The sequence below is a fragment of the Rhineura floridana genome, chromosome 21, assembly GCF_030035675.1.
Source record: "Rhineura floridana isolate rRhiFlo1 chromosome 21, rRhiFlo1.hap2, whole genome shotgun sequence".
Taxonomy (NCBI): Eukaryota; Metazoa; Chordata; class Lepidosauria; order Squamata; family Rhineuridae; genus Rhineura; species Rhineura floridana.
In genome coordinates this window covers 1,944,562-2,232,919 of record NC_084500.1, presented here as the reverse complement: position 1 = coordinate 2,232,919, position 288,358 = coordinate 1,944,562, and the positions used below count along the sequence as shown (strand labels likewise).

The window sequence follows — 288,358 nt, the reverse complement described above, 5'->3', positions numbered from 1 at the left end:
AAACTGAGCTTTTTTAAGCCTCTGCCCCAGGTGACCTCTCCCACGCTTCACCCCCCTTGTAGCTAACTAGATTCTTAAAGGGCCAGCCCTCTGGCTTGAAGACAGGTGCTCCTCCTACATCATAGGACCTTCCTCCAGGTGTGCTCTCTGTGCTGGTAGACCAGTGAAGTACTGTGGGAGGCATCAGGCTCAGGGGAATGTGTCCATGAGTTTCTGGGCTCTGGCCCTACAACTATGAGAGGTTCTTCTGGAAGCTCATATCCCCTAGCTTCAGGCTCAGTTGTTTTCTGATCCCTGGCAGCAGACCCAGAGCCCTGCGCCTAGTCTAGCTCCTAAGCTGGAGACTCGGCAGCCTCTGAGGCCAAGCCTTGATTGCTGCTGAACTCTGGGGTCATGTTAACTGGCACCTCAGCAATGGAATGCTCTCCCTGCTTGGATCATACTGTGGAATTAAAATTTGTAGGCCAAAACTTTGGTTCAGACTTTGTAAGTACGAAAAGGCTGATGGGAAGAGTGACTTTGAAACATGCTGTAAAGGTACGTTATGAGGAGACGTTACAGAACGTTCCGAGAACCTGTTGATGCCCGACCTTCTAACCACAAACAGATAAACATGCGTGTGTAGCGCTAATTGCTTGACTCATGATAGCTAAAGATGTTTGTGCTTCTGAAAAAAATGCTATAAGTATGTGCTGAAAACTGCTTGGGACAGAGAACTTTTGGACTTGCACGTGGCTTCCATGCCTGTCTCAATTTTCTCTCTGAGCACCTGCTTGCTATATTTTAATAAAGTTCCTCTAGCGGATCTGATTCAAACACAATGCGAAGCTCTGTTTCTTCCACACCCCCACACTATGTTCTTTCTGGTGGTAATTCAAGACCTATTTGTTCTAAGATGTCTTCGGAGCATAACAGAAACGATCCCCATTTATATAACTTAATGCCAATTGTGATTGCATGTTGCATTGTGATTTTAACTTTGCTTTTAATACTGTACTTTTGATTGTCAGCTGTCCTGGGCTCTCATGAGAGGAAGAGCCTCAGAATATAAGGTTGTGTCCGGTGTTAGTCATACTGAGAGCAGACCCTTTTGAAATGAATGGATGTGACCAACTTGGGTCTATTTATTTCAGTCGGTCTACAGTGAGTAGAACGTACTTGAGCAGTACTCAAAAGAAATAAAAGAATAAGAATTAGGCACTGAATCAAAAGCCTTTTAGTTGTATTGTCAAGCCTTTTAAACAGATTTGTGCTCCTTCTAGAGTCTAGATTCATTGTCTGCTTCTTAGGGTTAGGATCATCAGAAGGAGGACCTATGCCCAATGAGCTGATTCCCCCAGGCCTCTCCCCACTGTCAACTGTTCAAATTCCCCCCCCAGCCCTCTGTCCATGCTCCCTTCAACTCCCCGCTAGCCATAATATTCCAGACTCCAAGCAATATCCTCCACCCGTATTCTCCCCAACACAAGCCCTAAAGCATGCTATGTTATTATCTGGGGGTTGGATCCAGACTTTATGCAAGAGTTCAAGAGAACAAGTGACAGACCCGTCATAGCAAGAAATGGAAAACTGGATAAACGACATCTTCCAGTGGAGTAAAAAAAGTAAGTATGGGTGGACAGCGTTGTTGACAATATTGTTTGCCTCCCTTGATTAAATGAAGACCCGGGAGTCTCCTGGAGGGAGGGGCAGTGAAGCCCCACATGGAGCTCTAGGGCCAGCCACAAAGAGTGGAGCATGCGTCGCAAGCCAGGTCAGTCCCTAAACTCTCCTTTTCAATCTTTTCCTGGGCCCTCCATTCCTTCCTATGCAGTACAGGGTTTAGGAATTTTTTGGGGGGGGGATTTCTGCTTTTAAGTTCCTCCCTTTTTTTGCCTTCATCATTCTGGTGGGAGTTTGATTCAACTGACTTCAGGAGTGGTGTGGTTAGCTCGCCTCTCGTGGCATGGAGTTCACGCAGGTGAGGAAGACGGGGGTTAAACAACAGGTATAATGAGGCATCTTTGGATTGAGGGCACCCTTCAGGAACTGCCAGTGCTTTATGCTGGGGGGGATCTGGGGGGGTGACCCCTGTGACCTGACTTGTGTTCAAGGGCATGTTCAAGGTTCTGGTTTTGGTGTACAAAGCCCTATGCAGCTTGGGACCAGGATACCTGAAAGACCATCTTATCCCTAGCCAGTCGATCACTGCGCTCTTCAGGTGAGGGCCTCCTGCAGATACCATCTTATCAGGAGGTCCATTCTGCACAACACAGGAAGCAGACCTTTAGTGATGTGGCACTGACCCTTTGGAATTCCTTCCCCTTAAATGTTAGACAGGCGCCATCTCTGTTATCTTTTCAGTGTCCGTTGAATATTTTCCTCTTTCAACAAGCCTTTTCAGTAAAGGCTTTATTCAAGTCTACATCTGTGCTGGAGTTGCTTTTGAAGGTGTTTTTTAAAGTTGTTTTTTAAGCATGTTTTTCAGATGTTTTATTTTAATATGTTTTTAAAGATGTTCTAACAGGTTTCAAAGTCTTCTGTTTTTAGGATGCTTTAAAGTGCTTTTAGCGTCGGGTGGGTGTTTTGTTTTGCTGCCTTGGGCTCCTTCCAGGAGGAAGGGCAGGATATAAATAAAATAAAATATTGGAGTGAATGCCATCATAGCGGGTCCCAGATATGCAGGCTGGGTGCACTTCCAAGGCTAAACTAGCAAAGAGGGAGAAATTGCCTCTCCATCCTTGTCTAGAGAACCACAGCTGCTGGCTAAATTATGTGCCCGGGGTACTGGAGGGATCATTCCCTACTACACTGTTCTTCAACCTTGGGTCCCCAGCTCCCATCATCCCTTACCATTGATCATGCTGTCTGGGAATGACTGGCATTGTAGTCCAACACCTGAAGCACCTTGGGCACTTTTTTGAAAAATCAGACTAAAACCCAGAGAGGATTCCACTGCCCCACTGACATGGAGCCACCAGCTGTCACTGGATCTGAGGGTCCCCCACCCTTGGGATGCAAGGATTTACAGTAGGTTGTGAAGCCCCTCCATAGCTGTCTTCTTAATGGGTCTTATGGGTCTACTCTAAGCATGACTAGGTTTTGATCCCACCCTGGTTGGCTTTAAAGATGCTAGTCCATCACTGTTGAGCCTTTTAAGGAGAAAGTGAATGCCCACATATCAGTGGGGCAGAGTGCTCTACATTGGATTGACAAGAAGGCAAGTCCTTGCCCTAAGGACCCACAGGGAAAGGAACAGAGATTGGAGGGAGATGAGGGCAGGCTTCAGGCAGGAGTGGGGATATGCATTTAAGCATTCCTGCTATGGGGAAAAGCTTATCGAAAAGGCAGCTTCTCTTTATGGAATCACAGAATAGTCGAGTTGGAAGGGACCTCTAAGGCCATTGAGTCCAACCCCTTGCTCAATGCAGGAATCTGAGTTAAAGCACACCTGATAGGTGGCTGTCCAGCTGCCTCTTGAATGCCTCCAGGGTTGGAGAGCCCACCACCTCCGGAGGTCATTGGTTCAATTGTTTTTCCTGGTGTCCAGCCAAAAACCTGAACCCATTCTTCCATGTCCTGCACTTTGGCACTCTTCACCTGCCCAGTACCCTTTAAGATGCTCTGATCCCTCGACGACAAGTCCCCCCCCACACACACACACTCAATTTCTTTCTGAGAGGCTCCAGTTCAGTCAAAAGCCTGACAAGGAGAACTGAGGTTTAGTACCTGAGAGGCATAAGGAAATTAGTAAATGGAAGGATTAAATACATGTAAATTGAAGGCACTTTCCAGTGTGAAGTATGGATTCTTTTCCCCCCAAAAAAGTTCTTTTAAATGGTACTTATTTCTTCTGCACTATAACTGTCAGTGAGAGCTTAATTCATTACCATTTGAACAGCACGAAGGTCTTGTAAATTTGGAATTCAGTTTAAGTTTCTCCTGGGGGTCGGGAAACGTTGCTTGCTCATATGGCCTGATTTTTATATCAAGAGGCGTTTGGCCAAATGATGTCGGGGTGGAGAGAAGAGGGCAGGCATAGACTGTATAAAAATGAAAGGCTCTCTCCTTCATTTCATTTCAGCCTTTGGGGGCTGGCTGCAGTTTCTCTTCTCTAAAGGAAAGGCACTGTGCACATACGCAGAAAAAAGCACCCAGCTCTGTATCACTATTTGACCTAGAGTCCCACAACCCCATTGGGCAAAACGGCTCCCTCATCGATTCAGAAACAGCTTGGCAATTATGAACCCGACTGTGGGGCATCTCTCTGGCCATTGTGAGAACAGGATGCTGGACTAGATGCCCCATTGGCTTAACCCAGCAGGGCTCTTCTGATGTTTATATTGCAGCACACTTGAGGGGGAAAGGTTGTGTTCGTTTTTCAGAGGAAATGAGAGGGTGTTTTAAATATACACATACAAGCTTCTTTTCCTGGATATGTGTGCTTTTGCAGTATTGCTTGGAAACTGTTCGGGCTGCCAAAGATTTTTTTTTTTCTGCCTGAGGTGAAGGAGAAGGTTATGTTTCCCCTCCAGCTCCATGCACAGAAGCCAACTGGATGGGCTGTTTAATTTGACTTCAACGCTGGTGGCAGGAAAGGGGCCGACTCTGCCCCGCCATTAGGCAAAGTTAAACAGCTGCCTCATGTGGCAGGTCCAGAGCTGCAGGCACCAGCAGCAAAGTCCTGGAGGACAGAGTTCTGTGTGGCTGGATTCCGGGGTTTATTGCGTCGGTTTGACTGATTATCATGGTAGTGCTTCTATGCCAATCTCTAACATTATTAGACTAATGGAACAGTGGCTTTTTGACTGATGTGCCGCCGCGTTGCTCTCAGTTTTCATTTGCACCAGTGGGTGTGGTGTGGCAGAACCATGAACGTCATTGGCCATGCCGCCCTTTCTGCACATGTGCACTCCTGTTCCCCCAATGATTCCCCCATGAAAATGGCAGGAAAGAGCTATATGCCGGTATATGTCCTAGTGCACAAACCTCTACTGGCATTTCCCTTTTGCACACCAGAATCGGCCTCGGATGGTGAAGAGGAAGATTTGGAGGGGCACGCAGGAACGTTCGAAGCCCTGAAAGTTCAGAGAGACTGCACAAGCTGCAGAATGGAAGAGCATGGCGACGGGGGAATGGATGTCCCATGGGCAGCCAGAAACAGCTCTCTGCTTGCTGAACTCAAGCTCCATTTAGACACATTTCTGGAGAAACACAACCAGATAAACATGGAAACCATGGAGATGGAGGATTAAGGACACCTTTCTCTCTGTAGCTGTCCCTTGGGCACATGCTGTGGTGCTGTCCCTATCCCACGAGGCACAAACCCTATCATCTGTTGCCTTGAATTCCTCATGCAAGCTGGGGACACCGCAGGGATGGTGAACGCTCACAGTATAGCACTTGGAAGTCACAGGAGGCAGCAAGGGGGAAAAGTAACGATGGGGCATGTATGGAGAGGGCTGTAGCTCAGTGGCAGAAAGTTGGCTCTGCATGCAGAAGGTCCCTGGTTCAATCCCCAGCATCTCCAGTCAGGGCTAGGGAAAATATTCCACACCAGTTGCTACAAACAGCAGGAGGGGAGAGTTGCTCTTGCACTCAGTTCCTGCCTCTGGGCTTCCCATTGGGGTATCAGGTTGACCACTGTGAGAACAGGATGCTGGACTGGATGGGGCCTATGGCCTGATCCAGCAGGCTCTTCTTAGGTTCTTATGAGGGTCTCCTCTTGCCTTCTATAGCTTAGTGAAAGTTTATATGTCCTAAGGTGGAGGATGTCAGTCCTGAGGCTCCCAGGCTTCTCTATAAGGCCTTTGAGACACTCTCCAGGGCATACCACACACCCTTCTGTCCAGGCCACACCCTTCATTGGCCCTGCTCTACACTACCTTCAAGTGTTTGGGCCTGGCTGGGATGTCATCTTAAGCTGTAATAATAATTCCTCTCCCTTGCCTTAGGGGAAGATGGAGAGATATAGGTGTGTGTCGAAAGATTGGATTTTTATGTGTGGCCAAAATGTAACCTATGACAGAAAAATAAGAGCCACATCTGTTGCCCGCCCACTTTCACCCTGCTCACCACCAGCATGTGTTGCCCCCAGAAAGTTGTCCCTCAGGCTGGAAAGAGTTCCTCACCCCCATTCAATCCAGGAATACAACTGGAATCAGCTAGTCTAGTTCAAGGAATTTGTGGAGTTAGAGGTGTCCTCAAAGGTCATCCTTTGCATGACCCCTTGCAGATACAGGAAATCTGGGACTTACAGCATCCCTGATAGGTGGCCAACATCCAGCCTCTGCTTAAAAACCATTGAAGGAGGAGAGGTTCCAAGGCATTCTGTTCTACAGCACCATCAGGAAGTTCTTCCCAACGTTTGGTTGAAATCCTGGTTTTGTCTTGAAAGTTGAACCCATTGGACCAGGTCATGCCCTCTGCTGCAAGAGAAAAAACAAATTTGCTTCGTTGTCTACATGAACAGCCCTTCATAAGAACATAAGAACATCAGAAGAGCCTGCTGGATCAGGCCAGTGGCCCATCTAGTCCAGCATCCTGTTCTCACAGCGGCCAACCAGGTGCCTGGGGGAAGCCCGCAAGCAGGACCCGAGTGCAAGAACACTCTCCCCTCCTGAGGCTTCCGGCAACTGGTTTAAATACTTAAAGATGGCAATCACATCTCCTCTTAATGGTCTTTTTTCCATGCTAATCTCTCTCCTCCAACTCAACTGAAACCCATAGGATTTGGTCTCCATTTTTCTTTCCATTCTCTAGATACATTCAGTTTGGGATCACTGGATTCCCACTGTGGTGTGGGATCAACATTGGGAAAGGTTTACTGGTTCCATCGACCCCCTTCAATTCTGATGCTGATCTGGAGGGAGGGTTGAGGCATATCCAGCATCAGCTGACATCAGCCCTGAGCATCTCAACATTTAAATTTATCATAATGCCCCAAACATAGGCGTTGCCGAAAAGCAGGGATTGGGGAGAAATTTCAAGCCAAATGTATTCAGTTTGCACTTTCTGAAACAATATGAGAGCCGAAACCCAGCCATGCTTTGAAGTTTGCACTTATCTGGATTTTGTGATGCGGTTTGCCAACCAAGCCATGTTTACCAAAATGCAGATGTCAGGGGAATTTTCTCTCTCAAAATGAATATACTGGTGAAAATAACATGCAAAAATGCATTCTATTAGGAGAAATTGCTTGCCAACAATGTGCATGTTAGTCAAAACTGCATGCAAAAGTGTATTGATTAGGAGAAATTTGCACTGAAACGCTGAAGGGTTTTCGTGAGAGTTTAAAACCAAAACGCAAATTGCTGCAGAAAGGTGGAGAACTGAATTTAAGATTGGAAACATGAGAAACTGGGAGAACCCAAACTGACAGATTATTCCATCCCTCCCTAAGAGCACGTGGGGATGACTCGATGGCCTTAGAGGCCCCTTCCAACTCTACAGTTCTATGATTCTATGAAAATGGAAGCCCTCCATGAGAGTCTTAAGAGCCATTTCCCTACCACACACACACACAGTGCTCTAGAGCAGCCTTTCCCAACTAGTGGGCCACCAGATGTTGTTGGACCACAATTCCCATCTTTCCTGACCATTGGCAATGCTGGCTGAGGCTGATGGGAGTTGTGGTCCAGCAACACCTGGTGGCCCACTAGTTGGGAAAGGCTGCTCTAGAGGAATACTATGGAAGGGATACTGTGGGAAACCAAAATGATGTCTCCATCAGAGCATCCCTGTCCTGCCTGAACTCAGAGAACTCAGACTCATACACGGCTGTGCTTTTTCTTTTATTGTAGTAAGAGAAAGTTTCAATTCAATGCGCTTCATGAATCTACCTATGGCTTACTCAGAACTCAGCATCTCTCTAGGTCTAACTAGGCACAACTTCACTACACTTAGATGTTAACTCAGCAAGAGGGAAAGCTGATTGCAAACACCTAGCCTCAGATGCTGAGCTTAAAAGGCCGTGAGTGGCTTGTGCTGTTGCTGAACGCCGGACCGCCGTGTCAGATAGTCACCAGCCCTGCTCATGATCCCATGCCTTTGACCTCACCCTGCCTGAGTCCCAGGAAGGGATAGAGCCCCCAGATCCTATCTATAAGCTCCTAGCCTGAGCTTCTCCATTGCTGAAGCAACAGCTCTAACCTGGGGAAATGGGAGAGAGAGAGGGAGAAAGTATTCTGGAACACGGAACAAGAACATTCTTACACTGCAACATTTTGTTGCAGGTCTCGCTTAATTAATTATTATCAACATTTTAAAGAACAGTCTTCTGCTATCTTCTCCTTCTCACAGAAGTCTCCTCCTTTCACTTGTAACCGTGGACTGTCTCACCCACTCTGGAAGTTCCCACTCACAAAGAATCCAAATCTTTTGTATATCATGCCTTGGGTGGAATGTTCCAATTTTCATGACTAATTCCTTTTTTTTTTTTCAGATTGCTGGCCCTACACTTAAATTACCCAGAGGTCAGGACAGTTATTTCTTTAGCTATGAAAGCCTTGCTGGTAATTTTATTTTTATTTTTTTCAAATAAACTCTCTTAACAAGTGCTGTGGGCAATTCTTTGTAGGGAAACACAGCCTAACACAAATAATTGAATGCGCCACAGCCAGCATGAAGGAAATGAGGAGGAAAGAGAGAGGATATTATTTCCACACAAAACACATTTCAACAGAGGCTGCCTCTCATCTGATCCCCCTTTCAGATGCTCCAATTATGGCCATATTGGGGTGAGCTGAAATGACTTCAACATGCTTTTGTCAGCATCCAAACATGATTTTGGGTGTTCATGTGTTTTTCTGCACCAGCTTGGGGGGGGGGGAACCTGCTTTGTTTATTTACTTATAGTAATGCGCTCTATGTGGGGCTGCCCTTGATGTTGGTCCGGAAGCTGCAGCTGGTGCAAAATGAAGCGGTGAGACTGCTCACAGGGGCAGGGTATCATGTCACCCCGCTGCTGAAAGAATTGCACTGGCTGCACATTTGCTACCGGGCCAAGTTCAAGGTTCTAGTTTTGGTGTACAAAGCCCTATACAGCTTGGGATCAGGATACCTGAAAGACCGTCTTACCCCTTATATACCCAGTTGATCACTGCACTCTGCAGATGAGGGCCTCCTGCAGATACTATCTTATCAGGAGGTTCGTTCTGCACAACATTGGAAACAGACCTTCAGTGTGGCGGCACCTACCCTGTGGAATTACCTCCCCTTAAATATTAGACAGGTGCCATCTCTGTTATCTTTTCGGCGCCTATTGAAGACCTTTCTCTTTCAACAAGCCCTTTAAGTAGAGACCTTATCCCAGTCTGCATCTGTGCTTTTTAATATGTTTTTAAATTTTTTAAAAAGATGTCTTGAAAGCTTTTTTTTAAAGGGGTTTTTAAAGATGTTTTGTTTTAATGTACTTTAAAACATCATAAAAACAGACTTCAGCGTGTTTTTAGTGCTTTGGTTTGCCACCCTGGGCTCCTGCTGGGAGGAAGGGTGGGATATAAGTCAAATAATAAATAAATATAAATTAAATCAATCAATCAATCAATCAATTTGCAGATTTTCAGTATATCCTGTTTTGGTCATAGAAGACCAGAAAAGAATATTTCTAAAATGCATGAATTATATTAAAAACTATTTTAAAAAACTCCCAACTTTCACCAGCTGGATCAGGAGTAAAGGCATTTGATGCTCACCTATCCGCATCTCTTGGATTCCTTTCCACATCCACACACAAAAATCTCTGCATTTTTTCAACCACTCTCCATCAGTTCAGTTGCCATAAAAACCTTTTGGCACATAACATGTTGCCCTCAGGTCCTTCAGTGTTCACTCAAGCTCCTAAATGCTGGGAATGTGCAACTGTTAAGGGTCACCCCCTGAACCAAAGTGTTCTATGGGCAATGCCGGTCCCATCCTTTTAAATGGCTGGATGAATTTGCCTGACCCTGATCAAGTCACACAAGTTAAGTCATAGGCTGTGGTCTGAAGGCACGTGAGGCCAGCTCCCTGCTGACGCTAAGCAGGGTCAGGTCTGGTCAGGGCCTGGATGGGAGACTGCCTGGGAACCTATGTAAGCTGCTTTGAGCTTCTATCATGAAAAGAAAGGCAGGGTATAAATGTAATGAATGAATGAATGAATGTCTGACATGTATGCAAGAAGATATTGCACGAGAAATGACAAATGGACCTGCCAACAAGCATATTGTAGTATGGTCTGAAGGCACATGAGGCCAGCACCCTGCTGAAGCTAAGCAGGGTCAGGTCTGGTCAGGGCCTGGGAACCATATGTAAGCCGCCTTGGGTTTCTACGATGAAAAGAAATGCAGGGTATAAATGTAGTGAATAAAAATAATAAATAAATCTCAGGAGGCTTTCTCCCAAAGGCAGGGGGGAGTGAGGTCTACCTGGCTTTGGGAGCAATCACACAGAGGAAGGAAGCTGGGAATTTAAGCTAGCCCCACCCCTCTGAGTTTTACTGTCACGAGAGAGGGAGAAAAACTTCCCTCTATCAACCTTCTCTATTTCATGTAGGATTGCATAACCTTCTCTCATGTCTCCTCTTACTTGCCTTTTCTCTGAACTAACAACTAAACACTTAGAAGATTGTGCTGCTGAAATATAATGCTGCATGGTGCTTGACACTTTTATAATAAGTATAATATGGGTGCTTGCGTGTGCGATTTTGCATATGTCAAGCTTTTTGCAAAAAAAAGAGAGAGAAAGAAAAAGCAGTGCATGAGTGGTTTGAGCATTAGGTGGTCCAATGCGGACAAAGCGGGAACAGATTGGAGCTGCCAAATTCAGCGTATAAATCCATTTTAAATTATTTCTGTTCCATCCCTACCATTCACATGCCCAAGAAAAGGCAGCGTGGGTGCTGGCCAGGCAAAAAACATTAGGGGTGGGTGGAGGGCCGGGCGAGGGAGAACAATCCCATGGAGAAAACATTCCAGCGAAAATGAAATATACATAGCAGCTTATTAGCAAAGGACATCTGAGCCTCTAATTAAAATTTGCCTAATGACCCAGCGTCTTCATCTTCCCCCCCTTTCCTAGACATTAATTTGTAGTGACAGGTACTTAGGCAAAGGCAAAATTAATTTCTCTTTTGGAAAAAGGCAGTGGTGAGGAAGCATTACAGAGGCTTTGCATCCATTTCGCATTTGGCTGAGAAGGGACCCTTGCGATGGGAAAGGCTTGAGAGGAGTTTTGATGACACGAGAATGGCCCCCCAGCTGATAGCCTCCATTATGTTATAACCAGACTTTCAAAGTTCTGCAACAGTGTTGGGGCGATGGGCTTTGAGGAGTGGGGAAGGGATGTATATACAGCTTAGGTCCAGGCTATCTGTTAGACCGTGTCTCCCTCTATGAACCTGTCTGGATTTTAAGATCATCCGGTGAGGCCCTCCTTACTGTTCCATCTTTCTCTCAAGTTCTTCTTGCCGAGACACAGAATAGGGCCTTTTCGATGGCTGCCCCTAGATTGTGGAATTCCCTCCCTAGCGAGGTTCGGTTGGCTTCCTCGCTATCGTCCTTTCGCGCCCAGGTGAAGACTGTTTTATTTAGGCGGGCTTTTAACTGAAAATGTTATAGTTTTAATCTATTTTGATTTAATCTATTTTTAATTGTTTTTAACATGCATATTGGTTGTTCTGTTTATTGTTTTAATTGTGAGCCGCCCTGAGTTCCTTGGAAGAAGGGCGGGGTATAAGTATTTTAAATAAATAAATAAATAAATAAATGTAGCTCCATGGTAGGGAGAAAGTCAGTTCAGTTCACATTGATCCACTGTTGAGGAGGGAGAGAAATCACACTACTGGATTTTGGGGTGTCTTTTGTTCCTCAATGAAATGTCCAATGTGTGGTGGGCTTGTATCTTGATCCCAGATAACATTGGTGTCTGTGGTGTCAGAAGAAGATCCTCTCATCCCAGTCGATCACTGCACTCTGCAGGTGAGGGCCTCCTGCAGATCCCATCTTATCAGGAGGTCCATTCCACACAACATAGGAAGCGGACCTTTAGTGTTGTGGCACCTACCCTCTGGAATTCCTTCCCCTTAAATGTTCGTCATCTCTGTTATCTTTTCGGTGCCTGCTGAACACCTTCCCCTTCAACAAGCCTTTTAAGCAGAGACCTTATCGCAGTCTGCATCTTTGTGGGAACTGCTTTGTAAGATGTTTGTAACGCTGTTTTTAAAAAGATGTTTTATTTTAATATGTTTTTAAAGAGAGAGCAAGTGTGGTGTAGTGGCTAAGGTGCTGGGCTACAACCTGGGAGACCAGGGTTCGAATCCCCACACAGCCATGAAGCTCCCTGGGTGACCGTGGGCCAGTCACTGCCTCTCAGCCTCAGAGGGAGGCAATGGGAAACCCCCTCGGAATTCCACTTACCATGAAAACCCTCTTCGTAGGGTCGCCATAAGTCGGGATCAACTTGAAGGCAGTCCATTTCCATTTTTCATTCTGAAAGATGTTTTGTTTTAATATATTTTAAAGTCTTTTGTGTTTAAGATGTTTTCAAGTGCTTTTAGGGTTTGCCACCCTGGGCAGGATAGAAATATAATACATAAAAATAAATAAATGAGAAGTGTGCTTGACAATACCCAAACCCTCAGAGCTAGAAAACACTTATTCAGAGGAGGTAGAATGTTGCTTTTTGTTGGCCTGTCCCTGACCATTTTTCTATGAAAAAGTGAGGGGGTGTTTTTACTACCTCAATACACTAACAGTGGCTAGAGTAGGAAATACACCCTAATGCAGCCTTTCCCAACCATTGATTCCCCAGATGTTGCTGGACAACTGTTCCCATCACTCCTGACTATTGGCCATGCTGGCTGCAGGGGCTGATGGGAGTTGTAGTCCAGCAACACCTGGGGACCCAAAGTTTGGGAAAGGCTGCCCTAATGCATTTAAGGACATTTTATGCCTCAGGCGTTTTTTTGTTTCCAGAAGGAAAAGGGTAAGTGGTACCTGGCTGAAATTTAGGAACGTTGTACTGGGGATAATTGGTGACACTGTCCTAGAAAGACTACCCTGTAGGTTTACTTATATGTAAACTGCACAGTGAAAAGCGCACTGGGGTAGGTTTTTTGCCCCACAAAATTAGATGAGGTGAAGTAACCTAATTCACACTTTCCAAAACAATATGAGAAGTGACACACAGCTGTCCTTTGACATCTACAGTTCTCCAAAATGTGTACAAAAATGCACAAAAATATACACATCAGAGGAGATAATGTGCCATTGCATTTGGGGAAATGGCCTTGCAACAAAAATGTGTATAGGAGGCAAAATGGCATGCAAACGTGCATAGTAAGAAAAATTCACAGTAAAATATTTTGCAAAAATAACTCATATAGAAGTCTGGACAACTGAAGATGGGAAAATTGAGAAACCAAAACTGGCATATTTGCCCATCCCTACATTCAATTCCTGGCATCTCAGGGCTAGGTGAGATCCCATCTCCCCTATCCATTCAAAGCAGTACAATGCCACTTTAAACAGTCATGGCTTCCCCCAAAGACATCTGGGAATTGTGAAGAGTGCTGAGAGTTGTTAGGAGACCCCCTCCTCTCTGCACTGACCTACAATTCCCAGAGTTCCCTTGGGAAGGGGAATTGACTGCTAAACCACCCTCATTTTTATCAGGTAATGAGAAGGGCCTTGAATTAACTGTTGCATGCAATGCTCATTTGGATTTGAAGCAGGCAAGAATTTCCACAACAGCTTCTCTGTCCCCGGCTCATTAAATAACCTTTCGATTGGGTTAGTAAAAGTTAGCAACCCAAACCTCTCTCTGGGTCGTGACTCTTGAGTTCCTAGAGGTAACATGTCAGCACACATTAAGCCAATAATCAGTACAGTCCTGCCAATACAAGTGATGCAAATAATCTGACCACCCAAACAGTCCTGCTCCCTTCCATCTCACCAGAGATATGGATATGGATAGGAACTTCATGTCCTCCCTTTCCCTCTGTTCCCTCACTGAAATCAGAACTTCTCGGAAGAAATTGAACAGCTTGGAAACAGCAGGAGGTGAACCATGCCTTTTGTCTGAACAATCAGCTTGGAGAGCCCTTCACAGGATGCCGAGGGTCATGAAAGGCTCTTGGGAAACCTGCAGCTGGGGCCCATGACTCCTAATGAGCCACTACATAACCTCATTGCCCACCGGACAGACAAGATGCTGCATGCCAGAGTTACAAAAGGGTGGGATTACAATTAAGAAGATACAATTAAGAAGATAAGAGATGTTCTGGATTAAACCAATAGCCCATCTAGTCCAGCATTACCAAGCAGACCCCCATGCTAAGCCTGAAAGCTGGACCTGGGTGCAAAAGCATTCTGTAATTCCCAGAAATTGGCATTCAGAGGCATACTCTGGAGGCACAGCCTAGCCAGTGTAGCTAGTTGTGCTTGCATCTATTTGAGGCAGTGGCAAAGTGTCAACTTTCTGGCTTTTTTTTCAGGAACCGCAATGAAAAAGGACCAAAACGACTGACCGTTTGAGAGTGGCACTGTGATGCAGGAAGCACTGGCGTTGGCTTTCTTTGCCCATGGGTGACATCATCCCCTAGCCGTCCCTAACTGGCTAAGCAGCACCATGACATCATCGCTGAGATCATCCACAGAAGCCCTGCTACAAGGATGGGGAACATCTGTGAGCCTCTTGGTGCTATTGGACACCAACTCCCGTCAGACCTAGCTAAACCAGCCAATGCACAGGGATGATAGGCCTCATACCCCAAGAAGACGTAGAGCAGGGTGGGGAACCCCATAAAGGATGCACTCCCTTGTGGGGAAATATTCAGAATTTTATTTTCTCTGTTCTTGTCCACCCAGCAGGCATGGAGTGCAGCCGAATAATTCAATAAAGTCATTGAATACCAGCAGGAGGTTGAGCTGTACATTTGCGGAGCCAATCTGTCCTTTTGTTTGCGTTTCCTGCTGATTACAATGGTGCCATTAGAACACTATGCACCATCTCCAAGAGCGGTGGTCGAACTGGGGCTGGTGAGAGAAGATCAGTGCATTATTAATGTTTATTTACAGGGATCTTTACAGCGAGAAGCTCATCATCATTTTGGATGCTTCCCTCCTCTTAAATGGGAGTAAACTAATAACATTAATAATTGAACAGGCTGTAGGCACATTTGAACTCTTTGGAGTTATGCAAAGCAACCCTTAGTCACTTCTGCCGCCGTACGTTGGCAGTGCCTTGTAAACATCTTTGCTCTAATTTGGCTCAGCGGCAGTCTCTTATTTACATATGTGAAGATGGGAGCAGAGCAGCACATCTGGAATCTAGCTGGGGGGAGGAATTCTTGATCCATTCCTCAGATCTGAGCCTAGAGAAAGGGTGGACACACTTGCTTGAACAGGGACATGGACCTGTCAGGTCCCAGACAGGGGAGTCCTCATCAGAGGAAGATCAGAAGGCTCCAGCCTTGGACCCAGCCCTGGGTCACGCTCCATCTAGGGGGTGAGGAGCCAGGGTTCTGCAATGAGGCTGAGGAAGGTCCACCTGCACCCAAGGTGAGTTTGACATTAATGCTAACCCAAGAGGGAGGCATCATCTCAAACGCCCAGCTCATCTGGAGAATGAGTGCCCGACTGCAGGCAAGGTCTACCAGGGAGTAAAGGCCTGCTCAGGAGTAAAGGTCTGGGAGAAGGTCATTGATAGGAGTCAGCTGAGGTTGGGGGTGTGGTTCCACCAGCTCCAGCTCAAAATCCCCAGTGCTACGCTGGAAGAGCTGCTGGAGTAGTGTCTGTGCAGCAACCTTGTATGTGGCTGGCTGCTGATCTTCTGCTGACTCCAAACCTGACCCTAGATTACCCTGGACCTGCTTCTTGACTTGCACTTGCCCTGCTTTGCCCTTGGACTGCTCTGACCTTGCTTCTTGCCTCTTTTGTGGTGGACTCTGATTGACTGAACTCTCACTTTGGACTGGCCCTAGATATTGCTTTGGTTGTTGCCCACATTAGCGTTTTCTCTTGCTTACTGTGTACAGTTCTGGTTGCCTCACCTCAAAAAGGATATTGTAGAGTTGGAAAAGGTTCAAAAAAGGGCAACCAGAACAATCAAGGAGATGGAGCAACTCCCCTACGAGGAGAGGTTGCAGCATTCAGGGTTTTTTAGTCTGGAGAAAAGGTCGACATGGGAGAAATGTATAAAAAGTGCATAGAGAAAATCTTTTCTCCCTGTCTTGTGAGCAGAGCTTGGAAAAGTTACTTTTTTGAACTACAACTCCCATCAGCCCAATCCAGTGGCCATGCTGGCTGGGGCTGATGGGAGTTGTAGTTCAAAAAAGTAACTTTTCCAAGCTCTGCTTGTGAGACATCCAATGGACAAGCTGACGGCTGGAAGATTCAGGATCGACAAAAGAAAATATTTCTTCACACAGCACATAGTTCAACTATGGAAGTCGCTCCCCCAGGAGGTAGTGATGGCCCAGCTTGGATGGCTATAAAAGAGGATTAGGCAAATTCATGGAGGAGCATAAGGCTATCAATGGCTACCAGCCATGATGGCTGTGCTCTGCCTCCATAGCCATAGGCAGTATTTATTTATTTATAGGCCACCTCTTCTCCAAAGAGCTCAAGGTGGTGTACATGGTTCTCCCCCCATTTAATCCCTACAACAACCCTGTGAGGTAGGCTGATAAGCAGCAACTTACCCAAAATCACCCAGTGAACATCATGGCTGAGTGGGGATTTGAACCCTGTTCTCCCAGGTCCTTGTCCAACACTCTAACCACTACACCACACTGGTTGTCCAAATACCAGTTGCTGGGAAACGCAGGAGAGGAGAGTCCTCTTGCACTTAGGTCCTGTTTGCTGACTCCCAATTGGCATCTGGTTGGCCACTGTGAGAACAGGATGCTGGACTAGGTGGGACCCTTTTGGCCTGATCCAGCTTAAGGGCTTTCCTGATGTTCTTATGATGCAAATAAGGAAAAAAGCGAAGACTGTAAAAGGAAAACGATGGGAGTCAGAGTACCTCCCCACATTGCCCTTCAACTCAGAGTACCTCCCCACATTGCCCTTCACTAGCTTCCCAGCTTGGGGAAGGGCTGTAACATAGTGGAAGAACACCTGTTTTGCATGCAGACCTCCCCAATTTCAATCCTCGGAATCTCAAGGTGAGACAGGGAATGTCCCCCTGTCTGAAACACTGGAGAGCTGTTGCAAGTCAGTGTAGAAAAATTTGAACTACACGGCCCAATGGTCTGACTCAGTATTATTGGCGTTTGGTATCTACTGCAGTGGAGTGCAGAAATAAACAGTCTGGTAAAAGGCTGCTAGTTGCAAAAATCAAGAAATGTAAGGTTTATTGCTACTGGGAAATAAAATTATCCATCGTAGAGCCACAAACCTTCACAGACATTATCTCTGACAAAGAAAGCAAGAGAAGGGAGGAAGTAAAGCCTGAGGAAAAATAAGCACATTTAAAGGTTGTCTTTCTGTTTATCACCCCCTCACACACACTGGTTCAGGTAGCTGTTTAGCTGTTGTCTTTTTCAAACTGAAAACTCAGAGAGACATACACCATTAAAAACAGACATTAAAACATCCTAAAATACTCACTACACAAAAACAAAACCCAACCTCTCCGCACTGGACTAAAAACAGATAGAAAATTAACTCCCCCTCCTGAATACAAATGTGTGTACCTGGTGCCTTAAGACAGGCTTGATGATGCCAGGTGTGCCTGCCTGAGGAGAGCATTCCAGAGATGGAGAGCCACCACTGAGAAGACCTGTTCCCGTGCCGCCCGTCCCTCAGAGGGGACACACAGAGAAGGGCCGCAGGTGAGGAACACAGGGTCCGGGTTGGTTCACGTGGGGAGAGGCGGCCCTTGAGGGGTTTGGGTCCTGAGCCACGTAAGGCTTGATAGGTCAAAACCAGCACTTTGAATCTGGCCTGGAAACTAATTGGTAGCCTGTGCCAGAATTGATGTTATCTTGCCCTGGTCAGTAATGTGGCTCCTGAGTTCTGCACCACCTGCAGTTTCCGAATCATCTTCAAAGCCAGCCCCACATATTGCACAGTGCAGTCATCTGAACTAGAGGGTGCTTGTTGCATGAGTTGGGGCTTTACTCCCGGCAGATATAAGGCAGCTTCTGGTGCTCCTGCGTTCCCCAGCAGCAGAGCATATGCGAGGACTGCCGGGCCCAAATTCTGGCATCTCCATTGAGGAAGGATCTCAGGCGATGGGCTGGGAGAGGTCTTTCTTTGCCTGAGATGCCCATGCCAGGTTGGTGAAGGCTGAGCTCAAGGGGATGTAGGAAGCTGCCCGGCACAGGGTCAGACCATGGATCCATCTCGCTCGGTATTGTCTACTCCGAGTGACAGGGTCCCAGGTAGGGAGTTTTTCCCAGTCCTACCTGAACTGCAACTCCCATCTTCCTTGGCCATTGCCCATGCTTGCTGGGGCACATGGGAGGTATTGTTCAGCAACATCTGGAGGGCCAGAGGTTCCTGACACCTGTTATCCACTGGCTGGCAGTGGCTCTCCAGGATTCCAGGAAGAGGACATTTCCGGTCCTACCTGGAGATGCTATTGGGGATGGAACCTGAGACCTTCTGCATGCAAGGCAGATGTTCTCCCATTGAGCTACAGCCCTGCCCTGGGAGTGGCTCAGGATATGTTAGCACGTTCCTCCATCATCTCTCTCAGTTGTTCCCATCCCTAATTTTTTGGGTGGGTCTTCCCTTCTCTCTCCCACCCTTTCCTTTTTCCCCTCCCTTTGGTTTATTTATTTGTTAAATTTGTTGATCGCTTTTCTACACAAATAGGGGCACTCAAAGCAACTAATAAAAAGTAAAAGTGTATGTGTGTTAAAAAGAAAAGAAACATATATATATAAGGCAGTGGAGCAACCCTTCTTGGGAAGGCTACACAACAAAAGCCAGCGTTAAGAGCCAAATGCCTGGAAGAAGAGAAGTGTTTTTGCCTGGTGCCTAAAGATGAATAATGGTGGTCCAGGCATACCTCCCTGTGGAGTGTTCCACAAGTGGGGGGCTGCCACTGAGAAGGCCCATTCTCACATTGCCACTCCCTACACCTCCTTCGAAGGGGGCACATGAAGAAGGGTCTCCGAGGCAGGATGCAAGGTCTGGTTTGGTACATATAGGGAGAGGTGGTCCTTGAGGTATTGCCTTCCCTTCCTTCCTCTTTGCTGCTCATCCTACAACACACCAATGCTTTGGATGCAGCCTTGCTCACCTTTGACCCAAGAAAAGAGAGCTGAAATCCTACCTCCGGAAGCATCCAGGAATACCTCCCTGGTGGCCAACCAGGAAAAAGTGCATAAATCCTAACAGCAATGAAAAGAAGGCCACGAAAGATTGATAAAGATTATGCAAAAGATGTACCAGTTCCTTTCTCCCTCCCCTCATTGGTCTGTGCAAATTACTCCATTATTCTCTTCCCTGAGGACGTCTGATTGTCCTTATTTCTTCTTTTGAGCTAAAACCATCCATGCATTAAATTAGTTCCCTTCTTCAAAATAGCTTGATTGCCTCCTCCAAGCTGCAGCTAATACCAGATGCCCAGAGAGTATCAGAAAATAAAATTGGGGAATCAGACAGAGGTGTGGGGCTGTGGGAGAAAAGGAAAAGGCACCCCATAGCGAGGCCATAGGGAGAGAAATCAGTTCTGAAGAACAAGCCTCCTCAATATGGGAAGTAGGATGGGTATGGAGGACATGTGGCCAGTCCCTCTAGTTTAGCCTTTCCCAACTAGTGGGCCACCAGCTGATGTTGGACCACAACTCCCATCAGCCTCAGCCAGCATTGCCAATGCTCAGGAAAGATAGGAATTGTGGTCCAACAACATCTGGTGGCCCAATAGTTGGGAAAGGCTGAGTTGGACTACAGCCCCCATCATCCTTGGCCATTGGCCATGCTGGCTAAGGTTGATGGGAGTTGCTGCTCTCCAGATGTGGTTGGGCTCCAAGTTCTTCATCTCTGGTCTAGGCCCACTCAAAAGTGACAAATATTTCAAGGGCTAAGTACACCATACTGATGTACGGTTGGGAGCAGAAAAGCTGGTGGTGAAAAGAACGTTTTGTGAGTGAAGCCCAGAAGAGGGTAATCTGTGACCTTCCAGATGCTGATGGATTCCAACTACCATCAGCACTGGCTGGAACTGTGCTAGAATTCAGCCCAATCTGGATCTGGCACCAAGTTTTTCATTCATTCACTTATTCTCTGTAGTTGCGGACAGGATTTTTACCTAGCAATTTGCCATGGCTATTTTTGGAAATGGATTTCTTTCTTTTTTTTTTTAAAGTGATTGATTTTTTTAAAAAATAAATCTGTGTCTAAAATATTGATGAGAGCCAGTGTGGCCTAGTGGTTAGAGTGTTGGACTATGACCTGGGAGACCAGGCTTCGAATCCCCACACAGCCATGAAGCTCACTGGGTGACCTTGGGCCAGTCACTGTCTCTCAGCCTCAGAGGATGGCAATGGTGAACCACCTCTGAATACCGCTTACCATGAAAACCCCATTCATAGGGTCACCATAAGTCAGGATCGACTTGAAGGCAGTCCAAAATATTGATATTAATATCAATATTTTATCAATATTTCCTTCAATTTATGGACACTTCCTTTTAAAATATTGCTATTTCCTTTAAAATATTAATATTTCCCTTGTAAATATCAATATTTTTTCAAGAGGAAAAATCCCCACAGATCAGCAGCAGCTAGTGGACAAAGAACAAACTCAAACTCATGCCAGCTGTTTGGTTGACGAAATGCTTTCAAACTGGAACTGGCCAACAGATCCCATCCTACGCTCCGGCATGGCCAGCATGGCCAATACCCAGGGTCAGTGGAAGCTGATCCATGAGGTTACTAGCCAGAATGGCTATGTTCTTCTTCCACTTTCGGAGACTGGATGCCTCTGAATACCAGGTGCTGGGAATCACAGGTGTGGAGAGTTGCTGTTGTGCTCAAGTCCTCCTTGGGGGCTTCCATTGGGGCATCTGGCTGGCCACTGTGAGAACAAGATGCTGGACTAGATGGGCCACTGGCCTGATCCATCAGCCAAGGCTCTTAGGTACTTAGGGCTTAGTCCAATATGAATGAACAGAAAAAAATATCATAAGCTTCATAGCATGCATGTCAAAAACAATGCCCCACATTCAGATAGGGCAGTGCACAGAAATGCATGCACAGCCCAATGAAATGTATGTTTTCCAGCTGCATTTGCATCCAAATCCAGTGTGCATTCATGGCTCCTAATCCAACAACGGAATCCACCCTAACAATTGGATCAGAGTACTTTCCCCCTCTCGCCTTTCTCTTAGAAATAGCATTACAAAAATAGAATTCCTTCTTGTATATTTGCATTCTGCCTGAAGATATGACACACACAACACGCACCAAGCGAGTTGCCAAATATCCCTCAAAGACACTCTCCTAATTTGTTTTATTTGAATTTCCTCCATTCCATTCCTTTTGTGTTTTGTGCACTGCAGACCTGTTCCGTGCTCCTCCTCAATCCTGATTTCACTAGGAGAATTTCTAAAATTAATTCTGGAACGGCAGCATGCACAAGCTTGCCACAGCTTTCTTCTCCAGTTCATATGTATCTTTGTCTGCCTCTGTGTTACTGATGCACATACATGCATCATGAAAACAAGCAACTGATGCACTTATATGAATGACTGCATCAAGATTTTTTGGTGCTGTTTTGCTGGTCAGACACATACGCACACAGATTTTAATACAACTGTACACACATTCATACTGAGAGATGAATCTGTTGACTGGTGGTATTCACTGATAGCATTGTATGTGTTTCATTCTCTTGCTTTGTGTTTAAATGTTGTACACTACCAGGGCCAGCTCTGCTGTTGGGCAGAGTGGGTGGCCTGCTGTTCTTCCTTCCTTCCTTCCATCTAGTTCACACTTCCCAGGCTAATTTGCAGATTGGAACATAATTATCCTTTGGGTGTTGCACTTCTCTGAATTGTGTGACACAACTCTCAGCTCAAAATTCCGAAGCAGAATGTTTTTTTTTAAATGAGTATTTTAGGATAGAATACATTTAATTATGCTATATTGAGATAAGATACATAAGTTACTGTGAAATTTCATATGGTTTTCTTTTTTCCATTTTTTAAAAAAGGAAATGGCAGATTAATGTGGAAATTGGGCACCCTACACACACACACATAGTGTGGCATTTGCCTTGCGTTCCACCCACCTACCTTTCTTCACTTTCCACCCTTTCCCTCACGGGCACATCTGCTGATCGGGCGCTGAGTGTGGTGTGTATCTTGTAGCAGGTGCAGGAGACATTCAGAAGCGGCATGCTGCCTCTTTGTTATAGCTGGCCTCCAAGGGTTCCTCCTCCAGCCTGTCTTCCAAGTCACCTTCAGGAACCGTGGCAAATCACTGAGCTGCAACTGGCAGCCTTCTCCACGAAGAACCTTTCAGACTGACTCTGCCCACCTAGGCTGGTCATTGGGATCCATGCGGACAGGGGGCAGCATACAGGGCTTCCTGTTGCAGTTGAGCCTTAGTTCAGCAACAAGGTCTTCTTGAGTTCCTGCATCCTTAATTATTATTTAGTCCTCCTTCGTGCCTTGTCCTTCAGCCCTGACCTCTGGCTCACTCCCTGCTCCTTCCTCCTGGCTTGTGGTTCAACCTGCTCTTCAGTGCTAACTTCTGGCTTGCTCTTGGACCTTGCCTCCTCGTTTGTCCTTTGGTATGGACTGATCCTGCAGCAGTGCCGACTGGCTTGTCCTATAGCTCCTGGTTCTCGGCTCCTGGGAAAGCCCTGACAGTCACTTCTTTCTCAACCATCACCGCCCACTGAAGAAATTACCTGTCACTCATTTCCTAACTATCTGCAAGCAGTCGGCTTAAAAGATCGCCACTCGTCCCATTTGGTTGGGGCGTTCCATCAATGCACAAGCCACTTTATATGGAGCAAAAATCGCAGGTCCCCTGCTAAACTCGGCTTGCTTACAATCTGGATTTCAACAGCAGAGGCAATGCCACAGGAGGAAAAGGAAAGATGAAGACCATGGCAACAAGGGGCACATCTGCACACGTGCGTTTAACCCTATTTAGATATTTAATTGGTCCTGGGAATCGTTCCTCGGTTAAGCATACCCATTTGACATATTGCAGCCCTAAGTGGTGTGCATGTTTAAGAGCGTTCATGCCAGCATGGGGATTCCTATTTTTAATTAGGTGGGAGCTTGTTTGCTAACTGTGACATAAGGAGATGTGTGGGCATGTTCTTTGTGGGGGCAACTGCAACCTGCTGGGTGTTTCCCCCCCCCCTGAGTAGGAGCAAGGTTGCAATGTGGGCAGATGCACAGCACAGATGTGTTTTTGTGACAAGTGTGTGCTTCAATTGAAAGGGCTTTGCATGCAGTGACTTAACATGGAGAGAAGCCAGCAAAACTCTGTTCAGATAAGAGGGAGGGGTATCTTGGGGGGAGGGACTCATAATGCTAACTTGAAAGAAAATGTGAGCTTTTCTAACTTGATTTTAAAATGTGAGCCAGAGTAAACGTCTCCATTTCCCTCTCCGCCAGCCTTTAAAGAAGGTGTAGGGAACCTCTAGCCCTCCTAACATTGTCAGACTGAAACTCCCATCACCCCCAGGCAGCATGCACAGTGTGCAGGAAGGATGGCAGCTATTGTGCTATGTAGTGGTTAGAGTGTGAGACTGGGGCCTGCGAGAGACCAGGGTTCAAATCCCCGCTTGGCCATGAAGTTCATTGGGTGACCTTGGGCCACTCACTGTCTCCCAGTCTGATCTACCTCACAGGGTTGTTGTGAGGATAAAATTGGGAGGGGGAGAACCATGTTTGTATACTATCTTGAGCTCCTTGGAGGAGAAGTGGGAATGCAATTATATATATATATATATATAAAAGTTCAGCAACATCTAGAGCAGCCTTTCCCAACCAGTGTGCCTCCAGATGTTGTTGGACCACAACTCCCATCAGCCTCAGCCAGCATTGCCAATTGTCAGGAAAGATGGGAATTGTGGTCCAACAACATCTGGAGGCCCACTGGTTGGGAAAGGCTGATCTAGAGGGTCACAGATTCCCGTCCTCTGCCTTCAAGACTTTCCAGCTGAAGATATCAGGAGCAGCTGTACCATGCAGAGGGAAGAAATGGGGGAGCTCTGTCCTTCCCCTTGAGTGGCCTGCTGTGCGTCAAAGCAACACACATGATTGATTGATCTGTTGGAAGACCTGAGCAAGTCAGGTATATTATTTCAGCACCAAGGAGAGCTCCTAGTGAGCCACTTGTTCTGACAGGGGCTGAGCTAAGGCCGTTGAGCCTCTGCTTCCAACCCACTTCTTCAAGTCAAGTACAAGGGAAGCCCACATAGAGTATGCTACAGTCTTGAAGCCACCAATGTCTGAACAAATCAATGAATCAAATGCTCCAGCAAGTCCCTAGATGTTTACTACAGTTATGTGCATGTATTACTCACAGAAATGTGTAGGCCTCCCTGAATGTGTAGAGTTCCCAGTACCTCTTTCTTAGGTCTAGATTCAGCCCAACTACTTGTTCTGTTTCGTTTTCTGACACAGCTGGCCTCTTATAGTAAGGGTGTTTAGAAATGGGACTGGTGCTAAGATCCAAAGTCATGTAATCAAAATGTATATAAAACAAGAGCCCTGGGGATGATCACCAACTTGGACGGCTTTAAAAGAGGAATAGACAAATTTATGGAAGATGGGGTTATGAGTGGCTGCTAGCCACAACAGCTATGTTGTCCCTCCACTGTTGGAGGCAGTATGCTTCTGAATACCAGTTGCTGGAAGCCTCAGGAGGACAAAGGCACTCTTGCACTCATATCCTGCTTTTGGGCTTCCCATGGACATCTGGTTCGTCACTGTGAGAACAGGGTGCTGGACTAGATGGGCCACTGGCCTGATCCAGCAGGCTCTTCTTAGGTTTGTGTTCTTAGGTTCAAATATTCTTCTTAGTTCCAAATATTCATTAAAAATAACTATAAAAACAAACGTTAGGAACAAGTTGACATAAAATTGTTAAAAATAATCCATTTTAAAACAAGTATGCATAATACAATTACTGCTAACATTGCACGGTATGGGCCTGAAGTTATCCTACAACACCATCCCTACCCTACCCCAAGTTTTGAACCAGAGGACATTAAGCTCAGTTTTTATCTAAGTCTTGTTCTTCTGGTTCAAGATATACCAAGGAAAGCATAATTGTCCCATAATATTTTAAGATATACCTCATTCCATCCACGCAGAGGTCCTACATACACATCTCTCCATCCTCCATTCAGGCAAGCAAGCATCATTAGCACAATTCAAGGCACATATTCCTACCAGGTAAAAGCACTCTGGGATTACATTAAGCAGGGTCAGTGAGGGAGGGGTGTGGCTTGGAAAGAGGGGGTGGCCTAGAGAGAGCGCCCTGGGGGCAGTGATGGCTGGTGGTGGAGCAGTGGAATATGTTCTGGGTTTTAGCCCAAATTTTCAGGGAGCTATCCATGGTTTCAGCACCTTGGACAGCTCCTTGAAAGTTCAGACTCGAACATGGAGTGGACTCCACTTCCCTACTGACACTGGGGCCACCAGCCACCACTGCCTGGGGAGCAGACAGTAAAGCCTGTGGAGGCTCACAGATTTAACTGACAGAAACCTTGAGGACAAACCTGATCCCTGAAGAAGAAGAACAATCCTAGAAACCCACACGCATGCAAATACAGGGAATGATTTGCCGGAGGGGTCCTGAAAATTGTTACTGTGCCTGGTAAATCAGGACAACTGGAGCATGTTTAGTCCAAGCAAACTTCTGACAGTCAAGCAATCCTCTTTTTCTGGTAATCACATCCCATTTCTTACCACCTCTGGAGGCAAGACAACCAGACTAGAACATGCTGTTCAAGGCAGAACAACCCACTGATTTCATACAATGGCTGTATAAAATTTCCTGTGTTACCTTCGGCCAATGACTTAATATCTTACTAATGTTTTATTTTAACACTGATAACTTAGCTGGTGTCTCCGTCAGGCCTTCCCTGGCAGTAACAGGAGCTTTTCCGGGGTGCTAGCAGTTAATTCTGAACCCATCAGCTATTCTAGCCATGACCTTGCTTTTTTTTTCCAGCCTCCATATTGCATAAGCCTCTGCAAGGTTCCTTATGTCAAGTTTGTTGTTTATTTTATTTTGCTCCTGCTGCTTTGAACCTGCTGTCATTAATTTAGCATCGTCGACCATTTTTGCTCAAGCTGTCCTCTGCCCCTTATCACGCAAGATTAATCACAACCAGATAGGGTGATGTAATATCGCTCAACTTTCAGAAGAAATGGCTAATTCCTATATGAAACAAGGTGGTGAAGTTGGGTTATTTTAGGCCGCCAGTGGAGAACCTCCATAGTCGTAGATGGTATGCTTCTGAATACCAGTTGCTGGAAACCCCAGGAGGAGAGAGTTGCTCTTGCATTCATCTCCTGCTTTTAGGTTTCCCATTGGGGGGCATCTGGTTGGTCACTGTGAGAAAAGGATGCTGGACTAAATTGGCCACTGGCCTGATCTAGCAGGCTCTCCTTATGTTCTTATGTTTAACAGTCAGTCCCTCTTCCCAGAGACCTCTGGGAATTGTAGCTCTGGGAGGGGAAAAGAGGTCCCTTGACAACTTTCATCACCCTTTCAAAACTACACTTCCCATGATTCTTTGGGGAAAGCCATGATTGTTTAAAGTGGAATAATAGTGGAATAAATCTGTGGGGTGAATGTGGCCCTTATCACACCCACCTGTCCTGTCAGATATGACATCAGGTGTAGGTAGGGAGTTAGGAAGGCCTCATTTTCCATTCCGGCCTGTATTCATCACATGCAGCACTGCTTCCATTCTGCTGCAGTTCGCCTCCCATTAAAAACTACATTAATTGACCCTCTGTCCATCATGGCAAAATTACATAACTTATGCAATTCACATCATTAGATACGTGAAGTGCATTGTTGTTATATTACTCCAGTGCCCCTGCACAGTGCTTTGCGAGCCCCGATGATCAGCTAATAGTTGAGGCTCACAAAGCACTGCACTTGGGGCTTCAGAAGTGCCAGCAACCATTAACCTTTAAATGCCTGCTGAAAACCTTTCTGTTCCACCAGGCACATGCAAGCAGTTAAGGGATGTCTCTTTTATTTATTTATTGCATTTGTACTCCGCCTTTCTTTTCCTGATAGAAACCCAAGGCAGCTTACATATGGTTCCCAGGTGGTCTCCCATCCAGGCACTGACCAGACCTGACCCTGCTTAGCTTCAGCAGGGAGCTGGCCTCATGTGCCTTCAGACCTTCATCTGGGACCAGCGTTTGCAATAGCTGGACTTGTTTTTGCTGCATTTTTAATGGTTTTTATTACAAAGTTTTTATTTGTTGTAAAGTGCTTTGATGTTTGTTGAAATGAAATAGTGGTGTACATATATGTTTTTTAAAAAGTAAATTGTGGTCTATGGGATAATTGAGAGGGGGTGGTTACAGCAAAGGATGATAGAGTGAACTCTCCTCCCCCCAACTGTGACCCTCCCTCAAATTGCTGCTTCCTCCCTACATATTGGCTACAATATAAGGCTTCTTCATGCCTTGTTGTTAACGCTGGCTGCTGGGGACTGGTTGCCAATGAGTTTCTCCAATTTGCAACAGAATGGTGCCCCCTGGAGTTCATTGCCCAATGGTGGCCTACCTCTTGATAGGGTAGTATGTCTTAGGAAGTTGCTGTACCTTGAGTCAGACCCTTGGTCCATATAGCTCAGCATTGCCTACACAGTCTGGCAGCAGCGGTCAAGGGTTTCAGGCAGGGACCTTTTACCAGCCCTACCTGGGCATGCTGGGGACTGAACCTAGAGCATTCTGCATGCAGGGCAAGGGCTCTACCACTGAGCCACTTATTTCCAAAATGTGGTCAGCCTCACTGTGTTTGGGGGAGGGGCTACTACTCTTTCTGCTGAGTTAAGCCCCAGGCCTCTGCCTGAAAGTCCTCCTTGATGGTGCCTCTGTGCCAGGGTTCAAGTCTAATCCCCTAACCCACCTTAAGCCCCTTGGCATGCTTCATGCAGCCCCAACAATAGATACCTCAGACATTCTGCCTAGATTCCGGACTTCTGAGCTATCAACAAGTCTACACTTCAGTTTAGGATCTTTCGGTCAAATTTCAAATCCGTGTTTTGAATTGGGCTCTTGAGTTTTAAATTTTGCACTTGGACTCTGGGGTGGCAAAAACGGACTGCCTTCAAGTCAATCCCGACTTGTGGTGACCCTACGAACAGGGTTTTCATGGTAAGCGGTATTACCATGGCCTCCCTCTGAGGCTGAGATGCAGTGACTGGCCCAAGGTCACCCAGTGAGCTTCATGGCTGTGTGGGGATTCTAACCCTGGTCTCCCACATCATAGTCCAACACCTTAATCACTACACCACACTAGCTCTCATAGTAATAGTAATAACCACATCTGTCCAAGCGTTGAATATTGTTGAACATTTATTTCAGCACCTCTCTTTTTAAGGTTGGAAATGTTATGGCCTCCCACTGTTCCTCACTCGGGGCCAGCATCTTGGCCAACCTGCTTGGCAGGGCTCAGCAGTAAGGTAGCATCTCAAGGGAATTGTCTGTGAGATAAAAGGGGTAGTTTTATTGCACACTTCTTTTTTAATTAAAAATAAAACGTATTCACTAAAAAGTCATTAATTACTAATGGCACAATTAGAAGCAGCTAACGAGAATAATTAACCCTCCAGCAGTTTTAGAGATTGAAGAGTGATGGGGGAAGTCATTTCTTGATTTAAGTTTGCATCCTATCTCTCACCACTTTGCCTGTTTGGAGTAAAATCTGGTGGCAGTGAGTAAGTGATTGTATGTGTGTACGCACACAAGCACTCAAAATGACTTTTGGAGTAGTTCAGATTCACAGTTCCATGTTCCACATTATCCTCAGAGGCAGAGTCCTACATCGACAGCAACACCAAGGAGGAGATGGATCCACGCCCTGGTCTTTTCCATGGGGTTCTGCATGCACCAGAGCCCCCTCCCTTCCCCTGAACCCCAAGAGGGCACCTCTGCTGTCAGACTCTGATGGCTGGTCCACAGACTGCTCAGGGGAACAAGAGAACTCTGAAGAGAAATCCCTGCTGTTGGAAATGCCATTATCTTGAAGGAGCCAATAGATGCAGAATAACACAATGACCCTTGAAGTGGCCAAGAGGTGGGACCTCTAGTCTAGGAGTGCCAGCCCTTCTATAAAACTCAAACAGTTGGTCCAGGACCTTGCTGAAACAACTTGGATGTTTGGCCTTAGCTATCTATGGTGCTGAGCCCACACCCTGAGCTCTCTCCAAGGTGCTGACTTTTTCCTTGCCTTGCCTACCATGAGCTCCTGATCATCCCCTTTGAGGCACTCACATCTCTTTGGTAATATGCAGCCCTCTGACCACAACAGCTGCGAAGCAGGTTACATCTAGTTTCTGTATCTGTAGCTGAAAGATAGCAGATTTACAATTGGCTTCCTGTATCTACTCTGCCCCCCTCAAAAAACAATCACTTTAATAATTTAGGGCTAAGCCAAAATGTCCCCCTATGTCAATACCCCATTCTCAGACTGCAAAGTTGGGGACATTTGGATAATTTTGCTGGGGCGGGGGGGGGATTTTCCCCCATTTCTTGATGAATATGCTGTGTTGATGATCACATTGCAGAGTCTCATCCTCCCATTTTATTTTTACGTATCACTCTACAAAGCGACTTGACGTTCTGATGATGCCATGGGGCCAGTGCAATCTGGCTCTGTGATGACTTCTAAAGCCATATCAGAGTGAAAGCTATGCTGCCTGCCCTCACTCTGAATTGGAGGGAAAATATTACTGCCAAAATGGGGGGGGAGGTATTTGTTCGTTTGTTTAACATCCCGGCCTTCCTCCCAGAAGGAGCCCAGGGCACAAACAAAAACATTAAAAGACTTTAAAACATTAAAACAAAACATCTTTAAAATGGCACAATGTTTTTCAAACAAAACATCTGAAAAACATCTTTTGAAAAACGACTTTAAAAACATCTTGAAAAGCAATTCCAGTACTGATGCAGACTGGGATAAGGTCTCCACTTAAAAGGCCTGTTGAAGGAGGAAGGTCTTCAGGTGCTGAAAAGATCACAGAGATGACGCCTGTCTAATATTTAAGGGGAGGGAATTCCAAAGGTTTGGTGCCACAGCACTAAAGGTCCTCTTCCTATGTTGTGTGGAATGGACCTCCTGATCAGATGGCATCTGCAGGAGGCCCTCCCCTGCAGAGCGCAGTGATCAACTAGTTATATAAGGGGTAAGATGATCTTTCAGGTATAGTTTTACAGGGGCAAATTGTTTAAAAAATGCACCTATCCGCCTACCATTACGGCTTATCCATAATATTCATGTCACTATTATTTATTTATTTATTTATTGAATTTATATCCTACCCTTCCTTCAGAAAGAGCCCAGGGCAGCAAACACATCAACCAAACCGTTTAATCAGAAAAAGAAAAACATTCCAAAAACACAACAGTTAAAACACTCTCAAAGCACAATTAGTTAAAAACACTCTAAATGCACAATTACAGTTTAAAATGCCCCCCTCAAGCCCCACACAATTACAATTAAAAGCATTCTTTCATCCAGTGATCTCCAGTTTAACAGCAACTGTCTCCTTCAGTCATCAAATGCCTCGATAAACAAGGATGTTTATTTGAATTTCCATTCAAATGAAATGTCTCTAAAAAGTGTCCCATCCATCTCAAAGTTTAGATCTCATGGACCCACCACAACACACACAACCATCAATAACAGACAAGCTTGATCATACAGATGCTATCAAACTCTGGTTTCATATTTCAGTGGTGGATTTGGAATATGGTTTGGAAAAACGCCTAGGGTAGAGAAGATAAGTCTTTGCCTGGTGCCAAAAAGATGTCAGTGAAGGCGCCAGGCAGACCGCACTGAGGAGCACATTCCACAGATGGGGAGTCACAACTGAAAATGCCTTCTCTCATGTCACCACCCTCTAAGCCTTCCCTGGAGAGGGGGTGGGAGGCTGGAGAAGGGCCTCAAAAGAAGATCTAAAGGTTCATTTTGAGTGAAGCACTCTAGGAACATGCTAGCGATAATTAGGAAAGGTATTGAAAATAAAACAGCCGATATAATGCCATTGTATAAATCTATGGTGCGGCCGCATTTGGAATACTGTGTACAGTTCTGGTCGCCTCATCTCAAAAAGGATATTATCGAGTTGGAAAAGGTTCAGAAGAGGGCAACCAGAATGATCAAGGGGATGGAGCGACTCCCTTACGAGGAAAGGTTGCAGCATTTGGGGCTTTTTAGTTTAGAGAAAAGGCGGGTCAGAGGAGACATGATAGAAGTGTATAAAATTATGCATGGCATTGAGAAAGTGGATAGAGAAAAGTTCTTCTCCCTCTCTCATAATACTAGAACTCGTGGACATTCAAAGAAGCTGAATGTTGGAAGATTCAGGACAGACAAAAGGAAGTACTTCTTTACTCAGCGCATAGTTAAACTATGGAATTTGCTCCCACAAGATGCAGTAATGGCCACCAGCTTGGATGGCTTTAAAAGAAGATTAGACAAATTCATGGAGGACAGGGCTATCAATGGCTACTAGCCATGATGGCTGTGCTCTGCCACCCTAGTCAGAGGCAGCATGCTTCTGAAAACCAGTTGCTGGAAGCCTCAGGAGGGGAGAGTGTTCTTGGACTCGGGTCCTGCTTGCGGGCTTCCCCCAGGCAGCTGGTTGGCCACTGTGAGAACAGGATGCTGGACTAGATGGGCCACTGGCCTGATCCAGCAGGCTCTTCTTATGTTCTTATGTTCTTAGGAGATATTGGGGTCCTGCGCCATAAAGAGCATTATATATCAAAACCCCAAGCAAAATAGAACCAGAGCATTCTGGAATCTTTCGATGGGTCCCAGTACAGTCAAGAACGATCTTGGACTCTTCTGGGCCTTACCAGACATGTGCACAGTAATCTTTTGTGTCAGTGTAGCTTGGTGAGGTCATCCATATGAGCCATATACCCAAGGCCTCCTTGCGTTTGATCTAGATTCATTTTAGATCAGTCTTCCTCAACCTGTTGCCCTCTAGATATTGTTGGACTCCCCATCACCTAATCATTAGCCATGTTGACTACCAGGGCTGATGGGAAGTGAGGTCTAAAACATCTGGAGATCAGCCTGTCGGGGAAGGCTGTCTTAGATATTAGAAATAATTTCTTTCTCTTCTCTTTCCTTTGGCTCTGCTGCTGTTGATCAGCCCCAAAACTTATGTTAAAGAAGGGGCAGGCAATGCCAGGTCTGAGGGCCAAGTGTGGCCCTCAAGGCCTCTGTGTCTGGCCCTCTGAACTCTCTACCCGGTCACACTCCTCGCAAACCTTGCTTCACGTCCAGTGTTTTGGTTTCCCTGAACCCTGTAAATACTTTTTCCTTGCCTTAATGGAGGTTAGAGTTGGATGTGTGAGTTGGTGTGGAAATTAGTCTACACGATTTACCTTTATTGCTCTTATTTATTTATTGTATTTATATACCACCCCATAGCTGAAGCTCTCTGGGCAGTTTACAGTAACTAAAATCATTGAAAACAAATATACAAATTTAAAAACACATCTTTAAAAACAATTTAAAACACATGCTAAAATGCTCTGCCTACTTTTGCCTCTGGCTTTACACACCACTGGCTGGAGGCCCTTGGGAGGTTGCCCGTGCAAGAATGTGGCCCTCGGGATGAAAAAGGTTTCCCCACCCCTGCTTTCAAGTGCAGCAAAGCAGAGGGAGGCCAGTAGGTGGTGATGTTCACTTTCAGGCCCAGAAACAGCCCATCCCCAAGACACAGCAGTCCCAGTTTCTGGAAGCACTGTCATCCTGAGGCAGGCTCCCACTCCCAACCAGGCCACTTGTGGTAATTAAGATCCTGTGTCATTGCACGCCGCCGCGCCTTGGCACCAACCCAGCCAGAGTAATTACGCCGTCCTGCCCCCATGTGCCTTCCCCGCAGCTGCTATTTTTATTTATGAGTTTATATTTAGCACAGTAATGAGCCGAACATACGGCACATAATGGGGAGGACATGGAAACAAGAAAAGAGAGAGGGGAAAACAAGAGGCAGGAAACAGAGAGCTCTCCTTGCTGGAAGCACGCACTTTGCCGAGACCTCCCGTCTTGAGTGAAAGGAGATGGAGTAAGAATCAGCTTGATCGTCCTCAAGCAATTAAGGGGGAATTGCTAATCACCAGGTCAGAAAAACCCTTTAATTAGTCCCTGTAGGTTGCAGAAAAGATGGTTTGGTGGTGTGGTGGTGGTTGCACCACAGACGTGCACCTGTGCCAGGCTTTTTCACATTGGCATGGGACGGCGAGCCTTGGCTGGTATGGAGAGCTTGCTTACACGAACATCATCCCCAAGCATCACTAGGTGGGATTTCTTGATACAAGCACACACAGAGATGAAGGACCCACATTCCCTTCGGGGCAACTTTTCAGGGGTCACACGCCAGTGGTGGGCAGGGCCAGACACAAAAGTGGGCAGAGCAACTAACAGAAATTTTACTTTTGTACGGTAGGCTAGTTTTTATTTTAGTTATTTATTGCATTTATATCCACCCTGAGTTCAAGGACACATTTCAGCTTAGCAGGGGTGTGGCCAGGAGAGTGTTTCAAGGGCCAGACTGAGAGATCCCAAGGGCCGCATTCGGTCCTGGAGGTCCCCCATGCTTGTCTTCTAGTTTCTAGCTTTGCGCCGCATGAAATGCCCCCTGCCCATGTTGGTCCTGAATGAGGCTACTCCTGTTGACTTCAACCAATGCTGTGTCAAGCAGTCATCCATGTGAATAAGAGCCAGAATCTTGAATTGTGCCCAGAAACAAGCTGATGGGTAGCCAATGATGTTCTTTTAACCCCATTGTGAAACCTCAGTGGCTAGTCCAAGCTTGAACATAAGAATGTAAGGAGAGCCTGCCAGATCAGGCCAATGGCCCATCTAGTCCAGCATCTTGTTCTCACAGTGGCCAGCCAGATACCTATGGGAAGCCCGCAAGCATGACCAGAGCGCAAGAGAACTCTCCCCTCCTGCAGCTTCCGGCAACTGGAATCCAGAAACATATTGCCTCTGGCTATGCAGGCAGAGCACAGCCATCCTGGCTAGTAGCCATTGATAGCCTTTTCCTCCATTAATTATTCTAACCCTGTTATAAAGCCATTGATGTTGTTGGCCATCATGGCCTCTTGTGGGATCATACCCCATGGTTTAACTATGCAGTGGGTGAAGAGGTAGGGCTGAAGGATTTGGCTCCAGCTACAGGTTCCAGAAGGTCTTCAAGGGTAGCCCCACATAGAGCACCACCCAGGAAGCCCAATCCTCCTGCCAAGCTTACTTCCAAGGGTTAACCTGGGCAGGACAGGCTCCTCTCTCATCTGGGAGGAACAGGGTTGCTGCAGCCGGCTGCCCAACCACTGAGAATTTTATACCGCTCTTCTGCAGTTTTGAAAAAGAACGAAATCACCCTAAATCTAAAAGAGCTTTATGTCATAATTTGCCACTAAGCAGCCATGATTGGGCTTAGAATGAAAAAACTTTAATGGTTGCAGCTGGGTTAGAGGATTGGGGATGTGTTGCTTGGAGGAAAAACTGGATCCCTGAAAGCCTGGGAAGGAGTTGCTATCCAGCCCAAGACCTGCCCTCTGCTCCTTGTCCTTGTTTTCAAAGCCCACCATAATCCACCTTTCTCCTCAATCTCCAGCACCTTCAATCATCCAAACATCACATCCTCCGCCTCCCTTGGCTCTGCCCATTCTTCTGAGGGGTTCTTCATCTCAAAAAGGAATACTGTGTACACTTCTGGTCGCCTTACCTCAAAAACGATATCGTAGCGTTGGGAAATGTTCCGAAAAGGGCCACCAGAACGATCAAGGGGATGGAGCAACTCCCCTATGAGGAGAGGTTGCAGCATTGGGGGCTTTTTAGTTTAGAGGAGAGGTGAGCAAGAGGAGCCATGATAGGAGTGTATATAATTATGCATGGTGTAGAGAAAGCAGATAGAGGAAATCTTTTCTCCCTCTCTCGTAACACCAGAACTGGTGGACGTCCAATGAAGCTGAATGCTGGAAGATTCAGCACAGACAAAAGAAAGGACTTAATGGCACAGTGCAAAGTTAAACTATGGAATTCGATCCCACAGGAGGCATTGATGGCCGCCATCTTGGATGGCTTTAAAAGAGGTTTATCCAGGACTATCCAGGGTGGCTCTGCTCTGCTTCCATACACAGAAACACTATGCTTCTGAATCTCAGTTGCTGGGAATCACTAGTGGGAAGAGTTGCTCCTGCACTCAGGTCCTGCTTTGGGGCTTCCCAGAAAAGTCATCTGGTTGGCCAATGTGAAAACAGAATGCTGGACTAGATGGGCCCCCTTTGGCTCAACCCAGCAGGGCTCTTCTTATGATGGAGTTCCACAACATATGAAGGGCCACAGATTCCCCATATAACCCTTCCTTTCCCTGGAAACTATTCAAAAATATATGTGCAACCGCCTTTGCGCGTGTTCACACCCTGTTGATTTGCCTGTGTGTTTCCTCGTCCCTCTCCCACTGTCAACGTTTAGGCTACAAGCTCCTCAAAGGCTCATGTCACTCTGCAAAGTCCTGGGTACATTTTATTTTATTTATTTATTTATTTAAAAAGTTTATATCCCGCTTCGGTTCCAAGGAATTCTAAGCGGCAAACAATAGCATAATAAAACAACATAGTACAGTATAACATACCAAACAAGTTATAAAACATTATAAGAAATATACGGTATATCACACATTACAATTCAAAAGCTAACCGACATAAAAAGGTCTTAACTTGGCGACGGAAGCGAAACAGAGAAGGGGAAGAACGAATTTCCTGCGGAAGAGCATTCCAAAGAGTTGGTGCCCCCACTGAGAACAATTTGTTCCTAATGCCCGTCTGGTGAATTTGGGAAAAGGAGGGAATATTAAGACCAGGGTCTAAAGAAGATCTTAAAGGACGGGCCGGTTCATAAAATGACAAACGATTTGATAGATAACTGGGACCTGAGCCCGATAGAGCTTTGAACGTTAAAACCAGGATTTTAAACTGAACTCGATAGGAGATTGGAAGCCAGTGTAGTTGTTGTAAAAGCGGAGTAGTGTGAGCTCGGACGTCCGCCCCAGTTAGCATCCTAACAGCTGCCCTCTGATCCAATTTCAATTGGCGGAGCATTCTAAGGGGAAGGCCTAAATAAAGTGAGTTACAATAATCTAGTTTAGACGTGACCAAGGCATGGGTAACCATGGTCTAGTCAGAAAGCTCCAAAAAAGGACGCAATTGGCGAACTAGGTTCAGGCGGGCGAAAGCGCTTCTAGAGATTGCGAGAACATGAGCCTCTAGATTGATGAGGCTATAATTCAAACAATAAAACCATGATTCAAGGGGTTCCTGGTCTGCATGCAACAACCTCCGCCATCAAGGTTATTCCTGGAATCTCTGAAACAGGGCTGTGTTTGAGCCTAGTCTCCTCCACGCTCTGCCGCCCGTGTTCCTATGCAAGAGACTTGTGAATCTGGGAACTTCTGCATGCAGCTCCATTCCAGATTTTAGTCCAAACTTTCAGGGAGCTATCCAAGGTGTGGTTTCAGCAGGTTGGAAGCTCCTTGAAAGTTCAGACTAAAACTCGGAGTGGATTCCACTGCCCCACTGACATGGAGCCACCAGCCGACACTGCCTACAGTACTTAACTTTCACCATCACCCTGTTTTAATTATTATTATTACTACTGCTACTGTTTTTGTTGGTTTTATTTTAAATATTGTATTAGTTTCTTTAAAACAGTTCTTAAACACCCCTCAACTGGAGATTCCAAGGGAGGTATACAGAAGTGTGAATGAAACTATTCACATAGCATATGCATTTTACCTATAGAACTGTAATTGTGTTTTGTGGGGGGGATGTTTTCAGCTATAATTGTGCTTTTTGGAATGTTTTCAACTGTAATTGCGCTTTTAGAGTTTTTTGAAATTGTTTTCAACTGTTGTTAGAATGGTTTTCTTTTTGCGGTTAAACTGTTTTGTTGATGCATTTGCTGCCCTGGACTCCTTTGGGAGGAAGGGTGGGATATCAATTCAATAAATAATAATTATTATAAATAATAATATTTTAAAAACCTATAGCAATCAACAAGTTATGGGGCAGGTTAAAAACATGACACTCAACCAGTGTGCCTCCAGATGTTGCTGGACCACAATTCCCATCTTTCCTGACCATTGGCAATGCTGGCTGAGGCTGATGGGAGTTGTGGTCCAACAACATCTGGAGGCACACTGGTTGGGAAAGGCTGCACTAAGCAAAAGGGAAGGCAATTATGACTAAAATAAAGAAATAATTATTATTACATAAGAATATCAGAAGGACCTGCTGGATCAGACCAAATGGAGCCCATCTCATCCAGCATCCTATTCTCACAGTGGCCAACCAGATGCCCATGGGAAGCCCGAAAGCAGGACCTGACTGCAAGAGCACTCTCCCCTCCTGTGGTTCCCAACAATTGGTGTTCACAAGCATGCTGCCTGTGACGGTGGAGATAGAACATATTCATCGTGGCTAGTAGCCACTGATAGCCTTATTCTCCTCCATGAATTTGTCTAGTCCTTTCTTAAAGCCATCCATGTTGGTGGCCATCTTGTGGGAGTGAGTTCCATAGTTTAACTATGTGCCTCGTGAAGAAGTACTGACAACATCCATGCATGTGTTGCTTTACCCACAATATGATAGGTCTCTGCCCTAAAGTGATTACAGTAGAAACAGCCAGAAGGGAGACAACTTTGCAAAGGCAGGGAGATAGAGCCAGGGTTCAATGAAGGTGCAGTGTTTGCAGTCACCCGCTCTTATGCTTAGCAATCATACAGTGATTGCAGTCTCTCTCTTGAACTTCTCTGCCAGGGGGGCATTTGTTTAACTTAGCTGCAATTATGAAGTCTTGCAAACTGCTCCTGTGGATTGCTGAGTGAAATTGTTCAGAAGCTGAATGTCAATGGCGCAGGTCCCCACACTGCCACTGTGCCGGCCTGGGAGAGAGGCAATAAAATTCTGCAAAGGTCAGGTGTTGTATAAGTGAGGGGAAGGGAACAATTTCAGGCACAATGGCCCGGGGAAACATCTGGCCAAGCTGATTGCTCAACAGTTCCCGTAATGAGTGGTATTACCTTTTGCTGGACTTTGTGTCAAATCCGTGGGCTCTAAATATGGATCCCCCAGCAGGAAATGAAAGGACCAAATGCTGGTGGTTTTGTCTTCTATCGGTGGAAGGCAGAGAACAGGCCGTCTGTATTCAATCATACAGGGCTGTAGCAGAATGGAAGAACATGTATTTTACTTCAGTGCTATGCCCAAACTCTCTCACCATTCTCCATCAACGAATGAGGAAAGGAATGGCTTTCAGAAATGATCAGAGAGGAGAGGAAAAAATTCACCGAAATTCTGATGGGTAGGATTGCAGGATGTTTGTTTCATACTGATCTTACTTGTGAAGTGCTCAAGGGGTGTTTTGCGAGTGTCGCTTTCTTTCATTATACAAGGTGTCCTTTCTGCAGCCTTCCTCAGGGTATCCACACCTCCTGAAAGCATCCTCGGCTGAGCTTTCCTGTTAAGTGCAGAAAAGAGGAAAGACTTGACAGATATTTCTTGTTACCTTTTTAAAAAGTTATGTGGTTGTGTGGGGAGGTTGCTTTTAAAGGAATCAGAGAGGAAAAGTAAAATGTTAAAAGGAATAACTTCCCTTAAAAACAAAACCAGCAAGCATGCCAAACTCAGGTGATACAATAACCTCCCAAGGTCCACTTAAAGTGCCTCTCACTGGGACTTTCTCAGATCAGGAAGGCTGGGCAGCTGGGAGGCCACAGAGACCTGGCAAGATGTTTAAGAGGAAGTAAAATGCACACGCCGCCCATGGCTGCACCTCACAACAATAAAGTATACAGTTAGGTCCCATACTGCCCTCCCCCCAAAAGTATAAAGAAATCCCAAAGAAAGTCTAAAGTATCCTGGGAAAGAGGCGGGGGGGAATTGAAAACTCTTTCCCAGGAGAAGAAACTCTGCAAGAAATTGGGAGGCAGGCTTTAGCACGGCTGTACTTTGCATGCAAAAAATCCCCCTAGCATTCTCCAGTTCTGGCTGGCAAAATCTCCTGCCTGAAACCTGGAGATGTGCTGCTAATCAGTGGAGCCAAGAGGTACCAGAGCCAGCCCTCAACCTTCAAGAACACCAACACCAAAAAGCCCAGGCTGAGGAACAACAACATAGCATGTATCTAGGACCCAGAGTCATTGTGAGGTTCATGAGTCAGGGGCCTACTTATGAGTAAGAATCCCTGGAACTCCTTTACTACCAGCAGCTGGGGTTAGGGTGTGGTCTAGGAGGCCACAGTATATAAGGTCTCTTCCTTGAGCTTTCCAAGTGCTGCAAAGAAAGACGGATAGCTGGTTCCTTGTTCTTTAGTCTAGTTTCCCTCTTTGCTGAGCTTCCTGTGTTATTGATCTTGGATTGTTTTCTGATCTTGCTTCTGGAGCACATTTAAGGACTAGACTGATTCTCTGTGCTTGGCCTTGGCTTGTTATGTTGTACCTTGCACCCCACTCTGTTGGGTTTTTTTGGCAAAAGGCTTTTATCTCCTTGGACTGAGACCCTGATTTCTGACTGCTACTCCTGGAGCATGACAATGAGTGATATCAAACAGGGATCTAGTCTTAAGCTCTTGGGCTAATGTTAGGGTTAGGCTAGTTTTACAGGGTTGCAAACCATCCTCTACGTTCCCTATGTGGCTGCATTGGGCAGTGTCTACATGAAGATGCTGTACTCCACAAGTGATCCAAACAATTAGCTAATAGGATGGAGGTGCTGTGGGTAGGTGGTCTGGAGACCCAAGGCTGGGGCAGGTTGTCCATTCTGGATGGACTCACCCTCTCTCTAAAGTAATGGGTGTGTAGCTTGGGGGCTACTCTTGGATCCAGCACAGTCATTTGAACACACAAGTGGGTGCCATGGCACTGAACACCTTGGGCCAACTTCAGTTGCTGTGCTAATTATATCTGTCCCTGGCTAGGGATCATCTGTCCACAGCAATCTATCCATTGGGAACCTCAAGGCTGGATTAAAGCAATGTGCTCTGCATTGGGCTGCCTTGGAGCTTGCTCTAGAAAGTAAGGCTGGTGGAGAATGCAGCACTATCACTGTTATGTGGGACAAATGGCCAGGCATATATTACCCCTGTGCTGAAAGAACTGCATTAGCTGCCTATTAGTTATCCACCTGAAGTCAACGTACTTGCATTGATATCCACAGCCCTAAACAACTTAGGGCTTGAATATTTGGCAGCGCGGCTGATTCCCTATCGACCTGCCCACCCTTTAAGATCAGCTGGGGATGCTGCACCATTTTGCAATTCAGCATACAGTTGCAGGGAGAGAGTATTCTTGATGTTCACCTTCTGACTATGGAATTCCCACCTCCCTCATATAAAACTGGTGCCGACCATTATAGGGGTTTTCAGAGCCAGCTAAACCCATACTTTTTACCCAGGCCCTTGGATGACCTATTGGTGTGTTAATATGTTGCAAAGCAAAGTTTTTTCTCCCATCATACCAGAACATGGGGTCATCCAATGAAGCTGAATGTTGGAAGATTCAGGACAGACAAAAGAAAGGACTTCTTCACATAGCACAGTTAAATTGTAGGATTCACTCTCACAATCTATAGCAATGGTCACCAACTTGGGTTGCTATAAAAGCGGATTAGACAAATCCATGAAAGAGAATGCTATCAATGTCTACTAGCCAGGATAGCTATGCTCTGCCTCCACAGTCAGAGGGAGTGTTGAAGGAAAAACAAGAGTCCATTGTCTTCAGACTGCCAGAATGATGATGATATACTGCCTTCAAGTCGATCCTGACTTATGATGACCCTATAAATAGGGTTTTCTTGGTAAGCGGTATTCAGAGGGGGTTCACCATTGCCTTCCTCTGAGCTTGGAGGCAGTGGCTAGCCCAAGGTCACACTGTGAGCTTCATGGCTGTGTGGGGATTTGAACCCTGGTCTCCCAGGTCACAGTCCAACACCTTAACCACTACCGAAGGCAAGGAAAACATAGACTGATGTACATCAGGAGAGAGAGTCAGAGAGTCTCCCTTGCGAACCCTGGATTTACAGGCTGATATAGTTCCACATCCAACACACAGAACATCCCAGATACATATAGTTAACATATCTCACTTTAGGGTGGTCCTTTTACACGTGCTAGGTGTCACATCCTCTTAACCTACTGTTTTAGCGGGAACCAGAACTAAACCTCTGGCAGAACGATTCCACATACTCTTGCAGCCCACAGCTTCCCTTTCCCACCATCTAGCTAGCAGAGCACAGCACTTCTTCACTTTCCTTGTGACTATGATCCGAAGCCTCTTAGCTTTTATAGGCAGATGTAGGCATATCGATTATAGAATCCCTCTTTATCAGTTCAGAGTTTCCTTCCACAGCAGTATCATTCTGAACACCAGTTGCTGGAAACGACAGGAGGGGAGAGGGTTCTGGCAGCTAGGTCCTGCTTTCAGGCTTCCCAGAACGGGCATCTGGTTGGCTACTGTGAGATGCTGGTCTAGATGGGCCCTTGGCCTGATCCAGAAGGCGGTTCTTGCGTTCTTATGTACCCTGTAAATGTGTTTGTCTAAATATTTTAAATATTATTATTTGTTGTTGTTGTTGTTATGTGCCTCCAAGTTGACCACGACTGATGGTGACCCTATGAATCAGCGACCTCCAAGAGCACCTGTCGTGAACCACGACAAATGGCAATTATCATGATCGGCACCGCCAAGAAAGAGAAGGAGGTGTTAGCGGGGGCGGCAGCTCCCGAGAGGCAGAAGGGCGACAGGCGTTTGTTACAGCGAAGCTGTTTGCAGTTTCAATGTTGACTCCCTGGGCTTCTGCTGCTGGTGGTGCTGGTTTGTGTCGGGGGGCGGTTGCGGGATCTCGGGGACCTGGGCCTTGCCTGGAGCAGGAGGAGAAGGACAAAATATCATTTGTTTTGGTTTTAACACATGATGTTTTAAGATGTTGATGCTGTAACCCACCCAGGGATGCCTCATTGGCGTGCACAGCAGGCTGGAAATATTTTAAAGAAATAAAATTAATCCATTGCAGGCCAGAAGGAGCAAATTTTATGACAGCAGAAAGTGTGTGTCCATTCTGATTCTAACCTTATTAGCTTTTCCCCAGCCTACCTGGGTGGAAACAGTACATCCTGAGTGTGCATGGGAGTGCTCATTGTGACAGTCTCTCTTTGCAAATGATTAAACAAACTAAGACACGTTTCTAATTAGATGTTCACATTGTACCTTTTGTTTCCTTGTTCACCATCGACCCATTACTTTGTGTCCTATATAGCATTACTGGCACAGTAACACTTCCCCCCCCCCATGAGCTAATTGCTGTCAGAGCTCCTTAATATCATGTTTTTACAACCTGCTGGTAATATCATTTGCTACACCGTAGTCTTAGTGGAATTCTCATTTATGGACCTCAGTTAGGTGAGCTGATTAGAGATGGTTTATTACCTTGGGATCTCAGCAGCACAATTTCAATTTGAACTAGGGCCCCCTTCCTGAGAGTGATAAGCAACTTCCTCTCATCTCAGCTTGGGTTTCCCTACCCCACCTAAGCCCAATTCTGAAATTTGGAACACATTGCACTCTCCATGATATCATCAGGAAAAATGTGTTCAAACATGCTCAGCCCTGTACCAGCAGAGATGGTGTCAGACCAGGAATCCTCAGAGGTAGACTCTTCCAATGAGGGCTCTGAGGTTGAAATGGGTCCGCTCCCTGGCCCATCCCATGTGGAGCCGTGGACATCAGAGCCAACATCTCCTTTCCAGAGGCTCTGATGATTTCTCCTTTCCAGAGCCACTTCCTCAGCTGCCAGATCACTAGCTATGGTCCTGAAATGTTTGTCATGGGCCTTGTGGAGTGTTTCTGGAGAAGTGTCCTAGAGGAGGAGGAGAACTGGGATCCTGCGGAAGGGCCCAGAGGACTGCCGCAGGAGGGGGCAGAAACTGGAGAAGGCTTCAGCAGCCTTCACACTGGCAATACTGCCCATTTTGAAGTGCAAGTGAGGTAGGTTCAGAATAAAATATGAACAGAACTAAATTTCTCCCTCGGTCCTACTTAAAAGTGTCACCGAAGGGGACTGATTTCTGGAAGACAAAGGTTAAAGTTAAAAATGACAAGGGAGTTGGAACACAAGGATCCTTTTTGCCATCACGGGAGGAGGGTGTGTGGAAGCAGTCAGTATAATGTTTCTTTAAAATTACAGCTTTTTAAATAATTGAAATATGTTTTTAAATAATAATCATAATATAATAAACTTTATTTCTACCCCGCCCTTTTCCCAATAGGACTCAGAGCGGCTTACAACTAAAAACAACACCATTAAAACATACAAAGTATACAATTAAAAATAGAATTAAACTTTGAGAAAAATTAAAACCATAAAACATATGTTAAAAACAACAGACAATTTAAAATAATAAGACCATATAATGTAGTTACCAATCCTATGACACTTAATCCTGGCTGTTCTCTATCCCAAATGCCCATTGAAATAAAACAGTCTTTACTTGTCTGGCAAGGAGGGAGCTAATCGCACCTCACTCGGCAGGGAGTTCCATAGCCTAGTGGCAGCCACCGAAAAGGCCCTATCTCGTGTCCTCATGTTATATAGGGAGGAAATGGAGGGGGGGACCTAGGGTACCACAAGAAACCTTTTGGCATCACAGTGGGGAACTCATAGGAGTGTTCAAGACTGGGGGGTTAAAATGAGAAATTTGGGGAAGGGGTCTTTTGGGGGCTGGATGAGGCTTGCACCCTGCAGCTTAATCACCCCTTCGTTTATGGTCTCCATATGTGTGTATGGACCTGAAACCTACTTCTATTACAACAACCAGTCATGTTTGAATCAGCTGCCATGTAGTATCTGAATCTATTCCAAATAGCTCAACCACAGTTCCCGAGTCACGTGTGGAAACAGCCCATCAGAAAAGGATGGGCTGTGACATATGACACCCTGGCTCATGGGGTTGGAAGGTATGGCCCTGTCATCCACGCCACTCTTTAGGGTGCCCAAAAGTTTGGAGATATTTTGAAATCCTGAAATACGGGTGAACAGTGATGGCTGGTGCCCACTGGAACTGGTAGGGCAGGAGGAAGGGAGACCAGCAGTCAGTGGAGCCAACCAGATTTGTCCTCATCCCCCTCTCTGCTGAGTTCTTCAAGAGCAATACGGACTAAGGTTGAGGAAGATGTCTGGCAGTGCCACCCCCTGGACTGGTTGTAAGTAGGAAGGCAGGCAGGTGAGGGCTGGCAGAGGGCAGACCGAGGTTGATGGGCCACAGCCCTATTTGCCCAAACACACCAGCCATCACCGCAGGTGAACCTTCCTCCTCTGTTTGTGACATTGGATTTGTAACTTGGTGAGCAAATTACAAATCCTGCCAAGGCAAGTTTGCCCACCACTAGCCCTGACTTCTGGCTTGCTCCATGACCCTGTCTCTTGCTTTGCCCTTTGGTCCCACAGAGCCCTTCAGTCCTGACTTTTGCCTTGTCCAGTGGCTTCTGGCTTCCAGCACACCTTGTCACCCGTACTGTTTAAATTCGGAAAATGGCAACCGGGAGGATCAAATGCCTAGCCCTGCTGCTGCTGCTGCTGGAAGCCAGTTCTCTCTCCCTCACACACGTTGCGGCAGCCTCTCACAGAAATCTAATTGTGGATCATCTGTGCCACGTCTGTTTGGGCCCTGCGTCTCAGCTGATCATCGGAGCAAACCACCCTCTCCGCTGTCTGCATGCAAAGCAGACTCTCTAACCACTTCACCACAGAGCTGCAGCTCTCCCCCTAAGACGTTGAGCAAGGGACACCTGAAAACTGTCGGACCTGCTGTGTGCTTGTTGGGAATCCAGGGTTGTGAGCTGATGGGAAATAGGTGGCAACCCTCCGCATCTTTACTCCTCTTTCCTGTCTCCGTCGGGGAGCAACATTTGCTCAATATTCATTAGCCGTTCCGTTTCATTGCTCTGCCAAGCTTGGCCTATTGTGCAGTAGTTTGGTGTGTTTGAATTTTCTTTCTCTCTCTTAAAAAAAAAAACCAAAGCAAATGTTTTTTTAAAAAAAGCTTTGGCAAGCCCCCATGAAAGAGGCTTTGGGGCTAAATTTATTTATAGAGATTAATGACTAATGTGAGCACTGCCTCCAGAAATTGACTCACTATATCTTGGTGTTTCTTTCCCAGTGTGTGTTCCCTTCTCCCTCGGATTTCCCTGGGTTTTCCCACCCCCTTGCTAGGACTAGCAGTGTGCCTTCCGCTCAGACATGTTTGGCTGGTGTGGACTGGACCTGTTAGGGCAGAAGACAGGGAACCCAACGGGAGGCGGAACCAGAGCCAGTGACAGTGACAGTCAAAGCCAACTAACAGAGCTGGTAATATGGTGGCAAATTCAAAAGTTGGGGGGGGGGCTTCATGATAGCCATGCCACGCCCTCTCACAGCTGTATCCCCTCATCCACTTTCCCTTGGCACCCTTGCCCTCCGGGTCATCTCTGAGTCCATTCTCCACTACAACAGACATCCCCTAGAAGCCATTCATTATGGAAAGGAAGGCTATGGGTTAGCTACTGAGAAGAGCTTTCTCGGTGATTGACTCGTCTCCTTTCACTCTGATTGTCTGCAATCAGCATGAAAGGACATGGCCTGTTTTTAGTGGCTAACACACTCCCCTTTCATGCTGATTGGCTTGTACATAGGGACCTGGCTGGGACCCAGCTCCCAAAAGAAGTAAGGGATCTATGACACCACCACCCCCATGTCCCTAGAGGATTACACCCCCAAACAGAGCAATCCTAACTAAAGGACGCAGGTGTAACTTACACCGGTGTAAGTTACACTTATTCCAAACTCCATTGGGAAGCATCAATGAAGGGCTATTGCCAGCTGAGCCAGCAGGTGAGTGTGTGGGCCCAGGTTTTGAGGACTGGGCCCTAGATCTCATGACTGAGCTGAACAGGGTTTGGAATAGTTGCATATCTCTCCTGGCCTCTCCATGTCCCCGGAATACTTCTTTTTGGGGATTTACCCCAGTGTAAATTCTGCCGGCTGAGCCAGGATGAGGGAGTTATGCTGGTATAGCTCAGTTTGGCAGATCTTGGGTTTGGACTGTGCTGTAAATCTAGTTTTGTTCAGCAAGGGCAGCACTGAGGCCACATTCACATTATACACGTTTATGATTCTGCTTTCAACAGTCATGGCTTCCCTCAAAGAATCCTGGGAAGCCTAGTTTGTGAAGGGTGCTGACAGTTGCTAGGAGACCCCCCTCACAAAGCTATATTTCCCAGAATGGTTTCAAAATGAATCCTCCTTTCCCCGGAACTCTGGGAATTGTAGCTCTGTGAGAACATATGAAGAGCTCTGCTGGACCAGGCCAGTGGTCCATCTAGTCCAGCCTCCTGGTCTCCCAGTGGCCAACCAGATGCCCTAAAACCCCGCAAGAAGGACCTGCGCAAGAGCATTCACCCCTGCTGCAGCTACCAGCAACTGGTGTTCACAACCACACTGCCTCTGTCCATGGTAGCAAAGTGTAGCCATCGTGGCTAGTAGCCACTGATAGCCTTTTCCTCCATGAATTTGTCTTTTAAAGCCCTTTAAGTTGGTAGGCATCCCTGCCGTTTGTGGGAGCGAATTCCAGAGTTTAACTATGTGCTGCATGAGAGGAAAAGGGGGTCTCCTAACAACTCTCAGCCCCCTTCACTAACTACACTTCCCAGGATTCTTTGGAGGAAGCCAGGACTGTTTAAAGCAGAATTAATCTATGGTGAGAATGCAGTCTCAGACTAACAGAGAGAAAGCTGACACCAGGGTCACCCCCTGGACTGCCTGATAGTGAGGAGGCAAGCAGGTGGGGGGCTGGCTGAGACCGGGGTCGGTGGGGCAGAGCCCACTTGTCCTAATGGACCAGACTCTACAACTCACAGAGTGGATTCTCTCTCTGCCTCTCCCTCTCTAACATGCCTGGGCATCCTCTGATATCCAAAGCATAAAAGAAAAAGCTGGCAAAATGACAGGGCATCTATTCAATGTGCTAAAGAGGAAGACAGGGTGGGTGAGAGAGAGGGCAAGGGATGCGAGAGTTGCCATAGTGATTGCCAGTAGCGAGCTATTTATGCTTCCAAGAGAGGGGCGTTTCGCCGACATGGCTCTCAAAATGGGAAGGGCTCAGATGGAGGGCGAGAGCCGAGGGCGGACGCGCGCATTTGGTTGATCAGGCGGAGCATAGTGGCAGCCATTGTGCAATAAGTGTTGTGTGAGGAGGTTGTTGCAGGAAGGGGGACTCTCTTTCAAGCAGACTTCTACATGGAATTTGGCAGTTCTGACCCCACTGAGCTTTGCCCACGTCGGACTGCCTCTTGCAGCGAGAGCCCGCTTATGCATTGTCTTTAAACAACAGCGACTAATTATATGCATAAGTATACACAAAATTCAAAGAAGGAATGTAGGAAACTGCTTGAAATTGAGTGAGGCCCACTGATCCATCTGGCTCCCTATTGTTTGCACTGGCTGGCAGCAGCTCTGTGGGGGTTTTTAGGGAGGGAGTCTTTTCCCAGCCCTACCTGGAGATGCTGCCAGGGATTGAACCTGGGAGCCCCTGCATGCCAAGCAAATGCTCTGCTGCTGAGCTATGGCCCCTCCCTTAAAAGTAACTCATGATTCTAGTCCTCATGGTTCAGGCCAGGAATCTTTCTCCTACCCAAACTGGCAATGCCAGGGATAGAACCAAGAACCTTCTGTATGCAAACAATGTGCTGCATTTCCCTAAAAGGAAAGTATGATTCTAGTCCTCAGGGTTCTGAGCAAAGGGTTGAAACAGGGACATAGGATGTTGCCTTAAACCGAGTCAGACCCATGGTGTGTCTATCTCAGTATTGCCTACACAGAAAGGCAGCAGCCCTACCTGAGATGCTGTTGAGGGTTGAACTTGGGACCCTCTGCGTGCTTGGCAGATGCTCTGCCCCTACCTGATAGGCATTATAGATACATTATAGGTTGTTGTTGTTATGTGCCTTCAAGTCAATTATAACTTATGGTGACCCTATGAATCAGCGACCTCCAAGAGCACTTGTCGTGAACGACCCTGTTCAGATCTTGTAAGTTCAGGTCTGTGGCTTCCTTTGTGGAATCGATCCATCTCTTGTTTGGCCTTCCTCTTTTTCTACTCCCTTCTGCTTATCCCAGCATTATCGTCTTTTCTAGTGAATCAGATCTTCTCATTTTGTGTCCAAAGCATGATAACCTCAATTTCCTCATTTTAGCTTCTAGTTATAGTTCTGCTTTAATTTGTTCTAATGCCCAATTATTTGTCCTTTTCGCAGTCCATGGTATGTGCAAAGCTCTCCTCCAGCACCACATTTCAAATGAGTGGATTTTTCTCTTATCTGCTTTTTTCACTGTCCAACTTTCACATCCTAACCTTCACCACATTAAGGTGTGCATCCTAAAGGGGGCCTGGAGTATATAGGCGTATAATAAGCCCATAATATTATACCTATGATAATGTGTTAAGTATGTATATAATATAGAAGGTGTGTTTGTATTTTTAGCAGAACTGATAAACAAAAACCTTGCTTCTCACGAGGATCAAGAAGCAAAATGGGAATTGGGGTGGGGGGAAAACTGTGCCTGATAAGCTTGACATAAAAGCAATAATATTACAAAAATGGACAGAATCAGGAATTCAGTGACAATGAGGTCTACTCTTTTGAGTCAGGGAAAGTCTGGTCAAAAAGAGATGTCTTTACAAGATGCCTGAAGCAACTGATGGATGATCAGCATTGCATGGTAGAGGGATTCCACAGTGCAAGAGAGATTGCTGGGAAATGCCCATTTTCAGGTCATTGCGCTGGGATATTCTGTAGAGTGTGGTGCTATGAGTAAATTTTCCCGAAGATGATGTAACTCAGGGGCTCACAAACTGTGGTCCAAGGACCACTGCTTCAATCAAGTGGTCTATGGCATGTCTGTAAAAATACAATTAAAAATCATATAGAATCTAGTGCAGTGCATTACAATTGCAAAAACAGGAAGAAAAATGATTAAGTGGGGGCAAAGTTTGGAAACCACTGATCTAGGTGATCTTGCAGGTGTATACAAGGGCAACCTGTTGTTCAAAATGATCAAGGGAATGGAGCAACTCCTCCACGAGGAAAAGCTTCAGCATTTGGAGTTTTTTAGTTTAGAGAAAAGGCAAGTAAGAGGGAACATGACAGAAGTGTAAAACATTATGCATGACATAGGGAAAGTAGCTAGAGAAAAGTTTTTCGCTCTCTTTCATAACACTAGAACTCGCAGACATTTGATGCAGCTGAATGTTGGAAGATTCAGGACGGGCAAAAGAAAGTACTTCTTCACACAACACATAGTTGAACTGAGGAATTTGCTCCCACAAGTGGCAGTGATGACCACCAACTTGGATGGCTTCAACAGAGGATTAGATAAATGCATGTGGGATAAAGGTATCAGTGGCTACTAGCCATGATGGCTACGCTCTGCCTCCATAGTCCGAGGCAGCATGCTTCCAAATACCAGTTGCTGGAAACCACAGGAGGGGAGAGTGCTCTTGCGCTCAGGTCCTGCATATGGGTTTCCCATGGGTATCGGTGAAAACAGGATGCTGGTTTAGATGGGCCACTGGCTTCATCCCGCAGGTAACCTGGTCCTGAATTGTTCATGGCTATGTTAGTAACAAGACCATGTACAAGGCCCAAGAGCCAGAGCAGTTCCCTTAGCAGTGGTGAAATATGAGTGCACGCAGGAGCTCCACTGAACAACCTGGCCACCAATGCAACTGTTGAACCTCTCTCCAGGGCAGTCCCATGCAGAGTGCATTACAGTAGTCCAATCAACAGGCCACCAACATATGAATCACGGCACCTGGGCTATTCCTTTCCAAGGACTGGCACAGGTACAGCAACAGCGGTTGATAAGAAGCTCTACAATGGAAGTTACCTGGGCTTCTGGAGACAATGCCATTCCAACTCTTGGGATGGGTTTGTCCTCACTCCTCTCTTAATCAGAAGAAGAGTCAGGAGGTTGTCTTCCAAAGGGAGGGGGCTGAGGCGAAGGGGGCGTGGTGGCCTAATGGCCAATTGGGAGGGGGCTGGAGCATGGCTTATAAGTCAGCTCCTTCCCTGATCCTTCCTCCTTGGGTCTTTTACTGTGCCCACCCTCCCTACCCACCTGCAGTGTGGGCTTCACCAGTTGCTTATTGAAGAGGCAAAGTAGGATTTTTTTGGTGGGATTCCTTGATCGGCCATAGGATCCCTCTTTTTTTAGTGCTTCACACTCTTGGGATGAATTCATTTGGGTTTTGGGAGTGTAGTGGCTTGGTTGTCCTCTGGGGGCATTGAGTCCAGGCAGCTTAGGAAGTTGGGCAGAAATATATGTAGGTACACTGAGGCATTATTGGGTTAAGGACACCCTTTAGAGATCTGCCAGTGCCCTTTGTCTGGTGGAACATGGGGGTGACCCTTTGACCTGATATGTGCATTTTGGGTGAACATTGGGTCCATACTCAAGGCTCACCTAGCAAGGAGAGAGTAATTTCTCCTCTGCCCTTTTCTGGGAAGCCACAGCAGGTGGCTGTAGCCCATGCCCAGGGCTCTGGAGGGATGCTTCCCTGCCATAAATAGTTAAGATCCTCATGTGGCCGTACTCTCTGAATTTGGTTAATTTGGTCTGCCATTTCTCCAAGTTGTTATATTCATAAATACAACCTTTATTCCAACGTTTGTGTCTCATGAAGTCTTTTTTGCAGGCATGGGGGCATAGATGGGCCCAGGAGCACCCCCTAAAATATGTACCTGTTCTTCCAGAGGGAGTGCAACCCAGTCCAGAACTGGGAAACCCCAACTCCTGTACCTGTTATGAAACAAGAAGCAAAGGAGAAACAAGGGAAATGATGGACTAGTACTTTAACAGGGCTCAGCACCAGGCTGATTTGAGCAGAAGGCAGAGGAGGCCTTGACTTGCCACCTTCCACTTCCCATCTCAAAGGAGCCCAGATCAACTTGTGGAATTTAATCAACAGATGGATTAGCCAAAGGCACAACTGAATAACTGTAGGGACCAATTCTAATCAATGCAGGCCAATTTTAATCAGCAGCATAGAGATTTAAAGTGCATGCTTGTTTATCTTTGCAGCTATTCTGCTTGTGTGGGAAATATGCAAGAGGCCTTTCCTTACTCAATGAGCTCAGTTATCCTCAACTGCTTCTTCAGCATCTCAGAAAGGCACCAGCATTGAAGGTTTGGTTGCATACTCCTTGATTTCAGTGCAAACAACTAATTCATCAATTAGTTAGTTAAAATGTAGGTGATGAATCTATTTTTTTTAAAAAAAAAAACCTTTGCTCAGCTGAGAGAGCAGGTATATCTTTCTGAAGTTCAGATTGCACTTTGCATATGGTCAAGAGTTTAATGAATGGGAGTTGGAGTCCTACAATGTCCAGAGGAGCATAGCTTCCCCATCCTACTGTTAGACATTTCCTAACATCTTGCTGAGACCCATTGTGGCTTAGTGGTTAAGGTGCTAGACTACAACCTGGGAGACCAGGGTTCAAATCCCCACACAGCCATGGAGCTCACTGGGTGACCTTGGGCCAGTCACTGCCTCTCAGCCTCAGAGGGAGGTGATGGTAAACCCCCTCTGAATACCGCTTGCCATGAAAACCCTATTCATAGGGTCGCCATAAGTCGGGATCGACTTGAAGGCAGTCCATTTTTTCCCCAACATCTTGCTGACCTTCCTCTTTGTGAGAGTCTGTCTACACACAGAGACACACACCATGCAGATGGGAGAGGGATGCACGTGAGGAACCATATCAGAATGTTGACACCCATCCTAGCAAGGACTTGAACATGGGACGTTCTGCATACAAAGCAGGTGCTCTGCCACCAAGCTGTCTGAGGGGCTTGAGCTCCAGAACCTTTCATTTTAGAATCTGAATGTTGCCCACCTTTTCCTCCAAACTCATGGATTCCCCTGCTGAGTCTTGAAATTCCTCTGTGATTCTTTAAGCCTCGCCAGGTTGCCCTCTAAGGGTAGAAACGCTCACTGTTCTGCTGGTTCTGGTGTGCGTCTCCTCTTTTCTGAAAACAGGGGCAGACAATGCTAGTCAAACTCCGTTCCCTTTTTACCGTAAAATCTGGTAGGATCAGATCAAGGTTTTTTTTTTAAAAAAAATGTTTAGCTTCAAACAGATTTTGCAACTGATTGACAGATCAACCCACTGCCCTTCCAGGTGTGGCCAACGGAAACGCTTTGCTCTAGGAGACTAATGTGATCACAGCCTGAGTCTTGAGTGTTTTAGAGCGCTGCGTGGTGGATTTGGAGATGCGAAGTGTAGCTGTGTTTTAGGTGGATGTTTGTCATTTCTTCTTTTCAGCTCCAAACCTTTCAAATTTCATTGGATAGATTAATTTGGAACACATACATTAATAGATATTTTCACTGTTGCGCTTCAAAGCAACTCACAGTGAGCCTTTTCAAACCGTCTCCTTATGTGAGAACACAGCACACATGCGCGACATCTTAAAGACTGACAGATGTATTGTGGCAAAAGCTTTCATGGATTAGATCCCACTTCATGAAATGGGCTCTAGTCCACGAAAGCATCAGCCATAATAAATCTGTTAGTCTCTTAGTCTCCACAAGTCTTTTCTTTGTGTTCTAAGCATAGCAAAGCCAATACTTCGCAGACGGCTTTTTCCTCCTCCCTGAGAACATATCTGAGATATTTCTTTTTTCATACCCCTAGGAAAAGACCCCTTTGCAGAACCTTTCCTGATATTTTTTTTCCTGAGGACACTAAATGCTGTTTGTGCCAGCTGGCAAAGAGGACAGAGTTGGAACAGGCCAGTAAATCCACCTGCACACCCTCCTTAGCAGTCTTACTCGGCAAGGCAGCATGAATTGTCTCCAGTCTCCAAACCTGGAGCACGGTTCCATTCAACCCTAGGGACTTCATGTGCAATTCTGGAAAGGAGCCTGGAATGCTATGTAGGGAGATAGATTCGTCTTTGTCCTGTACCTGTCTTGTTCAATATTCCTGGGTTGTCAGATTAAAAGATCTTGGCTGAGGCAATGCTCTGTAGACGCTATGTTATTTCAGTGTTGTTGCATCAGTTCACCTCTCATTTGTTTATAAATAAGCGGATTAACCTGGTGATTCTTCCCAGATCCAATAGGTAATCTCTGATGATGAAATTATGACCCCAAATTCCCTTATCATGATGCAATTATTTGAAGGGTATCCAGAGGCAATATGCAGGACAAACATGGGCTTGACCCCCATGGGGACAGAATGCTGAAACAAGTGGGGAGACCTCTTTGGGTGGGAAATGAAAACTATGAAGACCACAGTCACATCAGACAGGCCTGGGCACAATCCTTACTAACTGGGCATGTGGGATTGTTCATTCATGGTCCCCTCACCGTGGAACTTCCTTGATTAATTTTACATGTTATCAAAGCCTGGATTGCACTCTGTGTGAGGCTTCCTTTGTATGTGATCTGGAAACTGCAGTTAATGCAGAAGGCTGCAGCATAGTTGCTGACCTAGAGCAAAATCCTGTCTGCATTTTGCCGCTGTGCTCAAACAGCTGCATTGGCTGCCAATTTTGTTACTGGGCAAATTTCAACATTTTACTATTGGTATATAAAGCCCTTAATGGTTTAGGGGCACTTTACTTGAGGGATTGTCTTGCCCCTTACATGTGGCACCTAGCACACTTCAGCCTATATAAGATTGCCTTTGGCTCAAACTCCCTGCAGAGACAACATCTCTTGTAGCTGCTGGCAAAGGCCTTTGGAGCTGTCCAAGGTCCTGGCTGTTCTCTGCTTGTCTCAGACTTGTGGCAGCACACTGCTGCCTTCCCTGAGAGTTTCAGGTGTCCACATAGCTGGACAGGGGTTTCCCAAACAGTTCTTGAAATCTGCACACTGGAACCCTTCCATCGCTACACTGTAAAGTGAATGGGAACATTAACAGCACCTTGAATTAAGCCTAGAAACAGTAGATAGCTGGTGCACTCATTGGAGCCCAGAAGTAATGCCTGATGATCCACTTCCAAAGCTTAGGGGTGCTCTTCAAAATTCTATGTCTGCTCTTGAAACTCTCTCCTCCCGCTCCTCTGGGAAGGGGTGTTGAAAAAGATGATGGGACTTTGCCTCTGGCTTCTGTGGGTATTTATGACAGAAAATTAACTGCATGCAGTGCCTTCCAGCACCTGTTTAAATGGGATGTTGATGGTTGGCCCTGATTGTCTGGCTAAATGCAGGGCCCTCTGATGACTCCTAAACAACAGCAGGTGAGTGCGTATTCTCATCCCTTCTCCCGACAGAGGGTCATCATTCACTCCCAAGTTACTGCCACTTGTGCAATCCAATTGCCCATAAACAACAAAGTCTTAAAACAATTCCATTAAGGAACAGCTCACCTTCAGAAAGCTATCACCGGTGCCCTTTCCAGTTTCCTGCCATTAATTGGGAGCCATCAGTCCACCAGCTGCTGGAAATGGCCTCCTGGGAACCTCCGTTGCCAAAGCCCATCTGATAGAGGAGCCTATTGGGTGGAAGGTTTGGGTCTGCAGCCAATCAGGGGCGGAAAAAGCTAAGCATTCTGGGAATATCCTTCCTTCCACATGCCATGTGATGAATGGTGATGGGATGCAGGCTGGCAAGTCCTCCTCTCTTCCCCTCTCTCAATTATCTTTAATGCATTTTTTCCAATTCTAATTTGCTTTCCATAGGAATCTTTCCTTTATGTGAGCATTTAACTTTTTTCAAGAGCAATTCATTTCTCATTCTAACATCAACCCTTAGCTGTACCCAGCAAAAATAAGATGCTAATGAAGACAAAGATGGGGAAATCTGCAGATCACTAAGGGACTTTGAGAGCAATGGACAGGTGTATGTAAGCTCTCATCCCTGACCAGACCTCAAACGCTGAGGTCTCCTCAGAGAAGAGAAAAGAGAAGCAGGACCTTCCAGCAGATCTCCACACTGCCAGTGACCCTGAAGAGCCTTGCATCAGGACATCCCTGTGCCATGACTGGAGATTCCTACCTCAGCTACTTGGGTTCCTGGCTGACTCTCAGAACCTACCCCCATCCCCGCCCATCTCTCTCAGGGCCACAGGGCCAGAGGTGATGGAGAGTCAGGCAGAAACTTCAGAGCCACCAAAGAAGTGCTTGGCTAAGCTGGCTACTCAGGAGGAAGGGAAGCACATGGAAATGCCTGCTCAGATCAGGGTCTGACTTGAGAGCCAGGAAGTAGAGCCTCCAGCTCCTTTTTAAGCTCCCGTTATGAGCTGCTTCACTGCTGAAGCAACATCTCCTATATAAGCTCCCATTATGAGCTGCTTCACGGTTGAAGCAACAGCTGCTATATAAGCTCCCATTGTGAGCTGCTTCACTGCTGAAGCAACAGCTCCCATATAAGTTCCTGCCATGAGCAGCTTCACTGCTGAAGCAACAGCTCCTATATAAGCTCCCATTATGAGCTGCTTCACTGTTGAAGCAACAGCTCCTATATAAGTTCCTGCCATGAGCCGCTTCACTGCTGAAGCAACAGCTCCTATGAGCTGCTTCACTGCTGAAGCAACAGCTCCTATATAAGCTCCCATTATGATCTCATTCACTGCTGAAGCAACAGCTCTCATCCCATCTCCTTCCTGGTCTGGGGAAATGGGCACTGTACCCAAATGAGCCATCCAGTCCAGAGTCTGTTGATGATAAAGTGATAAAGTTGAAGCCTGATTTACACGAAAGGGTGGATTGGGTGTGAGTTCTGGTTAGACAATATAGAACATAGGAACACAGGAATCTGTCTTATACTGAGTCAGACCCCTGGTCCATCGAGCTTAGTATTGCCTGCTCTGACTGGCAGCAGTTTCTATCCCAGCCCTACCGGGAGATGCCATTGGGGATTGAATTTAGGATTTTCTGTGTGCAAGGCAGATGCTCTGCAACTGAGCTCTGGCCCCTTCCCCAGTCCCTCCCCCCAATGTGTGTTGAGGCCACAAACCTAGGAAAACAATGGCAGTGAGACACCGTCATCAAAAATGTGGCGTAGCAACAAGGTGAAAAAGAAAGGAAAAATGCCACCACAGACATTGCCCCCCTTGAAATTGTCTCCCCAATTTTGTTTCTCCTTTTAATCCCCTCCCATTTCAAGCCTGAAGTCCAGTCATTCAAATTTCTGACTCAGCTCTGTTCTCAATACCATTCCTAGGCCAAACTTCTGAAAGGTCAAATGCTTGGCCCGAATTAGGGGAAGAGGATGTCAGTAAGGCCAAAACTGCCTCTCCTCATTTTGCATTTTCAGCACAATGTTCAAGGACAAAACTCACCAGGGCTCTTCAAAGGTCCATTGGGCTAACACCTGCCATTTTAGACTTCCCAGAATGCCCTGATCTATGAGGCGGGGGAGATGTGTCTGTCACAGAAACAGCTGCCACCAATAAGAACTGCCTTTTTCCTTCATGGCAGACACCACTTCCTCCTCCCCTCAGAATGGGGCATTATGGGAAATCTAAAATGGGCATCTGGATGACCACTGTCAGAACAGGATGCTGGACTAGATGTGGGCCACTGGCTTGATCCAACAAGGCTTTTCTTATGGTCTTATGGGAAGATCAAGGTTATTTAATAAAGGAAACATTGCCATATTTTTCTCCCACTCACTCACTGATTCTTTTATTCATGGGACTTATGTTCTTTCATTCATTCATGGGATTTATGTCCACCCTTTCCAGAGTGCTCAAGGCGTGCACTTACAGTAATTGCAATTACACATCCAGGGAATGCATTTCCCCTTTGCAATTACAATAATTGTGCCTGTTTGAGTTGACGCATGCTGTCACGTGTGTGAGTGTGTGTTTGGTCTTTTGTTTTCCTGGGTTGTTTGATCTGAAGTTATGTGTAAACTGTGGATGGTATTCAATTAAGTCCTACTCAGAATAGACAAATTGAGGTTAATGGACATGACTGAGGTTAGGTACATCAATATTAATGGGTCTCTTTTGAGTAGGAAGTAGGCTGCATCTGCACTATACATTTAAAACCACTTTAGACAGTTGTGGCTTCCCCCAAAGAATCCTGGGAACTGTAGTTTGTAAAGGGTGCTGAGAGTTGTTAGGAGACTCCTATTCTCACAGAGCTACAGTTGCCAGAGTGCTTTAACAATCAGTCCCTCTTCCCAAGAACTCAAAAAATTGTAGCTCTGTCAGAGGAATAGTGGTTTTTCTTACAACTCTCAGCACCCTTCACAAGCCACACTTCTTCACACTTTCTTCTTAACAAGAAGAAAAGCAGACTAAAAGCAGTTAAAAGCATTCTGAAACACAATTAGAATTGAAAACATTCTGAAACACAGCTAAAAATATTCTAAAACGCAGTGAAAAATATTCTAAAACATGGCATAAAAACAATATTTCATCAGTGATCTTCAGGCTGCCAGGAACAGTCCTCTTCTATTGTCAAACGCCTGGGCAAACAGGAATGTTTTCAAATTCCTCTTGAAAGTCAACAGAGATGGAGACAGACTTACCTCACTGGGGAGGGCATTGCACAAATGGGGACCCTCTGAACTGAAAAGGCCCTGTCACGAGTCAGTGCCAATCAGGGCGCACTCAGCGCTGGCACCACCAACAAGGCCTCACCTGCCAATTGTAGGGTCTGAGAAGCTTGATATTGGGAAGGCGCTCCTTTAGATACGTGGGTCCCAAGCCATTGCGGCACTTTCAGGACCCGGTGACACATGGTTCCATCCGGCTGCCCCACTTTCCAGCCAAGTTGCCACATTCTGCACTACCTTCAGCCTCCAGACTATCTTCAAGGGCAGGCCCACATACAGTGCATTACAGTAGTCCAGTAGTCACCCGAGCATGGTCAACTAAGGGCAGGCTATCTTAACCTTGGGTTCATCCCTAAAATGCTTAGCAGCTAGCCTGGGATGGTGTTGGTTAGGTATGAGTGCATACACGACCACACTTTGCCATCCTGGGCTCCTTTGGGGAGAAGGACAGGATTAAATTTTAATATGTAAATCAATACATTTCCAAGCCTTCCATATTTTGCTATTTGTTACATCCCATTATCCGCCAATACCATTCGTTTTTATTGCATTTGCCTGGAATGCAGAATCTCTCCACATATTTTGTCAGGAAAAGAACGGAGGGATGTTGTCCAATGCAAATCTAATGACTTTAAGCCTCCTTGAATGACAACAAGGGTTCCTTATTCAAGTCTGACTTTATTTTTCTTTTCCCCTTTTCTTCCATCTCAGTTTTCCATACAGTGGCAAATGCAACTCCTTTAAAAAAGAGAGAGAAAGAGACAGAAGGGATTCCTAGAGTTTCTTGATTACAGCGAGAGAAATTAAAAAGCAAATTCTTCAGCACATCATAATCTTGCAATGAGAAGGGAGGAACCACATGGCTTGAGTTAAGATTAAAACATTCCTAATCTGGTAGGGAAAGCATTCTGGCTTCTTTCAGGCTGTTCAGCTTCTGGTTTAATGCATAATGTGCTGGATCAGTGCCTATGGCAATTTCTTGGGAGCCCGCAAAATTGTTCCGGTTGTAATGCTAGCGGCAAAGATACTTCAGCACCTTGGAAAGAGAACCAGACGGGCAAAGGCAGCTCTCCCCACTGAATTCAAACTTAGCCACAATCGCAGGCCAGCTCTCCTGTCTTTCAACAGTTTAATGCTTTGCTTAAAACACTGTTTGCTAGACCTTAACTCCCAAAAGGAATTCTTCAGACTTAGAACTCTTAGATTTTGGGGAGAGAGAGAGAGACCTAAGCAAATTATTTTTAAGGCGGCTTTTCCACTAGCTCAGTCTGTATGTCTGGAACTAAATTAGGACCATTCAAATGTATATTTACCCAGTCAACGTGAAGGTAGCTGAAATCGCGTGGTATTGTAACATTTCCCCCTTTGCCGCTGATTCCCACTCTCCCTCCCTCTATGTGCGTGAGTTGAAATGATGCTACTTGAGTTGCTTGAGGGAGAGCATTTCTAATATGAGGTCTGTGATGTTCCAGTGTTATGTATGATATTTAATATATGCGGGTAAATATGGTAAGCAAAAAGTGAAGGGGGAGGGAGGGAGGGAGTGGGAGTGTTTGTGATTGCTGTGTGTGGATTGGCTGAGTGAATGGGGGGTGTTATCTATGTGTAAGACAGGCCACATTCACACCATACATGTCTTCCACTGTTATTCCTTTTCAGTGGTGGCCCCCGAACTGTGGAACGGTTTCCCCGATGAGGTGCGCCTGGCGCCGACGCTGCTATCTTTTCGGCGCCAGGTGAAAACCTTTTTATACTCCCAGGCATTTTAAAGTGTATTTTAACAGTATTTCACTATTATCTTGTATTTTGGACGTTGTTTGGTTCTTTTATTGTTTGTTTGTTTTTGGTTCTTGATTTATTGTATTTATTGTACTTATACACTGTGCTTGTTTTATCTTTTATGTACACCGCCCAGAGAGCCTTCGGGCTTAGGGCGGTATACAAATTAAATTAAATAAATAAAATAAATAAATAAATTCCACTTTAAACAGTCATGGCCTCCCCCAGAGAATCCTGGGAAGTGTAGTTTGTGAAGAATGCTGAGAGTTGTTAGGCGACCCCTTATCCCCCCTCACAGAGTGACAGTTCCCAGAGTGGTTTCCTGACAGCCAGTCCCTCTTCCCAGAGAACTCTGGCAACTGTCGTTCTCATCTCATCAATATCTCCTTTTTACCTGGGCTGTCGGACCTTAATTTGAAGGTCTTCAGGTATCAGGGCCTCTTTTAAAGTGGCAGGTCTTGCAAGGCCTGTCTTTATCCATCCCGATGTGTTTGTAGGTTGTTCTTCTCTTTCATGGCTTCGGTTGCTACAATTGGCTTTGATGTTTTATTGTTCCAATTTGCTTTGGGTTACCTTGCAAGGAAAGCAACATCACCATCAAAATAAAATAAAATATCCCCGTTTGTCCTGGCCAGCCCTGTTGGGATCAGACTCAGAGTCACCGATGTGTTTTTCTCTGTTATTTTTAATGCAAAATTTAACTCTAGAGCAGTACATAAATTAGCAAATAGGTCTCTGCTGCGGTGGAAGGCACGGCTACTCCAGCGAAGATGTTGTCGCAGCAATTTGACACGCCCCCTGAGACCACGAAAGTAGACGCAGGGAGGGCTCACTACTTGAGTGGGAACTGCTTCCTGGATCTGGACTGGACTAGCAAACAGGCACTCCTTCGAACAGGCTGAAAAGTGGGCTCAGTCTGTTTGTGCCTATGCAGCCAGGGTTGCCTCAATGGAGAGGGGGGTGGAGACTCCTCGCCCACTCTTCGCCAGTCTCCGCTTCTGGTTGTGCCTCCTACTCCTCCCACCCTGGAGGTGGCACAGGAGGCTGGGCGGAGTCCGGAGGCCTGGCGATGGGTGGTGCTTTGGCAGACACCGTCTCATCTATCACAACTGATATTTTTCTATTTTTAATTTTTCTTTTTTAAATTTTTATCTTGTGGTTTTTACTATTGTTTCCCCATATACGTATTCCAGCCAGTTACCACTTACCATTTTCCTTCTGGAAACGAAAGGAACAACATCGAGGGTATAAAATGGCCCAGAAATGCATTGGGGTGCATCTACTACCCCAGCCTATGTCAGCGGATTAGCGCAGTAAAAAGACAGAAGAAAAAGCGCTGGAGTCAAATGCACAGGAACATTCTACCCCCTCTGAGCAAATATTTTCTGGCTCTGGGGATTTGGGTATTGTCAACCCCACTTCATCTGACACCACAGACACAAACGTTGTCTGGGAGTCAAGATCTCAGCCCACCAAACACTGGAAATCTCAAATAAGTAGAAAATACACCCCCCAAAAATGTTAATGTGATCCCCCCCTTAACATTGGATGAAGGATACAGGCTGGGGATAAGACAGAATCGTGCCATCATTACAACGTCATTCTCTTTCCTTGTTTCTGAAGGCTGTCAGGAGACACTGCAATGCTTCCTTAAATGCAGACATAGGTTTTCTGTTGTCCAATAATGGACCAGTTGCATATTCATTGGGCATGTGGAGGCCCTTGAACTGACACTTCCACTTAGATCTCCATCTGTGCCTCCCCATCAGCACTAAGGGACTTTTATGATGCCTTCAGCCTGTGAATATCATTTATTAAACCTCTGGCCAGGGCAGAATCTTCTGTCTAACAGCAAATACTTAGAGCCCTAAAGCCCCATAATGGAAATACTGATTAGACACATTTGGAAGCTGGCAAACAAAGGACAGGTTCTCCACCCCCCTCTGAAACTTTAATCTCTCTGGTGGCCTTTTTCTGTTCAAATCAATTTGGCTTAACCAGAGAGATCTCTCCTCCTCTCTCCCCAGTGCCTTAGTCATGCCAAGTGAGTGTTTGCAGTTAGCATTCTGCAACAGAGCACCTGGACTGAAGGAACCGTGGAAGGTCCAGGAATTGAAGATGAGGAGGATTATTGCTGGAGTTCTGTGTTGGTGCTTCTCCTCAGATGGCAGCATACAAATTAGGAGAGGGGGGGATTAGAGGAGAACTTCCCTTGGAATGGATTGCAGTTAACCACTGTACTATACACTTCTCTGAATTTTGCTTTGCTTTTTTTGGTTCCAAAGCTGCATATTATGGGCAAACATATACATCAGGTGAAGAGAAGTGTTGGATCTCCAGATGTTGCTGAACTACAACTCCCATCAACCCCAGCAAGCATGGCCCAAGGGGGGAGTTGTAGCTCAGCAACATCTGGAGGGCCAAAGGCCCCCCACACCTGTTGTACAAAAAAGCATAGTGTTATAGGATTGGGGGATTGGTTTGGATTATCTCTGTGGGTGCCCTCCAAGCCTATAATTCTGAATCTGTAAGGGGCCTGTTAAACTGGCCAAGCCAGTTTCTTTGTTAAGTTAATAGGTCTGGCCAAGTCTGTCAAGTGCCCCCATTAACATGTCTAAAGACTTGGTCAAGATCAGATGTGTTGCCATGGCAACAAATGGCCGGGGATGCTCCTTGAGGAGGGTAGCCCTCCCCAGCATCACCACCTGGCTAGGGCCAAGAGGTAGCTGCTGTGTTTTTGAGTTAGTCTGGTCTGGCAGCTGGCAAGAGAGAGAATCTCACTTTACTGAAGACCTTCCTCTTTCAACAAGCCTTTTAAGTAGAGAGAGTCCTTATCCCGGTCTGTTCTGGAGTTACTTTTTAAGATGTTTCTAAAGATGTTTTGTTTAATATGTTTTAAAGTCCTTTTTGGTTTTAAGATATTTTAGAGTGTTTTTAGTGTTTTTGTTTGCCGCCCTGGGCTCCTCCTGGGAGTAAGGGCACAATATAAATTTAATAAATAAATAACTTCAATGGGTCTACTCTGAGTAGGACTAGCATTGAATACCCCCCCCCAGAAATTGTCACATGATGGAAATAGGTGCTTTCATCCATCCCTAGCATGGGGCTGTTTTCAGCATCAGTGGAAAACCAGCAAAGGGATGGGCTTGACAGTTTGTAGAGATGGGCAACAACCAGTTTAGGATTCCTTTTGGATTCAGTTTAGAAATGACTGAGGGTTCCTAGGTTGTAGCTAACACCACTGTGCCTTTATGGAGTATGTTTCAATATATTCAAAGCACCAACAACAGCCCTGTAAGGGAGGTCATATTTAACATATTCCTATTCCTCCCAAAATGGTTTTCATTTTAAAAAAGAAACTGATAAATGAGCTGTTAAAATGGCACCAGCTCAAACACAAAACTGGATAAAGGTGTCAATGAAAAGCTGTGTGCGATCCAAACGTTTTCTAAAATCTACTGGAAGGAACCATAGCTAGCTCCTAGGGAATTCCAAAAATGTGGAGCAATTAGAGTTGAAAATCCTGGCAGTGACGGCACCAGAAAAAATGAGGGGAGCACAAAAGGGGCAAAGTATATTTCTAGGGGGGCAAAATATACTAGGTGGGGGGCGCTTCCCTCCCTTGCATCTCCATTGGCACCCCCCCTGAATCCTGGGCAGAATCAATGGCCCAACTTATGTACGTTGTCACTTGCAGTTCCTCAGACGTGGTGTCCACTTCTCCACCCAAAGGCAATATGTTTCAGAGCCACATGAGTTTTCAGCTGAAAGAAAATGGTGCCTCTATCTCCCCAAGCAGCGGGAAATTCGTCTTCAGACCAATGTGAGTCCCCTTCGTTGGGTAGGAGGATGGGCAGTCCATTTTCAGAGTAACTAATGAAAACTGCTTCCCACCTTACAAGACAAATGCAATAGCATGCAAGCCGTTCTGGCTATGGGTTCCACACCAGGAGGGCCACAAGGCAAAAGCCTTCTGTCTCAGATTTGCAACAAACCAGAACAGAACACTGGGTGCTTTTTCTTTCTGTTTTACCTTGTCTCATGTCTTATTTATGATTCTATTAAAGAGAGAAAAGACGCAGAGAGAATAATTCAGAGCCTGGCATGAGAAAGGAAGATTTCAGCAGGAGAAGAAATTCTGGAAAATACTCTATAAAAGTAGACAGGGGGGCCTCTCAGGCTGGGAAAAGGGAGGGGGCTCTGAAGTGTCGTTGGGTGGTGTCTGCAAACAATCTAGCTGGTCGGGGGAGGGATTGTCAGCATTCATATTTTGACGAAGAGCACAGTCTGGATTGACCTCTTAGGCTGCCAAAATGCCCCTGCAACTAAACCTGCACAAACCTTTCCCAGACTACAAATCAGAAAGGGTTTTTCTTCCAGAAGAAGGTTCTATAGCCCTCAAAACCCCATGTTTGAACACTGAAGTCCGAATTTGGAGAAATCCTGCACACCATCATCTTGGGAACTGCCTCAGAGAAAAGGAGAACATCAAGAGAGCAAAGCGTTTGCCACCCTGGTGGCTCTCTTTATAATTCCACTGTTTAGGGACCTTCTTCACAATGGGTAGTTAATTTAGGCTCCCCTTGATTGGTAGCGGCCAGTAGAAACTGGTGGCTCCAGTATCAGTGGGGCAGTGAATCTGCTCCAGGTTTTAGTCCAAACTTTCAAGCAGATGTCCACAGGTTTCAGAACCTTGGATGGCTCTTTGAAAGTTCAGACTAAAACCCGGAGTGGATTCACTGCCCCAGTGACATCAGAGTCATCCATCTCCACTGATTTTACTGCATATTGTATGCATATACACTCCAGGTTTCCTAAAGTAACCAGTACCTTAACGAAATACAGCAATGCATATAACTGTTTAATAATATTTATGTACTCATACTACTTACAAAAATTATACTGCAGAAATCTAGTGCCACATGGGGATTAACTCTATGTTTCATATGTATAATATGTATTTTTTCATATAGTTTTGTATGTAATAGTGTGGCTTTTTAAAAAAAGACAGCAACGTATGTGTTCAGATATAAGTGAGTGCTCAATGCAAGAGGCACACCGATATGGGCATAGCTTGATTGGATGGGAACCACCAAATTTCATGCATATATCTGTTTATTTTAGTTTATTTGACAGAATGTACATATTGTCAATTTTTTTAAAAAAACACTTCTAAGTTGTTTCCATAAAATATAAAATATGCATGCCATGTATCGATAAAAGTCAGAAGTTAGAAATGAGGCATGTCAAAATTCCAATATATGAATAAAACCATCAGTTAAAAATGTTTGTTTATTTATTTATTACATTTCTATCCCACCTTTTCCTCCCAGGAGCTCAAAGTGATGTACATTGTTCTCCCCACTCTCCATTTTATTCTCACAACAACCCTGTGAGGTAAGGTTAGGCTGAGAGGCTGCGACTGGCCCAAGGTCACCCAGCAGGTTCATGCTGAGTGGAGTTGCAAACCCTGGTTTCCCAAGTCCCGGTCTGACACTCTAACCGCTACACCACACTGGGCTCTCAAAACATATACATTATAAAATAAAACTACATATTAAAATACATGTCAGCTGTACATATCTGGGTAGGTTTGGGTGAGATGGATGCCTCCCCCATCCCTAGCTGCACAAACAAATGAATCTGAGCATAGTAGTGTAACACTTTATGTGCATCTGTGGGGAAGAAACAGTTTTCTCAGAGACATGGTGGCTTCAGAGATGGGCATCTGTGGCCTGCTGCCAGAACTCCATTAGGGATTGTATTCTAGTGGCATGTGAAGCAACCACAACATCTATCATGGCTTGCTCTTCAGCAGTCATTTCATTTAGAGTGTGTGTGTGGGGGGGGGTTGTTCCCTGAGATTCAGAGTCACTTACACGCAAGAGGCAAGATTACCTAATTCAGTTAAGTGCCTAATGATTCCAGAGCCAAGGAAAGCTGTCTTGTGCAGTGATGGGCTGCCGTGTATGCAAGACGATAAAAGGAGCATTGCGTCTGCCTATTAAAAACACAATAAGATCCTTGTTGCTGATCAGGCCAATGGCCCTTCTAGTCCAGCATCCTGTTCTCACAGTGCCCAGCCAGATGCCTCTTCTGGGAAGCCTGCAAGCCGGACCTGACCACAAGGGCTACTCTCCCCACTGCGGATTCCAGTATTCAGAAGCACTCTGCCTGCAGCCACGGAGGGAGAAAATAGCCATCTTGGCTAGTAGACTCGGTCTTTCCCATATGAACCCTAGAAGAGCCTAGATGTTGGATCAGGCAAAAGGCCCATCTAGTCCAGCATCCTGTATCCCACAGTGCCCAGCTAGATGCCTCCAGGAAGCCTTCAAGCTGGACCTGTCCTTTTGTATTTTGTAAAGTACTGTGAACATGGGATGGCGTTATATAAACAGCAATACTTTGGGCAAAGGACAGCTTGGCTACATGGTAAGACGTACCTAACACGATCCCTACAGCTGGTAGGGTGGGCATTAAATGCAGCACCCTATTCTCACAGTGACCAACCAGATACTTCTTAAGTCCATAAAAGTGGCACATGAGCACTTTGCCCTCCTGCGGTTTCCAGCACCTGATATTCAGAAGCAGACTGCCTCTGACTGTAGAGGTAGCACATATCTGGCATGGCTAGTATCGGAGGAGAGGACTTTGGCAGGCCCTCTTTTAATTGGGGGCTCCGCTCCAGAATCTGTTTCCAATGCTAATTGCTTGATCCAAAAACGCATGAGGCACTAACAAAGAAGGAAGTACCTCCATGCTGTCTTTTTCAACATGGAGTGATCACAAACTGGAGGAGATGGTGGTGATGTTTGGGATGCAGAGGTGTAGGTCATAGAACGGTAGGATTTATGGAATGGTTCCTTAGAGGTCATCTAGATGGTTTTGGCCCAGTCTATCTGCAGGAGCGCCTCCAGCATCATCAGAGATGCCACTCAACAAGATCAGCCTCAAAAGACCTTCTCTCCATCCCACCCGTTAAAACAGCTAGACTGGTGAGGAATAGGGAGAGGGCTTTTTCCATTGTGGCCCCCACTCTGTGGAATTCCCTCCCAAATGATCTCCGCCAGGCCCCTTCTGTGATGAGCTTCTGCCGGGCCTTGAAGACTTGGCTCTTCGGACAGGCTTTTGGGGTGGGTTAGGTTTTGTTATTGTAGTTGAGATTTTTAATGTTCTAATATAATTACATGTTTTTATTCTGTACGTCGCCCAGAGTGGCTGGACAACCAGCCAGATGGGCGACTAATAAATCTAAATCTAGTCTAGTCTCATGCTCGGCTCAGTGCAGGAAGCTTGTCGCTGCAGCATCTGTGGCACCCTCTGTGAACCCTGGAGATCATCTCCGCTAAATGCAATGCTTCATTTGCTTCTCCAGAATGGGGAAGGATATTATAGACCCTCCTCCAAACCTTCTACGCCACAGCAAACTGGGATCTCTTGGACCATTGAGGATTCCATAAAAGGGTGGCAAATAGCCTGTTTTGACAGTGGTTGACTCTGACCAAGCTTGTTTCACTAGAAGCAGGAAACTTTGTGCCCAGGGGCCGAATGTGGCCTTCCAGGCCTCTCTGTGTGGCCCCTGAGATGCTCCACAGGCCACACCCTCTCCAAGCCACACCTCTCACTGGTCCTGCTTTGCACCCCACGTGTTTTTGCCAGGCTGGAATATCTTTCATCTTGCTTCTCTGGATGAAGGATAGAGAAGGGAGAAAGAGTGTGTGTAGAAATGAGCCTGCTGTGCAAAGGCAAAGATTAGCATTAGTTGCTCCACCCCCTTTTGCTTTCAGCCCTGCCCACTGCTATCATGTGGCCCTCAGAAGATTAGCCAGAAGGGCATGCGGCCCTCGGGCAGAAAAAGATGCCATACCTCTGCACTAGGACTTCTGAGCCAGGCATCTTCTGAGGAGTAGAAGAGTTGTACAATATCCTCACGACAGAAGGCTACTGGCACCACATGATCTGGGCTCCTGCTCTATGACTGAATTGGATGAAGGCCATGCAGTGCATACCCTATGGCTAGGCAGGTGCTGTTATGCAGGGATCTTCTGAAATAGGCAAATCTTCATTTTAGTCCCGTGGTGGTAGTGGACCTCTTGATTTTTGCAGGAAAACAATGGAAAAGCTGAGGATGCTGGGCCCTGGAGTCTTCAGAGATGGGAGATCACTGCAATTTCTGAAAAGGCAAACCAAGATCCCTCCTTTTCCTTCAGCCAGCTTCAGTTTGAAAGAGACAAATTAAGCTGTAAGCTTCCACCCTTTAATTTCGCCTTCAAAAGTTTCCAGAGAGAGAGAGAGGAGAAGGGGGTGGGGGAGAGCAACCTTTTAACTTCTTGCATGATCCCTGCAGGATTTTCTGAGAAAAACATGTTCATATCCTTTTATTCTTTCTTCTTAAAGTAATCCCTGCACAATCCATTATTTCTCCTCCATTTCTACTATTTCTGCTCTTCTTTTGTGCTCTCCGTTTAGACTGTCAGAATGGGAGATGGCAAGTTAATGGGGTTGTGTGTTTTTTTTTCATTTTTGTATGGGTTGAGCCAAAATGAAGAGGTTTGTTTTTTTTCAGGAACATATCCATCAGCATCTAAAAGTACTAGAGCTGTGCACTGGCATCCCAGAAAGTGAACAAGCTGGGATTTGGCCAGAGTGGATTCAGGGAGCCCTGGATCATCCCAGGTCAGATCAGGTCCACCCCTGGAGCAATCCGGGACTGCCAAGAGCAGCGAGGAGAAGAAGAAGAGGAGAAAAAGATGCAGACATGCAGCCTGCATGTATTTCCTTCCCATCCCTCCTAACAGCATGTTAAATTAGAGCTCAGTTGTATCCCCCAAATTCTGCAGGGAGGATGGATGCCCATCCCCCACCAATGATCCTTGGAGTAACAGAGTCGTTTCAGGGGGGATTTGTCATTTTCCACCACCCTTTCCCTATACAAGTCAATAGAATCTCTGAAGGATCCTCAGAAATCCACAGGGTGGGATGGGGAAATCCCACCTGTACAAATGACTCTAGGAATAACGGAGCCCTTGCTTGAATTTACATACCTTCAAGCTTTCCTGGGGATCTGAATTATATCATGCAGTTCTCCAACCAAACAACATTTACAAAAATGCATATATATTATTGGAAAGTGGGCATACAAGCAAAGCCCTATACAGCTCGGGACCAGGATACCTGAAAGACCGTCTTATCCCTGATATACCCAGTTGATCACTGCGCTCTGCAGATGAGGGCCTCCTGCAGGTACCATCTTATCAGGAGGTCCATTCTGCACAACATAGGAAGTGGACCTTTAGTGTGGCGGCACCTACCCTGTGGAATTCCCTCCCCTTAGATATTAGACTGTTATCTTTTTGGTGCCTACTGAAGACCTTCCTCTTTCAACAAGCCTTTTAAGTAGAGACCTCATCCCAGTCTGCATCTGGGTTGGAATTTTTAAACCTTTTTTTTAATGATGTTTTTAAAGCTTTTAAAAATATTTTTAAAGATGTTTTAATATGTTTTTAATGGTTGTTTTTTAAATATATTTTAAAGGCTGTTTTTGTTACGTGTCGAATTTGTTTTTGGTGCTTTTGTTTGCCACCTTGGGCTCCTATTGGGAGAAAGGGTAGGATATAAACCTAATTAATAATAATAATAATAATTAATAATAAATCCATATATTCATGAATATAACCTACAAAATTAAGAACATAAGAAAAGTCTGCTGGGTCAGGCCAGTGGCCCATCTAGTCCAGCTTCCTGTTCTCACAGTGGCCAACCAGCTGCCCATGGGAAGCCCACAAGCTGGACCTGAGTGCAAATAACACTCTCCCCTCTTGTGGTTTCCAGCAACTGGTATTTGGAAGCATCCTGCCTCTGACTATGGAGGCAGAGCATAGCCACCATGGCTAGCAGCCATTGATAGCCTTTTCCTCCATGAATTTGTCTAATCCTCTTTTAAATCTGTCCATTTAAAATTGCATTATATGAGGAGAAATTGCTTGCAAAAATGTGCACATTGGTCAAAACTGCATAGAAATATGTGTTTGCTAGGAGAAATTCACACTAAAATGCTGAAGATTTCTTTAACGCTGAAAGATTCTTTGAACGCTGAAAGATTCTTTTAACCTGCAATTTGTTGCAGAAATGGGGGGAACTGAATTTAAGACTGGAAAGTTGAGAAACTGAGAGATTCAAAACTTGCAGATTCAATGATGACTCTAAAAACATCTTCAGAAGGAAGAACCCCATCATGTAGCAGAAGAAGGCAGTGAGCCAAGATAAGCTGGCCCCAACAGCAAGCAGTGAAACATCCCCCAAATGGTGCAGCGATTCCTCTCACTCAGGCAGCAGTCCGGCAAACAGGCATAACAGAAATCTTCTATACCTTAAAATGTGAGCTAACATAGAAAAGACAATGTGGGTGTGTGCTGCGTTATTCACTTCTGCAGAACAATTTCGTGGATATTCCTAGTACTGGGCTGAAAATGTCTCCTGGGTTTTTTCCTCCATCATTCAATGAGAAAACAAAATACTTTAGTAAAATTAGCAAAGGGGGAGGGGGGAAATGGTGAAATCCTCATGGGTGGAGTGCCAGGTTTTTCATTGCCGTTATCTTAGATTTTGAGTCCCTTTCTTTTGTTCTACAAATTTTCTCCCAAATGGCCTGCCCTCTGCAGCTTCCCCAGGTTCCCGCACTTTTAAAGACCAGGAGAAGAAGTAATTCAGTATTTCCTCCCACAAGGATTTTTCAGATAAGGAAGTGCAGGCAGCTGGGGAGGATGGGAAAATGTGGACAGGACAGAAAAATACACCACTTTTTAATTATTATTCAACAAAAACACAAAAAAATTACAGGCACTTGCAAGTGTAAGAGCATTGCTGGGAAAGAACATGTTATATCCAAAAGTCATCCAGGGTGTAAATCAATTTCCAAGCATGTCTCTCCACGGGTGACCATGTGTGGTTGGTGGTTGATGCCTCACTTCCGATGACCTGATGAACCAAAGAAATGGATACCAGGTGATGGAAAAATTTGTCTGGTTTTGTGTGTCCTGTCCTTGTGCTCTTCAAAGTTGACAAGTTAATTTTTCAGCTAAAGCAACAGTCTAAACCCAACCATACCATGAGTCCAGGGGAAAACCCTTCGGTGTCCGCCATTTGTACATGCACCGCTTTTAATGCTCATCTCTAGCCTCTCATTTGCAGTTGTTTCAATTGTTTGTGTCTTTTGAGGCAATTGTTCCAACTTTACTTTCACAGGACCAAAGCCTTTTAACACCTTTGGCTGCCATTTTGGATCGTACGAGGTGTGGTTTTTCAGCGATCCATTTTACTAGCAAAATGGTCTAAAGATGTTCTACTTTGCAGCTCAAAGTATGCCCTAGTAATTAAACACTGAAGGGGCATGTAAGACTGCCAAAGAAACTTACCACTAAGGTATTGTTTTCTTTTGTAAAAGCGTGTCAGGATCCAGAGCAATCATTTCAGGCTTTTGCTAGGCTTGACGTGTTTATACACCACCCCCACGTAAACCACTTTTGACTACTTTGTAACTCTATAAGGAAAGCCCATAATCCCACACTCACCAAAATCCTAAATAAATCCTCTATCCGCTGAGGTAAGAAAGAGGTGCAGTCAGACTTCAAAGGCATGATCCAGCCAAGCAAAAAGACCCAGAGGGTGCAAAGCAGAGCCCGTGAGAGGCAGTGAAGACTGGTGGCACCAATGTCAGTGGGGCAGTAAATCTGCTGAAGATTTTAAGTGCAGATTTTTTAAGGGAGCTGCCTACGGTGCTGAAATCTGAGCCCAAAGTAGGTCCAGCACCTTGGACAGCTCCTTAAAAGTTCAAACTAAAACTCAGATCGGAATCACTGCCCCATTGATATTGAAGCCACTGGTGTGGCAGAGGAGGGGATGTGGCCTTAGGAGACTCCTGAGGGCCAGACAGCACAGCTTGGAGGGCCGCTTTCAGTCCTCAGGTTTGAGGATCCCCACGCCTGCAATAAGGAGATGTTGTTGTTGGTATTCTACAATCATCTCAAGGCAACATCCAATGAAAACAGGAAAACCAGTTAAAAACACAAAAGCAGCAGATACCTTTAGAACAAAAATAAAACAATGGCAGAGACCCATTCACCAAGTTGGGAAACTGTGTCAGAACAGAAATGTCTCCAGTTGTTTCCAGGAAGTGCCTTATCTCCCCCAGGGCCTCAACAGCAGAGAAGACAGAGATCCAGTCAGAGACCTCAGTGAGTGCATGGAACTGCTTGCATTGACCTAGGCCTGACTGAGAGCTACAAAGGGATGGAGCTTCCAGCTCCTATTTAACTTCCCACTCTGAGCTGCTTCCTTGCTGAAGCAATAGCTCCTGCCTTTCTAGCCTGGGTAAATGGACGGAAGTATTGTGTACAGAGGCAGGAAGCCTCCAAATCTCTGTTGTGGCAGGGAGTCTCTGAATGCCAGTTGCTGGAGGAGCAGCAACATGGGAACTTAGGAAGCTGCCTTATACTCAGGCCATTGGTCCATCTAGCTCAGTATTGTCTACACTGACTGGCAGCAGTGGCTGTCCAAAGTTTCAGGGTCTCTCCCAGGCCTAGCTAGAGATGCCATTGGGGATTGAAACTGAGACCTTCTGCATGCAAGGCAGGTAGGTGCTGTACCACTGAGCTATGGCCCTTCCCTTCCTACTTTGCTTGTAGATGTCCTGGCTTACCGCTGTCGGAGACAGAGGGATGTTGGCCTGATCCAGAGGTGCTCTACTTACACTCTCCTGTGCCATCCAAAAAATACCCGTGTGATAAGCACAGTCCATGGTTAGATAATGGGCTGATTTAACTCGGTGCCAGCATGAAGTGAGAGAGAAAGTCGTTCTCCTTTCGCCGGCGCGATCTAATTGCAACTCAACAGCCATTACCGGTGCCCCCGACCAGGATATAGTCTTTCAGATTCTTTCTGATGCAAAGTCAGCTCCTCCACCCACGTAGTGGCAAATTGCAGGCAGGCAACAGTCGCTGCCAGTAATTTCCATGCTGAAATAAGTGTCTGGGGAACAAAGTGTCCCCCAAGAATACAGAAATCAGCCGTTCCTGCTGGCCATGGATGTGCAATGCTGTCTCGTATTGAATCGAATCATTGTTCCATTGATTCATTGCTGTTTGTCCAGATTAGCAAGCTAAGTTCAAGATGCTGCTTTTGGTGTATGAAGCCATATACAGCTTGGGAACAGGATACCAGTCGGTCACTGCGCTCTGCAGGTGAGGGCCTCCTGCAGATACCATCTTATCAGGAGGTCCGCTCTGTACAACATAGGAAGCAGAGGTTAAGTGTCGTGGCACCGACCCTGTGGAATTCCCTCCCCTTCAATATTAGACTGGTGCTGTCTCTGCTGTTACTAAAGACCTTCCTCTTTCAACAAGCCTTTTAAGTAGAGACCTGATCCCGGTCTGCATCTATGTTGGAAATATGTTTAAAGCTGCTTTGTTTTTCAGATGTTTTAATAATAATAATAATAATAATAATTTAATTTGTGTGTCGCCTATCTGGCCGATGGCCACTCTAGGCGACGTACAATTCAATTGCAATAATGCATCACAATAAAAATACAAATAAAATACAACATGACAGTAAAATAGTAACAGTTCAGAGTAATAGGCAATTTGTCCTAAAAATTAACCCTCCCTGGAAGTCCCAAAGGCCTGTCTGAAGAGCCAGGTCTTCAAGGCTTTGCGGAATATGTTCACGGAAGGGGCATGCCGAAGATCATATGGGAGGGAGTTCCAGAGAGTGGGGGCCGCCACTGAAAATGCCCTCTCTCTCGTCCCCACCAACCTAGCTGTTTTAGTTGGTGGGACTGAGAGAAGGTCCTGAGTGGCTGATCTTGTCGGGCGGCATAATTGGTGGCGCTGGAGGTGCTCCATCAGGTAAACTGTGCTGAAACCGTATAGGGATTTAAAGGTTAATACCAACACCTTGAATTGAGCCCGGAAAATAACTGGAAGCCAGTGCAGATCGGACAACACTGGAGTGATGTGTTCCCGGCGGCGACAATTTGTGAGTAGTCGAGCAGCAGCATTTTGTATAAGTTGCAATTTCCGGACCATTTTCAAGGGTAATCCCACGTAGAGCGCATTACAGTAGTCTAAACGAGAGGTGACCAGGGCATGTACTACCAGTGGGAGCTGATGAGCAGGGAGGTAGGGTTGCAGCCTACGAATGAGGTGTAATTGATACCAAGCTGCCCGGCTCACTGCCGAAATCTGAGCCTCCATGGACAGCTTGGAATCAAGAACAACCCCAAGGCTGAGGACCTGGTCCTTTAGGGGTAATCTCACCCCATTGAACATCAGGTTAAAGATGTTTTTAGTGTTTTGTCATTTGTTTGCCACCTGGGCTCTTTCTGGGAGGGAGGGCGGGATAGAAATTTAATAAAGAAATAAAGAGAAGTGGATTGGGTGTTGAGCAGAGCACTTTCTCACAGCCGTTACTCAAGGAGAGATCAGGGGCTTGGACCTGAAGCCTTCTTCGTACAGTGTATGTGCTCTACCACTGAGCTATGGCTTGTGTCCTGGTGGGATGAGGTACTTCATAAAATGACCTTTGTGTTTGTTTGTTTCTTTGTTTGTTTGTAGGTACATTTATACCCCTCCTTTCTTCCACTGTGGAACCCAAGGCGGCATACATGTGGTTCCCAGGCAGTCTCTCATCCAGGCACTGACCAGACCCAGACCTGCTTAGCTTCAGCAAGGTGGTGGCCTCATGTGCCTTCAGACCATAGCCTAGTATGAATTTGTGGATTGCCAGATCCTTATGAGCCCTTAAATAGAACTTTTTATTCCATGGAGCTGGGTTGGGGAGTCTTTTTCAGTAGATGTCCACATTACCCTGCTGGAAAGGTGTCAGAGACTGAATTCCAATGATGGGTAGGGCTGGACCCCAAAGTGCGTGGAGCAGACCCATATCCTTAGAGCAGACACCCACCCACAGACATATATTTTTATTTCTTAGTAACGCCATTCTAGTTTCATCTTCCATTTTTACCTAGACCTTTTCTTGTTTAAGTTTAATTTTAAAAAGAAAAAGATAAAAGCTCTCCAGCCTCGTTTATCTTTCCTGACTGTGCAAAAGGCAAAGAGAGCTCAGTCATCCCAGCGGAGGAATGCAAATAACATCGATGCACAGCTGAACAGCAAGCCAAGCCTTACAGCTATCCAAGCCTCAAATGTCAAAATGCAATTGCATCCTGAAAACTGCAGGCATGCAATTGCAAAATGTGTGGACACTCCTTGTATATTTGCAAGGAACACAAATCTGTCTCATCTCAGACAGGTGTTCTCTCCCCCCCCTTTGATCTGTTTGAAGCAGTTCTTCTTGCAGAAGAAGGAGGCAGCTGCACACTTTTCATAACCTCAAAGACATTTCCCCTTTCAGCTGCTCCTCACCAAAGAAGTGATGGATAGGACAGACCCAGAGAGCCCAATGAAATCCAGATACAAGCCACATCTGGTCTGCAAGCCTAGGAGTTACTCTCCTTTCATAATATTTTGAAAGGCACGTCTTTGTTGTGAGGATTATACGTATAGCAGGAACTGTAGCTAAGTGGTGAAGCATATGGTTCAGAACAGGGCAACCAGAATGATGAAGGGAATGTAGTGACATGACAGAAGGGTATAAAATTATGCATGGTGTGGAGGAAGTAGTCTGCCTCTCACATAACACTAGATCCCAGGGACATCCAATGAAGCTGAATGTTAAAAGATTCAAGACAGACTAAAGAAAGGACTTCTTCACAAACTGCACAGTTAAACTATGCAATTCACTCCCGCAGATATAAACCCAACCTTCAGAAATGAATATCAATACAAAATTGGATTTGTATACTGAAGTCTAGAACATATAATGCCAAAATAGATACATATAAAACTTATTCAGTTTTAATTTCCTCAGTCAAATCTAAAAAATATAGAAAATAAATAATATATACCAATAAATAAAATATCTGAGATCTCATTATGAACAAATATATGGAATTATGCCCAAATGTCAGCTGATATAGCCAGCAGTACTGTGACAAACCAAGGCTTACGTAACAAACCATTTATATTGTACACCAAACACATTTCTACCCTATTAGGCTTTTCTCTTGTCACTGCATATAAGTTTGCTGCTGTATCAATGTGTTATGTATCTTCCTACCTTCTCTTAACAATATACTTATACTCTTAGATGAATCTTGAGTGGTTATTATATGGATGATTGCTCAATCATTCCTATTTTCAGGGCTCTCTCCAATATAATTCTTCTCCCAAAGGTCAACCAGCTTTGCTCTCCAGGAATTCAGGCACAAGATGCTCAGCCCTCTCTGGAGATGCTGGGGGATGAAGTTGGGACCTTCTGCATGCAAAGCAGATGCTCTCCCACTGAGCTAGGGCCCTTCCAAGTCATGCCTGGTGGATCTCATAGCTGAAGAGATTGTTTGGTCCAGATGGGGACAAAATAGAAGCTGAATAATTGGTGCCAAATGAGCACAAGATGTGCAAAATTCTGCACAACCCAGCTTTCCTTGTTGCAGAATTGAGTCAACTATTAAGTTCATTGTTTCCCTTTGGCCTAGAGATGGGTCTGTCTGAAATATCTCACAGGAGCAGTAATTTCCTCGACCCAGACAGAGTCATTTCTCATTCTCCTAATCCCTGGCTCCAAGGAGACTGGTAGGTTAGACCTGAAAGGTCTGTCTGAGACTTTGCTTGCTAATAATGGGCTTGCTCTTAGGATCCAGGGAGCTGGCAGGTGAGGAAAGGACAGGCTGTGCATCAGACACACTGGCTTAATGCCGTTAGTATTTCCGTGGTCACAGCCTGGCAGTGAGTCTGATTAAAGATGAGCTAATCAGTGATCATAATCTATCAGAGTAATGAACAAATTAAAGTGAATGGAAGGAAGTTCATACCTCCAACTCGGGTAGTTGTCTCAGCCCATTGGCCTGTAGAATCGATGAGACAGTGGTGCATTGATTTTCAGCGGAAATGGGGGTGAAGAGTGTTCTCCAAAGCCATTGAGACACAAGTTACCAATCAACCAGAAAAATCCTGCTCTGGCTGATTTTGGGGGGCTTTGGGCCAATTGCTGAGTGCTTTGTGTGTGTGTGTGTTCAAAAGCCAGAAAGTTGGGCTTGTGGCCAGCATTTTGTTGCTTAAAGCTATAGTGTTGGGGGCAACAGTCAGCAGCATCATTGTCACTTAATGTGCGTGTTTGAACAGTGGGACCAATGTATGTACTGGAAGGAGGCAGGTTGCTGGGCTTATCCGCATTGCACCATTTCACAGGTCACCACATGAGAGGCAATGTGTTGTGTGTGGCTGCTTCATGCTTTGCTGTCCCCATATAATTTGATGTGAAGCATGCAAGATGAGTGGCTCTGTTGGGATCCCCCCCAACCCTGAGCAGCAGACTGGGATCTGATTCATGCTCAGAGGAGATCCAACAGACCAGTGACACAGGAGGGAGAGGTGCAGTAAACAGGCTCAGCATCATGACTGAACTTGAACTAGATCCTGATCCCATTGCATTGGGGGTCCTTGAGGCAGAGATCTGTGAATCAAAACCTCTGGAGAAGTGGTGGATGGTGGTTCCATGTAAGTGGGACAGTGAAGTCCACTCTGGGTTCAAGGAGCTGCCCAAGGTGCTGAACATATTTTGGGAGAGGGATTCAGCACCTTGGATAGTTCCCTGAAAGGCAAATCAGACAAGAGTATGTTTACTTTCCATGAGCTGTCCAAGGTGCTGGACCTATTTGGGGGTAGCAATGTAGACAGTTCCTTGAAAGGCTGAACCAAATCAGGATGGATTTACTTTCAAAGAGCTGTCCAAGGTGCTGAGCATGTTTTGGGAGTAGGTTTCAGCACCTTGAACTTTCAGACCAACAGCCCTAGTGGATTCACTGCCCCACTGACCTGAAGCCGCCAGCCACCACTGCTGTGGAGTACACAAGCTACAGAGCCTGCAGAGAGAGAGAGAGAGAGAGAGAGAAAATCTTCCATAACTGGGCCTCCCAAGTCAGTGCAAGCAACGGATGCGGAGGGTATCACCCTAGAGGCAGAACAGTGCTGGCTCCAAGCTAAGGGTCTTCCACTTTTTCCAGGGGTGATTTATTTCTGTATTTATCAATTCATTCAATTTATATTTCACCCTTCCTTTGAAGGATCCTAGGGTGTTCCTGGAGGAAAAAAAGACTTCAGTCCCTTCCTAGAATTGTTGGAACAAGTGGCTCCCACAGAGCTCTCCGTGGTGCTGAAATGTTACATTATTGGCTTTTGCCCTGTGGGTTTCTTGTCCAGAACAAGGCAGGGGTGACTCAGCAGCAGCATCAAAGGTTCATCCTACACCCACTTCCCTGAGCAGCTCATTCACCCCACCCCAGAACTGCTGCCAGTATCAGCCACAAGAGCAAATTGAATCGAGAACAATTGAAAAGAAGAGCAAAATGAAAACAACAGAATGAAATTTAATAGAGATAAGTGCAAAATCCTACATCTAGGAAAAAGAAACCAAGTGCACAAGTGTAAGGTGGGGAATACTTGGCTCAGCAATACTCCATGTGAGACAGATCTTGGAATTGTGCTTGATCTCAAGCTGAATGTAAGCCAACAGTGCAAGGTGGCAAATGCTATTTTAGGCTGCATTAACAGAAGTATAGTTTCCAAATTGCATGAAGTATAGTTCCTCTCTATTCAGCACTGGTTAGGCCTCACCTTGAGTACTGCATCCAGTTCTGGACACTGCTTTAAGAAAGATGCAGACAAACTGGAACAGGTTCAGAGGAGGGCAGCAAGGATGATCAGGGGACTGGAAACAAAGGCCTATGAGGAAAGACTGAAAGAATTGGGCATGTTTAGCCTGGAGAAGACTGAGGGAAGATAGGATAGCAGTCTTCAAGAACTTGAAAGGTTGTCCCACAGAGGAGGGCCGGATCTCTTCTCATCATCCTAGACTGCAGGACATGGAATAATGGGCTCAAGTTACAGGAAGCTAGATTTCAGCTGAACATCAGGAAAAGATTCCTAACTGTTAGAATGGTACAACAATGGAACTAATGACCTAGGGAGGTGGTGGGCTCTCCAACTCTGGAGTCATTCAAGAGGCAGCTGGACAGCCACCTGTCACGTTTGCTTTAACTTGGATTCCTGCATTGAGCAGGGGATGGACTAGATGGCCTTAGAGGCTTCTTCCAACTCTACTATGCTGTGATTCTGTGAATGATTTTGCTTTCAATCCACCACAGGCCCATCTTTGCCACCCATGGTTCCCAAGCCCTGCCCATGAAACAAAAATCAGAATTTGATAGTCTTAATCAGAATCTTCAGATGCTTCTCTCTCTCTCTGGTGTGGGGCCTGAAGCTATATCAGATGGAGAGCAGATTAGGGCTGCAATGCCTCTTGCCAGGTTGAGTCCTGGAGAAGCTTGGGAGGTAAGGGGTGGGGCCTAGAGACATCTGGTGGCCCCGGGTTCTTTCCAACCTGTGGCAGAAAAAGAGGCTCAGGGACTGCCTCTGGTCTCTATATTTTCCCTTTTATGGACAACCAAGCAGCTGAGGTGATGATTTTTGCCAATTGGGGTTCCCTAATGCAAAACGCTATCTAGAGGAGGCCAATACAGATTGTCATGCAAGGATGAGAGAATATGTAATTGCTAATATTCCCCTTCTAGACAGCTGGAAAGGGTGGTAGTTCAATAATAGATCATCTCTGGGGCATGCAAAAGGTCCCAGATTCAATCCCAGGCATCTCCCGATTAGACTGGGAATGCCTCCTGCCCGTCATTGGTAACGCTGCTGAGCTAGAGCAGTCAATTTATCTGACTGATTGTAGAGCAGCTTTCTCTGTAGAAGAGCCTTCTCTCCTCTACATCGCCACACTCGTGATAGAGAAGAGACAAACACGTATATTGTGCACCGCTTGGAATTATTTCTTTCTGAGCTCCTTTGCCCTCTTTGGCCATTCTGGGACTGTCCTTTACGGGGCTGGGGGGAACCTGTTGGAAATGGTGTGGCAATTATTTGCAAAACTTTGTTTCTCCAGCCACACAGGCAAACAGCTTTGCAAGGATTAAATGCCACCTCAGCCAGCACGGGAGACTTGGAAGGAACATGGTGCATCCAATGTCTCTCTGCTTCTCAGCCCAAATTCCTCTGATGCAATCCATGTTCCAGGGCCTTCCTTTTCAAGGTGATCACCCTCCTGGATTCTTTGCAAGGGAACCATGAGGAGGCACCAGGTGAAGTCCTTGAGGTCTCCTTGTAAACAAAGAAAGTGGTTCCGAGGAAAAGGTTGGCATGGTAAGAGAGGAAGGGAAATTGTTTCAGCGGCTGTGATGATGCCAGACTCAAAGCAAAACTGTGTGCATCATTTTATCACCACCGACTTGTGCCTCCTGCAATGCCATTGTAAGAAGTCAAGTTGGTTCCCAAACCCAGGGGTCATATGACCACAGGAACATAGGAAGATGTCTTATACTGAGTCCCTTCTCTGCCCACCAGGATGGGCCGCAGCTCAGTGGTAGAGCTTTGCACGTGGAAGATTCCAGGTTTATTTATTTATTTATTTATTTATTAAATTTATATACCGCCCGACTAGCAATAGCTCTCTGGGCGGTGAACATAAAACAGCATAAAAATACAATGAATAACAAAATAATACTAAAATACAATCATCAATCCAATACAATAAACATTTTTAAAAGTAAATCAGTGTAACTTAAAATGCTTCAGAGAATAGGAAGGTTTTGACCTGGTGCCGGAAGGAGAGCAGAGTCGGCGCCAGGCGTACTTCCTCGGGGAGCCTGTTCCATAGTTCGGGGGCCACCACTGAGAAGGCCCTAGATCTTGTCATCACCCTCCGGGCCTTCCCAAGGTTCAATCCCCAAGGGCATCTCCAGGTAAGGCTGGAAAAGATCCCGTGCCTGAAACCCTGAAGAGTTGCTGCCAGTCAGTGTTGACAGTACTGAGCTAGTTGGACCAATGGTCTGACTCAGTCTAAGGCAGCTTCCTATGTGCCAATGGAACATCAAGTGTGCAATCTACCACATCTGCACAATAAAATGCAATGCATGCAAATCAGGGTTTTCTCTTGACTCATCGGTGGTGAAAGGATCTGATGCTGGTGCCCAAGGAATATTGTCTGCCTGTTCATGTCTCACTTTGGCCCTGTGGGTCATCTTGCGTAGAGTTGCTACCCAGCAATCCCATTTAAAACCGTCGATTTCCCACCGAGTCTTCAATAAGCAATTTAGAGCCATTCAGGCTGTCATTTCTCGCTGGATCACAGCAGGGTGATGAGTAAAGGGCAAGGGCGGCACTTGTTAACCCTTTGGCGGGAAAATGATTGACCTCATGCCAGCCTCAGCTTGTCAGAGGCTGGGACTCCTTGACCATGGTCCTTTCTGTTCTGACGGCCCCCTCAAATGGGTGTGTGGAACTGCTGCAAAAGCCCTGCATTAGAAGTTTTAGCAGACGAAATGTGATTCCTGTCGCTGTTGCTGCAATTGTTGGTTACGTTGATGAGCCACTTCTCTGTTTTCTGTATGCAAAAAGAGAGTTAAAGCAGGACAAGGGAAACATTACCAATAAATTAAACCATGGAATAATAAAAAGGGGGGAATTCTATACTACAACCATCCCCTCCCAATACAAAAGTGCACACAAAACCATTTTGCATGGCGCCGTAGTTTAATTAATCAAAATCCAGCCATGACAATGAAATAAAACTCACTTTCCCCATTGTTTTGATCTCCATGCTAGGGGAAAATCTTCACTTGCTCACTTTCTGGAGGGCAGGCTGTTGTTCATTGAGCAGGAGGAGTGAGGCGACCCTTGGTTTCTAATGGGGAATGTTCCATTGAGACGTTCCCACAGTGGATTTGGCCAGAGCGAAACAGAAGGATGAGAGAAGACTTGGAGCCATTTCAATCAGGGATAATTAAGTCCTAAGCCATTAGAAACCTTCACGGCACTGACATTTTGCCAATCGCTTGCCATGTGACTTTTCATCCCGGGGAGACAAAATGAAGCAATTCTCTTTGGCCTGAAAGGTGTTGGTACCAATTTCTCAGTCACCCGCAGAGATAACACATCATTGCTATCAACTTCCCCTTACCTCGGTTAAAGATGAAGGCTTTTGTGCTCAGTGGGGGGGGGGAGTGCTGGCTGATCCAGGACTGGGAAGAGTATGTTGGTTCTTGCTCCCTCATTGCCCCCAACTTCACGGTCCAGAAGAGGTTGGATCTGCAATTCAAGAACTGTCTCTTGTCATTTCTAATCTTCCTGGGCACCTCTTCTAAATGAGACTGATGGTCCTGGCGGTGGGCCCTTCACCCATCTGAATCAAGCTACCCTAATCATCATCATGTTCGATCCATTGTTTACATTGACAGGAAAGCAAAGGAATATCGGAGGTTTGGTCCTGTCCTGGTCGCAGATCCCACTAGACCATGAGCTGCAGAACCAAAGAGAGCAACAAGTGGGTGACTTGATCCAACAGTGGTTGGAAGTAAACTGAGCCTCTTTAAGCCTCTGACTCCAGACCACCTCTCCCAGGCTCCACCACCTTGTGGAGAACCTAGCTCCTTAAATGGCTAACCCTCTTGGCCTGAAGACAGGCACTTCTCCTGTGTGCTATGGCCTCCCACCTAGTGCACTCCTGCACCACCAGGCCAGTGAGGAACTCTTAGAGGTGTTGAGTTCCTCCAGCGGAGGGAAAGGCACCCATGAGGGTCCTGGCTCTGACTCTACAGGCCCTGGTCCTATGGGGAAGTTGCTCTGTGGACTCTTCTCAGTTAGCCACAGGCTAACCTCAAGGGAGTATCTGGAGCTACTGGGGTTGAACTGTCAAAGTTCAGAGATGGGGCACCTTCTGAGTCCCACCCTCAGCTCAGCCCCTTCCCGGCTCGGACATCTCACTCTAAGTCCTTCTCCTCCGCTTCATTCTCATCCGTCCACCCAGTTCCTGCAGGGCTGACGACAATCTGCTCCGGATTTTAGTCCAAATTTCAAGGAGCTGTCCAAGGTGGAAAAGCACAGTAAAGCCTCCAGCTCCCACTGCTTGAGCCCTTATTAGCCGAGAATAGACACAACTCTCCATGAAGTATAACTCTATTCTTATTGGCTGGTACAAATTACTAGATATCATACAGAACCGTCAAATGTGTTAAACTAGCCCTGGGAAAGCAGAATTCATTGATTGCATCTGATGATAATATACACTGAAGGTTATATACGCTGCCCAAATTCTGTACCAGAACATTTACAGTCAGTTTTTACTACGGTAATGTTATTATTTTCATTGTTAATTCAATTTGTATGCCGCTTTTATTTTTATTTATTTGTTTGTTAAATAAATTAGGATAGTAAAAACACCCCATTTTTTTCATTTCTACCTCCTCTGAATAAGTGTTTTCTGGCTCTGAGGGTTTGGGTATTGCTAAGCACGCTTCTCATTTATTTTATTTTTTTATTGCATTATAACCTGCCCTTCCTCCCAGAAGGAGCCCAGGGCGAATGCACTCAAAGCAGCTCACAATGCATGTCAATATAACATGACGTAACAGCCCAGTTTCCATTCAAACACAATAATCCAAACAAAGAATTCATTTTGATAATATAAAGGTTATAACATTGAAAATCCATTATAAAATAAGCTATCAGAAGATATGCACCAGAGTCAGAGATACGAAACATTTCCAGTACGGTGAAATATCAACAAACATGTAAGCAGTAGCCAAATGCTTGAAACAGCAAGCAGATTTTTTCAAGCCTGGAGCAAAATGCTTTCTCTCCTCCCTCAGTGTAAAAGCTGGCATTCTCAGGCAGGGAGGGAGGGTTCCAGGAGAGGAACAGCATGCAGGCAATGCTGGATGCAGTTCACCTGCCCAGCTGAGCGGTTCCAGCTGCCGCTTCCTGTCCAACGAGCCTCTGGTGGCATACAATGCATATGGATTCATTGTGATATTTTATTGTTGTTTTATGTTATTGATATTATTACCGTGTGTGTGTGTGCAGAAGGCTTGCTCAGTCAACAAGCAATTAAAAATGATTTTTTTTGTTATTTCGTTTAGCACGATTTATATACCACTTAATCAAGGAAGTGTCTCCAAGTGGTTTACAAAAAAGTAGAAAATACTCATTCAAATAGCAATTAAAAGCAGACTTATCATAGCTGAGAGCCGGTGTGGTGTAGTGGTTGTGGTGTAGTGGTTAAGCTCTATCTCTCATTTAAGTCCTCACCGGAGTTGGCTGTGGATACCATTTCTAAGTGCCTGGAGCCCATAAGTGAATGGATGGGAGGAAACAGGCCGAAACTGAACCCCGACAAGACCGAGATACTGCTTGTGGGAGACAAGAGAAGATTGGGAGATATTGACCTGGTGTTGAATGGGGTAAGATTGCCCCTAAAGGACCAGGTCCGCAGCCTCGGGGTCGTTCTTGACTCCCAGCTGTCCATGGAGGCTCAGGTGTTAGCAGTGAGCCGGGCAGCTTGGTATCAATTACACCTGATACAGAGGCTGCGACCCTATCTTCCAGTTCATCTGCTCCCGCAAGTAGTGCATGCCCTGGTCTCCTCTCGCTTAGACTACTGTAATGCGCTCTATGTTGGGCTACCCATGAAGACAGTTTGGAAATTACAACTGGTACAAAATGCGGCAGTACGGCTGATTAAGAATGGCCACCGCCGGGATCACATCACTCCAGTGTTAGAAGACCTACACTGGTTACCAGTTGTCTACCGAGCCCAATTCAAGGTGTTGGTATTAACCTTTAAAACCCTACACGGTTTCGGTCCAGTTTGTCTAAAGGAGCGCCTCCAGCATCACCAAATGTGCCACCTTACAAGATCAGCCTCACAAGACCTTCTCTCGGTCCCGCCAGTGAAAACAATCAGGCTGGTGCAGACTAGAGAGAGGGAATTCTCGATTGTGGCCCCCACCCTCTGGAACTCTCTCCCATATGATCTTCGCCATGCCCCCTCCTTGGTAGGTTTTCGCCAAGGATTAAAAATGGCTGTTTCAGTGGGCATACAGGATCCCTAGCAAATTTTAGTTTATAACGTACAGATGTGGGTGGGTTGATTAGTTGAAAACTGTATTTATATGCTGTATTATATTTGTATTTATATGCTGTATCTTTTTTAATCTATGTGCGCCGCCTAGAGTGGCCGTTCATTCGGCCAGATAGGCGGCATAAAAATAAAATTTTAGTATTTATTTATTATTATTAAGGTGTTGGACTAGGACCTGGGAGACCAGGTTTTGAATCCCCACACAGCCATGACGCTCACTGGGTGACCTTGGGCCAGTCACTGCCTCTCAGCCTCACAGGGAGGCAATGGGAAACCCCCTCTGAATACCACCTACCATGAAAACCCTATTCATAGGGTCAACGGAAGTCAGAATAGACTTGAAGGCAGTCCATTTCATTTCAAGGTGCTTTGAGAGCCAGCATGGTATAGTAGTTAAGGTGTTGGACTACGACCTGGGAGATCAGGGTTCAAATCCCCATACAGCCATGAAGCTCTCTGGGTGACCCTTGGGCCAGTCACTGCCTCTCAGTCTCAGAGGAAGGCAATGGTAAACCCCCCTCTGAATACCCCTTACCATGAAAACCCTATTCAGAGGGTCGCCATAAATCGGGATCGACATGAAGGCAGTCCATTTCCATTTTCCATTTTTAGATATCATAAACGTAATAAAATTATCAAAATTTGGTTCGGTTCCCATTTGATGCAAGCCTACCCAATCCTCACTTTCTGAAACAATGCATGAGCCAAAATGCAGCCAGCCTTTGAAAACTTGCAGTTCTGTGATTTTTGCAGTATATTTCCCCAACCATATAATATATACAAAAATCTATACATTAGGGGAAAGATGCATTATACTGAGGCAGGGGGGAGATGCTTGCAAAAACATGTACGTTTGTTAAAAGCACATTCAAGAATTGGACTTTAACAGAAATTTTCACTATCAGTGCGGATTTGTTTTTAAGAGGCCATATTTTGGGGGGGGAATAGCCAACTAATACAGAAATATGGGAACTGAACTTGAAACGGGGGAAAAGAGAACTCCAAAATGACAGATTTGTCCATCCCGTGTGCACCCTACATATTAAGATGACATATTTCCTTTGCTTTACTGATTGTTCCAGGCTTGATGGCTTTCTTTTCTCCTTTGCTACTCTCTCCTGCGCCATCTTTAATTTGTATTCGTATTTATTTCTATTTGCTTTCATGATTCATAGCCTACCTGGGGCAGCTCACAAAATTAACCCAAGTTAAAGCTAGGAACAATGCAATAATACAATAAATCTTAATGGGAGCATTAAAGAGCAAGTCCAAATTAAGATCAGAAGCAAAAGCAACAGAGACTGGAGAAAAAACAAGAGAGAGAGAGAAGATGCAAAAGGTACCGCAAGATTCCAAAAGGGACACAAAAGAATAATGCTAGAACTTGTGGACATTCAAAGAAGCTGAATGTTGAGAGATTCAGGATAGACAAAAGGAAGCACTTCTTTACTCAGCGCATAGTTAAACTCTGGAATTTGCTCCCACAAGACGCAGTGATGGCCACCAGCTTGGAAGAAAGAAGATTAGACAAATTCATGGAGGACAGGGCTATCAATGGCTACTAGCCATGATGGCTGTGCTCTGCCAGCCTAGTCAGAGGCAGCATGCTTCTGAAAACCAGTTGCCGGAAGCCTCAGGAGGGGAGAGTGTTCTTGCACTCGGGTCCTGCTTGCGGGCTTCCCCCGGGCACCTGGTTGGCCACTGTGAGAACAGGATGCTGGGCTAGATGGGCCACTGGCCTGATCCAGCAGGCTCTTCTTATGTTCTTATGTTCTTAAGAAAAGACGCTAATGTAGGTCCCAGGCCAGTCTTTCTGGGGAGGGATTTACACAGCCAAAAAGGACTCTCCCCCGTAGCTCTCTGCTACAGAGAAGGGTCTCCAAAGATCTCAAGCTCTGAGTAGGTACCTGTGGAGAGAGGTGTTCCTTTCAGGTATCCTGACCCCAAAGCCTGAAACCAGCCCCTTGAACTGAGCCCAGATATGGACTGTGGGCCTGTGGAGATTGCTAAGCAGCTGTGGCATGTGATCATAGCACCCAGAGCCAGTTAGTAATCTAGCACCTGCATTCAACCCTCACTGCAGCGCTGCGAGTGTTGTCAAGGGTGTCCCCACAGATAATGTGTTGCAGTAGTCCAAATGGAAGGTTACCCAACTATGGATAACTGAAGCAAGGGATGCCTTTCCACCTGGGGTTAGAGCACCTGGGCCACTCCCCCCTCTCTCTTGTGCATCTGATGCCTGCAGAAAGGCTCAGCTGGATCAGGTGCGTGCAGGGAATTTCTCGTGCACCCAGTGCCAGAGCTGTGTGTGGTGCTTTGAAGTCCCAACTTTGGGACTTCAAAGTGCCCAGTCACCTGGTGTCACTGCAATGTCAGCTGGTTGATAGGTGGACAGCCCTGCCCACTTGTTAAATTTGTCCCCCTTGAGCTTAGATCCTGATAAGGATCTGGCCTGTGGAGCCAAAAGGTTTCCTCACCCCGATCTATTCCGTTATGAGATACGGTTATTCCCACTTTTCCCCTCTTGCCCAAGCTTATTCCTGTACACTTAAAGCAAAAAAGAAAAATTGAAAGTGCGTGTGAGGGAGCACTTTAACAGCATAGGAATTTCAAATTGGATTGCCTAATGTATTCTCAAAGGTGGGTATTCCTTTTATGGGTTGTTATGGCCAACGGCTGGAAGAAATCAACCGAACTGAATTTAATACATGTTTTAATAAAAGATGTTACCTTAATAAATGTGGCTTATTTCACTGTGCTAAACATGACACAAAGATCTCGCAAGCATTCAGACCAAGAAAAAAGATCATATTACATTTAAATACAGTATTGTTCTCTGAGTCAGATGCTATAACAGCATGTTCCAAATGATCAGCTGAAGAAAAAGGCTGCAGTAAAGGGAAAAAAGGTTTAATACTGTATTTAAATCTGTACCGTCGTTACTGGAATATAAACAAGAGGTGGGTTTCTTTTTAATTTGCTAGATGAGTGGTGCACAATGTCTTTCTTTGTTTCTGACCAGGGCCTTTGCTTCTAATAGGCCCTTAGGCATTTCATTTGTAATTAATAATTGCCAGTCAGGATAAGAACATTAGAAGAGCCTGCTGGATCAGACCAATGGCCCATCTTAGTGGCCAACCTGATGCCCCAAAAGGAAGCCTGCAAGCAGGTCCTGAGCACAAGAGCACTCTCCCCTCCTGCAGTTTCCAGAAACTGGTATCCAGAAACCTTGAACAGTGGAGGCAGAACATAACTGTTGTGGTTAGTAGCCATTGGTAGCCCTATCCTCCATGAATTTGTCTAAACCTCTTCCAAAGTCATCCAAGTTGGTGGTCATCACTGCCTCTAGTGGGAGCGAATTCCATAACTATGCGCTGTGAGAAGAAACATTTTTCTTTTGTCTGTCCTGAATCTTCCAGTGTTCAACTTCATTCGATGTCCACCAGTTCTAGTGTTGTGAGAGAGAAAACTTCTCTATCTACTTTCTCCATGCCATGAGTAATTATATACACTTCTACCATGTAACCTCTTACTCGTCTTTTGTCGAAACTAAAAAGCCCTGGACGATTCAACCTTTCCTCATAGATGAGTTGTTCCATCTTGGTTGCCCTTTTCCAACTCTACAATATCCTTTTTCAGGTGAGGCAACCAGAACTATACGTGCAGATGGGTGGCTCTGATGCCAATGGGCCAGTGAATCCGCTCCAGGTTTTAGTCTGAACTTTCGATGAGTTTTTGGAGCCTTGGACAGCTCCTTGAAAGTTCAGACTAAATCCCAGAGTGGATTCACTGGCCCAGTGACATTGGAGCCATCCGTCTGTGCTGTATACACAGTATTCCAAATGTGGCTACACCATAGATTTGTATATCAGCATTATGATATCGGCAGTTTTATTTTCAGTTCCTTTCCTAATGATCCCTATCAGGGCAGGTCCAAGACATTTTGCTTCCTCGGGCAAAGGAAAAAACAGTTCCCCCTTCCTCCTGCAGAACCCAAATCCCCACAGTGGAGATGGGACAATGTTCTTTGTTTCACCTGGAGGGCAGCTGACTAGTTCTGCTCTGTCCTCCAAGAGAGGGGAACAGTTAGAAGCTTAGAATGAAACACACAAACAAGGAATACGCAAAGACACCTCAGCATCTATTTCACTTTGCCTCACACAAGTGTGGGGAACCATTCATTTTCAACCCAAGGGCCACATCCCCTGCTGGGCAACCTTCTGGGGACCACATGCCACTGGTGGGTGGGGCCAGCAGCAAAAATGGGCGGAGCAATGCCAGTACATTTTCCCTTTGTACAGTCAGCTAGTTCTGACATACATTCCTCTCAGTCCTCTATCCTGGGAAGCAAGAGGCAGTATCGGAGATCAAGGGTGCATCCCAGCCAGGCGCAAACACTCAGGGAGAGTGGGGGGCAGGGGTGTGGCCTAAGGAGAGTCCAGATAGAAAGGCTTGGAGGGCCACATTTGGCCCCCAGGCCTGAGATTCCGCAGCCCGGTCCAAATGGTAGGGCCAGCCTTGGGGTGTGAGTCATGTCGGCCACCAACTCAGAGGAATTTAAACAGGAACTAGATGAATTCATGGAGTATAGGTTTGCCAATGATTGCTAGCCATGATGCTGTATGGAGCCCCCGTGGCTGGAGGGTGATAGTGGAAGAGGTCCATGCCCTCACGCCCATCTTGTGTGCTTCCTGGGAGTATCTGGATGGCCACCAATGAAGGAAGGATGCTGGGGCAGATGAAAGATTGGGTTCTGCCTCTCCTGTTGGAGACAGCGTGCCTCTGAATGCCAGTGGCCGGGAATCACAAGTAGGGATGGAGGAGAATTTTGCTACCTTTGAACTTGGCACCGGACTTCTGACAGTCCGCATGTTCATTATCTTTGCGGAGCAAGCTTCTGTTCTGCGAGCTTCTGTGGCTTTTCCTGACACTGGATTTAAAACAAAAACAAAAGTGGTTGAACATAATATTAACAGTGAGATTGTTGTCAATGCCAGTGAGATTGTTATCTCATTCTGCTTTTTTCACTCCCTTTCATGCTGCCGCCACACTCCCCTCCCTGTGCCCGGTCTCTCTCTCTCGCTCTCTCTCTCTCTGCCACCCTTCCCTCCACTCAAACAAAACAGGTTCCAAGTGGGGGGGAGCAAAAGAGGGAGTAGGTGGGCTACAGGCAAAGGCAGAGTCCAGCACAGCACAGGCAGGGGCCAATGTGAGCAAACCATGAGCCAAACAACTAGAGGAAATGATCGATTCTATCTCCCTCCCATTCCTCTTGCTCCAGTTTTCAGCCCCCTAACTCTCATTTGTTCTACCAATGGTTTCCTTGTTTCTGTATTTTTCTGTGGGGAGAAAACCAAAATGGTAAAGGCAGAAGATAGCAGGAAACAAATGAACATGGAATGGAACCACCTGCCAGTTCACTGGAATGAGATTGATCCAGCACCAACAAGCAACTACATCCCTAATCCTGAGTGGGGAGCGTGATTTTGCCCTTATAGCCTGCTTTCAGACTTGCCATAGGCATCTGTGAGGAAGGATGCTGGACTAGATAAGTCATTGGTCTGATCCTGCAAAGCTCTTCTTCTTCTTTTCAACATTTATATACTGCCTGCCATACCAGTCCCAAGATGGTGTGCAGCCTTAACAGACAATTCAATAAACAATAAACAAAATGGAAAACCAATAAAAAGCACATTACGACAAATGAAAATTAAAATAAAGCAACAAATTCTGCAGTCAGAACAATTCACAACGCTCTGAGCAGGGTTGTACCAACGTCAGGGGATTTGTGGGGTTTTTTTTACAGATGTGTTTATCTGAGAGCCAGTGTGGTGTAGTGGTTAGAGTGTTGGACTGCAATCTGGGAGACCAGGGTTCGAATCCCCATACAGCCATGAAGCACTCATGTTCTGCATGTGGACTTCCCATCAGGGGATCCGGTTGGCCACTGTGCAAACAGGATGCTGGACTAGATGGGCCCTCTTTGGCCGGATCCAGCTCCAGGACTGTTCATATGTTCTTAGGTTCAGCCCTCAAATACTGCCTCTGACAGTGGAGGCAGAACATGTCCGTCATGGCCACTGACAACCTTGCAAATTGCTGCCATCACAGCGGGATGCCCTTGTAGGAACTCAGAGGCCATTCCCAGTAGAAATCTGTGACAATTGTTCTAGGAGCAATAACAGTAATCTCTGAAGCCCTCCCTGAGGTGTAAGGATGACCCCCAGCCTGGATGGCTTTAAAAGAGGTTTAGACAAATTCATGGAGGATAATAAGGTTATTTTTATTAATTGGAGGAAGAAATATCAATAATTTAAGATATGCAGACGATACCATACTCTTAGCTGAAACCAGTAATGATTTGAAATGAAAGCTGATGAAAGTTAAAGAGGAAAGCACAAAAGCAGGACTACTGCTGAACATCAAGAAGACTAAGTAATGACACAGAAGATTTATGCAACTTTACAGTTGACAATGAGGACATTTAACTTGTCAAGGATTATCAATACCTCGGCACAGTCATTAACCAAACTGGAGACAATAGTCAAGAAATCAGAAGAAGGCTAGGAGTGGGGAGGACAGCTGTGAGAGGACTAGAAAAGGTCCTCAAATGCAAAGATGTATCACTGAACGCTGATCATTCATACCATGGTATTCCCGATCCCTTTGTATGGATGTGAAAGTTGGACAGTGAAAAAAGATAAGAGAAAAATCAACTCATTTGAACTGTGGTGTTGGAGGAGAGCTTTGCGCATACCATGGACTGCGAAAAAGACAAATAATTGGGTGTCAGAACAAATTAAACCAAAACTATCACTAGAAGCTAAAATGATGAAACTGAGGTTACTTTGGACACGTCATGAGAAGACATGATTCACTAGAAAAGACAATAATGCTGGGAAAAACAGAAGGAAGTAGAAAAAGAGGAAGGCCAAACAAGAGATGGATTGATCCATAAAGGAAGCCACAGACCTGAACTTGCAAGATCTGAACAGGGTGGTTCATGACAGATGCTCTTGGAGGTCGCTGATTCATAGGGTCGCCATAAGTCGTACTTGACGTGAAGGCACATAACAACAATAAGGTTATCAGTGATTACTAGCCATGATGGCTATGTTCTACCTGCACTGTTGGGGGCAGCCTGCTTCTGAGAGCCAGCTGCTGGGACTGACAAAGTGGGGAGAGTTTCTGTTGTGCTCAGGTCCTGTTTCTGGGCTTCTCAGCAGAAGCATCTGGTTGGCCACTGTGAGAACAGGAGGCTGGACTAGATGTTGGCCTGATCTAGCTGCAGGGCTCTTCTGATGTTCAAGCCCACGTTGCAAGAGCCCTGTCATTGCCACAAGCTCAGATACATCATGTCAGTTATTCTGACAACAGCCCCGTAGCTAGCGTCAGCAGTATCGTCTTTCTAACAAAAATGGGCGAGGATGATATTTGAGGTTCCAAAATGGCACTTTAGCAAGATTTGAATAAGGAGATTTCTGGTTCAGGGATCATTCTTTTAGCCCAGTTCAAGACCTGACTCCAACTCATCGAGAGCATTGCTTGCGGCTTATAAAAGGGGGTGTGTGTGCTCTGAAGTAGAAAGAGACTTTACCACCAGCAGCAAACATGCTCTTCTCTCCTCTATTCCTCCCATGAAGCTGGACTTTTCACCTTTCTCTCTCTAGCATCTTGGCCTATTCCCATTTGCTGTCAATACGGAGTCACTCAGATCATTTTGCCCGCCTCTGAGCTCGGTGCAATGTCGAGCATGATGCAGCATGCCTAGACATCAAATGAATGTCTGATCCTCCCTGGAGGACGTTGGGTCCATAAACCAATGATTGGATTGGGCCAATACCTGCAACGTTGCTTTTTCATCTGTGACAGACACTGTGGCCATATTATTCTTCATTTGCTAAGTAATCCTGGGTCATTTTCAAGACCAGGGGAAAACAATATGTGAGTGTTGATCACTCTCACCCTTGCACAAAGGCTGCAGCAAGAGGAGAAACAGGACAGAGGCCAGGTGGATTGGCTTCATTGGGGCCTGCCGTACTAGACAGATGTCTTCTTTGGAACAGAAAAGAGGGGAGATGCATAAGAGCTAATATTATTTACCTCTGATCAATTGGCCATCAGTGTTTGCTTGTTCAGCACCTCAAGTTGGCCCTGCTTCTACAGCAGAGTGTTTAACCCCACACTAATTGGATTCATGGTTACTATCCTAAGCCCTCTGTTGTTGTTGTTATTGTGTCAAGAAGGTCATGGGGCAGGAGGGAGAAATCAATGGGGCTTTGTAAATAAGACAGAAGATGTCACAGACCTTGATCTTCTGAGGTGGTGGTTAATTTCTGGGGGGGGATTGGTCCTGTCCAAATTAAAAGCCGCATCGTCTTGTCTAGGAGCTCTGAGTCCCAATCCCAAATGGGTGAGGGGGCTGGCTGTACTTACTCATGGATTATTGAGGGGCAGTGTGGCATAGTGGTTAGAGTGTTGGACTATGACCTAGGAGACCAGGGTTTGAATCCCAACACAGCCAAGAAGTTCGCTGGGTGACCTTGGGCCAGTCACTGCTTCCCAGCCTCAGAGGGAGGCAATGGTAAACCTCCTCTGAATACCCCTTACCATGAAAACCCTATTCATAGGGTCACCGTAAGTCGGGATCGACTTGAAGGCAGGCCATTTCCATTTTCATTCTGCAGAGATGTTTATGGTCTGAGAGGCGCCTTTGAGAGTTTTTCTCATGAGAGAAGAAACTGAACTTTGAGTTGTATTTCTCTAGGTTCCAGAAGTCTTTGCAACATTGGTTCTGACAGAAATATAGGTTCCTTTAAACCACTCTTGACAACCCTGGGCAACCTTTTGGGGTCAGAAATAAATTTATTCCTAACACCCAGAAGCACTTTCCACTCTGCTGTAGGTGATAGCTCCAGTAGAGAAAAGTGGTGTGTCATTCAGGATGGAGCTGGGGCTGGAGCAAGCTAAGAATGTTGCTTCAGCACTAGAGAATTCCATACTGAGCCATAGCTAGGCTGCAGCTGAGTCTGGGTGATTAGCTCCATCCCCTGAGGGATAGCAGCTCCTTTGGTTAACAGGGGCCTTGCTTGTTTCAGCAGCTGTGGACACTTACAGCATGAGGTAGGTGACAGTTCAACTGCAGCTTCTGGATTGGAATCGTCAGAAATATTTCCATGGTATCTATTTCAAAATTAGCATCTACGCACATATGCATATTCTTTGCAGATCTCTGCCCTCCTCTCCTCTTTTCTTGCCAGTGCAGAAGTGGCTACCCTCTTGTGTCCACCACAGACTGAAGCTTCTGCGTATCTCACTCATAACAGGACTCTGCCGTTTCTACAATCCTCTTTAAATTCCGTACCAAGATCTGCTAGGGAGCGACAGGTTCTGGGGATGAAATCATGGACATGGATCTGCTTACCTTCCCCTCATTTTAATAATAATAATAATAATAATAAACTTTATTTCTACCCCGCCCTTTTTCCAATAGGACTCAGAGCGGCTTACAACTAAAAACAACACCATTAAAACATACACAGTATATTATTAAAAAAGAATTAAACTATGAGAAAAATTAAAACCATAAAATATAGGTTAAAAACAGCGGACAATTTAAAATAATAAAATCATATAATGTAATCACCAAACCTATGACACTTAATCCTGGCCGTTCTCTATCCCAAATGCCCGTTGAAATAAAACAGTCTTTACTTGTCGCCGGAAAGACGGCAAGGAGGGAGCTGATAGCACCTCACTCGGAAGGGAGTTCCACAGCCTAGGGGCGGCCACCGAAAAGGCCCTATCTCGAAAAGGCCCTTCTTGTGCTTCTGCAAGCACTGAGAGATGGACAAGATTTCCTAACTCAGTAACATCCTACTTACCTCTCACTGTACACCTGCTACGTTGCTTAGGTCTTAGTTTGGGTGCGGGAAGCCTTCAGTCTCACAGGCTGAAAGTGGTTTAGAGAAAAGGCGAGTCAGAGGTGACATGATAGAAGTGTATATAATTATGCATGGTGTGGAGAAAGTGGATAGAGAAGAGTTTTTCTCCCCACGCATAACACAAGAACTTGTGGATATCCAGTGAAGCTGAATGTTGGAAACTTCAGGACAGACAAAAGTACTTCACACAGCACATAGTTGTTAAACTATGGAATTGGCTCCCATGAGAGGCAGTGATGGCCACCAACTTGGATGGCTTTAAAAGATTGTTGTTGTTATGTGCCTCCAAGTCGACTACGACTTATGGCGACCCTATGAATCTGTGACCTCCAAGAGCATCTGAGGATTAGACAAATTCGTGGAGGATGTTGTAGAGCTAGAAAAGGTTCAGAGAAGGGAATAGAGCAACTCCCCTGTGAGGAAAAGTTACAACAGTTGGGGCTTTTTAGTTTAAAGAAATGGTGAGTAAGAGGAGACATGATGGAAGTCTATGAAATTATGAGACCTCAGACTTTTTCATGGTTGGAATGCAGCCTACAGGGCAATGGTGAAAGTCACGTCCACATTGCCCTGCTCACGTTTGCCACCGGCGTGCTGGCTTTCGAAATTTCCCCATGAGGGGAATGTCTTCCCCTTGGGTTGAAAAGGTTTTCCCGTCCCTGCCAGAGGGGAATGCAATCTACCCATTAGATAGGTAGGGCTGTGGGCCACAGATGGAGCGCATGCGTTACATGCAGAAGGTCACCATGGCCAAACCTTGTGGTTTCCTATTTCCTTTGCTAGGGAAGGCCCATAGCTCAGTGGTAGAGCATCTGCCTTACACACAGGAGGTTCCATAAACTGCTTGGAGGTCTTTGCATTCATGTGGTCTACAAACTTTGCTGTAGATAAATAAATAAATGGATGGTGTGTGGGTGTTTCATTGCTAAATTGCTTTCAGACATTTCATAGGAAGTGATTCATAACTGATGTGCTATTAATAAATAGTTCTTTCTAGTGCGAGTGGGATCAGCCCTTCGAAGTCTCCCAGCAAGGCTACATCAGGCCCATTTTAACAAGAACATAGGAAGACCTCAGTCCATTTAGCTCAGTATTGTCTACACTGATTGGCAGCAGCTCTCCAGGGTTCCATGTTGCCCACCTGGAGATGCCGGGGATTGAACCCAGGACCTTCTGTGTGCAACAACTCAGGGCTGGCTGCTCTGATTGGCTGTGGCTCTCCAGGGTTTCAGGGAAGGGTCTCTCCCTGCCTACCTGGAGATGCTGAAGATTGAATCTAGGACCTTCTATTTTATCTGTTTGTTTGTTTGTCTGTTTATTAATTGATTGATTGATTGATTGATTGATTGATTGATTGATTGATTGATTGATTGGTTGGTTGGTTGGTTGGTTGGTTTATATCCTGCCCTTCCTCCCAGCAGGAGCCCAGGGCGGCATGCCTCATGCAAAGCAGTCACTCGACCACTAAGCAATGTTTTGGGCTGGCCCTTGGCCTAAGGAGCCCTTAGCCATTTCCATCCCTCACCCTGGCACAGGAGGCTGTCTATGGGGCCATTCTAATTGTCTGCCCCCCAGCCCTGGCTCATCTTCAGGAAGCTCCTCCAAACCATTTCCGGGGAAGGCTGCTATTTCTCATGCCTAAATGAAGTCTGTAATACCCTCCAGTTTGGCTAGAAACTCCTGCTGTGAAGAGCTATTTCCAGGCACTAATTAGCAATCCATCGATTTGCTGCAGTCGCTGTTTAATGTTTGTGCTCCAGCGCTGAGGACATAGAGGCACAGCGGGTGTCATTTCAAAGTGGAGACGAGGAGCACAGTCTCGGCTTCCTGAACATATGTTTAACACATGCACCCTGGCAACAATACCATTCATGCTTCATGTGCCAATATCCAAGATGGCTGAGTAGGGGGAGGAAGGGACTGCTTTTCCCTGGGGGATCTCTTGAGGCCTAGCCTGAGCATACTTCAGGAGCAGAGCTTGTTCTGACACTGCTAAATTTACTAAATCTAACTGACTTCAGGACTTATGGCTCCTAACCCTCAAGGGCTCACAAAAGGGTCTGTTCTATTTAGAAAGGAGAGTTCTCTGTTCAGGTTATGGTGGCTAAACTTTTTTTGGGGAGGAAGGGCCACATTCACTCTTGGCCAACCTCTGGGGGCCACATGCCAGCAGTGGGCATGATCAAAAGTGGGCCATCACACCAACAGGCCCCTCCTTTCAGCTGATCCATGCAGATGGTGCCATTTTGGCACACATTTTTTGACTGGAGAAATGCATTGCCAAATGCGGAGGGGAGGCGTGAATACCAGAGGGCTGTTGGGTTCAGTTCACCTATTGTTTCAAGGATTAAATTAGTTAGGGTCACTAAGGATTAAATTAGTTAGGGTCACTGTGGAAGGCACACCAAAAGTCTTCCCCCATCTCTCCTCTAACTGTGGGCCTTTCTGCCCACCCCCGCTATTGGTCTCTGCTAAGAGCAGCTCCCTGTTACTCGGACCAATTTAGCTGGATAAATCCCATCTCCTTCAGCTCATCAGGGTCCTGCTGCGTTTATGAAATGTACAAGCATTAGTGAGGCAGAAAACGGCAGGAAGTCCACCGCAGCTGCCAGAATGGCCCAAGGCATAGCTATGAGTGGAAATCTGCTGACACCGAGTGTTTTTTGAGTATGGGGGGGTGCAAGGATTTGCTTGAGATGAGATGGGGTAGCTCATTTATGAAAGAACTGTAAGGCTATCCCCCCTCCAGATTGCACATCCTCATTATTGCCCTGCCTTTGATGTGACGTTTCCCCATTTGCCCTGTTGAGCGCAGCTTGAAATGAAGAAACAGCAAACTACTGCTGCGGTTTCTTTTTCTGCCTCCTCCCCCCACCCGCCAGCCACTCCATCGCATCCGATTAACAGCCTTCCATCAGGGGCCCATCTTCGTTTCAGCTTCTCATGGGCCTGCGATTTAACCAGCAGGCCTGTTGAATCTGGCTCTGAGACCAGGATGTCACACTGACAAAGAGGTTCACAATAGCACCAATCAATGGCTAATGACTGAGCCAAGGGAAGTATTGCGATCTCTCTGCTGGAGAAAGAGCATTGCTCAAAGAATCGCTACACTGTTTCCCATCCGGTGATTCTCTGCAGAATGGGTGATCAAGGAACGACTTCACACTTGGCCTCCTGGGGGAGAGGCGCATTAGAGGGACAACCGCAAATTCTCATGCGGCAAGTGGGAGGGTCCAAAGAAGTGGAGGTATATGGCTCCTGCTCTCCCAGACTCAACTCCTTTCAGTCCAGCAGTGGTAAAGATATTACCACAATTGTCATTGTCATTGTCATTGTTATTGTTATTATTATTGGTCACTTGATAGCCAAAGGTCCCTAAGTGACTTTTGTGTTGTGTTGACTTGAACCTCCTATGAGCTGCACCCCCTCTGGGGAGAGGTCTGACTTTGCCATTGCCCTGTTCTGTATCCACTGACTCCTAAGGCATGGAGGCAGAGAGGGATGAGTTGGAGGGCCATCCTCTGAAATGGAAGAGCCTGGTAAGACCACATCTTCTGGCCTGGATGGTCCTGGGAAAGATGGGTGATGGCTTGTATCCCTCCATGTCTGCCCCTGAGCTGGATGGAGGACTGGGACCATAGAACATGGCAGGACACCCCTCCCAAAAAAAACCCCACACTTTAGCTCTTCTTCAAGCAAGAACACCTGAGAGGCGAGATCAGCCTGCTCAACCTGGATATAGATGCCCACTTAGATCTCACTGCTTCATTCTGGCTTTTGCTCCGTTCCCCTTTCCTTGTGTGTCTTGCCTTTGCGAGCTTGAGAGCGAGGCTTCTCCCTCTTTTAACTGATGTGAGCCGCTCTGAACAGTGGGATGAACAACTGTCGTGAATAAATAATGAATAAACACCCCCACTGTCTAATGCTTGACCTAGCTATCTTTGAGGCTATCTCTAGTCGGCTTGCTCTTAATGCTATCAGCATTGCTGTTTCAAATAGCAGGACCACAAGGTCTTAAGGCATGCCCAGCAGCAGATTCAGAGGGAGAGAGAGGGCATTGCTTGCCCAGCTGCTGGGGGTGGAGTCAATTCTAGTCCATCCCTCCAGCATTTTATTTTTGTTGCATTTGGGAATTTGACGAAGGGGTTGGTCAGAGTATCCTTCTGCATTGGACTGGGGTGCTACTTCAGAAAGTCATCTTGCTATGGAACTCTTGACTAGATCCTTCAAGCTTCAGATAATGGAAATAGTCATAGCAGTATTACTGTTACTAATGATTAATTGGAAGGCCAAACAAGAGATGGATTGATTCCATAAAGGAAGTCGCAGACCTGAACTTCGAAGATCTGAACAGGGTGGTTCACGACAGATGCTCTTGGAGGTCGCTGATTCAGAGGGTCGCCATAAGTTGTAGTCGACTTGGAGGCACATAACAACAACATAAGGAGAATCGCTCCATGATGGCATCCCACAAAGCACTCCAAGTTATCATACTTTGGACACATCATGAGAAGACATGATACATTAGAAAAGACAATAATGCTGGGGAAAACAGAAGGGAGTAGAAAAAGAGGAAGGCCAAACAAGAGATGGATTGGTTCCATAAAGGAAGCCACAAACCTGAACGTACAAGACCTGAACAGGGTGGTTCACGACAGATGGAGGTCACTGATTCATAGGGTCGCCATGTCATAGTCGACTTGGAGGTACATAACAACAACAAAAATGATTAATTAATTAAACATCTTTCATACAAGTCTCAAGGCATACAATTTAAATACAACACACACACACACAGATAACTAAAGACAGGTTTAATAGTAACTAAACATCCAAGGCAGAGATCTTTTAAAAATTAAAAAAAACATCCATCTGGAAAAGCTTGTCAAAACAAAAAATATTTTTGGTTGTTTCCAGAAATGACAAATAGTGGATGCCTGTTTGTGGAACAGGGATGCTGTACCACAAAACAAGGGCAGCCACACTGAAAGCTTTGCTCTGAGTTACAGTGGAGTGGGCTTCTCTATTACAAGACGCAGTGATGGCCACCAGCTTGGACGGCTTTAAAAGAAGATTAGACAAATTCATGGAGGACAGGGCTATCAATGGCTACTAGCCATGATGGCTGTGCTCTGCCACCCTAGTCAGAGGCAGCATGCTTCTGAAAACCAGTTCCCGGAAGCCTCAGGAGGGGAGAGTGTTCTTGCACTCGGGTCCTGCTTGCGGGCTTCCCCCAGGCAGCTGGTTGGCCACTGTGAGAACAGGATGCTGGACTAGATGGGCCACTGGCCTGATCCAGCAGGCTCTTCTTATGTTCTTATGTTCTGATATTTTGTGGACTTTTAACGAAAAACTCTCCCGCAGAACACAGTGACCTACAGGGTATGTAAGGGGTCTTTCAAGTTCCCTGGTCCGGATGGGCCTCCAGCTTCTATCAAGCACAGCCAGCGTGGCCAGTTAGAAGGGGAAATGAGAGTCGTAGGTATGCAGCAACATTTGTGCCCGCTCAACTGCTTTGATCTGCAGAACTGGCACTGTCGCACAGGCCCCATAATACTTGTTCTGCACTTGTAAGAAATTGTTCTTTTAGTGCGGCAGCACCTATACTTTAGAACTCCCTGTGTTTTAACATCAGGCAGGCACCTTCATTGTACTGTTTCCAGTACTCTTTAAATGCTTAAAACATTTTGGCTGAACATCAGGGAAGTCTCCCTAACTGTTAGAGTGGTACAACAATGGAACCAATGACCTAGGCAGATAGTGTGCTCTCCAATGCTGGAGGCCTCCAAGAGACAGCCAGACAGCCATCTGTCAGGTATGCTTTAATTTGGATTCCTGCATTGAGCAGGGGGTTGATGGCCTTACAAGACTCTTCCAACTCTACTATTCTAGGATTCTATGTTGTTGGACTTCAACTCCCGTCAACCTAATGATAGAAGGAAGTAGAAACAAAGCCCTATGAGGAGAGACTGAAAGAACTGGGCATGTTTGACCTTAAGAAGAGAAGACTGAGAGGAGACAAGATAGCACTCTTCAAGGACTTGAAAGATTGCCACACAGATGAGGGCCAGGATCTCTTCTCGATCACCCCAGAGTGCAGGACGTGGAAGAATGGGCTCAAATTTCAGGAAGCCAGATTTTGGCTGAACATCAGCGGAAACTTCCTAACTCAGAATGGTACGACAATGGAACCAATGATCTAGGGAGGTGGTGGGCTCTGCAACACAGGAGGCCTTCAAGAGGCAACTGGACAGCTACCTGTCGGGTATGCTTTAAGTTGAATTCCTGCATTGAGCAGGGGGTTGGACTCGATGACCTTATAGGCCCCTTCCAAATCTACGATTCTACAATTCTGTTTTTATTCAGGCAACCCTATCCAGATACATAGATGCCAATGTATTTTGATCTCTTTTTAGTTTCTGCTGATTTTAATCATCGTTTGAACATTCTTAATTGCTTGGGGGCTTTTTGCTAATGTTGATATTTCTTTGTAAACCACTTTGAGGTTTTCTTACAGTCAGGGGGCATATACATTTTGTTAAATGAATAAATAAAATTTGGAGGGCCACATGGCATCCTTGTAACAGAATATGCTGACCAACTCTCTAACCTACTGTAGCTGGGATAATAAGTTATCCATTCTAATGTGTCCGTACTTTTTCAGTTGCAGTAAAGTAACTTTCAGAGTGGGGTTGTTGGGGCGAGAGGGGTTAGAAAGGAAGATAATTCACAGAGTCTCAGTACCTAAGGCAGAGGAGATCACAGTCATGGAATGAAACACTGCCACAAAGTGATGGATGAAGAATTGATGCCAGTGTGTCCTGGGGGCACCGTTCCCTACAGCATGGAAGCTGATAAGATTCAGAGGACCTCAGGGACACTCACCAAGGGAGGGTTGGACTCTGTTGCCTGGTGGGTGACATTTGTGTCAGAGGCATTTAATTATGCATTTAGGGAAGTGTCACTGAAAATAGCTGCAAATTTATTGGGTGCCTTTTTGCCACATTCCTTTCCACTATGGGCATTTTAAAAGCGTACACACGCACACCAACTCTCTCCCTCATTTGTTCCAACATTCCATCATGCTCTGAAGTGACCAAAAAAAAAATCAGAATCCAGGATGAAACCATGCACATAAAAGCCAGCTGGATCCTTCATGTCTGGGCTCATTATGAAAAGATAACAGATTGAGCACCCCCCCTTCCAAAATTCCCCAACACTGTCTCCCTTTATTAATGCCCGTAGAAGAGTGATATTCCTAGTAATAGTCCTTGGCACTGGTGAATCACTTTCAAATGTTATAACATAGTGGTCCCTACAACCCTGTAAAGTAGGGCAGTATTCTTATTGAAGAGAGGGGGGAGTTGAGGCTGCAAGAGGATGACTTGTCTAATATCACCTTATCTTTTTGAGATGGAGGCTTCCTGATCATGCCTCAGTCTCATCAGCTTTCTGCTAACAGCACTATTCCTGTGGGGCACCCTAGGCTGTCCTTGTGCCCTGCAGATGTTTGGGGTGGCAACTCCCACCAGCGATGCTAGCTGGGGCTGATGGGAACTGTAGTCCAAAGCATCAAAAGGCCACCAGGACAGTGAAGGTGGATATTTTTGGGGAGAAAGCAAAGTCTGTCCTCCATGTCTGAAATTTGGGTTTAGTCACATTTTACTGTGACCAGAGGAGGAAATGGGGTAGGGGCATGCATATGAAGGGATACTGCTTTCAGTTGCCCTGACAGACTACTCCTGGGAAACCACGCCCACTTGCTCCACCTGTCATATTCGACCTCAGATGCGGGGCGGGTACAGACATGGCTTCCAAGGTGCAATTGAAAACATCAGAAGAGCCCTGCTGGATCCGACCAGTTGCCCATATAGTCCAGCACCCTGTTCTCACAGTGGCCAACCAGATGCCCGAATGGGAAGTCCACAAACAGGGTTTCCCATGGGAGCTGAAAGTGAGCTCTCGGTGGTTCCTTACTTTCCCAAAGCAAGCTGCCCTCCTACTGCCCAACAACTGATGGGTAGGGGGAGAGTGCCTTGCTCCAGGATCGCGGAAGTGGTTTGTATTAAAATGCCTGCTAAGTTAGGAGGGGAAAGTCTCCTTTTTTGGCAGAAGTTTCAATGCAACCCCCTTTATAATCCTGAAGAAAGCCTCTTTGAAAGCATGCTGGGAGTGTGCCTCCAAAGAGGCTCATCACCTGACATCGCTGCGACATCAGGTAATTGACCAGTGGGTGGCTTCACCCTCCTGCCTTTTAATCAGGAGATACAGCCAGGGCACATGCATGCTACCGGATCCTTCAATCCTGGTTCAGTTTGCTCAGTGTCAACCTGATGCAACGAGCAGCAGAGGACAGCCCCAGGAATATCTTAAACTCACACTGGTTTATCGACATACAAAACATGGTATTACAGAATGGATAGAATAGCTGTTTTGCTGTACCTCCTTATCAGGTTGCCAGAGATGCACATTTTTCTTGCTGGCAACAGTAAAAATGCACACAGAGGCTGTGAGCCACTTCACTCAGGATTGACACAAACTGAGCAAAAGAGTCGTCCGTCGTGGTTCATCGTGGCTGTTCTGCCCTGTGCATCAACCCATCAAGACGCCATAGTTGCTGAGTGTGCAGGGACCAAGTTGGCACTGCCAAATTTGGCCCATCAGGCATAGGGCAGATATAGATGTGGCCCACTGGGTTCCGTGCCCCCAGGTTAAAGGATCTCTGGTAACAGGGCATATGGAATCTTGGAGGGCCTCTACCAGTGGAAACTGATGTCAGTGGGGCAGTGAATCCGATCCAGGTTTTAGTCTGAAATTTCAATGAGCTGTCCAAGATTCTGAGACCTGTTCCCAAGCTAGGTTCAGCACCTTGGACAGCTCCTTGAAAGTTTGGACTAAAACCTGGAGTGGACTCACTGCCCTACTGACATCAGAGCCACCAGTCTTCACTGGCTGGTACCAACCAGGGTGGTCAACACTGGGCTGGACAGAGCAGCCATCTGACTCAAAGACACCTTCCTGTGTTCATGGTCTATATTTGACATTGCTCTGGCTGCCTTTTGAGCCTGGGAACTTCAGAGCTCCGGGTGCCTGACTGAATTGGGACTACATCTGGCTCTGCTAATCTTGTTTCCTGTTTCATCTTTCCCACAGCTCCTGCTATCTACTCCATCAAAAATAAGCGTTCCTCAGATCAGGCATGCTGCCATATGGTGTCTCTCCAGGGAACCTAGGCGCTGTCTCTCAAAAGCTGGCTTTCATAGAAGGAGCAGAGTGGGCTGCAATAGCTGCCAATATGCTACTTGGACCAATTCAAGGATTTTGATACTAACATATCAGGTCTTATATGACTTCAAGCCCAAATACTGGACAGAAGGCTTCTCCCAATACCTCAGATATGCAGTCTGCTTGGAGGAGCTGGTGGTAGGAGAAGTCCATTGTGGAGTGACACGGAGCGGAGGCTTCTCGGTGTTGGCAGTCTGCATGTGGAATGCCCTCCCCCAGGAGGTTCCATTGTTACCATAATTGTTGAGTGCATCAAGACACATCACTTTACTCAGGCTTTCAGGGGAGTCTGATCACGTTTTAGGTCAGGTGTATTGACTACATTGAGGAGGAGCCTTAACTTCATCCAATTTTGCAGGAAAAACCTTACCCCAGTGCAGTTTTCATTGTGAAATTTATGCATAAGTAGACCTATAAGGTAGTCTTTCTGGGGCATTATCACAAATTGTTACCCCTACAACGTTTCCAAATTTTAGCCAGTTACTACTTACCCTTTTCCTTCTGAAAACAAAAAAAGCACTTGGGGTGTAGCATTTCCCAGAAATGCATTGGAGGGCATTTACTACGTCAGCCATTGTTAGTGGATTGGGGTAGTAAAAACACCCCGTTGTTGTTGTTATTTTGCAGAACAAAGAGCACTGGAGTCAAAATCACAGAAACATTCTGCCTCCTCTGAATAAGTGTTTCCGGCTCTGTGTGTTCGGGTACCGTCAAGCTCGTCTGTTCCAACACAAATGTTATCTGGGGTCAAGATTACCAGCCCACCATACATTGGAAATCTCACCCCCCAAAAAACATTGGCATGATCTTTTTCCTCAATGCTGGAATGAAAGTATTGATTAAAGGCTCTTACTGAATTTATTGTTCTGACTGTATTTGAGATCACGGCCTTGGGATTCTAACTGATTATTTTGGCTGGTCCATGACCGAAATAAATTCATTCATTCATTCATTCAACTGATGAAGGGCGAGCTCCACACTCTTCACCCTTGAGGAGAACAGCCCTGCTGAGTCAGACCAAAGGCCCTTCGAAACTAGGATCCATGCTTCCCACAGCAGTGACCAGATGCTTTTTAGGGAAACAGACTATGAGCAGAACAGTCCTCTTGCACTCATGATCTCCAGCAACTGACATTCAGAGGCATTTTGCTTCTGATACCGGAGGCAATATATAGCCATCATGACTAGCAAGTCATTAGCCTCCATGAATTAGCCTAATCTACCTCTAAAGCTGCCTGAATTGGAGGACGTCATCACCACATAGTGGCAAATTCAGAAGTGCAAGGTCCTTTCCTGATAGTCACACCACACACACCTTTTTCCTGGTCTCTCTTCCTCTCCCTGTCATCTCACAATTCCACACTCCACTACAACAGACAACCATCAGCATGGAAGGGGAGGCTGTGTGTTAGCTGCTGAGAAGAGTCTTCTCAGTGGCTGCCTCCTTTCACTCTGATTGGCTCCAGTCAGCACAAAAGGACAAGGGTTCTTCTCAGGGCTTAACACCCTCCTCTTTCATGCCTATTGGCTCATCCATAGGGACCTGACTGGGACTCTGATCCCAAAAATATAATGGGTCTACGACACACACACCCCGTGACCCTAGATGACTCCATGCCAGGTCACCAGAAGTTGTGATGGCAAATCCCCCACTTTCAGGGGATAACCACTGAGATTATGGTGCGCACATGCACCATCTTGGCACCCCCTGTCCTTACTAGACATTATGGAGTGTGTGTGTTTGGACCCATTATTGCAATTTCAGGTTTTTGATGCACATCAAAGGGGAACATCCCTTTCCCCCCTTGGACATTGCCCTGAGCAAGATCAGGAAAGAGTTCTCCAGCAAGCACCCTGTGGAAGAGAGACTTCCCCGCATCCCCTCTGACAGGTACCACTGCCTCTCTCCACAGCGTGATGACTGAGGATTTGATTTGGATACAAGTGACAGATAAAGCCGAACAGGCGACAGGATGTAAGAGCCGGCCTCTCTTGAGGATTTCAGAGTAAATCAGCTTGCTAGCCTGGAGGTGGTTTCCCCCCCCCTCTTCTCCCCCAGCCCCGGCAGCGGCATGTTAGATCCACGTCTCCATCTCCCTATAACAGGGCAAGCGAGACAGACAAATTTATTTGGCCCGCAAATATTGTTTTCGCTCCTTATTAGATGAAGGCTTGGAATGTTTGATGAGCTCCGGTATTAAGTTCATGGCGGGGGAGGGAGGCAAAGCAGGCGGCTGAACCGATAAGGCGGAGGGAAGAGCGCCCAGGCGGGCATCGCGGCCGGCCGCAGGTACCGTGCGCGCCTTCCGAAGGAGGCATTAAAATGCAAATGTCTCTCTGCCTGCTGGGAGCAGATAGCGACAAACGCTAAAGAGGCAGGCGGCTGCTCGTCGCCAGAGAGGCCCGCCGCGGAGCGCGGGGCACTTTTTAATTATTTTCTCCGGCGCCTTTTCAAATGAGATTGGATGTGTTTGCTCTCGCGGAGGCGGCTGCAGAAAACAATCAAAACCACAGGATTGGCGGGGTGGGAGGGATCTCAAAGGCCATCTGGGATGTGAAGGGAAGGCCAGGCCGCTGCTGTAGCCTTGGGTTCAAATCCCCGCTGGTGTCTCCTGGGCGTCAAGGGCCAGCTAAAGATCACCCCCACAGGGAGTGGCTCAGGGGTTACCTGCCCTGCCACCTGGGCAGCCGTGGGCAAGCTGCAGAGTCCCTGAGCTGTGCTTTGCCCCCTATCCAGGATTTTATTTTTTGGAAAATTGACGTTTTGGTTTGTGACACAATACCAGACTCCCTTTAAAAGAACGGCACCTTGTGTTCCCCACAGGAGCAATTTAAGAATAGGAGCCTCTGAAAAATTCAGTGATAAGGCAGGGCTAGTGTGCAACAAAAGCCTCATCTGGAAAAGCCCCCCAAAGTCTGCTCACTCGAGACTTTCCCTGGATGAATTTGGAGTTTTCATGATCACCATCACCCTATCATTACTGAAAAGACCCTTGGAGGAAAAACAGCTGGTATGACTGTTCAAATGAGGCTTCCAGGGATAGAACTGTGCATTGAGCAGGGGGTTGGCCTCCATCTCCTTACAAGCCCCTTCCAACTTGACCATTCTGGGATTCTACATCCAGTGAAACCTACATGCTTCTTGATGCCCAGGAAATGAAGCGGCAACCATGAGAATAATGCAAGCAAGGCAACGCTTGAACCATGAACTATTTGGCAGTTGGCCTTTCAAGGAACATGGGGTGGGAGCTCATTTCCACAGCATAACATTGCATATTCTATAACCTTCCTCGCTTCCTTCTGGCTGAGCTTTCCAAGTGTAAATAATTCACAGCAATGCAGGCAAGGGAACAAGGCCGAGTTGCCTCTTTTCTTGGGATCTGGGTGATGCTTATTCTCAGGTGTTTGAGTGTGTGTTGCTATATGACTTTCCCCCTTATCAATATGATTCCCCCCCTTATCATTCAATCTATTCAAATGGAATATTTTGATATGGCCCTAACCCAGAGGCTGAAACCGATGGTGGGTTGCTGTTTCTCTTCTTGACTTGTATTTAAACATCTGTTAAGTTGATTTATAGGCATGAACAAAACTCCATGAAATACATCACTTGACAGGGGAGGGGGACCCAACCACTGGGCAATGCAGACAACTACACTTCCTGTCTGGCTATCATTTGAGCAGTTTCCACTTCCTCCACACCATCTCACGCAGCTTCGTAAAGAGAGATGCAAGGACTCATTACATCCCTGATAAAACAGGGATCACCTGGCCTGGGGGTCTGGTGGCTCCCTTAGCTCAGAGGGCTGTAGACACCAGGAGGGAGGGGTGCCCCCTTTGGAGACACTCCAGGCTTTTCCCCTAAATTTCTGTCTTAAACCTCCCACAGGAAGTAGTGAGGGCCACCAACTTGGATGGCTTTGAAGAGGATGAGACAAAATCATGGAGGGCGAGGCTATCAGTGGCTGCTAGACATAAGAGGTGACCTCAAGTGCGGTGACCTCTCTCATCAAATCTCTGAAGTAAGACTCAATGGCCAGTCTGCTTTGCTTCTTTATGTAGAATGAAATGGGCACCAACTTTTCCTTTGCTTCAGGCAGCAAAATGCCTTGGGCCGGCCCTGTTGTTGGGGGAAATGGTGCTCCCCTCACCAGTCTGCCAATAATATACCTGTCATTCCTGCTAGTAGCAGAAGCAAGGTTTGTTGAACGTAAGCAAGCAAGGTGGCAGCAGCGGGGAAGGGCTGCCATCCGTCCTGGTCAGCTCCTCATCTCTGAAAAAAAAATTGGAATTTCTTTTGCCCTCTTAAAATAGTCCCCACTCCCCAGTTTCACAGCCTACAAATGAAGCCATGAAAGGGGTGGGGAGAGATTCTGGTTCAGTATTAAAGGGGTGTGACCAGGAGTGTAGTCATCCAGGGGATCTTAGACTTCTTCCTTTTTTGGGAGCCAAGTCTCAACAGGGTCCCTGTGTCCCCAGCATCCTTTGAGACAATCAGCATGAAAGCCTCTGAGAAGTGTCTTCTAACTTGCTTCTTTATCCTTTCCTGCTTATTGGAACCAATCAGAGTGAAAGGAGTCCCTATTAGTTCCTACTTCAAAAGACCAAGTTGTGGAGAGTGAGAATTCTGTAATTTCAGAAGAAGAGACCATGAATCCCGGGGATAGCATCCCATTTACATCATCAAGCAGTTTGGCAGCAGGAGATAAACGTGCAGATGCTGAACCCAGTAATTCAAGCAGTATCTCTTGATGGTGAGAAAGGACAGTCAAATGCTGACAGTGACAGAGAGGCAGAAAGCAGCATCCAAGACTGGCCAGATTATTCTATAATCTTAGAAGGGGGCATGGCTGTGACTATGATGAAGGGACCCTGCACTTCTGAATTTGCTGCTACCCTACTAGGTGTGACGTTAAGCCAGCATTTGCCAACCTGGTGCTCTTCAGATGTTTTGGACCACAACTCCCATGAGCCCCAGCGTAAACATCCAGGTTGATGTTTATGGGGGCCCATGGCTCAGGGGCTCAATTTCCAGGATCTCAAGTGATGGGAAAAATCACTTTTCGCTTGAGAGTCTGAAGGACCACTGCCTGTCAGAGCAGGGAACAGTGGCCTACATGGACTGAAGCTCTGATATCTCTGACTCTGTAGTTTAACTGCTGTCAAATGACCTTACATATTAAGCATGCAACTATCAAAGCAACTGGAGTTTTCCAGAAAGAGAAGCTTGGTTCCTTTCTTCAGGATTTGGTGTCGGAAATCTATTGAGTTGCGTAGCGGAGCTGAGAGTTTTGAGCGAGCTTACGTGTGTGTGTTTGAATCTTTGCTAAGCTTCTACCTTCCCTGCAAATTAGTCAGACAGAGACTTTAAGCTTTAAAATAAGAAATAACTACTTTATTCTGGAAGTACATGCTTGATAGGAAAGAGTCCTTACAACTAGCTAACTAACTATGTTGGAGCAACGAGCACTGGGCCCAGTGCTGGCCCTCATGCTGGTGGAGAGGGAGAGACAAAGGAATATGTCTGCTCTCCCTCACGAAAGACAATGACTGGGAAGGAGGGAAGGAACTGGGATCAACATCCTTCTGAAAGACAATGACTGGGAAGGAGGGAAGGAACTGGGATCAACATCCTTCTGCGTATCAGTCTAGCAGGAAGGAAGAGACAGCAGGAGATCAAAGGACAGGCATAGCCTAGCAACCAAGAGGTCTCCTCTCTAGCTACCCTTTTTAACCCCATGCAGCCTCAACCCAAGTTGGAGTTGAACCACACACATTCCAACATTTGGCGCTAAGCTGCTGGGTCTCTTTGCTGCCTTTGTACGTTCATCTTAGAAGTTCTTCGGTGCCTGGGATTTTTGGCCTGTGAACATACTTACACGCCAATTGGCTGCCAACTTTTTAATCTTTTGATTCGCCGAACAGATTGACAGCCTTAAGCCCCTGTCGCCGGAGGGTTGTGTCCTGCTGTTGCTGGAGATTTCCACATCTTCCAGGCAGCATCTCTGGTTGATTGGGGAAATCTCTCTGCAGTGGGCAGCTGCCGAAGGTGGGACTTTCTAAGGATGAAACGCCATATTACGATGGTGTCCTTTTTTCTTTGAAAAACCGTAGCCTTCAAAGAACATAAGAAGGCCAAAGGGGGCCCATCTTGGCCAGCCTCCTGTTCTCACGGTGGCCAGCCTGGTGTCCCAAAGGGAAGCCCGAAAGCAGGACCTGGATGCCACAGCAAATCTCCCCACTGGCGATTCCTAGCAACTGATACTCAGATCAGGGTGGATCGCCATACACCACCTTCTCTATGGCTTCACCCCTTCTGTAGCAACTGCTAGAACTCAGTGCCATCCAGTTGACCTGAATGTTGGAAGATTTGGGACAGACAACAGAAAGCACTTCTTCACACAGGATGTTAACTCTGGAATTTGCTCCCACAAAATGTAGCGATGGAGAGTTCTGAAAGGGGACTGGACAAATTCGTGGAGTAAAATTGTCAATAGCTACTAACCATGATGGCTATGTCCTGCTTCCACTCTGAATACCAGTTGCTGGGAATCACAGGTGGGGAGAGTGCTGTTGCATTCACGTCCTGCTTGCAGGCTTCCCAGCTGCTTGTGCGCTGTGACACTGGACTAGGTTGGCCCTTGGCCTGATCCACCAGGACTTTTCTTAAAATCTTCTTTTGCATCTGACTCTGGGTCGTAGGCCTTGGTGCGTTCTAATAGAAAACAGCAGAGCTCCCACAAACCTGAGGTCTGTCCAGTCCTTACTAAGCGTGCCTTACCAGCGGTTCATATTTGTTTGCTTTTAAAAAAAAAAAAAAGTCTGGAAAGGATAACTATTGCCAAATAATAGTAGAGTTGGAAGCAGCCTATAAGGCCATTGAGTTCAACCCCCTGCTCAGTGCAGGAATCCAACTTAAAGCACATTTGCACAGTGCTGATAAAAGTCTGCTGGATGCAAGTATGGTCCCTTTAGCCCAAAATCTGGTTTCCACAGTGGATATCCAGGTTTATTAGTCGAACGTCTTCCTTCCATCATGAAACCAGGTGGTGCATGTGATGTTCCTGCTTATATTGTAAATATGGTAAGTGCTGGTTATATAGAAGACATATGGTAAGTGGAGTGAAAGAGGAGGGGGCAGTACATGAGCAGTAGAATGCTGGATGATTGGCTGAGCGTTTGAATGGCTGGGAGTATAAATGGAAGAATGACAGTTGAATCTGGGAGGTTGAGGAAGTGGTGTTTAGAAGGTGTTTGGAAGAGGTGAATTGAGGAGGTGGATGGTGGTCGGTGTTGTTGTTGAGAGTGAGTCGGAGTTCTGAGGCAATTAGTAAGAAGTCAAGTACCTAACAGAATATAGATGAAACCATACACTTGTGAAACATTCCTTCAGTAATCTTGTTATTTCTAATTCTTAATAAATACTTTCTTGGTTAAACATAAGCCTGATTCCTTCAGCTGGGAACACATACCAGGGGGAATAGCAAAGTAACCAAGGCTGAACAGTTGTATCAAATGGTGGCAGCGGCAGATTGGAGGAAAGTGTATCCAGTCCCACAGAGAAACCCAGGGCTGTATGCTTCAGAGACAAGAGGCTACAGGGGGGGGGGTTGTGAATTACCTATATCCATAGACACAAGGTATCGAGATAGCCTGGCAGAGACTGAGGCACAGTCTAAAGGCTATAAGAGATACAGAGTGTGGGGTAGTGAGGCCTAGCAGGGGGATTTGTTGAAATCTGTGCTAGAGCTGTAAAGGGTAAGAAGAAAACCTGATGTTCCTGTCTGCTGGTAGCCACAAGTGAGAGCTTCACTGGTGGTGCTGGGGAAGGACGTCACAGTGCACTTATGGTTCAGAAGAAGTCTCCCTTCCAGGCACTGACCAGTTCCAGACTTGCTTAGCTTCAGCAAGGTGGTGGCCTCAGGTGCCTTCAGCCCACACCCTGGAACCAGATACTTTTGGGGAGCCAGTAAGAAAATTATGAAGATCATCTCACCCCTTATATACCCAGTTGATCAATGCTCTTTGCAGATGAGGGCCTCCTGCAGATACCATCTCATCAGGAGGTCCATTCCACACAACACAGGAAATTGACCTTTTGTATTGTGACACCCACCCTTTCGAATTCCCTCCCCTTAAGTATTAAATGGGTATGGTCTCAGTAGTCATTTGCTGAAGACTTTCCTCTTTCAACAAGCCTTTTAAATAGCGACCTTATCCTTGTCTGCATCTGTGTTGGAATTGTTTTTAGGAAGTTTCTAAAGATATTTTTTGAAAAAAACATTTTTAAAAGCTTTTTTTTTTAAAAAAATTAAAAGCTGTTGTAAGATGTTTTATAAATGGTTTTAGTGTTTTGTCATTTGTTTGCTGCCCTGGGCTCCTTCTGGGAGGAAGGGCAGGATGATGATGATGATAAAAAAAGGGTTTCCTCTGTTACATGTTGCTAGCACCTGGAATTCAGAGGTGCACTACCCCAATCCATGGATGTTCCATTCTTCCTGTCATGGCTACAAGAATACAAGAATGTGTGTTTCTGAATCAGAGTGAGGGTCCATCATGGCCACTGCAGGTCAGAGATAGTGGCAGTGGTTGTCCAACAGCACCTTGGCCAGCTCCTTGAAGTTCAGAGTAAAACCCAGAGCAGATTCACTGTCCCACTGACTTCAGAGCCATCTGCCTCCACTGTCTGGAGGGAAGCCATCTTAGCTATTCCTGATTTAATACAAGGTCCTACAGCAGCCACTTTGATGCTTTTTTCCCGTTTATTCTGGAAGACATCCAAGAGAGGCCTTTAAACCTTGATGAGAATCTTTGCCCTATTCCGCCCCCCCCGAACCCCAGTATCCCTTGTGTGATACTCTTCTCCCCCTGGGTCTCACCACTGTGGCTTGGATTAGTGACAACGAGGCCAGCAGTGCTCAGATTTCATCCAAAGGGGCCCCATCACTCACTGTTTAAGTAGATCAACCCAAGAAGTCAATGGAAAGAGATCCATGGGGGGGAAATCAGAATCCTGCATCCAGGAGGGTGTTTTAGTTGTTCAATCAAAATGTGCAATCCAGCCCTCCTTGTATGCTCACCCACTGACAGCGGAGGCTGGTCCATTGGGACTCCGCCCCACCGCCCTCAGTCTGCCCTCACTTGCCTCTCTCCTTATTTAAGACTAGTCCAGGGAGCAGCACGTCAAAGCATGCCCTTGCAAAACTCAGCAGCGATGAGAATGAGCTGGCTCTGCCTGCCGTTGACACTGACTCCACCTACTATCGGGCGCTCTGCCTTCCGCCCCACCAGCCCCAATGGTTCGCAGCCACCACTGCCCATTAACAGCACATTGCCATGCCTACCCCTATGCGCTGCTTAAAATTTCCCTTGCCTTCATCAAGGCCCCAGCTCGCCTCTCTGGTGCAAGCGCTGCAACTTTGCAGCACGCAGGATGAGCTTCACGCCCAGAGGTTCAGTCAATGACAAGGGGAGCGTGCACAGAGATGGGGAGAGCCCACCCCCCTCTCTGGAAGGTCTGTTGCCTCACTGGGGACTGGAACAATGGTGAGCAGATGGGGAAGAGGATGCAACTGCCTGCACGGCTGTTGATTGGGTTTCAAAGCCAACCCAGCTGTCCCCTCCCCCAACCAAATAACTCGATCAATACCTAAAAACGTTACAGGGAGAGAATGGGAGACTGTCCCTCTCTCAGAATGTGATATATCTCTTTCTGGGACCTTAATTCCACCCACATTTAAGGCAAGGCTCTGCATTCCCTTGAGGGGGTTGGACTTGATGGCCTTATAGGCCCCTTCAAACCGTACTATTCTTTGATTCTATGAGGCTCCAGACTACTGACCTTAGCTCCTCTGTCTCTCTCCTCCCCCCGCCTGTTTCTGGAAATCAAGGTGGCATATCAGCTACACAGACCCAAAGTTGGGAGAATTGGGGCCAGGTGTATGGGCAAGGCAGCCCAGGCGCTGGAGAGGAGAGGAGCTTCTCAGAATAGCAACAGGGCCATACTATAAACTACCTCCTTTCCCATGTAGAATCAGTGAGTTTAAACCACCTCGCAAGGTCTGTGGCCAGCCGATGGCAATCCTGTCCAGGCCTCACTCGGGTCCTGTCCTTTTCCAGGCTATAGTGGCACCAGTCTACATGGGTTCCTTGTGGGCCAGACAGAATCCTGAACAATTTTTTATATTTTTTATTTTATTAAAAAAAACAATTCAACATTTATTGTGCAAAAAAAAATATTTGAAGAAGAAAAGCCAAGGGACCGGGGGGGCAGGGTTTGCTTTTTAGACATGAGTGGCAAAGGCTGCAGTGAGTGTTGTGGGAAGGCAAGGAGTAACAATCCCCCAAGCAACCCAAATCAGGTGCAAGGACTTATCATTTCAGCACCTTGGACAGCTCCTTGAAAGTGCGGACTAAAACCCGGAGCGGATCCACTGCCCTGCTGACATCAGAGCCATTCGGTCTCCACTGGCCATTCGGGCTAATCCCACATCGTGGCTCACACTTTCTGTTACTCTTCCCTTGCTCGATGGTGCCCCTCCACCCCCACCCCCTTTAAACACTTGCAGCACCAACTGGCCAGATGTGGCCAAGTCCCCCTTGCACTCTGCAGGGTGACCCATAGTTACGGCAGAAACTGCTTCCCTTCCCAGAGAGAGCTCTCCCTCCAAGCAACAGGATCCTTCCCCTCTTACGGGTTGTCCTACTTCTCTCTGAACATAGTGGGGCCTTCCAGTTGGACTTGTCCCCTCAGAGGAGGGCAGAGCTGAGCCCAGCAAACACTGGAGGGAGATGTAACCGATCCATTCTGATCCTGAATGGGAGTGCCTTGCACATCTGCCCTCTCCTCCTCCTCCTGTAAGCAATGGGTCCAACCCGCTATGCAGTCTCCTTGATCCTATGGATGTAGTTGTGCAGTTCCTCGGGGTCCTGGAGGCCCATGTCTTGACAGACCCACTCCAAGTCCTCTTCGTCGGCGACGGGGATAGAGTTGTACGCCAGCTCCTCAGAGGGCATGGTGGCAAAGGTGGTGAACTTGACCCGTTTGCGCTTGGAGGTGGGCGAGTTGAGCGGGTCCTCACTCTGGTCCCTGGTGGAGCCCCCCGAGGAGCCGTCCCCACGCCCGTGCACTTGGCTCTGCACACTCGTCTGCGAGGAGCCACTGCTGTGGTGGTCGGCATGGCAACAGGTCGGGACACTCTCCAGCGGGTTGCCCAAGTTCTCCGGCTGAGGGGAAAGGTCGTTCTGGGCCCGCAAGGGCTGCCCGTTGCCCAAGAAGACCCAGTGGTGAGAGTGGTCCATGTTGGTCTGTCCTTCCGGCGGGATCCGTTTATGCCGGTACTTCAGGACAAAGACAATGCAGTTGATGAGGAAGACCAATATGGCTAAACAGAAGACACCAAGGAGGGCGTACATGCCTATCTCCAGGTCTGTCAGGCCCCGAGTCACCTGCACGTAGCCGGTGGGGATGGTTGGGAAGTCCTCGGTAGGGAGGATAACACTTGGGACCCGGCTCTCCTGGCTGGGCACCTGGTGCCATTCCCCTTCCACCCGGGGTGTGGTCCCAGGGGCACCCCTCTCCTGTCCGGGCCTGCTGGGGGTTTGGACAGGCTCATAGTCATAGGTGGGCTCCTCTTCAGAGCTGAAATGCACCCTGACACTGGCCATAGCTGTGGCCAGCACACTCTTGCGCTTAGTCTTCTGACAACTCTCGCAGATCATCAGCTCGGCCTTGACCAGCTCACCGGCCCCCTCGCCTTCAGCCATCACCAGCGGGAAGGCCCGGTCGGGCATCACCGACACCACTGCCCTGTCCTGGCTAGTCACCACCAGCGTGTAGTCCTTGGGGTTGTACAAGGAGAGGGGGGCTGTCGTGCCATCGCTGTAGGACACCCAAAGACTCAGCAAGGCCTCCTAATTATGTGTATATACATAAAAAAATGAGAGAGGAAACAAACCATGTGGAACCACCCATCCCTTTTACACCGGGGGTGGGGGATATCAAGCACCGGGAGCAAATATGGGCCTCCAGGCTTCTCTGTTTGGCCCTTGAGATTCTTCCCAGGCAATGCCTTCTCTACCTCCTCATGCACCTGCAGTCTCAGGAAATATGTTTACCACCTCCTTGGGTGTCCTGAGAGAACAGGGCCTCTCCAAATGGCTCCCTGTATTGGGTCTCAAGGTCTTAAGTCTCGGGCCGCTTTCAGAGAACTGTAATTTAAAGCTATTCCCCACCCGTGAGGGCTGCCCCAGAATTACCTGTTTGGAGAAGTTAAGAGTCTGCTGGGCTGTTGTCTTGGCCACGATGGTGTGGCTGTTCCCAGGGCTGGGGTGGAGCGAGAGGGAGAGGTTTGAGATGAGCTGGGCCTTCAGCTCTGTGATGCTGACCTTCTCATCAGCCACAGTCACCAGGGCCTCTCCAAGAACTGCCTCCATGAGGGGAGAGACCACCTACAGGAGAGAAACGTGAAAAATGCGTCTCCACATTGGTGAAGAGTTGCAGTTAGGAGGTGTGCACAATGAGGGTCCTCACAACCCTCATTAAAATGGGAGAGGAGCATGTCAGGACATCAGATGAGGCCGGCTGGATCCGGCCAAAGGGGGTCCATCTCATCCAGCATCCTGTCCTCACAGTGGCCGCCCAGATGGCCAATGGGAATCCCCTAAGCAGGACCTGAGGGCAATCGCCCCACTTCTGATTCCCAGCAACTGGTATTCAGAGACAACGCTGTCTCTAAGCCTGGAGGCAGAACACAGCCATTGTGGCAAGGAGCCGCCAATAGCCTTTTCCTTCATGAACGTGCTTAAACCCCTTTCAAAGCCATTCGGATCAACTGCCATCACTACCCCCTATGAAAGGAAATCCCCCAGTTTAGCCACGTGCGGTCTAGAGATGTCCTTCCATCCGCTTGTCTGCAATCTCCCAAAGTTCAGCTTCATTGGATGGGCCCAAGTTCTCATATTATGAGAAAGGGAGGAAAAAATCTCTCTCACCCCACACAAAGTTTTACACACCTCAGTCATGTCCCATCACCTTCACTCATTGGAACATGTTGAGCTGCCTTTTTCTTGAACCTTTCCAGATGACATCCAGGATGGAAGAGGCCACAAAACATGCTCCCACTCCCACAAACAAAAACGGCAGAGCAAGTCAACTCTTCCAACAGAAGCATGGCACACGAACCGAGGAATCTGCCTCTAGCTCTGTGTTTGTACACAGACGGGCAGTGGCTCTTCAGAATGTCAGACTGGGCTCTCTCTGAGCCCAAACCGGAGACACTAGGAACCTGGAACCTTCTGCATGCAAGCCAGGTGTTCTGTCACTGAGCTGTGACCTTTTCCTAGTAAGGAAACTATACTGAATGGACAAAGCAATCCCCTGTCTGGGTCCACCCAACATCATATGCCAACTTGCAAAGGGAAGCTGGTCCATGAGGGCACATGGAGTGCTGCCCCAGCAAACTCAGTCTGCTCTCAGTCAGCCCTCATCCGCCTGCCTTCTTACTTACATCCAGCCTAGGGGGGGTGACACTTCCTCCTCTTTGGTCTCAAGGTGTTGCCCTTGTAGAACTCAGCAGGGGGGAGGAGGATGGGGGCAAATTTGAATGAGTTGGCTCTGCCTCTCTCTGGGTCTGGCTCCAGCTACTATGGGGCTCCCTGCCTTCTGCCCCACCAGTTCTAAATGGGCAGCAGCTGCCACCGCATCCACATCAGGGGCAGACTTCAATATCCCTAAAATCTTGGGTGCTGCCCTGAGCTCCTGCTGGGAGGAAGGGCAGGATATAAATCAAATAAATAAATAAAATCTTGGGGCAGAAACACACTTGTTGTGCCAGTTCCAATACGTCTCTGCCTCTCTTTTCTCCAAACAGGGGCACACGACGCTAGTCAAACTCTGCCCCTTTTTTACTCTTAAAACCTTATCGGATCAGCTCCAGTGCACGTTTATTTTATTACAAAAAATCCGCTTCGGGGAGATTTGGCAACTGATTGGTAGATCAACCCTTGTGTCATCCAGGTGTGGCCAATGGAAACGCTTTGCTGCAGGCTCAGGCGGAGGCAGGGATTGGCCCGGCACTATGCTGTGGGCGGTCCTGAAAAGTCTGAAGGCAGCAGTGGGGAAGGGAGGTGTGGCCAGCAGAGGGCAGAGCAGTTCTGGCTATGTTTTGTAGTGTGCCTACAGCCTTCGTTTCCATTTGAGCAAAAATAAGCCACCAGTTTCTAGCCCTTATGAAAGTGTGTGATGATGCCTATTGAAATCTCAGATGCAGGAGAAATGCAAGATTGTGGCTCGCACCGCTCTGTGGCCCAACCTATAACAAGTGGACACAGAGACATGAATGCCTGTTTGTGGTGCCGCCCACCAGTTATTCAGCTTAGCTTTTTTTTTTACTTCCATTGAATTTGTGCTAAATGCTTGAAAAACATTTTTTTAATTGCAGTATATATTCAAACAAACAAAAAAAATGGCCCCAAACTGAACAGTGTGTCTTCTCCGCCCTCACTTGGAGGATTATTGATTGAGAAATGGCCTGCTGAGATCTCTAGCCACACACTCCGCTTCTCTCCGTGATCCTGAGTTGCAAAGGCTAATGAGCCAAGCCGCAGAGCATCACCTGTTCATGGCCTTCCCCTCACAGTCTCTCTCCTCAACCACACACACACACCAAGTGTCCAAAGTGCATTCCACCAGGGGAAGACACGTCGACCTTGAGCCGCTCAAATCTTTGCAGATAGCATCTGGGAGCCCGGGAATTTTGCTTACGAAGGCAATACACTGCCCAGACCTGGAACTAATTGTAGCTAAAAGATGCCTGGCACAGGTTCAAGCTGAGTGATGGTTCAGGGGGAAATGCATAAAAGAGAGAGACAGCAGGGCGGGGTGAATTGCGGAGGAGGGAGAAGAATGTACTTAGAGGCAGGAACGTCCATCTAGGGAACATGGCTCTGTTTTCTTAGCCCTGGGAGGTGTGAAGCAAGAAGAGAAAGAGAGCCTCTGAGCATGTGGAAAGGGAGCTTCCCTGCCTTCTGCCTCCAGTAGGATCAAGTGTATAAAATTATGCACGGCACACAAAATGTAGACCGAGAAAAGTTTTCCTCCCTCCCTCGTTCTAATACTAAAACTGAGGGGCATCCACTGTAGCTGAGCACTGGAAGATTCAGGACGGACGCAAGGAAGGACTTCTCCACGCAGCACATAGTTAAAGTGTGGGATTCGCTCCCGCAAGAGGCAGCGACGGCCACCAACGTAGGTGGCTTTAACAGAGGATTAGAGAAATCCATGGAGGGTGAAGCTATCAACGGCTACCAGCCACAATGGCTATGCTCTGCCTTCATGGTCAGAGGAGGCACACTTCCAAAGAGCAGCTGCTAGAAACGGCAGGAGGGGAGAGTTGCTCTTGCACTCAGGTCCTGCTTGCGGGCTTCCCTTTGGGGCATCTGGCTGGCCACCGTGAGAGCAGGATGCTGGATGAGATGGGCAACTGGCCTAATCCAGGAGAACATCTTCTGATGTTCTTACGTCCTTATGTAATATGAGGAGCATCCAGTGGGGGGAAAAACTCCTCCAGATCTAAAAGTGCTCAGCAAGATTGTTTAATGTTGATAGCTCCTCCTTCTCCATGAAAAGAGGAAGAACACATTCCCTCCTTAACATAGGAACGTAGAAAGCTGCCTTATACTGAGTCAGCCCTTTGGTCAGCAGTGGCTATCCAGGGTTCCAGGCAGGGGGATATTCCCAGCCCTGCCTGGAGATGCCATTGCGGGATTGAACCTGGGACCTTCTGTGTGGAAGGCAGATGCTCTCCCACGGAGCTACGGCCTTCCTTTGTTCAGCCAGTGCCCTGCATGTACCTTGAACAGGGTGGTGCCAGGCTCCCGGCCAGCTAGAGTGTTGGTGTCGACCATGCGTGCCACCTGGGGGTCGTCGACCTTCATGAAGTCGCTGACCAGGTCCGTGACCTCAACCATCCACTCCGGGCCCAGCATGGTGACCACCTGGTCGGTGCCCTCCGAGGAGGTGGTGTGGAACTGAGTGAACACCTGCAGGGTGGTGTGCTGGTACTGGAGGGTGCAGCCCCGGCTCTGTCGTTGTTCCTCCTCCTCGTCATCGTCCTCGCTCTCCCGGACAGACCTGTGGGCAATTGGGAAACATTAGCGGAGTCAAAGACGTTGGGTCACAAGCCGCTTTGGTGCTAACCTTTTTCCCTCTAAAAAAGAGGGTTCTTGCTAGCCAATCAGGGATCACACAGCACTGCATAGCTATTCTGATTTGGCCTGTGATATATAATGTCACAAAGCCAAATCAGAGTGAAGGCCATGCTGCCTGCCCACTCACTGAATGGAAGAACATTTATTTCTTACCCCCTCTTCAGCATGAGGTCCCAGGGTGGGTTACAACAGTTTTAAAATACGCTAAAATCAGTTACACCTATGTCTGAAACAGGGCAATGCTTTTTCTAACACATTCATTTATCTTAAAAGAGCGTTCTTCATGCTAGCCAGATAATCCTGGCCAATCAGGGATCACATAGCCAGTGTGATGACACCACGGCATTGGGTAGTTAATCAGATTTGGCATGTGATGACATCACAATACCAAATCAGAGTAAGGGCAATGCTGCCTGCCTGGATGGGACAATATGTTGAACCCTTTTTGCAGGGGCCCGTCACACTCATCTTTGAAACAAGCTGGTGCTTTTTACAGTATAGTGGGTCAATTTATTTTACTTTGCTGGATGGAATTTATTTTCACTAATAAAAATATTGGCTGTAGTTGCTTACATTGCCCTGGGGCTGCCGCCAATGTTCCCCTGAATTTTGGGGGTGACTTTGATGTGATGGAGGGGGGAAGCTCTGAATCTTCAGGAAATAGAAAGCACTCCCCAAACAGACCTCTCCTGATCCTAAATTTAAAATAAAGTCCTACCCAGACCCCACGTTCATCATCAGAGGCCCTCCGTTGTGTTCTCCCTCCATGGGAGGCTTGGAGGGTGGCAACACCGGAATGGGCCATTTTAGTGGTGGCCCCCTCGCTATGAAATGCTCTCCCTGGTGAGACATGCCTGGTGCCATCTCTGCCCAGCTTTAGGCACCTTCCTCTTCACTCAGGCCTTTGACCTTTGACATGCGCTGTCCCAGTTATTCTTTTTGTCATTTGGGGAGAGGGGGTGTTCCCTGTTTTTATTGGCTATCATGTATGTCTGCAAGAGCATGCTTTTACTGTATTGAAGAGCTTTAGATGTTATTCGTTTGCATGTGTTCTTATTTATTATTCCTGTTTTCACTTTCTGTCTGCTTTTTAAATCTGTTGGAAGTCGCATAGAGCCTTCCTTGGTACTAGGCGACTAACAAATGAAATAAGTTGTTATTATTTTGCTGAGCTGTGGGTTGCCCCTTACATGTGCTAAGACTGCGAAAAAGAGCATCTAGAGTACAAAAGCCAGGAACAGCTTGAGCGTCTGGGAAACAAAGCCAGGAATGTCTGCTAGTCCTCACTGTGCATGCCCACAGGCTCTCGCCCTCAACCCCTAAGCCTGCTCAGGCAGACTTCCTTCTGCCCCATGCCCTCCCCTGCTCCTGACCTACCTCCGATCAGGTAAGACTGGAACTCGCCACCCCTTCACTTGGCTGAGCCGCAGGTCGGAGAGCTCGATGTGCAGGGGGAGTTTGGGGACCCAGACGGTCATCTCCAAGAGGGCAGTGAGGTGCTCGTAGGTGAAGGACACTCCTGCATTCATAGAGCCCCTTGATTCCTTGCCGCTCACAAAGACGTAGTCACAGCTGCTGGAAACCTAGGGAATGAGGGAGGATTGCTTTCAAGAGGCCTGCCGGAGACTTTTCATGGGGTTTTCAGTGTGTGTCTCTCTGTGGGAGCAAAGGATATGCCACCTGGATTCAGAAAGAGCAGCTCTTCCCCTGGCCCGAACCAGGAAGAAAGGAGTTTTTATAGAGGCTGTGAGATGTTGGTGGTAGGGCATCTATCTTTGCATGCAGAAGGTCCCAGGTATGATTCCTGGTGTTTCCAGGTAGGGCTGGGAGAGACCCCCACTTGAACCAGGGGAGAGCCACTGCCAGTGAGGGTAGACAACAGAGAGCTGGATGGACCGATGGTTGGGTAAGGTGGCTTCCATGGTTAGGGAAAGGGCTGTAGCTCAATGGTGGAGCATCTGCTTTGCATGGAGAAGGTCCCAGCATCTCCAGGTAGGAGGGGAATGTCTCCCATTTGAAATTCTGGAGAGCCACTGCCAGTCCGAGTTAGATGGGCCAAGGATCTGGCTCATTATGAGGCATCTTTCTACGCACCCATCTGTGCATAATGTTTATATGCTGAGCAGCAGAGTTGCCCTGCGCTATGATTTAAAAAAACAACAACCATCCTTGGTAAATAGTTCACACCCACAATCTGGCAACTGTAGAGTTTTTTAGTGTTGCCCTACATCTCGGGAGTCCCAACGTGAATGCTGGCTCCACTGAACAGCGCAGCGCATGAGGTGTTACAAAAGGTCCGTAGGGGCATATCTGCGATGGCCCATTGACGGACCCAAGCAAGTCGGTCTTCTTTCGGTATTGCGTCGTCCTTGGTTGAATACAACCAGTCCTAAGAGGCAAGGGCGTTTCCTTGGCACGTGTGGCCAGTTTTCCTGCAATTTCCTTCTCAGGCCAGAGCCTGGTGGTGGTACACAAGCTGGACACACGGACACACACACACACCGGCAAATCGGGGAGAGATGGTGGTGCAGTTTGCTTCCCTGCCCACTCCAGCCATCTGAAATTAAGCCCAGGTGGCAGTGGTGATCCATATCAGGGGGGCAGTGGAATCCACTCCAGAGTTTTAGTCTAAACTATCAAGGACTGCAGTCTCTCTGGAAAGAACTTTCTAGACCTGTCCTGGCTCCGCCCACCCAGGCTGATGGTTGGCTCACGAGTATGTAAGGACATCCTTTTCCCATTGAGTCTTCCTTGAGCAGCACGGTCTACCTGAGCTCGAGCATGTTTTTTCTTTCTGGTCGAGTGCCTTGGTCCTGATCGCTCCTCCATCTTGACTCTCTGGCTTGTTCTCCTGGTTGCCCATAGACCCTGGTTGCCCTTGGGCCCTGGCTCCTCACTCTCTTCATGACCTAGCCCTGACAGAGAGACAGTCCTCAACCCTTCCTTGTGATGAGCTGGGCCTTCTAGCCCCAAAAGTATAGACCAGAAGCAGGTCCAAGCCCATCCCTCTGAGGTAAGAGACGCCTGAGAACGCACTGAAGGACTGTGGTCTTGCGGAAAGTCCAGTACCCTCCTTGAGATGCCTCGGCTCCACCAAAGGAAAGGCCATATTCTGACTTAAGGTTCAGGCATTTGCTGGTCCTAAAGGCTTCTGGGAAGACCTAACAGTGGACACTGGCGGCTCCAACGCTAGTCAGGCAATGAATCCACTCGGAGGTTTAGTCTGAACTTTGAAGGAGCTTTCCAAGGTGCTGAAACCTGTTCCCAAACTAGACACTGGAGCCACCAGTCTCCACTAGTATGTACATACAAAGCTGCCTTATACTGAATTAGATTATTAGTTGATCTGTCTTTTTTAATATTGTCCACCCTAGGAGCAGGCCACAGGGTGCCCTCCAGTGATTGTTGGACTCCAACACCTGTCATCCCTGACCATTGGCTGATAAGAGATGGAGTCCAACAGCACCCGGAGGGCGCCACCCTGGCTACCTTTGTGCTAGGGATTGCCTGGTGTGGTTGTTGCTTTAAATGACTGCATTTTATCACTCAGGCATTATTTTTGTTGTGCGCTACCTCAAATGCATGGGGAGGTGGGATTAAAAAACAAAGAGAAACAGCAGGCAAATATACTGTCATCTGATAAACCCCAAAGTTATTCACAGAATAAGCAAAGGTAACTCAGCAGATTGAGGTTGCAGTCAAAGATCAACCCTGGGGCAGCCTGCATGCAAAGCATGAGACGGTATTATTCCTTACACTTATCCCTCTGCTTTGCTCCAAGGAGCTCAGGGCGGTGTACAAGATGGTTCTCCCCCGCCCATTTTATCCTCACAACAACCCTATGAGGTAGGTTAGGCTGAGAGATAGTAACTGGCCCAAGGTCACCCACCCTGCTTCATGGCTGAGTGGAGGTTTGAACCCTGGTCTCCCAAGTCACAGTCCAACACTCTAACCATTACAGCATACTGCCTCTCATGTGCTCTGCCACTGAGCTATGGCCCTTTCCCTGGTGATTTCAATCAGAGGCCCATATGGGTCTGAAGATCCAAGATTCACCTCCCATCCCCCAAAACCGAAGCCCCTGAAAAGTCTCATCTAATGAGCTGGCTGGTCACTGTGGTCTGAGATGAGGCGTGCTTGTGTGTTAGACATGGCTGGGGTTTATTTCCTTGTATTCCCCTGGGGCTACTTAGGCTTTGCTTCAACATCCAAGAGACACAAGCTCAGCATGTCTGTAAAGACAATCTCCGCTCAGCATCGGAATAAAAATGAGTCCTGAAATGCATCTCTGGATATTGTGTCATTCATCAAAATATAGATGCCGCGCCGTCACTCGCATCCCCTGCGCTAATAAACGGAGCCACCAACACAGGCCAGAGGTGGCTCTCCCAACCTTCCAGGGTTGGCTAATAGTCGTGTTTGCACTGAAGCACTGCCCAAGAGCAACTCCCAAACACGCTGTGCCGAACGTCAGTTGCGTTTTGGGTAGCCTCCATTCGTGGACCGAAACAAAAGGAAAGTTTGGGGGGGTAGAAGCGATGGGGTGTGACTCGCTGTTGCTGCAGAGAGTTCCCTTGCCAGAAAATTGGACCTGTGGGGAAAACAAAAGCAAATTCGGTGGCACTGTCCAGTGCAGGAAAATATTTTCTTATGCATGGCATGGAGAATGTGGATAGGGAAAAGTTTTTCTCCCTCTCTCATAACGCTAGAACTCGTGGGCATCCAATGAAGTTGAATGTTGGAAGATTCAGAACAGACAAAGGAAAGGACTTCTTTACTCAGCACGTAGTTAAACTATGGGATTCGCTCGCCACGGGGCAGTAATGGCCACCAACTTGGATGGCTTTAGGAAAGGATTAGGTAAAATTTGGCACTATGGCTAGTGCAGAACAGGACAAGGATCCTGCACCTTTAATGGCTGTAGAGAAGAGGAAATTTCAGCTGCCCCGGTTACTTAACCCAGAATCGGAGCTTTGATCCATCCAGGCCAGCACTGTCTACACAGATTGGCAGCGGCCCTACGGAGTCTCAAGCAAAGGGAAGTCCTTCACTTCACTGAGCCACTGAGCTTTGGACCCCCATAATCATCAATCTGAATATGCGAGCTGCCATATCCCGAGTCCAACCACTTGATCTGTCTAGGCCAGATAACTCCGGCCGGCAGCTGCACACCCCGCTCTGCTTCCTTCCTGGTCCTGTGAGTTGGCAACGCTGTCGGGGATTAAACCTGGCAGCTTCTGGGCGCAAGGTGTGTGCTCTGCAAGGAAGCGGCATAATTCCAAGGCAGGTAGACAGGCCTGCAGTATCCATAAGCTCAGAGGCCTGTTCCTGGCATCCTTTGAGCCGGGAGGGCAATAGAGCTGCTCCCGTTGTTAATGCCCCTCGATGCTGCGCACACCCAGGGAGCCAGGAGACAGACAGTGAGGACGCCACCGCTCTCCTTAATGCTGAATTATTTACAGTAACAGATAGCAGGCTGCCTGATGGATGGCGCAGGTTTACAGTCCTGACAGAGCAGTCGGCCTCCCTCCAATCTCTCCAGGTACTGCCAAGCACACCTCTTCAGGACACAGTCGACATAACTCAACAGAGGGGCGCCGGAGGGGAGTAGAGAAAGGCAATGCACAACACAAGGCAAAGGCTCGGTGACTTGATAAATTGTTCATCCTGGCTCGCACGCACTGGCCCTTCCCCAGATTCAGGGACCAGCAACCAGAGAGATTTACGAGCAGGGAAATAACCCGATAGCCCCATCAAAGTGTCTCAAAGCTTATCCGGAAGTGCTTGATAGCTACTGTGCTTGTTCAGGCTGGAAAAGGACCATTAACACCTGCAGTGGTAAATCAAACTTGATTATTTTTAATCCAGGCGGCGGGTGAGGGGTTGGGCAAGGGATGAGCCGGCCGCTGCAGCTTCCAGAGCTGTGGCTATGTTTTGCACTGGGGTAGGGCCTCCTGCGTGGGATCTGCCCGTCACAGAGAGAAGGCGGGTTGGGTGTGCCGAAATGGCAAAAGGAGGAGCACGGCAATGGAGAAAGAGCAACCAGATGGATACAGGGGTCAGAGCGCCTTCCATACAAGGAAGGATTAGGCTATCTGGGATGTTTGGCTGAGAAGAAAAAAGAAGCCTAATTAGAGGCAAGGGCTCTGAAGCAGAAGGGGACAGGCAGACAGGGCTGGCCCCAGAAGGGCTCTCACATGCACCCTCTGACTCAGAGGACTCGACTCCGGAAGACCCATGACAGCCTGAGTCTGCCCCGATCCATTGCAGTAGGAGATGAATGGAGAATGTTCAAGTTGAGCAAGCGCAGGCGGTGTTAATGGTCAGGCTGCCCCTGGTGCCGCTGCTAGGAAGGGGCTCCGCCTCAGCTTTGGCCTGCAGGGGATTTCCCATCGTGAGGTCCTGGCCTTGCAGAAGCCAGTGGATGCAGAGCCAGGCAGGAAGCCTCTGAAAGAACACTGCCAAGGCTTTCAGAGCATTGCCTGCATTTAGAAGGCTCAGCTCTCCGCTGAGACAGCTACACTCCCTTCGCTACCGTGTGGGGAGCTCCGCTGGGAGCTTTCCAGGGTGCTGCTATGGTCTGCCTGGACCTGGGTGCACAGTGCTACTGTTTCCTGAGCTGGACTTTGCCTGCTGTGACTTTGACGAGGACGTTTTGTCGACGCAAGTCTGCTACTGCTTTCCCACTATGTATCTCTGGCTCTCCACAGAACAGGGCATCCATCATCTGGGCTACGGGCCAAGCGTCTCTTCTCAACCTCCTCTGAAAGGTACTGCCCCAAGATGTGGTGACGGAGGGTAGCTTAAGCTGCGTCTGTCTGCACATGCAGAGGAATGAGGAAGGGGTGAGGTGGAAGAACGCTGACAGTGGTAGACCCCAAGGAGAGCCCTGCTGAATTTATTTATTTATTGAATTTCTTAGTCGCCCATCTGGCTAGCTATCCAGCCACTCTGGGCGACGTACAAAATAGGCATACAGATACAATAAACATTAAAATCTGAAAACAATGACGATAAAACCTAACCCACCCCGAAAGCCTGCCTGAAGAGCCAGGTCTTCAGGGCCCAGCGGAAGTGCATCATAGAGGGGGCATGGCGGAGATCATTTGGGAGGGAGTTCCACAGGGTGGGGGCCACAATTGAAAAAGCCTTCTCCCTAGTCCTCACCAGTCTGGCTGTTTTGACTGATGGGATGGAGAGAAGGTCTTTTGAGGCTGATCTTGTTGGGCGGCATAGCTGATGATGCTGGAGGTGCTCCTGCAGATAGACTGAGGCCAATGGCCCATCTAGGCTGCCCCATCAACACCAGGGAAGTGACCTGCGACTCATCTGAATCTGAATCCTCTTCAGGGTAAGGATGGGAACATAAGAAGATGCCTTTTACCGAGCCAGACATTTAGCTCACTATTGTCTACACCGACTCAGGATCAGGCCAATGGTCCATCTAGAATCCTGTTCTCACAGTGGCCAACCAGGTCCCTCTTCTAGGAAGCCCACAAGCAGGACCTAAGAACCAGAGCACTCTCCCCTCCTGCAGTTTCCAGCGGCTGGGATTTGCAAGCCTACAGCCTCCATTCGTGGAAGCAGAGCATAGCCATCGTGGCCAGTAGCCACTAATAGCCTTATCCTCCATGTGCTTGTCTAACCCTCTTTTAAAGCTACCAAAGTTGGTAGACATCACTGCCTCCCGTGGCAGCGAATTCCACAGTCTGACTCAGTTTCAATAGGCTACACCACATCAGAGGGTAGGTCGAGATACCAGTTGTTATCGCTCCATCACGGGGAAGAAATACTCTCTGCACAGGTTGGGAGGTACCTTGGGTAGTACACAGCCACTGGGGCTAGTAGCTGTTGATTCCCTTATCCATCAATCTGTCTAATCCCCTCTCAAAGGCATCTGAGTAGGTGGTCATTGCCACACCTTGCTTGGAGTGAATTTCCAGAGGCAACTGGGTTAGCCACATTTGGACTGATCCAGCAAATTCAGCCTGTGCCTCTTCCCCCACTGGTGCAAGGCCACCCAATGTTCAGCCAGTGTGTTTTCCCCTCTCCCCACCTCCCTCACCTACCTTGATGATGTCCTCGTTGGTGGACTTGCACGCTACCGCGGTCAAGACGTCCACGATGACGCCTGTCATCTCAATGGCAATGACTTTGACTGGGATGGCTACCGTCCGACCTGTGAGGATTGCCGTATTGATGATCTCCGTGTCCTTGAGGTGATAAAGGAGGCTGTGTTACAGGGCCCAGATCCTATACTACAGGGAGGGGAAACCGTTTTGGTCCAGCCTGCAAAACTCCTTGCGGCGAAGCCTCACTTTTATCTGCCCCACACCTGATCTCATATATGACATTGGGTGTAGGGCAGGTGGATGTGACTTGCCTGAAATGTCCTCGGGGGTCAAATGGGGAGGTCTGGGGGCCACTTTCAGCCCATGGTATGGAGGTTCCCCACACCTGCTGAACTCTCTTCCCCCCATTCTCCCCATCAGCTCATTTCTGCAAGATATCTAGCAGCCCTCTTTAATTTATTTATGTCTTTCATTTATTTATTTAGAAGATTTATAAACCGCCTAATTGAAGTGCTCTCTAAAACTGTAGAGGAAACCCTGCTAAAACCCACATAATTTAATTTTAAAAAACCCACAAACATACATAAAATAGTTAAAACGGTAAAAAAATCAGTAAATCAAAAGAACACAAATATTAGTAACTAAATATTATTTTCTTTGAGATTCCACCTGTGCTGTTTTGCCACATGTATGGTATGGCCTGCCTTCAAGTCGAATCTGACTTATGGGCGACCCTACGAATAGGGTGTTCATGGTAAGTGGAATTCCGAGGGGGTTCACCATTGCCTCCCTCTGAGGCTGAGAGGCAGGGACTGGCCCAAGGTCACCCAGTGAGCTTCGTGGCTGTATGGGGATTCGAACCCTGATCTCCCAGGGCATAGTCCAACACTCTAACCACTAGGCCACACTGGCTCTCTATGTAAAGTGAGCAGCTCTGCTAGCTGCTCATGCTCAATTCAAAGCAGACTCCCACTTCCACCACTGGGCGCTTTCTCCTTCCTTTTACATTTTACATTTCAAAAGAGTAAAAATGTAAAGTGATACACTTTTAAAATGTAAAAGGAAAGAAAAAGTACATGTACTATTGTTTTATTTGCACATCACAAAACGCTTGGTGTCGGAAAGCTATCACTTTCAGCGGCACCAGGTGGGCATCTCTGGGAAAAGCATTCCGTAAGTCTGAGGGCCCTGTTCTCTTCGAGGGAACCTTTGGGGGCCATATATCAGACGTGGGAAGGACCAAAGACAAAAAAGGATGGCGTAATGAATGTACATTTCACCTTTGTACAGTAGGCTAGTTTCTACACGCACTCACACATTCCTCTCTATCTTCCGACCAGGAAAGCCAGAGGCATGATCAAAGTTCAAGGACACATTGCAGCCAGGCAAATGGTCAATGCTCAGGGATGATGGGAGTTTGGAGGCCAGCAATATCTCGAGGGCTGAAGGTTCCTCATCCCCTGATTGAGACAGAACTGAGTAACTACTAAGTTTTCTCTGTCCAAATCATGGGGGAAACAGGCATTCATGCTTATTTGTCCCGGTAGGCCTCAGCTCATCCTGAAATCTGTCTAATAAGGCCACATTCACACCAGACCTTTATTCCGCTTTAAACAGCCATGGCTTCCCCCAAAGAATCCTGAAAGTCGCCTTGAAGCAGCACCTTGGATAGCTCCTCGGAAGGTTGCACTAAACCACGGAGCTGTCCACGGTAAGGTGTCAGGACCCTGGACAGCTCCTTGAAAGTTCGTTGCTGGAGCAGATTCACTGGCCTATCAACATTGGAGCCATCCACCTCCACTGCTTCAAGCAACTGATGGAGACAATGTTCTGGGGTTTTGTTCCCCCTCACTAAAAATACATATTTCATCCTGGAATAAAACTGTGTTCCAGACACTGAAGTGGGAAAAGCTCAGGCTTCATTACATGCATCAGAGGAATTACAGACAGCAGCAGAATGGATGGGCTGATTCCAGGAGGAGGGCGAGTCGTGCAACAGAAGGGACGGCATCCCCCCTCCCCAACAGCCAGGCCGGCTGCCGAGACACTCACCATGGCAAGAGGAAGGATGGCACGAATGTCCCTCTGAATGACTGTCAGCTCCGTTACAGCCTTCTCCAGGTCAGGCGGGGGGCTATGGCCCCGGTAGTCGATATGCCACATGATGCGCCGGGTCACCGACTGGCTAGTGAAGTTCTCCATTTCAAAGTCCAGCTGCATGATCTCACAGGGGGAATCCTCAGCCCTGCAGAAAGAGAGGAAGAGAGAGATGTCATCGGGGGCTTGGGATCGGAGAAGAGGAATAGAGCACTCAACCCACAAATCTCTACTTTTTCTTGTTTTTGTTTTTACCAAATTAGTTATTTTTACCCCCCGCATCTGGATCCTTACAGAAACGCCTGTAGCTCAGTTGCACAGCATCTGCTTTGCATGCAGAAGGTCGTGGGTTCAACCCCCAGCACCTCCAGTTAGGGGGCAGAATGTCCTCTGCCTGCAAACCCAGAGAACTGCTGTGAAAGTGGACAGAGAGACATTTTTCTCCCTCTCTCACAACACTAGAACTTGTGGACATCCAACAAAGGTGAATGTTGGAAGATTCAGGACAGACAAAAGACTTCTCCACACAGCACACAGTTAAACTATGGGATTCGCTCCCCCAGGAGGCAAGGATGGCTTTAAAAGAGGATTAGACAAAAACACAGAGGCTAAGGTTATCAATGGCTACTCGCCAGGATGGCTACGCTCTGCCTCCGTGGACAGTATGCTTCCAAACACCAGTTGCTGGACATCGCAGGAGGGGAGAGTTGCTCTTGCGCTCAGGTCCTGCTTGCAGGCTTCCCTTTGGGGCAGCTGGTTGGCCACTGTGAGAACAAGAGGCTGGACTAGATGGGCCACTGGCCTGATCCAGCAGGCTCTGTTCACATTCTTATGCTCTTATGTGCCTCTGCTAAGAGAGCTGCGCTGGTTGCCAATTTGCTACCAGGCCAGGTTGAAGTTTCTTGTCCAGGGCTTTGTGTATTGACCCAACTTGGGCCCTATACTGCTGCGTTTTGACCTGCCTTTATCAGGGACTAAGTCTTCAGGGTGGCAGGCCGTGCCCTGCGGAACCCCTTGCCAACTGAGATCTGGCAGAAGTCATCTGTGCTCTTTCTTTTTAAAACTGGACAGGCCTTCAGAGGGCGATGTTTTTACTGTTGTTATTCCGGCAGTGTGTTTTCACGTTGCACACCACCTTCTTATACTAGTCATAAAAGTGCAGTTGATCATTATTTAATTAGTTAAATCGTCAAAAAAGTGGACAGAATTTCCCCTTCTATCTTGCACCAGCTGTTTTGAACCCACAACTCCACAGCACCCCCTACTGCCCAGCTGCTCCCACTACACCAGAGCTTTGGACCCCTTCTTCCTGGGAAACTCTCCCCCATGCTCAGACGCCAAGGGTTGAATGGCCAAGACAAATTAAAGCCTTTGATGTCCCAATCCCCAAGGGAACGGAGAACTCCAAAGATGTTTTTCCTTTCTGCATCGGTGATATTTGATTTATTTTTTTTAGGTGACTGTAATCGCTTTAAATTCATTGACCGCCTCCAGCCTTGCAAAGCTGAATTTAATCTGCAGCCCGAGAGCAAGCCAATCAGCTGCCACTCCCCGTGCCACTCTGGTTCGAGGCCAGCCCCTTCATCTTGTTACACCTAAAACTATATCATGAACGTAAAGTGAAGCATGTGTTAGACTGGTGTCGCTGCAAACTGCAGATCTCCCAGGCTCCTAATGTTGCAAGAGTGAAAAGATATTTGCAATTCATCTCTGGGAAAGATGAGATGGGCAACCCAGATAGGAAGGGGGAGACATTCAATTCAGTTTGCATATCAAGCTGAATTTATCAAAATCACACTTTCCAAAACATCCTGAGAACCGAAACGCGGCCATCCTCCGAAATTTGCCCTTCCTCAAATTTTGCAATGTGGTTCTCCAACCACAGTTTCCACAGATGCATCAGGGGAACCGTGTGCATGAAAATAAATACCTTATTCTTGTCCTTGGCTTGTGGACATGTATATACCAGTATTGAAAGTAACACTTGCTCAATAATTTGCTTTTAATAATGTTATTTGTCATTTCATTTTGAGCATTGTATTGTTTTATTGATGTATTGTGCTCTGTTGATGTATTGTTATGTTTGTGTTTTTTGTAAGCCGCCTTGAGGGCCTTTTGGCCATAAGGCGGGGTATAAATTTAATAAATAAATAAATAAATAAAAATATGTTGGTGAGAATAGCATGCAAAATGCATTATATTGGGAGAAATTGCTTGCAAAAACATGTATGTTAGTCAAAACAACCTACAAAAATGTGCTTGTTTTAGGAGTAATTAGGGTCCAGGAAGTCACATTGACAGGAAGGGCCCTTTTATTGTATTACTGAAAACCAGTGAGGTGTAGAGTGTCAGACTGCGACCTGGGAGTCCAGGGTTCAAATCCCCACTCAGCCATGAAGCTCACTGGGTGACCTTGGGCCAACCACTGTCTCAGTGTAACCTACCTCACAGGGTTGCTGTGAGGATAAAATGGAGAGGGAGGAGAACTCTGTATGCCATCTTGAGCTCCTTGGAGGAAAGGAAGATATAAATGCAATAATAATAATAATAATAATAATATCATTACATTTATATCCCACCTTTCCTCCAAAGAGCTTAATTAACTAATGATGCTGTTTTGGGAGTTTGTATTTTGTATTTGATTCTTAACTCATAATGTTTATGTTTAAGAGAATACTTTTATTTTTCTGATAATTATGCTGTTTTGAATGTGTTTTTTATATTTGGCTTGAATTTGTAATGTTTTCTTTTAATATTTTGTGATGTTTTGTTCAATGTTTTAATCTAGGTTGTAAACCGCTTTGAGATTTGTTTTCCAAATAATATAAAGCGGTATAGAAATGACATAAATAAATAAATAAATAAAAATAAAGGGTGGTGTGCAAACATGGTCCTCCCTCTCCTGATTTTATCCTCACAACCCTGTGAGGTGGGTTAGGCTGAGAGACACTGACTGGCCCTCAAGGTCACCTCGCGAGCTTCATGACTGGGGCGGTTTGAACCCTGGTCTCCCAGGTCCCAGTCCAACACCCTCACCGCCTTGCCACACTGGCTTTCAGCAACAGACTCGCCCTCTGAACTGGATTAGTGATATTCAGATGTGATCAACTCTGCAGCGCAGGATTATCGCGGCGTCTCACAAAAGCATTTGCATCACAAGTAACTGCGTAATGCCGTAACTTGGGCTGTCTCCCAAAATGTCAGAGCTGGTCATTATAAGCCTGCTGTCTGAAGCCCCGGCTTCCGATTCGGAGCTGGGCGCTTTTTGATGCAAGCCTTCTGCTAGCTGGCATATCCCAATTTCCTCCCCTGCCTGCATCCTGGCTTTCTTCCTGATCTATCTCAGAGTCTCAGAAATCACCCCCGAGCCTCTAAGCTCTTCCCCTCCTTGAGGACCTCACTTTAAAACAAGCCCACTACAAAGGCTTATCAGGAACTCTGCAGGAAGCCTCCTCGGGCAAGGGAATCAGGCCTTTGATCCATGCTTTTGGTTTTGAGATGGCTGTATTTGTTTTTAAGCTCTGCTTACCCGTTGTGTTTTCACCTTCCCCGAATTGCAAAGCCTGGTGCCGCATCTTGTGGGACTTCTGATCTAGCCCTGCTGAACCACTGTGGGGACCTCCCCTTGTGGAGATTGGCCTTGGCTTGAGAAGAGGGGGCATGGGAGAGACACAGATCTGACCCACAGGGCAGAATTCACTGACGTTCCTCTACCTTCCATTCCTCCCTTCCTCACTGGGGTTTGCAAAGGAGAACATGGTCCGCTTATAAAGCTGGATGCCTGCGGATCCTGAATGACAGCTCGTCATCACAGATGCTGCAGTCATTTCCAAACTATATTTGGGGGAATCCTGGGGGATTATCTTCTTTGCAAGCCGCTTATGGCAAGGGTGAGGGACCTTTGTTTAGCCCAAGGGCCGCATCCCCTTGCAGGTAACCTTCCAGAGGCCACATGCCAGTTGACTGAGGAGGTGGTGTAGGATGCTTGTGGTCCTTCAGGCTCAGGAGAAAGTGCCTGTGAGGATCCCAACTGTGGCTCCATGGGCCCTGGCACTGTGGGGCTCAGTTCAGTGGGCCCTGGACCTCTACTATTAGATTCAGAGCCAGGCACATTGTCCACCTCCTCAATGGCTGATGCTGGGTGTCCTGGTCACTGCAAAATTCTGGAGTCATGGCAGCCACGCCCTTACAATCCCAGCAGGCTCCAGCCACCTCTCCGTCATGTTCTGGTCTGATGCTGGATCCCACAGAGGAAGCTGCAAGGTGGGTCAAGGGTTGTTGGACCACAGACAGCTCCAAGGGAGCAACTTCCTTCAACAAATGTCCTTTGACTCGTTCTCCTGGAAGGATTACTGGGCATTTGATAACTGCATGCTAATCAGAAATGAAAACCCTTTCTCCTTGTCCTGAGATACAGAAAATCTGTTACATGGGGATTGCAGGCATGAAGAGCCCTGTCTGAGGGTAGGGGAGTTGCCTAGAGAGTTCCTGGCTTCCCATAACTTCACCCCCATATCCTTAAATCATTTCCTGGACACCTAGAGAGTGAGAGAGGCGCATGAGTTGGCACCAGTTCTCTAGATCTCCAGGCTGGTGGTGGGATGCATGATGGATGGCGATGAGGAAGTCTGTTTGGTGGAGATAACCAGCTTCCCTGCTGGGGGTGAGCAATCTGCTCGGGACAGAGACAAGAGTTATCAGTCACTGCAAGCACAGCTGGCCAATCAGAGCTGCCAGGCTGTGGCGTAGGAAGACCTTGGGGAAGGAAGGCACAATCATGGCTGAACAGGAGGAAGGACGGATTTGGGAAGCCCTTCAAAAAGCTGACATAGTTGAATGTAGCAATCGGAGAGAGCTTAGATAAAGGGGAAGTTGGGCAAGGGTGCAGAGCATGATCCAGCAGCATAAGGTGTCGTATAACAACATTACGATATCGGCAGTTTTATTGTCCCACCCACTTGTCACAATCCCTTGAACATAAGAACATCAGAAGAGCCTGCTGGATCAGGCCAGTGGCCCATCTAGTCCAGCATCCTGTTCTCACAGTGGCCAACCAGGTGCCTGGGGAAGCCCGCAAGCAGGACCCGAGTGCAAGAACACTTGTGTGGGGTTCCCCTACTTTAAAGCTTAAAACCAGGTCTTTGAATTGAACCCAGACTATTCTTAAACTCTGACCAACCTTCTTAAAGTTCACCCACCACTTGAAGGATTAATCCCACCTTCCTTACCCTTCCAAATCAGTTTTTTAAAAAAAAATAAAACTCATACTCAAATTCTAGGTAAAAACATGTGCAAGTGGCAAACAGACTGGGACATCCCTACGGCCACCGCTGATCAAATTGCGCCCAGTCACAGAGAGAACCCTGGGCCTGTTCACACCTGCATATTTTCGTCACACAAATCACTATGCATCAGCCTGTATCTATGAAAGCACCACTGCAGATCAAGCATCAGAGACAGACTTTTCCTCCTGGCCCAAAGACTGTCCTTCCCAGTAAGAGGGTATCTCACAGTAATACGCAGTAAAAGGGTATCTCACAAGAGTGGATGTGTTTAATGCTTCTTTTAAGTATTGTTGTGCATTTGTGTATTTGTATATCTTCAGTTTGGTCTGTGACCGTAAATAAAAAGCAATCAATCAATCCTTCCCAGGTCACAGGTTCAGCTGTGGGAACAATCAAGGGTAGCGAGAGGTCAAGGCACCTGTCTGTGCAAACAGGACCCTTGCTCCTCAACTTGGGCTCTCAAGGGCTCGGTTGAGGAAGGAATGTTGAACACCCTTTGCAGCTGATCATTTCTACTCAGTGGCCGGCCACCTTTCCTACTGGCCCCAGAGGTGGCGCGTATGCCCTTTTATAGGCACTGCTTAAAAACTCCTGTCCCTACAGCATGCACCGTTGAACGATGGAATTCAATCCCAAAAGAGGCAGTGATGACCACCAACTTAGATGTGACAAATTCATGGAGGACAGGGCTATCAATGGCTACTAGCCGTGATGGCTGTGCTGTGCCACCCTAGTCAGAGGCAGCATGCTTCTGAAAACCAGTTGCCGGAAGCCTCAGGAGGGGAGAGTGTTCTTGCACTCGGGTCCTGCTTGTGGGCTTCCCCCAGGCACCTGGTTGGCCACTGTGAGAACAGGATGCTGGACTAGATGGGCCACTGGCCTGATCCAGCAGGCTCTTCTTATGGTCTTAAGCATCTCGTCCCTTCTTCATCACGGCAAGAGACATGTTGGATCAGTCCGAAGCTCCAGCCTTCTCCAGCATCCTAGTTTTCCAGACTGGCCATCCAAGTGCTTCTGGGATGTCCACAAGCCCACATGAGTGCTACAACCCTCCCTTCTGTCTCCAGCACCTGGTGCTCAAAGGTAGACTCCCTCTGAGACTGGAGGGTCTAGTCACTTTAATGATTATCTGTATTGTTTTTCATGATGATTTACTTTTTTGAGTTGTAATGCTTTTATAGATAAACATCTGAACGGCACCCAGTTGGCGACGGATGCCCTCAAGAGTTGTTGTAAGCCCCCCAGACAGCTTTGGCTATGGGGCGGTACACAAATGCAATAAATAAATAAATAAATTTATCTGTCATGGACAAAATGGATGCCCCAAATGTATTGGTTGAAGACGCCCTTAAGCCACTCCAGAATCGATTGACAATTCTATTATTATGTGATAGGGGAGGGATGCACACTCCTCCTCTCATGAAATGGAAATGGACTGCCTTCAAGTCAATCCCGACTTATGGCGACCCTATGAATAGGGTGTTCATGGCAAGTGGTATTCAGAGGGGGTTTACCATTGCCTCCCTCTGAGACTAGTCCTCCCCAGCTGGCGAGGGCCTGCTCAGCTTGCCACAGCTGCACAAGCCAACCCCTTCCTTGTCAGCAACTGCCAGCTGGGGGCAATTGGGCTCCTTGGGACTATGCAGCAGGCCCACAGCTGCACAGGTGGCAGGGCACATAACCCCTGAGCCACTCACTGTGGGGGTGATCTTTAGCTGGCCCTTGACACCCAGGAGAGACATGAGCGGGGATTTGAACTCACAGACTCTGGACTCCCAGCCAGGCTCTCCTCCCCACTGTGCTATATTCATAGGTCCTCTTTATTTAGCATCCCCTCCCCAACTTAATAAGCCTTCATCCTAATCATAAGAGACTTCTGCTGAATCAGGTCATGGGGGCCCATCTAGTCCACAATCCTGTTCTCACAGTGGCCTACCAGATGCCTCTGGGAAGGCCGCAAGGAAGAGCTGAGCGCAACAGAAACTCTCCCCACTTGTGATTTCTCGGGAACTGATATCCAAGAGCCACACTGCCTCTGATAGCGTACACAGAGCGTAGACATTGTGGCTAGTAGCCTTCGATGCCTTGCATTCAAAGTAAAAAAGCATGCGGGCAATGCTTGCCAAAATCTCAGCAGTGGATCCTACCTGGGTTGTGCGCCACCGATCCACGACACTTCGACAGTTGACGTGGAGTGTTTGCTGCCAGTCTGGAATTCTGAATTCACAAGCCAATTTGGGTCCCGGGATTTGGTCGTGAGCAGGTTCACCCCTTTCTTGGCCTTCACCCTGCCAAGCAGCAAGAGACAGAGGGGAGCAACAGCCGTTTCTCAAGGACCCTCAGTTCCACTCACTCCCCACACCACCGATCCCCTTTATGTCCTTGGGCATGTCACTTAAACCTTGCTGGACCAAAATGGCCATAGCAAATGCCTAGCCTTTACTAGGACGCACAGCAGAGTCTGTGGGTTGTCTCTAGCTAAGCGTTCCTCCGAGTATAGAATAGGGATAGAGGAAAAATTTGATTCAGTTTGCATTGAAAGCTGAATCTTATCAAACTGGCACTTTCCAAAACAACCTGAGAACCAGAACACAACCCTTTTTCAAAACTTGCACTTATCCCATGCAGTTTGCCAACCAGACAACCAAACAATGTTTACAAAGATACATATTTTATGGGAGAAAATGTGCATAAAAATGAATATATTAGTGAAACTAACATATACAAAAATGCATTCTGTTAGGAGAAATTGTTTGCAAAATGTGGATACCGTTGTCAAAACTGAGAGCCAGTGTGGAGTAGTGCTTTGAGTGCTGGACTATGACCTGGGAGACCAGGTTTCGAATCCCCACACAGCCACGAAGCTCCCTGGGTGACCGTGGGCCAGTCACTGCCTCTCAGCCTCAGAGGAAGCCAATGGTGAACCCCCTCTGAATACCGCTTGGCATGAAAACCCTATTCACAGGGTTGCCATAAGTCAGAATCGACTTAAAGGCAGTCCGTTTCCATTTTCCATTCCTGAAATAGGTTCAGCACCTTGGACAGCTCTTTGAATGTTTGGAGTATTTATTTATTACATTTATACCCAGCCTTCCTTTTCATGACAGAAACCCAAGGCAGCTTACATATGGTGGCCAGGTGGTCTCCCATCTAGGCCCTGACCAGACCAGCTTCAGCAGGGATCTGGCCTCATGTGCCTTCAGACCATGGCCTGGGACCCAGAGCAAATTCACTGCCCCACTGACACCATCCACTGAATAGTAACAGTGACAGTGATAATGTATCCCTGCCAGGGAGCCCCAACCAACCCCCCTAACACTCCCTACGCAGGAGCTACGCTTGTCCTTGGACAACCCTCAATCATCACCTGAGTGCTGCTTACCTGAGCGTGAAGTGCTCGACTGTCGAGTTCTTCATCAGGTAAAGGATGACCCTGAGCACCTCACCTGGCCGGAGGGGCTTGTCAGGGAGTCGGACGAAGACGTTGTCATCCAGGCGCTGCTCTTGAAAGGGCGGCGGCGGCGGCGGCTGAAAGAGCCGGAGGCTGCCAATGCGGAGGAGGGGGTGCTGCGTGGGCCCTTCCGTCCGGGCCCCGCCGCCACCCCGTCGCCCCGCCAACTCGCTCCCGCAGTCCCCCATCCCATCGGGGGCATGGAGGGTGTAATACAGCTCCACTTGCTGGACGTGTCCAGCGGGGTCCATTCCCTCCGGAGCTTTCCTGCGCCCCAAGGGGACGGCAGCGGGTCCAAACCAGGCTTGAGGCAACTCCGCTTGGACAAGGCAAGAGGCCAGGATGCCCCGCAGGCGGCAGGAAGCCCGGAGTTCCCGGGCCTCCCGGAAGGCATGCAGCCTCACGCAGGGTAGCCGTTCGGTCACGCTGAAGTCATCCCAGTCCCGCCCGGCAACGTAGAACAGCACCTGGGCCGTGGGCTGGCTGGCCGGCACCCTTGTGCGTACAATAAAGGCCCGCACCTTCCAGTTGACCGTCAGGTGTTCGGGGACCTCCAGAGTGCTGGAGGGTTGGAGCAGTTCTTTTGGCAAGGCCAGGCTTGAGCTGAAAGGCCCCAGAGAGATGTTGAGGACCGGCAAGTCCTTGGTCTGGAACACGACAAAGGGTTCCGAACGTGTCAGGCTGGCACTGGCGTTCGTGTTGGGGGGCGGCCGCATCTCCCGCAGGAAGAACGCCATGCGGGTGTTGGAGAGGCGGTAGCTCACTGGGAGCATGGCAGCTGCAGGTGGCTGGGGTGTCTCTGGGGGCTCTGAGCTGGTGGGAAGAACCCTCGCGTGAGCTAGGAGGAGACAAAAGGCGGTAACGTTAGCGTTGGCCTCTGCTAGGCTCTGGAGCACTCCCCGGCCACTAGGGGGCGTTGCTGCACCAAGGTTAACTATTTGAAATAGGGCTGTGCTGAACATTTCTCCTGCATGTTTTCCCCCTCTCTCTGGCCATTCTCCATCAATTAATGTGAACAGAAACGGCATTCGAAAATTATAAAAGGAGGGACACTTCAATGAAATTCTCATGCAACGCAGGGTTTCTTTTGCCTTACTTTCAAGGTAGCCCAAAGGGTTTCGTGAGAGTCCTTTCTTTCATTCTACAAATCACCTCTGTGGTAGCCTTCCCAGCAGCCCATATTTCCTGGGAAAAACCAAGCTGGGCATCCTCAGCTAGGCTTTCCTGTAAGCCAAGCCAGGAACTCTGCCTACCATGTGTCTGGCAATTGTTCATTGCTTTGCCTTGCTTGTAAAGTGAAGCCTTCTTTTTTACTTTTAAAGAAATGATCATAGTTCTTTTTTTAAAGATGTAATGGCCCTGAAAAAAAAAGGACAGTAAGCACTCCCAAACGTTTCAAGCATTTGGTAGCGAGCCTCTTCCATTAAAGCCCAGGGGAAGATGCCATGATGTAACTCCTACCGCAGGGCTTTTTGAAGTGGGGGGAGCCTTTAAGGGGGAGAAAAAACACACATACCCTCAGCCACCTTGCAGTTATATGGTAAGCTGAAAGCCCACACCAACCAAAATTATAAACCCATTCTAAAGCACCCTTGGAATGTGTAAGAAAACCACAAGGTTTTTTTTATTATTTGAAAGAGAGGACAACATTTTGGGGGAAATGGAGGACATATTTTTTTCCTTTGTTTTCTGAGGGAGTTGCATGCCTCCAACCACTAGGCAATACTATCCAAATTTGGCTACTATTGCACCATCTGAAAGCAATCTTGGACATACGTTTCAGCACTTTGGACAGCTCATTGAAAATTCCAAGTAAATCGTGGAGATGATTCACTGTCGCACTGACATCGGAGCCCCCAGTCGCCACGACAGCCTATAAGACGCTCTGCAGTCCTCAAAGCCTTCTGTATTTCAGCTACCAAAAGCTGCCATGAATGGGTGGGCCCCAGTTGCCCTCCCTGCTCTCCTAAGCTTCAAGTCAGAGTTATTAATAAGCAATCACCTTCATTAACCCCCCTTTAATTGCATGCAGATTGTGTCCTTCAGTCAGATGCTCTTGCCGTAATGGAGAGAAGCCTTCAAAGTATTTATAGCTCACAACTAAATGTCTGTCAAGGAAATGGCAATGAAGGGGAACAGGATGTTTGCGTGCGCGCATGTATGCATCTTAACCCCAAATGGAAGCACACCTTTGGAAAGAGACACAAGTGGGGGCGAGTCATAACGTTTTGGTACCAGAGAAACTCCAAAAGGATGGTTCCTGATGGGGCTGGCAAGGAGGCAACCAAAAAAGACCTGACAGCTTCTTCTTCTGTTGTGTCATTTTCATTTGGCTTTCTTGACCCCTTTCCTTGCATGGCGTTTGCCTGTTTCCCAACTGGGTGGCCATTTTCATTGACCTCCCTGCCACAACACCCCAAGATCCCATCCCTGGTCAATAAGGATGGATGGATCTGCTCATTCCCATTCCATTTCACGTGAATTCAATAATAAGCCCATTTTGTCTTATTTACTCTGCTTTTTTTTTTAAAAAAAACACCTTAGCATTTAAATTGTTCATTATTCCCCATAGAGAAGCAAACTGCACAGAGAGTAGAATCTGACTTCACCATTGTTGACAGAACAGTGCCCTCCACGACATCAGAGGGTGATGTTGTTGTTATGTGCCTTCAAGTCGATTACGACTTATGGCGACCCTATGAATCAGTGACCTCCAACAGCATCTGTCGTGAACCGCCCTGTTCAGATCTTGTAAGTTCAGGTCTGTGGCTGCCTTCATGGAATCGATCCATCTCTTGTTTGGCCTTCCTCTTTTTCTCCTCCCTTCTGTTTTTCCCACCATTATGGTCTTTTCCAGTGAATCCGGTCTTCTCATGATGTGTCCAAAGGATGATAACCTCAGTTTCATCCTTTTAACTTCTAGTGACAGTTCTGGTTTCATTTGTTCTAACACCCAATCATTTGTCTGTTTTCGCGGTCCACGGTACGCGCAAAGCTCAGCCAAGTGGTGTACACAGATCTGCCTTCAAGAGGTCTCTGCCACTTTCTGCCCCCAGGATCAGCTGCCTGAAGATCTCACAGCATTGCTGGGTGTTTTACCCTGCAGGATGAATTCCTGCTGAGGCAGTGTTATTATTGAGGGGGGGGAGATAGAAGGGGTTAAACTCCACTTCCTCTGCATGCCAACCCAAGGCCTCTCCACCCTGTTGCTGCTAAACATATAAATAATGATAAAATTTTATTTTTGAGTCGCCTATCTGGCCGAATTAACGGACACTCTAGGCGACGTACAATAACAGGGTAAAATACAATATAAAACCATAACAACAACGTTCAATAATTAAGCTACCCACTCTTACATGTAATCAGCAGCATTAAAAACTAACCCACCCCAGAGAGCCCATAGGCCTGCCTGAAGAGCCAGGTCTTCAAGGCTCGGCGGAAAGCCGTCAAGGAGGGGGCATGGCGGAGGTCTAAAGGAAGGGAGTTGCAGAGGGCGGGGGCCACCATCGAAAAGGCCCTCTCTCTGGTCGGCACCAGCCTAGCTGTTTTGACTGGTGGGACCGAGAGGAGGTCTTGTGTGGCTGATCTCGTCAGGCGGCCTAATTGGTGGCGCTGGAGGCGCTCCTTCAGATAAACTGGGCCGGAACCGTATAGGGTTTTAAAGGTCAGTACCAACACCTTGAATTGGGCCCGGTAAACAACTGGTAGCCAGTGAAGATCTATTAATACTGGAGTGATATGATCATGGCGACGGCTGTTCTTAATCAAACGTGCCGCCGCATTCTGTACCGGCTGTAGTTTCCGGACCGTTTTCAAGGGCAGCCCCATGTAGAGCCTATTACAGTAGTCTAAGCGAGAGGAGACCAGGGCATGTATCTCTCGTGGGAGAAGATGGACAGGAAGGTAGGGTTGCAGCCTCCGTATCAGATGGAGTTGATACCAAGCTGCCCGGCTCACTGCTGATACTTGAGCTTCCATAGACAGCTGTGAGTCAAGAATAACCCCGAGGCTGCGGACCTGGTCCTTCAGGGGCAATCTTACCCCATTAAACACCAGGTTTATATCTCCCAGCCTTCTCTTATCTCCCACGAGTAACACCTCGGTCTTATCAGGGTTCAGCTTCAGCCTATTCCTTCCCATCCATCCACTTACGGATTCCAGGCACTTGGACACGGTATCTACAGCCAACTCTGGTGAGGACTTAAATGAGAGGTAGAGCTGAGTGTCATCCGCATATTGGCGACACTGCAGCCCAAACCTCCTGATGATGGCCCCCAGCGGCTTTACGTAGATGTTGAATAACATGGGGGAGAGAACCCTGTGGCACTCCACAATTGAGAGGCCAAGGGTCTGAAACCTCATCCCCCAATGCCACCCGTTGATGCCTGTCTGAGAGATAGGAACGGAGCCACCGTAAAACAGTGCCCACTATTCCTAATCCCTCCAGGCGATCTAGAAGGATACCGTGGTCAACGGTATCAAAAGCCGCTGAGAGATCCAGGAGGACGAGGAAGGTATATTCTCCCCTATCCAACGCCCTCCTCATATCATCCACCAGGGCGACCAAGGCTGTTTCAGTTCCATGTCCAGTCCTGAAGCCCGATTGGAATGGATCTAGATAATCTGCTTCATCCAAGTGTGTCTGTAACTGTTTGGCCACCACTCGCTCGATCACCTTGCCCAAGAATGGTAAATTGGAGACTGGACGAAAATTATTTAGTTTTTGTGGATCCAAGGAGGGTTTTTTCAGGATAGGTTTTATTACCGCCTCCTTGAGGGCTAATGGCACTGCACCCTCTTCCAGGGATGCATTTACCACTGCCTTGATCCTTTCGTTCAGTCTCTCTTTACAGCTCATAATGAGCCATACATTTTTTTTCAAGCACAGATTGGTGACCGAATGAATGGCTGCCCCTTCCCTAAGTGGTCACATTTTTGTTTGGAGGGGGTAGGAGCAATCTGCATGTTCGTCGGAGGTCAGGAACGGAAGCCACTCAAGCAAAGATGAGTGCTTTTTGTGACTGTTGCTTTTTCAGTCGGCAAATGTTATGTAAATACTTAGAATCATAGAATCGTGGAGTTGGAAGGGGCCTATAAGACCATCGAGTCCAACCCTCTGCTCAGTGCGGGAATCCAAATCAAAGCATAGCTGTCCAGCTGCCTCTTGAAGGCCTCCAGTTTTGGAGAGCCCTGGTACTCAAATATACTGCCTCGGAGCACAGAGATTCCATTAGACTTTTATGGCTATTAGTCATTGATGGACTCCTCTTTGAATTTGTCTAATTACCTTTTAAAGCTATTTAAACCATCAACAATTCCATAAGTTATGGCTGCTTTGGGGGGGATGTACCCCTTTGCCAGGCATGAACATTTAACAAAAGAAGATAAAAAGAGCCCTGTGGCTAGATAAGGGGGCCCAGCTAGACCTGCATCCTGTTCTCCCAGCGACCAACCAGATGCCTCTTCTGGGAAATCCCCCTTTTAAAGTGATCTAAGCCAGTGGCTATCACTGCCTCCTGTGGGAGCAATCAATCCCATAGTTCCTTTCGTCTCTCCTGATTCTCCCAAACTTCACCTTCCATTGATGGTTCTGGAATGATGGGGGGGGACTTGCCACAGAGTATTAGAGGGACCACTTGCTTGGCCTCTATGGAGCAACAAGGGAACTTCACTGGCTACTTGCAACCACGTCCCCCCCGCTCGCAATACACATCCCCCCAATCCACACACCCTTAAATAACGTCAGATAAAAGTGGAAATGGAGTGGCCATCCAGCTTTTTCATCTCCCTTTCTCTATAAGCTCTGAAGCAGCAAGCAAAATGGCTTGCAATCTGTCTTGCAATTACCATCTGGAAATTAAGGCACGATGACTCCCAACTTTGCCTGGCCTTTAGGTAGACTTTTTCTACGGGGGTGCAAGGGTCAAATCCACAGAGAGTTGTCTGCCAGCCAGCTACGGAACAGCGGTTTCCTAAGTCTGGCGGCTGCTCCCCAAAGGCTACCCACTAGGGTTGCTGGAGGCAGAAATGTAGAATCAAACCTCCCTGCAATTTGTGTGTTTTGTTTTTTTAAATAGAAAAGATCCTATGGATTTTACAGCATAAGGAAGGTTGCATCTGTCAGTTTTGGTTTCTCTCGCCTTCTCATGTTTTGAGCGTTATGTTTAGTTCACCCCATTTGTGTATCAGCTTGCCATTAAAAAAAGGTCACAAAAATGTATACAAATTTTCACACAAAATATACTCATTTTTGTATGCAATTTGATTGATTAAATTTATATCCCACCCTTCCTCCAAAGGAGAGCCCATGGCAGCAAGCACTCAAAGGATAAAAAACATCTATATATATATATATATATATATATTAAGAAAAATTGAACATGGACACAGACGGGATAAGGTCTCTACTTAAAAGCCTTGTTGAAAGAGGAAGGTCCTCAGCAGGCCAAAAGACAGCAGACATGATGCCTGTCTAATATTTAATGGGAGGGAAGATGTGTGGGTCTAATCCATATTAGGACACTGGAAAGGGGGGTGGGGGAGCTTTAACCCTTTGCCACCCAATGAAGTCCTGATTCACATCAGGGAGACCATAAGGCCATTGAGTCCAGCCCCCTGCTCAATACAGGAATCCAACTGAAAGCACCCACAACAGGTGGCTGTCCAGCTATCTCTTGAAGGCCTCCAGTGTTGGAGAGCTCACCACCTCCCTAGGTCATGGGTTCCACTCTGGGATGATCAAGAAGAGATCCTGGCCCTCCTCTGTCCTTGAAGAGTGCTATCATATCTCCCATCAGTCTTCTCTTCTCAAGGCTAAACATTTTTCCCCACCTCCAGCCTGAAGTGCTATAGTCCACTCTGCCCCCCCCAGGACTCTACCATCTCTTTCTGCAGTATGCATCGATCTAGCCCATTATCACAAGCTTCCCTGTCACACACACATAACAATCTTTCCCTTTTCCGCCCTGCAGTTTTATCTAACCAGTGTTGGCTCAGCTCTCAGCACTCAGAGCTTGTCTCCAGCCTCGTCAATTTGACTCCATCTAATCTCTCAGTGGAGAGTCGTTGCGAATGTCCGGATATTCTTGGCTGCTGTAGAAGCAGCCACAAAAGCTCCCTGATGCTCTCCGCCATACCAAGGCCCGAGTTCGCTTTGCATGACATAAGAGACTTATGGGTCCCCTGTCCAGGATGTGTGGGAGGCACCTAGGGAAGGGGGAGGGCACAAGGAGGTTATAATTAAAACAGGAGATTGGTGTACATGCAGCAAGGTTCTGGGGTGGACTAGAGGTGCACAGTTGGCGTAGCTGGTGATCAGCAGCAGAAGAGCCCTTGTCTGGTGGTCCTAGATGTAATCTAAATAGACTATGAATTTGATTGAAAATGGAAATAGGCTGCCTTCAAGTCGATCCCAACTTACGGTGACCCCATGAATACGGTTTTCATGGTAAGCGGTATTCAGAGGGGTCTGAGGCTGAGAGGCAGTGACTGGCCCAAGGTCACCATGGCTGCGTGGGGATTTGAACCCTGGTCTCCCAAGTTGTAGTCCAGCACTCTAACCACTACACTACACTAGCTCTCGAATTTGATTGAAGGGAAATGAATATGACTTAATGCAGGTGTGGGGAACCTTTGGCCCTCCAGATGTTTATTTATTTATTATTTGATTTGTATCCCGCCCGCCCTCCCAACAGGAGGAACTCCCACCAGCCTCAGCAAGCATGGCCAGCAGCCAGGGATGATGGGCGCTGTCTTTCTGCGATATCTGGAGGGCCAACGTTTTCCACATCTGACGTAAGGAGTTAAGGGCCTCTCTACATAGAACTTGAAAGGACCCACATGTTGGTTTATACTGCCTTGCAGAAGACCTTCTGGAACACCTAGAAATGGTTTTATAAGGCAGGAAAATTAAACAGACCTAGTCCGCGATTTCACACTCTGCATCCTAAAATTGGAGGATGCAGTAACTCTCCCCCTCCCCCCACTCCATCTGTGCTGATACATCAGTGCTCTCTCTCTATGTGTGTGTCTCTCTCACTCACACACACACACAGGTCACAGTGCAAGTGAGTGCATCTGCAGCATAGTGTTGCATTGCACCCGCCTTTTGCTCTTCCCCGAGCAATTTGGCTGTCCAGAAGGCTGGACCAGATGGGCCTCTGGTCTGAGTCAGTGGGGCTCTTTGGATGCCCTTATGCTCACTGCATGGAGACATTGCCTTTAATGAGAGGAGTGTGGAGGTGACCAGTACCGTTTTGGAGGGAGCCTTCAGCCAAACATCCATGCTGGAGTGTTGGATGATGAATCTCTGCAAAGTCACCGGGAAGAAGAGAGACCTCATCACGGAGCCCCACTTCATCTCCCCCCGAGTCAAAAGGTTGACTGTTAACGATGGGCTGTGTGGAAAAGCACTTTCTTTGATGCATCCTGAACCTCCTCCAAGTCCTCTTGAAAGGGTGCATCTGAATGAGGGGCGGCAGGCAATTTCATTTGGTCCATACTTTTCAGCAAACTGACCTAATTCGCAGCTCCCAAACTCATACACCAACCAGGATGTAAATTATGTTTTGGATTTTGCACTCCGCTGCACGTTGGGATCCAATTCTCAGCTCAAAAAAAAAATAAATACCAAAATGCATAAAATTTGGTGTAGCACAAAATACATCCAGCAGTGCATGCATTAAGATAGAAGGCATTTCAACGCACATTTCCATGCAGATTTTTTTTTTATAAAAAAAAGAAAATGCAGATTAATGCTGCAGTGGGATGGAAGAGACTCATCCATAAACACGCACGCTATTCAAGGACTGGTGCCTGCGTTTGCTGTTTTCCCTTCTTGTTCCTGTTCCCTTGTGTGTTGTATCTTGTTCGACTGTGAGAATGCCAAACACAGACTCTTCATTGAATCTGGTTGCATGCAAGCTACTCTGGGAGCCTTTGCTGTTCTGGAAGGTACAAATGCTCTGAATGAAGTAATGAAGTGGATGTCAACTGGGCATAAGACTTGACACATCCATCCACAGTGCCCAGCTTTACTCTGAGCAAAACAAAGCAAAAATCATAGCTCAGTCATCAAACTTTTGAGAAATAATTGCAGACTTGCTGGCAAATCCCCTGGAGCCCAGGGACACGTATGAACCCCGGAGCGTCCATCCTCCCTTGCAATGCAAACACTACCGATATGAGCCACTGGCGCTGGTTCACTTATCAGTCATCAAGGCAGGCAGTCTGTTCCAAAAAAAAGAAATTAAGTGACAACGTGTACATTGATTCCTTTTGTTATCTTTCTTTTTTTGCGGAGTGCAATCATTTCTTAAAGAGGTGCAAAAGCACTCCCAACAGGGTGGCTCTGTGACGTCACAGAAGGCAACCAATCAGCACGGTGGAATCTGTCGGAAACTTGCCAACTCAGCTGGAGAGATTGATTTAAACAGGGCGTGGCAAGACCAAATGTGTACTCCATTCAACAAGTGTAGAGTCTGTACCTGTGAACGCAGCAGTTCAGTTGTGTAAATCACCAGTCGGAATTAGAAATTTGCAAAGAAACTGTTCTTATTAGACATGCACAGTTTATGCAGTGGCTTTGATTTCATTTATTCAAGAGGCTATTAAAGATATTTCAAAGTTTTGAACATTAGATTAAAATATTTAAAAACATATCCAGTAAAGTAAGGAGAAAAAGACAGACAATAACTGTTTATGCCTGCTTTTCAAATCTTATTTATTTATTTTATTTATTTAAAATATTTCTATCCCACCCATCTACCCTGTTTCTCTGTCTCCTTCCACCTGTTTTTTTCTTCTTCAAATATTGGACGTTTTCCTTCTTTTTGATGAACATATTTGAGTGTTACTTTCATTTCATTTATTTACATCCCACCTTTCCTCCAAGGAGTGCAAGGTGGCATACAAACATGGCTCTCCACCTCCTCATTTTATGGGCCAATGGTTTGACACACATCAGCTTCCTATGTTTCTATGACACAATGGCTGGAAAAACGCTGCTTCAATTGTTTGGGTGTTAAAACCCTTTTAAAAGTACTTTTCTGCCTTTCTTTTATTTATATTTTATTTTAGAGCCAGTATGATACAGCTATACAGTTTGGACCTGTGGCTCATTTGGAAAACGGAGACACGGCCACCGCAAAGCACCCATTTCACAGAAGAAAATATTGAGAACGCTCAGGAAAACAAAAACAGACGACACATTGACACACATCTCCCAGCAAATGAAAAGCAGGCGAAAAACACAAAAGTCTGGCAAAACACCCCCCCTTAAAAACAAGCAGAGAAATAAGAGTAGGCAAACCCCCAAATGAACAAAACACACACACACACAAGGCTGCTATGGGCTTGATCAGCTCTCAGACAGAGCAGGGATGGGGAACTGCCTTGGGGCCCAATACGGCCCTCCAGACCTCTCCATCTGGCCCTCAGGACTCTCTCCAGGCCAAATCCTTCACTGGCCCTGCTCTGCACCCATCCTCGAGTGCCTTTTCCTGGCTGGGATGTCCTTGAACTCTGATCGTGCCTTTTGCTTGACTGGGCGGGGGACAAAGAGAGGCATGTGTAGAACTGTATAAAAATTAACATTCGCCTCCTGGACTCCGCCCACTTTGGCCTCTGGCCCCGCCCACCACTGGCATGTGGCCCCCAGGAAGAGTGCCCGGAACGGAATGCAGCCCTTGGGCTGGGAAAAAAATGGTTTTGTGCCCCTGAGATACTGGGGGAAATCTGGAGACAGTCTTCAATCAAACCTGTTTAAAACCCAGCAGCACGAGAGTGTTTCATTATTCCCAAGAGCCCTGCTAGTAATTCAATTAAAAGCTTCAAAAGAAAGCAACCCTTGACGCTACCTGTTTATATCTCAGCAAGCAGCCGAGAATTCTCAACAAACCCTTTGAACACTCTTGAAATTTATAACCATGATATACGGCCCCAGCAAAGAGAGTGCAAAACAAACCAATGCTTGCTAGGATTTGGATATATGAGCTGCCCTCTAATGAGTCAGTCCGGCTAGCTCAATAACATCTATTCCCAGGGAAAGGGGGTAGCCAACGTAGCACCCTCCTAACATTGTAGACTACAGCTCCCATCCTCCCTCACCACTGGCCATACCAGCAGGGGATGCACAGACATGGAATCCAAAAATATCTAGGAGGTGTCATGTTGGCTACCTTCCAGGCCCTGACTTTCCAGGCTGTCCGTAGGGATGGGTGAATCTCTTCTCAGTTCCTCATTTTTCCATTCCTAAGGTCACCACATTTCCACATCAGCTTGCAATTTTTGCAAAAAGTCCTGAAAATTCACCAGCACTAGTGTGAATTCCTCCCAACATGCACCTTTTTCTATGCAATGTTGCAGAGCCCAGAGATTTTTGCCAAGCAATTTTTCCCGAGGGTGTACGGATATGCTCCTAAGTCCAGCATCTCACGACACAACTGCGCCACAGCTGTCCACTCAGCTCTCCAAGGCTCAAGGCAGAGGTGGTCTGCCCTAGTTACCTGAGACCCTGTTAACGGGAGATTCTGGGCACTGAACCTGGCAACCAGGAACCTAGAAAGCTACCTTATACCGTGGTCCTTCTAGCTCAGTGTTGTCGGCACTGGCCGGCAGCAGCTGTCCAGGATTTCAGACAGGAGAACTTGCCAGTCCTACCTTGGACCTTCTGCATGAATAGTATGTGGGCCACCGCTGAACTATGGCTTGGAGCACAACCCAGAACCACTGTTTCCCCACAAGCCAATGGCGAAGAGTTTGGGCCAAAGGATGGGATCGCTGTTCCCATAAAACCCAGCCCTTCACTGCACAGGCAGCAAGCACTTCAGCCTGTGCTGGCCATATCACCACCAGCGCCCTCACCTGGCAGGGCACATTACATGACCAGCGGGGCCTAATTCCTGAAGAAGCGGCATCCTGCTGAATAAGAACCTTGGTCCATCTAGCTCAACACTGTCAACACTGGCTGGCAGCAGCTCTCTGTGCTTTCAGCACCTTGGACAGTTCCTTGAAAGTTCAGTCTAAAATCCAGAGTGGATTCCACTGCCCCGCTGGCACGGAGCCACCAGCCACCACTAAAATGAATTATTTATCTCCATTACACCCAGACGCAGGGATGTTTTCCTCTTGCACCCATGAGATGAAAGAGCCCTCTGCTATCTCTGATCGCCGCGACAGAGAGAGGCCGTTTGCATTCTTGCTCAGCTTTCCATTCGATTAGCCAGATCAATGGAATTCCCTCAGTAGTTTGTAAGTACGGCGCAGGGACCTCCTCTGCAGGGTCATAGGAGACAAGATAAAGAGAGAGAGAGAGAGAGAGATGCCTTGCTCATCATGCAGCTGTTTTAGAACCACTCATTGGGAACAGAAACCACAGCCTGTAGCTCGCTCGCTCTCTTTCCTAATACCGGCTCATATCCAGCCAAGCAGAGCCGAAATGCCAATTTGGGGTGAGGAGAAATAACTGGCCGAGAACTCTCTCTCCCCTCTCCTCGCCACTTCCACCCCTGCATTTGCATGGATGGATGGACTTTCTCCGGCTGAGTGTTTAAGGTTGAGCGATAAGCCCATTACGAGCGGGGCTAATGGCAGCGTGTGGGAGACCTTTGTGACACAAGCAAAGCAGTGTGATAATCAGATGCTCCACTCCAGCGCATGCTGAGGTCCATCCATCACAGGGAGGCTGTCTCCTGTTCATTACACACACACCCGCACACACTCTGCATCTCTGCCAGCTCAGACTGTGCCGGCAGCCTTAGGCGCTATCCACATGGTGTTCTGGTGGCCTGAGGTGTGTGTGTGTATGCGTGCATGTGTGCGTGCGCGCATCTCTCTTAGGGATGGGCAAGTCGTGTGATTCAGTTTGCATTTCAAGCCAAAACTATCAGATTCACACTTGCCGAAACAATATGGAGAAGCAAAACACAGCCATCCTTCAAAATATGTACTTATTTGACTTTTGCAATGAAGGTTACCAACCATGACATAACGTGTGCAACAATGCATATCCTGGGGTAAAGTGTACATCTCAATGAAGGGAAACAGCATACAAAAGTGCATTACATTCAGGGAACCTGATTTGCAAAAATGTGCACATTGGGCGAAATTGCATACAAAAATGTGCAAACGAAGAGAAATTCACACTGAAGTGCTGGTAAATTTTCATGAAGACTTCTTTTTTTAAAAAAACTGCAGACTGATTTGAAATTGTGGAGAACTGAACTTGGGGTGGGGAAAATGAGCAACCAAAAGAAGCAGAAATAGACATTTGTCTATCCCTAATCAAAGCCTATCAGATACTTGAAGGCGGCAATCACATCCAATCATGTCTCCAGGACAGCCAATCACTGTGCTCTGCAAGTGACGGCCTCTGTCAGATACCATATTATCAGGAGGTCCGTTCTGCACAACATAGGAAGCAGACCTTCAGTGTGGCGGCACCTACTCTGTTATCTTTTTGGCGCCTATTGAAGACCTTCCTCTTTCAACAAGCCTTTTAAGTAGAGACCTTATCCTAGTCTGCGTCTGTGTTGAAATGGCTTTTAATATGTTTTTAACCTTTTTTAACAATATGTTTTTAACCTTTTTTAACAATATGTTTTTAACCTTTTTTTAAAAGATGTCTTCACAGCTTTTTAAAAAATGTTTTTAAAGATGTTTTGTTTTAATGTATTTTAAAGTCTGTTTTTATGATATTTTAAAGTGTTTTTAGTGCTTTTGTTTGCCGCCCTGGGCTCCTGCTGGGAGGAAGGGTGGGATATAAATCAAATAATAAATAAAATAAACATTCCTGGCTTGTTCCTCACAGGACTTGGTTTCCAGATATCTCATCATCCATCCTGGCGGCCCACCTCCTGACATGCTCTCCAGTGCTGTCAGCTCATGCTCCCATCCGCAAGCCTCATTAAAATGAATATAGAAGGTCTCTAGTTCAGAATCCTACTTATCCACCCAAATGGGCGCTCAGATACCTCTGGAAAATGCACACACTGGGTAGAAAGGCAACAGAGAGGCAATCCCATGCAGTGGTTAAGAGCTGGCGCAGACTGAGGGAGATAAGCTTAGCCATAAAGCCTGGCCATTGGGCCAGCCACCTTCCTCACAGGGTTGTTGTGAGGATAAAAATGGAGGAGAGGGCATGAGAAACTGAACTTCGTAGAGGAAGGGCAAAACTGAATTGTAACAAATGCATATTTAAAACAACTCTATGCACCCAGCATAAAGAATGCCAACTCTCCAAATCTGCAATGATTTCAGTGCTAGGTGACTTTTTATCTGAACAGGCATTTCATAATGGTCTAACTTTTTTAGTCTTTTGATCTAGCTATGCTGAATTTTTTGGGTTTCAAAGCTGCCACCTTTGTGCTTTCATCTCCTTGGTTTCTTTGTCTGTTGCATGTTGTTTTATTATAATTTTATTATAGATTGTATATCAGAGGGTGGCTTAAAGCTCATCTGAACAAACCAACAGGGCCAGGCTGGATTTTCATTGCCAAACATTTGTGGGTGTAGAATGGAAAGCTTCAGGGGGCAGTATAGCTGATCAACAGATGCTTTCTCACACCATTTTCCTCATTGTTTTATTTTTGATTTGATTTTAAAAAGAGAGAGCTTCTTTTTGCAATGTAGTCCAGCCTATCAAAATTCATATCATCAGAGCAATGACATCCACACCACCTCACAGCAACCAATTGGATCTGACTCCATTATGAAGTAACCAAGGCTACTCAGAGCAAAGGCAAGGCTTCATGCCCTCACTCTGAATGGATGAATATTTTTGCTGCTGCAGCCACCCCTACAACAGGCAAGCATTTCCTTGGCAACTCCTCCCCCCCCCGGTAAACCAATCCCCTTATTTATCTTCAACTTGAACTTAAGTCATCACAATAATTATGAATAAAGCACTTTGCACATAACAAGCCACTGTCCAGGTTCTGCCCCTCGCTAGTGCGGAACCTCTTCAATGGGTGCGGGATTGCAGAAGACACTGATTCTCTTCCTGGCCTTCTGGTCTATTTGTGAGCCTCTAATAGCATCTCCATGGCGACCCAGGCAAAAGGCAAAAGCTGCATCGAGGTGCAGCCTTGGATCCATCTCCTGCCTCAGGCTGAAGCTGCCAGAGCATGAAATAGCTTCTCCTTCCCAACATTCGCTGCCAACTCCTCTTTGGCAATCCCTATTTTGAATCTGGTGCAAAAAATATTAGAATGACAGAGGCAGAGAACAAGGAATGGAGGCTCATGGCCAAGTGGCGCCATTGCACAGGTGTGGGGGGTCACCACTACCACATCCACATGTGGTTTTGTGGGCTAACACTGCAGGGGAGATAGTTGGCCCTGATGTCCATGTGGCAGTGAATCTGCTCCATGTTTTAGTCCAAACTTTCAAGGAACTGTCCAAGGTGCTGAATGGTTAATGGGCTTCCCTCAAGCAGCGAGATGTTCCAGGGGTAGTAACGCGATCAAAGTTACTCATATACACGCCAAATCCTCAGAGAGAGACAGAGAGCCCTTCTTTTCAGTCTCTGTTGTCATTCCAGCAACATTCCACATTGGAATTGTTTCTAAAGATTTTTTAAAGCGTTTTTTAAAAGATGTTTTAAATAAGTTTTGTTTTTAAATATTTTTTTTTAAGATGGTTTTAAAGAGGGGTGTTTTTTTAAGGGTTTTATTGTTTGCCACGCTGGGCTCCTTCTGAGACGGACGGGATATAAATTTTAAAAAGAATTATTATCATCATGTGAGACCCTGTCAGCATATAACACATTTGCTCAGAGATCTGCACTGACTGCCAGTTTGTTACTGGGCCAAGTTCAAGGTGTGACTACTGGTATATAAAGCCTTAACAGCTTGCAAGCAGTTTACTTGTGGGACTGCCTTACCCCATATGTGCCCACTCGAGCGCTTCAATTAGCAGAACAGGCAGGTGATGTATAATACTCATTCTGCACTTGTAAGAAACCTTTCTTTCAGTGTGGCAGCACCTACTCTTTGGAACTCCCTGCCTGTTGACATCAGGCAGGCACCTTTGCTGTATTCCTTTCATTGCCTGCTCAAAACGTTTTTGTTTAGGCAAGCCTATCCAGACATATAGATGGTGATGTGTTTTAATCTTTTTTTTTTAGTTTGTTGCCGTTCTAATTGTTTTAAAAATGTTCTAATGACTTGTTTTTAATTGTTTTATCAATAATTGTAATGGCTTTTGTAAACTGCTTAGAGGCTTTTTACAATCTCTGTTGGAATTGCTTTTTAAGATGTTTTTAAAGTTTTTTTTAAAGATGTTTTGTTTGAATCTGCTTTTAAAGATGCTTTGTTTTAATATGTTTTTAAAGACTTTTGTTTTTAAAATGCTTCTGGTGTTTTTGTTTGCCACTCTGGGCTCCTTCTGGGAGGAAGGGCAGGATATAGAGTAAATTTGAAAAATAAACTAATAAATAATAATCAAATGGTATATTATTAATAACATTAACAATAACAATTTGCCTTCAATCATACTCGTAGTTTTTTTTGCCTCTTACCCACTCTCCATATGCTGGGAAACTGCTGTTCCTCACACAATCCCATCGGAACTGCAGGTGAATTGCTCTTTCAGAAAAATATCTACCACCATTATAGAGCATTTTCATGTCAGTTTCCAAGTCCCGACCCATAGCCGCTCTGGGCAAAGCAGAAAGCAATAGACTCATCCTCGCTAATCAGATAGCAAGCTTACAACATAATGCACTTCAAGCGTGCATGCTCTCCATACATTTCCTTCCCTTGCACTCATCCTTTGGAAGAGGCTAAACTGGGTAACTGAGATTTCCATTGGACACTGCTGAGACATTTCAGCAGACCTGCCTGCACAGCCAAGAGGGCCAGAAACTTGCTTTTTTTCAAAAGAAAGAAAGGCTTCTTAGGATGCTGACTGCCACACCCAGTGTCAAAGCCCACATTTGCATGGGCCAGACGCATAGAGACAAGCTTTGGTTACTCATGAATGAAAAGGCACTCTGCACATCCTCAGATGAAGATGAACCCTTGATTATTACTTCAGATATTCCAGTGCTGAATCCTGCTACCAAAAGCATTTTATGTGGCTTAGATTAAGCTCTGATCCTAAATGCTGCCTTCTGACTAAGCATAAAGTCCCTGTGAAATGTCATTAATTGCCACCAATTTCTCTTCCACCCTGCAAAAAAGAAAAAAAAAACACCCTATACATGATCCACTTCCAACGATGCTCCAATTTACATGGAAATATTCCAATTTACATGGAAATAGTTGACAATATAGAGATGTATCATTCACAAATTCCCACTCTCTTAAGAAATGTTGCTGATCTGCTGGCTAGCATTCCTTTAACACTCCTCAAAGGTTCTTGGAGTGCAAATCTCAAGATCAGCCTTTGATTTTGTTTTCTAGGTGAATGTCCACTGAAATCCTGTACACTCAACACAATGGGACTTACTTCCGGGACACTGGGAAAATGTATTTTCCCTGGCTACCCAAATCCTTAGTAGGGCAAAGGGCGCCCTGGGAACTACATTTGGGGGGGGGTTGTTTTTCTTTTAAAGCTTTTACCTCGGCCAAGAAGGCTCCAAGAGCAGTTAACAAAACTCAGTCGTGAGAGAGTCCCAGCCCTCAGGTCTCCATTCAAAAAGGCACAGCACACGAAAGGGAGGGAGGAGGACACAGGCTCAAGCACCACTCTTGAACTCACATTGTAAGAACTGTGAGTGGGACTTGCTGGGATTTTATGTGCCATGGTTCCTGGAGCCTGAGGCACTGTCAGTGCAGCATTTGTGGATCCGGGGAAGGAACTACACTGGTAAGAATTGCTGCCTGATCCGGAGAAGAATTTCTGGGACAAAGGATACTCAGCTCATACAGCTCATCACTGGGAGTGAGACAAATTCGTACTCTGAATAGGGTCATTTGAGATGTCAGCCACTTCACCAGAAACAGTCGTCTTCAAAAAAGGGGTCGGTTCTGATGTTTATGTGAGCAGGAAACACCATCCTGAGCTGACTCTGATTGGCTGCTCTAGCCACCACCGTTGCCCCCCAGTGGCCAACGCGCTTAAAGGCAACCACGTTTAACTATCAAGGAGCAATGGAGCAGATGAAAAAAGAGGGGAAACATTCATTTGCATATTCATTTAGCCATTAATCTGGATCTGAAGCCTGCCCTGACTTGAAAGTGAACGGGTAACAACAGATTGAGAGGTGCAGATAATGTTATCTCGTTAAATTTCAATGCAAATCCAATTAAAATTGCTGAACGCATAACGGTTACGGAAAGTGTGGCCTCTCTGCATAACTGCATAACTAAAGCCAATTTAGTGTACGGCAAGTTACCATTTGCTTTATCGGGGTGGGGCAAACCGAGGGCTGCATGTTCTTATAGGAAGCCTTGCAGGGGCCACATAGCGGTGGTGGGCATGGCCAGAGGCAAAAGGCCACTCAATAGCTGCAGTGTTTCCCTTTGCAAGAGAGGCTACACTCCACCCAAAATGCCTTCAGAGAGTCTGACACCCACTCGCCCATCCGCCATCGCTCCATCCTGCATCAAGGCAAGGGAGAGACATTGTCACCATTCCCATTAGGCAAAAGCATTCAAGACGGCACACAGCAGGGCCAATGAAGGGCAGGACCAAGGGAGAGGGGCTGTGGCCTACAAGTCCCAAAGGCCAGGTGATGGAGGGCCAGTGCCCCAACTAGTCCAGCATCCTGTTCTCACAGCGGCCAAGCAGGTGCCTCAATGGGGAGTTAGACCAGAGCTCTCTCCGCTCCAGCAGTTTCCAGCAACTGGTTTTCAGAAGCGTATTGCCCATGCAAGTAAAGTAATGCTCAAGATTCTACAACAAAGGCTCTTACTGTATATGGAGTGAGAAATGCCAGATGTCCAAGCTGGATTCAGAAAGGGAAGAGGCACCAGAGTTCATATCGCAAACATACGTTGGATAATGGAATGGACCAAGGAATTTCAGAAGAAAATCACCCTGTGCTTTATAGATAACAGCAAAGCCTTTGACTGTGTAGATCATAAAAAATATGGAATGCTTTAAAAGAAATGGGGGTGCCACAGCATCTGATTGTCCTGATGCGCAACCTATACTCTGGACAAGAGGCTACTGTAAGGACAGAATATGGAGAAACCAATTGGTTCCCCGTAGGACAGGGGTGTATTTTATCACCCTATTTGTTTAATCTATACGCAGAACATATCATACGGAAAATGGGATTGGACCAAGATGAAGGAGGTGTGAAAATTGGAGGGAGAAACATCAATAATTTAAGATATGCAGACGATACCATACTACTAGCAGAAACCAGTAATGATTTGAAACGAATGCTGATGAAAGTTAAAGAGGAAAGCACAAAAGCAGGACTACAGCTGAACGTCAAAAAGCCTAAAATAAGGACAACAGAAGATTTATGTAACTTTAAAGTTGACAATGAGGACATTGAACTAGTCAAGGATTATCAATACCTCGGCACAGTCATTAACCAAAATGGAGACAATAGTCAAGAAATCAGAAGAAGGCTAGGACTGGGGAGGGCAGCTACGAGAGAACTAGAAAAGGTCCTCAAATGCAAAGATGTATCACTGAACACTAAAGTCAGGATCATTCACACCATGGTATTCCCGATCTCTACATATGGCTGTGAGAGTTGGACAGTGAGAAAGAGAAAAATCAACTCATTTGAAATGTGGTGGTGGAGGAGAACTTTGCGCATACCACGGACCGCAAAAAAGACAAATAATTGGGTGTTAGAACAAATTAAACCAGAACTGTCACTAGACGCTAAAATGATGAAACTGAGGTTATCATACTCTGGACACATCATGAGAAGACAGGATTCACTAGAAAAGACAATAATGCTGGGAAAAACAGAAGAGAGTAGAAAAAGAGGAAGGCCAAACAAGAGATGGATCGATTCCATAAAGGAAGCCACAGACCTGAACTTCCAAGATCTGAACAGGGTGGTTCACGACAGATGCTCTTGGAGGTCGCTGATTCATAGGGTCGCCATAAGTCGTAATTGACTTGAAGGCACATAACAACAACAACTGCCTCTATGGAGGCAAAGCACAGCCATCTTCCCTAGTAACCACTGGAGGCCTTATCCTCTTTTAAGGCCATCCAAGTTGGTGGCCATCACTGCCTCTCGTGGAAGCAAATTCCATAGCTTAACTCTGCCCTGCGTGAAGAAGTCCTTCCTTCTGTCTGTCCTGAATCTTCCGACGTTCAGTTTCATTGGATGTCCACGAGTTCTAGTATTATGAGAGAGGGAGAAAAGCTTTTCTCCATCCACTTTCTCCATGCCACACATATTTTTATACACGTCTATCGTGTCACCTCTGACTCGCCTTTCCTCTCAACTAAAAAGTCCCCAATGCTGCAACCTTTCCTCATAGGAGAGTCTCTCCATCCCCTTGATCATTTCTGGTTGCCCTTTCCTGAACCCTTTCCAGCTTTACAATATCCTTTTTATCCTTACAACTCTCCCCCATTGTATCCTTACAACAACCCTGCAAGATAGGATAAGCTAAGAGTTAATGGCTGGCCCAAAATAGCCCAGGAAACTTCATGGCTGAGTGAAGGATTTGAGCCTGGTTATTTCCAATGCTAGACCAACACTTTAACCATTACAGAACAACTGGCTCTCTCCTTTCACACACCTGGCTATGCAATCTACTACTTGTCTTCAGGCGATACCTGTCCTTGTGTGGAACAGTCCTTTGGTTACTTATCACTTGATGGCTCCCAGCTGGTCATGGAAATCAGCTGCACGGAAAAACACAACACTTGAGGCAACGCGGTAGTTCTCTCTGTCAGGCAACGGCCATAGTTCAGTGGCAAAACTCCTGCTTTGCATGCAGGTTTAATTCCCATCATCTCCAACTCGGGGAGGGGGGGATATTCCTTTCTGAAACTCCAGAGAGTGGCTGCCAGCCAGTGCAGGTTAGGACTTTGAGGCAGGAGCTGAGCCCCCCCCCAGCGGAATCAGCAAGAAGACCCACAAACATAGCAGAGCCGGCTGTGAACTCCCCCCAAAATGCCCCCCTGGTTGTCACTTTAGCTGGAAAAAGAGTCTCCTGTTGGGGGGGGGTGTTTGGAGGAAGCTTCCAATTAATTCTCCTGATTTATGGCCTCTCCCAGGGCGGCCATTTTCCTAGCGCTCCTTTAAACGCTGACTTCACAGAGGTGCCGATGATCCATGTTTATTCACCAGCAGCGTAATGGTCTGGATCATAAATAGACTCCAGGCCAACCCTCCCTCCCTCATCTCCTGGGAGTTGCCCACACGAGCGGCAGTAGCTGGATAGGAGAGGGGAGCCTGTGGTTGCCATCTTTTTTCCAGGGGAGGCTATTGCACAGGTTGCCAACTGACCAGGAATGCTCTTCCACCTTTAAAAGCAGCTTGACATTAAGAATAGCTTGGGAAGGGCCTCGGCCTCAGCGGCCAAGTAATGGCCACCAGCTTGGATGGCTTTAAAAGAAGATTAGACAAATTCATGGAGGACGGGGCTATCAATGGCTACTAGCCGTGATGGCTGTGCTGTGCCACCCTAGTCAGAGGCAGCATGCTTCTGAAAACCAGTTGCCGGAAGCCTCAGGAGGGGAGAGTGTTCTTGCACTCGGGTCCTGCTTGCGGGCTTCCCCCAGGCACCTGGTTGGCCACTGTGAGAACAGGATGCTGGACTAGATGGGCCACTGGCCTGATCCAGCAGGCTCTTCTGATGTTCTTATGTTCTTATGTGATTTGCATGTAGAAGATCCTAGTTGAGCCTTTCCCCACCTTTGGGTTCCCAGATGTTGCTGGAGTACAGTTCCCATCATTCCTGACCATTGGCCATGCTGGCTTCAGGGGCTGATGGGAGTTGTAGTCCAACATCTGAGGATCCAACGTTTGGGAAAGGCTGCCCTAGTTTAAATCCCCGGCATCTCCAGATAGGGCTGGGAGTGTCTCCTGTCTGAAACCCTAGAGAACTGCTGCCAGTCAGTGTAGACAATACTGGGCTAGATGGGACCAGGGGGTATGGCTCAGTATAAGTCAGCTACCTTTCTAGGGTTTCAGACAAGGAGTGTCTCCCAGACCTCCCTGGAGATGCCAGCGGGACTGAACCTGAGACCTGAACTATGGCCTTCTCCTTAATGGCCTTATGCCCACTCCATCTCTTTAGATCATAATCATGTGCGTCCCGCCACTTAGTAAGAAATGTGGGGAGCCAGACCTGCCGTATTTGGGGGGCCCTCCTGCTCAGTCTTCTGAGAGGGGCCCCCAGACTTTGTTCTGCCTTCATGGCTCCACACACCAGGGGGAAGTATGCATCCAAATACATATATTGGTGAAAATAACGTATGAAAAAATACAATACGGCCGGCGAAATTACTTTGCAAAAAAAATGTGCACATTAGTCAAAACTGCACATAAAAACAAGTTTATTAGGAGAAAATTCACATGAAAGCACCGATGAGGGTTTTTTTAAAAAGACTTGCTAAAGGGAAGCCTTCCATTCTTTCTGTGCCTCACAGCGTCCCAGATTTCCTCAGCAACCAAGCAGCAGGAAGGAGCAGATTACATATCTGGCCAAGATTAATTTAGCAAAATCTGGATCACAGCACCAAGCCGGCTTGTTTTCCTTTTAAGAAGAAAGTGCATTTAAAACACACCTGTAATATCTCTCACCCGAAAGAGGGCAGCCGGCCAGAGGGAGGAGGGGAGGAAGGTGGAACGGTAGCAGAAAGGGGGGGGCAATGTTAATCCCCCTGGGAAACCCTCTAATCTTCCCACACCATGCTGCGGATGGTGCGCGGGCAGAGGCTGAATATCACTGGCGCTATAAAGAAAACCTCATGTGCCCCTGTTTGTTGCAGGGCAAGACTTCCACCAGAAATGGAGAGGGCTTTTCAGTTTGGAAACAAACATTTGGGGACCTTTACTTTTGAAAAAAAAGGCAAGTCAGGGGTGGGGAGAACATGCTAGAAGTATATATTCCCAATCTCTATGTATGGATGTGAAAGTTGGACAGTGAAAAAGAGAAAAATCAACTCATTTGAAATGTGGTGGTGGTGGAGGAGAACTTTGCGCATACCATGGACCGCGAAAAAGACAAATAATTGGGTGTTAGAGCAAATTAAACCAGAACTGTCACTAGAAGCTAAAATGATGAAACTGAGGTTATCATACTTTGGACACATCATGAGAAGACATGATTCATTGGAAAATACAATAATGCTGGGAAAAATAGAAGAGAGTAGAAAAAGAGGAAGGCCAAACAAGAGATGGATTGATTCCATAAAGGAAGCCACAGACCTGAACTTACAAGATCTGAACAGGGTGGTTCACGACAGATGCTCTTGGAGGTCACTCATTCATAGGGTCTCCATAAGTTATAAACGACTTGAAGACACATAACAACAACAACAGTGTGGAGAAAGTGGATGGGCCTAGAGATCCAGGCCATCCAATGAAGGAAAAGGTTAATTGGATGGTATATTAATGCCAAAAATAACTAACTTTCACTCTAGCTTACCAGGTACATTCTACAAAGGATGCAGTCCAAATGCTGTTGGACTCCCAAGTCCCTTCAGCCCCAGAGAGCATTGCCAATAGTCAGGGACAGATATGGGTGAGAAAGTTAATTCAGTTTGCGTTTAAAGCCAAATTCATCAAATCTGCATGTTTCAAAACAATATGAAAATGAAAACACAGCCCTCCTTTGAAACTCGCACTTCTCCAAATTTTGCGATGCAGTTTGGCAGCCAAGCAGTGTTTACAAATGTGCATATATCAAGGGGAAAGGGTGCCTGAAAATGAACATCTTAGTGAAAATGACATCCAAAAATGCATTGTATTCGGAGAAATGGCTTGCAAAAAATGTGCACGTTAAAGCTCCAAGGCAAAAAGAAAAAAAGTGTTTATTATGAGATTTTCACACTGAAACGCTGATGAATTTTCATGAGGATTTTTTTTAAAAGGCAAATTGCTGCAGACGCGTAGAGAACTAAATTTAAGATTGGGAAAACTGAGAAATGCAGAGAGTACCAAAAATGACAGATCCTCAGGGACTGTTGGAGTCCAAATACATCCACAGGGCAGCCAGTGGAGGAACTGCGTGACCACGTTTCCGGGTCAAGGGAAGCTCTCGAAGTGGGGCGTGATTTCCTCGCATTTGAGAAAACCAGCTGGTATTCAGGATCCCTTTGCAGCTCAGGCTGCCGGCTTTGGCTTCTCCCAGTGCGTAGGCTCTGTACCTGTCAGCCTTTGCTCTTCAACTGCGACCCGAGCCACCCTTCCCCCTCGCCAGCCTGCCTGTCTTGCGCAACGCCAGCCTCCCTGCAATGTACGGAGAGTCCCAGCTGCCTTCCAAGCAGGTCTTTAAAGCACTTGGCTGTCTGAGTGGCGGCCACACGGAGGACCCAGCCTGAATGCTAATGCTGTCGTTGCGCTTCCAGGCAGACCAGCCAGCCCTCCCCCCACCGCCGAAGCAATGGCGCCTCATTGGCTGGGCCTTTTGCCTGCCTTCCACTCACCTCTCACTTTGGAATTGGCATCCCTAACACCCAGCAAGGGAGCACCCACGTTGCTAGGGCTGGGCCATGCTCAAAAGCCAGGGTCGCCCCCCCTTTAAAAAAAAAAGCATTCACTATTTTTTCAACAGCTATTTGGGGGGGTATCAGTAACGGCTCGGCAAGCATTCATCTATTCAAGAACATGGCTCTCCCTCTGAATTGACTTTGTTTGCCGCCCGTGCGATCATCCATCACATAGCCACACCTGATTGGCTACGTAGCATCATGACATCATCCCTGACAATTGCCAAAATGATCACCAGCACCACTAACTTTTGCCACCAGCAAATGGAGTAATGATTTGGGGGAGGATGTTCAGCTCAGCCGCCTTTATGAAGGGAAGGTGGTGGTAGAACATCTCTTGGCATGCCAAATGCCCTGGGTTCAATCCCTAATGGCATCTGCAGGCAGGGCTGGGACTGTCCCTGCCTGAAACCCTGGAAAGACACTGCCGGTCAGTATTGTCAATGTGTTGTCTCACCTGACGGGAGGGATGATCCTTGGAGTCATGCAGGCAGAACTGACAGATGCGCACAGCTGAAGAAGAGAAAAAGCAACCAGATGCATTTCAGGGGAGACTCCCAAACCGCTAGAAACTGGTGGCTCCAATGTCAGTGGGGCAGTGAATCCACTCCAGGTTTTAGTCTGAACTTTCTAAGAGCTGTCTGAGGCACTGAACCTATTTTCAGGCGTAGGTTCCAGAACTTTGGACAGCTCCTTGAAAGTTTACAGCCCAGACCACTGCCCCATGAAGAAAGCTGCTTGCACAGCTCTTTGAAAGGACAGTCTAAAACCCGGAGCGGATTAACTGCCCCACTGATAGCCACCAGCCTCCCCTGTCCTAAACTGGGAGAGAAAGAGGCTGAGATACTGGGAGAGAGCAGGCTGGGAAGAAGGAAACTAGGGGAGTGAAGACAAGGAGAGAGGGGGAACGCTGGTGGGAAGCTTTACCCCACAGGGGAAGGCGCCGAAGAAGCAGGCATTGGTAAGGAAGGTCTGGAGGCCAAGAAACGTCCAGTGGTGGGCTAAGGAAAGGCCAAGAGTGGCTGCAAGGGAATATTTCCGGGGGGGGGGGATAAAGTATACAACAGATGGGATCAGTGATGATCTGAGCACCCAGGCTTGTAATCGTAAAGTGGTCACCAGGTGGTCTCTGAAGTAAGAAGGCCTCCTGGGAGTCTGATTATCCCTGGATCTGACCACAGAGGCAGGTCCTGGCGCACAGCAGTAGCCTCCCAGCAGCTGCGTAACTGCCACTTGCCGGGAAGGAGTGGGCCCAGGTGGTGGCAAGGTGGGACTGCATAGGCACGCCCGCAGAGGTGATCTGGTGCTTGCACCTGTGCTCTTGTAGAGCCCTGACCTCCCGCTGCCTCATCCCAGCCCGTAAATGGCAGTGACACTGCTGCCTGGAGGCTTTTGCTGAGGGTTCGTCCTGTGAGTGACCCACTCCTGTTTCTCACCCCTCAGTGAGAGATAAGAAGGGCTGTGGCTCAGTGACAGACCACCTGCTTTGCATGCCGAAGGTTCAAGGTTCAATCCCTGGCGTCTCCAGGTAGGGCTGGGAAGAGACTCCCTGTCTGAAACCCTGAAGAGCTGCTACCGGTCAGTGTAGACAATACTGAGACCAATGGTCTGACTTGGTACAAGGCAGTTTTCTACATCTCTAGGAACATAGGGAAATCAAAGTGCTAAGTTAAGCTAACACAACCAAATTCTATTACTTACACACACACACACAGAGAGAGAGAGAGAGAGAGAGAGAGAGTTGGGGGAGTGGTATCTGGGCAGCTTCTGTTGCACACTAAGATCGCTTCAAAGCTCCCAATCAATCCCAGATGTTTAATCTTTGATGGTACAGCCGCCATCACCTACCTCAGTCCTACCCTCTTGGGAACAGAGAATTAAAAGATGACAGACAGCCTTGACAGATGGAATTCCCACTGGCACCTCCAAGAGCAGACCCTTTCCCCATAGCACCTGCCAGCCAGCCAGCCAGCCAACCCTCTCCATTACACCCCACAGGAATCATCTTAGCTTGCTAACTCCCATACAATCTGCATCAGATTATCCAGTTGCAGGCATTAACGCCTTGAACGCATCCCTTCCTTCTCTTCCCTCCACAAAATATTTCCTGCCACAACACTCCCAAGTGTTGACATTGCAGGGTAGAGCGTTGCCCTCACAGATGCGCCTGAGCTGCATCTCCCATCATCCCTGACCACTGGCCAAGCTGTCTGGGGCTGACGGGAGCCTGTCTGTGTTAGAATTGCTTGATATGGTTTTTTTAATAATGTTTTAACCCTTTTTTAAAGCTTTTTTTTTTAAAAAAATGTTTTTAACGTTGTTTTGTTTTAATGTATTTTAAGATCTGTTTTTATGATGTTTTAAAGTGTTTTTAGAGCTTCTAAGAGAGAGCCGAGAGCCTTCATTGGATGTTTAATTTCCACTATGCATGCCAACTGTGGAGTGCAGGGGATTATTAGCATTAGAACGGCAAAACGTAACAGGTTAGGAGGCAGAGCCGGATCTGCTGCTGTATACATTACGATGGCTTGATCATCTACAGGCAGTCTCCTCTGTGACTTTTCTACTTGAGCATCGAGAGAAGCTGGTGGCAGCAACTACCGCTAACTTTCTAACGGCTGTCATTCAGATAAAGGACCACAACAAGCTGTAAGAGGCATTACTTTTAGTTAATTTTTCTAATTGTATCTGCTTAATTGTGTTTGTGCTTTGTGAACTAACTGCAGATTTGAGGAACTGCAAGGCAGATTTTGGCACAGCACTAGTTTCAAGACTCAGTTTCCCATCACTCGTCCACCTTCCCTCATCCCTCTGAAGGTATTTTGCTAATAAATAATAATGATAATACTTTTATTATTATGACTATTACTGCTAGTCACTCGTCAATACGTTCTCTGGGCAGCTCACAAAGCAGGCGACAACATCATGCAGTATTAAAAAAAAATACAAAATGGAATGATTAAAACCACAGGAAATCAATAACACTAACAACATAAATCTTCCCTTCTAGCGGAGACAGAACAATAATTTGCGGCTCAGCGTAAAATTGCAGCTTTAAGGCTGCATACCTATACCCACTTAACCTGGAAGTGAATCCATTGATCACAACGGGACCTATTTCTCAACAGACATGAGCAGGACTGTTTGGTGAAAGAGTGAGATGATCAGGTTTATACAGAATGGTTTATAGAAGGTTTATATAAAAGGAAGCTGCCTTATCATCGGTCCATCTAGTCTACACTGACTGTCAGACACTCTAGAGCAGCTACCAGCCCGTGTGGACAGGACTGAGCTGGATGGACCCAACGGTTTGACTCAGTCTAAGGCAGCTTCCGGTTCCCGTGACAGAAGCTGATTCCAGCAACATCTGGAAGGTGCCAGTTTAAGAAAGGCTCACTTGGTATATCACAGCATTCACTCCAAAAGTGACTCCATCCAACAAGCGATTGTGTAGCATTGGCTTCAAGAGGTCCATTGTCACCTCAGGTCACCTAAAGTCCTCAGAGGGTCAGAATTGACCCTTTGATTCCACCCTTCATCAGTACAAAGTTTGCAGGCTATCAGGTGGGTCTTTTCCCCAAAAAAATTCCCCTTGACTTAAGAGCATTAAGTGTCTGGGGAGATTTCCGTGATACAAACTTTCCTGGCTATAAATTCTCAGGGCCATGAAGGAGAAATTGAGCTGGCACCAGCAAGGCAACCCTGGCTGATGGATGACCTCAATTTCTTTTTTCCTCCAAAGTAAATGCGCTTGATGGATCTGTCCCGGGTCCTGCCAAGACACTTTGCCGTGATAAGTATTGTTTTCTCTGCACTGCCATGCTGGTTGCTCACAGACAACCTTCAAGTGATGCTTTTATCAGCTTGTCAGCATCACAGCCGCACATCTGTCGCTTTTTTCGTCCCTCTCTCGAGGTCCTCCCAAAATATAAAACCCAGCAATCTCAAAACAGCCTGTTGTTTTCCCTAAAAAACACACAAAACCCTCTGAAAAATACACGGAGACAGGCACTGTCTCCATTAGAACAGCCTTCTAACACCTCATCTCTGAATGCCTTGAATTCCTATCCATCATTTCTCCTATCAGCCAAAAATTGGAACGGGGGGGGGGAAATCAGCCTACTTTGCCAACAAGGACATTGTGGACAACTTCAGAAACAGAACTGTAAAAGCCACCTCCCCACCGACACTTCGAGAAGCCTGTCGGGATGTGTGAAACAATTTCACTGGCATTTTCTTTGGGGGATTTAAAAATAAGATTGCTTTCCTTTCTTATACAGTGTTTTATTGTACCATTCATTTATAATTTGAATGAAATTTATAATTTATGAAATTTATAATACAATAAAAGACAAAATATGAGCAACAGAAGATGCCAAAACAAAGTTATTTCGAGAAATCATACCCCATCTAGCACAGTGCATTAAAATTGCTACAACAGGCAGACAGATCATGAAGCGGTCGGCCAAGACCCTCGGGAATTTTCAGGTAGCCTGTGGAGAGAAAGTGTTAGGGAACCACAAGCACAATTACAAAGGGCTTTTTTTTTTAAAAAAGCCACCATAGACATGACCCACCACAGCCATGTGAACCTCCAAAGCTGCCCAGAAGAGAATGCAACCCCCATGATGAAAGTGCCCCCCAACAAACCTGCCATACACCAAGAGATCCCCTTTTTTCCCATTCCCTGCTTGATCCTCCCCTCTCAGATGATAATGGGGTTTCCCTGCCGAGTTACCTAGGACCACGGTGAAGGCCGCTTCCCAGAGAGACTGGCATGGGTGACGGTGCCATCAATTCACCAAGGCTTTCCCTTCGATACCTGCCGCATCAAATCCAGACAGTGGCATGATGAGAGCGCACGCCTCATCAGATGCCGGCCTGCACTTGATTCACACTAATTGTGCCATGCGGGAAGGAAGGCTCCTTTGATCTGTCCTGAAACTACTGCCAAGCAATTTCATTTTCTACGCCTGTTATGAGTGAGGAGGGTGAAGGGAGGCTTCCCCCTGTCTCTCTACCCCACAGCACTTGTCATGTTGTAAACCTCATTCACAGCTCTTGCTCGCTCACCCCCACCCATGGTGCCCTAGTAACTGGCTTTTCAGAGGAATGCTGTAGGAAGCGGGATCCTGGATTAGATGGGCCTTGAGTCTGAGACAGAAGAGACCTATCGTGAAGTGACATGATAGAAGCGCAGAAAATTAAGAAATGGCATGGAGAAAGTGGATAGAGAGAAGTTTTTCCTCCCTCTCTCATAACACCAGAGCTCGTGGACATCCCGAGAAGCTGATTGTTGGATGATTCAGGACAAACAAAAGGAAGTACGACTTCATGCAGAGCATAGTTAAATTATGGAATCTGCTCTCACAGGAGCACCGTTAACTCTTTTTTGAGCTACTACTTAAAAAAAACTCTTTCAACAAGCCTTTTAAGTGGAGACCTTATCCCAGTCTGCATTTGTACTGGGATTGTTTTTAAAGATTTTTTTTAAAAAAGATGTTTTTAAGACTTTTTTCTTCCAACTTTGGAAGAATAATAAACCCCCAACTTTGACAACATGGCTGAAAAAGATCTGGGAAACAGTATTAATAGCTTTTTAAAAGAAATGACATATAACAGGAATGAGGTATACCATAACTATCAAAATGAGTTCATAGCGAGATGGGCCTTGTTTATACCACCCTGGGCTCCTACTGGGAGTAAGGGAGGGATATAAACCTAAGAAATAAATAATAAAATATGCAGTTTAAAAACAATAAAGTAATGAATTAGCTCCATTTAATTCATTTACGCCAATATCATATATTTTTTATTTCCTATATTTAAAAACACAGTTGTGCTTATGAGATTCTTTTTGTCTTTTTATCTCTCCTCTTCCAGTTCCCCCCATTTTTGTCCTATAGGCAAAACCTGTCTGTTATTTTGGGAGTACATCTATGTCAGTTCAAAGTAATATTTCAACAATTCTGGAATTTCTTTTTCTTAGTGTTTTATCGCTTGTTTACCACCCTGGGCTCCTTCTGGGAGGAAGAGTGAGATATTAATTTAATAACTAATAACATTGGCCCTGTCTCCCTCCCCTCCCCACTTCTCCACCACCACCCCGACAAATGCAGCCTCTCCCCCATCCTGGGCTGCCACATGCAAGGAAAGAGTCCCAGACGCCTGGCTCTAAATCAGTCGGGAAGCAGCTGTCCCCAGGTGATGGATAATAAAGTCACTCCCTCCCTACGCAGGCAGTGGCTTTCTCTCCCAGCAGCCCCTTCCTGATGAATTTATTGGGGATTTTCATCATCATGTCAGCTCCAGTAATTGCTTTACAGACAACTTTTATAACTTCTTCCAAGTGGGACCAGCTGTTGCCTGGGAGGAAAGGAGTGCGGGCGAGGCAACTGCCCTTCAGGAACCTCTAGAAGTTGGAAGGCTTCGGGGTAGGGACGCATTGGGACCCCAGTCACCAAGCCAGGCCTACAGTTCACAGCTTCGTCAGGACAGAAGGAGAGCTCTGACGGATCAGGCCAGTGGCCCACCTAGTCCAGCGTCCTGTTCTCACAGTGGCCAGCCAGATGCCCCAGTGGGAATCCCGCAACCGGGACCTGAGCACAGGAGCAGCTCTCCCTTCCTGCGGTTTCTAGCAACTGGTATTCAGAGGCAATACTGTCTCCAACAGTGGAGGAAGAGCAGAGCCATCAGCCTTAGTGGCCTCTGCTGGACTGCTCTTCCATGCATTTGTCTAATCCTCTTTTAAAGTCATCCAAATTGGGGGCCACGGAGTGAGTTCCACAGTTTAACTACATGCTGCGCTTCCTTGAGCTGCCAAATGAATGAACCAAGCTGAGCTTCCATCTAGAGAGAAACCATGAAGCCACATGAGCAGCCCTTCCACCCAGCGATGTCCCCTCTCACTGGCAGCAGATCTCCACTGACATCAGAACCGCCCGTCTCTGCTGCTCACTGCTCTCTCCAGGCCACGCCCCCTCTGCTAAGGCCACACCCATCAATGGCCCTGCTCCACACCTTCCTTAAGTGCTCTCTGTCCTTGCACAGGGATAAATGCTTTTTGCTTGCCCAGATGGAGAGTTGTGTGTGTGGAAGGGTCTTGAAACCTCTTGGGTGTCTAGAATGTAGGCTACTGTACCGAGGCAAGCATTGCATCTCTTGCTGGCTCCACCCACCACTGCCATGTGGCTCCCAAAAGCTGGCCCACAAGGGAATGCCACCCTTGGACTGGAAAACCTTCCCCACGCCTGCTATCAACCGTGGCCATCATGGAGATTCATTCATAGTTCTTCCCCAGGAACATTGATCCTTTGGCCTTGTGATTTTCGACTCAGATGATGCACCCTTGAATGTTGCAACTCAGTGAAGCCAGGAGCCCTGAGCTACCTTTTTTTTTTTAAGTAGTAGCTGAAAAAAGGGTTAACAGCGCTCCTGCCTCTTGGTCAACATCCCTGAAGATTTACACACACACATATCACGCTTTTACACCAGCCTCTGGCCTGGCCCAGCTGCTCCAGGGAACAAGATTCCATCTCACTGTGCTGCAGTAAATGATTTAATTCCTCGAGTGGAGGAAGCCACTGAAGTGGAATTGAGGGATGGTGTTGCCTCGCTAACAGATATTAAGTGCACCCTTGTCTACCCCTTGAGTGAAGCAATGTTCTATGAAATCAAAGAATCGCTACATCGAAATGTTAACAATCTCTTGTGGCAAAAAGTAAAAAAGGAAAAGGAAACCGTTCTCTTCACCCAATCGCGGGCGCTTCATCTTGTCAAAAAATAAAATAAAATACGTCTCGTGTCTCATAGGCTTCCCTCGTCTCTCATACAGAAGTAATTGCTTCCCTTCTCTGTCTTTTTTTGGTTCATAATCAAGGAATAACTTTGCATTTTTCATGTCCAGGGACGGCGACGTTTTCTTTGCCAGGTTCCAGAATCCCAGAGACAACTTCATCACCTCTCCATTATCTGGCATTGGGGGGGAAGGGAGTCAAAGCCCAAATCCATGGGCAAAATCTGCCTTTCCACCCTTGTCCCAGTCTGCTCTTTGCAGAACCTCCTCGTGTCATGACCCTGGGAGAACAAGGGTGACCAGAACACCAAGCCGAAGGCTACGGCGTCACCAGCTAAGGAGTCAGGCCAGTTTCTCAACCCTGAGCCTGAGGTTGGCAATCAGGCAACCAATGAATCTGAGGCTGACAGGCAGGAGCCCACAAAAGCAGATCCCAGGGCAACAGGGCCTGTGGAACCAGAGCCAGGACCCTCATGGATACTTTCTCTGGGCCTACAGCAGAGGTCTCAACCTGTGGTCCATGGGCCCTGAGAGGGTCCGTGGATGGGCTTCATGGGGTCTGTGCACTGGATGCAAAAAAAAATCAGTTTCCAATGTAATAATATGAATTGTGTTTGTTAGTTTATGGAGGTCCATCCCTTTCATCAGATTTTCAACAGGGACCATGACCCAAAAAAGGTGAAGAACCACTGGCCTAAGGAGATCCTACGACGCTGAATGTTGGAAGATTCAGGACAGATTACAAGGAAGGTCTTCTTCACACAGCCCATAGTTGGAATTTGCTACCAAAACTTGGATGGTTTTAAAACAGGATGAGACAAATTCATGGAGGATAAGGCTATTGATAGTCGCTAGCCATAATGGCTGTGTTCTGCATCCATAGTCAGAGGCAGGATGCTTCCAAATACCAGTTGCTGGAAACTGCAGGAGGGGAGAGTGCTCTTGCGCTCAGGTCCTGCTTGCGGGCTTCCCATTGGGGCATCTGGCTGGCCACTGAGAGAACAGGAGGCTGGACTAGGTGGGCCATTGGCCTGATCCAGCAGGGCTCTTCTTAAGTTCTTAACTGAGTGCACCCAGCCTCCCACACAACCTTGCCAGTCAAACAGTGCAGAGAGCACACTGAGCAAAAGGCCATGTAGTGCAGGAGCCATGCCCATCTTCAGACCAGAAGGTTGGCCCTTGAAGAGACTCCAGCACTCCTCTAGTCTTGGAAAGGTGGCCTGAAGGCATAGGCTCAACGGGCCTCACTTTGCCTGCCAGGAGCTGTCCATGGTGCTGAATGTCCAACACAGGCCATTCAGTAGCTCCTTTCCATGGGACAACCCTCTTGCTGCCCTGTGAGTGTCATCTACTGTGACTCTTTGACACTGCCTCGGAATATCAGTGGTGGGGGAGGGAGAGACACTGAAGAGACAGTGTGGCATAGTGGTTAGTTTAGCATCAGGGAGGCCCAAGTTCAGATCCCGTCAGTCAGTCAATAAAGCTCACTCCGCTTGGGCTAGGCAGTCACTCCTCTCTCTCTCTGCTACATGTCTCACTGGGTTATGAGTGCACCAGGGAGACCCCCTGACCAATGGATGAAATACATTCTGACCCTCACAGGCCATTTGGTTTGCTTGCTTGCTTGCTTGCTTGCTTGATTGATTGATTGATCGATCGATCGATTGAAAAGTGTATAGACTGATTGATCGATTGATTGAAGTATGTAGAGTGATTGATTGATTCATTCATTCATTGATCAACTGATTGATTGATTGAAAAGTGTGTAGAGTGATTGATTGATTGGTTGATTGATTGGTTGATTGAAAAGTGTGTAAAGTGATTGATTGATTGATTAATTGATTGATTGATTGATTGATTGAATGAATGAATGAATGAATGAAAAGTGTGTAGGGTGCCCTGCATTAGAAATTCACCCTGCATGTGGGGCATCTGATTTGCTGCCGTGAGGAACAATATGCTCCCACAAGAGGTAGTGATTGCCACCAAACTGGGTGGCTTTAAACGAGGATTAAGACAACTTCATGGAGGATAAGGCAATCAGTGGCTACTAGCCATGATGGGCTATGCTCTGCCTCCATGGCCGGAGGCAGGATGCTTCCCTTTGCAGGCTTCCCTTTGGGGCATCTGGTTGGCCACTGTGAGAACAGGACACCGGGCGAGATGGGCCACTGGCTTCCATCCAGCAGGGCTCTTCTGATGTTTCTATGGCTACATGGGCCTTTGGCGTGCTCTTATACTTTCCTCATCCATAGAATCACATGATTAGTAGAGTTGGAAGGGGCCTGTAAGGCCATCGAGACCAACCCCCTGCGCAGTATATGAATCCAACTTAAAGCACCCATTGCAGCCCCAGCCTGTGCAGGCTGTGACTGCAAGATGTGGTCCCTCTAAAAAAAAAGGAAATGGAAATGGACTGCCTTCAAGTCAATCCCGACTTATGGCAACCCTATGAATAGGGTTTTCATGGTAAGCTGAGAGGCAGTGACTGGCCCAAGGTCACCCAATGAGCTTTATGGCTGTGTGGGGATTCAAACCCTGGTCTCCCAGGTTGTAGTCCAACACTCTAACCACTATGCCACACTGGCTCTCAAAACCATCTAAAACATTAAAAAATATAATCCTCTAAAAGCATTTTTTTTTTAAAAAAAAGGACTGCCTTCAAGTCGATTCCAACTTATGGTGACCCTACGAATAGGGTTTTCATGGTAAGTGGTATTCAGAGGGGGTTTACCATTGCCTTCCTCTGAGGCGGAAAGGCAGTGACTGGCCCAAGGTGATGCTCCCACAAGAGGTAGTGATTGCCACCAAACTGGGTGGCTTTAAACGAGGATTAAGACAACTTCATGGAGGATAAGGCAATCAGTGGCTACTAGCCATGATGGGCTATGCTCTGCCTCCATGGCCGGAGGCAGGATGCTTCCCTTTGCAGGCTTCCCTTTGGGGCATCTGGTTGGCCACTGTGAGAACAGGACACCGGATGCAGGACACCTGGCCCAGTGAGCTTCATGGCTGCGTGGGGATTCAAACTGTAGTCTCGCAGGTCATAGTCCAACACCTTAACCACCACACCACACTGGCTCTCTGGATATGATAAGGACAGCCGTAAAAGTTGATGTATTAATGTTAAGGTTAAGACTTGTCAAAAGTAACTTTAGAACATACCTTATCTAGAAGAAATATAAGTGTCTCCATATTTCTGCTGATTATAAATTTTTAAGGAAAGTAACATAGTGAGCATGCATAAATTTCCTTTATCTATGTTAAAGCTGTAGGAAAGTTTAGAAATGAAAAGACAGTTTGCAGCACAATCCAAACCCCAAATCCACTCGAATGAGTCTTGGGCTTGGCTGGCGTCAGTAGCGGCTGCTGTCCACTGGGATTGGTGAGGCAGAAGGAAGGCAGCCCAAGAGTAGGTGAATGTCAGGCAGAGCCAGCATGGTGTAGTGGTCAGAGTGTTGGACTGCCAGGGGGCAGCTGTGAGAGAACTAGAAAAGGTCCTCAAATGCAAAAATACTGAACACCAAAGTCAGGATCATTCAGACCATGGTATTCCCGATCTCTGTGTATGGATGTAAAAGTTGGACAGTGAAAAAAGCGGATAAGAATAAAATCAACTCATTTGAAATGTGGTGCTGGAGGAGAGCTTTGCGCATATCATGGACTGCAAAAAAGACAAATAATTGGGTGTTAGAACAAATTAAACCAGAACTATCACTAGAAGCTAAAATGATGAAACTGAGGTTATCATACTCTGGACACATCATGAGAAGACATGATTCACTAGAAAAGACAATAATGCTGGGGAAAGCAGAAGTGAGTGGAAAAAGAGGAAGGCCAAACAAGAGATGGATTGATTCCATCAAGGAAGCCACAGACCTGAACTTACAAGATCTGAACAGGGCGGTTCACAACAGATGCTCTCGGAGGTCGCTGATTCATAGGGTCGCCATAAGTCAAAATCAACTTGAAGGCACATAACAACAAAATTCCAGGTTTGCCCCCATCGTCCTGCCGGCTGAGTTCTGCAAGGGCAACCCTGAAACTAAGGGGAAGCTGGCAGGCAGGGCCACCTCCTGGACTGGATGTAAGAAAGAAGGCAGGCAGCTAGGTGGGGTTGGCTGAGGGCAGACTGAGGCTGGTGAAATGCCTTGGGTCCCTCATCTTGGCTCAGCTGAGGATCTGCCAGCTCAGCCAGAGGAACTTAAACTGGAAGTATATATGTCCCAAATATCAGTATAAGTCCCAAAGGGGGGGGGACTCTCCAGGGGAGTGGCAAGATGGGGCAAGGGGAGACTTACACCTATTCCAAGCCCTGCCATGTGATCTAGGACCCAATCCTCAAAGTTCGGGCCCACACTCACCAGCCATTTCAGCCTGCAGTAGCTCCTCCCAGAGGCTCCTGAACGGAGTTTGGAAGAGGGGTAACTGACCCCAGCCTACGTTACGCCTGCTTCCTATAGTTGCTCTGCAAAACCATGAGTCTAATTTGTGCAGCAGTGACTCATTATCTTCAGAGGATAAGATTCTCAAAGACTGTATAAATATGCACCGAAGTTTGAAGATATGAGCTGCGTACCATGGGAAGCTCACTCATTGGTGCCTACTTTGGCAGCCCCTTACAAGAGCTGTTAAGGCCTGTAATAATCCCTCTCCTGTTTTGAACTATTAAAATCTTATGATCTAGACTTTGTAATGAGAAAAGTTTAAGAGCCACTGTTGCCTACCTTAGGCTGCCTGTATGTGATATTGTCTAGGTGCTGTTGGAAGAAAAATACGTTTATCGATAAAAATAGGAAATGGACTCAAAAGATTCTCCTGTACGACAAACGACTGTTGTATGAAACCTGAATTGAACCCACAACAGTTCTAGGCATACACTTTGTTGAAGTGTAGCCCAATCAGCTAAAGGGGGTCAACGGGTAGCCTAGGACTTCCTAAAGGCTAGCACGATGAATCGGCTAATGCCTGCAAAGTCTAAAGTCCCGGATAAAAGAGTACATTTGGCTTCGATCAGTGAGAAGTGCTGTTGCACCATCTCAGAAAGAGTACATGTACTCTTAAAAGAGTACGGTTGGTAACCCTAGGTGGTGGGAAGGAGGCAAGGCGTGGGGAAAGTCTCAGGGGCCAGAGGGAAAGGGCTGAAGGGCCACATTTGGCACCAGGGCCTGAGATTCCTCACTCCTAAGTTGGGGAGAGAGAATCCGTCCATTTTCATTTCTCTCTGTTTGTCATGTTGTCAATCCTAAATTTAACTCTCCACATTTTCATGTGTGTGTGTGTGTGTGTGTGTGTGTTTTAAAAAGGCCGCATGAACATCCATCATCATTTCACTGTGAATTTCTCCTAATCTACCCATTTTTGCAAAGCACTTTCGCCTCACAAAAGCATGCCTGAATGTGGATTTCATTAAAATCTGAATGTTTCGTGTGCTCTTAGACCCCAGCATTTTTTGTACACAAGACTTGGCTGGAGAACTGCATGGCACACATTTGAAGAAGGGCAAATTTTGAAGGACGGCTGTGTTTTTATTTGTGGATTGTTTCAGGAAGTGCACAGGACATAGATTCACCTTTAAATGCGAACTAAATCAAGGGGTGGTATTCAGTACTAGGCAGCTGGTAGACCACAGCGGGGAGGAGAGCCTGGCTGGGAGTCCAGAGTCGATGAGTTCAAATCCTCGCTCATGTCTCCTGGGCATCAAGGGCAAGTTAAAGATCATCCCCCGCAGTGAGTGGCTCAGGGGTTACGTGCCCTGCCACCTGTGCAGCCGTGGGCAACCTGCAGAGTCCCAAGGAGCTCAGTTGCCCCCCAGCTGGCAGTTGCAGACAAGGAAGGGGCTGGCTTGTGCACCTGTGGCAAGCTGAGCAGGCCCTCGCCAGCTGGGGAGGACTAGCCTCAGAGGGAGGCAATGGGAAACCCCCTCTGAATACCGCTTATCATGAACACCCTATTCATAGGGTAGCCAGAAGTCAGGATCGACTTGAAGGCCGTCCATCCATGACCAACAGGGGGTTGAATTCAATGGCCTTATATATGCCCCTTCCAACTCTACGATTCTATGATACCCAGAGAATACTCATTAAAGATAATGGACATAACTAAGGTTAATTAATTTCAATGGGTCTACTCTGAGCAGGATTTCAGAAGAGCCTGCTGAATCAGGCCAGTGGCCCATCTAGTCCAACACCCTGTTCTGACAGTGGCCAACCAGGTGCCCCACATGGAAAACCTGAGTGGAAGTGCACTCTCCCCTCCTGCAGTTTCCAGCAACTGCTTGTAAGCGTACTACCTCCAGCAGTGGGGGTAGAGCATAGCCATTATGGCTAGTAGCCACTGACAACCTTCTCCTCCATGCTTTTGTCTAATCCTCTTTTAGTTGAATATAACTCCAAATTTCACCCCCTTCTTTCCCTCTGATTTGTACAGATTTTTCCAGAATGCTGGCTTTCCTTCTTGTGGAATTTTACATTCCTTTCAGCGCACACACAGCTAAAGATCCTGAGCCTCTGCCTGCTGCAAGCCGAGCGAAATGCCTCCTGGCAACACGTCCATTGGGTTTTTCCTCTTGTGTTCCCACCCGCCTTTCTTTTTGCAGAGTGCTTGAAAGGAGCTCAGTTGATTAACTCAGGGCAGGCGTCCCTTTGCTAACTCAGCTGCCACTCGCGTTGGCCTCGTTCAGCCGCCACGGCATTTTCGAACAGCATCGAAAGCTCCAGAGACTCTTCATCAGGCGGCAGGTCCAGAGCTGCGTGGCAACATCTGGAAATCAGCCTGTTTATCGAGGTACCTGAGCCAGCTGTCGTAGTCAAGGCACCTTGCCTAGGGCAATTTAATCCAGCTCTCCAAATTTAGCAGGGAGAGGGGGAGGATGTTCTCAGGGAATGGGTTGGGGGCAAGGCCTATATCAAAATAAGGGGGGGCAGGAGACGGTTGCCAAGTGATAAGGAAAAGCCGATCTGATTCTGCGTACCAGGAAGCAAACAATCTGCACATTGGACATAATGACTGCATTGCTCAAAGTGTTCCACAATTATAAGAAACTGTCAAACCAAATTAAACAAAGCTATGTATAGTTGACACATCACACGAGTGGGGAACATTTGTCAGCCCGAGGTCCACATTCCCTTCAGGGCCACCTTCCAAGGGCCATGGCTGCCTGCACTGATTGACTGATCGATTATTTATATGTTCTCCTTCACCCAAGAGTTGCAAGGTGTGGCCCCCACCCTCTGGAATTCTCTTCCCCTGGGTCTTCGACATGCTCCCTCCTTGATAAGCTTTCGCCGAGCCTTAAAGACCTGGCTTTTCAGGCAGGCCTATAAGATTCAGGTGGATTCGTTTTTTTGTTGTATTAACTGAAGCTGATCTTAAATCAATTGTGATTGTTGTTGATGTATATTGTGTTTTTATGATATTGTAAGTCGCCTAGAGTGTCCGCTAACCCGGACAGATAGGCGACTGAAAAATAAAATTTATTATTTATTATTTATTTATTTCAACCTCATACCGTAAGTATATTGTCCTCCTGAGTCCCCCTGTGTGCCTCTTTTGCCTCACCATTGGTTTCCTCTCATACTTCCTTCAAGAGCCAGTGTGGTGTAGTGGTTAGAGTGTCAGACGGCGACCTGGGAGACCAGGGTTCGAATCCCCGTGTGGCCGTAAAGTTCACTGGCTGATCTTGGGCCCATCACTATCTCTCAGCCCAACCTACCTCACAGGGTTGTGGTGAGGATAAAATCAGGAGGGAGAAGACCATGTTTGTGCCCTGTCTTGAGCTCCTTGGAGGGAAAAGGTGGGATATCAATGTAATAATAAAATAAAATAAAATAAAAGATGCTGAAATGTGTCTCTAGCCGAGGTTTTGGTAATATGTGTATGTATTTACATTTCATTCAATGAATCTGTTAAAAGGTAGGTGATTAATTGACCAGTCATTCGTTAATTGTCTGGCAGCTTTCACATTCTCCTTGTTATGGTACAAAAAAGAGTTGGAAAATGTGACTGTTTCCCATAGTTTCTCATGGGTTATATTCAACTAAATCCTACTCAGAGCACCATTAAAAATAAACCTAAGTTAGTTGTGTCTATTAACTTCATTGGGTCTGCTGTTTATAGGACTAGGATTGAATACCACCCAATTTTTTAAAACAAGCTTTGCTTTAATGGTCTTTGCGACTAAGTAGAGGGCTGGACATCTGCCATGTTTTCAGGAGAAAACTACAGGAATTGCACTGGCAGATGCAGATTTAGGAATGGGGGGGATGAGAAGTGCATTCAGAGAGCCCTTTAACATCAACCAACCTAATCTGCACTTCCCAAAGCAATATGTGGATCAAAACGCAACCGTCCTTTAAAATTCGCACTCCTCTAAATTTCGCAATGCAGTTCTCTAACCAAAAATACATTTACAAAGATGCATCGAGGGAAGGTACACACCAAAACAATGGGCGTATTGGCAGAAATGGGCACAAAAATGTATTTGAATTTTCATGGGGATAGCTTCTTTTTTAAAGCAAACTGATATGGAACTGGGAGGTTACCAGCAAAATAGAAAATGGAGAAAAGAACGAAAGTGACAGATTCGTCCATCCCTAACCAGAATTCATCTCCCAGAGAACTTTGCCTTTTGTTTTTGAAAGAGCAAAGCTGAAGGAAGTGTGAAGCCACAGACATCACAAACTCAAGAGAGGCACCGCCTGAAATCCCAACTCTGAAATGACCTGAGTGCACCCCCAAGGGCAACCTGCTATTTTTAAAAGCAAAAATGCATTGCCCTGGCCTCTGCCATTTTGCTGCTGGTGCCGCTGGAAGTTGGAGGGCCTCAGCCGAGCCACCTTGGTGAAGGGACAAATGAGCTCTCCATTTCGCAATGGCTTACAGTATGGATCCTCTTTGGATCTCTGATCGCCTGGCCCTTCTCACCAGATCAGGTTCATAGCTGACGGGTCATTGCAACTCTGTCAGCAGCCGGTCACTTTAAGGATTATTTGCATGGCTTTTAATGGTGTTTTGAACTGTAACACACCGCCATGATATCTGATGATTGGCTATTGTCATACGCCTTCAAGTCGATTACGACTGATGGCGACCCTATGAATCTTTTTGATATATTCATAGGGTTTTCATGGTCAGAGGTATTCAGAGGCGGTTGACCATTCCCTTCCTCTGAGCCTACGGCACCCGGTATTCCCAGGCAGTCTCCCATTCAAGTACTAACCAGGCCTGACTCTGCTTAGCTTCAGAGATCAGAGGAGATCGGGCATGTTCAGGGTGGTATGGCCGTAGGCTATTTGATGATACAATGGTACAAAAATACTTTTGTAAATAAATACAAAAGTATTTATTTGGGCTCCTACTGGGAGGAAGGGCAGGATACACAATTATTATTATTATTATTATTATTATTATTATTATTATTATAGCCTTGATGCTCCTAAGATCATGGGGAAAGGCCATAGCTCAGGTATGGCTGGGAGAGATTCCTGCCTGAAAACTGGAGAGTTGCTGCCACTCCGTGTGGCAGTGGTCTGACTCATTTCCTATATTCCCCTATATTCCTATTGGATAAGAATGGTACCTTAAAGCAAGGATGTCGCTCTCCAATACAACATATTGAGATCCAGATAGCAGCTTCAGTTCCATCAACTAAACTCAGAGACTCTGGACTGGATGGTTCATTTTGGTACAGTGCCCAGTCAGTGTCAACAGTACTGAGCTGGATGAACCAAAGGTCTGACTCGGTGTAAGGTGGCTCCCTGTCTTCTTTCTAAAACCCTGGGAAGCCACTGCCAGCCAGTGCTGACAAAACTTGGCAATGGTCTGATTCTGTACAAGGTAATTTCCTAAGTTCCTTTATTTATAGCAAGTAACATTTTTAAAGGCCAGTGAGCCATGCCTCCTCTGCGACCTCTAAATGTGATGGCTAGAAAACCTACATTTGATTTAGGTCTACTTTTTCTGCACCTTTTCTGTCGATGGCTCCCTGGAGTGAATTGCAGGTTTATTTCATGAGGCTGACAGATCACACCCCAGAGTCCCTCCCAGCCTCCCAAAATGGAAGAAAGGAATGGCAGCCAACATGGATCTTAACTGGAGCCAGGATTGCACTTCCAACCTCTCCAAATATGACAAAATGGATTGGTGATAGGTTTGAGCATGGCGGAATGGAAGGACTTTTTCCACATGATGCATTATTAACTCAGGCGGCAGCAATTAGCTGCTGGCCTCATAAATCACAAGAATAAGCAGGAGTGTGGTAAAATATTAGGATACAGCTTCAGCTCCGCAATCTCTCCACTACCACTACTCCCTCGGTAACTATGATTTCAGCCTTGGCATGCTTTAAAATGAGAATTAAAAATGGAATTAAAAACTACATTAGCAGATAATTGGCAGGGAAGCCCATAAAAAGGATACCCAGATTAATTAATTAATAGATAGATAGATAGATAGATAGATAGATAGATAGATAGATAGATAGATAGATAGATAGATAGATAGATAGATAGATAGATAGATAGATAGATAGATAGATAGATAGATAGATAGATAGATAGATAGATAGATAGATAGATAGATAGATAGATAGATAGATAAAGACAGTTTTGAAAGCAACAAACAGAACTTCACTCAAGCTTGCTCTGGATCCCTATAAGGATTCCGTTAATCACCTAAAAATATATATGAACGTAATTGTGATTAACCAAACAGAGGTTTTTATTATATTAACAAAACGTTTCAGCTTCTGCCTTCATCAGCTGCTAACATACATATACATAGGTATACATACATATATATGTATTATATTATATATATAATACATATGTTAGCAGCTGATGAAGGTGGAAGCTGAAATGTTTTGTTAATATAATAAAAACCTCTGTTTGGTTAATCACAATTACGTTCATGTATATATATATATATAGGGACATCTGCTGTATGTTGCTCACAAGATGTGCCAATGGCCACTAACTTGGGTGGCTTTGAAAGAGGATTAGCCAAATTCATGGAGGATAAGGCTAGCAATGGCTACTAGCCACAATGGCTCTGCTCTGCTCTGCTTCCACTGTTGGAGGAAGTATTGTTGGGAATCATAAATGCCTCTGGGAAATTCTGCATATCACTTGGGAAGACAGACGGACTAATGTTAGCGTTTTAGAAGAAACAAAGACCACCAGTGTTGCAACAATGATCCTCCAACATCAACTTCGCTGGACCGGCCATGTTGTCCGAATGCCTGATCACCGTCTTCCAAAGCAGCTACTTTACTCCCAACTTAAGGATGGAAAACGGAATATCGGTGGACCGCAAAAGAGGTTTAAAAATGTTCTTAAAGCGAATCTAAAAAAATGTAACATGAGCATCAAGAACTGGGAAGCCTGGGCCCGTGAATGTCCCAAATGGAGGTCGGCTATTATCAAAGGTGTGCTATGGACTTCGAAAGAGCACGAATACAGGGAGAATGGGACAAACAAGCTAAGAGGAAGACACATCAAACAAATCCTCATTGCAACCATCTTCCATCTGGAAACCTATGTTCTCACTGTGAGAGGCTGTGTGGATCCAGAATTGGCTCCCACAGTTACTTACGGACCCACTGTTAAAGACCTTATCTTGGAAGACAATCTTACTTGGTCACGAGTGATCGCCAATGTAAAATATAATGTTGGGAATCACAAGTGGGGAGAGTGCTGTTGCACTCAGGTCCCACTCGTGGGCTTTCCATCAGCATCTGGCTGATCACTGGGAGGAGGCTGGACTAGATGGACATTTGGCCTGATCCCGCTGCAGACCTCTTTGTATGTTCTTACATATGAAATGCCAATCTGCAAACTCCACACACCCCCAAAAAATAAATTCTTAGGAGCGACAGTCTGCTGGAAATTGTCAAAAGGTGGCACCAGTCATGTTCTCTGCCCAAGATCCCCCATGAGACTCAGAGGAAGAGGAGGCATTGCCTGAACAGCCTGGATCATTCCAGGATGGAAGATGTGGCCTTGCCTGACTCCTGTCGCTCAGAGCAAAGCCCTTCGGTGCAGCCCTTGCTGCCTCAGCACCATAGGAGCCAACTGCTCCAGGATAGGGTCATGGACCTTTAAACAAACTGGCATATTCCCAGAGAGGGCCGGGCTTTTGTCCCACTGCAGTCAGAAGGTCTCAGCATGCTGTTGAGGTAACAGTTCTCCCTGAGGGACTCCTGGGCAGTATTGATCACCGGGAACTCTCCAGGGTACTGATCTGACTTGACTTTGCTTGCCCCTGTGACACCTCTGTCCTAACAGCAAGTGCCTTGGATTCAACTGGGGCTCCCTTGGGGAGAGTCCAGGAGAAGACTGTTCTCCTAAGGACACAAAGGCAGCTTCCAAAAGATGCAAGATTGAAATGTTTATTTTGACTATGGTTATGACAATAAGATTATCATAATTAGTAATGAGATGGATTAATCGATATGCTTATCTGGAAAAAAAAATTGATAGATATATTTCTTAAAGAATTGAAACCTCTCTTTGACTTTTTGTGGAAAGAATAAAGTAATGTTTATGAGATTTGATGATTAAGTAAGATAACTACTGGAGGAAAGTGATTTTATAATATGACTTAAGAGACAGGATTGTTATATATTATAGACTTATAACTGATTTGATCTTTGACAAATGGGAAGTCAATATTTTACTCTTTATTTTTTATTTTTGTTTTTTTTTTCTTTTTTTCTTTTTGTTTAACTATTTTTGATTTTGTTTTTTGTCTTTGAATGTTTTATGATTTTGTCTTGTATGTTTTATGAAAATCTGAATAAAAATTATTGAAAAAAAAAAAAACAAAAGATGCAAGATCCACACTGCCTTCCCACACTTTCTCCAAAGGTGACCTGGCATCTCTACCCTCATCTGGGGCTTTCTGTGGAAAGTTTTGCTTCAGATCAAAATGACTGGATACTTTTCTTTTCTTTTGCCCATGGATTCCTCATCTTCCATCTCAACAGTCTCTATTCAGTCTTGTCAAATAAGAGACAAAGCAATCATATTTAAATAGACTGGCAAATGTTACTGTCCAATATGGACTTGGTGGGTTCAAGCCAAAGATTTGGAAGGCTAATTTAAATCAATGCACCAGTGAATGATGGGGAAGAATGGACGGGTCTGTTTCCTGTCAGTATCAGTTTGGCAGGTGTTCATTCATTAGTCTGTGCTGTCTTCATCTGCCTTTATCTGCAAATTATTATTTTTTAATCTGCATGAAAATTCTTATTTAAATGCTACTTGAATACATATTTGATTACCTACTTTATCTCAAATTACATATTTAAATACATGTTTTATTTCAATGTCTAATAAACATGTTATCCTAAAATATGCATTTTTAAATATATATATATTTTTTCAGCCAGAACTGCATCGCAACATTCAGAGAACAGCAAACCTGCTTCCAATCCACCCATCAGCTTGGGAGGTGCAGATCAGTTCAGTTTACAGCAGGATTCACAGAAATCTCTCAAGGATCCTTAGCGTAGGAAGCCACCTGACAGTGAATCAGATCACTGGGTCGGACTTGTAAAATACTATATACTCTGACTGGCAGCATCTCTCTGGAGTCCCCAGTCCTGAGAGCCTTCAACAGGAGACTGAACCTGGGACCTTCTGCATCAAGGATGGGGAACTTCAGCCTTGGAGGGAGGGAAAATGTGTCCCTCCAGGCCTCTCTTCTGGAGGTCACATGCCAGTGGGGACAAGGCCAGAGGCACAAGTGGACAGGCCAACGCATGTACAATTTCAACACACTCACACACTCCTCTATCCAGGTGACTAACAGGCATTGTCAGAGTTCATGGACGCATTCTAGCCAAGCCAAAACAATCCAGGAGGTTGCAACACAAGGCCAGGAACAGGTGTGGCTGCAGAGGCGGTATGGTCTGGAGAGAGTCCCAAGGACCAAACAGAGAAGTCCAGAGGGGAGCATTTGGCCTCAGGGAGCGAGATTCCCCATTCCTGATTTAGCCCGCGATTTTCATAATACAGCATTAGTTTTCATGGGGGTGCCTGTGCTGAAGGTTGGGGGAAGCTTATTTGGGGGCCTGCTGAGACCCCCAGCAATTTGCGAGTGGTCCATGGGACAAAGAAAAGTCTGGAAGCGACAGCTCTAGCCCAAACTCTGATGAACATCAGAACAGCCTGCTGGATCAGGCCATGGCCGTCTAGTCCAGCATCCTGTTCTCACAGGGGCCAACTACATGCCCCAAAGGGAAGCCCCCCAAGCAGGACTTGAGCGCAAGAGCATGCTCCCCTCCTGCGGTTTCCTGCAATTAGTAAACGGAAGCATACCGCCACCAACCGTGGATGCAGACCACAGTCATCATGGCTAATAGCCACTGATAGTCTTGTCCTCCATGTTTGCTCTTGTGCAAATGTATCAGCACAGCCCATGTAGGGCCCTCCAGATTGCCTCTTCTGAGAAGCCCACAAGCAGGACCAGAATGCAAGAGCGTTCTCCACTCCTGTGGTTTCCGGCAACTGCTTCAGACCGTGGCGGCAAGCACAGCCATCATGGCTAGCAGCCGTGGCTCACTCCTGCTTGCAGTCCGGCTTCAAGCCTTGAGGAGTCTGCCCTGACAAGGAACTCAACTCCTCTAATCAAGGACACTTGGGGAAAAGTCACGCCACCATCCCTGCACTCTGCCATAGCAGCAGATCCTTACAGGAGAAAAGCAGAAAAATAAAGCCAATCTGCACAAGGACAAGGCAAGGAAGACGAAGAAGGATTTTCTCCTTCCCTCCTTCCACTTTCTGCGCTACTCCAGTCAACCTGGAGCAAATTTGAATAGCTTGTCTTTGAAGACAGGAATTTGGCAAGCCCACCACTGTGCACTCCTCCCTCCCTCCCCCCCATGCAAATTTATTAACTTCTAAGCACCCTCCCTTGCTTCCAGCAAGAAACAGATTCTTAGCTGGGGCTGCAAAGTGAACCTCTGCTGCAAAACTGCCAGAGAAGCTGAGTAGTAGCAGCCAAGCACTGCCTGTATCAGGGTGGGGAAAGAAACGCAGATCAGGCCTTGCTACACAGATCCATGCTTAGAATCACCAAATAACAGAGTTGGAAGGGGCCTATAAGGCCATCTAGTCCAACCCCCTGCTCAAGGCAGGCATCCAACTAAAAGCATCCCCGACAGATGGCTGTCCAGCTGCCTCGTGAAGGCCTCCAGGGTTGGAGAGCCCACCACCTCCTTAGGTCATGGGTTCCACTGTCATACCGCTCTAACAGTTAGGAAGTTTTTTCCTGATGTTCAGCCGAAATCTGGCTTCTTGTAACTTGGGCACATTATTCCATGTCCTGCACTCTGGGACGATCGAGAAGAGATCCCGGCCCTCTTCTGTGTGGCAACCGTTCAAGTACTTGAAAAGGGCTATCGTACCTCCCCTCAACCCCCTTCTCTTCTTTAACTTCTTGGTTTGGCTACTACAATGCACTGTGCACAGAGCTGTCCTTGAAAGCAACTCAAAAGCTTGGGAAGCCATGCAGCTCCTAATCATGAATTGGTTTCTGAGCTTAATCCCAGGTGCTGGCTCTGACCTTTAAAGCCTCCTAACGCAAGGATAAGGGGAAATTTGGGAGGCAAGGGCTGCTTTAGCCTAGCAGAAAGCTGTCAGGGGCTGCACTCCAGTAGTGGATGTAGCCAGACTCTCGAGTTGGTGGGTCCAGATTCTCACACAATCACTGGTTTTAATTTAAGTCACTTTGGGTCACTTCTATGAGAAAAATGATTATGAAATGTAATAATAATAATAATAATGGGGGAGAAATTCAGTGTGGACTGCATCTTAATGCAAAACTAATTTGCACTTCTTGAAACAACATACAAAATGAAGCACAACCATCCTTTGAAATTCATATGTTGCCATGCAGTTTTCTAACCCAAAAAAAGTGTACAAAACTGAGAGTGCTGGGGGAAAGATTCTGGGGGGCGGGGATGCATATATTTGTGAAAATAACATTCAACAAGTGCAGACAAAAATGCATTGCACAACGGGAGAAACGGCCTATTGTGTGGATTAGGAGAGAGGTACCCTAAAATGCTGATGAATTCTCGTCAGGATTGTTAATTTTTATTTTTAAAAAAGAGCATTCACAAACTGATTGGAAAAAGGAGGAGTCAGAGAGAAACCGAAATTGACAGACTTGTTCATCCCTGATGGCTGCACCATACGGAACGCATACAACACAGACGTGGATATTGATGACTAAATTCCCAGGAGGGGAAACAAGTCAAAATATGGCATTTCTCCCCCATGTGCTTTTTCCTCTACACAGGAAACATATTCCATCTGCGCAGGAAACAGATGAGCTCAATGGGCTGCCGCTCGGTGGTACAGCACCCGCCTTGCACGTGCAAAGCCCCAGGTTCTATCTCCGTCTCAATCTGGGAGCGTTCCCCCGGCCTGGAACTTGGTAAAGGTGCTGCCAGTCAGTGCAGACAGTAATGAGCTGCATGGATCAATGCTTGGCTCAGTATAAAGCCGATTCCCAGGTTCCTATCCAAACCACCTCACCATCACAGTGACAATGCACCAAGCAGTGCCTCTGAATTCACGTCAGCAACAGATGGGTTGCAAGGAGAGGGAGGAGAGAGAGTGATTTAGATTTGAACAAACACCTCCAATTACTGAGAAGAGCATAGCGGGGGATTCCTTTAAACCAATGCCAACTCCCACTCCATTGCAAGCCTGGGACAGGCATTCTCCCTGGGGCAAGCACTCCTCCTCTGACACAGAGGCGTTCAAAGAAAGCATCTGCCATTTCCCTGAACATCAGAAACGCCTCTTCATCACACCAGAAGGGAGATGGAAGTTGGGGAGACTTATGAGCCAACTGGCACGTGACATACCTCATGAAGGTGGTCTGGGAGGGCAAGCTCTTTATTTCCCCTTTCAGGAACACCCCCTATATTGTTTTATTTTTAAAACTCCCTGCAAGTAAAATAAAACCAGCAGCATAACAGGAAGAGTCTAGCCCAGCCTCTTCCCTCTTATGCTAGATTTCTACTTGCAGGTGTTTGGGGATTTAAGAGCAGCATGCATAAAGGCAATGCGCCACTTGTAATCTGGAGTGGTACAGTCATAACAGCATCAAAAGAGCCCCACTGGCTCAGACCAAGGAGCCCCTATGTCAGCATCTGGTTCTCACAGTGGCCAACCAGACTCCTCTTCTAGGAAGCCCTCAATGGGACTTCGGGGCAACAGCCCTGTCCTAAGGAGCGCCATGCTGGGTCAGGCCAGTGGCCCATCTAGTCCAACATCCTGTCCTCACAAGGGCCAACCAGATGCCCGTTATGGGAAATCCACAAGTACACATCAACTCTCCCTGCTTGTGATTTCCAGTATTCAAAGATAGACTGCCTCTGACTGTGGAGGTAGACCATAGCCATCATGGCTAGTAGCCACTCATAACAGCTTTTAGAATTATGGAACGATCTCCCTGTGGAGGTATGCCTGGTGCCAACATTATTATCTTTTCGACACCAGGTTAAAACATTCATTTTCTCCCAGGCATTTTAATAAATTTAATAATTTAATAATTTTAATTTTAACATTTTAGCATCTCAATTTATTTTTAGCATCTTAGTATGCTAGTATATTTGTATTTTAGTATGTTTAAATTGTTCTATAAATGGTTTTAATTGTATTTTTGCTGTCTTGCTTGTTGTGAACCGCCCAGAGAGCTTCGGCTATGGGGCGGTATAGAAATTTAAGAAATAAATATAAATAAATAAATATCGTCCATTTTTGGTCAAGCAGAGAATTCTGGATATTGACAGAGTACGACAGCCCTGTCACCCCACTCCTGTTCCCCTCTAGCCCTAGGACGCAATGTCTCCCCCTAGCAAAAAATGTGTCCATTATTCTTAGCAAACTTTCTGTGCCAAAGCATTTATTTTCTGGCTAGGGTTAACGCCATGCCCTCGGTGGTGACGGAAGGCACACCTCATGATCAGAGACTGTGATTCCGGTGCTGTGGGGGTTCTAGTACACCTGCTTTTGTATTCTAATTTTAATAAGGGTCTGAGCGACGGGCTGCCATTGCGGAACGGCTTCCTGGTCGAGCTGAGGGAGCGCTTTTGAAAGTACGTTTAAACAGCAATAGTCCCTATGTCATTTTAAATGTTGCCAAATTTGTACACATCGTTGTTGACGCTGGGGCTAAAATGCTCGCTGATTAGCAGTTTGCAGAGCAACTGGTTTTGTTCCGTTGTTTCCAATGGGTCGCCGGATCAATAAAGGTATTCGAGTAGCAGCCATTGAGAGCCTCCTTGTCTTTCATTCAGTCATTTTCATTGGCGATCACTCGTGGCCGAGTAAGATTGTGTTCCAAGATAAGGTCTTTAACGGTGGGTCCGTAAGTGACTGTGGAGGCCAATTCTGGATCCACACAGCCTCCCACAGTGAGGACACAGGTTTCCAGATGAAAGATGGCCACGATGAGGATTTGCTTGACGTGCCCTCGCCTTAGCTCGTTTGTCCCTTTCGCCCTGTACTCGTGCTTCTTCAAAGTCCATAGCACCTTTGATAATGGCCGACCTCCAATTGGGACGCGCATGGGCCAAGGCTTCCCAGTTCTCGCTGCTCATGTTACATTAATGTTGGTGGCCATCACTACCTCTCGTGGGAGCAAATTCCAGAGTTCAACTACGTTGCACTCAATTTTTGCTTGCGGGATTCTGACAGGCATCTGGCTGGCCAATGTGGGGACAGGATGCTGAACTAGAGAGGCCCCCTTTGGCCTGAGGTAGCAGGGCTCTTATATTTGTAACTTGGGTGATTGTTCAATAGAATGACAAAGGAGATCACCATCACTCAGTGTCTGCTCTGCCACTTCACTCCATTGCACGCACAGCCCTGGCACACCTCGCCAAACTTCAAGGAAAAAGCACCTCTGGAAAGGGATGGGGAAAAAATGCCTTTGGACCCTTCCAAGGCACTCCACGCTACCCTTTAAACAAGACAGAGCAAATTACAGTTACAAATTAGATAAAAGAGGACAACATGGCAAAGAGCTCCCTTTGATGTGCAGAAAAACTCCTCTTTAATTGGAACTCAATTAAGTGAATAATTGTTACAGATGTAATAATTACCTTCCACCACTGCATAAAAGGGAGCCGGTGTCTCCGCATTCCAGATGAGTCAGAGCCAGAGAGGGGGAGGGGAAATGATGCATTGTGCCCCCTGCCACTGCACCCACCTTGGCCCTTCAGGTGAACACTGGCAGGGAAAAGGAGAGGGGAATTCTGGAAATGGGCTTATCAGCTCAGCTTCCCAACTTTTGAACAGGTGGGCAAGAGCTGAGAGGGAAGAGCCATCTCATTGGGTGTCCAAATACCAAACGTTTGGATTAGGAAAGTAGAAAGCTGCCTTGTACTGAGCAGATCATTGGTCCATCTAGCTCAGTATTGTCTACACTGACTGGCAGCAGCTTCCCAGGATTTCAGGCAGGGGATCTTCTCACCCTTCCCTTCCCACCCTGAGTGGGGGTTCAAATCCCCATTCAGCAGTGACGCTCCCTTTGTGAACTTGGGCCAGTCACTGTCCCTCAGACTAACCTACCACACAGGGTTGTTGTGGGGAGGAGAGAGAACCGTGTGCGCCACCTTGAGCTTCTTGGAGAAAAGGTGGGAAATTAATGTAAGAAATAATCAATATTTTCTCTCTCTCTCTGGAAGAGGATTGACCCAGGGACCTTCTGAATGGGGGCAGTGGGGCTGCGGAAATCACTGTTTCCCCACCACAAAAGGGCTACATTGGTTAGCCCATTCCTGACAGCTTGGACTCCCCATCTTACCAGCCAGGATAGGGAGCTGTCCAGCAGGGCAAAGAGCAGGGCTGTGGGGAAGTGTTGCTGAAGCAGCAGGGGAGCTGTCCAGAGCAAGACCAGGCGCTGAGCAGAAGGAGATGTTGCTCTAGCAGCAGCCAGGCTGCAAGAAAGCCCTTCTATAGCTGCTGCTCCTAGACCTGATTCTACAGGATATGTCAGTTCTTGCTCCCCCCACCCAGCAGGGTTCAGAGGCCTCGTGTTGTCAGACGTGGATTGGGCTTTCTTATTCTGAGCTGCAGCTTGGGCGCATCATTGTCTCTCTGCTCCTAGCTGCAACCAGAGAAACCTCCACATTTGGTGTGCAAAGTCGTTGGGAAGACACTGAATCTGCAGATGAGTGGTTTCCTCCCCCCCCAATCCATTCCTTTATTTCTGCATTTATTTTAAATTGCATTTATTTACCACTTTTGCAATACTCACCAAGTCTTACAAAAGCCTGGCATAATTAAGTTAAAACTGAAACCGATAAAACAGCTATCCTGGAAGGCCCAACCTATTTAGGGTTTTGGAAACCAAAACATAACCCCTTTTATGGACACCGTTTTAATGTAAATTATGCACTCTTCAATGCATTGATCCAAAAAATACGAAGGCTGTGAGGCCGTTGCAGGCGAGATGCATCTTTCTGTGCATACTCTTTTGCGCACCAAAGCTGCGTTGCAAACTTGGGAGGAGCGTGTGCTCCCACTGGGAGTTCAATTCTGATCCACAAGCAAGTTTGAGAGGGGTGAATTAGGTCAGTCCGGTGCAAAAAGTGGACATCAGCTGTTCCTTCAACCACGAGAGAGCGTTCAAAGGAGCTGTGTGTTTCAGGTTGTACACGCTGTACGACTTGCAGAAAAACTTTGCCAGGCCAGGCTGAAAGAACAGCTGGGTTTGCAGCCAACAATCCATCCGTGCCAAACTTCTCTCCAACACTGGCTTGAAAGTCCCCCGTTCTTCCCGCTTCTTCTGCCTTTTCCAACAAATGGTTCATTATCTTCTCTTTTTGCATCTGGTTTTTAAACTGGTTTTGCCTGTTCTCATATTTTACAGAATCGTGTGAGACCTTTTTTCCCATACAATGCAACAAATAAATGTATTTTTTTAATTAAAAAATGAAGACTTTCTCTGTATCAGAGAGTTGTCTCTTTCCATCAGGCTTGGGGTTGGCCCATCGGCAGCCCTTTATTTTTGTGTGTGTTGCTTATTTGGGTTTGGAGGGGGCTTCAATTTAAAAAACAAATGGCAGGCTCACCCTTCACCTGTGAAGGGGCTTTTCCGAATGTGAGGAGGGGGCTACTCGTGTATAATCTGTGTGTCACGAGTAATTTGACTGATAACGAAGAACACAGTGGCCAGTGTTATTCTTGTCCTTGGCTTGTGGACATGTATATACAAGTATTTAGAGTAACACTTGCTCAATAATTTGCTTTTAATGATGTTATTTGTTATTTAATTTGGAGAAGTGTTATTTAATTTGGAGAATTATACTATTTTATTGATGTATTATGTTCTATTGATGTATTGTTAGATTCATGTTTTTTTTGTAAGCCGCCTTGAGGGCCTTTTGGCCATAAGGCGGGGTATAAATTTAATAAATAATAACGGTGATGATGATGTGGACATGTGCTTCTGTGTGTTTTGAGATTCACTTGGGCATGTATGCATGGCTGTTATACACATGAAGTGTGAGTGTGTGTGTGAGTGTGTGTGTGTGTGTGTGTGTGTGTGTGTGAGAGAGAGAGAGAGAGAGAGAGAGAGAAAGAGAGAGAGAGAGAGAGATGCATGTGTCTCTATGGTCTGGATGTGTATGGTGAGTGTATGTGATACTGGGGAATGCTCCTTGAATGCACCCTGGCTGTTCCCTTCATCACAGCCACACACAGAAGAAATCCTTCCCCACCGTCTGCACATTCAGCCAGCATGGGAAAGAGCTCTGTGCATATACCAATGTACACACAGAGGAGCACTACACCCGTGCATCGGTATGAACATCAGAAGAGCCATACTGGATCAGGCCAGAGGCCTGTCTAGTCCAGCATCCTGTTCTCACAGTAGCCAACCAGGTGCCCACAATGGGAAGCCCGCAAACAGGACCTGAGTGCAAGAGCCCTCCCCCCTCCTGCAGTTTCCAAGAACTGGCGTTCAGGAGCATACTGCTTCTGACAGGGGAGGTAGAACGCAGCTATCGGGACAAGTATCCACTGATAGCCTTATCCTCCAGGAGAGGCTAGACCTCTTTCCTATGCCCAGATGTCAGGAAAGCTGCAGCCAGGAGACACAGAGCCATGTAATGGGTTGGGGGCGGTGGGGAATCCATGCAGGTCTGTGACCCACTCACATCTCTCACCAAGCAAAGGGCAGGCTTCTCTCTTCAGCTCCCCACTTCCTACCCCCACACACACACCTTGTAGGAACACAGGAAGCTGCTGGATACTGAGTCAGACCTTTGGTCCATCTAGCCCAGTGCTGCCGACCCTGACTGGCAGCGGCTCTACAGGGTTTCAGGCAGGAGTCTCTCCTAGCCCTGCCCGGAGATGCCACTGCAGACTGCACCTGGGACCGTCGGCACGCCAGGCAGATGTTCTGCCACTGGGCTGTGGCCATGCCCACTTGCCTTCAAGCACAGGTAAGTCAACATATTTTTCCTGCTGCTCTCCTGCAGCGGACGCCACAGCCAGGCCGCAGCCTCACCCTCCGACGCGGGGCTATAAATTTTAAAAAATACAACAACAGTCTTGCTCAGATCCCCCCCCCTCGTTTCCATTTCAGGCTCCCAGGTGCTGCCGGTTCTTGGAGAGCCGCTTTATTACAAATCACTGCTAAAGTCAAAGGGGGTGGGGAGAAGGAAGGGGGGATGCATTAACCAAAAAAACCTCCAGCAAATATATATAAATCCCGTTCATCGGGAAGGGTTTTATTTCCTAGCTACTTAGAGCAATTTACACAAATCATTTCAGGGGCGGGGGGGGGGAATATAAAGCCAGGCCTTTTTTTGTAAAAACCAAGAGAGTGTCTGAGCTGTTATTAAACCGAATCACCTGGTAAGTGGGGTGATGTGCAAGTGGAAAATGGAGAGCGACAGAGAGGGGGGCGGTTGATGTCTTTTCTTTTCAAAACAGGAAAGCAAACAGCGAACTACAAGACTGTAATTCCCTTTGCCCAAGGCGAGAGATGGCTTCGGAGATGGCAGCACACGCTCAGCGAGGAGGGGGGCCGAACCAGGCCAGAACTTCGCCAGATCCTGGGGACTGCTGAATGCCATCACACCAACTCTTCAGTACCACTCCCTATATATATGTATCTGTGTGTGTGCGTGTGTGTCGTATTTTATGTATTTTATTTTAATGTTTTTGTGATTTTATTGCTTACAATTTTATTATGTACGTGTTTGATTTTATTTTTGTAAGCCGCCCTGAGTGCCCTATTATAGGGTAGAGGGGTGGGATAGAAATATTTTAAATAAATCAAATAAATAACTCGATGGCAACTTACTGGTGTAATGCAGCAGGGATGGCACATATTTCATAGCGGCGCCGGTGACACCCTCTCCTGGGGCTCACTTGGCCAACTCCCTTGCTTGCCAAATAAATACACTGTTCAAAGAGAAAGCCACCAAAACCAGTTTAGCAGAGGACGAGGTAGGCAGTAGCTCCTTTGTTTTGAAAAATCCCAAGGTCCCTTTATGACAGGGTGAGGAACCTAGGGGAGCTGAATGCGGGCCCCCAGGCCTCCCTATGTGGCCCTCGGAATGTTCTGCAGGCCACACCCCTCATTGGCCCTGAGTGTTTTTGTCTGGTTGGAGCGTGTCATTGAACTCTGACCATAGCTCTCGCTTCCCTGGGTGGAGGACAGAGAGAGGTGGGTGAGTGTGTGTAGAAATTAGCCGACTGTACAAAGGTAAAATTCACATGAGTTGCTCTGCCAACTTCAGTTCAATAAATTCATGCACATTGAAACTAGTACTTTTTTTTGTTTTGCAATTTCACATTCTCTTACAAAATTCATTTTATTTTCTTTATTATATTTACATTTATGTCCCACCTTTTTTCCTCCAAGGAACACAAGGAGGAGTGCATGGTTCTCCTCCCTCTCCATTTTATTCACACAACAACCCTGAGAGGTAGGTTGGGCTGAGCAGCAGTGATTTGGCCCAAGGTCACCCAGTGAGCCTCATGGCTGAGTGGGGATTTGAACCCTGGCCTCCCAGGTCCTTGCTCAGCACTCTAACCACTACACCATACTGGCTCTCAAATCTCCTCCCCCCCCCATACTTATGATGTAAAATTGCAGAGACTCCCTGATTCAGGGAATGCTAATCTAGTGACTGGGATAAACTATGCATATATATCACCAGTCTAATTACTATGCTCACTTTTATAGGGTAGAGTTTGTGGGGTTTTAAAAAAATTAAAATGCATGGAATGGAGTGTGTGGCCCCAAAGGTCCTTCAACTGTAATAAACAAGGTTCAGGGGATGGTCACGGTCTTTAAGAGCATGGAATATGGCACCTAATATAGACAGCTTGGGCAGAATCCTGTGATTCTTGGCCTTCAAGTTACTAGTCCTTAGTAACTGAAAACATGGGGGACAATTTTAGCTTAATGAAAGATGGATTGATCAGTCTATTTCCACTCCACGTCACTCTCATGCCCATTCATTCATAAATCTATTCTGTTCCCATTTCACAGGAAACAATATCTGCACAAAAATTGCATTTAAATTCACAGTTTCTCTCTAGGGGTACACACTTCTAAACCTATCCTAAACTCTGAATCGTTACATGCATTTTGGTACACTTTTGAAGACATGTGAACTTCCAAGGATAGCTGCATCCCAATCCACACCAGTCCAGGAGCTGCAGATGATGTCACTCCCTATTGGAATCTGCAAAGAGTAAATCCGCAAAGCATCCCTAGTAGTGACCCTATGTGATTTTGCTGAGGAGCATCCAATCCATCAGAGGTGAGAAAGCTCTAGCCACAAGGCCAGATTTGGATCAGCAAAGCTCCCCATCTGGCCCACAAGACCGTTCTTCACACGGCCACCTCCCTCATGTCTAATAATTATTAATTATTAGACATTATTTATTATTATTATTATTATTATTATTTATTATTATTATTATTATTATGTCAAGTGAGGGGCAGGTACTCAAATGGCTACAAAGAAACAATTTTTTCAGTGCCTGCTGAAGACCTTCCTCTTTCAACAAGCCTTTTAAGTAGAGACCTTATCCTAGTCTGCGTCTGTGATGGAATTGTTTTTGGAGATGTTTTTAAAATATTTTTTAAAGGCTGGTGAGGGGATGGGGTTTCCTGGGGGTAGTGGGAGGGATTGGGGTTGTGGGTGTTGACGTGTGTGCGTTGTTGCGTGAAACAGCATACATTACGTTGGAGTTAAGTTGAGCAAGAAACTTCTTCAGAGCATTAGATCATGTTAAGAGTCTTTATTAAGACATTATGGCCAAAGGCTTAAGAGTAAATACATGTAGAGTTTCTTCAGTCACCCCCCTTCTGGTACATCTCTCCAAAGGTAAACACAGAAGAGAACCTCTCAGTTCAGAGGCAATACACAGAAGACACAGCTTAACACAGATAGCTGCTAGAACTTTTCCCAGTTTATCGCGATGGCTACCATAGCAATGGCCTTGGCAGTCTGTTCCCAGACTGGGCAAAGACATAACTCCCCCTAGTTACAGTTTTTCAGACTTGATGGAAAACAAACTCAGTGACAGTGCGGTTCAATGGTCAACAGTGGGTTGGCATGGGTGGGGGTGGGAGGGTGGTGAGCGGAGCGAGGAGGGCAGAGCCTCCCTAGTAAGGCAAAGCGACCTAATTTTTGCACCTCCAGAAACAATACACACAGTGAAACACAGCGACCCTTTGAAATGCACGCCTCTCCAAATTTTGCAGTGCAGCTTGCCAGCCAAGCAACGTGTACGTCCGTGCATGTATTCGGGGAAAGCATATGTAAAAATGCATCTATTCATGAAAACAGCCTACAAAAATACATTATACCAGGGGAACTTGCTTGCAAAAAGAAAATGCGTACCCTGGGAGAAAGCTGCGCTAAAAGGCTGACAGATTTTCACGATATTCCTTTAAAAAAAAAAAATGACAACCTGACGCAGATATGTAGTGAGCTGAACTTAAGAACATTTCACTTGCAGCAGAGGCTGCTCCACTGGGGCGAGCGGAGCACTCCCCCAGGCAACCTCGTTTGCCCTCAGCCAGTCCCCACCTGCCTGCCTTGTTACTTACCACCAGTCGGGGTGGGCACCGGCTGACAGCACCTTCCTCCTTAGTCTCAGTGTTGCGCCGTGTAGAACTCGACAGGAAGGAGGATGAGGTCAAACCTAGACTGAGTTGGCTCTGCCTCCATTCACAGTTGGGCTCCCTGCCTTCTGCCCCGCTGGTCCCAAGTACACCACGGGGCAATCGAGAAAGCAATAGGATCCAAAACGGACAGGTTAATCCAACCCTAGTCTGCAGCGTCACACACCGCCCCCAAATTAATGCCAAATGGGGCAAGCCCAATTGCTGGGGATGGAAGTTCTTCCTGCTCCTCTAAAAAGAGCTCAGAGACTGACCAGCTCTCCTTCACAAGGAAGGATGCCAGCTGGATTTTCCACCAGAAGCACCAACGAATTTCAAGCTGGCTTCCACTCCGATTCCAAATCCAGTGTGAATAACACCCTTCTCCTCCTCCTCCTCCTCCTCCTTATCAGATCTCCTGGGGAAGATCGTCTCCTGCTGGAAGTTATGAAGGCAGTGAGGAACTCTGGCCAAGCAGTCGCGGAAAAAAATACCCCCACCGATAAAGAGAAAGCCTTGCTCCGGCCCTGGCAGCTTGAAAAACAACCAGGCAGCCATAGGGCTCCGTCACTGCCATAGAAATGGTGCTCATTCTGAATTCACAGATCTATGCAAGAACAGGTCAGAACCGGCTTACACATGGGCCCATGCAAAAGTGACCCCCGACCCGAAACAGACTCATAAATCCATCAAGTGCTCACAGCATTGCATCTGCTCCTTCTAGGGTATGGTCTGAAGGGACATGAGGCCACCACCTTGCTGAAGCTAAGGAGGTCTGAGTCTGGTGGGTGCCTGGATGGGAGACCACTGGAGACCCCCATGTATGCCGCCTTGGGTTCTTTGATAAAGAAAGGCAGGATATAAATGTAAGAAAATCAATCAATAACAATGGAATCCTTACAAAAGCAATGGAGATCCAGTGTCCCTCCAGAAGTTCCTGGAGTTCAGCTCCCATCATCCCTGACAACTGGCCAAGCTGGTTGCAGCTGAAGGAAGTTGTAGTCCAACAATATCTGGACAGCCATAGATTCCCCATCTCTGCCTCACAACAACCCTATAAAGTAGGACCATATTTATCATCCCCATATTGCAGATGCAGGCCTGAGGCTGAGATGGAGACAGCCTTGCCGTGGCAGAGGCGTGATACAAACCGGGAATTTTCTGGTCCAAAGTTCAGATGTTGCCATCACATCAAGTGCTATCTGTGGTGTGTGAGTCACAACGGCCTGTTCTAACATACTGGGTGCCACATTCCAATGCTTTCACCAAGTAATAAGCCTGCTAGCTTTTGGTGACGGCTAATGCTCCTCCATATGTGTTGCAGGGGCAGAGGGGCACCATTTGTTTTTTGCATACCCATCCTAAAAAACCTGCCTTGAGAAGTGTTCTTTCACTGGAGATATTTAAGCAGAGGCCAGGAATGCTGTACTGAGCACGGGGTTCATCTAGATGGCCTCTAGAGTCCCTTCCAACTCTAAAAATTGTGATTCTACGATCCTTATGTTGACTTCCCCCTGCCCTGTGACGCTCCTCCCCAGAACTAGTTGCATTTCCACACTTGACAGATGACAGAGACTCATCTTGAACATCAAGACCAGAACAGAGAAGCAAATGATATTTCCTCCCCCGCCACCGCCACCACCGCCACTAAAGAATTTGATGTTTCCATCACATATCCACACGCGCGGCAACCAAGACGGTCAAGAAAGGGGTGGTGGAAACGAGCTTTTGTAACAGCTTTCTCCATACTTCCAATTTCATGCTATTTTGGTGATGCGACTATCGGCGTCAAAATCAAGTTATGCCATGTAAACAGCCAAAAGATTCCCCCAACCATTTGCGTCTTGCTGCAGCCACGCAGGAAGAGGTGGCTCCCTTGTGTTCCCCATTCATTGAATCCTATTTCAGATCTCAGAACCGTAATCCAGGGAGACAGAACCGGCCTTTCAAGAGAAGAGACTCTTCACAGAGTTATTGTAATCAGCCGCAGAGCTGAGCTTGTTTCCATGGGGTAAAATATGACATGACTCCTCAACTCCCCCCACAAAAGAAGTGTCTGAATATTATCACTGGAGAATGCATGGAATGCTGCAAGAGAAAAGGGGAGAGGGGTCAACCTTTTCTCCCTGCGGGGAAAAAAGGGGAATGTTGCCGGACGCAGGACCCACCGGATATATGAGCAAGCGATGCCAAGGACTGTACCTTGGAAATGTCCACAGGGAGATCCAGAGAGGGTGAAACTGAGCCAATGTTGCCTCTTGAGAGGGCAGAGGAGAAGTTTGCTGTAGCAAACCGGCAGGTTGTGGAACACAGCGGCTCGGAGGGGCCCACTGAACAACGACACAAAAGAGCTTCCAAGAAGCCGGCAGAGAAAGCAGTTGAAAGAAAGGATCGTGAAAGAGAGAGGGAGGAAGGGAGGATGAAAGAATTCCTAGGGAAGACAGCTTCATCTGTGTACGAGGCAGACCCAGAACCTTCTCTGAAATGCCAGGACTCGACAGACAAAGCACTCTTACCCAGAAATCAGAAGCAGAGGCAGTGAACTTGTGGCCCTGCAGCAGTTGCAAGCTATTGGACAGTTTGTTTGATTTGTCAGTCACTTGTTCCCCAAAGGCCAACAGGCGACTTACGACATTGTTTTAAAAAGCCACAATCACACAACAAAAACCAAACAGTAAAACAGCAACAACCCCCATACCATTAGATGTTAGATGTTAGGCATTAGACGGACAGCCATCTGTCGGGAATGCTCTGATTTGGATTCCTGCATTGAGCAGGGGGTTGGACTAGATGGCCTTATAGACCCCTTCCAACTCTACTATTCTAAGATTCTGTGAACAGCCACGGCAACCTTTGGCAGCACAGGAGTAGCAAGCAGTATCATCCTAGGCCACATTCACACCATACTTTTATTCCACTACGATTCCACTTTGAACAGTCATAGGGTCCCCCAAAGAATCTTGGGAAGTACCACTTGTGAAGGGTGCAGAGAGTTCTTAAGAGACCCCTCTTCCCCTCATAGAGCTACAGTTCCCAAAGCAGTTTAACAATCAGTCCTGCCTCTTCCCAGGTAACTCTGGGAATTGTAGTTCTGCGAGGGAAACAGGAGGTCTCCTAATAACTCTCAGCCCCCTTCGAAAATGACCCTTCCCAGGATTCTTAGGGGGAAGCTATGGCTGTTTGAAGTGGAATAAGAGCAAAATTAATGCATGTGGCCCTAGGCTATCAAAAGTTGGGGGGGATCAATCTTTCCCTGGCTTTGAAAAGATGTCAACAAAGGCGCCAGGTGGACCTCACCAATGAGTGTATTCTACAGATGAGGAGCCACCACTGAGAAGACTCTCATCACAGAGCATTGGGCATGCTGGCTGCTGGGAGCTGGAGTCCAACAGCACAGGTCCACCACAGCTGCTTGGCAGGCTGTCTCCACCCATACTCTTTCTCCAGATCTTATCAGAAATCTATTCGCTTATTTATAACATTCATATCCCGCCTTTCCTCTTAGGATCTTGAGGCAGCATACATGGTGTCGTTCCCGCCCACCCATCCACCCAGTTTTATCCTCACAACAACCCTAGGAGGTAGGTTAAGCTGACAGGGTCTTGGGCATACCTGATATTAAGAAGCTTCCTGTGTTCTTAGCTTTTATATCAGACAATGAACTACAAGGAAAAACATCGAGAATTCATCTGCCTTTCCCTACTGGTTGAAACCAAAAGTCCATCCCATCCAGATCTCTAGTATCCAGTTTCTATTATTTATTTTTAAAATTTATATCCCACTCATCCTCCCAGAAGGATCCCAGGTCAGCAAACAAGCAACAAAACATTAAAAACATCTTTTTTAAAACAAAAGTCTTTTAAAACCTCTTTAAAAACAATTCCAACACAGATGCAGACTGAGATAAAGTTTATACTTAAACAGTGTGGGCGGGAAAGGGTTAAAGACGCGCACGCACGCACACACCAGTTGACTCTGTCCCAAGTTAATGAGTGCCCTCTCTTGGCACACTTGCTTTTTAACCTCTACCCAAAAGAGAGAGTCCCACACAGTCTGTCCCAAGAAGAGGAGAAATGGTGGAGAAATTCAATTCTGTTTGCATTTAAAGCCAGATTTATCCAATTTGCACTTTCCAAAACAGCAAGACAAGCGAAACACAGCCATCCTTCGAGGTTCGCACTTACCCGAATTTTGCAATGTGGTTCTCCAACCAAGCAAGGTTTCGAAAAATGGATATTTATGGGGAGATGTACATTAAAATGAATCAAAATGTTATTTTATTAGTGAAAACAACATACAAAAATGCCTTCTGTTAGGAGAAGCTTGCCAAAAATGTGTACATTTAGGCAAAACGGCACTGGGAAAATGCGCATATTCGGAGAAATTTGCACTAAGATGCCGAAGGGTTTTCAGGAGGATTTTTTGAAGGAAAAACTCGCAGATCCCTGCAGAAATGTGGGGAACCGAAATGGATAGATCCTGCCATCCCTCGTCGCAACCGAAAAGAGGCCCAACATCCATTCCTGTCAAGTGCGCCCGCCATTCCTGGGCGAGAACCTCCCTTGCAGAGACATCATAGCTCACGAGAAACAAACGAGACCAACTTGTTGCTAGGATGCAGACATGAACCCTCACACCAGGCAACTGTTCAGGCTAGGATTTAAGCCTGCATTAGAATTCAAACTTCTCTCTCTTCCCTCCCTCCCATTACAGCCTCGTTTCAACCACATGCCCGAGAGGGCCAGTCATCCGCCCTCACCCGTTGCCACACAGTTGTCCCTCCCACCCGTCCTGGCCTAGGAAGGGTCATCTCAGAAGTATCTCAGCAGGAATCGCGGACCTAGGCCAACAGGGTCAAATTGGAAGGCCAGACGTCAGGACAGGGGCCACCTGGTGGCCATAAGCTTCATGCGGGTGGACCACAGCACGCCCGCATTGAATATCCATATGGATTTCCATCGCTTCTTTTAATTCATCTATTGGATCCCATTGCAACCAACAGTCCATCCCTATTCTCGGAGTAGTCTGGGAATTGTAGCTCTCAGAGGGGAAGAGAGGTCTCCGTACAACTCTCAGCACCCGTTGCAAACTACAGCTCCGGGATTCTTTAAGGGAAGCCATGACTGTTCAAAGTGGTATTATACCACTTGAAAGGTAGAGTGCAGACGAGGTCCTGCTTTGTGATTCTTTTTAGCTAGAATCCTAACATCTACCAACCACAGTCAGCTGCATGAGACAAAGGGTTAGGTTTTTTTATTTAATTGTTAGTATATATTATTACATTTATATCCCACCTTTCCTCCACAGAGCTAAAGGTGGAGGAATATGCCTCTCTCTCTCCATCCCCACTTTATCCTCACAACGACCCTGCAAGATAAGTTCAGCTGATAGGCCATGGCTGGCCCAAGGTCACCCAGCGAGCTTCACAACTGAGTGGGGATTTGAACCCTGCGCTCAGTCCCAGGACTGAACTGATCTCACAGTCCTTTCAAAAAAGGAAGAGCCCACCCCTGCTTGGTTAAAGCATTCAGCAGCCTCATTTAGCAGGGAGAGGGCCTTTTTGGGGGGTCTTTGCCACTGTTAAACAATTGAGGGTCAGAAATCGTTGCTGATCATTGCAAATCACTAAGAGATCTGCCATAAGATCTCCATCTACGGCCTTACAGAGCAGCTGTCAGAGAAAAGCCCAGGGTGCAAATGTAGGGCAATGGTGCACCCCAAGAGCACCCCTGTGTTTACTGTGCATTCACCAGGAGCACATCCTGGATAGCTCTACAATGGGGCTAGAACCGCCTTAGCAGATGTTCAGGAGCTCCTCGGCAGACAACTCCATTTGGAAGGGATTCCCTGAAGACAGAAAAGTTTGATAAACTACTGGATCCCTCAAGTAAACCAAAACATTTGCATCCTCATCTGCAAAGGCGCCACACACATACACACGCCAGCGCCTGTGATAACACACCAGCGAGGAGGACAAAAATAGCAGCGCCCAAGCTTACACAGACATTCCTTTTTTGGAGATCTTCACGGAAGCACAAGGGAATGTGCTACTGACGGAATAACAGCTCTCTGAAGGAAAGGCCAGCTTGCACTATTTCGGCACCCTTTCCCTCAAAGCAGGATTGGCAGCTATGCCCAGGAGAGGACAGCCCTGAGCACCAAGAGGTAAGGGATGAGAGTGCAATGGTATATCTAGATTAGATTAGACAGCTAGACCTTTCCTGTTGGCATTTGAGAGTTTGGGGTGTTCAAGGATGTGGCAGCTGGAGTCCCAAACATCTGGAAGGCACCAACAGGTTGGGGAAGTGTGACATACACCTTCTCAGCCACTTTTACGACAGTCCTGCACAGCAGACCAATGTTATGATCCCTGTCCTTCAGAAGGGGGTTGCAGCCTGCTGAGGGCCACCAGCAATAAGAGTTTGTGGGAGGGCAGAGATCTGAACTGGTGGCTCCCTGCCTCCTACGCTCTGGCATGAGAATGCCACAGGCAGCAATCTCTGGGCCAGCCAGATGCAAGCTGCAAGTTATGGGTTTGAGATGGGGAGTAAAACAGAGGCGTGCCCTCTCCCTGTTCGACGCCACTGCCACTCCCTCAAAGAGGCTTCTCTTCCGTCCGGCAGCTCAACCTTCCATCCAGCCAAGGGCATCTCGGCAGGCTCTTGCCATCTGGACCAGGGCCTGGCATGGCAATCCCCGCTGGAATGGAAAATGTCGTGGCAAGCCTGCCAATCAGCTCCCTGGGGGCAGCTTTCCTTCCACGATCCGAACGGCAGAAACCGAAGCTGGTAAATGAGCTGGGTTGATGCTGCACTCCTCCTCTCTCCCTCTCGTGCAGAGAGTCACCGTCCCCCACAGGGGGATCACTGAAGGGCAGGCAAAAGTCCTTTAAAGGCCAGCACCGTGAGGAAACCCCCTGCCCACAGTCCCCTCCCACAACCCCATCGTGTCAGCCGTGCCCAGGGTGCAGACTCCAAAAACCCAGCATGCGTTCAGAAGCTGTTCCGCTCAGCTTCGTGTGGCATCTGTGCCTTACTTGGGCAACCGATCTAGATTCAACAACCCCCTTCCTCTCTCGCCTCCTGGAAGGTTAAGACTTTCTAGATATTCTAAATGACTATTCCCTAGATCAGTTGGTCATGGAACCGACCAGAGGGACGGCAACCCTGGACTTAATCCTCAGTGGGGACCGGGACCTGGTGCGAGATGTAAGTGTTGTTGAACCGATTGGGAGCAGTGACCACAGTGCTATTAAATTAAACATACATGTAACTGGCCAATTGCCAAGAAAATCCAACACGGTCACATTTGACTTCAAAAGAGGAAACTTCACAAAAATGAGGGGATTGGTAAAAAGAAAGCTGAAAAACAAAGTCCAGAGGGTCACATCACTCGAAAATGCTTGGAAGCTGTTTAAAAACACTATATTAGAAGCTCAACTGGAGTGCATACCGCAGATCAGAAAAGGTACCGCCAGGGCCGAGAAGATGCCAGCATGGTTAACGAGCAAAGTCAAGGAAGCTCTTAGAGGCAAAAAGTCTTCCTTCAGAAAATGGAAGTCTTGTCCGAATGAAGAAAATAAAAAGGAACACAAACTCTGGCAAAAGAAATGCAAGAAGACAATAAGGGATGCTAAAAAAGAATTTGAGGAGCACATTGCTAAGAACATAAAAACCAACAACAAAAAATTCTATAAATACATTCAAAGCAGGAGACCATCTAGGGAGACAATTGGACCCTTGGATGATAAGGGAGTCAAAGGTGTACTAAAGAACGATAAGGAGATTGCAGAGAAGCTAAATGAATTCTTTGCATCTGTCTTCACAGTGGAAGATATAGGGCAGATCCCTGAACCTGAACTAACATTTGCAGGAAGGGATTCTGAGGAACTAAGACAAATAGTGGTAACGAGAGAGGAAGTTCTAAGCTTAATGGACAATATAAAAACTGACAAATCACCGGGCCCGGATGGCATCCACCCGAGAGTTCTCAAAGAACTCAAAGGTGAAATTGCTGATCTGCTAACTAAAATATGTAACTTGTCCCTCGGGTCCTCCTCCGTGCCTGAGGACTGGAAAGTGGCAAATGTAACACCAATCTTCAAAAAGGGATCCAGAGGGGATCCCGGAAATTACAGGCCAGTTAGCTTAACTTCTGTCCCTGGAAAACTGGTAGAAAGTATGATTAAAGCTAGATTAACTAAGCACATAGAAGAACAAGCCTTGCTGAAGCAGAGCCAGCATGGCTTCTGCAAGGGAAAGTCCTGTCTCAGTAACCTATTAGAATTCTTTGAGAGTGTCAACAAGCATATAGATAGAGGTGATCCAGTGGACATAGTGTACTTAGACTTTCAAAAAGCGTTTGACAAGGTACCTCACCAAAGGCTTCTGAGGAAGCTTAGCAGTCATGGAATAAGAGGAGAGGTCCTCTTGTGGATAAGGAATTGGTTAAGAAGCAGAAAGCAGAGAGTAGGAATAAACGGACAGTTCTCCCAATGGAGGGCTGTAGAAAGTGGAGTCCCTCAAGGATCGGTATTGGGACCTGTACTTTTCAACTTGTTCATTAATGACCTAGAATTAGGAGTGAGCAGTGAAGTGGCCAAGTTTGCTGACGTCACTAAATTGTTCAGGGTTGTTAAAACAAAAAGGGATTGCGAAGAGCTCCAAAAAGACCTCTCCAAACTGAGTGAATGGGCGGAAAAATGGCAAATGCAATTCAATATAAACAAGTGTAAAATTATGCATATTGGAGCAAAAAATCTTCATTTCACATATACGCTCATGGGGTCTGAACTGGCGGTGACCGACCAGGAGAGAGACCTCGGGGTTGTAGTGGACAGCACGATGAAAATGTCAATCCAGTGTGCGGCAGCTGTGAAAAAGGCAAATACCATGCTAGCAATAATTAGGAAAGGTATTGAAAATAAAACAGCCGATATCATAATGCCGTTGTATAAATCTATGGTGCGGCCGCATTCGGAATACTGTGTACAGTTCTGGTCACCTCATCTCAGAAAGGATATTATCAAGTTGGAAAAGGTTCAGAAGAGGGCAACCAGAAGGATCAAGGGAATGGAGCGACTCCCTTACGAGGAAAGGTTGCAGCATTTGGGGCTTTTTAGTTTAGAGAAAAGGCGGGTCAGAGGAGACATGATAGAAGTGTATAAAATTATGCATGGCATTGAGAAAGTGGATAGAGAAAAGTTCTTCTCCCTCTCTCATAATACTAGAACTCGTGGACATTCAAAGAAGCTGAATGTTGGAAGATTCAGGACAGACAAAAGGAAGTACTTCTTTACTCAGCACATAGTTAAACTATGGAATTTGCTCCCACAAGATGCAGTAATGGCCACCAGCTTGGACGGCTTTAAAAGAAGATTAGACAAATTCATGGAGGACAGGGCTATCAATGGCTACTAGCCATGATGGCTGTGCTCTGCCAGCCTAGTCAGAGGCAGCATGCTTCTGAAAACCAGTTGCCGGAAGCCTCAGGAGGGGAGAGTGTTCTTGCACTCGGGTCCTGCTTGCGGGCTTCCCCCAGGCACCTGGTTGGCCCCTGTGAGAACAGGATGCTGGACAAGATGGGCCACTGGCCTGATCCAGCAGGCTCTTCTTATGTTCTTATGTTCTTATGACTTTGTACCGAAGCAGTGGTGGCTGGCGGCTCCATGTCAGTGGGGCACTGGAATCCTCTCCAGGTTTGGTCCGGACTTTCAAGGAGCTGTCCAAAGTGCTCCAGCACCTTAGACAGCTCCTCAAAAGCTCAGATTAAAACCCAGAGAGGATTCCACTGCCGCACTGACATTGGAACCAAAGGCCACCCCTGGACTAAACAAATGTATTTACTGTTTGTTGTATTTATTAGTCGCATGTTGCTCCTTGTTTACAGCCTTTTGGGGGCCGCATGTCAGTGCTGGACAAGGCCAGAAGTAAAAGGGAGGAGCAATGAATTAGATTCCCACTCGTCACAGTACAAGTTGGGGGTCACCCAGTGAAGCGTATGATTCAGGGCAGACAAAAGAAAGGATTTCTTCACGCCATCGTGTCATTCACGTGTGGAACTCACAGCCACAAGAGGAGACCATGACTGCTGGCTTCAATGGCTTTAAAGGTTGGATGAATTCATGGAGGACGAGTCGTTCAGCACAACTGAACAACATCAACTATGCAATCAGCATAAACTCACTGCAACCTTCCCAAATGCAGAAGCCATCCAGACAGTGTGGGACTCCATCTCCTATCAGCCCCAGCCAGCACAGCCAATGGTTAGGGATGATGGGTCATAAGAACAGCCTGCTGGATCAGGCCAGTGACCCATCTGGTCCAGCATCCTGTTCACACAGTGGCCAACCAGATCCCTCAACAGGAAGCCCACAAGCAGGACCTGAGCCCAAGAGCAACTCTCCCCACCTGCGGCTTCTGGCAAATAGTATTCAGAGGCATCCTGCCTCCAGCAATGGTGGCAGAACATAGACCTCATGGCTAGTAGCCACTGACAGTCTTTTCCTCCGTGACTCTGTCTCATCCTCGTTCAAAACCGTCCCACTTAGTGGCCATCGCTGCCTCCCATGGGAGCGAATCCCATAGTTTAACGATGCGCTGCGTGGAGAAGTCATTTCTTCTGTCTGTATGGAATCTTCCAACCTTCAGCTTCATCAGATGTCCACAAGTTCTAGTGCTGTGAGAGATGGAGAAAGCCTTTCCTATATCCACTTTCTCCATGAGATGCATAATTTTATACACTTCCAACACGTCACCACTGTCATGCCGACCTGCCCGCCTTACCCTGGCCTGCATTTGGAATGGTTGGTTCACCGAGGTTATGGGGAATTTTTCCCCTTAGCATCTTTCTTGTTAGCTAGATAACAAACAGCTAAATCTTTTGATGTTTTCTCATTCCCGGTGACCTTGTGATTTTTACAGCACAGCTATAATAGTTTACAGTAATCTTGCACCTTCTTATCAGGGGAAGGGGGCCTGGTTCCGTCAAGGCCGTAAAACTCCTTGCCTTGTTATGAGAAACCAAGAAGAGGTGTCAGGTGCTGTGGGAACATCATTTTTCTTTCATCCCTTTGATGAAAATGCTAATTGGGTAATTGTCTCTGGCTGGGAGGGAATTTTCCTCCATATGAGGAGGCTCAGAACTCTGGCTTGGTGTCCCACTTCGGAGCACCACCTTGCCTATGGTGATGCTCAATCGTGGCTCCAGTGATATCCTGGCTGATAAACTTCCCAAGGGTAAAAAGGCTAACTATTGAGAGATCCTAAGCTCTTGTAAGTATAGCTCAGGCAGATAGCTTTTGTTATTTTGATTTGTGCCAAGAACTTTGTTTGACTTATTTACTAAAATACCTTACCCGTTTGGGGTGTATGGTTTTAGGATTTAATTTGCTGCTACAAATTATTTACGTGTACCTTTTTGCCTTTTGTAACCCTTTTTACATTTTTCTTATTTTCTTTTTAATAAATTTTAATTACTTTAACTCAGTGTGTGTTTATTCAAGAGAAGGGGGTCAGTTCCTAAATTCAGTCCTTGCCAATTGACCACACTACCGTGTACTTGAGGAACGTTTTCACTTAAGACCTCAGAAGGGGCCAGGAGGATATCTAGCCTCTGGCCCTGAGAGGCTCATGTGTCTAGTGGGCTCTGGGATTCCCTTCGCCCCAGAGTGTCTAACCAGAGAAGGGTGGTGGCAGTACTACCTTGCAGGGTTGGTGTTGGCATACACAACCTTAGCGAATCAAGATTTCCTAGGGATCAGTTGCCCAAGGTTGGGGACTGATTTCTGGAACAGGGAAGGCAGCAGAGAGGCTCTCTCTGCTTTCACTACATGCTTTCACTACTACTCTCCTTTCCTCTAAACCAAAAAGCCCCAAATGCTGCAACAACCTTTCATCGTAGGGGAGTCGCTCCATCCCCTGGATCATTTTGGTGTGGCATAGTGGTTAGAGCGTTGGACTAGGACCTGGGAGACCAGAGTTCGAATCCCCACACAGCCATGGAGCTCACTGGGTGACCTTGGGCCAGTCACTGCCTCTCAGCCTCAGAGGAAGGCAATGGTGAACCCCCTCTGAATACCGCTTACAATGAAAAGGCTATTCGTAGGGTCACCATAAGTCGGGATTGACTTGAAGGCAGTCCATTTCCATTTTCCTTTCTGAGAGCCAGTGTGATGCAGTGGTTAAGGTGTTGGACTAGGACCTGGAAGACCAAAATTCGAATCCCCACACAGCCATGGAGCTCACTGGGTGACCTTGGGCCAGTCATTGCCTCTCAGCCTCACAGGAAGGCAATGGTGAGCCCCCTCTGAATACTGCTTACTGTGAAAACCCTATTCAGAGGGTCGCCATAAGCCAGGATCAACTTGAAGGCAGTACATTTACATTTAAGTTAGCTGTTAGTCATTCAGTAGAGAGCCAGCGTGGTATAGTGGTTAAGGTGTTGGACTGTGACCTGGGAGGCCAGGGTTCGAATCCCCACATAGCCATGGACCTCACTGGGTGACCTTGGGCCAGTCACTGCCTCTCAGCCTCAGAGGAAGGCAATGGTGAACCCCCTCTGAATACCCCTTACCATGAAAACCCTATTCAGAGGGTTGCCATAAGTCGAGATCGACTTGAAGGCAGGCCATTTCCATTTCTGAACCTCTGCGGAGGACCCCTAGTGGCAAAGTAAGACAGTGGCGGCAGGGAGGAGGGTAGAGAAAGGACATGCAGAGATGGCAGCTGGCCACCAAGTTTAACACACATCTCCATCTACTGGCTTTGTCAAACAGACACTAGTTCTCTCTTCAGCTACAATCAAGCCCTGTTCCCAGTTCACATACGGCTGTGGGGGGGGGGGGAGAGCAACTAGCAAAAGGCTGTGGGGGGGAGTGATGCATTTTTTCTGATAGATTGCTCCAGCGAAAAACATCCATGCAATTACCAAGGCCAGTGAAATACAGCCCTGGCGATCTCATCAGAGGAGAGCACTTGCTGGCAAAGTGCCTGTGCTTTACAATGCTCCTGCTTGATAAAGATGGCAGGTCAGTCTATTTCTCGATCAGCCCCGCTATATTTTCACCTACGGAAGAGGGGGAGAGAGCAGAGAGGAAAGAGGGGGAGAAGGTTTTCGCCAGCCCCAAGGCTACATTGACCCAGCGTCTGGTTTCCAGCAATGCTCAGGCCATGTCTCTGGAGAGGAATGCAGAGGTGAATGAACTCAAGAAGGTGAAATCTGCGCCCTGTTGTTTGTCTTCAGTCTCCGCTTCATGCAGCTGTACTCTCTCTGAACATGGAGGCTCCATCAGAGGAGGGCTACACTAAAAGAACTGCATTTCAGTTTTGAGGTTTGTTTGATTCTGCTTTTTTTAAAAAAAAATGTGGCTCTTCAAATATCTGAAGGGCTGCTACGCAGAAGAACGAGCAGACTTGCTCTCTTGTCACGCGAGAGGGCAGGACTACAGCCAAGGGAAAGGAAGCGGATTTCAGCTGAACATTTGGGGAAATGGTGCAAGCTGTTTGACAGTGGGGCAAGATGCTCCAAGAGACGGTGGGCTTTCCTTCATTGGAGGAATGTAAGCAAAGGTTGATGGCCATCTGTCAGGGATGCTGTGGGTTGCCTCCAGCAGTGCAGGTCATACACTGACAGGGGGTTGGACTAGATGATCTACTAGGTCCCTTCCAACCTTGTTGGGAGAATTCTAGAATTCATATATGAAGTGCACACGTGCACACGCCTGCACACATACATGTAGTGTGATGGCGTACATTCCACCGCTCCATTCTAAACAACATGTCAAATGACACTAACTTGACTAGCATTCGTTGCCAGGTCTTGTGACAGTGAGTTCCATAAGTCAGCGATGCACTGTGTGAAGACGCACTTCTTTTCTTTCATTATTGCCATTATTTCCTTCACCATGTGTCCCCTTCGCCTGTCTCTTGACTCTAGTGGAAATGGAAAGATTAATAGTAAACCTTGCCCATGTCTCCTTCACCAGATCTCCTCTCTGGGGGAACAGGGAAAAGCATTGCCACTTTTATTAATAAGGACTTCCTTCATCTTTATCACCACAACCGCCACCACGCTTCCATGCACAAAAAGATGAACCCTATTCCTAGACTCCAGTGAACCTGAGAAAGTTGTCAACTGCAGCAAGGCTTCAACAGTTAGTTTGTTTAATTCTGGGGTCTCCCTCTCCCCTTGTGATACCCTCCCCCTTTGGCGCTCGCCAAGATCCCCTGCCCTTCCCAATTTTTTTTTTAGTTGAAGTTTATTTGCTTGCATTTGGAGGGTTATTTGTTCGAGAGGTTGCCTGTTTTGGGGGAGGGTATGTATGTATTGTTATTGTTGTTGTTGTTGTTATTATTATTATTATTATTATTATTATTATTATAAATCACACCATTCCTCCCAGAAGGAGCCCAGAGCAGGTTCTGATTCATAGCAATTTTTCTTCTGTGAAATGGGTATTTTTATTCAATTTTATTTATTTATTTATTTATTTATTTATTTATTTATTTATTTATTACATATATATCCCGACCTTCCTCCCAGGAGGAGCCCAGGGCAGCAAACAAACGACAAAACAGTAAAAACATCTATAAAACATCTTAAAAACAAAGCATCTTTTTAAAAAACATTTTTTTAAAAAAATCTTTAAAAACATCTTTAAGTCAATTCCAACACAGATGCAGACTGGGATAAGGTCTCTACTTAAAAGGCTTGTTGAAAGAGGAAGGTCTTCAATAGGCAACAAAAAGGTAACAGAGATGGAGCCTGTCTAATATTTAAGGGGAGGGAATTCCACAGGGTCGGTGCCGCCACACTACAGGTCTGTTTCCTATGTTGTGCAGAACGGACCTCCTGATAAGATGGTATCTGCAGGAGGCCCTCACCTGCAGAGCGCAGTGATCAACTGGCTATATAAGGGATAAGACGGTCTTTCAGGTACCCTGGTCCCAAGCTGTATAGGGCTTTCTATACCAAAACCAAAACCTTGAACTTATTTTGCGGTGCCCACAACATTTTCCCTTGGATATTCATATGTGCCAATGAAATTTAAGAGACATTCCCCCAACCTTGTCAGTTTCACCACAGACCAGTGAGGAGAGGTGTAGGGAACTGCCCTGATAGAAAAATCAAGAGGTCCATGCCATTTAACAGTCACTAAAACCAAGCAGGTGGAGGTGGCCTCCACCTCCCATCAGCCGCCAGCAGCATGGCCAGTGGTCACGGATGATGGGGCCTAGAGTGCAACAGCACCCAGAAGGCACCAGGTTAAGTTTTAAAAGAAAGCCACTTCCCAATGCACACAACTCTGGAGAGGACTAGGAATGAACTTCAGATCAAGCCCATCTCGATCACTTACCACACGCAGCCCAAGGAAGGTTGGGAGGTTCTTGTAAATCCACTTTCCTGGATGGCCACCCATCGATTTTCAAAGCCTGTTACAAATGCATTTCAAGACGGCGCCTCTGTCTTTCGCATCTGCGCACCAACGGCTAGGCAGAAGCTCACAAGCACTTTAAGGAGGACACATTTCACATGGGTCACTTAGTCGCCCATCAGGCTGTTGCAACAGCAGCCAGACCGGAAAAAACAACAACTTCAAAATATGTCTACTGGAGAGAGGGATGGCATTGGAATGTCAAGTCAACAGGAAGCTTCCTAGAGCACCTGGGAAGCAGTTTCTCTCTAGCGCAGGTATGGCGAACATCTGTAGTCTTCCAAGTGTGAGTCGACTCCAACTCCCAGAAGCCCCAGGAGCAAGCATGCCCAATGGTCAGGGATGCTGGGAGTTGGGACTCCTATCCCTGCTCTAAGAACCAAATCCATTGTAAAGCCATCGGGACGGGAGGAGGGGATTGTATGCTTACATATAACTAACTGCAGCTGCGAGTTCCACAGATCAGGGCACAGAGAAATATCTTGTGATGTCTTATGGCGAAACAAAACATTTGTGTACCTTTTGTGCTATTCATAAGCCGGTGTGAGATGTGATGACTGGAAGAAAACTTCCCCACACAGGTTCACTTTGATCTAAGTTGCACATATATATATATATATACACACACATGTATATATTCTACAAAAAAAACACCGTATTGTATAAAATGAGGGGCTCGTACTCATATATTGATAAAGGTGCCAGCTGCGTTGTTAACTGCTCTGTTATTTTAATGGGATTGTTTTATTGCATATTTTGTATTTTAATTATTATGTCATCAGTTTTGCACTTGTAAACCACTTGGAAGCCTATTTTGGCATTAAGCAGTATACAAATGAATGAAGAAGAAAAGGTTATTTCTCCCAAACTATGCACTCGTTGCAACAGAGCGTAGCAGGGGAATTTGCCATGGATCAAAAACAGAGACAGACAGTCTGCACCACCCTGAAAACACTGTCTCACTTTGCCACATGGGAAGGCCCTGTCCGCAAGAGTTTATACTGGAGGAGGGGGGTATCACTCCTTTTATTTCCCTTCGCACACCCTCACCAGCCCCCCCCATTCTGAATCATGAAAAATGGGAGCAAGTTCACAGGTTGTCTGGTCAGCATTGTGAAATGTGTAAACGGGATGTTGAATTGATTCTGCTTAAGTCCCCAGGCAAATTCTTTAGCGCTGCATAAGAGACAAGAAAACAGATCTCCAGGGAATTTGAGGCAAGCCTTCGTTCTCCCCTCCTCCCACCCCCGTCATTATGGGAAAACAAAACACCCTGGCATAAGAAAGGTGGAGGGCACAGACCTTCCAAAATTAAAGTTACTCCAATGGAGTGCTTTCTGGTTTGCAAAGGAGGCTGGATATGTCTCTCACCACTGAATTCTAGCTTATTCATTCACTTTATTTTTCTGCACCATGCTGTCATTTACAACAACGTTGCCACATGCCACAAGGCCCAAATTTGTACAGGATATTACTATAATCCTCAGAGTCACAATGACGGGGCCCAAACAGACACAAGTGATTGGACCAGCCTCCCATCAAGGACTAGACAGACAGACACAGAGACAGAATATTTGTGCTTCGTTAAAGCTAAGATCATTGCGAACATGGACTTGAATCCACGGCATCAGATGCAAGGTGAAGGCTTTTTGTGTGACGAAATGGACTGCAGTCCACAAAAGCTTATGCCATAATAAAATAGCCAGTCTTTAAAGGTCTACAGCGGGGATGGGGGGAGATTTTTCAGCCCTTTTGGGCAACCTCAGGGGCCACATCCTAGTGGTGGGTGGGGCCAGGTGCAAAAGAGGGCAGAGCAACAAATGTAAATTCCACCTTTGTACAGTAGGCTGGTTTTTTAAGCACACTCACATGCACCTCTCTGTAATCTCCCTCCGGAGAGACAAGAGACTTTATTGGAGTTCAAAGACACATTGCAGGCAGGCTAAGAAACACTGCCAGTGAGGGGTGTGGCTGGGGAGTGAGCTGAGGGCAGGGGAGGGCTGCATTTGGCCCCCTGGCTTGACACTTCCCAGCCCTGATTAGGGACGAGGGAGAAAATTGATTCAGTTCACATTTGAAACCAAAATTACAAAAATGCATCTCTTAGGGGAAAGTGTGCATAAAAATGGCCACATTATTGAAAACAGCATAAAAAAAGATATTGGATGAGGATAAATTGCTTGCAAAAATGTGTACATGAGTCAAAACTGTGTACAAAAATGTGTCTATTGGGACAAATTAGTACTAAAATGCAGAAGAATTTCCGTGAGGATTTAAAAAAAAATAAAAATAGAAAATTCCTGCAGAAATGAGGAGAAACTGAATTTATGACTGGAAAAATGAGAGAGATCCGTTTCCTTCCTCTGATTAAGAACTCTGCTGTCTTTTTTTTATTGAGGATGTAGGAGGCTGGGCCCAATGTCCTGTAGGACCCTGCAGAGTTGCGTAGCGAAACGGAGAGTATTGAGAGAGCTTACGTGTGTGTGTTTGAATCTTTGCTAAGCTTCTACCTTCCCTACAAATTAGTCAAACAGAGACTTTAAGCTTTAAAATAAGAAACAACTACTTTATTCTGGAAGTACATGCTTGATAGGAAAGAGTCCTATATCTAGCTAACTAGCTAAGTTGGAGCAGCGAGCACTAAGCCCAGTGCTGGCCCTCATGCTGGATGAGAGGGAGAGACAAAGGAAAGATGTCTGCTCCCCTCTCGAGAAAGAAGACGACTGGGAAGGAGGGAAGGAACTGGGATCAACATCCTTTGCATATCAGTCTAGCAGGAAGGAAGAGACAGCAGGAGATCAAAGGACAGGTATAGCCTAGCAACCAAGAGGTCTCCTCTCTAGCTACCCTTTTTAAACCCATGCAGCCTCAACCCACAAGTTGGAGTTGAACCTCATACATTCCGACAGAGGAAAGGCTTGAAAGTGGAAATGAACCATTTCATTTTTCCATAATATAATATCCTGTTGCATCAGGCCTTGGGTTCCTCCAGCTTTATAGCCTCTCTAACCCAGGGTTGGGGAAACCTGCGGCCCTCCAGATGTGTCTGATACGAGACTTGGAGTCCCACAATATCTGGAAGGCCACAGGTTCCCAGCCACCGCCCTTACCCAACAGAACAACACCTTCAGGGGCTGCTCGCCACCCCCCTGATGGGCTTTTGGAAACTGTCGGATTTGCACCTTCCCCTGTTGGGGAGAGACTTGTGTTAATGGCCATTGGTTCATTCACGCCTGTTCCTCATTTGAGGGTGGCAGCATCAAGCGACAGCTTGAATGGGCGAACAAGCGCCAATTTAATGCACTGCATAGGAAGATGTGGAAGAATTTCGGGGCTGCACCACCTTAGACTGCAACATGCAGGAGTCGTATTTTTGAAGCAGCACATCAGAGAAAGGCGTGGCACAGCCCTCTCTGCAATGAGCTAGCTTTCCAACATATGGGGAGCTTTCCAAGTAAGGGAGCATTTAAAAAATGCTAAAACACCACCCCTTCTCTCTCTCTCTCTCTCTCTCTCACACACACACACACTGAACTGGTACAGCCTAGAATTCTACCACCTCATTCAGTATCATGTGCAAATCTGAGCCGCGGCGCTCAACATCACCTCATGGACATTACAGAAGGGCCATAACGCGGCGGTAGAGCATCTGTCCAGCTTCAATCCCAAATGGCATCTCCAGGTAGGAACAGGAGAAAGTCCTGGCTGAAATCCTGAAGAGCTGCTGCCAGTCAGTGCAAACAATACTGAGCTAGATGGACCAGTGGTCTGACTTGGTATACAGCAGGTTCTTATGTTCCACTCTTCTCTCAGCCCAGCCATCGGGAACCAAAGGAAAAGAACACCTGAACTTCCTTGCAGGGTTGTTGTTGAAGGTTACTGGATGCTTTGAAAACGCTAAAGCTCTCCCCTTGGCCTTACCCCCCCCCTTCCCATAGCAAATTCAGGTGGGGAATTCCAACAGAAATAGAACCAGAAAACTGCATCACTGAGAAACAAGCAGGAGGTTAGAGTGTCAGCTGAGGACCTGTGAGACCTGGGTTCAAATCCCCGCTCAGCCACAAAGTTCGCTGGACAACCTCTGCTGGTCTTTGACCGTAATAAAGCAATCAATCAATCAATCAATCAATCACTGGACAATCTTGGGCCAGTCATCATCTCTCAGCCTAGCCTACCTCACAGGGTTGTTGTGAGGATAAAATGAAGGGGGAGGAGAAGGATGTACCCATACCACCTTGGAGAAGAAAAAAAGGCAGGATGTCAATGAGACAAAATAAAATAACTGTTAATAGAATACTAACATGCTCAGGGGAAACCCCAAGGTTTGCAGAAAGGCAACATGTTTTAAAAAGAGTGGGACCCAAAACACAACCTCATGAAGTCTGAACATGCTCAGGAGCTACAGAACCTTCAGTGCGAAGTGTCAAAACTGAGCAGCTGCGGGGTGAGGGGAGAGGAGTTTGATGCCCTGTTTGAGCTTGGATGGCTGGCAGGGTACCTGAATGTGAGCACATTTGCTGTCCCAGAGGAGGGTCACAGGCTCCTTGCCAACGATCCCTCACCATAGAGACCTACCCCAGCGGACCAAACAAACTCAGCCTTGTCGTTAGCATTTCAACACACGTTAAGTCCAACGACAATTCTGGCTTCATCAAGGCCACTGAAGCCATCCTGCATGCCTCTTGTTTAAGTCCCCACAAATATCTGGTATGCTGCCTCTGGATGGGGAGGCTCCACTCAACCTGCACAGCATCTGGACAGGGTGTCGCCCTGCCCCATCACTGCAGGTAGGTTTATCCGACATGAATTTGTCTGATCCCATTTTCTCTTTTTCTTCCTTTGAAGCCATCTGACCTTCTGGCCACCCCCACCCCTTTGGGGTGCCGATTCCCATCCATCAGTTACTGCACTGCCAGACCCCAAGCACATTCCCCCACCCACTGGGGCCACCACCAAGAGCCAAGCCCAGCTTAGAAACTGCCTTCTTTGTAAGCAGCTCTTTCCCGTGGGTTCAAGGGCTCCGATTCAGGGGGAAATTCGGATTATTCATCTGAAAGAATGTGAGGAGAAAGGAGGGGCTTCTGTTTGTGGGAGCGGTTTTGGCCCTGATTTCCACCTTCTTTGGACCCAAAGCAATCAGTCATCCACATTAAATACAGCATCCCCTTATCCACGCGCAGAGTCCGCTCCAATTTGCAGCCAGCTCTGGTTGCACACACACACACAGTCTCATCTGCCATCTGCTCATCAAGGGGGGGGCACAAACAAGCACCCAGCCTACTTGTCAACTTAAGCGCGTAGAAAGAGACGCAACACTAAAACCCAGCACGCCGACCCAGAGCTTTTTAAAGCCTCACCGTGATATATTATTAATTGTTTCTATAATGCAATGCCATAGATTGCTGTGTGGGGGGGGTGGCTTCATTCCATTCCTGGGGCCGTCTGGGGCAGAGAGAGAAGGGGGGGCAGGCTGGGTTTTTTTCCCTCCACAGTGGAAGGGGGAAAAGGCAGCTGTGAAAAATCTAACACACATAGTTGAGTGACTGGGCTGCACAGGAGGAATGATGCAGGGTTAGGCAAAAATAAACTGCAAGGGGGGGCAGAGAGAGAGGGGGGGGAGGGAGAGAGAGAGAGGGAGAATTATTCAGAAAGGCAAAGTTTGCATTTTGTGCTCTGAATTCCCAACCGCCAAGGCTGGGAACAGTTTTGTTCCAGATCTGCAGAGAGAGAAGATGGAAACAGTGGGTCCTTACCAAGATTAATCATCGCACTCACAGTCAGCTCACTGAAATGAATGGGCAAGACTAGCATTTGTGCCAATGGGTCTACTCTGAGCAGGATGCAACCTCTCGCCAGCCTCTTCTGGCAAAGAGATATTGCCTACCCCAGTGGTTTGACGGATGCCACTTGCCTGTGTAAATTTCAGATTTCCTTGAAATGGGGAGACGGAGAGTAAACCTAAGACCCCTGCCATTCTGATGACTTCACCAGCCCCCAAAATGAAGCAGCCACTCCCCTCCCCCGCCTTATATCTCCCCCACCTCCAAACAAAAAGGGGAGGTGGGCAGGAGAATGTGGCCAGCCTCCAGTTTAAAGATTTTCACACAATGTGAAATGCATTTGGTCCAGTACGTTCTGTGAAGTTCCCAAATGCCTTCTTATATTCCTGCACTCATCCTTGACCGTAATAAAGGAAATGCTGATTCTGTACTTGGTCAGAGGGAACGCTGGTGCCAAGAAGTCCTGGGCTCACGAACACCCCATTTTTTGAGCAAGCCTTTGCAACAGCAGCCAAAAAAAATGGGGTGCCACACATCTCCTAGGAGCACACAAATTCCCCTTTCCCTGGGCGATATGCACAGGTTCTCCGCAGCACTCGTAATTATCAGCACCGCACACGCAGAGGCTGAAATCTTCCTCATGCAAGCATCGTCTCCCCCAAAGGCCAGCTGGCAAAGACGAAGAGGAGGGAGGTTGAAAAGGTACTGTTGTGCATAGCCCACTGCAGACAGATCACAAACCACCCTCCCTCAGAAGTAGAATAACGGTGCCAAGATCTCTAGCGGCTACTGGGGGCTTTGCAGTTACAGCTCCAGAGTGAAGGGGGCGACTGAGGCACAAGATTGCGGGGTGGGGGGCAGGGAGAGAGAAAGGAGGGGGAGTCTGCTTTGGAGAAAAGGGGGAGTCACATGGCAAAACCCACAGCAGGAAGAAGAGGAAGGCCAACCCACAAACTCACCGTTGGCCCCCACGAACGCAGACAAAGGCGCAACCTCAGTGTGGCAGCCATCTCTCTCGGCCTCGCCTCCCTCACAGGTTTGTTGTGAGGGCAAGCCGCCTTAAGCTCTCTGGTTGGGGGAGAAGGCAGGAGAGAAATGAAAGAACGGGCTAAGCCAAGGAAGCCAATGTGAAAAGTGCCTTGCTCTCAGCAGGCAATCACACGCACACATGTCTTGGTCAGGGATTCCACCTGGCTGAACCCCTGAACCTCTCTCCTTAGGACACACCAGCGGCTTAACCACAGCTAGCCATCAGGGCTGTTTAAGGGGGGGTCTTGTTGTCTCTCTCTGTTGTTGGTGCACACCGGGGTGCTCATGGGGAAGTCAGGGAAGATGAGAGGAGATTCAGAACATCTGGCTGGAAGTGGGGGCTCCAGGAGCTAAGCAGAACCTCCATGGCCAGAGGCAGTCTACCTGTGACTGGAAGCTGCCCTAGAAATGAGCGACAGGGGAGGGCTCCTGCCTCTCTGCCCTGCTGTCAAGCTTCCCAGGAACATCTGGCTGGGCACAAGACTAGAGGAACCTTTAGCTCCAATCCAGACGGGCTCTTGCCTGGGCCTTAGGAAGCCCGTCAGAAACCTTCCCTGCTCCTCGGAAGGTGGATCTCGACAACCTAAGCTACAGAAAGCAAGGTGGGTTGGAGTGACTCCCTGGCAAAGGAAAGCCCTCTGCTTATGCTCAGAGGCACCACTGCAACCAACAAGGCTGAGACCTAGCATTCAAAGGCTATGGTAGGCCTCAGGATTGCCTATGAGCTAACGGTTTATGCACAGAAGTGCCATGCCGTCCACCTTGATGGGTGAGGGGGGGCTGGCTGTTGCAAGGGAAAGACACTTGGCACATGCTCAGTGCCTCAGCACGCCCCTGCTCAAATCAGACACTCTTTGCAAACGTGGAGTCTCATGCATAAGATTCGAGCCCCAGGCTTCAGACCAGATTTTGGAGGAGAAGGAGATAAGTGCATGAATTAGGGGGTCCACAGACACCATTCCTCTGTGGAATTGGGGGAGGCACTCGCGTTTCCTTCGCAAAGAGATTCAAATTAGGCACCAGTTCCACCAACTCATCAAAGAAGCCTGTTCATTCATTTCAAATGTATGGAAGCAGCAGCAATACAAATGCACTCTCCACATGCTCAGATGTCCAGGACCCAAAACAAGACCCAACAAGGCCTGGCCTGCTCAAGGGAGTGCCTCCCACACATGCTCAAGGACACCCTTGCTTGCGTTGGCTGCAAGACACACTCTGCACATGCTTTGATGCTTCCCCCCCTTCTCCCACCTTTGGGAGAATGCTGGCTGGGGTGCTACCCAATCCCCCAGGAAGCTCTGTCGGGTGAGGAGGATGCCTTCTGCGTAGCCTCAAAGACGCTCTTGCCTTTCCAAATCTATATGGCCCGCGAGTTTCCCAAACGGGTTCGAGAGCCAGGAATCAATTCCCCCTCCCCGCCCGCCTCCAGCCCCCGGGGACTGACCGTAGCTCACTCACCCTGGCTGAGCAGCGCCCCGATGCAGTAGAGAAGGGCGGCGGGTCCGGAGCGAGCTCTCCCGGGCGAGGCCATCGCGGAATCCGGGAAGAAACAGGCAATCCAAGCACGTGCGGATGGGAACGGGCGCCAAAGCCGGGACGTGCCCTGGGAGGGGGGAGGGGGGGCTTGGCAGGGGGCGGGGGGGCCACCCCGGAGACAAAGGGGGGCCGTGGGATATAGGCAAAGGAGGGGGTCCCGCCTGCTCCTTCCCCGAGCCACCCCAGATTTCCACCCAAGGGGGGGTCCCCCTTTCGTCCAACGAACCAAAAATGTTAAAAAATGAAGAAGCTCAGAGCAAGGCTGTTTGGGGGCGGGGGGGGCAAAAAGGAAGGCGATTCCTCGTGCAGTCGCAGGCCAATCGCTATGCCATCACGATGGGCGCCAAAGGGTCGGGGAGGGGCTGGGGGGGTGTTAGGCAGTGCCCCTAACAACGAGAACGAAATCCAGAGGAGCGGGGTGGAAGTGCAAAGGGATCGGCGGAGGGGGGTGCACAAGCGAAATCTCAATGCAAAGCTCCCCCCGCAAAAAAGAAAGCCCCTCTAAAAAAAAAGCCAAGGAAGAAAGGGGCGGCAAGCGAGATCTTAATGCAAACACCCCCCTCCCCAAGAAAAGAGAGAGAAACCTAATTAAAAATCGGGAGGAAAAAGTATGGGGAAAGGCGTAGTCGGAGGTATAAGAGCCCCCCCCAAAAAAGGGGGGAGAGGAAGAAGTGGGGGCGCTGCTATAATCCAAGGCGAGCGGCCGGCGATCCTGCCTCTTCACCCGGGCGTCAGAGGCTGTGGCGGCAGCGCGGGAGGTCGGGGACGCTGCTCCGGCTCCGGCTGCCGAGGAGGAGGCGAGGGGCGCGCCGCCCCGTCCCAAGGCCCCGCGGCTGCCGGGCGGGCAGGCGAACGGGCGAGCGAGAGGGGTGTCCGAGGCCAGCGGCCACAGAGCCGGCCGGGCGATGACCGGCCACCCCAGCCGTCCCGCCGCCACCACGGCCGGCTTCCACCCGGCTGCCCGCCTGCCTGCCTCGCCGTCCGTCTCCGCGGCGTGGAGCCGCCGAGCCGAGCTTTCCCCAGCCGAGCGAGCGAGCGAGCGAGAAACTCCCTCCGCCCCCTCCGGCCGCCCACCTCCTCCTCCGCCTTCTTCCATCACGTGTTTTCCCAAGAGTTTCTGCCGCCGTGTGCACCCCCCCTCCAAACACGCGGGGAGCGCGCCCGCCTCCAAGCAGCCGGTGTGTAAGCCGCCTGGAGGGTTAGAAAGCGTTTTCACACAGACACACACACACACACACACACAGAGGGGCAACGGTGCCGGCAGGGAGGGGGAGTTCTCGATTTGGGGTGGGGGATGTGATTTGTCTGTTTTATTTGTTTAGCTCTTGCATTGATAGGCCGCCCTTCTTCGCGAAGGCGCTCAAGGCGGCAAACATCAGGCGAAACCATTGAACGTCCTAAAAACCGTTAGAAACCTTCCAACCCGCTGTGTAGTGGCACATGCGGAAGGGGGGGTCCTTGTTGACAGTCACATCACCCACCCACCCTCATTTCCGCACCCCCAGGATTCACCGTCTTTTCTGCAATGACAGAACCAGAATAAAACTGCTGAGGTCATATGCGCCCCTCCACCCCGAAATGTCTGGGTGGGTCTAAAGATTGCCAGGAAAGTTTTGATTTTAAGAAGGCGATTTTTAAGATGGGGGCTTAAAGCAGCTGGGCTGGCTTATGACAGTCATATTTTTTATTTATTTATTTATTATTGCATTTATATCCCATGTTTCCTCCAAGGAGCTCAAAGCTGTGTACATGCTTCTCCCTAATTTAATCCCCACAGCAACCCTGTGAGGTAGGTTAGGCTGAGAGGCAGTGACTGGCCCAAAGTCACCCAGTGTGCTTCAAGGCTGAATGGGGATTTGAACCCTGGTCTCCCAGGTCTTAGTCCAACACTCTCCACTACAAGATTTATATTCTGCTTCATAAAAAAATATCATACACAATATTCATTGAAAAATATTTTGAGATAGTAAATCTCATAGGGCTTGGCTAAACAAAAAGGTTTTTAGCCTGCCTCATATCAAGAGGTGGGGAGTTCCAGAGGATAGGCACAGTAAAAGGTTGATTTCTTGCAAGTGTGGAATGAATATTAGTACACATTATTACCATCTAAAGGGGCGGGGGGTTAGAATAAGTTCAGAGTTTAAAATTGCATAACTGCTGCTCCACTGCCTACAATATTATTATTGATGAGGATGATGCAATATTAAAATCAATTACAGGATTTAAATGTAATAGTGCGTAATAATAAAAATTAGTCCTGATCATGCTGGCAGACAATCCTGTGGGATTTGGCCAGTTCCTTTCTAATGGACAAAACTGCAGCTGGGACAGGAAGATGATCCTGTGGGTCTAGTGGGTCAGCACAAAAACCTACACGTCATCTCTTACTACCGTTTTTGTAACTGCCTCCCAGATAACCCACTTCAACCTAAAGCAGGGTTGGCTAACCTTTCTTTGGGCCACATTCCCATTTGGCCAGCCTTCCAGAGCTGGCAGGCACAGGTACACAGCCTGCTCAGCCCTCAGCAGATCAGCTGAAGAGGAGGTTATGGACTCCTCCCCATCAAAGGATCAATCTGGTGACTGGGGAGGGGAGGATTTGTACCCCATCAGACTGGGGGGGGGGTATTAAACCTCTCTGCACACACCCAGCATAGTCAAATTTTTAAATTTATTTTCTTTTTCCTGACACCACTATCAGTAGGGTCTTCGAGGGGGCAGCGGTATGGAACTCTATGATTTTTAGTTTTTAAAAAGAGCCAGGTAGTCATAGACCTGAACTTACAAGATCTGAAAAGGGTGGTTCATGACAGATGCTATTGGAGGTCGCTGATTCATAGGGTCACCATAAGTCAAAATCGACTTGAAGGCACATAACAAGTGATGAAAAAAGCCTCCTTGCCAGAGATTGCAGAGCAGGGAGCCAGCTGTCTGGCCCTTGGCGGTCTCCCAAGCCACGCCCTCTTCCCCAGCCACACCCCATTCCCCCAGGCCACACCCCCTCAGCGGCCTTGCTTTGCAATCTCCTTGAGTGTCTTGGCTTGGAATGTGCTCTTGAACTCTCATCATGCCTTTTGCTTATAGGCCTGAGGTTCACCACTCCAGGCTTAGGGGCATTAATATGCCTAGGGGTGCAAATCAAGCAGCCACCTCAGATCCTAGAGCTTTTCGTTCCCCCACCCCCACCAGCCTTTCCCGGCTAACCGCTATTGGGAAGCTTCATCTTGCAAAATCCCTCCGGTTGGAAGCGCAGTGAAGTTTCAGGACATCAAAGAGAGGTCAAACACTCGCCCTGACGTTTTCCATTGAGCCTAAATCTTGTTAAGGTAATTGGATGGTTCCAGAATTAGAAGATGGCAAATTTCACACTGAATTTGACACGTCAAATGCATTTGTCGAATCTGACAGCTCCCCTCCTCTCTGAGTGGCCCGACATTTATTTATTTATTTATTTATTTTTGCTTTCAAACAGCTTTGTTTAGTGCCCGTTCTTATGTGACCAATTTCTCCATGGCCCCTTTGAATACCAGACCAGCAACGTAGGGGTGTAGAAGTGAGTGCAATTCTACTTTGGATTTATAAAGGTGTTCAAAATCTGCTGTGCACATCAGTAATCCTTACAACAGTCCTTACCTCTCAGGGTTGTTGTGAGGATAAAATTAGGAGAGGGGAAACATCCCTTGAGCTCCTTACAGAATATAAACTTTGGGAGTAAAGCACCAACACATATTACAAGTGACCTGAACCGTGGAGGGGGGAGTAGACAGAAAGGCAATCTATTCTTCCCTCTGCTGATTCCTCCTCTAAAGTGTTTGTTGTTTTTTCAGGCTTTGCTCCTCCCTTTCTTTTCCCGTTCTTTGTTCCCAGAGAGTTAGTCATGGCTCCCCAAGTGGAAGCTGCATGGCTGCTTCAATATCTATGACACTACCTCTTTGCAGCAGTAAACCTTACGTTTCTTCCTTCTTTCAGCTACCAGTCTTCAGAGCAATTATTTCTGCACACCGAGACAATCAAAACCTCTAACAGTAAATGTAATTAATAAATAAATAAAACGTGATTATTCCAAGCTCATCCAAGCTTCATGGCTGAGTAGGAATTCGAACTCAGGCCTCCCAGTACAAGTCTCTATCTAATTCATCCAGCTGGCTCTCAGTGTCAAGCATTGATTTTTTTTTTCAGTATTTAATTTACCAGCCCAGGCAGTGGCCGGAATTACACTCAATTGGAGATTTTAAATTTTGCCGCTGGGATCCGCTTCCCTTTTCCTTTCCTGGACATTTGACTTGTGTGGGTTTGTGGCAATGCCTAACAGGATGGGTAGGTTGACTATTTTTCCTTTCCTCTCATCAACTATTATTTCACACACACACACCGCCCCCAGATCTGGGTGTTATTTATAGCTCCTGTTACGACAGGTCCTGAAGCCACCACACGACTCACACAAAAGGTATCCCCAGTGGTCTCTTGCACACTGACTGAGATCTGTCCGTGGGGCCTTCAGATGTGAAGACCTCCATGGGAATTGCCTCTAAGAGAAACAATGGAACTTTAAAACACAAAACGATGCAACTGATGCCAAATGCCAGTCCTTAAATGTCAGCGGCGTCAGGTTTGCCTCACAATAAAAATGATTTAGGAGCTCCAAAAAGATGCAGTGTGCCCCCCCTTTGCACGAATCCTTACCCTCATTCCTATTTGCATGTCTATCAACCAACACACCTCAGTGGGCAAAAAACTGTAGAACTTTACAGGCGTGGGAGCAAAGAGTTAAACAGTAGCGTAGTGGCAAATTCAGAAGTTCAGGGTGCCTTCATGATAGTCATAGCCACGTCCCCTCCTAAGATTACACAACCTTCTAAAATGATAGAATAACCACCTGGCCAGGCTTGATTTCTGCTTTTCTGTCACTGTCACCATTTGACTGTCCTTTCTCACTGTCAAGAGAGATTGCTTGGATCACTGAATTCAGCATCTGCACATTTAACTCCTGCTGCTACCAAATTGCTTGATGATGTAGATGGGATGCTATCCTCAGGATTCACTGTCTCTTCTTTTACGACAGAATTCTGACGCTTCACAGCTTGGCTTTTTGAAGTAGCAACAAATAAAGGCATGCTTGCCATCGACACTCACTGGGATCCTTCTCAGTGGCTAACACACTCTCCTTTCATGCGGATTGGCTCATAGGACTCAGGACATATAGGGACCCTGCTGGGACCTGGCTCCCCAAAAAGTACGGGGTCTAAGACCCCCCGGGACCCCAGATGACTACACCCCTGGAGTTAAGAATGAACATACAGAGGTGAATGGCAGGAATTGTTTTGAATGTGCTGTAGTGGTTAAGAGTGTCAAACTAGGACTGGAAAGACCCAGGTTCAAATCCTCACTCAGCCACCAAACATGCTGAGGGATCCTGTACCACTACGAAGGCCCTCCTCCGGGTCCGAACCCATAGGGACGCCCGGAGGGTAGTAACAAGATCTAGGGCCTTCTCAGTGGTGGCCCCCGAATTGTGGAATAGTCTCCCCGAGGAGGTACGCCTGGCGCCGACACTATTATCCTTTCGGCGCCAGGTTAAAACCTTTCTCTTCTCTGAGGCATTTTAATCTAAGTTAATTTGAGTAAATGTTGTAATTTTATTTTAGATGGTGTACTTTTATATACTTGTTGTATTAGATCCTGTAATTTTATTATTGTATATGTTTTTATGTTCACCGCCCAGAGAGCTGTTTGCTAGTCGGGCGGGATATAAGCTTAATAAAATAAATAAATAAATAATAATACCAATCACTATCTCTCAGCCCAGTCTACCACACAGGGTTGTTATGAGGCTAAAACAAGAGAGGAGACATGGACATCCACAGAATTTTTTCCAGCAGGGGGGTGGGATTTTCCAAGGAGAGGGAGTAAAATAAAACACAATTTATTTTATTCATTTGTTTCATTTATAGACCGCCCATAGCGAGTGGCTCTCTGGGCGGTGTACAAAAAGGTTAAAATACAAAATATCAACAATAAAATCAGACAACAAACAATAAACACAAGCAGCAACTAAAGAAAAAAATTTTTTTTATTATAACATAAACGCTTAAAATGCCTGGGAGCATAGCCAGGTCTTAACCTGGCGCCGAAAAGATAGAAGCGTAGGCGCCAGGCGTACTTCTTCGGGGAGGCTGTTCCACAGTTCGGGGGCCACTACAGAAAAGGCCCTAGATCGAGTAACTGTCCTCCGGGCTTCTCGATGGGTTGGTACCCGGAGGAGGGCCTTAGATGCTGAGAGAAGTGACCGGGTAGGTTCATAGCGGGAGAGGCGTTCCACAAGATATTGCGGTCCCAAAATTATACACTTATTGAAATTCTCTGATCTTGGATCAGAGGGACGGCAACCCTGGACTTAATCCTCAGTGGGGACCAGGACCTGGTGCGAGATGTAAGTGTTGTTGAACCGATTGGGAGCAGTGACCACAGTGCTATTCAATTAAACATACATGTAACTGACCAATTGCCACGAAAATCCAACACGGTCACATTTGACTTCGAAAGAGGAAACTTCACAAAAATGAGGGGATTGGTAAAACGAAAGCTGAAAAACAAAGTCCAGAGGGTCACATCACTCGAAAATGCTTGGAAGTTGTTTAAAAACACTATATTAGAAGCTCAACTGGAGTGCATACCGCAGATCAGAAAAGGTACCGCCAGGGCCAAGAAGATGCCAGCATGGTTAACGAGCAAAGTCAAGGAAGCTCTTAGAGGCAAAAAGTCTTCCTTCAGAAAATGGAAGTCTTGTCCAAATGAAGAAAATAAAAAAGAACACAAACTCTGGCAAAAGAAATGCAAGAAGACAATAAGGGATGCTAAAAAAGAATTTGAGGAGCACATTGCTAAGAACATAAAAACCAACAACAAAAAATTCTATAAGTACATTCAAAGCAGGAGACCATCTAGGGAGACAATTGGACCCTTGGATGATAAGGGAGTCAAAGGTGTACTAAAGAACGATAAGGAGATTGCAGAGAAGCTAAATGAATTCTTTGCATCTGTCTTCACAGTGGAAGATACAGGGCAGATCCCTGAACCTGAACTAACATTTGCAGGAAGGGATTCTGAGGAACTGAGACAAATAGTGGTAACGAGAGAGGAAGTTCTAGGCTTAATGGACAATATAAAAACTGACAAATCACCGGGCCCGGATGGCATCCACCCGAGAGTTCTCAAAGAACTCAAAGGTGAAATTGCTGATCTGCTAACTAAAATATGTAACTTGTCCCTCGGGTCCTCCTCCGTGCCTGAGGACTGGAAAGTGGCAAATGTAACGCCAATCTTCAAAAAGGGATCCAGAGGGGATCCCGGAAATTACAGGCCAGTTAGCTTAACTTCTGTCCCTGGAAAACTGGTAGAAAGTATTATTAAAGCTAGATTAACTAAGCACATAGAAGAACAAGCCTTGCTGAAGCAGAGCCAGCATGGCTTCTGCAAGGGAAAGTCCTGTCTCAGTAACCTATTAGAATTCTTTGAGAGTGTCAACAAGCACATAGATAGAGGTGATCCAGTGGACATAGTGTACTTAGACTTTCAAAAAGCGTTTGACAAGGTACCTCACCAAAGGCTTCTGAGGAAGCTTAGCAGTCATGGAATAAGAGGAGAGGTCCTCTTGTGGATAAGGAATTGGTTAAGAAGCAGAAAGCAGAGAGTAGGAATAAATGGACAGTTCTCCCAATGGAGGGCTGTAGAAAGTGGAGTCCCTCAAGGATCGGTATTGGGACCTGTACTTTTCAACTTGTTCATTAATGACCTAGAATTAGGAGTGAGCAGTGAAGTGGCCAAGTTTGCTGACGTCACTAAATTGTTCAGGGTTGTTAAAACAAAAAGGGATTGCGAAGAGCTCCAAAAAGATCTCTCCAAACTGAGTGAATGGGCGGGAAAATGGCAAATGCAATTCAACATAAACAAGTGTAAAATTATGCATATTGGAGCAAAAAATCTTAATTTCACATATACGCTCATGGGGTCTGAACTGGCGGTGACCGACCAGGAGAGAGACCTCGGGGTTGTGGTGGACAGCATGATGAAAATGTCGACCCAGTGTACGGCAGCTGTGAAAAAGGCAAATTCCATGCTAGCAATAATTAGGAAAGGTATTGAAAATAAAACAGCCGATATCATAATGCCGTTGTATAAATCTATGGTGCGGCCGCATTTGGAATACTGTGTACAGTTCTGGTCGCCTCATCTCAAAAAGGATATTATAGAGTTGGAAAAGGTTCAGAAGAGGGCAACCAGAAGGATCAAGGGGATGGAGCGACTCCCTTACAAGGAAAAGTTGCAGCATTTGGGGCTTTTTAGTTTAGAGAAAAGGCGGGTCAGAGGAGACATGATAGAAGTGTATAAAATTATGCATGGCATTGAGAAAGTGGATAGAGAAAAGTTCTTCTCCCTCTCTCATAATACTAGAACTCGTGGACATTCAAAGAAGCTGAATGTTGGAAGATTCAGGACAGACAAAAGGAAGTACTTCTTTACTCAGCGCATAGTTAAACTATGGAATTTGCTCCCACAAGATGCAGTAATGGCCACCAGCTTGGATGGCTTTAAAAGAAGATTAGACAAATTCATGGAGGACAGGGCTATCAATGGCTACTAGCCATGATGGCTGTGCTCTGCCACCCTAGTCAGAGGCAGCATGCTTCTGAAAACCAGTTGCCGGAAGCCTCAGGAGGGGAGAGTGTTCTTGCACTCGGGTCTTGCTTGTGGGCTTCCCCCAGGCACCTGGTTGGCCACTGTGAGAACAGGATGCTGGACTAGATGGGCCACTGGCCTGATCCAGCAGGCTCTTCTGATGGTCTTAGGGATCCAGTGTGTCCCGTCACCCCACCATTCTCTTACTTGCTCTCTGCAGCCCTGATTCCACAACTTAGGGCTCCTCCACATTTCAGGAAAATGAGATAATTGTGGTGAGTGATGGGGCGGTTCCTTACTGGGGGATCCACCCACTCCCAAAAAAATTGTGATCAGCTTTCTGACACACCTTAGTCTGTGTTGTTTATTTATTTATTTTGCACTCCACCATTTTTTTTTAAAAAAAAATTGTACTGCATTTACAATGTATGAAGCCTAGATCATTTCATTATGATATTGAGTTTAATCCTATGTGGGTTGAATTGTTGGTTCTGCCGTGTTTGATATGATTCCTAATCGTTTGTGTGGGTTCCCCACTCCACCCTGCCGAAGTATTATGCCTTTTGATAATAAGGTGATGCATGTTGAGAGCCCGATTCCCTCCACAGAGCTACAGTTCTCAGAGTGGTTTAACAATCAATCCCTTTTCTAAAGGAACTCTGGGAACTATAGCTCTCTGAGGGGAATAGAGGTCACCTATCAGCTATCAGCTCCCTTCACAAACGACAGTTCCCGGGATTTGGGGGTGTGGGGGAAGCCACGACTATTAAAAATGGTATAACACTGCTTTAAATGTATAGTATAGATGGAGCCTGATTCAGGAGAAAGCAGTTTACTGGATTCAGAAGGAAAATTTCTCCTCTGATACATTGTTCTTAAATTGTATTCTACTGTTGCCACTTGCACGTAACACACATTGTGCTGCCCTGGATGGTAGAAGGAAAGGGCAGGGTCCAGGCACATCTAGCAAATAAAATACAGAGGTGACTTCCAGACACCTGGTTTATTGAATACTCATTCTGATTCATTTGCAAGGAGCTTCCATGAAATTGTGTCAAACACAGAAACATGAAGGGAGATATGATAGCACTCTTCAAGTACATGAAAGGTTTTCACAGAGAGGAGGGCCGGGATCTCTTCTCGATCATCCCAGAGTGCAGGACATGGAATAATGGCCTCAAGTTGCAGGAAGCCAGATTTCGACTGGACATCAGGAAAAACTTCATAACTGTTAGAGCCATATGACAATGGAACCAATTACATAGAGAGGTAGTGGGCTCTCTGACACTGGAGGCCTTCAAGAGGCAGCTGGACAGCCATCTGTTGGGATGTTTTGATTTGGATTCCTGCATTGAGCAGGGGGTTGGACTTGATGGCCTTATAGGCCCCTTCCAACTCTACTATTCTAAAGCCCACGGGGAACGTTTTTAAAAATCAGCTTTTTTGTTTTTCCTGAATTTTTTCAGGCCTTCACATCTCTAGTCCAGCAATTGCTACTCCACAGTTTCTAGTGTATGTTACCATCATTTTCCTTACCAGAAAAAAAATCCAATTTATTTTGATTCTATTCATTGGTTTGAAGCATTAATATACCGCTTAACCACGAGCATGTCTAAGCGGTTTGCATAAAAATAAGCTATACAGACAATAAAACAGTTACAAAATCCTCATAAACCCCAAGCAGAAACCGGAACACAACCTGAAAATGCCCGCTGACTCATTGTCACACGTCTGAAGTTCAGCAAAGGAGGGTGCCTGTCTCACCTCAGTCAGGAGGGAGTTCCACACTAAATGCACAGCGTGTGGTGCAAACCAACTCCAGTTGTGCGACCTGAATCTGCCAGCATGTGCCTTAATCCCACCTGCAAAATAGCCGCAGTCTGGAATTGTCTAAATAACAACCAGCAACAACAATAATATCCTTGCAGTTCTAAGAAAGCAATTGTGCCGTAGCCAATTCCTGGGCACTCACTACTAATTTCTGTGTGTGGTGCAGGAGGTGGTTCCTCCTGCCACTTCCCCCGCCCCCCAGGCATGCCCTCCATCTGGTTTATGGCTTAATTGCTACCTCCAGCCTCTCTGCCAGACAACTGTTTGCAAATTTCTTCCAGGCGCCTCCGCTGTGCCTCCCAGGCAGAGGCGTGGCAGAGCGCCCTCTGGCTTCCGTCTGCAGCACTGCAAGGGAAACATCAGCCGCCTTGCTCTGTCTCAGACAGCCTGGAAGCTCCCGAGCAGAGCATGAATGCCAATAAAACCCAGCCACAGCCTGGCTGCTGTGTCAGGCCAAAGGGGGCCCATCTAGTCCAGCATCCTGTCCTCACAGTGGCCAGCTGGCTGCCTCCAAAAGCCCGCAAGCAGGACCTGAGCGCAAGAGCAACTCTCCCCTCCTGCGATTTCCAGCAGCTGGGATTCAGGAGCATCCTGCCTCCGACCGAGGCAAGAGCAACTCCTGTTTGTTCTCTCTGCATCCTTGCAGGGAGATAGAGAGAGGGTCCTCCAGCTGGCTAGGCTTGCCTGTCTTTACCTGCCCTCTTCCTGTCTTCCGTCCATGTAAACTGATACTCTCAGGGAAAGTGGCTTCACTTCTGACCCTCCTTCCTGTTTACTTATTCTCCGACTCTCTATCCGAGGAAAGAGAAAACATCTTTCTCCTTTGTTCTCTGTCCCTATACACGAAGGCATTGTTTCCCCCCCCCCGTGGGCTTTGCCACTCCAACTCAGTTATTTTGCTAGAACTAAGGTGCTTTTCCCATCTATTATCATTATTTGTTAAATTTATATCCAACCCTTCCTAACAGCAGGAGCCCAGGGCAGCAAACAAAAACACAAAAAACGCTCTAAAACATAATAAAAGCAGACTTTAAAATACATTAAAACAAAACATCTTTAAAAATATCTTTTTTAAAAAGTTTTTAAAAACATCTTAAAAAGCCATTCCAACACAGACACAGCCTGGGATAAGGTCTCTACTTAAAAGGCTTGTTGAAAGAGGAAGGTCTTCAATAGGTGCCAAAAAGATAACAGAGATGGCGTCTGACTAAAGGGAGGGAATTCCAAAGGGTCAGTGCCACAACACTAAAGGTCCGCTTCCTAATTTGTGCAGAAAGGACTTCCTGATAAGATGATATCTGCAGAAGGCCCTCACTTGCAGAGCGCAGTGATCGACTGGGTATATAAGAGATAAGATGGTCTTTCAGGTATCCTGGTCCCAAGCTGTATAGGGCTTTGTACACCAAAACCAGAGCCTTGAACTTAGCCCAGTAGCTACTATGTATTTCTATAAATAAAGTAGCTTTTCTTTTTTTTACACAGAGTTAAGTCTCAGTGCTTTAAAGACAGGATAATGCCCGCTTCTTTACGCGAATGCACGCTCATCAGCACACACAGCTGAGAACGCTGAAACACCTCTTACTATGGTTCAGCTGAGTTCTAGGGGAGGGGTGGGGATCTTGCAGCCTTCCAGATGTCGCTGGATTCTGGCTCCTGTCCTCCATGACCTTTGGCCATGCTGGCTGGGCCTGATGGGGGCTGGAGTCCAGCGAGTGGAGGCTGGTCCATTTGAGCAAGTGGGGCAGTGCCCCACTGACCTCAGTCTGCGTTGACCCAGCCCCCATCTGCCAGTCCATCTTCCACAGGCATCTCCCTGGATTCCTAACATCTGGAGGGAGCATCCATGTCTAGGACTAAGCCTTGGGGTGCCCCGCCATGACTGAAGCAAGTGTCTTCATACTGCAAAAGCAAAATTAAAAAGAGCAGACTTGCCATACTGGTTTCTTACCAGACGGACGTTTCCAACGCCATCCAGCAACACCCAAAGAGCCCTTAAGGAGCAGGTGGCTGGCTGCGTTTTGGCTTGCCAAAGCCACTCCACCTTCTTCCACCTGCTGCTTAGGCAGCCTTCCCAGCCAAGTTTGGGTTGGATTCATCACAAAGGCTGCTTGCCGGGAAAAGGAGAATGAATTTATTTTACTTCTCACAGCCTAGAGCTATGTTCCCAACACAGCTGCCTCTTGCACTGAGGAAATTCATCAGAAGACCACTTCGATTTTCTCTCCTTTGGACAGAGGCAGGGATGTGTCCATGGCTGTGGTGGCCAGGCCTGGCCACAAGATTTGTCTTTATTTATTGAAATGGTTTGGTCTTTTTTTTAAAAAAAAGACATGCTTCTATCTAAACTATCACAAGGTGCTACACATCCAGAAATACTAAAATAAAAACAATAAGCGCATCAGACACAGCAGTAAACGCTGGCTGGCAAAGAATCTCAAATTCAAAAAGCCCTGTCAGAATAACAACAGTTTTCAGAAGAGATTAGCAGGAGTGGCCCCTGCTGAACTTCTCTTGGCAAGGAGTTCCACTGGACAGGGCCTGCCACGCTGAACGCTCAGTCCCTGGTAAAGGCCAGCTGAACTTCAGGGGCATGGACAAGCACCCGAAGTGCTCCCCATCAGAAGACCTCAGTGGCTGGGGCAGAGCATAAGGAATGAGTCTTTAAGATACGTTGATTAGGGCTTTGTGAATTAACATAATAATACCGAACCTAGCCTGGTAGCAAATTGGTAAGCTCTCTCAGCAGAAGAAAAATACGTTACCGGTAACCTGCTCCTGTGAGCAGTCTGGCTGCTGCGTCCTGCACCGGTTGCAGCTTCGGGAGCAGGTACAAGGGCAGCCCCACATACAGCACATTACAGTAGTCAAGCCTTGAGGTTACCAGTGCATGGGCTTTTGCACGGCTGGAACGTAGCCCTCGGTACAAAGGTAGGAGTCACCTTCATCGCTCTGCCTGCTTCTGCAACTGCCCCCACCCACCGTTGGCATGTGGCACCCTGGAAGGCAGCCCACTAGGGAATGCACCCCGTAGGCTGAAAAAGGTTCTCCAACATTGTTAAATGTGAACAGTTGGCAGGGAGACAACTTTCATCAGGAGAACAGCACAAGGAGCAGGTGAGGTTGGCTTGGGGCTGAGGAACCTGTGGCCCTCTAGATGCTCCAACCAGGGCCAGTGCCAGGCATGAGGGGGCCCTTAGGTACCAACACACACCCCATGCAGGCAGTGTAAGCTTAAAGGCCCGTCTGCCCCTCCTCCCATGTCGTCACATCACTTCTCCTGCACAAATGTTTTTATGGGAACCAAATGTCCTCTGGGACCAAGTCAATTGGCTCAGCTGAGACAGGTCCATTGTGGGTCAAGCTGCAGTGGGGTGTCTTTTAGGGTCTGCCACATCCCTTGTCTCAGGGTCCCAGAGTCAGCTTGAGGAGAACTCTTGATTCCGATGATACACCAATCACCCCACTGGAAGGGGGATCCTCAGCACCCCCTTCTACCCTGCCCCGGCCTGAGGCCATGGCTGTTCCTTCGACATCAGAATTTGATTCTCCTGCTTCTCAACCAGGCAGAAGCATGCTGTGGCAGAATAGGGTCCTTTAAATACTGCCAGCAGCCCCCTCCCCGGGTAGTGAAACCATGGGAAAGGCAGGCCCTCCAAGCCTTCAGATAACTCTGACCCCTGGCTGAAACAACATTTTCCCTTGCTCGGCCAGCAGAGGCCATTGGGAGCTGTCCAGGGTCCTGATATTCCTTGCCTCGCTAGGAAGAGGCTCTAGTAATCATCATTACCACTCCCCCTGGAGTCATTCAGTAGCAAGGAACAGGGATAGAGGCAATAGCTTAAGCAGGAATAGGGAACCACAGGCCTGAGGGCCGTATGCAGCCCTCTAGGCTCTCCAGCTGGCCCTCAGGACTCTCCCTATTTATTTTTATTATTTATTTATTAAATTTATATCTTTCTCTTCCTCCCAGAAGAAGCCCGGGGTGGCAGTGTCAGCGGGGCAGCGGAATCCACTCTGGGTATTAGTCTGAACTTTCAAGGAGCTGGCCATGGTGCTGAACCATATTCCCAAACTAGATTCAGCATGTTGGACAGCTCCTTGAAAGTTCAGACTAAAACCCGAGAGGATTCCACTGCCCCACTGGCATGGAGACACCAGCAGCTATTGCTCCCTAGACTGGGCAAATCTCTCCAATCGGAATTCTGGAGGATTTCAAAGGGCACCAATTGCAACACCAGGCTCCATTCTGTGGCTCTGTTGAATAGCCCCAGATTCCTCCCCCTGCCTTCTCTGCTATGGACCTCCTTCCAGAGAGCTGCCTTGAGAGGTGGATGGCCCAGGATAAACTTGGAGACAGCTGACCTGCGTTTGGGACTGGTGGGATCCTCCTCCTCTGGGGCATCTCTCCACTGATTCCAGGTGTGGCTGATGTGGGGCCTGTGACACCTCCTGAACACATACCAATTTGGCTTGAGGTCAGAGTTCGGGAGGGGGGAAGATAACAGGGGCAGTGGGGCAGGACTGCATTACAACACTAGCAATCAGAATGCCCTTCTGCTCAGTGCCTTGTCGGTTTCCATCTGACAAGTGCTTCAGATGTGGAAATCCTTTGCATCACAGGAATTCCCCAGGATTTCATTCCCTTTGCGTATTCTAAGTGGATCCTGTTTGCAAATCCCCCTTTGATACTTCAAGGCTTTCTCCCTTGTTACTCAGGGAGAGAGAGAGCATTGTCGCCTGGAGCTGTCAGTTGTTCTGTTTGCACAGTTGTCTCCTTTGACAGAAAAAACCCAAAGGGTTTGCAGATTCCCTTTCCTGTGATTGCCCTGTGGTTGGGGGAAAGAAGGCAGAATGCTTCATTTGTAAAACAGCTGGCACCAGAGCACGTAAACACAGTGAGATTCACAGTCTGTGATGTGTAAGTTGCTCTCTCTAGCCCTAGATGTGGAGAATCTAGTAGGAGGGAAAGCTATTCTGTATATGCTCAGAGGCACTATACTTTGCAGAACTCAACTTTCAGGCCTTTATGCATTTACTGTGGCAAAATGCCATAGAAGAGACTCTCCATGTCATTCTGAAAATCCCGGGACTTTGAGAAATGCAAACCATGAAAGCCCTGTTCCCCACATCTTTGTCAGCCTGAGATTAGGCTATGTCACTACAGATGGGAGCATGCCAGACTGAATTCTCCTTTCTAAAATTAACCCCTGTCTGTAGAAAGCAAGAATGCCAAGGGAAAGGAGTGTGGCCCAGCTGTCTCCTTGGCATACTAGCTTTCCATGTGAGAGGATGTTTCCCCTCTGGAGGAGAAGTCAATCAGCCATGCTCCCCACCTGCATTCTGAAGTCACACAGCCCATACATAGAAGAACACGGGAAGCCACAATCTAGCTCAGTTTTGTCAGCACTGTGTTTGGCAGCAGATCACCAGGTTTTCAGACAGGATCCTTTCTCAGCTGTTCCTGGAAATGCCATTGAAGGTTGAACCTGGGACCTTCTGCACAACTTGACCACCTTGGTGAGGACTAGGCAAAATGTACATATGGAGCACTTTCCCAGAAATAAGTCACATGTTCCTAAAATGAAGGGCTCCAGTCAGAGGAAGAAAGGTCGCTTCAAAATTATCGGTTTATTGAGCATTCATCCCTATTTGTTTGTACAAAGTTTTCAGAGACTTCATATGACTTTAGCTGTTTCCCGAGTGTTCAACTCCAATTTGTTTGTGGGGTGGTTGTAGGCACATCAAGCAGTTGCACCCCAATACTATCCAGTGCATTTTCCTGTTACTTTCCTTACCACAAAAAAGTCCAGGTTTGTTTGTTAGGGGGGAGCAGTTTTGTTGTTCAAGTGCCCCAAATCCACTTTAATAACACAGCCTGAACTTGCCACTATGCAACTGAATCCCACCCACAAAATAGGGTCCCTCTGGAAGCGCCTGCAGTTTCCAAGCCATCTGGTGAGCTATTACCCAAATATTTTGCCAACTGAGGAGGGAAATTCAACCGGTATAGCCTGCCATGGTTTAAAAAAAACCAAAAAGCTAAGAGTTTGCCACCTTTAATACCACCTAGAAATGGCTGCATCAAATCCCCACGCTTCAGAGAGGAAACATCCCCAAGTTAATTGGCATGATCCACAGACACACTCCAGATCTGTGACTTCCTGCATCATCATTCACCAGGCTTTAGTCTCTGGGCCTCGGTCATCCTTAGAACAGCAGCAGTTATTATCATCATCATCATCATCATCATCATCATCATCTAAAATTTATTAGATGCCTATCTGGTAGGTAAAATCCTGTCACTCTAGGCGACGTTCAATAAAAATATAATACAAATACATGTCAAAACACAAAATACAAAACAGTCAATTAAATCAAATTAAAATCACAGAAAACAAAAGACCAATCCACACCCTTAACTACACAGCTCTGATAAATTTCTCCTCCGGCCTAATCAAAAAGCCAAGTCTTCAGCTGCTTCCGAAAACACAAAAGTGATGGAGCTAGATGAATAGAAACTGGCAAGGTATTCCATAGTAAGGGAGCCGCAATAGAGAAGGCTTTAGACCTAGTGCCGGCTAATTTAGCCACTCTGATTGAAGGAACAACAAGAAATCTAGCAGCTAAAGATCTAGTGCGACCACCTTCTCCAAGAAGAGAAAGTCTATTCTTCAAGTAACATGGACCAGCATCGGTAAAGGATTTGTAAGTTGTGACCAATATTTTAAACTTCACCATTGACACAATCGGGAGCCAATGAAGTTCCCGAAGGATTGGAGTGATGTGATCTCTCCAATGGCAGCCCTTGATAAGACGTGCCGCCGCATTCTGAACGAGTTGAAGTTTACGCATAGTTCTCAAGGGTAAACCTACATACAGGGCATTACAATAGTCCAAACAGGTGAGAACCAGGGCACTTACTACAGTCGGTAATAGATGCTTAGGGAGAAATGGACAGATTTTTCAAATCAGGGACAAGTGATAAAGTGCGGATCGGCTTACCGCCGCTATCTGGGCCTCCATGGTCAACTAAGAGTCTAAGATGACACCTAGACTGCGGACTTGTTGCCACCCTCTGAACCTCTGGTGGAGGGAACACACAAAGAAGGCCCTCCACCACTCCACACTCAAGTTACTTTAACTTGGACCAACCTGGTCCCTGTGTTCATCATCAAAGGCCCTTCTTTGTGTGTTCCCTCCACCAGAGGTTCAGAGGGTGGCAACACAAGAACAGGCCTTTTCAGTGGTGGGCCCTCAGCTCTGGAATGTTCTCCCCAGGGAAGCATGCCTGTCACCTTCTTTATCCATTTAAAAAAATGATTCAAAACATATTAAAAAGCAATTCCAACACAGACTCATTAGTCAATTTTTATTGACTAATATGTGTGCCTTTGTTTGACTGCCAGTTTTTTGCTTTAATATCTCTCTGTCTTATCAGAATACTGTGAGCAGGGGTTGATTCAAGCTGTGTCACAAAAACCTGTTTTGAAAGCCAGGGCACAGTGCTGGAAAAGCAACAGCAAAAATAACAGTGCCCTTAAGCATGTGACAAAGGCCTTTCCCTTGGCCATGATTGGCCACACATATTTGAGACAAGGGACCAGGATCACTGTGGCACAGAGTATGGTTAACCTGAAGACTGGTGGCTCCAGTACCAACAGGGCAGTGAATCCACTCCAGGTTTTAATCCAAACTTTCGAGGAGCTGTCCAAGGTGCCAGACCTATTTGGGGGTAGCTTTCAGCACCTTGGACAGCTCCTTGAAAGTCTGGACTAAAACTCAGAGCAGATTAATTACCCCACTGACATTGGAGCCAACAGTCTCAGCAAAAATCAAGAGGAATCTAACTATCCCCAGGACACCCATACAGAACCCAGGCATCTCGTATACTAATGTATCCACTTCATCTCTCCTGAACAATATCTGAGGAGGCAAAATGTTGCAAAACACTTGCCACTGCACCCTGGTGAAAACACAGGGCGCCACTGCACCCTGGTGAAAACACAGGGCACCATTTGCAACCTGCAGTGTCTCCACAGCAGGGCACGTTGGCAACATGAGCCCCTTACAAGAAAGGCAAGGCATTTTGCAATTCGGCTCCAGAGATGATGTTCACAGGCGTCTCTGATACAAATGACACTCTGAAACTGCTACGGGTCTCCTAAGATGCTGTCGCACTTGCAACTCTGCTAAAAGGCAGCAAATAAAAGATCACGACTGAACTGGGACCGCCGAAGAGCCAGCAAGAGTTAAAGAGTGTCAAAAGCCAAACATGAAGAATAAGTGGGACTGCTTTAAACTAGACATGTCATTGATTTTTTTAGAAAAAGAAAACCAAATCCAGATTCAATCCATGCTAAAATCGACCATACAGTGGTGGCTGGTGCCCATCAGGACAGGTGGGGCGGAAGGCAGGGAGCCCAACACTCCCCCTGAAGGAGCAGGTTTGTAGCCTGGGGGTTCTCCTAGAATCATCTCTGTCACTTGAGGCTCAGGTAGCCTCAGTGGCACGGAGTGGTTTCTACCAACTTTGGTTGGTGGCCCAACTACGTCCCTATCTGGACAGGGATAACCTGGCTTCAGTTGTCCATGCTCTGGTAACCTCCAAGTTAGATTACTGCAATGCACTCTACGTGGGGCTGCCTTTGAAGACGGTTTGGAAACTGCAGCTTGTGCAAAATGCAGCGGCCAGATTGGTAACAGGGACCAGACGGTCCAAACATATAAAACCGATTCTGGCCTGCTTGCATTGGCTGCCTGTATGTTTCCGAGCTCGATTCAAGGTGCTGGTTTTGACCTATAAAGCCTTACACGGCTTGGGATCACAATACCTGATGGAACGCCTCTCCCAATATGAACCCACCCATACACTATGGTCAAGATCAAAGGCCTTCCTCCGGGTGCCTACTCCAAGGGAAGCTTGGATGGTGGCAACAAGGGAGAGGGCCTTCTCAGTGGTGGCCCCCAAATTATGGAATGATTTTGCTGACGAGGTGCACCTGGCGCCAACACTGTTATCTTTTTGGCACCAGGTCAAGACTTTCCTCTTCTCCCAGGCATTTTAGCATGTGTTTTAAATGGTTTTTATATTGTTTTAAATTTTAAAATTGTGTTTTAAATTGTTTTTAAAATATGTGTTTTAAATTGTATATATGTTTTAATGGTTTTGATTGCTGTAAACCACCCAGAGAGCTTTGGCTATGGGGAGGTATACAAGTGCAATAAATAAATAAATAAACACTAGGTGGCACCAGAGCCAATGACAGGCAGAACCAACTCATTCCAGTTTTCCCCCATTCTCCTCCCTGCTGAGTTCTAAAAGGGGAACACGGAGACTTCAGGTGCAGGAGGGCCACCCCCTGGACTGATTATAAGTAAGGAGGCAGACACGTGGGGCTGGTGGGGCAGTGCCCCACTAGCCCCAACAAACAAGCCTCCACTACCACCACACTTTCAAAAATCCAACATTTTCCATTGGACTTACCTGTATTCTTATATTTCCACCGTTCCCTCAGTATTTTGTCATAATGTTGGAATCCTCCCATGCTAAGGCATCTTTCGAAACCTCAAGGCATGAAAATAGGATGCTGTTTATGCAACTTAAAGACTACAAAGCCCATGAAGCAATGCAACCATGAGTGGGGCCCAACCAAGACCTTTAACTGTGCCAAACAATAACCTAACAATCACTGTCACCTGTTTGAACATTTCTGTGTCCATGGGCTCCCCCTGAAATATTGTGTTGGCATGGCTGGGGAATGGTATCATTCATAGAAACCTAGAATAGTAGAGTTGGAAGGGGCCTCTAAAGCCATCATGTCCAACCCCCTGCTCAAGACAGGAATCCAAATTAAAGCACATCCAACAGGGGGCTGTCCGGCTGCCTCTTGAATGCCTCCAAGATTGGAGAGCCCACCACTTCCCTAGGTCGTTGGTTCCATTGTCGTACTGCTCTGAGAGTTAGGAGGTTTTTTCCTGGTGTTGAGCCATTATTCTACGTCCTGCACTCTGGGTGATCGAGAAGAGATCCTGGCCCTCCTCTGTGTCACAACCTTTCAAAGGTGCATTCAAACGTTCAGAAGAACTAAATAAGGGAATATCACAACTCCCTCCTGATTTAGGGAGCCATCCATGTCTTTGAAATATAAGCAGCCATTACTTCATTCCCCACTCTCATCTCAGACCTATTTCCATGCCTAGCAACCAAAGACACACACTGTGAATGGGAGCTCAGATTGCTCTGCTTAAAAGGCTTTTGGAGACAAGCAACCTACAGAACAATCAGCCCAACTCCTCCATAGTCCCCATCCCCTTTTGGCATTCTGTGTAGTTTAGACATTTAGGATGATGTAAGTGCTCACAGCAGTGGTGGCCAACATGTTGCCCTCCAGATGCTGTTGGCCTACATTGGACTCAGCCATCATGGCCAATGGGCAGGGATGATGGGAACTACAGCCCAGCATTGTCTGCAGAACACCTTGTTGGCTATCCTTACGTTAGTGTGTCAGACTAGGACCTGGGAAACCCTGGGTTCAAATCCCCACTTGGCTGTGAAGATCCCAGTGGGATCTGGGCCCATTTGCCAACACTCAGCCTAACCTACCTCACAGGGTTGCTGTGAGAATGCAAACATAAGAAAAGCCTGCTGGATCAAACTGGTGGCCCATCTAGTCCAGCAACCTGTTCTCACAGTGGCCAACCAGAAGCCCGCAACTGCTTTTTCCAGGACCTGGTATTTGGAAGCACACCACCTCTGACTATGGAGGCAGAACATAGCCATCATGGCTACTAGCCATTGCTAGCCTTACCCTCCATTAATTTGTCTGATCCAAAAGGAGGGAGGAAAAGAACGATCTTTTCCCACTTAAGCTCCTTGAGAAAAAGGCAGGATAGCAATGTTATGGATTAAATAATTAACAATACTGGTGGGGGGGCAGGGAGGGGACAGGGAGAGTAGGCCAAGAAGAATATGTCTGGGAAGAAATATACCCACTGTTCAGAAGCAGGAAGGTGACATTCTGCCTGGGTTTTCTCTCGCAGAAGCCACACACAAGTATGGAACCGCAGTGGTGTCTCTGAAACTGAAAAGGGGCAGTTCTGCAGCAGGTGTCAATGCATGACCCAGCGACAGCATCGCCCACCCAAGAGGAGGACCTCCTCTGGGGACATGGAGGGAAGCCAGGAACCAACACTGAGCTGACGGTGGGGGGTTGACCTCAATCTCACACCAGCAGCTACCTCAGTGTCTTTGAGCTGTTGCTGGACTGCAACTCCCAGCAGCCTCAGCTAGCACAGCCAACGGCCAGGGATAATGTCGCCCAAAGTACCTGGCCTCTCCCAGTGGCTGCCTGTGAAAGGGAAGGGGGCCACTCCAGCCTAGTTTTGGCTAATTGCTAGGAAGAGGAAGAGAAAGGGAGGGCGAACCTGTGGCCTTCCAGATGCTGTCAGACTCCAGCTCACATCATCAACTCAGCCAGAAGCCAGCCTGGAGTGCCACTTCAATCTAGGCTGTACCACTTGTGACTGCGGGCAGCGGCATATATCTCTAGCATCTCAAGGGGGAGAGCTTTCTTCCTACCACTTTTCTGAGTGCAGGGATGTTTTCGTCCCAGGGGAAATTTGTAAACTAATGAAGCCCCCAAGCCCAGAATGAAGTGGTGCACTCCCTTCTTCCTATCAGGACTGGACCATCTCATTCTGCCTCATGCACAGATCAGGCCGTAAAAACCACAAGATCTCGAGGCGTCCAGTCAGGGGTGCTGCATATCCTGGGATGCAAATCAGAGACCCCTCCTGCGGGGGCCAGCCACTTCAAAACACCTCTTGCTGCCAGCTTATATAATCCTGTTTGTTTAAGGCTCCAAATAATTTTGAAGCCGGTTTTCCCAACTGGGTATTTAATTTGGATTTATTGCCTGCTGTTATTGTATGTTAAATAAATTCCCGGTAATTATTAAACACGGAATTATTGAGGTTTATCACCACCGATAAGCCACCGCCGGAGGAATGCCATGAGAGGCTGTGCCTAAGGCCATGGATCTATCTTCCGCCCTCAGCCACAGCTGTTTTTTTGGACACACCTTTTGAGCAGCGCTCAAATTATTCTGGGGCAGGAGATAAATGATAGGGGGGTTCTTTAGGAGAATTCCATAAATGCTGAGAGGTCTTTAGAGAATTCAAACACCCTACTCTCTGACTACCCCCACTTTTAGCCAAATCTTGGCCCCGCTCTTCCCTTCTGAAAAGCTAAGGTGGTGCTGCTTTTGATGAGGGGGGGCTGCTTTGTTTTAGTTTAGAGAGAAAAGCCACATAAGAGGTGGCATGATAGAAATGTATAAAGTTATGCCTGGAGCAGAGAAAGTGGGGAGCAAGATAGACGTATTTCTCCCTCCTAACACTAGAACTTGGGGATATCCAATGAAGCTCAGGGTTGGAAGACTCAGGACAGACAAGAGAAAGGGCATGGATTCACTCCCGCAGAAGGCAGCGATGCCCACCAGCTTGGATGGCTTTAAAAGACCAGACAAATTCATGGAGGAATAAAGCCATCAGTGCTTACTAGCCACGGTGGCCATGTTCTACCTCCACTGTCAGAGACAGTATACCTCTGAATACAAGATACTGGAAACCGTAGGAGAAAAAAGTTGCTCTTGCACTCAGGTCCCACTTCCAGGCTTCTCATAAAGGGCATCTGTTTGGCCACTGGGAGAACGGGATGCTGGATTAGATGGGTCCTGAGCTTGATCCACTGGCAAGGATCTTCTTACGATCTTGTGCTCCTCTCATAAGCAGCCTTTTGGGCACCAGGTGTTCTTAAATCAGGGCCTCGGCGGCCTATCCTTGCTCTACTGGGGTTTGAGGGGAAATCGTAGCAATCTCCAGAGCCTCTTCCAGTCTGTCAAACCCAGTTGGGTCTAGTCTAGGTCAGGCCCAGCAGATCAGGACCCTGGACAGCTCCCAGTACGTCCAGCCATGGATGATAGTTGGAAGATTATAGAATCCTAGAATAGTAGAATTGGAAGGGGCCTCTAAGGCCATCGAGTCCAACCCCCTGCTCAGTGCAGGAATCCAACTGAAAGCATACCCTACAGGTGGCTGTCCAGCTGCCTCTTGAAGGCCTCCAGTGTTGGAGAGCCCACTACCTCCCTAGGTCATGGGTTCCATTGTTGTACCACAGTTAGGAGGTTTGTGCTAATGTTCAGCTGAAATCTGGCTTCCTGCAACTTGAACCCATTATTTCGTGTCCTGCACTTGGGGACGATTGAGAAGAGATGCCGGCCCTCCTCTGTGTGACAACCTTTCAAGGACTTGAAAAGTGCTATCCTATCTCCCCTCAATCTTCTCTTCTCAAGGCTAAACATGCCCAGTTCTTTCAGTCTCTCCTCACAGGGCTTTGTTTCCAGTCCCCTGATCATCCTTGTTGCCCTCCCCAAAACCCATCCCAGTTTGTCTGCATCCTTCCTAAAGTGTGGTGTACAGAACTCCCCTGCAGTGGCCTATGGCCCTAAGCAATAAACTTGACTTGACTTGTCCAGAACTCAAGATGAGGCCTAACCAGTGCCGAATAGAGGGGAACCAATACTTCACGTGATTTGGAAACTATACTTCTGTTAATGCACCCTAAACTAGCATTGCCTTTTTTGCAGTGTTGCACTGTTGGCTCATATTCAGCTTGTGATCAACAACAATCCCAAGATCCTTCTTGCACCTTACTTTGAGCAAGGTTGGGAAACTTCAGCCTGATTGCATGTGAGTTGAGGGAGCCGGGCGAGAGGGAACCCAGAGGGAAAGGGAGGAAATGGGGGTGGCGACCCCAAAGAGATGGAGCAATGGAAGGAGACGTGGAGGGTGTGGGGAGAGAAGCCCTCTGCAAGCTATCAGTTTGTGCCTCTGGCATGAGCAATCTGACCCTCTCCCAGAAAGAGAGAGCGATGAACAAGGTGAGGGAGAGAAAGAGGATGGCAGAAAGAAAGAGGGCGAAAGGAGGCATTTAGTTCTGGCCCAGCCAACCACTGCCATGCAGCCCTGCAGAAATATGGTCCTCAAAAGAAAGAAAGGAGCTTTCCCTTTCCTGGTTTAGATAATGTTTTTGGGTAGCAGTATGGAAAGAGAGACACTTGAAGGCAGTCCCTCGGGCTTTAGACCTAATGTTCAAGATGCTGTCCAAGGTGCTGAAAGCTACCAACAGCCTAGGTCCAGCACCTTGGACAGGTCCTACTAAAACCCAGAGAGGATTTGCTGCCCCACTGCCATCGGAGCCACCAGTCCCCGCTGAGTGTGGCTGTGAGGTTGAGAAGGGCTGCAATTACCTATCTGACCCACCTGGACAGGCAGGCCCCTGCCAAGTCCCCTTCTGGGCCAGCCAACTCAAAATGCGGCAGATAGGAAAGTTGAGCCACCTCGAAAGGGCTCCTTCTGGAAAGACTACAGCGCTGGTACAATTGGATTACCTCCTTAATAGCTTTTCAATGTCTGCATCAGATTCCCTGGCTCAGTCCCAAATGGCGGAGCTCAGGCTAGATGGCAGGAACATGAGAAGTTCCTTCTTCCCTTTCTTCCTTTGGAAGGCATCAAAAGCCAGCCAATATGATCGGCAGCATTTTCTGGACTGTACCAGGTGCCTACTGGTTCATGCAGCACACAGTTAAACTATGGAATTCAGTCCCACATGAGGCAGCGCCGGCCACCAACTGGGATGACTTTCCAATAGGATTAGACAAACGCATGAAGGATGATAAGGCTCTCAGTGGCTATTAGCCATGATGGCTGTGCTCTGGCACCATAGTCGGAGTCAGTATGTTTCTGAAAGCCAGGTGCTAGAAGCTGCTGGAGGGGAGAGTGCTCTTGCGCTCAGGTCCTGCTTCTGGGCTTCCCACTGGGCCATCTGACTGGCCACTGTGAGAACAGGATGCTGGACTAGATGAGCCACTGGCCTGATCCAGCAGCCTCTTCTCATGTTCTTATCAGTTCAAAAATAACAGAGGCCTTTTTTTAAATGCGACTTGATTATTTGATAGTGCCCCCAACAACAACAAAAGTTTGGATCCAAGTTTGTGGGCCATTTCTTTGTCTAAAAGACCTGGGTTCAAATCCCACTGCTACCACCAACTTCACTGGATGAACTTGGGCCAGATGCTCCCTCTCAGTCCATCCTACCTCAAAAGCAGAGCTGTGCATCAGTGTATGTATGGGCTTGATGACTGGCCCTGGGGGCCCATGAACCCCCAGCAGTAGCGGTCAGTGAGACGGTGGAATCCATTCCAGGTTTTAGTCTGGACTTTCAAGAAGCTGTCCAAGGTGCTGAAACCTATTCCAAAAATAGGATCAGTGCCTTGAACAGCTCCGTGAAAGTTCAGAACAAAACCCAGAGTGGATTCCAAGTCAGGTAGTGGCAAATTCAGAAGTGCAGGGTCCCTTCATCATACTCACAGCCACACCCCCTTCTAAAATTATACAACCTTCTAAGATTATAGAATAATCTGGCCAGGCTTGAATGCTGCTTTCAGCCTCACTGTCACCATTTGACTGTCCTTTCTCACCATCAAGAGATATTGCTTGAATTACTGGATTCAGCGTCTACACATTTATCTCCTGCTGCTACCAAACTGCTTGATGATGTAGATGGGATGCTATCCTCAGGATTCACCGTCTCTTCTTCTGCAGTTACAGAATTCTCAGCCTCTACAACTTGGCTTTTTGAAGGAGGAACTAATAGGAGCTCCTTTCACTCTGATTGGCTCCAATCAGCAGGAAAGGATAAGGAAGCAAATTAGAAGACTCTTCTCAGTGGTTAACACACTCTCCTTTCATGTTGAACAGCTTGTAGGATGCTGGAGACATAGGGTCCCTGCTGGGACCTGGCTTCCAAAAAAGTAAGGGGGTCTAAAAAACACTCACGACCCTGGACGACTACACCCCTGCCATTGCCCCACTGACATGGAGCCCCCAGCTCGCGTTAACCCCTTTTTCAAACTGCTCTCAATATTCTGCCAAAGGTGGCTCTGTTTCCAGCCTCCGTGCGTGGAATAATCTCTGCTCCTGATGCTCACTTTGCATCTGGCCATCTCCTCGGTCAGGCAGGGGTGACATCAGCCAACAGCGCACCTCCCCCTGGCAATTCTTCCCCCATCAGCAGATGCCGCAACTGAATAATTCATCAGCTCCCAAGCTTTTAGTGCCTCTTAATATGCCCCCCTTCTGACTGCAGCTCAAACTCAGCGGCCTCCCCAGTGCATGGCACCCCGGACCCTTTGTCAATTATGCAAGAGACATCTTCCGCCCTAGCAGACACAGAGAGCGACTGACTGGCATTTCCAGCAGCGCCAAGCCCACCCACTCCTGTCTGCCCCTCTCCAGCCCCCCCAACTGTAATCATTTAGGGTGAGACCAGCCATACTCTCGCCCGCAAACCCACAAGGGAGCTGCAGGCTGGGAGGCCAGATGTCATGCCCGCTGCCACATCACATTTTGGAGAGCCTTTTCAAGCAACAGGGTTTTTTAAAATATATGCAATAGGAGCACAGGAAGGAAGTGCCCATATTCCAGACTAATTTGCCCACTGATTCCAGTGGCAGTGACTTTCCAGAGTCTCAGACAAAAGCCATTCCCATCACCTGCTACTTTTTCCTTTCTTTAAAAATGGAGCAACCAGGGATTGAACCTGGAGCCCAGCTGGATCAGACCCCAGGCCAACCTGGTCTAGCATCCTGTTCTCACAGGGGCCAACCAGAAGCCTCTGGGAAGCCCGCAAAGAGGACTTGAGTGCCACAGCAGCTCTCCTCGCTTCTGATTCCCAGCAACTGGTATTCATGAGCACACTGCCTCCAACTGCGGTGGCAGAGCGTAGCCATCTTGGCTAGTAGCCACTGACAGCCTTCTCCTCCTCAATGCATTGGTCTAATCCCCTTTTAAAGCCATCCAAGTTGAAGTTTAGATTATTTCTAAACATAGTTCCAAACTGAATGCATCCTGTTTGTTAAATTGTTGGTTTTTGTCTTATTTGAATAGGTTGGTATGTTTTGGAAACTGCTCTACCCCACAGTGTTTTGGATGATGATGATAATGGGATGTTTGTTGTAAGCTGCTTTGGACACAGTTCACTGGAACTCCCTGCCTCTTGACTTCAGGCAGGTGCCTTCTTTGTTTTATTTTCGGGGCCTGCTTAAAACTTTTTTGTTTAGGCAAGCCTATCCAGGCACACAGATGTTGATGTGTTTTAATCTTTCTTAGTCTGTTGCTCTTTTGATTGCTTGAACAATGTTTTTAATCACTGGTTTTAAAGTGTTTTACTGACAACGTTAACTTTTTTTGTAAACTGAATAGAGGTTTTCTACAAATGGTGTGTAAATCTTCTAAATTAAATAAAACGATGAATCAGTCAATGAACAAGTCCTTTTTTCCCCCTGCCCTGAATCTTCCAACGTTCAGCTTCACGGGATGGCCCTGTTGAGTTCCAGTGTTGTGAGAGAGGGAGAAAAACTTCAACCACTTTTTCCACACAATCTGTAATTTTATTCACTAACAGGCAAACAACCCTAGTGGTTTAAGAATGTACCTATAGCCAACAGATATTTCTATCAAACTTTAGAAAGCAGGGAAATTGGGCAGCTCTAGTGAATGCACCAGGGGAGCAGGAGACCTGACCTCCTCTCTGAGATACTGTACCGCCCTATAAATTTGTAAAACTGCAAACACAATTTGGGTTGGTCTTTCACAGTCCAATCCACTTCCTGTGTAGCTTGGAAGAATTTGGTAACATGTGCAGGTGTGGTGTGGGTGTGGCCCCCTGATTAGACAAGCCCAGTAGTGGTGAGTCTGGCTTTTAGAACATTGACAGTTGGTTCTAACTGAGCATGCCTGGCCTTATCATTGACTTCAATGCTAAATTTCTTAAATTAATTAAAAATTGGCCAGGCATTTTTTTAACTTTTAAACTGCAGAAGATGAAGGTCCGAGTATGGAGCAAGGTCAGTAATAGGATTACAGGTACTCTGTAAGCATGGCTGATTTTTAATTAAGTTCAACAAATTATAAGAACTCTGACCAAAAAAAAGTCCAAAAGCAGTCTGGGGTTTTTTCTCTCTCTTTTTACATGTTGAACTCTCGATTCACTGACTGTTTTGTGTATCACCACGAAAATTTAGAGGGTTTTTAAGAGTTTCTGAGTTCAGGACTATAAGTTTTAGAAGGTTTTGTTTTGAAATGAGCTTATGGGAAACATCAGAATGGCATGGGGGGTATTTTCAATGTAACATTGCAGAATGCAAAAACTCCATGCTGGCTATTGTATAAAGCCATTCTCATGGCTGTAAAATACACATCTATCATGTCTACCCCTCACCTTACTCACCTTTTCTTCTAAACTAACAAAACTGGGATTTTACGCATATCCTCTACAACTAAGCCACTGTTATGCACATTTACTCAGTCCGTCCGTCAAATCAGCTCCATTTGCAATTCCTGAATGTATAACAAGCCCTGATTTTGTGCCAATGAGAAGTATCAGAAAATAGATCCTAAATTGCTTATGTTTCTGAAAAACAGAAATCATTTTGGTGCTGAGAAACACATACACTTTGGGGCAGGGGACACTTTGGGAGTTTGGAATCTTGTAAAACTTTTGGGAGTTAGGAAGCTTGTAGACCTGGGTGCTTTTTTTAAGGCCCAGGACTCACTTGCTCAAACATCCTCGACACACAAGGAGGCTCATCTGTCTCAACCACCCAGCAGCTGGCCGGAATCAGGACTGTGTTAAGCTGCATGCCCAGGGCTTTGTGAGAAGCTGCAATGGGCAGAGGAAGCCAAAAGCTGATCTCTCATGGACTGTCTTGAAAGTATGCTTAAATTATTCCATGCTGAGAAGAAATTTAAAAGCTGCCAATATATTAAATTTAAAAACCCATCAATATATATTAGATCAGGTTGGGGAACTTGTTTCTGTTGAGGGAGGCATTCCCTTGGAGGCAATCTGTGGAGGGCGGCATGCCAGCAGCAGTGAATGAGGCCAATTTCTCTCTCTCTCTCTCTCTCTCTCTCTCTCTCACCCCTCTTTTCTCTCTCATCTTTCTCTCTAACACCCCTCTTTTCTCTCTCTAACACCCCTCTTTTCTCTCTCTGACACCCCTCTTCTCTCTCTCTCTCTCTCTCTCTCTCTCACCTCTCTTTTCTCTCTCATCTTTCTCTCTAACACCCCTCTTTTCTCTCTCTAACACCCCTCTTTTCTCTCTCTGACACCCCTCTTCTCTCTCTCTCTCTCTCTCAACACCCCTCTTTTTTCTCTCGTCTTTCTCTCTAACACCCCTCTTTTCACTCTCTCTGACACCCCACTTTTTTTCTCTCTCTCTCTCACCCCCACTCTCTTTCTCTGTTTTTGCCACAGCCTTTTCTTTGCCACCCACTCTCTTTCTATCTCTCTGCCTTTCTATTTCTTTCAGTCACCTCCCTCTTTCTCTCCTCCTCCCATCAAAAATGGACTGCCAGGAGAGGGACATTTATTATTATTATTATTATTATTATTATTATTATTATTGTGAAAAGTTACAGAAAGTTACAGAACATTCCCAATTCTTTACCTCCGTTCACAGCCCCCTAGCTCCGGTAGTGTCCCTCCTCCCTGCCTTGTGACTGACTGTCTGTGCAGATAACGATTTCTAAGAACAAAGTGAGCTGGGGCCTAGTTTTCTTTTTCCCGTAAGTTGATTAACACAAGTTTTATGATGAACATACATAATTTCTAAATCCGCATCAGTCTTCAGTAGGCACCGAAAAGATAACAGAGACGGCGCCTGTCTAATATTTAAGGGGAGGGAATTCCAAAGTGTCGGTGCCGCCACACTAAAGGTCCGCTTCCTATGTTGTGCGGAACAGACCTCCTGATATTTGCAGGAGGCCCTCACCTGCAGAGCACAGTGATCGACTGGGTGTATAAGGGGTAAGACGGTCTTTCAGGTATCCTGGTCCCAAGCTGTATAGGGCTTTGTACACCAAAACCAGCACCCTGAACTTAGCCCGGTAGCAAATGGGCAAAGGTCTGAACAGATCACTGCAGAGAACTTTTTCCTTCCCCTCCCTCCCTCACAGATCATTTCATCTCTCCCCATCCCCTTCTTCTCCCACCCACATGAAATTAGGCTGCAGGCCAGAAGCGAGCCGGTGTTTAGCATCCTTCTCTAGGTCATGCCAGGGGGGGGGGCTGTTGCCCTAATTGCTGTCCTGGCTACCAAATCCTGGCATTCTGTGGCCCAGAGTGGGAGAGAGGGAGAGGGAGGGGGGAACAGCCCTGACACTCATGTCATTATTCAGCTGGCTGCTTCATGGTGTTGCCTTTATTAAGCTCATTTAAGCATGTTGGACAGATGCACTGCGTCTGCATATAGATTTGGGGCAAAATGAGGCAAGCTGAGGGCACCTACGGCGGTGAAATCGCAAGCTGTGTGCTGCTCCCTCACCCAGACGCACCATCATTGCCTCCACAACTTCAGCCTCACCCTGAAGCTCATTGTAGCCCGTAATGAGAAGTGGCGTTTGGACAGCTGAGCTACAGAGAAGGCAGTGCTTTGGGGCTTCCTCTCACTCTTACAGCTGGCACCATTTCCCTACATTAGCATCCCATTAGCATGACGCCGCTCCCCGGGCAGGGGGTGGAGGAAGGGGGTGGCTGGAAGCAAACAGGGGCGCTCAGCCCTTCACCCTCCACCTCACTTTTGTGCCACGTATACATTACACAGGGAAAGGGAGAACTATTCCCAGGTTCATACTTGGGCCTCTCTTCAACTCACTGCACAGTCAGCTTGTGGAACTCCCTGCGACAAGAGGGCCCGCTCATCACTTTCATGACTTTTTAAAAAAACCTCTCTTCCATGACTTTGCCCTGGAACCTCCACAGTCAGAGGCAGTATATCTTTGATTACGAGGTGTGAGGGCCCGACAGCAAGAGGAGGCCATCAGTTCTTCAAGACCACCTTCTTCAAAGCCACCTAACTTAGCAGCCGTCACCACACCCCATTCCATAAGTTAACAGGTGGCTTATGCACACTGCATGGATTGTATTTGTGCTCACAGGCTGTAACTATTTGCTACAGTTATAGGTCTGGAAAGAGAAGTTTCCCCCCAGATCATACTGTTTAGCAACCATGAGAGTGGATTTCCTCTCTGCATACCATGTAGTTTAGTAGCAGTAGTCGATTTTTATCCTACCTTTCCTCCAGGTGGTATACATCACTTCTTCCTCTCTCCATTTTATCGGCACGACAACTCCGTGACGTACGTTAGGCTGAGAGAACTGGCCCAAGGTCACCCAGCGAGCTTCACGGCCGAGTCAGGATTTGAACCCTGGTCTCACAGCTCCAAGTCCAAAGCTGTAACCGCACTGGCTCTCTGTTTTAGGGGAAAGTGGAAAAAATGTGTACAATATAAAGGCAAATTTTCCATGCATTTACAAACAAACAGGACACGGTGGACTTATTATTGAATAAGTTCATTGTTGAATATCACCAGATAAGAATCTTGTCTGTGGTGCTTATAAATATATTCCTTTGTTTTCTTTATGTATTAACTCGGCTTTATAGACAGCACCTCATCATTATCAGGAATCCCAGGGCAGTTTAACAGCTCAGTTAAAAATAAATTGAAATGAAAACACCAGTAAGGATAAAACCAGCGCTGCAGAACTCCAGAGACTAGCAACAGTCATGGCTCTCCAAGATAAGCCCGCTAGTGCCAGGGAGGTTTTTATTCGGTGATAGAAATCCGTCTGATTCTCTGCCATCCATGCCACCAGGACAAGAAAAGTCCTAAGGATGGGATAGGGAGATAAATTCTGTGCAGTTCACAATTAAAGCTGAATCTATCAAATTTGCACTTTCTGGAACATTAACCAAAACAGAACTTCAAAATTTGCACCTAGTCAAATTTTGCAATGCACTTCGCCAGTCAACCAAGGTTTCCAGAAATGCATACGCTGGGAGAAAGTGTACATAGAAATGAATACTTGAGTGAAAATAACACACAACAATGCATTCTTTGACGAGAAACGGACAGCAAAAATGTGTACACGAGTCAAAACTTCCCTACCAAAATGTGCTTATTAGGAGAAATTTGCACACAAATGCTGGAGAACGTTCATGAAGGTTTTTTTTAATCATAACTTGCTGCAGAAATGTGAAGAAATGAATTCAAGAGTGGAAAAATGAGGAACTGAGTCAAAAGCGACAGAGCTTTCCATCCCAAGAGGAGCCCTATTTAAATTCATGTAACTAAGCTGTAACATAGGCCTATCTGTGTGAATGGGTCTACTCTGCGTAGAATTTAGTTGACTACAGCCCTATATATTAGAGGTGGGGAACCTCTTCCAGCCCAAGGGCCACATTTGCTTCTGGACAGGGGTACATGTCGGTGGTGGGCAGGGCCAGGGGAAAACGTTTGTGGAGCAATTAATATATTTTTTACCTTTGTACAGCAGGCTACTTTCTACACACATTCATTCCTCTCCATCCAGACAAACCAAGAACGTTTATGGGTACAAGGCCACATTCCAGCCAAGCAGAGAGTCCCAAGGGTCAAATAGGGAGGCATGGAGGGCCACATTTGACCCCACTGGTCTGAACTTCTCCACCCCTGCTATCAGTGGAGCATGGCAGCCCCAATGTCACTGGGGCAGTGAACCTGCTCTGAGGTTCAGTCCAAACTTTCAAGGAGCTGTTTAAGGGGCTGAAATCTTGAAAGTGCTTCACAGTTCAGGCTAAAACCCAGAGCAGATTCGCTGCCCCCGTGATATTGGGGCCACCTCGCTCCGCTGTCTGCTACATCTGGGCATGACTGGGCATTCGTTCCCTTTCCTTTCTTGCTTTTCCAGGGCAGTTGCACAACCATCAGCCTGATTTCTTTGTGGGGCATTTATACACCTTTCTAAAGTCGTCCCACGCTTTCAATGCCTTTCTTCACCACTGCCCAAACAAAACAAAAAATGTCTTGGGGAACTTCCCTCGTGTGCATTTCCAAAACAATCTGTGAACTGAAACACAGCCGCCTTTGCAAATTCACACTTCTCTGAGTTTTGCAACGCAGTTCTCCAGCGAAGGAACCTGTGCAAATATGCATGTGCTAGTATCAAGTGTGAAGGGAGAGAGACTCCCCGTTTGCCATCAGGAGACGGCTCTTTCTACCTGCCTTGCCCCACCTCCAGCCCTTGGAGCCTTCATAATGAGCGGCTTGCAGAGGCTTTCGTGCCCTGGAGCCGAGGCAGAAGATGCAAGGGGATATAAGAGATGGTTATATCAGCTGGGGGGGGGGTTGCTTTTGGATGCTTTTGCTTGAGCTTTCTTGTTGAGCTTTCATTTACATTTTGATGTATATTTTTTTTCTAGCCTTGCAGTGGTTGTTATTTTATTATGTATGGTCATTATGCTACAGTATTTGGACTGTTTGTTTGTTTATGTAAACCGCTTTGAGCACAGGCTGTTTGTGGAAAATGCGGCACATAAACAAACTGACTATAAATGTGTATATTCATGAAAAGGACATAGAAGAATGCCTTCTGTTATGGAAAATGGCTTTGCAGAATGCCTATCTTGGAGAAAACTGCATACACAAATGTGTATATTAGGAGAAATTGGCACTGAAATACTGATAAAAAATCAGCAAACTGATGTCACAATGTAGAGAACGGAATTTAAGATTGGAAAAACAAGAATCTGAAAAACTGGACAGCCACCTGTCAGGGATGCTTTAACTTGGATTCTTGCACTGAGCAGGGGGCTGGACTTGATGGCCTTACAGGCCCCTTCCAACTCTACGATTCTATGAAATTGACAGATTCATCCATCCCTATCCCTGGTTAATGATGACAATTTCTTCTGTTTCTATACTGCCCTCCCTCTCATAGGAGCCCAGGGCAGTTTACGGAATAATAAAATGCAATCATAGCAAAGCAATAATTCAAATATGAAAACTGCAGATATAAACAAAAAACCTAATGCAGCAGAACCAGCTAGAGAATATCATCCCCTTTCACAGCTGAATAGAGACCAACCATTACCCCAACCCATATATCCAATCTGGACTGAAATGCAGAGTGCACGCATGCCATGTTGGGCCACTGGCCACCTCCAATCTGTTTGTCTTGAAGGCATTTAAGGGTTGCCTGCTGAGACACAGAGAGAAACTCTTCCTGTTGCCCCATCTGCTTTTCAAGCTTAATGGAACCATCACCCCCACACACCCCAAATTATGCCTGCCCCCTGGGGAAGGCAATCTGCCCCCATGCATTTTTAACAAGTTCATTAAACTTTCAGCAAAGCAGACAGCTTTAGGGACAATATTTGGCCTCTCTAGTGCTTCACTATGTAGTTAGATCATCACGGAAAGGTTGCATTGTGGGAAGGAGGGGTGCAAGTGAAGGAACCAGCAGAGGCCTGAGAAAAACAGGAAAAGGACAATGACGTGTTGGTGGTGGTGATTACATTTGATGAGTACATGAAAGGCATTTGCTACCTGTGTTGATGAGTACATGAAAGTCACTTGCTACCTAAAGGTCTCCGAGTGACTTAAAAACAAAAGTAAATACACTATACCTTAGAAACAAAATAATAAAATAAACACCAGCACCCCTATAACAGCCGCAGAAAGCTTTGCACACTAATAACAAACGGTATCATCCTAGTCTATCAAAAGTCAGGAGTGAGAGGAAGATAAGTCTTGACCTGGCACCAAAAAGATGTCAATGAAGGTGTTGGGTGGACCTTGCTGGCGAGCACATTCCACAGACAGGGAGCCACCAATGCAAAGGCCCTCTCCCTTGTCACCACCCTCCGAGCCTCTTTTTTGGGAGAGAGGGGCCTGGAAAAGCACCTCCGAAGCAGATCTGTTGAAAGGATGGGAGGCTTGCAAATAAAGGGTACTGTGCGGTGGGGTGCCATCACAGCAGTTTTCTTTGGACAGGGTGGCAGACCTGGAGGGGCTTTGCAAATCTACGAAACTCTTGGGAGCACCACAAAATACCCATTTCACAGAAGAAAAAGTGGCAGTGCTCAGGACACACACACACCACACCCCCAAAAACGAGGAAAACATCTGCACATACCCCAAAACAAATGAACATAGACAAAAAAAGCAACTCACAAAAAAAGGAAAAACACCCCCACAAACAAACAAAAAATAGAGGCAACCCCCACACACACACACCACGAAACAAGCAACCAAAGAAGGAAGCAAAACACCCCCATGCGAGGCCAGAGGAACTAAGGATGAGAATAATAATGAGAGAACAGGGGCCGTGGTGTCTGAGGGCACCATGGTGCCCACAGGTGACACATTGGGGACCCCAGACTTAAATAGTTAAGAATTAATTCAGTCATGTCTCCTGGGCGAGATGGCCCCTTGCTTCACTTCATTTGGACAATGATGGGAGCTGTTTTTCTCTGGGATGATCCCAGTGGGAAGCACAGCTGAATATTTGTCCAACAGCGCGCATCTCATCCCGCAAAAGTGGCTGCCCCCCCCAGCCATTAGCCCCACCCCACTCCAAATTGATTCAGGGCCAGATTCAGGTTGAGCTTTGCCCAGGTTGGGGGTGATCTGGGGCCCTGAATTAGGTTGGGGGGCAGCGACTATGCACAACCCTACAACAAGCCATTCTCCCCTCTCTTGAATTTGTTCAGGAGAGTAGCTTCTTTCCTGTTTTTCCCCAGACAACCCGATTGGCAATTAACATGGAGTTTACCCAGGAGCCGACTTGTGCAGCAAAGTGCTTCACTTTGAGTTTGCAAGTTCCCTTCTAGGCTCCTTTGACTCCTTGCCAAAGTAGAGGTATGGGTTCAGAGCAAAGTTATTGCTGTTGCACTTTAATGCCATGGCTTGCTTTGTGAATCTGGGAAAGTATTGCTCAACTGAGATGCCCCAGAACTCAGATCAATAGCTCTGCAATCAGTTTTCACAGGTGAGATCTTAACCTTTCTATAAAAAACGAAGGACAAGAATTCCCTCGACTAGGAAGGCCCAGACTACAGCCACAGGAGCAGAACCCGTCCCCTGAAGCCGCTGCTGGAGCCATGTCAAGTTCAATCATCACACCTTGTGGCACACAGTGTGCAGCAGGACTCCTGTACCTTTCATGGGTATACAGAAGAGAATTTCAGCTTCCTTTATACACACACACGCACAAGAATTTGTGCTGCTGATATTCCTACGCCTACTAAGCCTTCATCCAATTTTGTAGGACAAAAACCTACCCCCAGCACAGTTCTCATTGTGCAAGTTATACATAAGCGGACCTACAGGGTAGTCTTTCTAGGACAATGTCACAAACGGTCACGTGTACAACATCCCCATATTTCAGCCAGTGACCACTTACTGTCTTCCTTCTGGAAACAAACTAATAAAAACCTCCTGCGGCATAAAATGGCCCAGAAACGCATCGCGGTGCATCGACTACCCCAGCCCATGTTAGTGCACTGGGATAATTATAACACCCCATCATTTTTTCCTAGAACAAAGTGCACTGGAGTCAAGTGCACAGAAACATTCTGCCTCCTCCGAATAAGTGCTTTCTGGCTCTGGGTGTTTGGGTATCGTCAAACATTCTTCTTCTGACACCACAGGCACAAATGTTATCTGGAGTCAAGATATCAGCCCGCCATAGATCAGAAATCTTGTTGGGGTATAAAATACACCCCAAAAGCCATTCGTGTGATTTGTTTTCCTTGGCATTGGATGAAGGCTAAACTAGGCCCTCTTCTCTGTTTCATTTGCCCTCCTTTGCACCCGGGCAACAGGATGGCCTACCCCCTTCAAGCGAGCTGCTAATCCCAATCCACTCCCATCAACCTCAAGGCTGGGGAGCTGTCCAGCAAGGCAAGAGCAAGAGGTGTTCTGAGGCAAAGTCTGCTAAATCAGCAGGGGAACTGTCCAGCCAAGCCGCAGTCCAAGAGCACGAGGCGCTGAGCAGGATGAGATGTTGCTTCAGCGACAGCCAGGCGGCAAAGAGAGCTCTTTCATAGCTGTCCCTACTACTTCACTGCTTGTTTTCATTGTTTATTTACTGGATTTATATCCCGCCCTTCCTCCTAAAGAAGCCTAAGGCAGCAAACGCATCAACACAACATTTTAACAACAGTCCCTTAAAACTATGATTAAGCAGCAGACTACAGTGATTGTGCATCAGGCCCAAGTCTGTTTGCATTCCCAATACTGCATATTCTAAATATTGCAAGGGTTGAAGCAACTTAGCATACTGCACAAGGTTAAAAGGGTCTTTTCCCCCGTCTACAAAGTCCAGATGACTGCTTTGTCTAATTTTTGCTTTTATAAAAAAGGAAAAACAGCTTAGAGGCAGCTATAGGACAGAACTTGGAAAGAAAACCAGCACTGAAAACTGGACCCTAATCCAGAGTACATGTCAGTTCTTCCTTCCTGCTCCTGAGTAGGAGTCTTGTATTAACAGTTATGTGTCGCACTTCCCACCTCTGTTCCTGGGGCTGGTTGTGGAGGCTCTGGAGCTGGGCTATGTGTCTAGTGCACATTGGGGGCTTGCAGGTGCCCCAGAGAGAGAGAGAGATCTTCTGGACTGAAAATGTTCAGAAAAGGACAGCCAGAATGATCGAGGGGATGGAGCAACTCCCCTATGAGGGAAGGTTACAACATTTGGGGCTTTTTTGTTTAGAGGAAAAGCAAGTAAGGGAAGGCATGATAGAGATGTATAAAATCATGCATGGCATGGAGAAAGTAGATAGGTTCTCTCTCTCTCTCTCTCTCTCATAAGGATGATCAGGGGACTGGAAACAAAGCCCTATAAGGAGAGACTGAAAGAACTGGGCCTGTTTAGCCTGGAGAAGAGAAGACTGAGGGGAGATATGATAGCGCTCTACAAGTACATGAAAGGTTGTCACATAGAGGAGGGCCAGGATCTCTTCTTGATCATGCCAGAGTGCAGGACACGGAATAATGGGCTCAAGTTGCAGGAAGCCAGATTTCGACTGGACATCAGGAAAAACCTCCTAACTGTTAGAGCCACACGACAATGGAACCCATGACCTAGAGAGGTAGTGGACTCTCCGACACTGGAGGCCTTCAAGAGGCAGCTGGACAGCCATCTGTCGGGATGTTTTGATTTGGATTCCTGCATTGAGCAGGGGGTTGGACTTGATGGCCTTATAGGCCCCTTCCAATTCTACTATTCTAGGATTCTATGATAATACTAGAATTTGGGGCCATCTAGTGAAGTTCAGTGTTGGAAGAATCAAGAGAGACAAAAGAAAGTCCTCCTTAACACAGCACATAGTTAAACTGGGGGACTCGCTCCCACTAGAGGCAGTGATGGCCACCAACTTGGATGGCTTTGAAAGAGGACTAGACAAATTCATGGAGGATAATAAGGCTATCGATGGCTATTAGCCATGGTGGCTATGTTCTGCCTCCACTGTTGGAGGCAAAAACAAAAGAGGACTATTTTGACAATCGTATTGTCTTTTTCACAGCATCCTGAGACACAATCTCTTTTGTTTTGGAGTCCATTTTGGATACTCTCTGGATTTTGCATTTTGGATGCCAGTTGCCAAAAATCTCAAGGGAGTGTGCTCTTGCACTCAGGTCCTCCTTGTGGGCTTCCCATAAGGGGCATCTGGTGGGCCACTGTGAGAACAGGAAGTTGGGCTAGATGGACCACTGGCCGGATCCAGCAGGCTCTTCTTACAACTGGTAGCATTGGGCTGTCCATCAGTGGGCTGGCTGGGGCAGGTGAGAACTTGAGTCCTACAACAGCTGAAGGGCACCCTCAGCTTAGGGCTTCTGCATGACTACCAAATGCAAATTAAGTGATGTAAATTATATTTGCATAATGTATAAGGTAATGAAAAACCACCTTTCTTTTGTGCTGAATTCTGAGCTTATTTTCAAAGCAGAGGGTATGCACAGATTTGCAACTACACTCCAGCAACGGAGTGCTGAATCATACAAGCAAGAGGCAGGGGTGGTTTCAGCTGGAACAAGCTCATTTTCGCTGAAATCCACCTTGCCGTTCCCTGCAAAGTAAATCTCCCTTTAGCCTGCTTCTTTACACGTCCCACTCCTTCTTTTTCAGGCAAAAATCACACATGCCTCTACGCCAAGATACACATTCTGAAAATTAACCACCCATTGCTTTCTGCCGTCAGGTCTCAGTGCTGTCTTCGCTGCAACGCAACACGTTTCTGACATCGAACATGACAAGGTCTGTTTGCTTCTCCCCACCGAGCTGAGCCCAAAGCTCTCAATGTGCCAGCGGCAGAAAGTGGAGAGTGAGAGACTTAAAAGCCATTCGGAGATGATGGTGATATAGAAATAACTGTATCGGCACTGAGGCCTCTCGTTCCAATACGCGAGTTTCCAAAAATTGGGAAAGGTTATTGCAAAGGTCTCCTTCCCATTTGCAATTCCGATAAGGTCCTAATGACGTCAACAAACAGCAAGTTCTTTTGTTTCATGGAGAAGTTGGGATGGAAACATCTGCCAGTTCTGGTTCGCTCCGTTTCTTATTTTTCCAATCCGAAATTCAGTTCTTCAACATTTCTATAGCAATTTGCAAACTGTTTAAAAAAAAAACAAACCTCCTGAAAATTCTTCAGCATTTTAGTGCAATTTTATTTATTTAATGCATTTATATACCACCCCATAGCCAAAGCTCTCTGGGTGGTTTACAGCAATTAAAAACATTAAAAACAAATATACAAATTTTAAAACACAAAAAACAATTTAAAAACACAATTTAAAACATTTAAAAACAATTTTAAAACATATGCTAAAATTCTCCGAATAAACACCTGTTGGTAGGCAGTTTTGACAGTGGAAACATTTTCACAAGCCATTTCTCATCGTATTATTTATCTATTTATTATTTGATTTATATCCAGCCCTTCCTCCCAGCAAGTGCCCAGGGCTGCATATGATGCACTTTTGCATGTTATTTTCACTCACATATTCACTTTATGCACAGTTTCCCCTGACATATGCATTTCTGTAAACACGGTTTGGTTGGCAAACTGCATTGCAAAACTCAAGTGCGAACTTTGAAGGATGGCTGGGTTGCGGTTCTCACGTTGTTTCTGAAAGTGCAAATTTGATAGATTCGGTTTGAAATGCAAACTGAGTCAAATTTATCTCCCATCTCGATGGACGAGGAAGATTTCTCTGATCAACAAACCTGCAGAGAGAATCAATGCTATCAGATGCTGGTTGTTGTCCATTATTTTACAGCTCTTTTTTAAAAAAAAATCCAGTTAATTTGAATTGCCTTCACACACTCACACCCCATCTCAAATTTCCTTCTGAAAAAAAATGGAAATGGACTGCCTTCAAGTCAATTCCAGCTTATGGCGACCCTACCAATAGGGTTTTCATGGTCAGCGGTATTCCAAGGGGGGTTACCATTGCCTTCCTCTGAGGCTGAGAGGCAGTGACTGGCCCAAGGTTACCCAGTGAGCTTCGTGGCTGTGTGGGGATTCGAATCCTGGTCTCCCAGGTCGTAGTACAACACTCTAACCACTACACCACACTGGTTCTCTGAAGCGCCTTCCTTAAAAATTAAGATATCTCATGCTGAATCAAATATCCCAGAACACGTGAAAAGGAAAGAAAAACCAAGTTGGATCTGATTAGTATCCAACTAATCAAAGTAGCAAAACTGAATTCCTGCAATGAGCAGGGGGTTGGACTCGATGACCTTATAGGCCCCTTCTGACTCTACTATTCTATGATTCTGTGACACAGTTAAAAATTAAGGGATACAGACTGAAAACAAGAAGAAAAGAAAGAGATCAAGAGAGTGATCTATATTTAATGCCCTGAGGAAGGTGTGGTAGTAGCATTGAAGCCTGCTCCGCCTGTAATTGGCTGAGCTACCCTGATGTCACAGAAAGCTGAGTCAAGGAGAATAGCCTCTGGCTACTATTGACGCCATGCCCCAACGAAAGGGCAAAACTGACAGACAGGTCTAGGAAATGAAGTATGGAATAAACTTGGCCAAGAGATATATAGGAGGAGAGAATAATCCCAAAACCAGCCACATCTGTGAGTGCAGGCCTCACATCAATGTTAGGAGCATCAAAAACATGGAGAATAATGGTATTAAAGGCTACTAGCCACAATGGCTATGCTCTGCTTCCACAGTCGGAGGCGGTATGCTTCCAAATACCAGTAGCTGGAAATCGCAGGAGGAAAGAGTGCTCTTGTGCTCAGGTCCTGTTTGTGGGCTTCCCATGGGGGCCTCTGCTTGGCCACTGTGAGAACAGGATGCTGGACTAGATGGACCACTGGCCTGACCAAGCAGGCTCTTCTGATGTTCTTTGGTCCCTAATATGTTTTTTGAATTGTTCTTCTTCTTCATTTGATATTTATCTATTTAAATCGCTGCTACAAAAACCTAAGAAAAAAATCTCAAAGCAGTTTACAACCTAAATTTTAAAGTGAAACATCAAACTAAAACATTACAGATAAAGGCCAAACGTAAAGTAGACATTTAAAGCAATGTTACTAATAGGAGAACGAGATACGATCTTTTAAAAAATAAAAATTAAAAAAAACACAGCGGATAAAAAATCATACAATAATAGAATTAACTCCATAAAACAGCCCCGTTGGCAACTCAACGAAATCTCTTCAGGCTACATCTCCTTGTCAAAAGGCTTCTAGCCGGCAGTTGGAGTTGCCGTTGCATGAACATTGGGTGTTTTTATGTGACTTTCTGTGCCTGCTCCCAAATATAGGCGGGAGCGAGGGGGGAACACCCAGCTGAATCTCCTTCCAGAAACACACCATCCCTTCCCTTCCTACAGGGCCGGCAACAGGCAGGACTGGGCCCTTGGCCGCCAGCCTGCCCTGGGCCAGTGGCTTCATAGCCCAACACCCCCATACAATGGCCACAGGGCTAATAAGCCTACCCATGTTCCCCATCCACTTTTCGTGTCGTGCGAATGATGTGCACGCGCAGCGTTCATGCCTGCCGTCAATCAAGATGGCATCAGGAGCGTCAGTCCCTTAGGGAAACCCCTGCCACCACCTCCGTCGATAGCAGGCATGCACTACAGGACAGGAGAGGTAGGTGGGGCGGGCAGGCTTATTGAAGTCCATGCTGTCTGTATTGGGGGGTGCCTGGGAGATCCCTCTCCACAATCCACAGCAGGGTCAGGTTGCAGGACCCGATGCTGCCATGGATCAGGAAACAGGAGTACCACCTTCCCACCCTAAGGAGGGCCCCCTCTGGGCTGCAGAAGCCCTCGGCCAGGGCCCAACCTGACCGCCCTCTGGCACCGGCCCTGCCTTCCTTGATACTGTTGCACGCACCCCAGTCTGCCAGCAGGGAGAGACTTCTAGGAGTTCAAGCATCTCCCCGGAGTTCAGTTTCCTTAGAATGAAGATCAACGGAGACTGTGGCACCTTTAGGATATATGGCTTTATTTATACATATATACAATCTCAGCGTAAGATGTAAAGGGATCATCAGCATTAATGCTCCAACAATTTTGCTTTACTCTTAGGTTTCTTGGGAGTCTCCCCAGAGCCATAGAGTGGGATTCAGCACAGAGAGCAAGTCAAACCTCTGCCTCTTTCCAGACCAGACTAAACAGAAAAAAAACTAGCTCTGGGGCTTAGGATGGAGTAGCCTACCCTCTGCTGAAGGAGCATCATTGGTCAGTTGTTCCTATGGCAACACGTCTGCTCTTGAACACATCTTTAGGCATGTTAATGAGGGCACTTGACAGAGTCGGCCAGATCCCTTATCTTAACAAATGAACTGGCTTGACCATTTCAGTAGATTCCTTCTTACAAATCCCAACCTTAACGCTACGGAATCACAGGCTTGGTGGGGACCCAAAGACATCATCCATGACAACCCCTCAATCCTAACAAAGGAACTGGCTTGACCAGTTCAGAAGATTCCTTCTTTACAAATTCCAACCTTGGGGCCACAGAATCACAGGCTTGGAGGGTACATCATCCATGCCAACCCCCAAACCTAAAATAATATGTTGTGCACCACTTTAAGCACAATTTCGTGGGAAAGTGGTATATAAACAGATGATGGTGATGAAAGCCAAAAGACTTTTCAGAAAGTAGACCTGATCAGAAACACACTAGAACAGGGATGAGGAACACATCTGACCCTCCAGATGTTGCTCTACTCTAAATCCCATCAGCCCCAGCCAGCAAAAGTATGGGCAGGGATGATGGAGGTGGAGTCCAGTAACATCCAGAGGACCACAAGTGCTCCACCCCTGCACTAGAAGAAAGGAATTAACAACGAACGAACGGAGTCAGGGCAAAAATAGACATTATCAAAGATCTGGAGTTCTCACAAGGGACCACCTCAACCCTTATATCCCAGCTCGATCGCTGAGATCCTCTGCAGGAGCCACTTTGATCGTCTCCTGAATTGGCGAGGCTCATTCAACACCGACCCAAAATCGAGCCTCCAGAGTCACAGGCCCAGGTCTCTGGGATGCTCTGCCCACAGAGGCACCTCCTCATTTAACTTTTAACCACCTGCTGAAAACCTTTCTGTTCTGCCAGGCTGATGCAGGTGGTTAAGACGATGTCTTTTTTGCAATAGTTGACCTCTGTTTTTACTGTATTTCTTAATTTTTTTACCATACTTTTTTTTTTTACTTGTTGTAAAGCGCTTTGATGCTTTTAAATGAAATAACGGCATACAATTGTATATTTATAAATAAAGAAGTCAATACTAATTTTTCCTTCCACCACCCCCTTTTTCCCTAACAGAGGAAATGAGCCCCCCAGATGGTCTGCCACACATGCCCTGCACAAATGAACCGGAGCTACAGAAATGGGTGAGATCTCCCCGTGTTCATTGGCGAGGGGCTGGCAGCTCACAGGGGAGGACGACGCAGCTTTTGCATCTTCCCGGAAAAGCCACAGGCTTCCATCAGAAACACGTCTCTCCTGCCCCACACCCCCATCACAAAGAAAGCCAGTCTCTTGTGGTTGAGTTTGCGGCCAGCCCAGGGCTGTCAATGTCGTTAAGTAGTTTTCCACCTCTCTCTTGCCTTCTGCTATTGAAAGCTTTTAATGCATTGGGCAGATCTGCTTCCAAATGTTCTGTTGAACGGGATCAACCCAATTAGAGAGGACTATCTGTTCCTGTAGAGCAAGGAGAGTGAACACAGGCCTGGAGGCCAAATGCGGCCTCTATCTGGCCCTTGGAACTCAACCCAGACCACACCCCTCACTGGCCCTCTTTTGCAATGTGTCCTTGAACTCTGATCATACCTCTTGCTGGCTGTGATGGAGGAGAGGAGTGCGTGTGGAGTGTGTTAGAAACTAGCCCACAGAACAAAGGTCACATTTACATCTGTTGCTCCACTTAACTTTGGGCCTGGCATAATGGAGCAAATTGTTAGGTTTGAATCCTGCAAGCCCCTGTTCTCTAAGTCGCTACTGGAGCTCAGAGCCAAATACAAAGGGGAAGGGGGACGAGAAGCTGCAATCTGGAGACCATGCCCTGCCCTGTGTTCAATATACATCAGCCGCGGGCCATTCTGCAAGCTCATAATAAAATAAAATAAAAACACCCAGCAGAGCTGACAGATACAGACTCTGAGAGGTACGAAGATATAAAAAGCAATAAAATGGTCAGCGGTGAGAAAGTAAAGAGGAGAGGGTTTTGCAGTTTGTCTTGTTTTTTTTAAAAAAATGTCATTTTTAACAAACACAAGACACCAACAGTAACAACCCCTATGGAAGAGGGACCTAAAAACTTGTCTGCAGAATAAAAGTGACCCGCTACGTTCTGGAAAACGGTACCTGTAAGTATTATAAAGTTGACAGCAAGAGCAGGGAAGCGACACAGCTCCATGTTAAAAACCAATATATTAATCGAAAACCAGCAAGTCCCTGATCTTATTCCATGAATCCCTGTCCTCCCTGTCTGGCCCTTGGCAGTCTCCCCATGCCACACCCCTCCCTGGCCCTGCTCTGCACCTCCCACAAGTCTTTTAATCTGCAGGAGGCCCTCACCTGCAGAGCGCTGCGAGGGCCTCCCGCAAATGCCACCTCATCTGGAGGTACGCTCCGCACAACATAGGAAGCGGACCTTTGGGATAGCTTTCGCGCTGTCCTATCTTCATGAAACAACATGTTATGATTCAGCTAGGAACCTCAGGCGACCAACCCAGGCTTTGTTAATTTAAATCAGGGGTGGGGAACCCTCTTCCGCACTGGGGCTTCATTCCCTTCTGGGCAAATTTCCAAGGGTCACGTGTCAGTGGTGGGCCAGGCCAGAGCAAAACTGGGTGGCGCCACGGATGTAGATTTCAGCCTTGCACCGTAGGCTGCACACTCGCCCCTCTCTCTCCTCCATCCATCCAAGCAAGCAAGGAGAATTATCACATCCCAGCCAGGCACAAACACTCAGGGCCAGGGAGGGGTGTGACCCAGGGAAAGTTTGGAAAGCTGGATAAAGAGGCCTGAATCTGGACCCTGGGCCGGAGCTCCCCAGCCACCCCAATTTAAAATCAACATGTGGTGGTCTTTCTCTACTCAGACCACACACACAAGACCTACCCCCAACAGTTGTCAGGGTCCACCCGCTAGTAGGGATGTGCTGGAATTCTGCCCAACTTGGGTTTGCTACCAAATTTTCCATTAATGTCCTTATTTGCTATCGTTGCAGATTGGATCTTTTTGTAGCAATTTCCTACGGCTGTTTTGGGAAATTCTAAAACATTGCTGCATCTAAAATGTTGATATTAGTATTGGGGTTTTTTTTAAATGGATACAGTATTTCCTTCAATTTATCAACATTTCCTTTAAAAATACAAATATTTCCTTTAAAAATAACAATATTAATATCAATATTATTTCCGAGGGAGAGGAAAATAGACGGGTCTGCAAAAGCAGCGGCTTTCAGACAGAGCTCGAATCGATACCAGCCCATTAGATTGACAGAATGCTTTTGAAACGGCACTGTCCAACAGATCCTATCCCTACCCGCTAGGAAGAACCCTCCAGGCCCTGCACAGTTAGAAAGGAGAGCTAATCACATGACTCTTCTGGCATCCACAGGATGATGCTGATTCTCTCCCCCAGGCTTCAAGACACAGCAGCCCCCTGCTTGGTTACTGATCTGTCACTGGGGAGGGAATGCAAGACAGAAGGAGAAAAGAGCCGTGGGTGTTGGGATTACAGCGGGGGCAAAGAGCCATAATCAATGTCATACAGCCCTGGCCCACCCCCATCCATCTCTCTGCAACCTGTTCTTACTACAACAGGAACTGTTCATTTCCATTTGCATTGGGGCATGTTGATCATTTATTTTCAAGATGGCCAGTAGTGGCAGCTGGGGTCCATTGGGACTGGTAGAGCGGAAGGCAGGGAGGCCCAACAATAGGCGAGGCCAGAGCCAATGACACGTGGAGCCAACTAATTCGACTTTTTCTCCCCATCCTCCTCCTCCCTGCAGAGTTCTGCAAGGGGAACACTGAGAGGAAGCTGACCATCATCTGCTGAACAATGTCAGATTCCCCGTGGAGAAAGAGGAGAGGCAAGGGTTGCTGGGCCATGAATACTGCTAAGTGATGTATAGGTCTACCAGGACCATGGATAGCTCCAAGTGGTGGACAGGACTACCAGGACCATGGATAGCTCCAAGTGAGCAACTTGCTTCAACCAAGGTTGGGAGCAGATCAAGGCCTTTGAAGCCTCTGTCTACAGCAGTGTTTCCCAAACTTTTTTTTTTTTGCTAGTCTACAGTTCCCATAATTCCTGACCATTGGCCATGCTAGCTGGGGCTGATGGGAGTTGTAGTCCAGCAACAAACAAACAAAAAAGTTTGGGGAACACTGGTCTACAGACAACCTCCTCCAGGCTCCACCCCGTTGTAGGGAACTTTAGAGCTTTAACGGGCCAGCCCTCTAGCTTGAAGATAGGCACTCCTCCTCCATTCTATGGCATTCCTCCTATTGCTCTCACTGTGCCACCGGAGTGGTGATGCTCAGAGGAAACCAGCTGGCTCTTCCGACTCAGGGGAAGGTGCCCGTAAGGGGTCTGAGCTCCGGCCCCAGAGACCCTGGCAGTCTGGGAGGTCCTTCTGCCCAAGAGACTCAGGGGGCAAGGGTCTCCCTATCTTCAGCAGTCAGCCCTGAGCCCTGAACCTGACCCACCACCTCCCCTGGTGCCCCTGCAGCCTCCGACTCCATGTCTCAATCACAGCCAGATTCAGAGGTCATAACACCAACAGCCAGGGTCACCCCTTGAACTGATTGTAAGTAAGAAGGCAGGCAAGTGTGGGCTGGTAGAGGGTAGAAACCCATTTCCCTAAGGCACCAGCCTCCACAGCACCTGAGAGGTCCCCAGGCTAGGACTTGCTGCTGAAAACCATAATGGAAGGTTCCTCTCCCTTTCCCATGCAAAGAGTCTACCTCACCTGCAATTTTGTCAGAGGAAACTGCCTTATACGGAGTCAGGTTCTTGGTCCATCTAACTCAGTATTGCCTACACTGACTGGCAGAGGGTAGGAGGCTCTCTTAGGCCGACCTGGAAACGCCAGGGATTGAACCAGAGACCTTTTGCATGCAAATCAGGTGCTCTGCCACTGAGGTACAGCACCTCTCTTCACGTCACTTGCTTTTTGCCCCTGAATTAAACTTCTGTGCCTCTCAGATCAACCAGGTTCCTCCTCTGGAGACATCAAGCCTTCTCCCCTTTAGCAAATGCTGGATCTGCCGATTCTCACTCATGCGCCCTACCCCTAACCCACTCCTCAAAATATGGCACAATGGAATGAAGGGGAGGAGGTGATGGGACCATCCTTTACATATTGAAAGAAATAGCCTACTTTTCAATCCATGCTCATCTTCGACTGCACATCAGGATGGGGAGCTGTCCAGCAGGGCAAAGAGCAGGGCTGTGGGGAAGTGTTGCTGAAGCAGCAGGGGAGCTGTCCAGCACAAGACCAGGCGCTGAGTGGAAGGAGATGTTGCACTAGCAAGTGAGTAATTTGATAGCTGCCCCTTCAGGGGATCAGCAGGGCCCAATTCAACAGGACAGATCAGTTCTTGCTCCCTCCTGTCAAGTGAGGCTCACCAGATGTGCACTGTGACAATATTCTGGGCTCCTCATAGTCACCTAGCTGCCGGCCGGCAAAAACGGCACATTTAGTGTGCAAAACAGCTGGAAAGACCCTGAATCTGGAGAGGAGTGGATTTACCTGCCTTCCTTTCCTTTATTGATCCGCAGATGTTTTCTCTGCGCTGCGCCCTACTGCTTCTCAGCTCCAAAATCAATTCCCCAGAATGGGAGAGCATGCTGTTTACTTCTGCTTGCTACCACTGAGCTACTTGCTACACTAATGGATCTAAACAACACAAAAATAAACAAAAAATTAGTGAGCAGCAAGATGTAGTTTCCCTTCCCAAGCAAGGCTCAGAGGTTGAAGACTTCATGTTCTCAATTCTTTCAAATTCATTATTAGGGTTACATCCTGCCTTTCTGCCAATGCGCTTACGGCAGTGTGTATGATCCCCCCATGTTTATCCCCACAATAACCCACAATAATAGATTAGGCTGACAGACAGTGACTGACCCAGGAGCTACGCAGAAGATGTTGCGCCAGCAACAGCCAGGCAGTAAGTGAGACATTTTATAGCTTCCTCTCTTGGCGTATTTGCAGGACCCAGATCTGAAGGATGCATTGGTTCTCCTGTGTCAAAGTCAGCAATAGCAGACACAAACTAGCCTGGACTTTGGCTTCAACCCTGGCTCATCACAGACTGTTCCAGGCATCCCAAGAGTGCCACTAGAGCAGGAGTGGAGAATATCTGTGGCCCTCCAGACGTTGTTGGGCTCTGACACCCATCAGACTCAGCCACAATGGCCAATGATCAGGGGCTATGGGAGATGTGGTCTAGCAACTTCAGGAGGACCACAGGTTGCCTGCCTCTACTGTAGGGGGGCTGGAGTTTACTAGCCAATGGGGTGTCAGGTTCCTAAATTTGGCACACTCCCCAAGCGACACATCTTCCGGTGTGGTGGTCCCAGAGGGGAGGGTTGTCAGGATCCAGCAATTTACATTGATTTCCCCCATACGGGACACTCAGCCACATGAGGTAAAGGACAGGATGGCACCCCTGTTTGCAAAAGCAGACCAGACTGGAAGCTGAATCTTATTTCAACACTGTCAACAGGAGAGTGTCCTGCACCGCACCAAATGGCAGTAGGCTAGCTGGAGGGGGGTGGAGGAAAAGCCCCATGGCACGCATAGATCTTCCCTCCAACAGAAGGGCACAACCAGAGTGTTTAGGAGAAATGGATGGGTGTGGCTACAGCTGCCCCCGACAACATCTGTTGTTTCACTCTGCCTATCAGGAGTGTGGTCATCCCGGGTCCCGCCAGGAAGGGGTTAGATCCCTTACTTTTTGGGAGCCCAGCTGGTTATCTCTGGAATGGCCCTAGATGCAATGAACAAGCCCAGTTCTGCAAGGGAGGCCTCCCGGTTCAACAGGACGCAGCGGGATGCCTCCTGCACGCCTCGGTCTGCTCTTCCCTGGGCAAGCAGCGCCTGGCTTGAATAAATGATAACCCTGGACCAATTAGGGAGCACTCTCGCCGAGGAGGCCTTCGCCAAAGGGCGAGCTGCAGACAGAGTGCTCCTCAGCTTCTCCCTTTAATGCATTCAATAAAAGTTTATTAAGATATTAAACTGCTTATTAAATGGGAAAGCGCTCGCAAGCATAATGGAAGGTGCCAGAGGCACACTGGGTGGAGAGGCAGTTCCCGGCCTTGTTGAGGTGGGAGACGCTGAAAGCAAACTTGGCAGAGACGAGACCGTTGCAGGGAGAGGGGGCCATTTGGGAAGCGCCGCAATCCCTTTGGCTGGGGCGCAGAGCTTCGTTTGAGTTCAATTCTGGGAAGAGGTGGGTCTCTCTCTCGCTTGTTTTTGGCACAGATTGGAGGAAGAGAGAGTTCAGTTTGGAAAACGCCAGGGTTGCCATAGCACCTCCTACGTTCCAAACAAAAAGTGTTATGGAACCCTGAAATGGCAGCTTAAATCTCCAGGGCCTGAGACGTGGCTGCATAATGTAGACTGAGAGAACTTTGTCTACATTTCTCATTTGACCAGAAATCTCACAAAGCAGCAAGCGGGCCAGAGGCCAGAGGCAGGGAACCTCTGGGCTTCTTTACCCAGCCCTCAGACTCTGCCCAAGTTATGCCTTCCACTGACCCCATTTCATGCCCCCTCTGAGTGCATTTGCCTGGCTGGGATGTACTGGCTGGGAATTGCACTGGTTGCCCATTTGCTACCGGGCCAAGTTCAAGGTTCTAGCTTTGGTGTACAAAGCCCTATACAGCTTGGGACCAGGATACCTGAAAGACCGTCTTACCCCTTATATACCCAGTCCATCACTGCGCTCTGCAGGTGAGGGCCTCCTGCAGATGTCATCTCTTCAGGAAGTCCATTCTGCACAATGTAGGAAACAGACCTTTAGTGTGGCAGTACCTACCCTGTGGAATTCCCTCCCCTTAAATATTAGACAGCCGCCATCTCTGTTATCTTTTCGGCACCTATTGAAGAAATACCTTCTTTCAACAAGCCTTTTAAGTAGAGACCTTATCCCAGCCTGTGTTGGAATTGCTTTTTAATATGTTTTTAAGCCTTTTAAAAAAAGTTTTTAAAGCTTTTTTTTTAAAAAGATGTTTTTAAAGATGTTTTATTTTAATATATTTTAAAGTCTGTTTTTATGATGTTATAGTGTTTTTAGTGCTTTTGTTTGCCACCCTGGGCTCCTACTGGGAGGAAGGGTGGGATATAAATCAAATAATACCTTTGAACTGTGGCAATGCCTCTTGCTTGCTCGCATATATATTTATATTTTTACGTTTATATATATCCTGCCCCTCCTCCCAGTAGGAGCCCAGGGCGGCATAGAGATATTGGGGGTGGAGGGGGGAATGTAGCACAGCCTTTCCCGACCTTTGGGTCCCCAAATGTTGCTGGAATCCAACTTTCATCAGCTGCAACCAACACGGCCAATGGACAGGAATGATGTCTGAGTTTCTTTCCTGGACTTTTTTCTTCTTCTTAATAATGTTATTTGTTATTTAGTTTAATTTTTGTAAATTGTATTGCTTTCATTGATTTTTTTTATACTTGTGTTTATTTTTCTTTGTAAGCCGCCTTGAGGGTCTTTGGTTGAAAGACGGGGTATAAATAAGTTTATGATGATGATGATAAAACTGCAGTCCAGCAACATCTGGGGGTGCAACAAATGTTGGGAAAGGCTGATGTAGAAGAAACCTCCGGCTTTTGGGTATCTCTAATGCAGACTACTGAAGATACGGTTCGCATCTGTCGTTTGCCCACTTTGGCCTCTGGTTTTGCCCACCATTGGCACGTAGTCCCTGGAAGATTCCTCAAAAGGGCCTTTGGGCTTTGACCTTAAAGGGCCACCTCTCTGGCCTGCAGATGGGCACTTCTTCTGCACTCCAGGGTATTGAGAGAAAAGCACCAACACACATTGCAAGTGGCCTTGCAAAAGGTCTGGGTTCCAATCATGCTTCAGTCTCAGAACCAGGCTTCCACACTTGTAACATGGGGGTACAGCGTGGCCACTGGATTGGGCTGATGGGAGTTGTAGTTCAAAAAAGTAACTTTTCCAAGCTCTGAAAAATCCTCACCCGCCTTACCAAGTTGCCATAAGGGCAACGAGATAACGTCCATGACAAGCTTTGAAAAGATTTTTTATTATCATCATTCCTATCTGGCTGCAGCTGCTCTGCAGGGGCTCAGTTGAGGTCTCCATTTACCTTGCCCTACTGTATCGTGAAATTGAGTTGCGGCCCCAGGAGTGACATAAGACACTAGTCCTGAGGAAGGTCACAGGGAAGTGGCGCTGAGCTCACTGGGCTCTGAGAGGCCTTTGGAGGATTCTCCTCGATGGAGATCAGTTACTAACAAGGGTGGGCAGTGCCAAGGCGGAACCTGAGCCACTGAGCAAGTGCACAAGCCACAGCACTGAAGTTCTCATCGCACATTAAGGGGATTAAATAATTCATTGCTGGGAAGCCCTGGCAAGGAATCAGAACTGAGAAAGGGGATCAAAGCTGGAGTTTGATTCCAGGGTATTAGACTTGGCTCTTGCGTGGCTGAGAGCAGGTCTGGGCAGGGGGGCAACGGGATCATGCACACTGCAATCCCAAAGAGGTCTACTTGGAAGTAAGTCCCATTGAGTTCATGCACTGGCTTAGAGCCTTAGTTGTTCAGGCCACCCAAGTAAGTGTGGCCCACAGACTTTAATACAGGTGTCAGGGGGAGGGATGGGGGTGGAGAAATTTGTTTGGGTCACATTTTAACGTGAACTTACCAAATTTGCACACACACACCCAGAATGAAAGCACAGACTGAAACTTGGATACCCTTTGAAATTCACACCGTGCAAAATTTTATTATTTATTTATTTATTTATTAAACTTATATACCGCCCGACTAGCAATAGCTCTCTGGGCGGTGAACATCAAATCTGGGCGGTGAACACAGTTCTCCAACCCCCTCTCCAAATAAGCATTACAAACATTGTAAATTGGGGGATGTGCACACCCAGATGCATTGGTTCAGGAAAATGGCATACAAAAATACAGGATTTTTGGAGGAAATTGCCTATAGTCAAAACTGTATGGGAAACAAATGGGTACTATTCAGAGAAATGTGCAGACTTCTTTTTAAAGATTGCAAACTGATGCGAAAATGAGGCAAACTAAATTTAAAGTTGGAAAAAATGAGAAATTGGAGGTGGGGGATTGGAACTGATAGCTTACTTCATGGGCAACACCTGCTTCAGGCAGGTCACCCTGCAATTCTCTCTTTCAGCCAGGGCTAAAATGTGCAAACTGATCTCAGGTTCCTAGGTTCAAATCCCAACAATTGCTATGTAGGGAAATCTGATCCTTGTAAATTCAGATATGATTTGAATATTTCAGAATAAAATGTTTTTTTAAATGGACATATATGTAGAAAAGGGATGGACTCATGATGCACATAGAATTGACACAGAATAGAAAATAGACTGAGGTATGTCCTACTCACCTATGGGGGGACTCTGCGGCAGCAGTCTCATGGGTGCCTGATGGAAAGCGAAGCATAAATGAAACTAGAAAATAAAGGATTGCACCCAGCTGACAGCAAGGCTTCCATCAGCAGCATGGGGAGGGAAACCATTTCCAGTGGTCCCCTCCCCCTGAAGCCCCCCCCTTAAATCTGCCCCAGAGGGCTGGTGGACTCTCTGGAGCAGACTGGGGGGGGTGATAGTGAGGAGGGGGGAAATAGCTGAAAATTGTTTCCAACCTCATTCCCATGAAAGAAGCCTTATCATCAACTGAGCGGCACCATTGAATGCAACCCCATTTATTTCTTTCATTTATGAAGTGCTTCCCATGAAGCATTCTGAAGCAATTTACATACAGTAAGAGCATACATAGAACAATTGCATATATAAAAACAAATCATATCTATTTACGCACACGCTATTTAAAACAACACACACACACACACACACTAGGGGCTTCACCCCTGCGTGCTTTGCATGCCAACCCTGCTCCCCGACTCCCGGCCTTGAGCCCAGCTCTGTTTGGTCAGGCTGCAGTTTGCAGCACCATCTCTTTGTGGCCAAGTGAACTGCACTGTAACTGGCTAAGGGCTTACACCTTAGAAGTTCTGGGGAAGGACGCAGTGCCTGCCAACCTTTCTTTTTGTAATCATGGCTTTAAAATAATTGATGTCTAAAAAAAGATCTGCCACTCAACTAGGAGCACCTTTTGAATTGATGCCAAGGTTTTTGATGGATTCATCTTCAGGATTAATCAGCTGAACGCTACAGTTTGAGAATTTAGATCCTGATTGTTACTTCCTACCATTATAAATCAGCAGTTTGGGTGATAGGGTTGTATCCAACTCAGTTCTACTCAGAGTAGACCTTCTGCAATTAATGGGTCTAAGTTAGCCATGTCCATTAATTTCAGTGGGTCTACTCTGAGTACATTGGCTACAACTCATATTTGTCATTGTTATTCTGATTCATTTAGGAATGGGGCAAAGTTTGATTCAGTCCACACTTCCCAAACCAGTACATGAACCAAAACGCAGCTATCACACACTTGAAACTCTCACTTCTCAAAATTGTACAGCTAAAATGAATGCATATATTAGGGGGAATCAAGAGTAAAAATGCTAATATTGGTAAAAACAGCATACAAAGGCGCATTATATTAGGGAAAACTGCTTGCAAAAATGTGTACATTGGGCAAAACTGCATACTAAAAAGGGGTCTATTAGAGGAAATGCACACTAAAATCCTGAGGAATTTGCTTGAGGACTTTACCCAAAAAAATGCCAACTGCTGCAGAAATGGGGCAAACTGAACTGAAGACTAGAAAAAAAAACGAAGAGAAATGGAAATGGATAGCTTTGACCACTTGCTAATGTTGGAGGGCCAATTTCTGGCAGAAAAAGAAAGTAAAACTCATCATAATTATGTATACATGAATGCACAGGGACAAAAACTTTTCAGTGGGACTTGCAAGTAAGAAGTGCCTGATGGATTGGGCCCCAAACTCTGCACTTTGACATGACAAGACTAATCAACACCCCTGCTCTATCTTCCTTCCCCCATTTCACACAGCCTTTTTTCTGCCTCCTCTCCGCCCCACCCCACCCATCCCGGCCACTCCCCTGCGCACATATTCTAGGTCACTGGGTTCCCCTTCTGCTCATCAAAGCCTCAAGGCAGGAAGGAAGGAGTGCAAATCCATCCACCTTCCAAAAAAACCTCAGAGGTTCTCATTACTTTTACACCAGAATAAACAAAAGGAAAAGTTGTTGTTTATTTGCATAAGACCATTCGCTCAGTAAGGCTGTCAATGGCTACTAGCCATGATCGCTATGTTCTACCTCCACTGTTGGAGGCTGCATGCCGCTGAATGCCGGCTTGTTGGGAATCACAAGGACCTATGCTCCGGTCCTGTCTGCAGGCTCCCTCTTACAGCATTTATTTATTTGTTGTTTAGGTTGCTCTTTACCATTTTTAATCATGTGTTGGAAGTTGTTGTGACCCACCCTGGGCCCTTTGTGTGAAAGGTAAGTAATAAATTCCAGTTATTAAGCATCATCATAGCATTTATATCCTACTTTTCCTCCAAAGAGCTCAAGGTGGCATACATGCTTCCGCTCCTCCTTATTGAATCCCCACAGCAACTCGGTGAGGTAGGTTAGGTTGAGAAGCAGTGACTGGCCCAAGGCCACTCAGAACTGCATGGCTAGAGTGGGGATTTGAATTCTGGCCCCTTCCCAGGCCCTAGTCCAACACTCTAACCACTACACCACGCTGGCGCTCAATGGTTGGCCACTGTGAGAACATATGGGCAATTGGCCTGAGCCAGCACACTGTTCTTATACTCAAGATATAAATGCAGGAGGCTATTATTATTATTATTATTATTAGATTTGTATCCCACCCTTCCTCCCAGCAGGAGCCCAGGGTGGCAAACAAAAGCACTAAAAACATTAAAACATCATAAAAACAAACCTTAAAACACATTAAAACAAAACATCTTCAAAAACTTTTCTTAAAAAAGCTTTCAAAACTTCTTCTAAGATTAAAAACATTTTAAAAAAAGGTTTAAGAACATATTAAAAAGAAACATTAGTCTTACTCAGCATAGACCCATTGGATTGAATAGACACAATTAACTTAGGCTCATTGATTTCAATAGGTCTGGTCTGAGTAGAATGATACAACCAATCATTCCACATGGCTTCCTTTGCTTAAAAGGGGATGGGGTTCTTTTTGTTGGGGGAAGAGCTGAAACAAATTCACCTCCGTGTGGTGTAGTGGTTAAGGTGTTGGACTACAAGCTGGGAGACCAGGGTTCGAATCCCCACATAGCCATGAAGCTCACAGTGTGACCTTGGGCCAGTCACTGCCCCTCAGCCTCAGAGGGAGGCAATGGTAAACCACCTCTGAATACTGCTTACCATGAAAACCCTATACCATGAAAACCCTATTCATAAGGTCGCCATATGTCAGGATCGACTTGAAGGCAGTCCATTTCCATTTCAAATTCTCTCCTGTGCATTTTGATGGTGAATGTAGGATGTATGAACCCCATACTTCCCAGCCGGCCTCAGCCTGTGACATGCAAGGATCCTCATAGCAGCTATACTTGATTTCATCCAACAACTGGCATGCAGCAGTCAAGAGCTGGTGGCATCCGACAGCTAACACGCAACACAAGTTCCTGTAATTTTATAATTCACTCAACCAACCAGTCAAATGTCAAATTTGACTCATAAATATCCACAGAGGAAAAACAACTGTGCGGAGCCACTTGGAGCGGAGAAGCAGAGAAGGGATTAAGCACCCCTATCCCACCCCATGGCAGTATCTCCATTTTAAACCCAACCTCAGCCCCTTCTCTGGCAGCGTTTCACTTTTAAAAAATACAGCTACTGGACTTCTGTGGCATACCTTAACACGTAACATTTAGTCACCACATTTCTACACACAGGAGAGGTCCAAAAGGGTTACAAGTGAAGGCATATATAGGCAGGGGGAAATGAATTGACCATGTAATGCACATCCACAATGTCTGCATCCTGCACTGCCACTTGGTCCGCTAAATCCTATTATTGTACATTACATTTTGCTGAGATTCGTAACACTCCCATTTTCCCCTCGATTGTGTTTTAAAGTTGGTGGGGAGAGGGCCGACTCTTTACCACCTCCTCTCTGGCTGTCTATTATTTTGCCATATGAGGTTGTGGCTCTGCAAAGGACCCATTAGATATTCCTTGATGGACTCTCCACTCCTGGGGCTTTCCTGAGACTCTTTTCGCAATCATTAAGCTGTTAGCGCTTTCAATGTTGAATCGGGGACTCCATTAACTCCAAAAATAGCTGTGAAGCAGCAAACCACAAAAAGCTACACTGCAATCCCTGGCGCACACTTACCTGGGAGCAAACCTCATCAAATTCAAGAGGGCTTAATTCTGAGTAGATCTCCATAGGATTGTGCCGTTTGCAGTTGCAATCCTCTCCACGCTTACAAGGAGGTAAGCCTTATTGAACACAAGGGGACTTACTTCTGAGTAGACATGTAGAGGATTGCGCTGGTAGCCTAATGTGCGTGCACACATATCTTGTGTGTGTGTCCATTACTCTTGACAGGATCATTCAACCCTCTTTGCATTCCACAACAGCCGCCAACTCCATTCCACATGGACCAGTAGTTTGCCTAAGGGATGGAAACATAGCCGCTTCTATTCTCTCAGTTCTCATTTTTTTCCAGTCTTAAATTCAATGCTCCACATCTCTGCAGCGGTTTGTGTTCTTAAAAAACACTCATGAACATTCTTCAGCATTTCAGTACAAATTTCTCGTAATAAACCCATTCGGGGGCAGCTTTGACTACCAGACACATTTTTGCAAGCCATTTCTCATCAGAGAACGCATTGCATTTTCACTCATGTAGTCATTTTAAAGCACTTTCCCCTAACGTACACATTTTTGTAAGCCTTGTTTGGTCGGCAAACTGCATTGCAAAATTCAAACGAGTGCAACTTTTCCAAGGAGGGCCATGTTTCGGTTCTGATACTGTTTCAGAACAGATTTGGCTTGAAACGCCAACTGGATCAAATTTCTCACGCATCCCTACCTCGTTTTGAAGCGGTCCTGTCCTCACTAGGCTCCTGAGGAAGTTTGCTAGCACCAACGCGGGTGACAACCAAATCAGTCCAAGGCCAGGGTCCAGATTCCACAAGGAAGAGCCAGCAAGAGGCAAGGTCAGAGCAGGCCAAGGTCGGGGTCCAGTCGGCCCCTGGGCAAAGCAGGGCAGCACCAAAGAGCAGGTCTAGGGCAGTGCCAGGTCAGGCTCTGGGTCAGCAGTCAGAGAACAATACTGCTCCATAGACATTACTATGATTCCAGCAGCTCTCCCTGCCTAGCACTGAGGTTTTTGAGCTGAAGCTGCTGGAACCACACCCCCAGCCTCAGCTGACTCCTATCAACCCCCTTCAGCTAGGCCTCTACTCCCGAGGAGACCTTGCCTTTCTCCAAAGAAACATTATCAGAGTCCAAGGTCTCATGCCAGCCAGGTGAAAACACCCAAGGAATGTGGAAAGTAAGGTCAGGGAGGTGTGTGGTCAGGCAGGTGGGATGTGGCTGAGAACATGCAGCCTGGGGAGGGTCCTAGGGGACAGATAGGCCTGGAGGGGGTGCATTTCATCCCCTGGACAGAGATCTTCCACTCCTGCTTTAAACAATACAAACCAGCCCTTTAGACTGGGCTTGGATATGCATCAGCAATTACCCGTCAAGACACGGGCAGATGCATTCTGAACCATCTGAGGTTTTCAGGATGCCTTCAAGGGCAGCCCCATGTAGAGCATATCACAGTAGCCAATTCCTACATATGACTGCAACAGGGATTGCTGTGGCTAGGTCTGAGCTCTCCAGAAAAGCTCGCCGTTGGCACATCAGTTAGTATAAAGAACTCCAGACAGCTGCTGTTCACAGAGAGAGGGGGGAGAAGGAGAGGGAGAGAGGGCGTGTTAACACTGGGTCCAGGAGAACTCCCCAAGTGCATACTTGGTCCTGAGACCAGTTGTGAAACACCTTCTATAGCAGGCAATCACTCAACCCAGCAACTCCACCTTGCTTGGATTGAACTGCAGGTGGTTTGGCCTTACCCTGCAGTGCTGTCAGTGCGGCAGTGAAATCCATGCCAGGTTGTAGTCTGAACTTTCAAGGAGCTGTCCAAGGTGGATTCTACTGCCCTACTGACCTGAAGCCATCAGCCGCCACTGGCCTCGCCCATCATCCAAGCAGGGGTTTGGGGTTTGTAGGGCCTCCCCGGGATCAGACGGCGGAAAAAGAAAGGTAGAGCTGGGTGCCATCATCCTACTGAAGATTATACTGAAACCCAAACCTCTGGATGAGGTTTCCCCCAGGAGCTTCATGTACAAAATGTAAGGGACAGAGCCCTGCGGAAGAGACCCGATGCAAGACACTTACCACTCTTTAACTTCTAATGTAAGAAGAGCCTGCTGGATCCGGCCAGTGGCCCACCTAGTCCAGCATCCTGTTTTATTTATTTATTATTTGATCTATATCCTGCCCTTCCTCCCAGCAGGAGCCTAGGGCAGCAAACAGAAATGCTAAAAACACTTTAAAACGTCATAAAAAGACCTTACAATACATTAAAACAAAACGTTAAGAACATTTTTTTAAAAAGTTTTAAAAACATCTTAAAAAAAAGGTTAAAAACATATTATTAAAGAAAACATATTAAAAGCAATTCTAACACAGACGCAGACTGGGATAGGTCTCAACTTAAAAGGCTTGTTGGAAGAGGAAAGTCTTCAAAAGGCGCCGAAAAGATAGCAGAGATGGCGCCTGCCTGATATTTAAGGGGAGGGAATTCCACAGGGTCGGTGCCGCCACACTAAAGGTCCGTTTCCTATATTGTGCAGAACAAACCTCCTGATAAGATGGTATCTGTGGGAGGCCCTAACCTGCAGAGCGCATCCTGTTCTCCCAGTGGCCACCCAGCTGCCCCAATAGCAAGCCTGCAAGAAGGGCCTGAGCGCAAGAGCCACTCTCCCCTCCTGCGGTTTCCAGCAACTGGCATTTGGAAGCATACCTCCTCCGATCGTGGACCATAGCCATCGGGGCTAGCAGTCATTGACAGCCTCATCCTCCATGATTTTATCTAATCCTCTGTTAAAGCCACCCAAGTCGGTGGCTGTCACTGCCTCTCGTGGGAGCGAATTCCACTGTGCAACCGTGCACTGCGTGAAGTCTTTTCCACCGCCTGTCCTGAACCTTCCAGCATTCAGCTTTATCCCAGCCGGGGTGCCCTCCAGGAGGCCGGGGCTTGTGAGAGTGGTGGTCTACAACGTCTGGAGGACACCAGTTTGAGAAAGACCAGACTCTTAAAACTCTCAAGGGACGGATCTGAACCCTGAAGAGCGACACCTTGGGCCAACATGCTGAAACCTGTTTCCAAAGGCCTCCTTGAAAGGCAGAAAGGGGGACAGGGATTTCCCAAAGGCCAAGAAAGGGAGCCACTGGCCCCAATTGCCAGCCAGGCTTCTGGGACGAAGGGAGCAAGTCAGCAGAAGGTGCTTGACCCCCCACATTTTTTTTGCTGCAGGAAGGGGAATTCAAGCCTTGCACCACCCTCCTCTGATAAGCATTGTGTTCTGGGGGCCAAAGCCCCCTTGCTTCTCCGCAGCAAAGGATTATTCAAAGGCATTCATGTATAAAATTGCTTCTTGTACCGAGAGGCGCTCGCTCGCTTGCAAGCAGGAACGCCAAAAAAAAGCCACTCCAGGTGGTTCTCAGCGCGGTGGCGGACAGAGACCTGCAGGCCCCGCTCCACTGCACCGCCGCCGTATCTGGGCCGTTCACCACTCGAGACTCGACATGCCTTCAGCAAGCGGCATGCATGGCACCAAGCACGTTCTTTAAGCTCCAGTAATTGCAGGGAAAGATTTGTTGGAAAAGAGGTTGGGGCCTGGAGAAAGACAGAGCAAGGAGGAAATGTCTTGGGTTTCCTGCAGTTTCTACCTAGAAGTGTAAGAAGTCATCCGCCTGGTTAAAATACAATAAAAAAGGAAACTGAGGCCCAGCAATCTTGCAAGGACAGGGATAGATACAAAGATAGATGTATTTTTATCTACTTTAATGGTTTTTATTTTATTTATTAATTAAATGTATATCTTAGAATCATAGACTCATAGAGTTGGAAGGGACCTATAAGGCCATCAAGTCCAACCCCTTGCTCAATGCAGGAATCCAAATTAAAGCAGTTAGGAAGTTTGTCCTGATTTCAGCCAAAATCTGGCTTCCTCCAACTTGAGCCCATTATTCCGTGTCCTGCACTCCGGGATGATCAAGATCCTGGTCCTCCTCTGTGTGACAACCTTTCATATACTTGAAGAGTGCTATCCTATCTCCCCTCAATCTTCTCTTCTCCAGGTGAAACATGCCCAGTTCTTTCAGTGCCTCCTCATAGGGCTTTGGTTCCAGTCCCCTGATCATCCTCGTTGCCCTCCTCTGAACCTGTTCCAGTTTGTTTGCATCCTTCCTAAAGTGTGCTGTCCAGAACTGGACACAGTACTCAAAATGAGAACTAACCAGTGCTGAATAGAGGGGAACTAATACTTCACGCGATTTGGAAACTAAACTTCTGTTAATGCAGCCTAAAATAACATTTGCCTTTTTTTGCAGCCACATCACACTGTTGGCTCATATTCAGCTTGTGATCAACAACAATATCCCTGCCCTTCCTCCCAGTAGGAGCCCAGGGCAGCAAACAAAAACACTGAAAACACTCTAAAGCATCATAAAAAGAGACTTTAAAATATATTAAAACAAAACATCTTTAAAAACACCTTTTTTCAAAAGCTTTAAAAACATCTTTAAAAGCAATTCCAACACAGACGCAGACTTTGTTTTTATTGTGCATCATTTTATTGTGAGCTGCCCTGAGTGCCCAATTTTAGGGCAGAAGGGCGGGACAGAATGTTTTTACATAATAATTACTAATAAATCCAAACAATAACAATAAATGCACAACAGGGTGGAGAGGGCAAAAGGTGGGATTTGAGATTATAGATGGGTGTCATGGCAGAATACGACTGAGGAGACCCAGTTTGAAATCCCCACTCAGCCATGGAGCCAATCGCTGTCTCTCTGTCTAGCCTACCTCTTAGGGTCGTTGCAAAGGCAAAATGGGAAATGGAGGACCTCAGTGGAAAAATGGAGAACAATGCAATAAATAGCACAGCCGTTTTAATTGAGCCTGGTCTTCCAGAAGGCAGGGGATGCCAGAGGATGGACCTGTACCCTGCAGGACAAACAGGAAGCTGACAGCCAGGGCCATCCACTGGACAGATTGGAAGAAGGCAGGCAAACTGAGGTTGGTGGGACAGTGCCCTACTCACCCTAGTGGACTAACCTCCACTTCAGGGATCACCTACGGATAGGCCCACACAACTTCAGACAGTTGTGCTCCAGCCTCATAAGTGGTTCCCCACAGTCTGAGCCGGCAAAAGCTCCTCATGGACAGCTTCACCCATCCAAGAAAATGTTCAGAGGAAGTTTTCCCAGGCACCGATAGGCTCCTCCGTGCAAAACAGAAAATGCAAAAGCAAGTCTGTCTGCAGAGTGTTTCAGACCAGGAATGAAGGGGCCTGGGCCCCTCTGGATGTTGTAGGACTCCAAGCTCCCACCAGCCCCGGGCAAAAGGGCCAGTGGTCAGGGATGATGAGAGTTGAAGTTCACAACAGCTGGAAGGCCACAGATATTCCCCATCTCGGTTTTAAAGGGTAGTTGCTCTCACTTGTGCCACAAAGGACAAGAACCATTGTTGTTGTTTCATTCATGCATCACTTCCTATGAAGGATCTCAATGTGATTACACAATACAATCAAAGCAGATTCAAATCCAATACATATACTGACCAGGGAGAAAATCTTCACTTAGGTGTCTTGTCGAAAGAGGAAAGTCTTCAAGAGATGTCAAAAAGACAACAGAGATGGCACTTGTCTATTACGTAAAGAGAGGACGTTCCAAAGGGCTGGTGCCACCACACTAAAGGTCAACTTTCCACTTTCCCATTGTGCAGAATTGACCTCTTGATGGATGGTATCTGCAGGTTGCCCTCTCCTGCAGAGTACAGTGATCATTTGGGTATATAAGGTGAGTCTATCTGAACACCAAAGTCAGGATCATTCAGGCCATGGTATTCCCAATCTCTATGTATGGATGTGAAAGTTGGACAGTGAAAAAGGCGGGTAAGAGAAAAATCAACTCATTTGAAATGTGGTGCTGGAGGAAAGCTTTGAGCATACCATGGACTGCAAAAAAGACAAATAATTGGGTGTTAGAACAAATTAAACCAGAACTGTCACTAGAAGCTAAAATGATGAAACTGAGGTTATCATACTTTGGAGAAGACGATTCACTAGAAAAGACAATGCTGGGAAAAACAGAAGGGAGTAGAAAAAGAGGAAGGGCAAACAAGAGATGGGTTGATTGCATAAAGGAAGCCACAGACCTGGACTTACAAGATCTGAACCGGGTGGTTCACAACAGATGCTCTTGGAGGTCACTGATTCATAGGGTCACCATAAGTTGTAATCGACTTGAAGGCACATATCAACAACAACAATCTGTTAGGTATCTAACCATATCTTTTTGCCTAAGTATGTTGGTAGATTTTAGCTGTGAAGCAATTTATAAATCTGCAAATGGCATTGAAAATAGATATCATATCGCATGGACAAGAACTTAAGAAGAGCCTGCTGGATCTGGCCAGTGGCCCATCTAGTTCAGCATCCTGTTCTCACAGTGGCCAGCCAGATGCGTCAATGGGAAGCCCCCAAGCAGAGCTTGAGCGCAAGAGCTCTCTCCCCTCCTGCAGTTTCCAGGAGCTGGTATTCGGAAGCATACAGCCTCCGACAGTGGAGGTAAACATTTTTATTTATTTATTTACATCACTTGATTCTAAAAACAACAACGCTCTAAGCTGTTTACAAAAAACATTAAAATTGTTGACAAGACAGCTAAAAAACAAGTAATTATAAAATCATTTTAAAAACAATACAAACAGCGACAGACTTAAAAGATTAAAACACATCTACGTGTCTGGAAAGGCTTGCATATCCATCAGGGTTAGTAGCAATTCGAGTCAGTAGATTCATTTCAGGGTCGTCTCAGAAGGTTCAGCCCTGAGTGATAGTGCTGGTGGAGAATGGCTCAGCGGACAGAGCACAGAGTTCATGTTTAGAAGGTCCCAAATTCTGTTGCTGGCCTTCCCAGTTTTAAAAAAAAGAAAATCAGACGACACCCCCTAAATGACACCCCAGAGTAAACCGTATTAGTTTGGTTCAGCTTCATATTTTCTTCTGTAAACTTTGATATTATTTTAACATATTTTTGTGTGCCACCTAGTGAGGCTTCGAGGAATGGCAGAGTTGAAACACTTTTAATAAATCATTGGGTACAATAAATAAACCCGTCCATCATATGACAAGTCCTTTGCAAAGAAGAGCGTCCTGTGCATGTGCAGAGTGCCATAACCGTAGCCGCCTTCTGTGGATTTCAGGGATTTGAGAAATGGGGAGGGGGTGAGCCCCAGCACACGCCCACTTTCAGAAACAAAGCGAAGACGAATCAGTGGAAGTTTGCCTCCACACACTGGGGGCATCCCCATGCAAAGCGGCACAGGACTTTCGAGGCTCTGTGCAAATTGGATTAGGCCTTGCTGAGAGGGTGACATAGGGCCCTCAAGGGAGGGCAGCTGAATGAGAAATAGATGGTGTTTGGGAATAGAAGACCCCAGAAAATCTGTGGAGGAACCTCTGCCAAGAGCCCAGCAATCCCACGGCCTCTGCTGCCCCCTGCAGAGGTTTACGCCTCAGTGCAATCCTTTCAAAAACGCCCGTGGAGGCAGAAAAGAAAGCATGACACTTAACGAACAGAGAGCAAAAAGACCCAGTGGAGGCTGGTCTGTTGGGGCTGGTGGGGCACTGCCCCACTGGCCTCAGTCTCTCCTCAGCTAACACACACACACACACACCTGTCTGCCTTCCTCCTTACAACCAGTCAAGGGGGCAGCACTGACTGTCCGCTCCCTCCTCTTTAGGAGGAGGATGGGGGCAAAACTAGAATGAGTTGGCTCCACCTCCCATTGGCTCTGCCTCTGGCTTTGCCTCCTGTTGGGCCTGCCTCCATTTTGCCCCACCAGTCCCCACTGCAGTGGGATCTGGGCTTATTGGTTCCGCTTCCTCTGGCTACATTGCTACAATTCCCACACACGCACGCCCCAGATGAGCCTCGGGCGTGCTGTTGTCCCGAGCCAAATCTCCCAAGGCTGGGTGCCACTACAGAGGTAGGCTGGGGCAGGGTGAGAGAGAAGCTGACCCTTGATTGTCATCGCGGTTGGGAGCTGGCCACACTGTTGACCTCCAGTGGTCCTGCAAACTGGAGCCCCAATGCTGAATCGCCTTCCAGGATCTGTACAAGGGAGGGGAGCCCCTTATACCACATGGGGGTCAAATAAAGGTGCGGTCCTCCAGGATCACAGAGGGTACATTTTTGGGATCAGGATCCCAGCCAGGACCCTATGTACGAGCCAATCAGCATGAAAGCGGAGCGTGTCAGCCACAAGAAGAGTCCTCGTTCTTTCATGCTGATCGGAGCGCATCAAAAGAGGCACGTCAGCCACTGAGAAGACTCTGGTTTGCTATCTGATTACCATTATCGTTAGCACCGCTAATCTGCTTTTGATGCTGCTCAAGGGTTGTTGTTTCTGCACTATTGATACATTGCCGTTATTATACTTCACTTCCCTGCATGTCTGATTGCATCATTATTGTTATATTATTCTTGTTGCATCGTGTGCCGCTTTGAAGGGCCCTTCTCAGGCTGTGAAGAGGCTTAGAAGTCGAAAGATAAATAGATCTTTTGTCTCTGCCCCTGTACCCTTCCAAAATAGCTGTACCTAGCTGCACCATTAGAGCCTATTCCTTCTCGCCTCTTGCCAAAACAAAGCAATACATACAACAGTCACGTACAGCAGAAGGACAAATATGGAGGGGAGGGAGAGAAGGCAGATTTTGCCACTTTCCAAGCATCACTGCCACTTTAGGCATAATTCACAGCAGCTTCAAGCTTGAAAATTAGAGTCCTAATGCCATCACTTTGATTACAAAGAAAGAGACTCCGTGCGCCTTCCAAAGTGTGACTACAGCTCCCTAGTGCAAAGCCAGGGCAGGAAAAGGAGGGAAACTACATCTCCCCTCGGAGATTTCCAAGCTCTTGAAACATCTGTGCATCCTCCGCAGCTCGGCGGGGCTCCCTCGGCTACAGAGTCAAGACGATCAAACCCTGCCGTATTTCAAAAGCAATGAGCTGAAATTAGGTTTGCCTCCCTCTGAAGTGCCGAGACAACAAACACGGTCATTTAAAGAATTCTGTGTGAGACGGTGTCAAAGCGCCTCTGAAAACCAGAGGCCTCAACATCACGGGAACATAGGAGGCCAGGACCACTGGGCCCATTTAGCTTGGTATTGTCTGCACCAACTGGAAGCAGCTGGCCAAGGTTTCAGGCATGTCTTTTCCCAGACCTATCTGAACCTGAACCCGAGGCCCTGGTCACATCTGGATCCACGTGGTCGCTGTGCAATTATCCCCCGGCTGCGCCGAGAGTGACAGGTCGTGCCAAAGACAGTTCCAGCAAGGAAGAGGAGAGTCGTCATTATTAGAGCAGAGTTCTTTCAATTAAAAATGGTTTTGCATCCACGACTCTTAATTTTTAAGATGATTATTAACAGGCAGGGAGAGGAATTAGCTGAGCAAACTTTGGCAGATGCAATAGAATGCAGAAGGGCAGTCCTGAATGTAAAAGAGCGGTGAAATGCGCAAGACCAGTAGTCTTGCAGTTCTCCAGACTGTATGCTCTTGTCCTGGGCGCAACCTGGACCCTGCATAGCACACTTAGCAGAGCCTCA

General features: G+C 46.9%; 1 protein-coding gene, 1 long non-coding RNA gene and 1 pseudogene across 5 annotated transcripts; all 3 read right to left on the bottom strand.

Annotated features, from left to right (window-relative positions):
* Window positions 1-28,542: 28,542 nt before the first annotated feature.
* On the bottom strand, window positions 28,543-38,652 carry LOC133374326 (uncharacterized). Its single transcript, XR_009759863.1, has 3 exons — window positions 38,565-38,652; window positions 38,247-38,385; window positions 28,543-28,622 (listed from the first exon to the last, which is right to left on the bottom strand). It is a non-coding gene; the product is annotated as an uncharacterized LOC133374326 (long non-coding RNA).
* A 75,388-nt stretch (window positions 38,653-114,040) lies between these two features.
* On the bottom strand, window positions 114,041-279,789 carry TMEM132E (transmembrane protein 132E). 4 transcript variants are annotated; one of them, XM_061605146.1, is made up of 11 exons: window positions 279,493-279,789; window positions 274,871-274,907; window positions 253,006-253,185; window positions 138,912-139,818; window positions 137,677-137,817; window positions 130,200-130,392; window positions 128,145-128,288; window positions 121,453-121,658; window positions 119,719-119,998; window positions 116,125-116,316; window positions 114,041-115,779 (listed from the first exon to the last, which is right to left on the bottom strand). In XM_061605146.1, the coding sequence occupies exons 3-11, from the start codon at window positions 253,025-253,027 to the stop codon at window positions 114,745-114,747; spliced, it is 3,120 nt and encodes a 1,039-aa protein (XP_061461130.1). In that variant the 5' UTR covers window positions 253,028-253,185; window positions 274,871-274,907; window positions 279,493-279,789; the 3' UTR covers window positions 114,041-114,744. The 4 variants fall into 4 exon arrangements, with proteins under 4 accessions (XP_061461130.1, XP_061461129.1, XP_061461128.1 ...); XM_061605145.1 differs by lacking the exon at window positions 274,871-274,907; XM_061605144.1 differs by lacking the exons at window positions 253,006-253,185; window positions 274,871-274,907; window positions 279,493-279,789 and adding an exon at window positions 221,227-222,286.
* On the bottom strand, window positions 180,538-180,656 carry LOC133374529 (5S ribosomal RNA; annotated as a pseudogene).
* Window positions 279,790-288,358: the final 8,569 nt, after the last annotated feature.

Coding starts and splice junctions, on each gene's coding strand:
- TMEM132E (XM_061605144.1), bottom strand. CDS start 221,299: ATGGCCTCGCCCGGGAGAGCTCGCTCCGGACCCGCCGCCCTTCTCTAC. Junction 139,819..221,226: donor CGGGGCGCTGCTCAGCCAGG/GTGAGTGAGCTA, acceptor GTCTCCTCCTAG/CTCACGCGAGGGTTCTTCCC. Junction 130,393..137,676: donor ATCGGTGGCGCACAACCCAG/GTAGGATCCACT, acceptor CTCTTTCTGCAG/GGCTGAGGATTCCCCCTGTG.